We start from the raw sequence: 288,358 nt of genomic DNA, 5'->3' as shown, positions 1-288,358 counted from the left end.
GAACGATGGGTTCGATGACGGTTTGGATGTACCGTGCACTATTCAGTGTCCCCTCGACGATCACCAGTGGTGTACGGCCAGTGTAGGAGATCGCTCCCCACACCATGATGCCGGGTGTTGGCCCTGTGTGTCTCGGTCGTATGCAGTCCTGATTGTGGCGCTCACCTGCACAGCGCCAAACACGCATACGACCATCATTGGCACCAAGGCAGAAGCGACTCTCATCGCTGAAGACGACACGTCTCCATTCGTCCCTCCATTCACGCCTGTCGCGACACCACTGGAAGCGGGCTGCACGATGTTGGGGCGTGAGCGGAAGACGGCCTAACGGTGTGCGGGACCGTAGCCCAGCTTCATGGAGACGGTTGCGAATGGTCCTCGCCGATACCCCAAGAGCAACAGTGTCCCTAATTTGCTGGGAAGTGGCGGTGCGGTCCCCTACGGCACTGCGTAGGATCCTACGGTCTTGGCGTGCATCCGTGCGTCGCTGTGGTCCGGTCCCAGGTCGGCGGGCACGTGCACCATCCGCCGACCACTGGCGACAACATCGATGTACTGTGGAGACCTCACGCCCCACGTGTTGAGCAATTCGGCGGTACGTCCACCCGGCCTCCCGCATGCCCACTATACGCCCTCGCTCAAAGTCCGTCAACTGCACATACGGTTCACGTCCACGCTGTCGCGGCATGCTACCAGTGTTAAAGACTGCGATGGAGCTCCGTATGCCACGGCAAACTGGCTGACACTGACGGCGGCGGTGCACAAATGCTGCGCAGCTAGCGCCATTCGACGGCAAACACCGCGGTTCCTGGTGTGTCCGCTGTGCCGTGCGTGTGATCATTGCTTGTACAGCCCTCTCGCAGTGTCCGGAGCAAGTATGGTGGGTCTGACACACCGGTGTCAATGTGTTCTTTTTTCCATTTCCAGGAGTGTAGATATTATCATTTTCCGTTCGTTCTAAAATTGAGGTTGAGCATAATGTTGCACTGGGGGCACGCCCATCTGTCAGTTTGAAGTGTGTCAGAATACGTGATGCATTATTTTGCTTATTCGTTTTTTCCGTCGTTAGTTACGAATCGTTAACATAGGTGTATTCTAGAAGGCACTGACTCACGGAACCAAAGTACAGGCATGTCTAGAAGGCTATGGTTCGAATGTAAACAAAGATCTGAGTATATATGATTTCGGAATTTCATTCACGTGTGGTTTTGTAGTTGCTGTGTGTTTTTGTGTTTCTGTGTATGTGTTTCCTGTCCTACAAATGCCGAAAGTAAAGAAATTTTGCCCCAAATGAAAGTTTCGCGGCAACCCGTTCTAAACACAACCGAATAATACACATCAGTTGCTTCAAAAGTCGCCCACGGAAACTGTGTCTACAAGCAGTGATTCTAGACGTAAACTTTCGCTTTCTGAGTGTAATAAGAACAAGCCTAGTAGTACTGTGAGCAGCAATAACGATGTAAATGTTATTGTGAACCTAAATATGCTGTCAAGTGTTTTGATGAGTGCTGTGAAATGTAAGTACTGCAATTGTGAAGATAGTATTGACGTTCCTGAGGACATTTCAACAAGGAAAGGTCTTTAAAGTCGATTAGTGATTGCCTGTAACTCGTTTAAGGTGCACAGTGATACTATGAAATCGCCAGTAACTGATAGTCGACATTACAGTGTAAATGTTCAGCTTGCTTATGCAACGTGGCGTATTGTAAGGGGAAGGAGAGCTGCTCAGACTTTTTGTGCAGTGATGGATTTGCCTCCACCTCCACTGAGGTTTGACAGATACAATAAATTTATACATAATGCCTTATGTGGTGTAAGTGAACATTCAATGAAAAGAGCAGCAGAAGAAGCAGTAGCCTTGTCTGAGAGTACAGACATTGTAGCAGCGTTTTATGGCTCTTGGCAGAAGAGAGGTCATACTTCTCTGAATGGGTTTGTAACTGCCACATTTATTGAAACTGATCAGATACTGGATTATGAATGTGTAACAAAGTACTGCCAGGGTTGTTCAAGCAAATATATTGGCACCCATATTTGTGTAAGGAACTTTGAAGACCCAAGTGGAAACATGGAAACGAGAGGAGTTCTAAGCATTTTTAGAAGATCAGAGGTCAGTCGTGGTGTGAGGTATGTAGGCTGCTTGGGGATTGAGACTGTAAAGGACACACTGCTGTTGTTAATGACAGACCATACGAGGACACTCTGCTAGAAAAGCTTGAATGTGTTGGACATGTACAAAAAAGAATGGAATATCGGCTGGGAAAATTGTGTAAAGACTTCAGTGGAAAGAACTGCCAGATGGAAAACACATAGGTGGTCCAGGTCGTCTGACAAAAAGTGAAACTGATTCTTTGACTCAATGTTATGGACTAACAATAAGGTGAAATGTAGGAGATTTGGAGAACATGGGACGAGTTGTTTGGACTACATGGTTTCACAGAGTGACAACAGATGAAACCCCACAGAATGGTTTGTGTCCAAAAGGGGAAGATTCGTGGTGCAAGTACTGGTTGAGAAATGGTACAGGCATACAATATATCCACAAGCATTCCTTACCACTTGCTGTATTGGAGGCAATTAGGCCTCTAGATAGGCATCTGGCAAATAAAAATCTAATGAGGAAATGTATGCATGGTCTTTCTCAGAATGCAAATGAAAGCTTCAACAGCAGTATATGGGAGAGAATCCCCAAAACTGTATTTGTAGGGCTGACAGTGCTAACGATTGGTGTTATGGATGCAATAATAACATTCAGTGATGGTGCAATTTCAAGGATCAATGTTATGAAGAAATTGAGCATCCAGATGGGAAGGAATATGGCTTCAGCTCTAACTGCTATTGATAAGCAGCGACTAACCGGAGCAGAGACAGCTGCAGAAGCTACTACCAAGGAGTCAAGGATAAAGAAGAGAATGAAGAGAAAGAGTATGGAGGATAACTGGAGTATGCAGCTGGAATGTTCTAAACGAGCATAGTGGTAAGTTAATAATTCTGCAAATCTTTTGCGATTTACCGAATACTTGAATTTTCATCATTCAGGTACACTTTTCTCCTAAATGACTGAAGTTAAACTCACAAAAATTGGTACAGATATTTAGAATGAATGACCTCCTCTACCTCCCTTGACTACTACTTCCCGAAAAATTTATAACATGATGATGATGTCGGTAATATTTGAGCTACATTTTTAAATATTTTTTTTGTAGTAAAATAAATTACTTTTCTTTTTCACAGATCATCATCAGGGAAGCAAATTGAAGGCATAAAACACTTATGTGAATGTTGTCTGTACTCTGACTCTTTTTCCAAGCTGTGCAGTCAGTGGTTCCAAAGAAAATCGTACCGGAATGAAATAGTGCTCCGTTTTTTATACTATTATAAATATTGTTGTCTGAACCAAAATATAATAAATATCTCAATGATTTTTTGGGAAATGCTTTGACTAATGACCCTAATTGTGTGTAAGAATTTTGAGCTATCTCTCACTTATAGATCAGTTGCACTATGAGGGTGAAGATAATGCTAAATATGCACCCCGTTCAGAGGCGTGTCCCTTTAAATGCATGGACCTGCGCGGATAGCCGCGTCCTTCAGCACGCCGCTCCCGGCGTTTCAGGACGTGCGCCTACCCCGAATCGTATCCGCCCGGCATCTCTCTCCTAGGCAGATCGCTGCAAGACCTTGCAATCGCTACCGGTACACGTGTCTCTGTCAGAACCAATTTCCAGCTATTAAATCAGACTGGTCCGAATGCTGGTTTCAAATGGTTCAAATGTCTCTAAGCACTAAGGTACCTAACATCTGAGATCATCAGTCTCTTAGACTTAGAACTACTTAAAGCTAACTAACCTAAGGATATCACACAGATCCATGCCCGAGGCAGGATTCGAACCTGCGACCGTAGCAGCAGCGCGGTTCCAGACTAAAGCGCCTAGAATCGCTCGGCCACAGCGGCCGGCCCGAATGCTGGGAAGCCCGTTATATGGGCCCCACCCCAACCACACCATCGTCGAGAAAGAGTTCGTTAGTGTAGGGAGCATGTAAGTTGGCATCAGAAACAGTGATTCCGAGTGATGTTCTCCGACGAATCGCGCTTCACTACGGCAAGTGATTCTGGCCATCAGTTAGTCTGGAGAAAGAGGGGAACACGCTGCACACTATAGAATGGTCATGAACGTTATCGTTATGGCCTAGGTGTTTCGGTGTGGGCTGGCATCATGTACAATGGCAGAACACCGCTGCATAACCTTGCGGGATACACCGTTTCAGAACAGCGGTATTGGAGGGAGATTATTCTGGATCATGTGTGTCTATTTAGGGTGCGCTAGGCCCTGGCTTTCTGTTTACAGACGAAAATTCCCACCCGCACAGGACCGCTGAAGTGTCGGACACACTGGAAAATGGAAGATATTGCACATACGGAATGGCCTGCGTACTCCACGTACCTAAACCCTGGAATGCTCATGGTAGACGTGTTTCTCAATGAACACTCCCTCCCTGAACCGTGCAAGAACTGGAAACCGCCTTGAGAGAGAAGGGGAACAATATCCCCCAAGGACTCAACAGTTTGGTAGCCAGCATGAATAGTATGCACAAAATGTGCGTTAGTACCAGAAAAAGGCATATTCCTTACTGAGAGTCCGATATCGACATTTATGTTTGGTGTCCGACGTATGGACGTTATTTATGACTGTAACCCTGCTTTCCCATTTCGTGAAATCTGTTCCATTTTTCGTTAAAAATAGAGGCAGACCTCTATTACGAATTTTGGGTTTTTCAAGACGTCCACCATTAGCTATGATTATTCCTGTCCATCAATGTCTCTGTTCCTTATCAGTTGCCAAGTAATGAAGAAGACACCGATGATCAGGTTCTATACCTGTCGTCCAGAGATTTGATACTGCTAATAAAGCAATATATTAGCACATGAGCCGAGTGAGGTTAACATCACTATTCAAAAAATCAGGCTCAGACGAATTCTGGGGCGTTTGCCTTGGATGGGTCACGGCCGATTTCCTACTGAACGTTTTGCGTCGTCTCTAATGACACTGTCATGAACAGGGTGTTAAAGACATATCTTCACAATTATGGCAGAATTTCACTGCAATGACGGCAAAGAATCTAATATATTGGTGGAACTTTCAAGGTACATACGTGAGTGTTTGTTCCGTTCTCAAGAAAGAGCGGTAAGATTTAACGTTCTATCAACAAGCAAGTCACGGGAGACAAGCACTTGCTCAGCACATTGACGATTAGGATCAAAAGCAGTTTGGGCCCGTTTAAGGAATCAATCTGACATTAGCGCGAAATTATTTAGAGGAACCAGGGAAATCTGGATGGCTGTCGGGGGCCGCAGACGATGCAGGTGTATAAACCACTGAACCTGTATTTTGATAATCGATATTTCGATACAACTGTATAACTGCACTGTCCGCTATTGAAAACAACAATTTTGCTGTGGCACATCGGTGTGCGGAAATATTCACCAATAACATGGTTGTGTTTCCCATTACCTATTTGCTATTCTTCTGAATTTTTTGTCGTCATATAGTCCTCGTATAGAACGTAGTGCAACAGTCTGCGAATTGTACGTCTGACTGCTAGGCCACGACTTCTTATCTTTACACACGTATAGCATTTCAATGTTTTGGCTAACAGGCAGAAACTGAAGTTACGTCTATCAAATATTGTTTGTCAGCGTCTAGATATTTCGTCACTGGGCTGAAATGTCGTGTGACGAGGGCCTCCCGTCGGGTAGACCGTTTGCCTGGTGCAAGTCTTTCATTTGACGCCACTTCGGCGACTTGCGCGTCGATGGGGATGAAATGATGATGATTAGGACAACACAACACCCAGTCCCTGAGCGGAGAAAATCTCCGACCCAGCCGGGAATCGAACCCGGGCCCTTTGGATTGACAGTCTGTCGCGCTGACCACTCAGCTACCGGGGGCGGACGTCACTGGGCTGAGTCCGCTAGATTTCAAATTTCGTTTACGTACAAGTACATCGATACTTTCGATGCTTCAAAAGAATAACGTTTACTTTAAGTACTCAATAATGTTGACTGGAGAACAGTGAACAGAAAATAGGCAAGCAGATCTGTATTAACCGTTCCTCTTTTCAAAAACGCTTCATGAACGGCACGAAATATAAAATATTTTGTTTCTGCACTAACGTTTCCAAATACGTTCCCATAAGGGCCTCATCAAGCAAAGAGGCAGAAACTGATGTCAACAGATCTCAGGTTTAAAATCCACGGGTAGGAACAGCACTAAAAATATAACAGTTAAGCTAGGTTCATTAACACAGCACTCTACGTCTACATCTACATTCAACAAGCCACCTTACAGAGGATATTTTGTGTACCACCGTTATTGGCACCCTTTCCTTTTCCAGTTGCGAATAGTTCGCGGGAAGAACGATTGCGCTAAGAATCTGTGTCAGCTCAGATTACACTAATTTTACCTCCAGTGTCTTTTAGTGATATATACGTAGGAGGAATCAAAATGTATTGGTTGACTCTTCTAGGAATGTATGATCTCGGAATTTTAACGGTAAAGTACACTGTGGTACACAAAGCCTCTCTTGAAACATCTGCCACTGTAGTTGGATGAACATCTCTGTTAACGTTTTCGCGCTTTCTAATCGAACCTGTGACGACAGCACACTGGACTCGCATTCGGGAGGACGACGGTTCAATCCCGCGTCCGGCCATCCTGATTTAGGTTATCCGTGATTTCCCTAAATCGCTCCAGGCAAATGCCGGGATGGTTCCTCTGAAAGAGCACGGCCGACTTCTTTCCCTGTCCTTCCCTAATCCGATGAGACCGATGACCTCGCTGTTTGGTCTCTTCCCCCAAAACCAACAAACCAACCAACCTGTGACGACACGCGCTGTTCTTCTTTGGATCAACTCTATTTCCTCTATCAGTTCTTTCTGGTATGGGTCCTAGACCGACGAAAAATATTCACGCATCGGTCGAACGAGGGTTTTGTAAGCTACCTCCTACGTGGACGATCTATATTTCATAAGAATTCTTCCAATGAATTCTTCCAGTGGCTCAGTCTTTAGTCCATTATTGTTCCTCATATATGTAAACGGACTTCTGTCTAATGAACAACAAGCAGCGACAAATGCCATGTAGTAACGAAAAAGAAAGAATGCAGTGGGGTTTCCGAAACATATAGCCGTAAAACGAGCAAGAGTGAAAAATGAAGCATATATAAATTGGAAAGGAAAGAAAGTTCAGCCAAAACATCATGGTTATGACAAGGTGAGTTCTAACCTGAAACTTAATATTGCTTCAAAATTAAGGTTTAATTACCACAGTGAACATAATAACGTATAATATAAAATTCAACCGAATATGGTGTTCTGTTTCCAACTGCCGGGTGAGGAAAAGGACGGCAGAGAGATAGGATTATACACTACATTTTTTGACTTCCAAACAAAAAATGAACAGGATGGATTTCTTCAAAGCCTCACAGAAGTAAAACTAGTGACAAGAAATAAGCCTAGAAGTGATAAACAATTTGAGAGGAAAAAACCAAAAGGATAGTCATACATTTATTGGTTATCAAGGTCTGAAGCTAAGAATCAGGTTTGTAAAACCGCCTTCCAAAACGTTTATAATGTAAGCCGTGACCCAATAATGCGCCTGTTCAATTCTTTGAAAGAAGCTGAATCTCCAGAAGAAAAGAGGGGGAAATGTCATCCTGGAAATGCAAAACCAGTGACTTTAATAGTGGAAATAATAAATCACATCAACTAATTTCTAGTCAAGAAAGCACATTATGCGAATGAAGAATGGAATTATCTCGACCCCAAACTTAACATGAAGATTATGTGACAGATGTTCAAAAGCATTAAATGGTATCTTCAAGTTGACAACCAATTTTATTTGAAAATTTTCTGTGGAGATTTTAATTTAAGATTTGGGTAACCACAAGTGGATACGTGTTGCACATATGAAGAGCTCGGAGTAAAATTCAGAAGTCCATCTCTGAATGACGCCAGTAAAAGAGTAGCAACAGCTGAGTTAATAGTGCACAAGAGGCGTCCTGATAAATACTTCAAGAAATTACGTGCAGTTAAAGCGAAAACTGAAACTGATTCTACCAGTGCAAGCCTTTCCTTTGATTGTATGCAGAACCTGCAATTGGCATACAATATACGTTTTACTTGCGTCGGTTTTCAGTAAATGTCTTTAATGTACGTGACTTACGGAGTGGAAGACCCAGGTCTTACCTCTGTCATGGAGGAATAGCATGAAAAAGCCCTGATAAAGTCTGTTAATTTCTTTTTCATTTTATAAATAAATATGTTGGACAATATGCTAAACACATGGACTTGTTCTCCGACTCGAGTGACGCGTTTCATCTCGGATATGTTTTATTAAGCACTAGAACGTTATGGAGAAGCTCAACAAACGTAAATTCCAAGAGGAGCCGGTAACGAATTAATTCTTTCCACAACGTCTCGCGAAGTGGCGAGAAAATCAAAGATATTAGAGCTCCCATGAATACTGACCGACCGTTGCTCCTATGCAACACTTGCGAATGTAACGGAATATGAAGGAAATGAAAGTGTTTAAAGTGATATCACAAGTACGCTCCGCCACATACCGTAAAATGGCTCTCGGAGTACAGCTGCAGATTATTTTGAAGTTTAAACATCATGAAAACACCAAACCTAAATCCATTTATCGCTGTGCAGAGTCTAGGAAATTAACTCAAAAGGACCGCAGAACTGAACGAGGCAGTGGTCATATTATGCAGTTACCAACTACTGCAGAAAACGTCCATTTAAACTAACAATGGAACACTCCCACGTCGGAATAAATGATCTTGATGAAACTTGTCAGTTGTTTCTAGGATTCAAAATAATGTAAAATGTTTTTTTTTTCGTTTTTGCCTGATTTCACTTTTAGAGGATAAACCCCCCCCCCCCCCATACACTATTAAATTCTCATGGTCGGGGGTCACAGTCATATAAAATTTTTTAAAGGACATCAATAGCGAATATGATGTCCTTTTACGAAAACACCCCAAAAGGTAATTTGGCCCACGTATGTAAAACGATAAACTCAAAAACAAAAAAAAACATGAATTTAAAACGTAAAATAATAGTTTTAGAACAAAACAAAAATATGTAAATCTAATAATTAGAAGAGTAATGAAAGTTTACATATTTTCATTTGGTATGTTGAAAATACTCTGACCGCACATTGTCAAGAAGTGGTGTTTCAGATAGCAGCTTCGTTACACATGGATGGATGTCACGTGAGAACTTCTTTAATTTATGTTGTAACAAAAGTTTTCATTTTTAAGAATTAATTAATGGTGGTGGGGTACTTTGAGAAATTTCGAATTACTACAAAAGCCCAGCCCAGTTTTAAAGAACATTAGTTACAGTTCAACGTTTAAATGAAACACATTTTTAATATATCATGGTTTCGAAAATGTTCCCTCTAAAGTTAATATGCCAAATTACCTTTTGGGATATATTTTATCCCTTAAAAGTTAACCTGGACGAAAACGAGAAAATACATATTGCATTATTTTGACCCCCGACGTACCCGGCAAATTAAATCAAGGATGATCCCTTGTAAGTTAACATAAATCAGTAATAGAACGATTCGTCAGTTTTGGTACTAATGCTACCGCCCAGAAGCCCCTGTTGAAAAGCGGTAGGGTGTGAGGGTGTGACGTCGTTCAGAGTACTGCAAAACAACACCGTAATTAGTCCGCAGAGTTGTGGAGGAAGTTTTTATGAAGTGCTGAGTCACAATATATGATGTGGCGCTAAGACGAACGTGACCGAGCGTGGCGAATGCGTCACGTGCGTTATTTGTTACGTACGTGTGTTGTGGCGAAGGTGAAATTCGTTAATTGCAGTGTCATGTTCTGGGAGAGTTCCCCTCGTTTTGGCACCCGTTATTAGTTTTGGCTAATGAAAAATGAACAGTAGTAAGTTTCTCACCCTATATCAATAATTTGACCTTGAACGATTTCTGTTAGTGTCTGATAATGGTCCTGTCTACAAAGCAAGGGCTACTGCATAGTGGATCCAAAAAGAGCCAGATGCACAGAGTTACAATTGTTGAACTATATGAAAAAAACGTAAATTAGTTACAAAGTACGGCGGGCACACTCTTTATTCAACATGTAAACGTCACTACAGATATTCGGATTTACGTTATGACATGTTCGATATGCCTGCCATCATTGGCGATGATGTGGCGCACACGTATAGCGATATTCTGCATGACCCGCTGAAGTGTCGGAATACCGATGCTGTCGATGACCTCCTAAATGGCTGTTTACAGCTCAGCAATGGTTTTGGGGTTATTGCTGTACACCTTGCCTTTAATATAGCCCCACAAAAAGGAGTCGCATGTGTTCAGGTCAGAAGAATATGGCGGCCAATCGAGGCCCATGCCAGTGGCCTCTGGGTACCCGAGAGGCAGAAAGCGGTTGGGAAAGTGCTTCTCTAGGACATCAAATACTCTCCAGTTTCGATGGGGTCGAGCTCTGTCTTGCATGAACCACAGCTTGTAGAAATCAAGGATACTTTGGATAATGGGGATGAAATCATCTTCCAAAAGTTTCACGTACCGTTCGGTCGTCATCGTGCCATCAAGGAATATAGGACCGATTATTCCATGACTGGACATTGCACACCATAGTCACACGTTGACGGTGAAGAGGCTTCTCGAACGCGAAATGCGGTTTCTCAGTCCCCCAAATGCGCCAATTCTGCTTATAGACGAACGCATTGATATGAAAGTGGGCTTCGTCGCTAAACGAAACCATGCATGCGCATACTAATTCCCATCATGCCCCGCGCCAGCCGTGCAGTTTGAACTTCCTAACGCAAACTGTTCAGAATGTATGACGATTTTATTTCATATAGGTCAATAAATGTCACCCTGTATTTGCTGGAATATCGTGTTCAAACCTAAAACTTGGATCCTACAGAATATCTTTGGGATGAATTACAGTGTCAGCTGTGAGCGAGATTAATTCGCACGGTAACCTGTCTGCAAGGTAATGTGTTTCAGGATGAAAGAAAACAATTTCCACCTTCAGTCTAATAACATTACCTGGAACCTTCTAGATGATGCAATAGTAGCAAAGGCACGGCCTGCACTGTAGGCGAAAGCCGAAAGCGACGTTATCTACTGTGATGTTCTCGATGACTGTGGTAATGTACTAGAATTGGAGGCATGTAAACTTTGTCATTCACAAAGTACCACAGGAAAAGGAAATTAGGTATGCAGCTAACGTGGAGAGATCTTTGCAAAAACAGACATAATGTCTGATGGGGTAATCGCAATCAGTGGTTTTACAATGTTACTTATAATTCGTCTTGATTGCATAAAATATTTTTTCACATCACCAGTTTCGGTTCCTCTAGAACCATCTTCAGATCTTCAATTTCGGTTATAGAAGTAACCCGTCCACACGCCGCAGCTTTACGGGTTACTCCTGTAGCCGAAATTGCAGATCTGAAGATGGTTCTAGAGGAACCGATACGAGTCATGTGAATAAACACATAGTTCAATAAATGTCACCCTGTATTTGCTGGAATATCGTGTTCAAACCTAAAGCTTGGGTCCTAGAGAATATCTTTGGGATGAATTACAGTGTCAGCTGTGAGCGAGATTAATTCGCACGGTAACCTGTCTGCAACGGTAATGTGTTTCAGGATGAAAGAAAACAATTTCCACCTTAAGTCTAATAACATTACCTGGAACCTTCTAGAGGTGTAATAGTAGCAACAGTGTCAGCTGTGAGCGAGATTAATTCGCACGGTAACCTGTCTGCAACGGTAATGCGTTTCAAGATGAAAGAAAACAATTTCCACCTTCAGTCTAATAACATTACCTGGAACCTTCTAGAGGATGCAATAGTAGCACCTGTCCACACACCGCAACCTTACGGGTTACTCCTGTAATCGAAATTGCGGATGTGAAGATGGTTCTAGAGGAACCGAAACCGGTCATGTGAATACACATTTTATGCAATCAAGACAGATTATAAGTAACATTGTGGAGAGATCTCTCTCCTCGGAAAATTGAAATATTCTCCCCCCTCTTCGACCGAAACTTTTGATGAATTAACCACTATCCGAACACCATCAGGAACATATGTTTGTGGCATTTCTATAGATGGAGAAAAAGAGAAAAACCGATTTACTTTTAGTCTACACATCCTTATAGCCACAAACAAAATGCGTTTACTTTTAATCTGAACGTCGTTCGAAATGACTGGACTACGTGCCTACTAACTTCTTTAGACATATGAATTTCTTTCAAGGTCGACAAACCCTCATCACTTTAGTTGTGACCATAGCGTTCTTCTCTGTTGACATCGGGATCTGAAACTGTTATCTCTCTTTTCATTCTGATTTCTGCGGAAATCTTTGGAAAATATCATCTGCTTCGATGACGTACATTTTCATAGTACAGTGGTTTAATCTCTCAAAACTCAGCTCCTAAACTCTGCGCTTTTATGTTTTCCGTATCACTGCATCATCGACGCTTTCAAGTCCGGTTCCCAGTGGTGCTCGAGCTTACATCGACTGCAACGATGCGCTCAAGAAAAGTGTTCCCTTCAGCATTGAAACGCATCAGGTGCTTCAGGCAAACAGTCATCGAGTTCGCTCTTTGTTCGGCATTCAACGCCACTGGCTGCAGACCTTACGGAAGTCTAACTGCTGCCAAATAGTGTGTTGCACGCAGTACCGAAGCTGATGAATGTCGTCGTCCTTTGCTAGTGGGCGAATGGTTATTCGCCGGTCCAACCTAGTCGCATCACCACCCGCCGGCCTATTATTGTCCATAATAGATGAATGTTAATGAAGCGACCGGCGTTTATTGTCGAATCGCGACCAGCACGGAACTTGGTACGCCATGCCACAACAGTGGTTTTCTACAGATATGCTGCCCCGTACACGCTACATTGTCCCATGGATGTTTAAAAGAATAACGGCATGTTGGTCCCATTTGGACGCATTTGGCAATAACGTCGCCATAGTTCACATTTCCGCATTTACCTCAAGCGCTTCAGAAAGACAGGAATACCAGACCGATCCCTTGCCTAGATATAGGTGCTTACATACTCGTATTGGTGTCGCGTTGGGTTGCGTATACACTGCAGCAACGTCCTCAAACGGAAACTGTTTGATTGTCCCTTATAGTAAGTTCGTCGCCATTCACTCTCTTTCACCCAAAATTTGGTACTCATATCTTATGCAATTACGAACAAATAAAATTGTAGATTTGTAGTAAAGGAACAAGAGGGATATTGTCCATCGAAGCCTTACATATTGCTTGCACCATCTGACGTACATCTTTAGCGGCCATTTGATATTCACTCCAGGAGGAATGTCTTCTTCCGGTTTCTCAGTGTATTGCAGTCTTGAGGTATATGAATCCATACAAAAAAATGGCTCTGAGCACTATGGGAGTTAACATCTATGGTCATCAGTCATTTGAATCCATACATCCTGCATAGTTTCTAATGCCATATGCACACCTTCTGTGAGATCGTCGCCTTTATCTGTTGTTATTTCACTGGATCCATCAAAGAAGTTCCTTGCGTTATTTACCATCCATTCGCCTGGCTAAGAGTCCTGCCATGTCCATTTTATTTTCATTACAGCCATACTTACGTCGTGCACTTCACTGTGTTTCGTGATACATTATTATGTGCAACTAAGATAAATAATACATTAAGTAAATATAATACATCCAAGAAAGGAGTTTCTCAGAGTGTTGTGACCAGTCCGACATTATTTAATACTTTCATCATTGACCTCTCCTCATACATATCTACAACAGAAGAAATAAAAAGAGCACTGTACGCAGATGATTCAGTTATTTGGATTTCATTACCAAACAACAAAAGAAATCAATTATCAAATAAAATGAACCAAGGGATAAATCGCCTTGAAATGTGATCACATGAAAACGTTATAAAAAAAATACACTCTCAGAAAATCTACTACGAAATATTTGCTGTGCGTCACTTTTATCCAGAAGTGACTCTAAAAATTGGAAGGGAAGATATACAGTAGAATGAACACTCCAAATATTTAGGGGTGTATAGGGATCAGAAATTTACGTGACACACCCTTATAAATAAAACTGATGAGAAAGAAAAAAAAAAACAGACTCAGCATACTGAAGAGATTAGCTTGTAGTAAATGTGAATGTTCGAGGACAGTGCTCAACAATAGCTTCAAAACCTATTGTTCCACCTATTACCAGAAATATCAGCAGCATTGAAAATGGCCAGAACCAAGCTGTTGTATCCACGGACCCAACCAACCAACCAACTCGCGCACGCGCGCCCTGACCGTGACATCGCTGGCCACAGTTCCTGTCGCGGCCGTCGGCGTCTCAGGGCGTTACCGCCGACGGAAGAGGTCGCGCCATGGCTGAGCTCGGGTCCGCAGCGCCCTGTGCCTTTTGCATGTAAGGAGGAGCGCTGGCCCCGAGACGCACAGTCTGTTGTCGATTGTCTTTTGCTAGTCTTTCGTGGAGTTTATAGCGGAGCCATTGCAGTGTGATATTAGCTATTGTATTCGACTAGGCTCAGTACACGGATTACTATTGGATATTACTTGGACTTGTATTGCTGGTGCACGTTTCGTCAGAAATAAAGATAAGTTATCTCTTCATTCTAGCTGGCGCAATTCTTGTCATTAATTATTTTTCGGCCAACAGACATAGCTACATCCTGGTCACTGCCCACGCTTTATACAATTCGAGGTCGCTGCCCCAAAAGTACCGCCGAGGACCTTGGGTTTGGGAGTCGTCACAAAACAAGCATTAAGAATTATAACTGGAAGAGTAAAATCAACACCTTCAGTACCCATGAAATTTATGACTGGATTACAATACAGTGAACTAAGTATTCAAAGATTAGCACTGCTTCAGTATGAGAAACTGATTAGTCTGTCCAATAATATTAAATCGCTAATATATAAAGATGCATGTGACAATAATAGTAGACAATTTGAAAAAACAAATTAGCTTCATACAAAAAGCAGAGGACATAAGATTGCATTACAAACTACCGAATGTTAATGACGAAAAATTTATTTTCCCACACACTCACAGTTCTGCTTCCACAATTGCAATACCAGCTTGACATACACTGATGCGCCAAACAAAACATTATGATCACTGCCCCACCGACTTTGGATGCCGCCTGGTGGCGTTGCAGCCGCCGGGGTGGCCGAGCGGGTCTAGGCGCTACAGTTTGGAACCGCGCGACCGCTACGGTCGCAGGTTCGGATCCTCCCTCGGGCATGGATGTGTGTGATGTCCTTATGTTAGTTAGGTTTAAGTAGTTCTAAGGTCTAGGGGACTGATGACCTCAGAAGTTAAGTCCCATAGTGCTCAGAGCCATTTGAACCATTTGATGCCAACTGGAAAGTCAAAACACGCACACAACTGATTCAACCAAGCAGTTCACCTCAGCTATTTTTTTGAACCATTTAAGATATAGTAATTCTGTTTTCACCCAGATGAATTGTGAGAAAGTCTTCATTAAACGACGTATAGTCTCTTTTCATAGATATATTAATTATAAAAATATGGGTATCACCATCGCTTATTCGGTTAGAGCTATTATAATTTCTGTTGCTGGTCACAACCAGACAAATCCAGTGACGATAGACTTCAAAATACGATAAGTTGTTGTGAAGAAATTACAATATTTAGAACTCAGGCTTAACGGCTTCACATCCTATCCAGCGAGCACGAAAAGAGCTGGGTGAGCGGTTTCCCAGCCACAAGTTACAAAGACTGCCAAACAAGCTATTAAGCAAGTGGTCAATGTTTTGACCCATCAGTGTAATGGATAATTACAAAAAGTGAGTCAGATAAATTAATAATGAGAGCTGCAGCATTGGAAACAATAAATTTAAGATACAATGAAGATCAATTGCTTCACATCTACATGGATGGTTCATTAATGGGAAAAGAAAGAAACGTTGGCGTTTCACTTCATGACAAACTTTTGGACCATACCACTCAAATTTTAAAGGCAAAGTTGAAGCCATCAGAACTGCTACAAGTCACCTAAACAACTATTTACACACTTCCGACTACGCTGTTGTATGTTGAGATTCCATAGAAGCAATATCGGCAGCTATCAACACACAACACCAAAAAAACTTCAAGTTAAAGAAGTCCAACAAGTAATTAAATTTCCACAAGAGAACAAAAAGACAGTTGCAGGTCAGTGAGAACTATCTCACTGTCGTTTAGATGGTGACGAAAAAGCAGGTTCAAATGGCTCTAGGCACTATGGGACTTAACAAAATGGTTCAAATGGCACTGAGCACTATGGGACTTAACATCTGACGTCATCAGTCCCCTAGACTTAGAACTACTGAAACCTAACTAACCTAAGGACATCACACATCCATGCCCGAGGCAGGGTTCTAACCTGCGATCGCAGCAGCAGCGCGGTTCCGGACTGAAGCGCCTAGAAAAAGCAGGTTTTCTTGCCGGAAAGGGCACAAAAATTAAACACACTGGAAAAACTAACATGTATTTTGTAGTAAAACACGCTATTAACAACTAGTTTCAAGAACAGTTAAAACGAAATTTCGTGTGAGGGAAAGATCTGGAAAAACTTCATGGACTACTTGGTAGTGCCTGATGCACCAAGAAGATAAGCAGTAGCCATATTCTGCTTGACTACTGAACATGACTGTTTGGCACCAATCTGCATAACATCCTCATCCTGCCGTCTCCAGAATGTGTTCTGTGTCACAAGATTGGTTCGGACATGAATAAGAACATTTAAAATAGTATGCAAAATTAAGTGATTGTAAATCTTCACTGCATTTTACCGTGAAGCAAGACGACGAATGACAGTGAGTCAAGTGTCGGCACATTAAAGGAATAACAATAGTATTTATTCGCTTATATTACTAGTAATTCCTATCATGCACCTCTCCATTGCTTAGTTAGCAATCTCATGTTTCTTAAGGATTATCGCACTGAAAGTGTGTATCTCGTTTCCATGTGTCAAAACTACTAATACACTGTAAAGACTGTGGTGCAAGTCCGTGACTGGACCATCAGACTGACTACAAGTAGGGTGCACTCTTTCTCCGCTGTACATTAAATGTATTCGCAATTGCGAATATGGACAACCATCAATTGTAGAATTGAATGAGGACAATGAAAATTTGTGTTGGACCGGGACTCGAACCCCGAATTCCCGCTTATCGCGAGCAGTCGTCTTACCATTTGGCTATCCGTGCACGACTCAAGGCCACATCCAAACTTCCATATGTCGTCAACCAAGCGTCTACAACCTGTACTCGTACGTCCATTATGTACAGACCCGTACGGGTGAGACATTTTACTTGAAAGTTTCTTGCCCGCTGTCAGCGGATAAATACGATATTGCAATGTCTCTGTTATATCGAATTACGATTTAAAGTTCCTTCGAACATGGATGCATGCCCGAAGAAACTTTGTATCGTTATTCGAAATAACACAGTCACTGCAATAACGTATTTCTTCGCTGTGGCACTGGGAGAGAGGGGGTGGCACACACATCGCCCTAGTCTTTTCACACCCAGGAATGATCCCCGGTACTCATTTGATAGCATGATAAGTGGACCTGGGACCATCCTGAAGGGACTAAAACGACTAAAAATGCCCGCTCCTGTCCGAGATCTCTTCAGCCAGAGCCTATGTGTTAGACCACTATGGAAAGTAGTGTGGTTGAGTGGAAGTTGGGACGAAACATCTTTCCAAATTGTGAATCCTTTGACAAAATAACGATTTCCTTCGCTCTCAGCCCGCCGCTTTGGGGTGGAAGTGAAATAACAGTAACAGAAAAAAAGGCCCATAACTTTCCCTTAATCAGTTTGTGGAGAATCTGCATCCTGTCACCTATATTCGGTTCCATATGCCTCTCTAGCCTAATATGAATGCCAAAATATGAGATTACTGTCGCTTGTAGATGTTTTTTCTGGTACGTATGTGGTTGCTTGAGAATGGCTGCACAGTCGAAACGTCGTATTACACAAAATAAAAATATAATGGGAATAAAAAACAGCCGATTCAGGAAACTTATTTCTTTCAAGTAAGTTAATCTTGCTCTCGCGATCCATGTGGGAGGGCCTCGCGGAGTAGCCGTGCGGTCTATGGGTGCCTTGCATCGGTTCGCATGGCTCTCCCCATCAGAGGTTCGTGTCCTCCCTCGGGCATGTGTGTGTGTGTTGTCCTTAGTGTAAGTTAGTTTAAGTTAGATTATGTAGTGTGTAAGCCTATGGACTGATGACCTTAACAGTTTGGTCCCATAGGGACTTGCCACAAATTTCCAATTTTTCCATGTGGGAGTGATATACAGGTGATTGCAGTATATTCCTAAATACGTCATTTAAAGCTGGTTCTTCAAACTTTGCAAGTAAGCTTTCTCAGGATAGTTTGTGTCTATCTTCAAGGTCCGCTAGTTCAGCTTCTTCAGCATCTCTGTGACACTAACCCACGGGTCAAACAAACCTATGACCATTCGTGCTACCCATCTCCGTATACGTTCTGTATCCGTGTTAGTACTGTTTGGTACAGATCCCACACAACTAGTGAGGAACGCATGTAATCCATGTGCTTTCAAATAGAAACTGAAGAGTTTCCTAATGGGTCACTCCTTATATTCTGACGAGGAGTTCCTTGAAAAATTAAGCTGATTCTTGTTGTATTGTTGATTCTGTTTACTTAAACTTATGGCTTGACGTTTTTCGGGTTTATAAACATTTTATTTTATCTGTTATTAGTTTTATGTTGTAATTTCATGTACTGACATTTCCATGACCTTGGAGATTTGCCCCTCAAGTTGGTCCTACGGAACTTGACGTGTAACTAAAATAAATAAATGAGTGATTTTTATTCAGTATCTTTAGAGGAGTGTTGCATTAACCAAGTATTCTACCTATGAATCGAAGCCTGCCACGGCTTTGCCTGCAACTGATACAATGTGATAATTCCATTTCATGCCTCTAAAAGTATTACATCCAGATATTTGTTTGAGTTGACTGATTGCAGCTGCGACCCGTTAATACTTTAGTGATAAGGTACTGTGGTTTTTCGTTTTGTGAAGCGCACAGTTTCACATTTCTGAACAGTTAGAACAAGTTGCCAATATTTTCACCACCGACTGAATATTTGTGCAGCTTTTATCAGACAGTACTTCGCTGTATATATAACTGCACCATCTGCGAAAAGTCTGAGGTCATTCATACACGACATGAACAGCAAGGGTCCCTACACACCTCTCAGGGGAACACGCGAAGTTATTTCTACACTACTGACCATTAAAATTGCTACACCACGAAGATGACGTGCTAAAGACGCGAAATTTAACCGACAGGAAGAAGATGCTGTGATATGCAAATGATTAGCTTTTCAGAGCATTCACACATGGTTGGCGCCGTGGCGACACCTACAACGTGCTGACATGAGGAAAGTTTCCAACCGATTTCTCATACACAATCTTATCCGCATGGCTGTAACGGATCGTGCAGCCACGTCTCGATCCCTGAGTCAACAGATGGGGACGTTTGCAAGACAACAACCATCTGCACGAACAGTTCGACGACGTTTGCAGCAGCATGGACTATCAGCTCGGAGACCATGGCTGCGGTTACCCTTCACGCTGCATCACAGACAGGAGGGCCTGTGATGGTGTACTCGACGACGAACCTGGGTGCACGAATGGCAAAACGTCATTTTTTCGGACGAATCCAGGTTCTGTTTACAGCATCATGATGGTCGCAGCCGTGTTTGGCACCATCGCGGTGAGCGCACATTGGAAGCGTGTATTCGTCATCGTCATATTGGCGTATCACCCGGCGTGATGGTATGGGGTGCCATTGGTTACACGTCTCGGTCACCTCTTGTTCGCATTGACGGCACTTTGAACAGTGGACGTTACATTTCAGATGTGTTACGACCCGTGGCTCTATCCTCCATTCGATACCTGCGAAACCCTGTACGGGCCTTTCTGGATACAGAAAATGTTCGACTGCTGCCCTGGCCAGAACATTCTCCAGATCTCTCACCAATTGTAAACGTCTGGTCAATGGTGGCCGAGCAACTGTCTCGCCACAATACGCCAGTCACAACACTTGATGACCTGTGGTATCGTGTTGAAGCTGCATGGGCAGCTGTTCCTGTACACACCGTCCAAGCCGTTATTGCGGCCAGAGGTGGTTGTTCTGGGTACTGATTTCTCAGGATCTATGCACCCAAACTGCGTGAAAATGTAATCACATGTCAGTTCTAGTACAATATATTTGTCCAATGAACACCCGTTTATCATCTGCATTTCTTCTTGGTGTAGCAATTTTAATGGCCAGTAGTGTACATGTATCGACTACTTTCCATCGAAGATAACGAGCTCTGCCCTCTCACCAAGAAGTCCTCAATCCGGTCATAAATTTCGCATGATACCCCACACATTCGTGCTTTTGATAATAAGTGTAGGTGTAGTACTGATTCAAATGTTTTTTCGGAAATCTAGAAATACTGCATCTACCTATCTGCCTTGATGCGTGGCTTTCAAGGTGTCATTTGATAAAAGTGCGAGTTGTGTTTCACGTAATCGATGTTTAAGGAATCCATGATGCTTGTTATGTATCACCTTTTTTCAATTTAGCACATTCAGATTGCACCGTAGTTCCATGTATAAAGGATTTCGTGACTGTAAAGCTTTTTTGTCGGAAAACTGTTTTCCGAATAAGGGGTTATGAGAGCCGTAGATGGATATCTTGTTGATTTTCCTAAACAGCATTTCACGGAGGTATTCTATTCACTGGAAAACATTGAGCAAAGTGCATTTACCTTAAAAAGAACTCAGTACAAAAGTATGTGCATTATTCAGGTGATAATCCAAAGTCCTTCATTGCCAAGGCGGAAACTTCTCGTGTTACCCTCATATACCAACATGGTGGAAATTTATAGCTTTGCAATTGAAAACATAATTATAGTCAGTGATTCTTTTACAGCACAGAACGAACTGTTAAGGAGGAACAGCTTAGATCTGTTTCTGAAAACACGATTTTTACCTGTCAGAGATTATATTTTCGTGCCCAGATAGTCAAAGAGCTTTACAGCCGTGTCGGTCAGCGTTTTGTATGGCAGCTTTAGACACACTACATTGTAGTACAGACCGATTTTACTTCTGGCATTGTATTAGTTATCATCCCTACAACTTTCAAATTCAAACCATTACTCGCAATAAATTATAGCATTGAATAGGTGTACTGTGAGGCTCTGGTCAATATTCCCAACAGCTTAAGGAGATGTTTACAAGATGGACACGTGAGAACCACACAGATAATTGAATCAGTCATTTAGAAAATACCATATGTCCTCCCCACAACATTTCCATTTTAATTCAAAATCTGAAAGTACTTGGAGAAACGCGCATTCCATTTGAAAAGATCATATACCGCTCACTCGTTGTTGTTGTTGTTGTCTTCAGTCCTGAGACTGGTTTGATGCAGCTCTCCATGCTACTCTATCCTGTGCAAGCTTCTTCATCTCCCAGTACTTCTGAATCTGCTTAGTGTATTCATCTCTTGGTCTCCCTCTACGAATTTTTACCCTCCACGCTGCCCTCCAATGCTAAATTTGTGATCCCTTGATGCCTCAGAACATGTCCTACCAACCGGTCCCTTCTTCTTGTCAAGTTGTGCCACAAACTCCTCTTCTCCCCAATTCTATTCAATACCTCCTCATTATTTATGTGATCTACCCATATAATCTTCAGCATTCTTCTGTAGCACCACATTTCGAAAGCGTCTATTCTCTTCTTGTCCAAACTATTTATCGTCCATGTTTCACTTCCATACATGGCTACACTCCATACAAATACTTTCAGAAACGACTTCCTGACACTTAAATCTATACTCGATGTTAACAAATTTCTCTTCTTCAGAAACGCTTTCCTTGCCATTGCCAGTCTACATTTTATATCCTCTCTACTTCGACCATCATCAGTTATTTTGCTCCCCAAATAGCAAAACTCCTTTACTACTTTAAGTGTCTCATTTCCTAATCTAATTCCCTCAGCATCACACGACGCTCACTCGTTAGTGGGTAATACTGAGAGTCGTATTTCACGTTCTGCGGGAAAGAGCCATATCTTCTGCGATATGGCTTTTTCGGAGTAGCCAGATGTTAGGCTGAAAGCGCTGTGTGCCGAGCACATATTTGCATAGACAATTGACAGTGCTTCCTTGTAGGGTTATGATGTTCTTCTAGCAATGAGTGACCTTGTAGGGTTATGATGTGCTTCTGTTAGAAATGAGTGAAAGTGGTAGCGCCAGTGATTGTGAGGGTGTAAAGAGAGGGAAAAAGGGTAGTTTGAGTAAATGTGATGAAATAAAAAGAGCAAAAGTGCAAGGGAAACAGCCATGTGAGCTACGGTGGAAACGTACCAGCACGCGAAACGGGACTCCAATGCAGGTAGGTATAGTGACTGATGTAGAGCCTAGAACACAACAGCTGTACCTTAGGTGATAACTTATTGCAGTACTGGGCAATAGTCTTAGAAATACAGTCATAACTAGCCTGGACCTGTGCCTTGAAAATGCGCTGTTTGATCACATGCTGATTGATTGTATTGGTGTTTTCAGTTGTCTAAGAAGGTGTTTCGGGACTGTGACAAATGCAAATACAAATACCAAACTTGACATATATGATTAGTTTTGCTGATAAAGATGCTTAGGATTGTTATTCACAGGGTCTAATTGATGCGCATCTGGTAAAAAGAGAAAGGAAGTCAAATACTACAAATCCCGAAGTGCGAATGGCTGATTCTCATTATCAAGTGAGCAGCAATGGACGTCGAAACCAAGTTTGTAAAAATGCGTTACTGAGTCTTCATGGAACAGGTAACAAACATGTTCGTCGTTTAAATTACCTGCTACTGATAGACAGCTTACTGGCTGACATGCAGCGCAAGTTGGAGGGCTCAAGACACAACTTAATCCTCAGAGAAGTATGTTCCCTGATTAATGACCATACTGAATCATTCACTGTACATGAAGTCTATTAGTCGAACAACACACAAAGAAAATATTTATCAGTGCAGCTGAATGTCAAAATGCAAATTTGGAAGGTTGAAGATAATGCCACCACAAGTGATCATAATCTTATAACTTTCACCTTAGGTGATAGAGTGTGCCACTGGGCCATGGGGTGGGACGTACACATGAGTTATAAAAGAACAGATTGGGAGCGCCTAGAGAGGGAGTGCGACATTCTTGCATTGCCAGAAGGTGACACACACCAGAACATAGACGTGGATGAGAGAACCGAGGAGCTGGTGAGCGCGATAACCAGAGCGGTGAAGGCAGCCGTACCAATTAGGAGGATGGCCATGGCGGCCTCTCCGTCACCATGGTCAGCCGAACTGGAGGATATGCGTCGGTCTATTAGAAGGCTAAAAAGGCACTACCAGCGCAGTGTCGTCTGGTGGGAACGGAAAAGATGGTTGCTGCAATGTCGGGAGGCAAAGCAAAGGTTCCAAAAGCAACTACGGGCGGTAAAGTTACGAAGCTGGGAAAGCTATGTTCTGAATCAACTAGCTACAGACCCATGGGGAGTACCCTATAAGTTAGTTAGGGAAAAAATCCGCTCTCCTATGGATCTGTCAACAGTCAGGCATGGGGACAGGATGACGGAATCTTGGCAGGAGACTGCTGAGGTCCTCCTCCGGTCACTGCTGCCTGACGACAGTGCGGATGGGGAGACTGAAGGACAGTGCCAATTAAGAAATGAAGACCTTGGAAGACACATCAATGATACGGCAGTCTACCCCTTTTCTGATTCAATAGCTCCCTACTTAGCACTCATATACAACCGCTCGCTCACCGATAGATCTGTACCTACAGATTGGAAAATTGCGCAGGTCGCACCAGTGTTTAAGAAGGGTAGTAGGAGTATTCCATCGAACTACAGACCTATATCATTGACGTCGGTTTGCAGTAGGGTTTTGGAGCATATACTGTATTCAAACATTATGAATCACCTCGAAGGGAACGATCTATTGATACGTAATCAGCATGGTTTCAGAAAACATCGTTCTTATGCAACGCAGCTAGCTCTTTATTCCCACGAAGTAATGGCCGCTATCGACAGGGGATCTCAAGTTGATTCCGTATTTCTAGATTCCCGGAAAGCTTTTGACACCGTTCCTCACAAGCGACTTCTAATCAAGCTGCGGGCCTATGGGGTATCGTCTCAGTTGTGCGACTGGACTCGTGATTTCCTGTCAGGAAGGTCGCAGTTCGTAGTAATAGACGGCAAATCATCGAGTAAAACTGAAGTGATATCAGGTGTTCCCCAGGGAAGCGTCCTGGGACCTCTGCTGTTCCTGATCTATATAAATGACCTGGGTGACAATCTGAGCAGTTGTCTTAGGTTGTTCGCAGATGATGCTTAATTTACCGTCAGGTAAGGTCACCCGAAGACCAGTATCAGTTGCAAAGTGATTAAGAAAAGATTGCTGTATGGTGTGGAAGGTGGAAGTTGACGCTAAATAACGAAAAGTGTGAGATGATCCACATGAGTTCCAAAAGAAATCCGTTGGAATTCGATTACTCGATAAATAGTACAATTCTCAAGGCTGTCAATTCAACTAAGTACCTGGGTGTTAAAATTACGAACAAGTTCAGTTGGAAAGACCACATAGATAATATTGTGGCGGAGGCGAGCCAAAGGATGCGTTTCATTGGCAGAACACTTAGAAGATGCAACAAGTCCACTAAAGAGACAGCTTACACTACACTCGTTCGTCCTCTGTTAGAATATTGCTGCGCGGTGTGGGATCCTTACCAGGTGGGATTGACGGAGGACATCGAAAGGGTGCAAAAAAGGGCAGCTCGTTTTGTATTATCACGTAATAGGGGAGAGAGTGTGGCAGATATGATACGCGAGTTGGGATGGAAATCATTAACGCAAAGACGTTTTTCGTCGCGGCGAGATCTATTTACGAAATTTCAGTCACCAACTTTCTCTTCCGAATGCGAAAATATTTTGTTGAGCCCAACCTACGTAGGTAGGAATGATGATCAAAATAAAATAAGAGAAATCAGAGCTCGAACAGAAAGGTTTAGGTGTTCGTTATTCCCGCGCGCTGTTCGGGAGCGGAATGGTAGAGAGATAGTATGATTGTGGTTCGATGAACCCTCTGCCAAGCACTTAAATGTGAATTGCAGAGTAATCATGTAGATGTAGATGTAGGTGGCTGCCCACACAAAATCTTTCAGGAGAGGGAAAGCTCCCGGGCCAGACGGCATTGGGGTGGAGGTGGTGCAGTTCTTGGCCCCCCAGCTAGTAACACCACTCACTCGTCTATTCAATGAGTGCCTCAAGCAGAAAAAATTCCCAAATGTCGTGATCATTAAGAAAGGACCCGGCTGAAACAAAATCTTACAGACCCATCTGCTTGTTGGACTTGTTTGGGAAGATACTAGAGAAATTGCTGGCTGACAGACTGGCAGTGCTGTGCGGGACGAGTAGCAGGCAGTTCCGCTCCAAGCCAGCGCGGTCTGCATCTGATGCAATCGCCCTGGCGGATGAGATCTGTGGCTCAACCCCTTACAAGTACGTAGTTGACATCATGGTGGACTTCAGTAGCACCTTCGACCATTTGTGGTGGGTTTCGCTCTTCTCCTGTTTGCGGGAGAAAGAGTGTCCAGGGCCGCTACACGGTTGTCTGAGGAGTTACTGCGAGGATCGGGAGATCTGGCTATCATCCCCTAGCGGAAGAGTGGAATAAACAATAATAAAGGGATGCCCATAGGGTTCCATATTAGGCCCCCTATTCTAGGACATCCACATGGAGCCACTGTTAGACAATCTACAGCAAAGCGAAGAAGTGCTAGAGGTGATAGACTATGCGGATGACCTCCTCCTGTTGATTGGCGGCAGAATCCGAGAAGACATAGAGCCCAAATTAGAAAGGGCTATAGGAAAATTACAACTATGGTGCCAAAATACAAAGATGACTATTTCACCGAGCAAAGGACAGCTGATAAGGAATCCCACTGTGAGAATTGAGGACTCACCAGTTCTTCGGCCACGCGAGACGCGCTAGCCGCGAATCATCGTAGACGAAAGGTGGAACTTCGGAAAACACATTGAAACCGTAACCCAGAGAGCCCTGCAAGTGCTTAACAATCTTATCTCCATAGGTCATAAAAGATTTCACCTTCCCCCTCATCTCATAAAGCTATATCATAACAGCATCTAAACGTCAATAGTGGGCTACGGCTCGGGAGTCTGGGCGCACAGGCTCACGAGGGTAGTGTCCGCCATGACAGCGAGAAGAGTGCAGAGGAACATGATATTGAGGTCTGTGGGGGCCTACAGGACATCTCCAGGGGGGGGGGGGGGAGGCGGCTATTAGTTATAATGAGGCTCTGTCCACTGGACATCAAAATTATAGAACAAGTAGTGTGGTACTGGGCCAAAAAAGGGGATATCACGAAAACAGGGGACATATTGGCGTTGTGGTTGAGGACAAGTGTGTGATAAGGAAAAGAGGTGAAGAGTTGTGGCAGGAATCTTGGGAAGCGGAAGACACTGGCCGAAGAACATCCCGATGTGAAGGAACGACTAGATATGAAGTACTTCGAGCCAACCCGGTGACTGTTCCATTTTCTCACTGAACATGGGCCCTACCCGACATACCTATGTCGGTTTGGGAAGAGGGCTACGCCCGCGTGTGACTGTGGCGCATCGGAGGGTACTCCCGACCATGTGGTTTATGAGTGCCCCATTTTCAGTGATGTAGCAACCACACTACGAGACCAATTACCTAACAGTGACACTTACCACTTACTGAGACGTGAAGATACATTTCAAACTTTGAACAGTTTGGCAAACGAGGTATCACGGAAAGTGTTGACGGAATATCTGTGGGACATTAATTAACTATTAATCCGTGATTAATAACAAACACCAAATGCGTCCAGTACCCTAATCCTATACCGCCTGCGCGTGGACAGGCCGACTTACATTATAGTTGGAATCCGCCACGCGCAGGACTATGGAGAATGGGGTGCGATAACACCAAATCAGGACATGCGCCTAATATAACATAGAATAGAACTTAGATAGTAGGACTTAGAGTAAGGAAATTAAAATAGGAACCTGCAGCCACGCTCATTGGGGTTAGCTCGGTGAGCAAGGCTGCATAGTAGGTTTATATGCTTGCTGACACACATGTGACGCTGCAGGCAGTAGGGATTAGACATAAGTAGCCATTACAAAGTAGAGTATTAGTAGTAATAAAGTTGCCCATTGTAATTCTGTACTGGCTGTAATTCACTTGTAAGAACAGTACATTAGCTGCAGTTACAATGATATGTAACATTTAAGAACCCACTAATCATGTAAGGTGGTGCTTTGAATATGCATAATTATACAGATTTGTGAATCAAGAATCTTTTTAAATGCATGATTTATTTAAACAACAATATCCTGCTGCTAAAGTGAACTACAAATTTTATTAGAAATTCTTCAAGAAAAATTTCGATTACAAATTTGGAAAACGGCAGATTGACACGTGCTCGACATGTGAGGAGGTGAATCAAAAAATTAAAAGCTCGAATATGAATAACAACGCAAAAAGAGTGGTTACAGCAGAACTCGTAGTACATAAAAACAAAGCCAAGAAATTTTACAAGAAAACTGATGCAATCAAGAAGCTTGCCTAGGAAAACAATAATGTAGCTGACATTACTATTGACTACATGCAGAACATCCCGCTGCTGGATATTCCAGTGCAGGAAGTGTTTTTTACAGACATGTATGGGTTTCTGAATTTTACGTTGTCACCTTGCAGGATCATAAGGCAACGATTTTCTCGTATCACGAAGTGCAGGCTCGTAAATGACCCAGTAAAGTCTGCTCTTTGCTAAACAAATAATGCCGGCCTTTGTGGCCGAGCGGTTCTAGGTGCTTGAGTCCGGAACCGCGCTGCTGCTACGGTCGCAGTTTCGAATCCTGCATCGGGCATTGATGTGTGTGATGTCCTTACGTTAGTTAGGTTTAAGTAGTTCTAAGTCTAGGGGACTGATGAGCTTAGGTGTTAAGTCCCATAGTGCTCAGAGCCATTTGAACCTAAACAAGTATTTTCCGGAAAATTTCCCAAAGAGGTGAAAGAGCTGCACATATTCTCGGATGGATGCCCTGGTCACAATAAAAACAACACTGTGGTCAGATTTTGTTAGCTGTAGCATCGCCTGGACGATTTGAAAAGACTGTTCATTATTTTCCAATTAAAGGACATTCGTTCCTGCCTTGTGATAGGACTTTTGCAACAACATAAAGAAAACTTTTGATGACTTTTCTGTTTTGTACTGTTCTAAACTTAAAGATTGTCTAATAAAAAGCATGCCAACATATGCATAATGCTGCATTTTTTATTACTTATATATTTTATCACTTATTTACCTGACGCAGCTGCAAGGTATCAACTATTCGTAGAATTTTATTTTCATAAAAATAATTCCACTCGAAAAGGCCATATGTCCACATCGATTACTCGACCGTAACATAGGTCGTGTATTGTTCTGGCACACAATTTTATGGTTCATTATGTTAAATATCTTACACTTTGGTCTAAATACGAACGAAGACTTTTACACTTCGGTTTTGCAATTCAAACAGTTTTTTTTCTCTTTCTCCTAAAAATTTTATTTTGGTGGATATATGGCCTTTTGAAATGACTGATTCAGTTGTAATTACGTTCATTTGAGCTCGAGCTCGGTGGCGTAGTAGTTAGCACACGGAACTAGAGTTCTGCATGACGGCAGATCAAGTCCCCATCTGGCAACCCAGATTTAGGTTTTACATAGTTTAATGCAGTTTTGTCATATGATGACATGGTTGGAGACTGTAGCTGTTATCTGAAGACAAATGTTGATGATGAATCGTAACGTTTCGAAACTGATAACGGTACCCTTGGAATAAAGGAACTGAAAGTAAATTTGTGGCTGTTTGCTGTCCTTACACCATCAACATTTGTTTACATAGTTTTCCCAAGTCGCATAAAGCAACTACCGGAATGGTTCCTTTGCAAAGGGCAAGGTCGACTTCTTTCCTCGTCTTTTCCCAGTACGGGCATGAGATCCATCTCTAATCACCACGCTGTCGTACATAAGTGAAATAAGACTTTTTACGACTTCAATAAATGAAAATATGAGAATCAGGTAAGTTACCGATTTTTATGATGCCAAACTGGCAATAATTTATGAAAAAAGTGGTTGAATAAAAAAAATAAGCAGATACATTACATAGTCTTCCCTCTTCTAATTCGCATCTTGTGCATGTACAAGGACAATGAATTTTCTACCTGTTGTTGTTGTGGTCTTCAGTCCTGAGACTGGTTTGATGCAGCTCTCCATGCTACCCTATCCTGTGCAATCTTCTTCATCACCCAGTACTTACTGCATCCTACATCCTTCTGAATCTGATTAATGTATTCATCTCTTGGTCTCCCTCTACGATTTTTACCCTCCACGCTGCCCTCCAATGCTACGTACATTTTCAACCTATTTTATTATTTTATGTTAATGCACTACATCAGTTGAAAATGGGTTATCTTTGACACTACAAAACGCGGATGAACTACGTTTTTTTCAGGATTAATAACTTCCCCAAAATATCATTTCCAACTTTCATTATTCATGACTTTTTGGCTTGAGAAAAATATTTGTATCATTTGCAAAACGAGCTACTTGCACCTCTTTATTCCGATAAAGTGTTGGATCATGAGCATAGTGAATGAACAGTTGTTTATTAATTTATCGTTTGGCTAAACACTTTGACATGTACGATACATTGGGCGTTGAAACTACTCCAGATGCGGAGCTAAGAAAACAAGTACATCAAGTTTTACGTACATTAGTTATAAAATAGATATAAAATATGCAATTGACTGTGTGACGCAGTGGACTGTAAAATAGCCAGTAAAAATGGCCTTAGAGAAGAGCCAAGAAAAGGAACAATAAATTTTACATTAAGATGACTAGTTTAATGGGCATTAAAGCCATCGACAAAAAGAACATTAAAATGAACAATAAGTAAACTAATAAAAACATTGAAATATACAATAAATTTATACTAATAAAGTTGACTGGATTAAGAGACATGATCAGCAAGCTTATTCCTTACATATTAATTTCTAGAAACTCCAGCATCCTTCAGTTCGTACAGATTTGTTTTTGTTCCTGGGTAAGCTCTGATGTAGCACTCACTCACAATATGATAATGTGATAATACTGAAGTCGGGGAACTCGGCTTGTCTCTCCGTTGTTAACACGACGCCTATCTTAATAAAATTACTGGCTTGGAGTATGACTCAAACTTCTAAAATAAAGCAGGTAGGAAACAGCAGTCTCAGTATCCCTATATTACATGCTGCGTAACTTTCACGTGAATATTTCGACGGAGCCGCAGAGACACAAACGGCAAGCAGTTTGATTCGGTATCAAGGATGACGGCTAACAGTACTCAGCTTCCTGTAACATGTGGACTTAGCTTTCAGCTGGACTGCGACCTGCAGGGCGCTTCACAGTCCCGGGCAGGTTAACAACTCGTGAGAAGGCAGCTACTAGCAAAGCTTGTCGACGAAGATTTCTTAACGACTCATTCACTGAGTTTACACTGAGATACGCTCGAATTGTTGTTTTGTACAGATTTGCTCCGCGTTCATCTGAAAGGCTAAATTTCCAATAAACTTATAGAGTGTGTACAGCTGGCTAATAGAGGGTGTTCAGCATAGCCGTTATTATTGCAATAAACATAAGCACCATCTTCAAATTTTGCTTTATTGTTACAAAACGGGCAATCGAGCTTGAGACATAAACGAAGATTTGGCATGATGATTCGAAGGAGTCTGACAAAAAACTGCAGTCCAGATCGCAATAAATGATTTACTTTTACTTTTAATTCCAGTATTAAAATTTAAAAGACATAAATAAATTTGAGAAATTTAAGGTAAGTCATTTATTGCAGTCTGGACTGCTTTTCTTCTTAAAATATTAAGTACAATCGCTGTGGTTCCTCAGTGACGTCAAAAATTATGAACATTCCATGGATGTCTTAATATAAAGTATGTTGCAAGACTGCTCGGTAACTCTTTACAACCCACTCAAAAGCCGCACTTGCGTCGTAAGTCCGCCTCGGTATCTGCGCTGTCACCACTGCTGAGATGGATGTATGGGGAAGTTCTGAAAGCCAATAAATTTAAAAAACTACTTACTTCGTGAGAAACTAAACTGCGCCAGGAAATACACTACTGGCCATTAAAATTGCTACACCACGAAGATGACGTGCTACAGACGCCAAATTTAACCGACGGGAAGAAGACGCTGTGATATGCAAATGATTAGCTTTTCAGAGCATCCACACAAGGTTGGCGCCGGTGGCGACACCTACAACGTGCTGACATGAGGACAGTTTCCAACCGATTTCTCATACACTAACAGCAGTTGACCGGCGTTGCCTGGTGAAACGTTGTTGTGATGCCTCGTGTAAGGAGGAGAAATGCGTACCATCACGGTTCCGAATTTGATAAAGGTCGGATTGTAGCCTATCGCGATTGCAGTTTGTCGATCGCGACATTGCTGCTCGCGTTGTTCGAGATCCAATGACTGTTACCAGAATATGGAATCGGTGGAGTCAGGAGGGTAATACGGAACGCCGTGCCGGATCCCAACGGCCTCGTATCACTAGCAGTCGAGATGACAGGCATCTTACCCGCATGGCTGTAAAGGATCGTGCAGCCACGTCTCGATCCCTGAGTCAGCAGATGGGGACGTTTGCAAGACAACAACCATCTGCACGAACAGTTCGACGACGTTTGCAACAACATGGACTATCAGCTCGGAGGCCATGGCTGCGGTTATCCTTGACGCTGCATCACAGACAGGAGCGCCTGCGATGGTGTACTCAACGACGAACCTGGGTGCACGAATAGCAAAACGTTATTTTTTCGGATGAATCCAGGTTCTGTTTACAGCATCATGATGGTCGCATCCGTGTTTGGCGACATCGCGGTGAACGCACATTGGAAGCGTGTATTCGTCATCGCCATACCGGCATATCACCCGGCGTGATGGTATGGGGTGCCATTGGTTACACGTCTCGGTCACCTCTTGTTCGAATTGACGGCACTTTGAACAGTGGACGTTACACGTCAGATGTGCTACGAGCCGTGTCTCTACCCTTCATTCGATCCCTGCGAAACCCTACATTTCAGCAGGATAATGCACGATCGCATGTTGCAGGTCCTGTACGGGCCTTTCTGGATGCAGAAAATGTACGACTGCTGCCCTGGCCAGCACGTTCTCCAGATCTCTCACCAACTGAAAACGTCTGGTCAATGGTGGCCGAGCAGCTGTCTCGTCACAATACGCCAGTCGCTACTCTTGATGAACTGCGGTATGGTGTTGAAGCAGCACGGGCAAATATACCTGTACACGCCATCCAAGCTCTGTTTGACTCAATGCCCAGGCGTATCATGGCCGTTATTACGGCCAGAGGTGGTTGTTCCGGGTACTGATTTCTCAGGATCTATGCACCCAAACTGCCTGAAAATGTAATCACATGTCAGTTCCAGTATAATATATTTGTCCAGTGAGTACCCGTTTATCATCTTGGTGTAGCAATTTTAATGGCGAGTAGTGTATTATAGGGACGTGCTCCGATGAAACAAACTTTGCGCACCATACCCACGACTTAGTGATTGGATCCAATTTGACCTCTTCCTGGGTTCCGTATCCCTCAGTTTTATCTGAATAGAGGAAAGCGCCTTGTAAATACACTTTTCATAAATGTGGGTTCAACGGTATATGGATAATGGCAGGCCGGCCGGAGTGGCCTAGCGGTTCTAGGCGCTACAGTCGCAGGCTCGAATCCTGCCTCGGGCATGGATGTGTGTGATGTCCTTAGGTTAGTTAGGTTTAAGTAGTTCTACGTTCTAGGGGACTGATGACCTCTGCAGTTAAGTCCCATAGTGCTGAGAGCCATTTGAACCATTTGATAATTGCAGGTTAAGTTTCTCACAAAATGTCAGCATACCACAACGACATTACCATGTCACTTTAATTAAATTACTCCTAACAAACATCATCTAGAATTCTAGATTCTGCTATATACTGAAAATTTTACCGAAGTTCTGACCCTCAGTTGTTTCGCAGTACAAAACCTCACTTATTATTATTATACACATCAATGTAACCACCGTCTGTGCTCGACGTCAACGTGCAACAACCACTCACAGACGGCAGGTGGCAGCACTAGCAGTGGAGGGCATACAAAGCGTGTCGAGTAGAGGCAGAAAACCAGTGACTCGTTGTCATAATTCGCAAACGGAGCGATTTATCTGACGTCCAAAGGGTACCATGGTTGGCTTTCAGGCCAAGGGTGGAAGCATGTCCGAAGTGACTGCATTTGTAAACTGTTCACGTGCCTCCGTGATTATAGTACACCGTGCTTGGAATAACGGCGCTTTTCAAAATCGGCACGTAGGTAATTGTGGTGCACCACGGGCCATAGATGACAGGGGTGAACGGTGGCTGCGATGTGTACAGGAGAACAGACATGCAACTGTTGGGCAACTGACCACCCAGATGAACCAAGAGGTCCCCTCGACGACCATTCAGCGGATGTTGCTGCGTAAGGACCTCCGCTGCAGGCGCTTATTTCATGCACACCTTTCTGACGACGAAGGCTGTAATTTGCACGCCAGTACCGGAACCAGACGTCCACTGAGTGGTGACAGGGGCCCTTTTTAGATAACTTACGTTTTATGCCGTGATGGCCGTTGGTGTTTACGGCGTGAAACGTCTGGAAGCAAACACCCTGCAACAGTTATGGTCTTGGGAATGTTTTCTTTGCATTCCCTGGGTGATCTCGTCATCCTGGAAGGCACAATGGATCACACAAGGCAGAGGAGATTAGGTTTTAACGTTTCGTCGACAACGCGGTCATTAGAGACGGAACACAAGCTCGGAATAGGGAAGGATGAAGAAGAAAAACGAGGTCTTAACCCATTACTGGCCAAAACGCTATCGGATCATTTTTTGCAAACTTTTATACATAAATACGTTACACTGAGTGATTAATTGGATAAAAAGTTGTTTTGAAAATTTTCAGTTTATTAGAACAAAAACTTTTTGGGACATTGGCCAAATGCGCTATCCAAATTCACAACCTTATTCTCCATGCATAAGAAACAACACAAACAATAAATAAAGAATGTTTTAATATTATTGAATGTCTATTCAGTATGAAATGAAGCAAAACACTTGTCGTGTACACCAACATTGCACCTATCACAAATTTTTGTTGTTTTTTTCTTGCAGTAAGCACATCTCTTCTGTGTTTTACTTGGCGCATTGAAATGATTTCCAGGATCTAGTCGTACATCTGTGCTCACCCGTCCTCCCATCAATTTGCTTCCTTGTGATCCTCTGCGTTTTGGTACTGATCCTGTTTTCTTTGATAGGTAAAACATCACTATTCTCTGTCGGACATCCAAAAGTGAGAGCTTCTCATTAGAGTTAGCAATTTGGTATGCACGCTATGTGTTTACTATGCAGATATTTATCATCTGTGTGAATAATGGCCACCACCATTTCTTTGACCTTATCCTCGTCCTATAAAGTGATATCTGCTTGTCCAGTAGCTCTGCGCCACCCATATCGGCACATGATAGTGTAACATGCCATTGTCCCATTATTGGGACGCATAAAATATATCGATATTGCACTTACTTGAAAAAATCAGAAGTATACGTAATCTTACACGGACATCCATATGTTCATAACAAACACGCCCAGACAACTAAATCACAGCTCAATGTCGTCCAGGAACTACCAGCAGACATACAGCGCTGCCAAGTGCGAGAACGAAAAATTGGCAAGTTAATAATTTTCCTGACATGAAGTACTTAGAAAAAAGTTATTTATTTTACATTCACAGGCATTATAGCAGTTAGTTGAACCTACAGGTGCAACAATAAAGGCTAAAACCTCCATTGCTTACGTAGAAATAAGTAAAATATAAGCATCCGAAAAAAGGGACAATGGCCAGTAATGGGTTAAGCGGTTTAAGGGAATCACGGAAAACCTAAATCACGATGGTCAGACGCAGGTTTGAACCGTCGTCCTCTCGGATGCGGGTCCAATGTGCTAACCACTGCGTTTCCCCGCTCGGTTCAACACAGGTCTGCATCAATCCTTGCGGAGCATGTCCACTCTTATTTGCAGTTTGTTTTTCCTCTGCAAGATGGCATCTACCAGCACGACAATGCAAAGTCTCACACAGGTCGCAGTGTACGTGGTTCGAAGGGCACCAGGATGCGTTTACCGCACTCTCCCTCCCCCCCCCCCCCCCCCCCCCCGAATTTAAACCTTGTCGAGTATCGAGAGTATGTGGAACTATTTCGATCGGACTGTTCACGCCATGACTCCTCCACCGTGAAACCTAGAGCAGCTGCCCTGTCGGTACCCCTAGAGCCTCATTGACTCTGTTCCTGAACGCACTCCAAAAGGTGGTTATTCAGGCTTTTGACTGGTGGTTATATTAATGTCACTGGACATGACCTCACTGAACTCTAGACGCAGACTTCTACAATTAGTCTGTCTTATATCTTCGTCCACACTCGACCGGTTTTGGGGACTAGACTGTTATCAAGTTATTTAACAAATTTATTATAGAAGTCCTTGATAAAGTAATCAATTCACAGCTAGGACATTCATAGGTATGGGCAACGGCCTTGCCGCAGTGGATACACCGGCTCCCGTGAGATCACCGAAGTTAAACGCTGTCGGGCGTGGCCGGCACTTGGATGGGTGACCATATAGGCCGCCATACGCTGTGGCCATTTTTCGGGATGCACTCAGCCTCGTGATGCCAATTGAGGAGCTACTCGACCGAATAGTAGCGGCTCCGGTCAAAGAAAACCGTCATAACGACCGGGAGAGCGGTGTGCTGACCACACGACCCTCCAATCTGCATCCTCAATGAGGATGATAAGGCGGTCGGATGGTCCCGATGGGCCACTTGTGGCCTGAAGACGGAGTGCTTAGTGCTTACATTCATAGGCATACAAGGAAGTTCCCTTTAGAGTCTTTCCCAATTAATAACGAAACTTTGCTACAAACTAGGATGGTTTTGGTCCCGAAATTCTTGTGCCTGCACGTACTATATACAGCAGTTGGTGCAAATTTTTCACAGTGGAGCAGGAACAGCATTCGGGTAGGCTGTTAATGTTGGCAATCAGAAAGTGCCGTAGTCCTTAACTAAACGCACTGCCCTACTCGTGCTTGCGCGGTCGTGAAGCTCTTTCTTCAGTGAAAGAACGAAAGAAATCGATTTGGAACATAATGCCGCGTAACCAGATATGTAAAAGTATATCAAAGGGATGTTTGTCATTTTAGTTTTAGAGATCTGCAAGTTGGTATTTCGCCTCCCTTAGAACGTCCAAAGGTTACTGATTCGCGATTTGTTCACGACATTGGCGACAAAAATCCTAACTGATGGACTTGAAAAATTACTACAGTATCTACATCTACATTTATGCACCGCAAGCCACCCAACGGTGTGTGATGGAGGGCACTTTACGTGCCACTGCTTTACCTCCCTTTCCAGATCCAGTCGCGTATGGTTCTCGGGAAGAACGACTGCCGGAAAGCCTCCGTGAGCGCTCGAACCTCTCTAATTTTACATTCGTGATCTCCTCGGGAGGTATAATTAGGGGGAAGCAATATATTCGATACCTCATCCAGAAACGCGCCCTCTCGAAACCTGAACAGCAATCTACACCGTGATGCAGAGCGCCTCTCTTGCAGAGTCTGCCACTTGAGTTTGCTAAACATCTCCGTAACGCTATCACGGTTACCAAATAACCCTGTGACGAAAGGCGCCGCTCTTCTTTGGATCTTCTCTATCTCCTCCGTCAACCCGATCTGGTTCGGATCCCACACTGATGAGCAATACTCAAGTATAGGTCGAACGAGTGTTTTGGAAGCCACTTCCTTTGTTGATGGACTACATGTTCTTATGACTCTCCCAATGAATCTCTACCTGCACCCGCCTTACCAACAATTAATTTTATATGATAATTCCACTTCAAATCGTTCCGTACGCATACTCCCAGATATTTTACAGAAGTAACTGCTACCAGTGTTTGTTCCGCTGTCATATAATCATACAATAAAGGATCCTTCTCTCTATGTATTCGCAATACATTACATTTGTCTATGTTAAGGGTCAGTTGCCACTCCTTGCACCAAGTGCCTATCCGCTGCAGATTTTCCTGCATTTCGCTGCAATTTTATAATGCTGCAACTTCTCTGTATACTACACCATCATCCGCGAAAAGCCGCATGGAACTTCCGACACTATCTACTAGGTCATTTATATATACTGTGAAAAGCAATGATCCCATAACACTCCCCTGTGGCACGCCAGAGGTTACTTTAACGTCTGTAGACGTCTCTCCATTGAGAACAACATGCTGTGTTCTGTTTGCTAAAAACTCTTCAATCCAGCCACACAGCTGGTCTGATATTCCGTAGGCTCTTACTTTGTTTGTCAGGCGACAGTGCGGAACTGTATCGAACGCCTTCCGGAAGTCAAGGGAAATGGCATCTACCTGGGAGCCTGTGTCGACAAAGCAAAGAAAAATATCGCAAAAATAATAATTACTAAAAAGTGATTTGTCAAATTTCGCATAATTTAGACGGAATATGCTAAACATAAAAAAATATTAATAAAACACGAAGACAAAGGTACAGAAAAAGAATTTACGTTTTCAACTTGGGGCATGTTGGAAAGAATAAAATGGTTCTGTCATTCTGGCCCCAAACAGCAATTCAAGACGTACGGAGCTGAATGACGCAGTCAACGTCAGTGTCTATGGGCTCCAAGGGAAGTGTATAATATTTCCATTACAAACTCGCTCACAGCGCCGCAAGAGTACCGGGATAAGGCTGAAACTAACCTTATGCCAGAAAAGAACATCATTAACTTATTGTGTGATATTTAAGTTGAAAGCCGGCCGGAGTGGCCGTGCGGTTCTGGGCGCTACAGTCTGGAACCGAGCGACCGCTACGGTCGCAGGTTCGAATCCTGCCTCGGGCATGGATGTGTGTGATGTCGTTAGGTTAGTTAGGTTTAATTAGTTCTACGTTCTAGACGACTGATGACCTCAGACGTTAAGTCGCATAGTGCTCAGGGCCATTTGATCCATTTGAACCATTTAAGGTGAAAGATCAAGCTAACCACTCACTCACACACACACACACACACACACACACACACACACACACACACACACAGACGCAAGAACACACATAAACATACACTGCCTTGTCCCGATGCCTCTGTTTACTGAGGTTGGATGGATCACTGTGTGTTCCAGCTTCTCGCCAAATGAAAACTCGACTGCTGTCACTCAGTCAGTACTCATCGGTGCATTGTTATGCAGTCCAGCGTATGATGTTGGCGTGCCGACTGCGGACGCTGTCTCACGTGACGACAGATGATGGACAGACACGTAGCCAGGCGCATCGAACATAGACAAGCTTCGTGGAGCTTTTTGCATGTAGTTTCCGACACACGTTTTCCACGCTTTTTAGTGACTCCATCAAAGACCTACCACTGTTAAGATGAGACCGTTGTCAGCTTCCTTCTACTGTATGACAACCAAGATCGTTCATCAGCGCGCACCATAGCATCTAGGCGTTCATTACCGCAATTGTTGTTGAAAAATAATGCCAAAGTCTATGGACGGACAATTAATGGCCTGGGCAATTCTTTCTGATCCTGATCTGGTTCCAGTCCACGCTGTTTCTCCGACAACCGATATCTAGACACCAGTCCACCCTGTCTGTCGATCCAGCTGTCTTCTGTCACTCTCAGTGCATTACTCCTAAATTTGCTGTTTTCCGTTATGCACAGCTGACGCAATATTACTGGGACGTCATTAGTTTGTATGCGGTAGTTCTGCGGAGTACGAATATGGTAACAACACACTCAAGTTCCTTGTCTATGTTTTCCAACTCCCTGATGTATTGATAGCTGTCTAATTTATGAAAAACCAGCGGATATCCCAAATGATCACAATATATCATCTACACATGCTGGTGTTTAAATTTTTGATTTTTTTAAAATTTGTGTTAAGTTCCTATGGGACCAAACTGCTGAGGTCATCGGTCCCTCAGTCTGGAACCGCGCGACCACTACGGTCGCAGGTTCGAGTTCTGTCTCGGGAATGCATGTGTGTGATGTCCTTAGGTTAGTTAGGTTTGAGTAGTTCTAAGTTCTACGGGACTGATGAACCCAGATGTTAAGTCTCTTAGTGCTCAAAGCCATTTGAACCACATCGGTCCCTAGGCTCACACACTACTGAATCTAACTTAAACTAACTTACGCTAAGGACAACGCACACACCCATCACACACCCATGCCCGAGGGAGGACTCGAATCTCCGACGGGGGGAGCCGCGGGAACTGTGGCAAGGTGCCTTATAAGGCGCGACTTTACATTTTGAGTCAACGTTACTTGAGCTGGACCTTGAACCCTGGATGAGTTTTAACGTGCAATGCAATCTGACGACAGTTATATAAATACGCTGAAATTAGAAAGAAAATCGAATTACTAACTTTATTTTGTCCGTCGTAGGCGAATGAAGTCTGTTACTAAATGGTTCAAATGGCTCTGAGCACTATGTGACTCAACTGCTGAGGTCATAAGTCCCCTAGAACTTAGAACTACTTAAACCTAACTAACCTAAGGACAACACACACATCCATGCCCCAGGCAGGATTCGAACCTGCGACCGTAGCGGTCGCGCGGTTCCAGACTGTAGCGCCAGAACCGCTCGGCCACCAGCGGCCGGCGAAGTCCGTTACTGTACTGAAATATTGAAATATTTGCAACCAGTCACATATGTCGGAAGACCTTTATTTCTGTAGACCATGACCGATAAAAGTCGACACTTTATCTAGCACTTCCACTCTACAACCTATGTATTACTGAACGAAAGCGCAGGTTGAGTCGATGTTGTATAGAATCCACACGAGAAATCAGTTCGGAGAAGAGATTACACTGGTAGTACGTAGGTCGTAGGTAAGAATGGTAGAATTCGTCCAGCTAGTCAAAACTTTCATAGATTTCCAAAAGTCTCTCCATTTTGATGAATTAGCTACGTAGGGCAGTAGAATAAATTTATTATTTTATCTGTTATTTCCTTTTTTCGCTATATTTATTTTTTTCTTTTTATCATTAAGCAAAAACTGTTTTTTAGCTCAGTTTACTAATTAAAAATTTTAAATGTCGCTCTGGTTTTGTTTAGTTCCGTATTAATGAAAGTATATTATACACTATATCAAATCTAATTGTCAGTCGCTAATTGTAAACTGACATTGTATACGAACGTATTATATTGCAACCCAGGAATTACACTGGGAATTTTAAAAATTACATTTCTGAACTCAGACACGTAGTTGGTGCTTCACTACCGCAGTGCGTATTGCCTGCCCTGAAGTCCCACGATCAGCAGCGGGAATCGTAGTGTCTGTGTTATTGAGCATGAAAGTTTAGACATATGTTTGATAAATTATAGTAAGGGAATGTCAAAGAGAAAGTTTTCACCATCTTGAAAATAGTAACTCCTGTGATAACCAGCCTCCAGAAACTAGTTAACTACTTGCGTTTAAACTTAGATTTATATAGCTTTTAACCATAGGTTTTAAACTATATGTTTCCAGATTGTAGTAACTTGTTGCTGCCAGCTGACCGTGAAAAACTCAGAACCATCATTTAGCATCGGCTTAACTTTGCTGAAGGTATAAAACACCGGACTACCGGTAATCAAAGAGTAGGCGCTGTTGTTGCTATGGTCTTCTGTTCGAAAACTAGTTTAATGCACTTCTCCACGCTAATCGGATGTGCCAGCCTCTTCATCTCTACATACAGGGTGACAATTATTGAACTGTATGAAATAAAATCGTCATAACTTCTGAACGTTTTGCGTTACGACATTCAAATTGCACGGTTGGCCGCAGGGCATGGTGGTAATTAGTATGCGCAAGCGCATGGTCTCGTTTAGCGACGAAGCTCACTTTCATTTGGATGGGTTCGTCATTAAGCAAAATTGACGCATTTTGGAGACTAAGAATCCGCATTTCGCCATTTGGATGTCTCTTCACCCTCAACGGGTGACTGTGTGGTGTACAATGTCCAGTCACGGAATAATCGGTGAGATATTCCTTGGTGGCACAGTGACTACCGAATGGTACGTGAAGGTTTTAGAAGATGATTTCAACCCTCTTACCCAAAGAGACCCTGATTTCGACAAGATGTGGGTCATGGAAGACGGAGCTCGACCCCATCGAAGCAGTAGAGTGTTTGATGTTCTGAAGGAGAACTCTGGGGACCGCATTCTGGCTCTGGGGTACCCAGAGGCCACTGGCAAGGGCCCCGATTGGCCGCCATATTCTCCGGAACTGAACACATGCGACTCCTTTTTGTGGGGCTATTTTAAAGACGAGGTGTACAGCAATAACCCCAAAACCATTGCTAAGCTGAAAAGAGCCATTCAAGAGGTCATCGACAGCATCGATGTTCCCACACCCCAGCGGGTCATGCAGAATTTCGCTATTCGACTGCGACACATCATCGCCGATGTTGGCAGGCATATCGAACAGGTATAACCTAAATCTGAATATCTGTAGTGACGTTTACATGTTGAATTAAGTGTGTGCACGCCGTAGTTTGTAACTAATTTACGTTTTTTCCATATACTTCAGTAACTGTCACCCTGTATCTACTGCGGCCTAAACCCATTTGAACCAATTGACTGAAGTTAAGCATTGACCACCGTACATTCCTTGATGCCTCAGGATGTGTTCTATAAAACCGTCTCTTCTTTGAATGAAATGGATTTGCATTATCTCCAGTTCGATTCAGTACCTCTACATTAGTTATCCGATCTACATATCTAATTCTCAATTTTCTTTTGTAACATTAATTTCAAAAACTTTTATTGTTGCCTCGTCTGGACTGCCTGTGATCCACGTTTCTTTTCAGTGCAGGCCTACACTCCAAACACATATCTTCACAAAAGCCTCCCTAAAATTTAAATTTACACTCGATGATAATTTCCATATAACTGCTTTACTTTTGTTGATATTCATCCTATAACTTCTTTTACCTCGACCGTGAACAACGAACCTTGCTGTTGGTGGAGTAGCTTGCATCCCTCTGCGATGCAGATAGCCGTACCGTAGGTGCAACCAAATCGGAGGAGTATCTGTTGAGAGGTCAGACAAACATATGGTTCCTGAAGAGGGGCAGCAGTCTTTTCAGTAGCTGCAGGGGCAAGAGTCTGGGTGATTGATTGGTATGGTCTTGTAACATCAACCAAAACGTCCTTGATATGCTGATACTGCGAACGTCTGAAAGCAAGGGAAAACTACAGCCATAATTTTTATGAAGGGCATGCAGCTCTGCTGCATGGTTAAATGATGATAGCATTTGGGAAAAATATTCAGGAGGTAAAATAGCTCCCATACGGATCTCCGCGCAGAGACAACTCAGGAGGATGTCGTCACCAGGAGAAACAAAACTAGCGTTCCAAGAATCGGAGGTGGAATGCTAAATCCCTTCTCGAGCATGTACGCAAATGAAGGATGAGAAAAAAGAAACTGTTCAGATATTTAAGGAAGACGAAAACTTAACTGTGGTTGGGGACTGGAATGCGATAGTAGGAAAAGGAAGAGAAAGGAAAATAGTAGGTAAATATGGACTCGGGGAAAGGAATGAAAGAGGAAGCTGCCTGTAGAAGTTTGCATGCAACAAAATTTAATCATCGCTAACACTTTGTTTAAGAATAATGAAAGAAGGTTGTATACGTGGAAGACACCTGGAGACACTGGAAGGTTTCAGATTGGTTATACGTATAATGGTAAGACAGATTTTAAAATGTAAGACATTTACAGGGGCAGATGTCGACTCTGGTCACAATTTATTGGTTAAAATTGCAGATTAAAACTAAAGAAGCTGCAAAAAGGTAGGAAATTAACTAGATGGGACCTGGATAAGTTGAAAGAACTATAGGTTGTTGCGAGTTGCAGAGGGAGCATTGGCCAACGATTGACTAGAAAAGTGAAAAGGATTACAGTAGGAGACGAACGGGCAGCTTTGGGAGATAAAATAGTGAAGGCAGCTGAGGATCAAATAGGTAAAAAGACAAGGCCTAGTAGAAGTCCATGAATAATACAAAAGATATTGAATTTAATTGATGAAAGGATAAAATACAAAAAAACAGCAAATGAAGCAGGCGAAAGGGAATACAAACGTCAAACGCCAAAAAGATGAAATTGACAGGAAGTGCAAAATATCTAAGCAGGAGTGGCTACAGTACAAATGTAAGGATTTAGAAGCATATATCACGAGGGGAAAGAGAGACATTGCCTACAGGAAATTAAAAGAGGGCTTTGGAGAAAAGAGAAGCAGCTGTACGAATCTAAAGTGCTCAGATGGAAAAGCAGTCCTAAGGAAAGAAGGGAAATCTGAGAGGTGGAAGGAGTATAGAGCGGGTCTACACAAGGGAGATGAACTTGAAGGCAATATTGTAGAATTTGAAGAAGACGTAAAGGAATAGGTGATTGGAGATATGATACTGCAAGAAGAATTTGACAGAGCACTGAAAGACCGAAGTCGAAATAAGGCCCCTGGAGTAGACGACATTTCGTCAGATATACTGATAGTCTTGGTAGATCCAGCCATGACAAAACTGTTCCATCTGTTGTGAATGATATACACTGATGGTGCAAATCATTATGACCACCTGTTTAACAGCGTGTTGTTCCAGTTTTCAAACACAGTACAACAAAGATTCCGCTTGGCATGGATTTCACAAGTTCCTAATAGGGTTCCAGAAGTATGTGACACCAGATGTCTGCGCACAGGTCAAGCAATTCCCACAAATTACGGGACGGTGGTTTACGGGTACGCAGCTCGAACCCGATATGTGTTCCAATGGGTACAAATCGAGCACATTTGGTGGCCAAGACATCAATGTGAATTCACTATAATGCCCCTCAAACCCCAGTACCATGATTCTGACCTTGCAATTCGGACAGTTACGTTGCTGGAAGATGTCATCGCCGTAGGGGGAGACTTCAAGCACGAAGCGATGCAGGTGGTGCGCAACTTTGTTCACATAGTTCAGCGCTGTCATGATCCCTTCGATTATCACCACAGATTGTCCGCAGCTCGTGGTCGTGCGGTGGCGTTCTCGCTTCCTGCGCCCGGGTTCCCGGGTTCGATTCCCGGCGGGGTCAGGGATTTTCTCTGCCTCGTGATGATTGGGTGTTGTGTGATGTCCTTAGGTTAGTTAGGTTTAAGTAGTTCTAAGTTCTAGGGGACTGTGGCCATCGATATTAAGTCCCATAGTGCTCAGAGCCATTTGAACCATTTTATCACCACAGATCCCATGAAGCCCAACTTAATGCAGCCCTCACTGGCCTGAATCTGTGGTGCGGTCCATGTATTGTCCAGCCATTCGCATGAACGATGGCGTGTAAGGACCCAATCATCGACCTGGTGTAACAATAAACACGATTCATTCGACAGACGACACGTTTCTATTGATCCATGGTGAAAACTCAGTGATGCAGTGCGCGCTGCAATCATAACTGACAATGTTGTTGGGTCAACACAGGAACACGTAGGGGTCGTGTGATGTGTAGCTTCATGTTCAACAATGGCCTTTGAACGGTGTGCTCCGAAACACTTGTGTCTGCACCAGCACTGTACTCTATCGTCAGATCTTCCACAGATCGCTGCCAATCCTGGATCACACAGTGGGGAAACCTCTGACCTCTACGTTTTGTGATGAGACGTGGTCGTCCAATACCATACGGCCTACTCGTTATTTCACCGTCCTTCAACCACTTTCGATAGGTGTTCACATCTGTAGTAAACCAACAGGCGATCACCTTCACGGTTTCAGAGATTCTCGTTTCCAGCCGAAGCGCCACATCCAGGCGCCCTTTGTCAAAACCGAACATGTCAGTGGATTTTCGCATTTGCGGCCCGCATCTTCGTTATAATGACGGCCCATTCCCCTCTCTTCCACTTACATTATTTCCTTACTGCGTCACGTGCCCGCAGTACCACCAGGAACCAATCATTCTCGCGATAGGCAATGGTTATAATGTTTTGGCTCATCAGTGTAGGAAACAGGCGAAATGCCCTGAGACTGCAAGAAGAATGTAATAATTCCAATTCCAAAGAAAGCAGATGCTGACAGGTATGAATATTACCGAACTAACAGTTTAATAAATCATGATTGCAGAACAGTAACACGAATTCCTTCCAGAGGAATGGAAAAACTGGTTCCTCGCGGAAGATCAATTTCGATTCCAGAGAAATGTGGGCACACGCGAGGCAATATTGACCCTATGACCTCTCTTAGAAGATAGCTTAAGGAAAAGCAAACTTACATTTGTAGAAATTGTAGACGTAGAAAAAGCTTGCGACAATATTGACTGGAATACTGTCTTTGAAATTCTGTAGGTAGAAGGGGTAAAATAAATGGAGCAAAAGGCTATTTACAACTTGTACGGAAACCAGATGCCAGTTATAAGAGGCGAGGGGCATGACAAGAAAGCAGTGATTGAGATGGGAGTGAAACAGGGTTATAGCCTATCGCCGATATTATACAGTCTGTACATCTAGTAAGTGTTTGTAGAAGGAATTAAAGTTCAGGGAGAAGAAATAAAAAAAAATGTTCAATTGCGTGTGAAATGTTATGGGACTTAAGTACTAAGGTCATCAGTCCCTAAGCTTACACACTACTTAACCTAAATTATCCTAAGGACAAACACACACACCCATGCCCGAGGGAGGACTCGAACCTCCGCCGGGACCTGCCACACAGTCCATGACTGCAGCGCCTAGACTGCTCGTCTAATCCCGCGCGGCAAGAAATAAAAACTTTGAGGTTTGCCGATGACATTTTAATTTTGTCAGAGACAGCAAAGGGCGTGGAAGAGCAGTTGAACGGAATGGGCAGTATCTTGAAAGATGGATATAAGATGAAAATCAGCAAAAGCAAAACATGGATAATGGCATGTAGTCGAATGAAATCAGATGATGCCGAGAGAATTGGATTAGGAAACGGGACACTTAAACTAGCAGATGAGTTTCGCTATTTGAGCAGTAAAATAACTGATGAAACTTCCTGGCAGATTAAAACTGTGTGCCGGACTGAGACCCGAACTCGGGACCTTTGCCTTTCGCGGGCAAGTGCTCTACCGTATGAGCTACCCACGCACGACTCACGACCCCTCCTTACGACTTCAATTCTGCCAGTACCTCGCCTCCTACCTTCCAAACTTCACAGAAGCTCTCCTGCGAACTTTGCAGAACTAACACTCCTGGAAGAAAGGATATTGCGGAGACATGGCTTAGCCACACCCTGGGGGATGTTTCCAGAATGAGATTTTCACTCTGCAGCCGAGTATGCGCTGATATGAAACTTTCTGGCAGATTAAAACTGTGTGCCGGACCGAGAATCGAACTCGGGACCTTTGCTTTCGCGTTCGAGTCTCGGTCCGCACACAGTTTTAATCACTGTTCTGAGCTACCACGGATGACCATCGTCGACGAGTATGACGGCGACCTGTGGAGAGGTTCCATTCTTACAATCTATTGGACAGGCACAGCGATGTCAGTCCTGTCGTCATGGTGTGGGGAGCCAACGGATGTGACTTCAGGTGACGGCTGGTAGACACTGAGAGAACTCAGACGGCGCAGGCATCTTTCGTCAGCATGTGTTTACCTCACATGCGACAGTATTACGATGCAATGTTTCAACGGGATAATGCTCGCACACATGCAACACGTGTCTCTTTGAAGGATCTGCCTGATGCTGAGGTCCTCCCATGGCCAGCAAGATACCCAGATCTGTCCCCGGTAGAACATGTGTGGGAAAGTCTCGGATGTTATCTTCGTCCTAGTGCCAGTATCCGGGATTTTAACGACCAGTTGCAATATTTATGCGCTAGCTAGCTTCAGGCGAGGATACAACAGCCTTATGACACCCTCCCCAACCAAATCAGTGCACATAGCAAGGCCAGAAAGGGTGCAAAATCATACTGATTTGTGGGCTCATACTGCCAAGTTCTTTGTAAATTTGATTCTATTTTGTAATCACCGGAATATCATCACGTACCCTCTCACCCCATGAAGTTTAGTTTTGTTTCCTTCTCCCCTTGTGGGTGCTCCACACCTTAATCTAGGTAGCGTATTTTTATACCTGAGCAAATGGCTGGCTCAAAAAAATGGTTAAATGGCTCTGAGCACTACGCGACTTAACTTCTGAGGTCATCAGTCGCCGAGAACTTAGAACTAATTAAACCTAACTAACCTAAGGACATCACACACATCCATGCCCGAGGCAGGATTCGAACCTGCGACCGTAGAGGCAGCTCGGCTCCAGACTGTAGCGCCTAGAACCGCACGGCCACTCCGGCCGCCTGAGGAAATGAAACATGTCATACATGAAAGCAAAAGACGTAAATAAATACGCCTAACCATTCCAGTGTGTGTCCGAAGCCTAGAATAAGAATATGAAGCGCATCTGAAGTATACAGTATGTCGGGCACGGCAAGTCGCGCAACAATACAGCCAAGGAAGGAAGGAAGATTTGGGTTTAAAATTCCGTCGATGACATAGTTATTAGAGACGGAACAGTGTTCAGATTGAGGAAGGAAATTGGCAGCATTCTTTTCAAATAACCATCCCGTCATTCATCTTGAGCAATTAAAGAAAACCACGTAAATCTAAATGTGTATGAAACCGTGGGGAATTGAACCCTAGCGCTGCCAAATGAGAGTCTAGTGTGTTAAGCACTGCGCAATTTTTCTTGGAAATGCTGCAAAAATTTCAACGTGTTCGTCGTCCTCACATAATAGTAACTTGCCCACCCTGTATATGACAATTATTATATTCCTGTGGTTCCATGTCATATCTCTCTACACAGTTTACAGAAGAAAGTCGTGTTAGCTGCCTTCGAATATTGTAAATTTTGTTCTCTCTGTTTTCTCGGCTTAACTACACTACTGGCCATTAAAACTGCTACACCACGAAGATGACGTGCTACAGACGCGAAATTTAACCGACAGGAAGAAGATGCTGTGATATGCAAATGATTAGCTTTTCAGAGCATCCACACAAGGTTGGCGCAGGTGGCGACACCTACAAGGTGCTGACATGAGGAATGTTTCCAACCGATTTCTCATACACAAACAGCAGTTGACCGGCGTTGCCTGGTGAAACGTTGTTGTGATGCCTCGTGTAAGGAGGAGAGATGCGTACCATCACGTTTCGGACTTTGATAAAGGTCGGATTGTAGCCTATCGCGATTGCGGTTTATCGTATCGCGACATTGCTGCTGGTGTTGGTCGAGGTCCAATGATTGTTAGCAGAATATGGAATCGGTGGGTTCAGGAGGGTAATACGGAACGTCGTGCTGGATCCCAACGGATCGTGCAGCCACGTCTCGATCCTTGAGACAACAGATGGGGACGTTTGCAAGACAACAACCATATGCACAAACAGTCCGACGACGTTTGCAGCAGCATGAACTATCAGCTCGGAGACCATGGCTGCGGTTACCCTTGACGCTGCATCACAGATAGGAGCGCCTGCGATGGTGTACTCAACGACGAACCTAGGTGCACGAATGGCAAAACGTCATTTTTTCGGATGAATCCAGGTTCTGTTTACAAAATCATGATGGTCGCATCCGTGTTTGGCGACATCGCGGTGAACGCACATTGGAAGCGTGTATTCGTCATCGCCATACTGGCTGATCACCCGGCCTGATGGTATGGGGTGCCATTGGTTACATGTCTCGATCACCTCTTTTCCGCATTGACGGCACTTTGAACAGTGGACGGTACATTTCAGATGTGTTACGACCCGTAGCTTTAACCTTCATTCGATCCCTGCGAAACCCTACATTTGAGCAGAATAATGCACGACCGCATGTTGCAGGTCCTGTACGGGCCTTTCTGGATACAGAAAATGTTCGACTGCTGCCCTGGCCAGCACATTCTCCGGATCTCTCACCAACGGAAAACGTCTGGTCAATGGTGGCCGAGCAACTGGCTCGTCACAATACGCCAGTCAATGCTCTTGATGAACTGTGGTATCGTGTTGAAGCTGCACGGGCAGCTGTACCTGTACGCGCCATCCGAGCTCTGTTTGACTCAATGCCCAGGAGTATGAAGGCCGTTATTACGGCCATAGGTGATTGTTCTGGGTACTGATTTCTCAGTATCTATGCACCCAAATTGCGTGAAAATGTAATCACATGTCAGTTCTAGTAAAATATATTTGTCCAATGAATAACCGTTTATCATCTGCATTTCTTCTTGGTGTAGCAATTTTAATGGCCAGTAGTGTATTTCTGTGTGGAATTCCGGGTAAGAAACTCAGTTGTGAAAAGCCGTCGGAAATCCACACTCAAGTTAGCCTGTGTATCACTAAATTAGCCGTCAATCTGGTATGCGGATACGATTTGTGTTCCTAGCTAGTCATCTGCGCGTAGAGTGTACGAGGAAATTGCTTACAAGATTTTATAAAAGGGTTGCAATTCAATGATTTCATAAACTACTTATGTCACATCGCCGAAAGTTTTCCAAAATTTCTTGAAAATACAACAGTACTTCCAGTACTATAGAGACTCGTAAATCTGGTAACAGCTTTTCGAGAAAACAATATTTAATAGCTGGAATGTTTCTCGTTAGTGGCTCCTGTTCGCCTCGTCGTGCAGCTTCCGGTTTGTAGCTATATTTCGCGCGAGGCCACCGCAGCCGAGCGTGAAGAGTACCAACACGATGGACGCTCTGTTGCGTTCCCTACCCGCTGTAATTCTCTTTCGGACAGTACCCGATGTCATCCTTTCATCGACTGATAATGTCCTTAAATAGCGTTACGTAGTCCTTCGGGATTTTCACAACAAAATATAAAATAAATATTACTGTAGAACATTTGTTGTTGTTGTGGTCTTCAACAATAAATGTTCTGCAATAATATTTATTTTATATTTTGTTGTGAAAATTCCGGACTACGTAACACTATTGCCATTACGATGGATTTATTTACTTAACACCATAAACGGATGATATGGACACAATTAATAATGATTAGTTGAAAACTAGCAATTTGCTGTGCATGGTCTTACAAGATAACATGAATACTGTGTATTTCAGTTTTTTGTATGTTTAGGTTCCTCGAAGTACTGACGGCATTTGAAGGTGACTGCAGAACGATCCTACTGCTGCCAACATACATTTCCCGTAGGGACTACGAAGACAAGATATGAGAAATTAGGGCTCATATGGAGGCATATAAAAAGTCGTTTTTCTCTCGCTCTGTCTGCCAGAGGAGCAGGAAAGTAAACGACTAGTTGTGGTAAAGGGTACCCTCCCCCATGTACCGCACGGTGGGTTACAGAGTATGAAAAAAAATGTAGACTTCTCCACGTTTGTTGACGGTTGTACTTGAATCACATACACACTACCTCATCAAAACTATGTGGACACCTGTTAGTGGGCATTAATATGGTATGTGTCCACCCTCCGCCTTAATGACGGCTTGAACTTGAAAGAACCCCTACTTGTACTAAACCTCCAGAAACGCCTCAGGTCATCCAGTGTGGCCGCAGAGGCCGGCCGGAGTGGCCAAGCGGTTCTAGGCGCTACAGTCTGGCATCGCGCGTCCGCTACGGTCGCAGGTTCGAATCCTGCCTCGGCCATGGATGTGTGTGATGTCTTTAGGTTAGTTAGGTTTAAGTAGTTCTAAGTCTACGGGACTGATGACCTCAGACGTTAAGTCCCATAGCGCTCAGAGCCATTTGAACCATTTTTGTGGCCGCAGAGATTGGTATAAGAGGAATACAGTATAACTGGCCGTGTTTTAGCATCCGAGATTTGCGGAGATTAAGACATTCTGTCCTTGGACTGCCTTATTGAGTCGTCGTGTACAATTCTTTCTACTTGTTTTGCTGAGAATGTCTTGAAGTTTGGGTCTCTTGCAAAAGCAGTATCAGCACCTTCGGGTAGTCTGCAAAGTGCAATTCTACTTTCTATGATTCGAATTGATGAAGCGGGAAGCTGTATTATTCGGAATAACGTTAAAAAAGGATGCCATTACGATGTATTTATTTACTAAACACCATAAACGGATGATATCGACACAATTAATAATGATTAATCGAAAACTAACAGTTTCCTGAGCGTGGTCTTACAAGATAACTACATCGGTAGACATCCCATTCGCGATGATGACAATGGCCCCCAGCAGGAACCTCGTACTTACATTCGTGATATTTCGTAGCCGTTCGTACATTTTCGTTAGCTTAAACATTATTCATTTATTTATTAAGATGGTCGATTTCTGGCGTTGTAATATTGTTGTAAGGAAGCAATTATGACCTGTAGGCTTCTCCTAATACACTCCTGGAAATTGAAATAAGAACACCGTGAATTCATTGTCCCAGGAAGGGGAAACTTTATTGACACATTCTTGGGGTCAGATACATCACATGATCACACTGACAGAACCACAGGCACATAGACGCAGGCAACAGAGCATGCACAATGTCGGCACTAGTACAGTGTATATCCACCTTTCGCAGCAATGCAGGCTGCTATTCTCCCATGGAGACGATCGTAGAGATGCTGGATGTAGTCCTGTGGAACGGCTTGCCATGCCATTTCCACCTGGCGCCTCAGTTGGACCAGCGTTCGTGCTGGACGTGCAGACCGCGTGAGACCACGCTTCATCCAGTCCCAAACATGCTCAATGGGGGACAGATCCGGAGATCTTGCTGGCCAGGGTAGTTGACTTACACCTTCTAGAGCACGTTGGGTGGCACGGGATACATGCGGACGTGCATTGTCCTGTTGGAACAGCAAGTTCCCTTGCCGGTCTAGGAATGGTAGAACGATGGGTTCGATGACGGTTTGGATGTACCGTGCACTATTCAGTGTCCCCTCGACGATCACCGGTGGTGTACGGCCAGTGTAGGAGATCGCTCCCCACACCATGATGCCGGGTGTTGGCCCTGTGTGCCTCGGTCGTATGCAGTCCTGATTGTGGCGCTCACCTGCACGGCGCCAAACATGCATATGACCATCGTTGGCACCAAGGCAGAAGTGACTCTCATCGCTGAAGACGACACGTCTCCATTCATCCCTCCATTCACGCCTGTCGCGACACCACTAGAGGCGGGCTGCACGATGTTGGGGCGTGAGCGGAAGACGGCCTAACGGTGTGCGGGACCGTAGCCCAGCTTCATGGAGACGGTTGCGAATGGTCCTCGCCGATACCCCAGGAGCAACAGTGTCCCTAATTTGCTGGGAAGTGGCGGTGCGGTCCCCTACGGCACTGCGTAGGATCCTACGGTCTTGGCGTGCATCCGTGCGTCGCTGTGGTCCGGTCCCAGGTCGACGGGCACGTGCACCTTCCGCCGACCACTGGCGACAACATCGATGTACTGTGGAGACCTCATGCCCCACGTGTTGAGCAATTCGGCGGTACGTCCACCCGGCCTCCCGCATGCCCACTATACGCCCTCGCTCAAAGTCCGTCAACTGCACATACGGTTCACGTCCACGCTGTCGCGGCATGCTACCAGTGTTAAAGACTGCGATGGAGCTCCGTATACCACGGCAAACTGGCTGACACTGACGGCGGTGGTGCGCAAATGCTGCGCAGCTAGCGCCATTCGACGGCCAACACCGCGGTTCCTGGTGTGTCCGCTGTGCCGTGCGTGTGATCAGTGCTTGGACAGCCCTCTCGCAGTGTCCGGAGCAAGTATGGTGGGTCTGACACACCGGTGTCAATGTGTTCTTTTTTCCATTTCCAGGAGTGTATCTGTATTGGAAAAAGCGACTTTCATTTGAGAATATTTATTAAGCAAGATTACTTGCTTCGTGTCAGAATAACTGTGCTGTCCTTACGTACCTCGCTGCTGACGTAACGCCACCATCCACCGGCAATGCCTTATGGTCTACCGGCTCCAGCCAACGTGGGAACTGAAATCTTAGGCTAGGGACGCACTGTTTGTCGCAAGAATGAATCATGGTGGCTGGAATACGAGATCGCTCACCTGCAATCAAATAGTAGCGGCGATTTAAAAGGCGCAATCGGCCCTATTTCACGTGCGACCCTGTAATCGCAGATGTTGAATGAATAACACGCAGTGGCATGGGCCCGCGCGCACTAGCGTCGCTGTTTCTCAATCGCTGTCGCATTGTGTTGTAGAGATGGATAAACTGAAACACTTAACTGTTTCGAAACAAATGAAACAGTACAATGTAATGTTTCGATACGCTGTTTCGAAACAGTGAAACAGTTTGTATTTTGTAATCTAATAAACGTACACATTTAATCATCTTGAATGTCTACTGTATAAGTATGTCCATATAAACACAAATGAGGTGCGAGAGTGCTAATCGTTTCGCAGAAAGTATGAAACTATCACCTGGGCGTCTTGACAGTTTCGTATTTCCTGCAGCAAATGCGCTGCTTTCGTGTTGTGTGACTTTCATACTTTTCAATTGGCTGAGGACAGCCATAGCTGAAGACAGAAGAACCACCACGAACTGGAGGTAGGAGCAAACTGCAGAAACAACGGATATGCTACTGGGATTCCCAAATTCCGTTAGTATGGGTAATATACCCATCCTGCTAATTTCCATGCACACAAAGGGAATCATTGTGGATAATAGGCACAGTGACTATAGACTCACAAATAACGCCAAATAATTCGAATAAATAACAAAATATAACAGAAAAAAATTTTGTCTTTCAAGGTGCTTCGAACCTTTACTATAAAGTCACCATGCTTCCCAGCCCTTCCCGTTCACCATTACACTATCAGTGACATGTCAAACAGATTGCTTGCAACTATACCTAGATCAAATTTATGTATATGTCTAATAACTGTCACTCTAAGCCTTTTTTTATTCAAAATTTGTAGGCTTACTTGTGTTTCTTAATACGTTTACTGTACATGAAAAGAGAAGCGTATGTTATAAAAAAAGTGTAATTTAATCGAATGATTTTCACATATTTATTATTTTGAATGGCAATAGTATGCGTTGTTTCATTGTTTGGTTAGTGTTTATAAAGCAGATGTTACGCCATTTCGTAATAGGACAGTCAGCTAGAAACGAAGCTTACTTTCGGATATCTTAAGCTTCATTCTATTGCTTGTCAAAAAGAATTCGACACTCTTGAAAGTGTTTCATGAAGTGTTATGTTGTGTTTCAGTATCTGTGCCGATACACTGTATCGAAACATAGAAACAGTGGCCAAGTCTATTGTGTTGCAGGCAGACGCCTTCTGTGCGCCAGCAGCCTGTCTGATAACGACAGATGCACTACATACTTGCAACAAAGTGTAGATAGTCTTAATTTCATTCATGACAGGTAAAGCAATTCAAAAGAAGTGAAGTGGAAGAATCTAAGAATCTGAAGGAGAGTTTCGCGCAAGAACTTGCTCCAGAAGTTGGACCATTACGGAATAAGGGGAGTAGCTCACAATTGGTTCACCTCTTACTTTAGCAACAGGCAGCAAAAGGTTCATAACGGCTGTGATGTGGGATCTGAGTGGGGCACTGTCAAGTGGGGGGTGACCCAGGGATCAGTGTTGGGGCCGCTCCTGTTCCTTATTTATATAAATGATATGCCCTCTAGTATTATGGGTAACTCTAAAATATTTCTGTTTGCTGATGACACTAGCTTGGTAGTAAAGGATGTTGTGTGCAACATTGACTCGGTTTCAAATAGTGCAGTACATGACCTCAGTTCATGTCTCGTAGAAAATAAACTAACGTTAAGTCACAGTAAGACTCAGTTTTTACAGTTTCTAACACACAATTCAACTCTTCCCATTCTAGAAGAATATTTTTGGCTCAGAAACGGTCGGTTCGGGCAATAAGTGGTGTGAGTTCACGAACCTCTTGTAGACCTCTGTTCACGAGTCTGGGTATTTTGTCATTGGCCTCTCAATATGTATATTCCTTACTGTCGTTTCTTGTTACCAATATTAGTTTATTCCCAAGAATAAGCAGCTTTCACTCGGTTCATACTCGGCAGAAATCAAACCTCCAGTTGGATCGGACTTCCTTAACTCTTGTGCAAAAAGGTGTGCAGTATACTGCTGCATCCATTTTCAATAAGCTGCCACTCGAATTCAAAAATCTTAGCAGTAATCCACGCGCTTTCAAATCGAAACTCAAGAGTTTCCTCGTGGGTCACTCCTTCTATTCTGTCGAGGAGTTCCTTGAAAAATTAAGCTGATTCTTATTGTATTGCTGATAGCGTTTACTTAAACTTATGGACTACTTTCTTTCAGGTTCATGAACACTTATTTTTATCTGTTATTACTTTTAAGTTGTAATTTCATGTACTGACACGTTCCATGACCTTGGAGATTTGCTCCTAAATTTGGTCCTACGAGTAAATAAATAAAATAAATAAATAAACTGCCATCACAGATAAAGTCTCCGTCCGGCAAGACTGCAAGGAAACCTGTAAAACGATTATCTGTACTTCGACCCAACGTTATTTCTGTTCCCTCAGATCGAAGACAGACTGACCACCAGCAACATAGAATTTCTGGTAAATATCAGAGGAAAACAGGAGGGATGTTCGCCGTCTTAGGTTTTCTTCGCAGAACGACAGCAACGATGCAGTACAGAGCACAAAAGTAACATAGTCTACTAAAAGAGAAGCCAAGAAGGTTAGTTCCTACCAGTAATTTCCCTTCGGTGTATTAAAAGAGAAACAAAACTAAGAAACTAACAAGGGCAACAGTTTTGCTTTAATGCTTGTCCCCATGCTGCCGACGTTAAACGAAGAACAGAAACATTACGCGGAAGCAGAAATACTGAACGTGATGGTGTAAGTAGGCTGTTGATGTTTTCTTATTGGCAACGTTACGTAGCGCACTGTATGAAAATCACTGGCTGTGCTGTGTGCAGTCTGTGGCTAGTTTGCATTGTTGTCTGCCATTGTAGTGTTGGGCAGCGGCAGCTGGATGTGAACAGCGCGTAGCGTTGCGCAGTTGGAGGTGAGCCGCCAGCAGTGGTGGATGTGGAGAGAGAAATGGCGGAGTTTTGATATTTGTAAGAATGGATGTTATGAACTCCTATATATATTATGACTTTTGATGACTATTAAGGTAAATACATTGTTTGTTCTCTATCAAAATCTTTCATTTGCTAACTATGCCTATCAGTAGTTAGTGCCTTCCGTAGTTTGAATCTTTTATTTAGCTGGCAGTAGTGGCGCTTGCTGTATTGCAGTAGTTCGAGTAACCAAGATTTTTGTGAGGTAAGCGGTTTGTGAAACGCATAGGTTAATGTTAGTCAGGGCCATTTTTTTTGTAGGGATTTTTGAAAGTCAGATTGCGTTGCGCTAAAAATATTGTGTCAGTTTAAGCACAGTCGTATATAAATTTTTAAAAAGGGGACGTTTCAATGGGGAATGCCAGACATTATCAGCCTCCACTAATTTTTCCACAGCATCCGAACATGCGTCATAAGGACACCACTCAAACATCTTCTCCTCCAGCAACTTCATTCGTTCAGCCGTATTCGTCAAATGCCCTAAATTAAACGCAACTGTGTTCCTATGCCCCTCTGCTGACAACCACAACAAAAACTCAGGACCGCCTATGCTCAGCTTTGTTTTGCGGTTTTCACAGGAAACAAGTTCGCCAGTTTCGAGCTGTAGAAGTAGTTATCTTAAGTTGCCTGATCAATAATGTAAAATGGTAATAAAAACTGTTGAATGAAATGGTGTACGCTTCCCTGGAGGTCACTGATAAGCGCTTTTCAGGTGGTACAGACTTTCTGCATGTGGTCTCATGTTATGTTCGCTCGTATTGCTTGAAGCAGTGCGTCACAGCTATTCTTACTCATTCGATAGCATTGAAAGAATTTAACTGGGTGATTTTATAACCCTTCGTGTAATTTGTAAAACTGTCCTTTCATCATTCTTTGATGTATAGTTGGATGCGCCCAGGAACGGAATTTGAGGTGTATTCTTGCTCTTCTTCGCAGTAAAAGCGCCACCAAAGAAGCTATTTTGATGTAATCCTTGGCGGTACTCTGAGTAGTTGCCGCGTAAAGTATTTCCGCGATAGCGCTTGTTAATTCCCGCTGACTGAAAAATCACGTGTGCGCCCCTAGCCTTACTCCCAGTTGCGTGCGTTCTTCAGTACCGCGTTACTCACTGAATGCTACATATCTGCCGACGCGATACAAAATTGTAAAACTGGAAAGTAGGGAAATAAAACGTGGCTTGAACAGAAGGGGTACCTTACAAACTCAGCTGGGGACACTTTCAATAAAATATCAGAATGTCTGTGAACGGCAGCCCATTCTTCGAAAGCCGAAACCACAGAAGGTATCCATGGTTGACGGTGGGATCTGAAGCGTAGTTGCTCTAGTTCATCCCAGAGGTGTTCCATTATAGCCAGGCCGGGCGATTTCAGGGCAGTTATTGCCCACAAATAGTTGCCTCGCAGATATTGCTTTACGACAGTATCGTGCTGATACAAGTAGTCATCGTCTCCGAACTGTTCCTCTCGAAGTGATAAATTTGATCATGTTTCTAATAAAAGGTTAAACCTGTGCGCAGTACGCAACGTTGTAAAATCCGTTCGTATCTTGCCGCAGGTTTCTAAAACGCAATAAAGGGACCACACGTTGACAGCGAGAAACCGCTTACTTTCTTAATCGAGAGAGCTGGCGCAGTGCTTCGGACAACAGACTCGCATTCAAGAGGACGACGGTTCAAATCCGTATCCTGTCATCCAGATTTAGGTGTTCCGTGATTTCCCTAAATCGCTCCAGGCAAATGGCGGGATAGTTCCTTTGCAAGGGCACGGCCAACTTCAAAAATGTGTAAATGTGTGTGAAATCTTATGGGACTTAATCGCTAAGGTCATCAGTCCCTAAGCTTACACACTACTTAACCTAAAGTATCCTAAGGACAAACACACACACCCATGCCCGAGGGAGGACTCGAACCTCCGCCGGGACCAGCCGCACAGTCCATGACTGCAGCGCCTAAGACCGCTCGGCTAATCCCGCGCGACGGCCGGAGTGGCCGAGAGGTTCTAGGCGCTACAGTCTGGAACCGCGCGACCGCTACGGTCGCAGGTTCGAATCCTGCCTCGGGCATGGATGTGTGTGATGTCCTTAGGTTAGTTAGGTTTAAGTAGTTCTAAGTTCTAGGGGACTTATGACCTCAGAAGTTAAGTCCCATAGTGCTCAGAGCCATTTGAACCATTTTTTGAACTAATCCTGCGCGACACGACCAACTTCCTTCCCCGTTGTCGACAAAGTCCGAGCTTGTGCTCCATCTCTAAGACCTCGATGTCGACCGGACGTTAAACCCTAATCTTCCTTTCCGTTCCTCCGTTATTCACCGTTAGCACCACACATGATGCCAGATAACCTTCTCCAGGCATTCGCCAAACCCATACCATTCCGTCCAACTGCCACAGAGTACAGAGTGATTGATTAATTGATCATCAGTCCAGGTCATTCGTTTTTAATCATTCACTGTCCAGTGGCGTCGGGCTTTCCACCACCTAAAGCGTCGCACAGCACTGGCTGCAGAAATGTGTACCGTATGAGAAGCTGCTTGACCGTTTTACTCCATTTTTTACACACACTACCCGCAATCACTGTCGCTAACTGGGCTGATTTCATGAGATTTATCACAGCAACCCTCCTCAATGTTCGACAGTCCCTATCTCTCCCTATATGAGGTCTGCCAGTTCACAGTTTAGCTGTGGTTTCTCCTCCGCGTTTCCGCTTCAGAGGGACCACCTACAATCCAGTCGACTTTTGCAGCTTTACAAGGGATGAAACGTCCTTCAGTAATTTATTACTCTGGTGACGTCCAATGACTACTTCAGGTTGGAACTCACTGAGCTCTCCTGAACCAGCCATTCTGATGTAACTGATTCTCTCCTATCATACTGGCGGGTCCGCTCTAGTGACATCTACTGGTCAATTCCGCATTACATAAGAGTGGACAGATACTTTTGATCAGATTGTGTACCATTACGTTGGCCTGGATTGCTCTGAAACTATAAGTGTCTCAGACTGCAATGTAAAAATGAACGCCGACATTGGTGTACAGAATTGTTAACATGTATTTTTAAGAGTCTCTGTTCACCTTATTCTACAGCCATAGGCACATGTGAGTTGGACGCTGCTGTGGTAACCGCAGTTTGGCATCCTGCACGGATAAGTAGCACAGCTGACAAAATTCATGTGTCGCTGTTCAGCTAACAGTGAACACAAAACGCGATATCCATTATACGTATATACATTCCTGGCCATTAAAATTGCTACACTACGTAGATGCCGTGTTACAGAAGCGAAATTTAAACGACAGGAAGAAGATGCCGTGATATGCAAATGATTAGCTTTTCAGAGCATTCACACAAGGTTGGTGCCGGTGGCGACAGCTACAACGTGCTGATATGAGGAAAGTTTCCAACCGATTTCTCATACACAAACAGCAGTTGACCGGCGTTACATGGTTGAACGTTGTTGTGATGCCTCGTGTAAGGAGGAGAAATGCGTACCATCACGTTTCCGATTTTGATAGAGGTCGGATTGTAGCCTATCGCGATTGCGGTTTATCGTATCGCGACATTGCTGCTCGCATTGGTCGAGATCCAGTGACTGTTAGCAGAATATGGAATCGGTGGGTTCAGGAGGGTAATACGGAACGCCGTGCTGGATCCCAACGGCCTCGTATCGCTATCAGTCGAGATGACAGGCATCTTATCCGCATGGCTGTAACGGATCGTGCAGCCACGTCTCGATCCCTGAGTCATCTGATGGGGACGTTTGCAAGACAACAACCATCTACACGAACAGTTCGACGACTATCAGCTCGGTGACCATGGCTGCGGTTACCCTTGACGCTGCATCACAGACAGGAACGGCTGCGATGGTGTACTCAACGACCAACCTAGGTGCACGAATGGCAAAACGTCATTTTTTCGGATGAATCCAGGTTCTGTTTACAGCATCATGATGGCCGCATCCGTGTTTGGCGACATCGCGGTGAACGCACATTGGAAGCGTGTATTCGTCATCGCCACTTTGGCGTATCACTCGGCGTGATGTTATGGGGTGCCATTGGTTACACGTCTCGGTCACCTCTTTTTCTCATTGACGGCACTTTGAATAGTGGACGTTACATTTCATATGTGTTACGACCTGTGGCTCTACCCTTCATTCGATCCCTGCGAAACCCTACATTTCAGCAGGATAATGCACGACCGCGTGTTGGAGGTCCTGTACGGGCCTTTCTAGATACAAAAATGTTCGACTGCTGCCCTGGCCAGCACATTTTCCAGATCTCTCACTAACTGAAAACGTCTGGTCAATGGTGGCCGAGCAACTGCCTCGTCACAATACGCCAGTTACCACTCTTGATGAGGTGTGGTATCGTGTTGAAGCTGCATGGGCAACTGTACCTGTACACGCCATCCAAGCTCTGTTTGACTCAATGCCCAGGCGTAACAAGGCCGTTATTACGGCCAGAGGTTGTTGTCCTGGGAACTGATTTCTCAGGATCTATGCACCCAAATTGCGTGAAAATGTAATCACATGTCAGTTCTAGTATAATACATCTGTCGAATGAATACACGTTTATCATCTGCATTTCTCCTTGGTGTAGCAATTTTAATGGCCAGTAGTGTATTTAGTGTAATCTTAAAAAGTTAAAGAGGCAGTACCTGTAGTCCGTAGTAGTCACCCTCTTTCTGTCTCCTACTGTTTACCCCACCCTACAGTGTCTACTATTTCTCGATTTGGTAAAGTTATTCTATTTACACCTTGTTGGCGGATGCCCTTCATCTCGCTACAGTCTCCGGGGGGAGAGACGCGTGCGCTATCGTGTAATCTTTGTCCTGTGTGTTATCATGTTTCAACTCTATTAAATTTTCTGAGGTGGAGATTGGGGACCAGCCCAGCATTTGCCTTGACGAGCGTGGCACACCGCATAACAAACATACTCTAGCTGGTCATTCTACCAGACCAACAATAACGGTTATTAAACAGCGTGCGGATATGGCCGGGCTTTTCCACGTCTTCCTTCTTATAATGCTCTTATAGCCTGTATGTTCGCGTGAAATTTGCTTGTCGAACCTGTCTTGATCACAGATGGCGGACAAATTTTTCGAAATGGTTCTCTAGTAACCACTTTTGACCAGCGTAGCAACAGTGTGAAGGAAAATTCCCAAGAAATGTATCCGGCGTCTTCAAGATTCCATATCAGCACTTTTCGGGTCAGCGATTGAAAGATGTGATGGCTTCGAATCTTATTGTATTCCCAGAGTGATAAATGACGTAAATTTCTCTGATCGTAAATATGTGTACATTGTCATAAATCTAATCTGATTTATAATGTCCGTTTCAGTCTCATATGTGCTAATTGGTGCTAATTTTTTTAATTGTTAGTGTATATTTCATACGAAATGTACAGCGAAATATTACAGACATGCTGTGGTTGCAAAACACTATGTTCAATTGCTAGTTAAGAAATTAAGAGGAATTCGGGAAAGAAATACCGATTTCTCAATCCTAGAACGCTGAAGGGGGAAAATGTTACATTACTAATGATGAAGTTCCATACTCCATCACAAAGCGTAGGGAAACAGTGCGGGAGACCCGCACCGCCGTACTATGCAAGGTTGTAGTGGAGGTGGTCTGGCATTGCCTTCCTCCCACTGTAATGGGGACGAATGATGATGACGAAGACGACACAACAACATCCAGTCAACTCGAGGCAGGTGAAAATCCCTGATCCGGCCGGGAATCGAACCCGGCGAGAACGCTACCGCGAGACCACAACCAGCGGACACCATCCGGAAGTTTATTGCTCCACATTTTATTCAAAGGAAGTCATAATTACAGTCATTAGATCTCCAATCGTGTATTACATACATAATAACGAGGAGCGTTCAACAAGGAATTCAACACATTTTTTTCTAAAACCAGTTTGGTTTTATTGAGGATTTCAATACACCGTATTATTCCCTAATCTTTTGGCTACAAAGCATTATTTTCCGACATAATCTCCGTTCCAGGATGAGATTTTCACTCTGCAGCGGAGTGTGCGCTGATATGAAACTTTCTGTCAGATTAAAACTGTGTGTCGGACCGAGACTCGAACTCGGGACCTTTGCCTTTCGCGGTCAAGTGCTCTACCAACTTTTTTTAAAAATCTAATTTTGTTCGCTTTTGTTCGTTGCATCTGCTCGGGGCGGACGTCGTAAGACATCCGTTTAAGTTCGTTGTTGATCGATTAACTCAGTTTTTTCTTTTTTTTTATTGCAGAGGGCAGCTAACCCTCTGACCGAACACGCTGAGCTACCGTGCCGGCACCAACTGAGCTACCCAAGCACGACTCACGCCCCGTCCTCACAGCTTTACTTCCGCCAGTACCTCGTCTCCTACTTTCCAAACTTAATAGAAGCTCTTGTGCGAAAGACAAAGGTCCCGAGTTTGAGTCTCGGTCCGGTATACAGTTTTAATCTGCCAGGAAGTTTCATAATCTCCGTTCAATGCGACGACCTTACGCCACCTTACTGGGAATACCTGTTTACCCGTGTGGTGGCACTCTACTGGTCGACGTTGGAGCCAACGACTTGCTTCATCAATAACCTCCTCATCATCCACGTACTGCGAGGTCAAATAGATGGAGTCGACATGTACGAGATCCAGGTTGTAGGGTGGATGAGGAATCCCATGACGTTTTGTGAGCTCTTCTCGGGTGTGCAGACTTGTGTGAGCCCTTACGTTGCCGTGGAGAAAGAGAAATTCGTTCGCATTTTTGTGAGGACGAACCCGCTGAAGTCGTTTCTTCAATTTCCTAAGGTTAGCACAGTACGCATCCGAGCTGATCGTCGCACAATGCGACAGGAAATCAAACAGAATAATCCCTTCAAAGTCCCAGGACTCCGTCTCCATGAGTTTACCGGCTGAGGGTACGGCTCTGAACTTTTTTTTTGGAGGAGAGGTGGTGTGACGCCACACCATGGATTGCTGTTTTGTCTACGGTTCGAAGAGATGAACCCATGTTTTATCGCCTGTGACGACGCTCGACAAAAAATTTTCATAATCAGCTTCGTAACACACAAGCAACTGGTATTCTGTCAGGCGGCGTGGCAGCAGGCGCACACCTTTGAGCACCCCAGCCTGCCGTTGTGGCCGAGCGCTTCTAGGCGCTTCAGTCTGGAACCGCGCGACCGCTACGGTCGCAGGTTCGAATCCTGCCTCGGCCATGGATGTATGTGATGTCCTTAGGTTAGTTAGGTTAAAGTAGTTCTAAGTTCTAGGGGACTGATGACCTGAGAAGTTAAGTCCCATAGTGCTCAGAGCCATTTGAACCATTTTGAGTACCCCAAATGGTGGACGAGAGTGTCACGACTTACAACGGAGATGTCCAGGTGTACAGCAAGGTGTTTGATTGTGATCCGTCGATCATCTCGAATGAAAGTGTCCGCAAATACGGGTGCTGCAAGAGTCTCAGCTGTCTGCGGCCAGCCGGCACACGGGAGATGATTGGTTCAAATGGCCCTGAGCACTATGGGACTTAACTGCTGAGGTCATCAGTCCCCTAGAACTTAGAACTACTTAAACCTAACTAACTTAAGGACATCACACACATCCATGCCCGAGGCAGGATTCGAACCTGCGACCTTAGTGGTCACGCGGTTCCAGACTGTAGCGCCTAGAACCGCTCGGCAACTCCGGCCGGCCCACGGGAGATGGGACAGGTTTGCGGGACCTTGTTGCAACGATGACAGACGCCTCGCCAACGACTCACCGTGCTCTTGTTCACTGTCAGGTCTCCGTAGACGTTTTGCAAGCACCTATGAGTATTAGTGATGCTCTGGCTTTCCACCAAAAGAAATTCAGTGATAGCTCTCTACTTGAAACGCACATCAGTTACCGACGCCATTTTGAAGGCTGAGTATAGCGTCGCCGCCTATCGCAACTGCATGAAAATATAGAGCCTGAAGAGGGAATAATCTACGATGACCCACAACAAATTCCGCATTTTTTCAACTGATATTTTTGGGGTAAAAAATGTGTCGTATTACTTGTTGAAGGACCCTCGTAAATACAAAATGTCCTCTTGTATAACCTACTGCAATCGTAATTATTACGAGGGTTTAGTAATCCAGGGTTAAATATATATGGTGTTATACGACGCCGGCCGGGGTGGCCGAGCGGTTCTAGGCGCTACAGTCTGGAATCGCGCGACCGCTACGGTCGCAGGTTAGAATCCTGCTTCGGGCATGGATGTATGTGATGTCCTTAGGTTAGTTAGGTTTAAGTAGTTCCAAGTTCTAGGGGACTGATGACCTTAGAAGTTAAGTCCCATAGTTCTCAGAGCCATTTGAACCATTTTGTTATACGACGTCGAAAGAACATCGATACCTCACAAAACATTTTCTGCTGACACCCACAGCAAGTTAAAATAAGAAAATCTCAAGATGACCTTCCTTAAAGACTGCAGTAGCCTTGGATGATGTGTCAATATTCGCGTTTTTCTGTAATTATCTTGAGGCATACGTTTCCTATTTTTTCTCACTGTTTTGCTTTATTATTTCACTGTTTCAGTTTGCTTACAAACGGGGGCTCTGTGAGTAACATTGATCGAGATGGGACAGTGCTGAAGCGCTTTACTCGTACTCGGGATGGCGGCAGTTGAAATCTCCTTCCGGTCATACACATTAAGGTTCTCTTGTGAAAAGAACACACGCCAGGTCCTCCCCCAGCCCGAGAGTGTGCTTTGTCTAGAACGGCTGTGCCGTCGACCGGACGTTAAACGCTAATAGTCCTCATTAATTTCAGCTGTCGTTTTAAAACATTTACCGATTAAAAAACAATAGAGTCATACAGAACAGTTGCATTCAAATTGTCCAGGTACTCGTCACCGATTTCAATACACTTTCCTGGCCGGCCGATGTGGCCGAGCGGTTCTAGGCGCTTCAGTCTGGAACCGTGCGACTGCTACGGTCGCAGGTTCGATTCCTGCCTCGGGCATGGATGTGTGTGATGTCCTTCGGTTAGTTAGGTTCAAGTAGTTCTAAGTTCTAGGCGACTGATGACCTCAGATGTTAAGTCCCATAGTGCTTAGAGCCATTTGAACCATTTGAACCATACACTTTCCTAGTGTCTTCATCACTGCTATGTAAACTTCGCATTTTATTTCTCCACGCTCTCAACATTCTGACGAAATAATATCTGTACCTATCGCGATTGCGGTTTATCGTATCGCGACATTGCTGCTCGCGTTGGTCGAGATCCAATGACTGTTACCAGAATATGGAATCGGTGGGTTCAGGAGGGTAATACGGAACGCCGTGCTGGATCCCAGCGGCCTCGTATCACTAGCAGTCGAGATGACAGGCATCTTATCCGCATGGCTGTAACGGATCGTGCAAGCCGAATCTCGATCCCTGAGTCAACAGATGGGGACTTTTGCAAGACAACAAACACCTGCACGAACAGTTCGACGACGTTTGAAGCAGCATGGACTATCAGTTCGGAGACCATGGCTGCGGTTACCCTTGACGCTGCATCACAGACAGGAGCTGCTGCGATGGTGTTCTCCACGACGAACCTAGGTGCATGAATGGCAAAACGTCATTTTTTCGGATGAATTCAGGTTCTGTTTACAGCATCATGATGGTCGCATCCGTGTTTGGCGACATCGCGGTGAACGCACATTGGAAGCGTGTATTCGTCATCACCATACTGGCGTATCACCCGGCGTGATGGTATGAGGTGCCATTGGTTACACGTCTCGGTCACCTCTTGTTCTCATTGACAGCACTTTGAGCAGTGGACGTCACATTTCAGATGTGTTACGACCCGTGGCTCTACCCTTCATTCGATCCCTGCGAAACCCTACATTTCAGCACGATAATGCACGACCGCATGTTGCAGGTCCTGTACGGGCCTTTCTGGATACAGAAAATGCTCGACTGCTACAGTGGCCAGCACATTCTCCAGATCTCTCACCAACTGAAAACGTCTGGTCAATGGTGGCCGAGCAACTGGCTCGCCACAATACGCCAGTCACTACTCTTGATGAACTGTGGTATCGTGTTAAAGCTGCATGGGCAGCTGTATCTGTACACGCCATCCAAGCTCTGTTTGACTCAATACCCAGGCGTATCAAGGCCGTTATTACGGCCAGAGGTGGTTGTTCTGGGTACTGATTTCTCAGGATCTATGCACCCAAATTGCCTGCAAATGTAATCTCAAGTCAGTTCTAGTAATATATATTTGTCCAATGAATACCCGTTTATCATCTGCATTTCTTCTTGGTGTAGCAATTTTAATGGGCAGTGGTGTAGATTTCTTCAACGTGACGTTTGGTGGCCAGATGTGTAGAGTACACTCATGTAGCAAGGGCTTGCCTAAGGGACCTATAACACGATTCGCCGAAAGGAGAACAAAATTAATTAATTGTGGATTAGCCACACAACATACAGGAGGTGAATAAAAATATGGGAACGCCATAAACACAACACATTAGCATGCCTTATACGGTGTAGGAAAACCGTTGGCATTCAAAACAGCTTTCAGTCGTCTCAGAGTGGATAAATACAGGTCCTCTATGATTTTCGGTGGTATCTGATACCATTCTTCCCGCAAACTAGTGGGAAGTTCAGGTAACGGTGATGGTAGTGGGTAGTGACCATGCACCCTTATCTCCAAGGTAAACCACAAAGGCCCAAAAATATTGAGACCTGGTAACTGTGGTTTCAAGGGGAAACGGGAAAAATTCATTCTCTTACTCACAAAACCAGGCTATGCGAGCTGTGTGAACCCGGGCCCTGTCTTCTTGGAACACAGCATCCCCACTGTGGGTCCGCAGCTCGTGGTCGTGCGGTAGCGTTCTCGCTTCCCACGCCCGGGTTCTCGGGTTCGATTCCCGGCGGGGTCAGGGATTTTCTCTGCCTCGTGATGACTGGGTGTTGTGTGATGTCCTTAGGTTAGTTAGGTTTAAGTAGTTCTAAGTTCTAGGGGACTGATGACCATAGTTGTTAAGTCCCATAGTGCTCAGAGCCATTTGAACCAACCCCACTGTGGAACAAAAATTGTACCACGGAATGGATCTTATGAGTCAAAATGGTCACAATATTCCCAATTGAATCAGTCCATGTATCCAAGCCACAGAGATTGCAATGTCATACTGATAAGTGGCTTCATACTGCCAAGTTCTTTGTAAATTTGACTTGAGTTTGGAGTCATTGAAATAACATCCCATACCCTCTCAGTCAGTGATGTTTCATTTCGTTTCCTCCCTCCCTCCTGCGTGCTTCAATTTTTTTGGCGAGCAGTGTAGAGAGGTACTGAACTGTTCCTCAGCCAAATAGCTGAAATTTACTCCTCGCCAGTTTCGAAATATTTACGCGTGCGTTATCAGAGAGGAGGATAATACCGCTAAACGGAATGCCACTGAGTTTCGTCTTACATCATCTACATCTACGTCTACGTGGCTACTCTGCAAATCACACTTAATTGCCTGGCACAGGGTTCATTGAACCACCTTCACAATAATTCTCTGTTACTCCATTCTCGAACAGCGCGCAGAGAAAACAAACACCTGTATCTTTTCGTGAGGATTTCGATTTCCCTTATTTTACTATGATGATCGTTTCTCCCTATGTAGGTCGTTGTCAACAAGTATTTTCGCTTTCGAAGGAGAAAATTGATGATTGAAATTTCGTGACAAGAACCCGCCGCAACGAGAAATGCCTTTGTTTTAGTGATGTCCACGCCATATCCTATAGCATGTCCGTGACACTCTCTCCCGTATTTCTCGATTATACAAAACGTGCTGTCCTTCTTTGAACTTCCTCAGTGTACTCCGTTAATCCTATCTGGTAAGGATCACACACCTCGCAGCAGTACCACACAAGAGGACGGACAAGTGTAGTGTTGACGGTGTCCTTAGTGGATCTGTTGCATCTTCTAAGTGTTCCGCCAATAAAACAAAGTCTTTCGTTCGCCTTGCCCACAATATATTCTATGTGTTCTTTCCAATTTAAATTGTTCGTAATTGTAATTCCTAGGTATTTAGTTCAATTTACGGCCTTTATATTCGATTCATTTATAGTGTAACTGAAGTATAAAGGATTCCTTTAAGCACTTGTGTGGATGACCTCACACTTTTCATTATTTAGGATGAATTGCCAATTTTCGCACCATATACACTACGTGATCAAAAGTATCCGGACACCTGGTTGAAAATTACTTACAAGTTCGTGGCGCCATCCATCGGTAATGCTGGAATTCAGTATAGTGTTGGCTCACCCTTAGCCTTGTTAACAGCTTCCACTCCCGCAGGCATACGTTCAACCAGGTACTGGAAGGTTTCCTGGGGAATGGCAGCCCATTTTTCAAAGAGTGCTGCATTGAGGAGAGGTATCGATGTCGGGCGGTGAGGCCTGACGGGACGTCAGCTTACCAAAACATCCCAAAGGAGTTCTATAGGATTCAGGTCACGACTCTTGCCAGGCCAGTCCATTACAGGGATAACACCACCGCGTCCGAATTTTACTGTTGGCACTACACACGCTGGCAGATGACGTTCACCGGGCATTCGCCAAACCTACACCCCGCCATCGGATCGTCACATTGTGTACCGCGATTCGTCACTCCACACAATATTTTTCCACTGCTCGATCGTCCAATTTTTACACTTCTGACACCAAGTGAGTCGTCGTTTGGCATTTACCGGCGTGATGTGTGGCTCTACACAGCTGCTCGACCATGAAATCCAAGTTTTCTCTCCTCTCGCCTAACTGTCATAGTACTTGCAGTGGATCCTGATGCAGTTTGGAATTCCTGTGTCATGGTCTGGATAGATGTCTGCATAGTAAACATTACGACCCTATTCAACTGTCGGCGGTCTCTGTGTCAACAGACGAAGTCGGTCTGTACGCTTTTGTGCCTACACGTTTCCACTTCACTATCTCATCAGAAACAATGGACATAGGGATGTTTAGGGGTGTGGAAATCTCGCGTACAAACGTTTGACACAAGTGACACTCAATCACCTGACCACGTTCGAAGTCCGTGAGTTCCGCGGTGGGCCCCATTCTGCTCTCTCCGATGTCTAATGACAACTGAGGGCGCTCATATGGAGTACCTGGCAGTAGGTGGCATCAGAATGCACCTAATATGAAAAAAGTATGTTTTGTTGGGGTGTCTGGATAATTTGATCACGTAGTGTAGATATCTTATCTAAATCGTTTTGGAATCTGTTCTGATCTTCTGATGACTTTACTAGACAGTAAACGACATCATCACCTGCAAACAACCTAAGATGGCTGCTCAGATTGTCTCCTAAATCGTTTATATAGATAAGTAACAACAAATGGCCTGTAATATTACCGTGGCGAATGCCAGAAATAACTGCTGCTTTACTCTATGACTTTCCGCCAATTATTGCGAACTATGACCTCTCTGACAGGAGATCACGAATCCAGTCGCATAACTGAGACAATATTCCATAAACACGCAATTTGATTATAAGCTAATTGTGTGTTCCTTCCTATAGTCCTGCGACTTGCAAAAAAAATCTGATAACATGAAGGAAGACAATTGTAGACCTCGTTTTGTAAAGAACACATTAGTAACTCAATCCACTTACAGCACTTCTGGAAGATGCGACTAAACTCTTTGCACCCATGTATAATAAATTTATGACGCTTATGGAGATTACATTTTGGGCACTGCATCTCCATTCTCCTGATAGCTGTGGTATTATAATTTGCCTAAAGTTAATTTTTTGCCCAGAGTTTGTAGTTAATTAATTAGTCAGTTAGCAATCTCATTAATTGTGAGCGTTAATGTGATTGAGAAATAACGGGGGACTTAGTGTTTTGAACCTTGTTGGCCACCATAATGGATTTCTAATAAGTCGCCATTTCTGCGATATTTCATGCAGTGTGTCTTCGCAACAGGCATTCGTAGCGTTGACCATGTAACTACTGTGTAAGTATCTACTGTAGTCTACAAATACCAAGCGGATAGTTGTGAAATGTCATACACGATCTGCAAAATTATTCATTTCTACTGACACTCATAAGTGCACGCTACATGACATCGTCCTTCAGTATGCACCGAAATGTACAAGGTGGTCAAAAACAGTCTAAAAAGCTTGTAGAGTTTGCAGGGTAGGTTGTACTGAGAAATAATTGTTACAAAAATAATTCTTTACGTTGCGCCATGATTTAATTAGCATTGACTTTTTGGCGTGGAGTGGCCGCGCGGTTTGTGGCGCCATGTCACGGATTGCGTGGGCCCTCCTACCGGAGGTTCGAGTCCTCCCTCGAGGATGGGTGTGTGTGTGTGTGTGTGTGTGTGTGTGTGTGTGTGTGTTGTCCTTAGCATAAGTTAGTTTAAGTAATGTGTAAGTCTAGGGACCGATGACCTCTGCAGTTTGGTCCCTTTGGAATTCACACACATTTGAGCATTGACTTTAGCTAATCAGGTCGTTACGCGCTCAAATTCAAGCACTTACGCTAAAATGGGGTAACGCACAGGCATCTAGGGATTCAGATGTTCATTACCAGTTAAAATTTGTCTTTTTCGGAAATAACAAAAAAATGGTTCAAATGGCTCTGGGCACTATGGGACTTAACATCTGTGGTCATCAGTCCCCTAGAACTTAGAACTACTTAAACCTAACTAACCTAAGGACATCACACACATCCATGCCCGAGGCAGGATTCGAACCTGCGACCGTAGCAGTCGCGCGGTTCCGGACTGAGCGCCTAGAACCGCGAGACCACCGCGGCCGGCCGGAAATAACAAATTGAAGCTAAATGAGCAAAACCTACGTTTGTTCGGTTTCAGGAAACCAAACAAAGAACAAATAAGGCGACACTTTCTCTGCAAAGCTGTCTGAATTTGCGGGCGCAACGCCCTGATTTGCTAACTTCAATGCTAATTAAATCGGAAACGGTGTAACGTACAGAATTTCTTTTCTTAAAAATTATTTCTCAGCACAACCTATCGTGTAACACCCTCACAAGCTTTTCGGACTGTTTCTGATCTAAATGGTTCAAATGGCTCTAAGGACTTAACATCTGAGCCGGCCGGGGTGGCCGAGCGGTTCTAGGTACTACAGTCTGGAACCGCGCGACCACTACGGTCGCAGGCTCGAATCCTGCCTTGGGCATGGATGTGTGTGATGCCCTTAGGTTAGTTAGGTTTAAGTAGTTCTAAGTTCTAGGAGACTGATGACTCAGAAGTTAAGTCCCATAGAGCTCAGAGCCATTTGAACCATTTTTGAACTTAACATCTGAGGTCATCAGTCCCCTAGACTTAGAACTGCTTAAACCTAACTGACCTAAGGACATCATACACATCCATGCCCGAGGTAGGATTCGAACCTGCGACCGTAACAGCAGCACGGTTCCGGATTGAAGCGCCTAGAACCGCTCTGTCACAACGGCCGGCCGTTTCTGATCTCTCTGTACCCGATTTCAAGGTAAAAAATGCTCAGCCTGCAGTGAAAGATTTGTGTTAAAAGTACAAAAGTACTTAATTTCGACATCGTAACCTCTTAGGTCAAATCATTTAGTCTAACTTGATCCTTGCGAATTCTGACTGTTCAACAACGCACACTTTTGTAGCCGCCGTTGCTTCTACATAAGACTCTAAATGTTTTTCAGTCCGAAGTGTCTTTACATGGAGGAGCAGATGGAAATCAGAAGGTGCCAAATCTCCTGAATAGGGAGGATATTTCACAAATTTCTACTTTAAATCTCTCTGCTTTCCCATAGTCAAAACACCCTTCAGCGTTCTGTGAAAGATGACCTGTTTCTTTTGCAACCTGGGCTTATTCTCAAGTACTTTTCCATTCAGCTGGTTCAGCATACTTGCGTAGTACTCGCCAGTATTTTTTGCTTCACAACGTAATTAATAAGAAATATGCAGATTCTATTTCCGAAAACGTTGGACAAGATGTGCTGACCCCTGCGCCAACTAAACACAATGCTCATTGCAACATCACGGACTATTCTAGCACGCACCCCGTCAGTCCCAAATTCTCAACTTATCCACACACTACGGATGTAGTGCCCCTTGCCCATTATCCTCATTACTCGCGGCATTTCGCCGATATATATATATATATATATATATATATATAGTAGGCTTCAGCGTTTCAGCTTGGCTGCCATTCAGTGCTTTGATCTAAGTTTCTTTTCTGTCGTAAAGTAGTTGATTCCTGTGTCATTCGTAGCAATAAATCAGAGCATAAAATCTGTTGGATTCTTTTTGAAATGGTCTTAAGGTTTCCGACAATTTTGGTTTTACACCTTCTTGCTCATCATTCAACAACTGTGGTATCCACCTTGCCCAAAGCTTTTTCATATTTGACCCTTCACTCACTCTGGTGTCATTTATTTCTTACATATGCAATCCTTTCATTTGTGGTTGCAGTTTTCAGACTTTTTCCACGCCGATTGCCTCCAAGAGAAGTACAACTGCGCATAAATTAGGTCACACGTTAATTGTTAACAGTTGAATATAAAGAGCAGTCATTCTGTAAACCTTCAATAAGTTTGAAAGGTTTTCAGCCGGCAATAAACTATCCACAACTGTGAAATGCAGAAAGGTCTTGATAGCACAATTCTTTATTCTCCATAAACTAATGGAATAAACTGTCCAAAACGATATTTCAATTTATAAGTTGAACCAAACACAGACAATTCGACTACTTCAAAACCTCATAGAAACAGTACTATTTCGCGCTTCAAGTCCATTAACATGCATCAACAAAATGAAAATTAAATTTCGTTGTATCGCCGCAGTCTATGCGCTGATGGAGAAATTTTGTGCTAGTTCGTGTATTTGATGAGTTTGGCTTTGGTTTCATAACTACACTGAAGAGCCAACAAACTGGTACACCGGCCTAATATCGTGTAGGGCCCCCTCGAGAACACAGTAGTGCCACAACACGACATGTCATGGACTCGACTAATGTCTGAAGTAGTGCTGGAGGGAACTGACTCCCCGTCTCGTTCCACAACGCTCTGTCAAGAAACATGGGACAGCATTTCATTCAAAAGAAGTAGAACTTTTCTTCTATATTTAATGATATGTGATGATATTAAAGAGATTTTATTGCCAAGCCCGATTTTTTTTAAAAAGAAGATAACAGGTCTAAGATTCTGCACTTTTCCTCACAATCTGACGAACAGACATTTATCAGTTGCATAAGAGGTAAAGCACTCGGATGACAGGCGCGAAGTTCAGGGTTTACTGTCCCGTTGACGTAAAAATCATTATAAACAGACGATGAATTCAAAAATTTGTTCCAGAAAGCTACTCAGTGCCTTTCTTCAATTATTTTCATTTCGAATGAGGACACGGAGAGCTCAAGATATTGCCTTGTCTTGTTCAGGATGAGTGTCTATCGTGTAAGCCTTCTGATCGCGCTGGTTTTATCAGTGAGTCGTACCAGTACAGAGTTATCGGCTGGACCTCATTCTGTTGCTACACCTAAACCTACATATTTCCAAGACTCATTTTATTCCTTGCATATAAAGGACGTCAGAACAGTAACTACGCTGGCAGCGTGAACTCACAAATGGACGCCACGACTTTAGAATCTCGGATTTACTTCAAACTTTGTACACCTTCAGTAGGCCATTAAATCAACATCATGTCCAAGTAGGAAGGTGCACTACTCTGGCAATTCCGAGAAAATAGCAAGAGAAGTTTTACGCGTATATTATGTAACTGATGCATTTGTGCGAACATACCGGCCATAAGGTGTCATTGTGGTCAAACTGTTAGCGTTCGCGTTTGCAAGAGGCTCGTGTACGAGGCGACGTTTTGGTTCCCACTATCTATAATTTTTTATCTATATTTTTTTCATCACTGCTCATATTATTTATTTTATATATTTGACAGGTAATATAACGAAAAAAAACCTGTGCGCATTTTCATTTTCATGAAGCTGTACTGAATTTCATTTGTGATTTTACTATTCACTAATTTTAGTTAAATTTTCAAGGACGAGGGACAGGCTTGGACAGCCAAAATCAAACAGGGGGTCACCTTCATTTTTGTAGTACAAGTGTAAATTCTGTGATATTAAAAAAATTCGCACCTACACTATTCGTTCTTGCTACACTAGCAACGTCTCACCGCTACGCCGGATAACTGCCAAACGAGGCATGCTTCTCTGGTTGCAGCTCGAAGCGTGCACACATTTTCAGGAAAACTCTTTGCGTTTCTTCGTTTGCCTATCGATAGTTATAAATATGTTTCTTCTAGTAATAAAATATAATTAAAAATAGTAAGTAGACAAATACATAAATACACTAAAATTCTATGCAAATAAACGTGGTTTTCTGAAACTATATTCTCTAAAATGTCAATTCAATTAAATAATATGATCAGTGATGAAAAACAGATTAATAAGTAAGCATGAGCGGGAGTCGAACCGTCGTCTCATACATGTTCGTTTTACGAACCTCGAACGCTAATCAGTTTTTTTTAAATCTCATTTTGCTCGTTGTAGGTCGTTGTATTTGTTCATGGCGGACGTCCCATGACGTTTGTTCTAGTCCATCGTTGATCCATTCACTCAGTTTTTTTTTGTCACAGTGTGCAGCTATCCCTCTTTTTTTAATCTAATTTTGTTCGTTACTGTTCATTGCATTTGTTCGGGGCGGACGTTCTTGACACCCGTTCAAGTTCGTCATTGATCCACTCAGTTTTTTTTATTATTATTATTACAGAGAGCAACTAACTCTCTGACCGAACACACTGAGCTACCTGGTCGGCTACTCAGTTGACCACCACGAACTGTAACGGCCGGTACCTACGTGCAGATACATGAGCCAAATAATAGAACGGTGAAACTTCTCTTACGATTTTCTCGGAACTGCCAGAGTATTGCACCTTACTACTTGCACATTATGTTGTTTTAATGGCCTACTGAAGGTGTACAAAGTTTGCAGTAAATCTGTGATCCCAACGTTGTGGTCTCCTCTTTATTAGATCTGCAAACAGATGTATATGCGCCCAGTGATTTCTGAGCAGGCTGTGTCAAGTAGAGCATGTGCGGCAGTGGTGTGTCAACGTTGTTGCGTAACAAATCGCAATATAATAACGTCACTAAATCAAGTGTCCAAGACATTCTTCAGAATGTTCTGAAGAAGAGGGGAAGTGCGTGCGAAGTTTCTCACGCACACCTCGACTCCCGCACAAAATTCAACGGCTCGTAGACGTTTTTTGCGACTCGATTATAATGCAAAACGCAAATCATCACAGGTGACGAGACTTGTGTTCAATACGAACCTACCACAGAACGACAAATTCCCGAAATTCACAGGAAGGGTCAAAGCTTCGATGACGTAACCGACATTCAAGTCAGTGTGATGCGCGAGATGAACGACATCCTAAAGGACTTTCCTGACACTTTTAAATGAATGTATGCACGTTCTGTACATTGTACTCAACTAGAGGCAGACTGTGTAGAACACAGGAAACATTGAAAAAATGGTTCAAATGGCTCTGAGTACTATGGGACTTAACTGCTGAGGTCATCAGTCCCCTAGAACTTAGAACTACTTAAACCTAACTAACCTAAGAACATCACACACATCCATGCCCGAGGCAGGATTCGAACCTGCGAGCTTAGCGGTCGCGCGGTTCCAGACTGTAGCACCTAGAACCGCTCGGCCACACCGGCCGACGAAACATTGAAACCATTATCTTATCTTTTCTCTATATTTTATTAATTCACTCTAACGTTTTACACTGACGGGTAATACGCCCTCAGCAAGCCCCTACGTCTTAGATGACGAAGGCAGCTTTGTGCCAATATTAGCCTTTGTCCTACCTGTTCCATTCGCTTATGACAAGTGCAAGTACTGTGTGAGTAGTTCTGCACTTTTTTGCAGTTAATCAGCGGTTCAGTGAATCAGTGAATTATATCTTAACCGGATGTAGCCAAAAGTTCCTTTTGAATATTTATGTAAGGAAAGGCTCGTATGGTGTGGTGGCTAGTTCTGTTCCTGTATTTTTCCTACGATTAATGTACTGCGAAGAGTTTTAGTATGCGAGTTATAACATGGAAACAAAGCGTTTCCATACGCATGACTCCTGGGTCTAAGGAACATGTTCAGAAAGTTGATCATATCTTTCGCTAACATCCTGTTTAAAACGGGATTTCAAAAGAGGAACTCGAAGAATGCAAATTCTCGATGTCAGTTTTTGCAGTCACCACGGATGTTTTTCCGACATTACACAATGAAATTCATTTTCATCACGAAATCTCCTTCATTGCTGCACGTATAATTGAATATGAGCGAAACAAGTGATCGCATACACGACATTTAAGAGCATAAAAATAGATTTAACGCAGCACATACTTTTTCCGACAAGATACCTTCTACGATAGACATTCTCCACCGATCACTTTGTGCTCCCTCTATGAAGAGCACGAGGCTTCGATATTTCTGACATGCACAGGGGATATAATCATCAAAATGCGTTATTTTGGGTAGTGACAAAAGAAGCTAATTATGTAAAGACTTTTTTTGGCCAAGTTTTTTACAGTAGTTTGTACTTTCAAGAGAAGCTTTCCGTTCCTAGCCATTACTACGCGTGTTCGGAAGATAATTTCGCAGAACCGCGGTCGCTTTCATCTTTATTTCGACCTTACGTTATTTGGCTGTACCAATTTGGAAAAATGTCAAAGTGATGTACTGAAAAAGAACTATGGTCGTGTTCCAATTTGTTAGCCTGAAATAATGCTCCCTTAGTGTATTAAAGGTAGTTGGGTTTCAAAGAATATTCATTGGAGCTGTATACTTACAAGTTGTACAATTTTTTATGAAATAGTTAATGTCTTTATCCTTACGTCCATTCTAGTGACTCCATATTTAAATATTGTTATCGACTGTGCTGGAGGAATGATCGCGAAATGCATCACTGCTCTTTCTGGAGCTGTTAAGGGTGTTTCACACTTAGCACACATTCGTCTTAAAATATTTATAGCCGACAGAAAAATAAGCTACATCTTAAAGTATCATTAACATCGATATCGATAGAACATTAGCTCAGTTGGAAAAACATAGTGAATGAAATCGGCCGTCTAATCCAAGAAATCATACTGACATTCACTTGAAGTTATTTAGGAAAACCACGAGAAACCTAAATCAGGCTTGCCGGGCGGAGATTTCAAATCCGCTCCTGCAGAAGCAAATTTCAGTGTTTTCACTTCAACGCCACGCCAATTGGTTAAAAACTGAGGGACGCCCACGGACGTTTCACGTTTCAAAGAAAGAACGGAACTGGCCATCCACTGCTCAAAGTTTGAGTAATTCCCAACATATCACGCGAACTGTTTTCTATTCTTAGAGGAGGACAATGTACGAGGGCGTACTGATACGTAATGACACTGAATTTTTTATGTGAAAGCTCTTAAAGCTTTTTAAATAAGACAAACGTTAATAATATCTTACATCCCTATTATTCATGTCTACATATTTATTTGTCAGCACAGTCAGCACAGAATACATTTCTCCCAGCGAGACATCAGTTTGTTGATGTCGCTGTAGAATGTTTGAATTCGTAGACGGACCCACAACCTCACCTCTACTTGCACCACTTCATCAGTATCAAAGTGAAGTCCTGGAAGGTGTTCTGTAAGTTTCGGAAATAGATGAAAACCGCATGGGGCCAAGTTGGAACTGTATGGAGGATGATCGACGACGGTCAACCCAAGGCGTCGGATTGTTGCAGATGTCGCAGCGCTCGTGTGTGGTCTTGCATTGTCATGCTGAAGGAGATGGTGCTCCATGTGAGGACGAATTCTTCGAATTCGAAGTTTGATTACAGCACGCTGTCTCTCATCCACCAACATCTGTACTGTAGTCACGTTACACTCCTCTATGTTACACGCTACAATTCGATGCCCTCTAGCGCCAGAGAGCAGCAAATATGTACGCATGACGAACAAAGATGTAGAATGTTAATAACGTTCGTTTCATTTAAAAAGCGACAAGAGTTTTCTGATAAGGAATTCGGAGGTATTACATCTCATCACGCCATCGAACAAGGAATAGCAGACAGATTCACGCAATCCGGAGAATAACAAAATCACATGTCCTCAGGGTGCTTCATATTATACAACCGTCATAGGCGTCCGCAGCGGGGGGAGGGAGGGGGAGCAAATTCCCCCTGTCCCCCCCCCCCTCCCACCTGAAATCTGGAGCACAGAGTTTTTATTCATGCTGAGTCAACCATCCAGTCTCCGGAATATGATAAGTTTTTTGTATCCCCTCTAAAATTTAGTTATTGCGTCAATGCAAACCTCGAAACTAATTACCTCATTTACATAAAAAATGGCAGTTTTAGAGTCTTGTCCCCTCCCCCCCCCTGGAAAAATTTCTTCAGACGCCCATGATAACAGGGGCGGAATTGTACATAAGACATGGCAATGATACAATAGTCTATGGCAACAAGAAGTGTTCAATTTTTGACAAAAGAAATGTATGTAGATTTGTGATAAAAACAATGTAGACCACGTGTCTTGTGTATGACTTGATTTATTTCCGCGTTTTTGACGAAAAATGCGGGTCTCCCACTGTGAAAGTAGCGATTTTTATTTGCTATGTGCAATACTTCAGAACTAAATTCGTGAAAAGCGTGAATAAATTTGTTGGATTACCGATGCTTGCTTATTTTAAACTTCTCCTAAATAGGCTTTAGCACTTCGATTCATCAGCTTACAGTATATAGAAGACCGAAATAAAGATGTTCGAAAACAGTAAAACAACTGTAGAATACATAGAAACCGCCATGGAAGATGAAGACAGCTCTTCAAAACGCGTCTGGAAAGAAATGATAATCGAAGTGACCGGTAACTTTAAAAAAAGTGTGGAGTTTTAATATTTTTGTGGGATCTAAAATTTAAAAACCTCTCTCACACCGGCCTGATTTAGCTTCACTGATCAGGATAGTAAAAAACATGCGTATATTAAGTTAATTTTCATTTACAAAGCAGGCTTACCACATTCACACAGTTCAATACTGTTCTATCCTGATTAAATTGAGCTTAACTTAAATTCCATAAGGCAGTGAAGCAATTTCGAAGTCTCGGTGCGACGAAAATTGTCAGTCGATCTCCTGAAAACATTTGTAATAATTATTAACTTTCGGTGATCACATGGGGAAGACCGGAGATCTGCTGGTAAGACCGTGTTAGCCCATTTATTGAAAGTAACATACTGGATATCTTGAGCGTACAAAACGGCAGGTTCGTCCAGTGTAAATCAGACGTTCCCGCTGATTCCGTGCAACACAGCGTAGTAAGCAGACACTGACAATAATAATCAGTTAAATAATACGCGAACACACTTACTTTAGTTTAGTTCATGTATTAAATTCCTTCTCATACAGAATCTCCTCAAGATGGCGACTAGCTCAACAATACATACATATACATCTTCGTTCTTTCACGGCTAATCGGCAAGATCTGAATCATTCTTTTCATAAGAGAAAACATAGATAGCAGAGAAGCTATTCCATGGAGTAAATGCACGCTCCAAGGAATAATAGGGTTTGAAACTACTTTGCATTGATAATCATCGTATATTAAAGTTTAGGAATCGGTAAGATAAGAAGAGATATTTCGAGATACGTACTGAGTTATATAATTTATAAAAAAATTCCGAAAATATCGCGGAGAGGCCGCTGCAAGAGACATTACAGAGTGATGACAAAAGTATTAGGATTTTCCTAAATTAGGACACTACTCTTGTCTGGACTGGCCAGAACTTTAGGACGAAATATCTACTCTTAGCGAAATAAATGGAGTTTTCCTGAGTATTTGTCCAGAAAACAGGTTATCCGTCGGGTATCGAATTTGCATCGATTATTCCGATCTGGTCTCAATTTACTCCCGCGCCACATATGTAAAACTACTCAACATCGGAAAGCAGCTTTCTTTCCCACAGTCACTGTAGAGGACTTTCAGACATCAGTTAGCGCCAATGAGAGAGAATAAGGAACTGAGAAATAAAACAGCGAATATACGTCCGGTACCAAGTGCGTAGCGGTGCAGATGTGAAGGTGAGACGTCATTGTTGCAGCAGGTGGTAACAATGCGCGGAGCGGATGGGAGTTGGCAGCAACGCGCCACGTGACCACCCGCTGGGTGGGGAGCGCGTCTGTATAAATTGCGGGCGCTCCGCTGCTGGTGGTCCTGTAGTGAGTTCGTCACCATGGGGACGCCTCCACACATTTGGTTCCTACTTACACTAGCGATTTCATCTGGTGGCTTCTCCGCAGGTCAGTCAGCAACTGTTTTACAACTTTTCTGTGTCCCTTAGTAGTTCGAATTTTTGTTTGAGTGCTACATTAAAGAAGCTTTTAAGCTGCTGTTAAAGTTTCACGAGCAGGAGACACTGTTCACTACATTGCAAGTAAATTAGTAACTTAGATGTTTCCGAGACAGTTTGTACTGTGGAGCTGATACATCCTGTGAGCCCTTCTACAGTACACAGCTGTTTTGTGCTTCATTAGATGTCTGTGTTTAAGCTCTAGTCACTTGTATTGGAGAAATCTTTATATCGACTTACAGAATTTAACTGTGCAACATGAGAAAATTTCGATGAGGTGAATTTTTTTTTTTTAGACCAAGAAACGATTCGAGTACTTGAGTAAATTTCTGTAATAAGCTCGCTTCGCAAAATTAATTTTCAAATGTTAAACTTTTGTTATATGACAGAATGGTTAGAGAGGATACTTTGTATGTAATCTACGTGAGAAGTCAGCATAATTCTGTGTAGTAAAGAATCAAGGGGCGTAATACAGAAAGTAATGAGGTTATATTTAAAGTAGCCGTAAATGCTCCAAAGGAAAACATCGCCACTGAGAATTTCCAACAGTGGATCTTCACATTTTTCACGTTCCTTGCCAATGTTCGTATTCAGCGCGCTGTATTCCTCTTACTTCGCTACGATGTGAAAGGTTAAACTGTTTAATACTAATTAAGCTTATGTTGTTTCACAGAGTGCATTCTGATTTACTCTTTTAAGACTCAATGGCCGTCGGTCGCGAGTAGAGAAGAATAGTAAGACATTCACCGATGACAAGGAATTTGATCTCTTTTCATCGTCGCAAAATCTAAACTCAAACTTGTTAGGGCTTGTACATGTCATTATGGCGTGAAGCACATGAAACAAAACTCTGCTGAATGGATGGTTGCCTTTTCCTCTTCATATATTGAAATTCATTTACTGTAGCGATACGACTTTGAACGAAAATTTCCTCTAACCGCGTACCATTAATAATAGTTAAGTATGGGCTCCATGTAACTATAGTTTTATCTGAGTCATGTTCCTCCTTCGCATAGTTTCATTGCACTATGAAATATAGTGCTCTGCCAATGTCGTCCTTCACAGAATGTGGAAATTTAATCTGTTGATCAGTCTCGCTTTAAAATCTACGAAAAACTTCATCTTATAATTCATACCTTGCGGCAGTTACTTTGCTTTTGACACAAAGAAGCAATATGTTACGGATCAGTTTGACGAAGAACGAGTGTCAAAATACTTCCTTCTCTTAGAAAGAAATCTCGTATGTTTTGAAAAACCTTCACAAATGGTAGTCCAGCCAATATTGCTGTTTCAAACGGTCTAAAATCCACTGCAAATATCCTGTGACGGTGTGAGCGTAACGAGCGCCATGCATGGGACGTCTGCAATTATCCAATTCACGTCGTTGTAGCAGTAGGTACGGCCGTACTGCGCGGCTAGGCTGCCTGCCCGGCAATCGCATCAAATAATCACAAGCGTTTGTTCTAAAGTTGTAGCCACCATCCTTGGGTTCACGGATATGTTATCTGCAATGCTGCATCTGTATGTCAAACAATGGTTACGAAATAACTAAATGGACTTCATCGCTGTTGAACTTCTGTTCGCTGGTCTGTTTGTTGTAATGCTGAACGATTCTTCCAGACATTCTCTTCCGTGGCGATTGTGGACCCACTTGACTCGAAAACGCCTCGAAAGCATTTATTCTAAGAAATTAAAAAAATTCTAAGTCATTTGCAATCCCCTTTTGTTTTAATCGCCTGTTGTCACATACCGATCTTATATTTTTGCCAACATAAATGCAATATGTTCCTTGCTTGGACAACAGGCATGGGCGTTCAAACAATCTAAATATCCTTTGACTTAATATTTGTGACCGAGGGCTTATTTGTTACAATATAAATATCCTTTTCCTAGTTAAATTTGTAGTTTTCATTCCTTCTACTAGATAAAGAAGAAATTATTGAGGTAGAGCATTTCTTCTGACTACAATGTTCTGCCTCAGTCTGAAGAATTTTTAGATGATGTCTTCATTCGTCATTTGCTTGTATAATAATCTTCCTAAGTCTTTCACAAAATATGAAGATGAAAGATATATACATCAGTACTCAAATTTACTACGCTCTAGCACTATTTTATAAGATAAAGTACCTTTGTACATATCTACAAATCTATCTTGGTACACTGATGAATATTTTTGTGAATATGAGACATCATATTATAATTACATTTCATCTTCTCTCTTCCCATAATACTTCGATTTTAACGTGTATGTCTCATATTTAAGTGCTGCCGCGTGATACAAATAAAATGTCGTGCACCTATAAATGTTTTAAAGCGACTTCCAGTAATATGTCTAATGTGTTCTCGTACCGTATTTGGTGTTCACATTGAAGGACGCATGCTTTTCGTGTACTTAGTGATGAGTCGGAAAGAAAATACATGGATTGTAGAAACCCTATGACCCTATGAAAACAAAAATTCACATATAACAGTGTCGAAGCTTCTAGGCTCTGTATCTCAATAATCTTTCAACCAGCAACTGCATCTTAAGATAGAATCGGAAATCTTTATTTTTATGATGTTCTGGCCATACTCAAAAGCTTCATCGGAAAATCCCATTATCATTTGTAACTTGACGCAGAATTCATCAGGAATCCAGTAGTGTTCTTTGCTGAAAGAGTAAATGAAATGCATTCCGTTTAAAGCAAATGTTGCACCAATGGAAAGTGAACAGGAACGTGATCACGTCTCAGAACCGTTATGTAAAACAATAAAGTTTTCGTAGTTGCTTGGACTTGTTATTTTGCAGTATTTTACGTTGTAGAAATTCAACGCTTGCTAACAGTACTGAATACAGTTGAGCTCGTGGCGTATGGCTTGTCGAGATTCGGGGCAGTGAAGCCGTTTTGTGAAGGCAGCTTGTCAGCTAAAAACCTCAACGAGGCTGCATCCGTAATTAGTAAAGAATCCCATCTTAACGCGATGGTAATGCCAGCACAGCTTGACACGAAAGCCAAATATAATACATTTTGACATGTCTGACGAAGAACTTAAAATCGTGACATACATTTTGACATGTCCCACGAAGAACTTAAATCGTGATCAAAGGACTGCGAACTGAAGCAAAACTGATCCGAAATGGAGTCCACACTCGTAACCAACGCGCTCAATTCCTGCGCCATTGGTTGGTTTAAGTTTGTTGTCGACGACCCCTGGTATGATATTTCAAAAATTATGTGACACAGTTTGCCTAGTTGGCTACCCTGATATTTTTAGGGTTACAGAGTTCTTTAAAAGGGCAAATTTTTCATACGACGTGGAGTGCCATAGTCCGAACTGATCGAGTACTTTCAAGTACCGAGCGAGGTGGCACAGTAGTTGCCCACTGGGCTCGCACTCGGGAGGACGACCGTTCAGACAGGCGTCCGGCCATCCTGATTTAGGTTTCCCGTGATTTCCCACAACCTGAGCATTTGCTTCGTAGCTGCCTATCTCCCTCTCTGCTTTCTTTTTTCTTTACTTCAACGTAAAATAGAAATGCGGGAGCGATCATATGATGCATGTGGAACGATACAGAATGACAAAGGACTGGACACTCACAGGAAATAGACAATCGGAGAACCGAGCCCAGAATGAGTAACAATCGTCACTGATAGGCCTTTTCGGAATTCTTTGGTATTTTCCTGATCATTGGGCCGATACCTTCTACTAGGGAAACGGCCTCGCATTCGGTGAGAGGTCTCCCTGTACGTTGTCACACTTTTTCGCTTACACTCCAGCAAGATATTTCTTATTCGTTCAACATATACATTCAGTTTTAGTTTATTGTCCCTTATTCTGTGATTTATATTGAAAATTTCCAGTTTCTTTCGCATATGACGTAACTATTGGTTGTCTTGATACTGGTCTCATAGTTCTCGAAACCCAGTTTCGGGCTTTTCTGTTTTTCTGCGGTCGTTATTTGGAACTTCTAGTGGACATTAATTATGCAAGGTGGACATTAAATACGCAAGGAGTAAACATTACAGAGTTCTTTAAGAGCGCAAAATTTTCATACGATGTGGATTTTATCGTCCGGACTGATCCAGTACTCTCACGTACCGAGCGAAATGGCGCAGTGGTCAGCATACTGGACTCGCATTCCGAGGGACGACTGTTCAAACCTGCGTCCGGCTATCCTGATTATTTTCCCCGTGATTTCCCTAAATCGCTTCAGGCAATCCTTTGAAAAGACACGGACGACTTCATTCCGCATTCCTCCCTAACCCGAATGGATGAATGGCCTCGCTGTTTGGTCCCCTCCACCAAATCAACCAACCAACCAACTCTCACTTGTTGTAGACACAGAGTACCTCCCAACAACGCCAGCACGGCTTCTCTGTGAAATGATTTCTACAAACGCTGAAGTATATCTATCAAACATGTTGGTCTTCATTGCAGCTACCGAGCAAGGTGGCCCTATGGTAAGACTGTGGGCTCTGAAACTTCCTGGCAGATTAAAACTGTGTGCCGGACCGAGACTCGAGCTCGGGACCTTTACCTTCCGCTGGCAAGTTCTCTACCAACTGAGCTACCCAAGCACGACTCACGCCCCGTCCTCACAGATTTAATTCCGCCAGTACCTCGTCTCCTACCTTCCAAACTTCTCAGAAGCTCTCCTGCGAAAGTCAAAGGTCCCGAGTTCGAGTCTCGGTCCGGCACATAGTTTTAATTTGCCAGAAAGTTCCATAATCTACGTTCATTGCGACGGCCTTACGCCACCTTACTGGGAAAGCCTGCTTGCCCGTATGGTGCCACTCTACTGGTCGACGTTGGAGCGAACGTCTTGCCTCATCAATAACCTCCTCATCATCTACATACTGCTTCATCAATAACCTCCTCATCATCCACGTACTGCGAGGTCAAATAGATGAAGTCGACATGTACGAGATCCAGGTTGTAGGGTGGATGAGGAGTCCAATGAAGTTTTGTGAACTCATCTCGGATGCGCAAACTTGTGTGAGTTTGCATTTTTATGGCGACGAACCTGCTGAAGTCGTTTCTTCAATTTCCTGAGGTTAGCACAGTACGCATTCGAGCTGATCTTTGCACAATGAGATAGGAAATCATGAAGCTCTGTGAAGTTTGGAAGGTAGGAGACGAGGTACTGGCGGAATTAAAGCTGTGAGGACGGGGCGTGAGTCGTGCTGGGGTAGCTCAGTTGGTAGAGCACTTGCCCGCGAAAGGCAAAGGTCCCGAGTTCGAGTCTCGGTCCGGCACACAGTTTTAATCTGGCAGGAAGTTTCATATAAGCGCACACTCCGCGGTAGAGTGAAAATTTCATTCTAGATTGTGGTCTGTGGTCTCTCATTTGGGGTACGGTGGTTCAGATCGCCATTCAGCCATCCACATATAGGTTTCCAAGGTTTTCCAAAAACACCTGAGGCAAATGACACGATATTCGTATGAAAAGGACACTGCCGATTCCCTTCCCTATCCTTTCCAAATTCGAGATTGTTCTCCAAAAATGGTTCAAATGGCTCTAAGCATTATGGGACTTAACATCTGATGTCATCAGTCCCCTAGACTTAGAACTACTTAAACGTAACTAACCTAAGGACATCACACACATCCATACCCGAGGCTGGATTCGAACCTGCGACCGTAGCAGCAGCGCGGTTCCGGACTGAAACGCCTAGAACCACTCGGTCACGACGGCCGGCGATTGTTCTCCGTCTCTAATGACCTCATCGTCGGCGGGACGTTAAACTCTTCCTCCCTTTCTTCCATCCTCGATTGCAGTTGTACTCAAAGGTGGATCACGAATAAGAAGAAAATTTACAAAGTGCCTAGCACCGGCCTTTTCTGTTGTCTGGGACTTGTTCCCTGCCAGGTGAAGTTCTTGGCACTACAGTCCATCTAGAACTTGGTCACTGCCCCAGCTTTTCGACTGGACAGCATTATCGGAGTGGCACACGGTCAGCACACCCACTCCCAGTGAGGGTTCTCCAGTCTTCCCGCTGAAGGTAAATCCTTGGCGATGCCGTAGATCGAACTCGGGTCATCCGTGTGACAGTCACTGAAGTGGCCTAAATAGTGGTTGGTTGGTTGTTTTGGGGAAGGAGACCAGACAGCGAGGTCATCGGTCTCATAGGAGTAGGGAAGGACGGGGAAGGAAGTCGGCCGTGCCCCTTGAAAGGAACCATCCCAGCATTTGCCTGGAGCGATTTAGGGAAATCACGGGAAACCTAAATCAGGATGGCCGGATGCGGGATTGAACCGTCGTACTCCCGAATGCGAGTCCAGTATCTAACCACTGCGCCACCTCGTTCGGTTGCCTAAATAGTGAAAATGCCCTCATTAAACTGTCAGTGTCATTCCTTAATTATGTAGTCCAATGTGAGTAAGGATTCCGCGAAACCGCTTTCTGGCATGAGTAAAATATTTCTTTCTGGTCACAGCAGTTGTGGCACACCTACGTGAACCAGTATGGAACAATTGTTCCCTCGAAGGGGCCAGAAGATAAAAATTTTTATAACACAGTTGGTTCAATTTAAGAAGTTTGTGACTGATTTTCAGAAACTCGTCACAGTCAAATTAACTTAATAGCGATCGAAGCACGCTAGAGTTCGACTGGGACTATAAGCCGACAAAAATAATTATAGAGTGTTGCTAAAAATTAGTGGATATTTGAGAGAGCGTTAGAATGAGCAGGTTCGTATGTAACATCTATGAGAGCATGTGTCTAGTGCCCAGTCAATAAGAAGCTGCAGCTGTTTGAATATTGCACATAAGACAACCCATAGGAAAATGGCGAAGAATACACAAATAAATTAATCTTCAGTTTATTAATTTGTAAACAACTGAATAGCGTCCAAGCTCTTGTCTTTCTTCACTTAGTCTTACAAAGATCGCGACACGGCTAACGAAGTCTCATCTCGCATCTATTCAAAGAAATACTACCGACAGCAATTGCGAGATTTATGCCAAATAAATTAACAAAGGCGGAGCTGATACTCACATGGTACACAAAACGGGTCAGAACACTGTTGCAGAAATAGCGAGAAAAAGAATGCCGAATTTAAACGAAAGCAAAATCCCCAAGGTTGGCGATCTTTTACAGAAGCTCGAAATTTAGCGCGGACCTCAATGCGAGATGCTTATAATAGTTTCCACAATGAAACTTTGTCGCGAAACCTGACAGAAAATCCAAAAAGATGCTGGTCGTGTGTGGAGTGTGCTAGTGGCAAGACACAACCAATGGCTTCTCTGTGCGATAACAATGTTAATACTATCGATGATAGTGCTACTAAAGCAGAGTTACTAAATACAGCCTTCCGAAATTCCTACACCAAAGAAGACGGAGTAAATATTCCAGAATTCGAATAAAGAACAGCTGCTAACATGAGTAACTCAGAAGTAGATATCCTCGGAATAGTGAAGCAACTTAAATCACTTAATAAAAGCTAGTCTTCAGGTCCAGACTGTATACCAATTATGTTCCTTTCAGAGTATGCTGAAGCAATAACTGCATACTTAACAGTCATATACAACCGCTCACTCGACGAATGATCCATCCGCGAAGACTGCAAAGTTGCACAGGTCACACCAATATTCAAGAAAGGGAATAGGAGTAATCCACTAAATTACAGGCCCATATCATTAACGCCGATATGCAGCAGGATTTTGGAGCACATATTTTGTTCGAATATTATGGAATATCTAAAAGAGAATGGGCTATTGACATACAATCAACACAGATTTAGAAAACATCGTTCTTGCGCAACACAACTAGCTCTTTACTCACATGAAGTGTTGAGTGCTATCGAGAAGATATTTCAAATTGATTCCGTATTTCTACATTTCCAGAAGGCTTTTGATACCGTACATCACAAGCGCCTTGTAATCAAACTGCGCGCTTATAGAATATCGTCTCAGTCATCAGATTGGATTCGTGATTTCCTGTCAGAAAGGTCACAGTTCGTAGTAATTGATGGAAAGTCATAGAGTAAAACAGGCCCTCTGCTGTTCCTTATTTATATAAACGATCCAGGAGACAGTCTGAGCAGCCGTCTTAGGTTGTTTGCAGATGATGCTGTCGTTTATCGTCGTTTAAAGTCATCAAAAGATTAAACCAAATTGCAAAAAGACTTAGAAAAGATATCTGTATGGCGCTAAAATTGTCAGTTGACCGTAAATAATGAAAAGTATGTCATCCACATGAGTGCTAAAAGGTATCCGTTAAACTTCGGTTACACGATAAATCAATCGAAACTAAAGGCCGTAAATTACGAACAACTTAAACTGGAAAGAATACATAGGAAATGTTGCCGGGAAGGCGAACGAAAGATTGCCTACATTGCACTTGCCCGTTCTCTTCTGTAGTGCCGGCCGTTGTGGCCGTGCGGTTCTGGGCGCTTCAGTCTGAAACTGCGTGACCGCTACGGTCGCAGGTTCGAATCCTGCCTCGGGCATGGATGTGTGTGATGTCCTTAGGTTAGTTAGGTTTAAGTAGTTCTAAGTTCTAGTTGACATGACCACAGATGTTAAGTCTCATAGTGCTCAGAGCCATTCTTCTGGAGTAGTGCTGCGCGATGTTGGGAGATCCTTACTAGATGGGGTTAACGGAGTATATCGAGAAGTTTCAAAGAAGGGCAGAACGTTTTGTATTATCGGGAAGCAGGGGAGAGAGTGTCACGGACATGATACAAGATTGGGGGTGGACATCACTTTACAAAGGCGTTTCTCGTTGCAGCGGGATCTCGTCACGGAATTTCAGTCACCAACTTTCTCCTCGGAATGCGAAAATATTTTGTTGACGCCGACGTACATAGGGAGACACGATCAGCATAATAAAATAAGGGAAATCTGAGCTGGCACGGAAACATACAGGTGGTTGTATTTTCCCGCTCACTGTTCGAGAGTGGAATAATAGAGAATTATTGTGAAGATTGTTCGGTGAACCGTCTGCCAGGAGCTTAAGTGTGATTTGTAGAGTATGCATGTAGATGTAGGTGTACTGGTATTCTGATAACTTCAAGCTTCCAATATAATCCACACAAACTTCCAGTGACTAATGACCATTGAGTGACACCAACAGGAGTGGACTAAAGTTCAGAGAATTTAATTTCATTTGAGATGTCAACTTCAGACCGTCTCCTATTGTAGCTAAAGGAATACCTTGCTGAGGAAGCTTATCTTATAGGAGGAACCTATAAAAGTCACTTGCGGGATGATTCGGTAAGACAACACGTCTATTTACCTGAGTGTCCATAACAACGCATCGTAATTTTACGAATAATCGATGTTTTAATTGCACCTCAACAATCACAAGTGTCTCTCCGCGTCATTTAAATTTTACACTGATGCCACCTTGAGCGAATTTAGCTGCTTCAAAGAGCAGTATGAATGGATGGAAATCATCGTCGATTACCGTGTTCAGTTGTCTACCTCCATCTTCCCCTCAGCGATGTTGCTTCCGTCAGCTTCAAACAGCTGCAAATTCACAGCAAAAGTGGAATCATACGAGTAGTCTGCGATAGAATGTCAAAAAATGTTTTTGGTTCATCTCAGATAAATTGTTTAGTCTTGCGCATTGTATTTGCTTCTTGAGAGAAATACTAACGTTGCACGGTTAATGTATCAAGTGCTTTAGGAGCGATGTATCATTCTGCCAATACCTTCCTGCATTCTCCTAAACTTCTTCCCACACGCCTTCCGTAAGACGATGAAACCCAAGTATGTCATTCAGGATTCACAACCGCAGTCTCAACACTTAACTGGTCATCTGGTATTATCTTTTTGAAGAGATCATTTTTTCTTGGGATCACTTTAGCGCTCCGACATGGTGGCGCTCGATCACGAATACTCGATTCGGAATGGCTGGCTATGGAAATTTAATAGACGGAGCAATTTTGGAAATATAAGCTCCACTGCACTGTTTCTGTTTTATTTATTCATATTTCGCTTCCTTGTGACTATCTTCGGGACAGTAGGCCCATTTTAAACCGTTTATTCGCATAACCAGCTTAGCTGTAGAGCTGGAACCTTCCATGCCGGCCGCGGTGGCCGAGCGGTTCTAGGCGCTTCAGTCTGGAACCGCGCGACTGTTACGGTCGCAGGTTCGAATCCTGCATCGGGCATGGGTGTGTGTGATGTCCTTAAGTTAGTTAGGTTTAAGTAGTTCTAAGATGTTAAGTCCCATAGTGCTCAGAGCCATTTGAAGCATTTTGAACCTTTCATCGTCATTGATCACGTTTACATTTTGTGACCAATGATGATGTCAGGTTTCAGCTGATTACAAGAAAAAGCACTTGGAAATGGGGCAACGACCGCGAAACTAGTCGCTTAAAGTGAAATATAAATTAAAACCAGTGAAGTTTACTGCGATACTTCTACTTCCAAAGCAAATGCTACTCATTAGCTATCACCTTGAAAATAGATTTTTTTAACTAATGAAGAAGATCGTGAAAAAATTCATTGATAGAATTTGGACTGCAAGACAAAAATGGTTTGCCGGGTCCTGGATTGACTTCCCAATTTTTCCATTGTGAGAAATGGAATGTTAGTACAAGACGTAGTTAATATTAATCCGTTTGTCAGACGGCCCCATGATGCAGTTTTTGAACAAAGGTGCCAGCCCTTTGATTTCTCTATTACCTTCCTTTTTGTTTTCATAGTCGCCCATTACAGTCGGAACACAATTTTTACTGAATGCAGTCGTCAATATTGAAATCATGTAGAGTTTCGAGGAAGGCAACAACGAGACGCCTTCGAAAGGACATCGCCCAGTTTTCGCTCTGCTTCACAGTCCTCTGAATGTGAGTGGCTCCAGCTGGCGTGGACGTGTGTCGCTGGGCTAGATGACACGTGTCGACACCTTCTGCAGAAGGGCAGACAAGTTTATCGCGAAACGTAGTTGCGGGCGTGAAGGCCAGGGCGCAAGCGCCGATAGCCTACGACCCGGACTCAACCTCTGCCTCGCCAAGTTCAGGGTTCTTGTTTATCTTCGGCTGACTAACCAACACCCGATAACAGCGGGAATCACATACGATTCTTTCTCGCTAGTTTGTGTCTTATCTCGTCCTCCTAAAACCTGGCACTTATTGTAGAAATTTGCCACGTAGAGGGAAGGTTGCCTTCAGTAACTTTTTAATTACTAAATCAAAATCCACAGTTGTACCCTACAGCAACCGTGAAGTATGCGGGAGTTGATAGATAATGCACCTGTACCATTTACCCCTTCTTATACCATTCACGAACGGTGCGCAAGAACAACGATTAACGGTACACCACCGCATGAGACCGGATTTCTCTAATTTTATCTTCTCGGTTTTTGCAGAAGATGTACGCGGTAGAATGTGATATGCTTGTGGACTCGTCTTGAAACATCCAGTGAGTGAGGTGGCGTAGTGGGTAAGACATTGGACCTGCATATGGGAGGCGGGCTGTTCAAATCGTCGTCCGCGCATGCAGATTTAACTTTCTTGTGGTTTCCTTAAATCGATTAGTGCCGGGATGTTTTGATGTTTTATTTCAGAAGAGCACCGCCCATTTCTTTCCGAATCCATGTGCACTCTGAGCTTTTGCCCGATCTCTATCGAACTCGTCGTATCGCCGGCTGCTGTGACCGAGCGGCTCTAGGCGCTTCAGTCTGGAACCGCGCGACCGCTAAGATCGGGCGTGGATGTGTGAGACGTCCTTAGGTTAGTTAGGTTTAGGTAGATCTAAGTTCTAGGGGACTAATGACCTCAGATGTTAAGTCCCATAGTGCTCAGAGCCATTTGAACCATTTGAACTCTTCGTCGTCGACGAGCCGTTAGATTATTAATCTTCGTTCCTCCCTTGGAATATCCGCTTTCGGAGTTTCCTGATAATCGACGTATTTATTGTAGAGTCTTCCACTGGAGCTGAACATTTGTGTGAAGCTCTCGTTCTGAGTGATCAAACTCGTGAGCAATCGCACAGCTCACTCTCTACCTCATCTATTAATGTAACTAGTAGCAAATCCCAGTTTGGCGAATAGGACTCGAGAATAGGTCGCCGGCCGGAGGGCCGAGCGGTTCTAGGCGCTACAGTCTAGAACCGCGCAGGTTCGAATCCTACCTCGGGCATGGATGTGTGTGATGCCCTTAGGTTAGTTAGGTTTCAGTAGTTATATGTTCTAGGGGACTGATGATCTCAGAAGTTAAGTCCCATAGTGCTCAGAGCCATTTGAAGCATTTGAGAATAGGTCGGGCGGGAGTTCGGGGTGTGGGGTCAGCAAACCACAGTCAGTTTTCGTGACCTGGAGCAACTATTGCTCTGTCAAGTATCTCCTCCGTTGGTATCATGAGGCTGTGACTTTCACTGTAGCTATCACTTTTTTTCGTTGTGGATTACCTTCTCGTATCAAGAGTTGATTATCCTCAGGTCTCTGTTCCTTTCGAAAAAGTTGTCTAGTGACGCGAAGTCCTGTATAAAACTGTGTCCTCCACAGACAACCCCAGGGTGCTACTGACGTAATCTACCGGCTCGTATTGTAGAAATTTGTCACGCAGCCTTACAGAGCTGCCTTACAGAGCGTAGATGGGGTTCGCGAATTCTTCAGTAAGTAGTCCCAAAACCTGGATTTTTGGCATTGATTTTTGCCTCGCTCTGTCGAGTGTCATGGCATTATTTGACGACTTCTCTATGCGTTTATGTAAAGTGTAATATACACTAGACAACTGTAGATCATCAATGGCAGTTCTCATACAGAATCTGAGCTGCTTATAACATGGTTTGATAGTTTCCTCAAATAGCGTCGTGATTCAGTGGTTAAATACTGGGCTGCTATGAGAAAGCAGTCTGGTTCCTTATGTACTTCAAGCGACTGGCTATCCCTATCCAAACCAGCCAATGTTCCATTTATAACTGCTTCTCCGGGCGTATGGAGCTAAACCTGAAAGAAAGGGAAAAGTTAAAGAAGACTCTCACAAATACTTGATCGTATGATACGTTCTTATCCGACTCGTATAATCTGTATTCTTAGCCAGAGTTGAAGATATTTGATTATACGAAAAAACTTATTGTAACCCGCAAAGAATAATAGTCTGATAAATTACATGAGAAATATTTACATTCAACGAATTTCGAGGTGTAATACCTCACCATGAGCAGGTTATATTTCTTACCACTTATGGTTAGCTGTTAAGAGTAATGTTATTCGGATACTTTGGTGAGAAGCACAAAAGATAAGGAACGTAAGCGGATAAAATTACGCTGCATACATGATAACATCACCTTAGAAATTCAAATGGTTCAAATGGCTCTGAGCACTATGGGACTTAACAGCTGAGGTCATCAGTCCCCTAGAACTTAGAACTACTTAAACCTAACTAACTTAATGACATCACACATAGCCGGCCGGGGTGGCCGAGCGGTTATAGACGCTACAGTCTGGAACCGCGCGACCGCTACGGTCGCAGGTTCGAATCCTGCCTAGGGCATGGGTGTGTGTGATGTCCTTAGGTTTAAGTAGTTCTAAGTTCTAGGGGACTTATGACCTCAGAAGTTACGTCCCATAGTGCTCAGAGCCATTTGAGCCACATCACACACATCCATGCCCGAGGCAGGATTCGAACCTGCGACCGTAACGGTCGCGCGGTTCCAGACTGAAGCGCCTAGAACCGCTCGGCCACAATGGCCGGCTCACCTTAGAAGTTTGTATTAATTATCTATTTTTATTGGAAGATGAAGATCAACTTTACAACGCTTCTGAACAAAGATTGTATTATCACTGAGACAGCGTGGTTATAGGCGTCAAATAGCGTCGAAGGTAAATGACAGTAGTAGTGTGCATATTATCACTTCTGATATGAAAAATGACGATATATATATATATATATATATATATATATATATATATATATATATATATTATTGCTATCATTTATGTAATTCATTTCATCTACACTTACTAGTAGTTTTCGGACAGACCTTATCACACTAAAATATACGTACACAACGGTTTATTTTGTCCGTGTTCTTCGGGTATTTTTTATTATTATTTTCCAGTTTAGCAGGAATGCTGAAATGGTTCCGATACGTAACTTAGGACTGGTATGTTTTCTGACCTGGAGGGGATCGTTATCTCAGATTTATATTTATTCGTTCCTCCTCGCCAGTCATTCACGCTCCTCGGCTGCCGAGCTCCGACTTTGTGGTTACATCGTGGCATCTGGTTCAAAAATGGCTCTGAGCACTATGGGACTTAATATCTGAGGTCATCAGTCCCCTATAACTTAGAACTACTTAAACCTGATTAACCTAAGGACATCACACACATCCATACCCGAGGCAGGATTCGAACCTGTGACCGTGGCGGTCGCACGATTCCACACTGAAGCGCCTAGAACCGCTCGGCCACATCGGCCGGCGTGGCATCTGGTCCAGAGAGTATACTTCATCAGTTTTGGACGAGCATGAGGTGAAGAAGTGGCTCATCGTCTGATTCGGCACTCTGTCGTAGACTAGACGAGACCGTAGAACACTGCTTGTATTTGATCCGTAGGTTGGATGTGTTCGTTCACCTAGTCGGCCTCTTTCATGGTCTGCTTAAGGTGCAGACACCGACTTGTTTTCACTACACATTCATCCGCGACAGCGTTCCACCGAACAATTAGCTTCATCCACATCATATACACTCCTGGAAATGGAAAAAAGAACACATTGACACCGGTGTGTCAGACCCACCTTACTTGCTCCGGACACTGCGAGAGGGCTGTACAAGCAATGATCACACGCACGGCACAGCGAACACACCAGGAACCGCGGTGTTGGCCGTCGAATGGCGCTAGCTGCGCAGCATTTGTGCACCGCCGCCGTCAGTGTCAGCCAGTTTGCCATGGCATACGGAGCTCCATCGCAGTCTTTAACACTGGTAGCATGCCGCGACACCGTGGACGTGAACCGTATGTGCAGTTGACGGACTTTGAGCGAGGGCGTATAGTGGGCAAGCGGGAGGCCGGGTGGACGTATCGCCGAATTGCTCAACACGTGGGGCGTGAGGTCTCCACAGTACATCGATGTTGTCGCCAGTGGTCGGCGGAAGGTGCACGTGCCCGTCGACCTGGGACCGGACCGCAGCGACGCACGGATGCACGCCAAAACCGTAGGATCCTACGCAGTGCCGTAGGGGACCGCACCGCCACTTCCCAGCAAATTAGGGACACTGTTGCTCCTGGGGTATCGGCGAGGACCATTTGCAACCGTCTCCATGAAGCTGGGCTACGGTCCCGCACACCGTTAGGCCGTCTTCCGCTCACGCCCCAACATCGTGCAGCCCGCCTCCAGTGGTGTCGCGACAGGCGTGAATGGAGGGACGAATGGAGACGTGTCGTCTTCAGCGATGAGAGTCGCTTCTGCCTTGGTGCCAATGATGGTCGTATGCGTGTTTGGCGCCGTGCAGGTGAGCGCCACAATCAGGACTGCATACGACCGAGGCACACAGGGCCAACACCCGGCATCATGGTGTGGGGAGCGATCTCCTACACTGGCCGTACACCACTGGTGATCGTCGAGGGGACACTGAATAGTGCACGGTACATCCAAACCGTCATCGAACCCATCGTTCTACCATTCCTAGACCGGCAAGGGAACTTGCTGTTCCAACAGGACAATGCACGTCCGCATGTATCCCGTGCCACCCAACGTGCTCTAGAAGGTGTAAGTCAACTACCCTGGCCAGCAAGATCTCCGGATCTGTCCCCCATTGAGCATGTTTGGGACTGGATGAAGCGTCGTCTCACGCGGTCTGCACGTGCAGCACGAACGCTGGTCCAACTGAGGCGCCAGGTGGAAATGGCATGGCAAGCCGTTCCACAGGACTACATCCAGCATCTCTACGATCGTCTCCATGGGAGAATAGCAGCCTGCATTGCTGCGAAAGGTGGATATACACTGTACTAGTGCCGACATTGTGCATGCTCTGTTGCCTGTGTCTATGTGCCTGTGGTTCTGTCAGTGTGATCATGTGATGTATCTGACCCCAGGAATGTGTCAATAAAGTTTCCCCTTCCTGGGACAATGAATTCACGGTGTTCTTATTTCAATTTCCAGGAGTGTAGCTGCTTTCTCAAAAAATCGTTTTCAAGTCAGAGCCAGAAACCTCCCTCAAGATGTTTTAATGAGAGTTACGTGACATTTCTGTCTCTAACTACAGAAGTAGCCTTTCATTTACCAAACCTGAAAAAATTGTACTAAGAATGGCTTCCATATTTATTGACCTTAAGTTTCGTTAAACAAGAGAAGATCTTCGTGTGAGCCGAGAATCGGAAGCAGCTGGAGGGTATAATGCTAGACATTAGAGCCTACCAACTCTATTTAACTGATTTTCATTCGAAAAAACATTTGATTTGTATTTTAAAATAGTCCAGGAGTAAATATACTATTAACGCAAACAATTAGGTCCATTCATACCGATTGGGCGAGTACTGACTAGAATGTATCGAGGGAACAGAGATCTTTATCATCTAATTCACGATATCACGACGCGACTGCTCTCAGCCATACGAAAACAACTAGCCTGTTGATGTGCTCGTATTTACTTATGAAAAATCATAAACAAGAGAGATATTTTTATATTATAGTGGTATTACTGGCAACAGAAAAAGGATGTGTCATAGCTCAATGGAGAGATAAAGCCCAACGTTAGCGGCAACGTATTAAAAAATATATAAATATAAATGCCGTGCGAAATTTGGAATCGTATTCACTATTGCTCGTATAAATGCCCGAGTACCTCAAATCAATTGAGCCATTCTGGGTACAGATTCACGAGAGTTTATTCTATTTAACGTACTGTTGCTGAAAAGTTTCAATCAATAAAATGAGGCAATTAAAAGGAAGTGGACAATAACTGTGGATTCTTCAGATGGGAGTGTCATTTAATCCTGACTACTTGCGTGCGTAATGACGCCAAGGTTTTCATGGAAACAATTAGTTTATTAATACACTGCAATCATATAATTTTAATCAACAAACATGAAAGCCCTAATTCAATAGTTGACAGCCCAACGGAAATTTTTATTTGGAAGTTTGTGGTAAGGTCTTATGGGACCAAACTGCTGAGGTCATCGGTCCCTAGCCGCGCGGGATTAGCCTAGCGGTCTCAGGCGCTTCACTCATGGACTGTGCGGCTGGTCCCGGCGGAGGTTCGAGTCCTCCCTCGGGCATGGGTGTGTGTGTTTGTCCTTAGGATAATTTAGGTTAAGTAGTGTGTAAGCTTAGGGATTGATGACCTTAGCAGTTAAGTCCCATAAGATTTCACACACATTTGAATCATCGGTCCCTAAGCCTACACACTACTTAATCTAACTTAAAGTAACTTACGCTATGAACAACACATACACACACTCACACACTCATGCCCGTGGGAGGACTCGAACCTCCGACGAGGGGAGCCGCACGAGCCGTGACAAGGCGCCCGAGACCGCGCGGCTGCCCCGCGCGGCGACAGCCCAACGGCAGGTGTTTGTACGGCAGAGATAACCAATAATAAAGCTAGTGCTTTTCGACTCGCAAAGATCCAAGATTTCACTTGTAACGGTTGTGTAACATCAGCCACACCCAGAAGTGATCACTGGACGATATATGCTGTTATTCAGACAAGGGTCCAAGCGTGGGAACTCTGCTTACCATTGCGTCAGTAACACACAGCCCCGACAACTCTGTTGAAGTCGGATACACAACGGCCTATCTTTCACCTTTGTTGCACAACAAGTGGCCCACAAATTGCAACCGTGATGGATGGCAAATGGTTCAAATGGCTCTGAGCACTATGGGACTTAACATCTGAGGTCATTAGTCCCCTAGAACTTAGTACTACTTAAACCTAACTAACCTAAGGACATCACACACATCCATGCCCGAGGCAGGATTCGAACCTGCGACCGTAGCGGTCGCGCGGTTCCAGACTGAAGCGCCTAGAACCGCTCTGCCACACTGGCCGGCGATGGATGACATGTATAGATTGACCCGCTATAGGAATTAAATCGTTAATGTAGTTTACCACCAAGTAAAGTCTGCTCCCTTGAAAATATGACATGGGCAAAAGAATCTGACAGCCCGAGGCCAGCCAGTGCACATAACAGTGATTTACTTAACTTAATCTGGTATTTTAGTACAGAATTCTTGATAGCATTTACGCAACTGTCGTCCGGTTCTTTATGAAACTTTGAGGTGTTACCGTAATGTCTTCTTCTTCTTGCATTACGGCCTCTGTAGGACCACGGGTAGCCCCTTCGTGGACTGCATTTTCCTCTTCTTCTCCCAGAACCTCTTCATTCTTTCTCTTCTCCTCTCCCGCTCTTCTTCCGAGATCTTCAGTTTCCATTTCTCCTGACGGCTCCACTGGTGACATTCTAATCTTTGCCTGTATTCTTCTCTGTCATTGATCTCCGGCATATTTGTCGGTGTATATTTGTTCCTCCAATTTTCCTTTCCTTCGACCTTGATCCCCAATTCCAACCAGTCCTTCCGAAGTTCAACTTGGTTCCTGTCTTTCCCCTTGTCCTCCCTGTTGTTTCCCACACTCTCTTCGTCATTCTGTCCATACTCATCCTAACTACATGCCCAGCAAACTTTGCCCTTTTGAGTCTGATTTCCCCGGATATTGTTCTCATGTTCTGGTACAATTCTTCCCTAGGTCTTCGCATCCACCTCTCTCCGCCTCTTTTGGGACCTAGTATTTTTCTCTCTTCTTTCTCTAGTTGTTCTGCCCCATTTCTTCGTAGTGTCATCGTCTCAAATGGTTCAAATGGCTCTGAGCACTATGGGACTTAACACCTGTGGTCATCAGTCCCCTAGAACTTAGAACTATTTAAACCTAACTAACCTAAGGACATCACACACATCCATGCCCGAGGCAGGATTCGAACCTGCGACCGTAGCGGTCTCGCGGTTCCAGACTGAAGCGCCTAGAACCGCACGGGTCATCGTCTCAGCAGCATATAAAACTGCATTCCTCACTGATACCGTAATGTGTTATAAATACACTCTTTTACATGTCTTTTTGGAGACTGAGAAGACTTTATTTGCTTTACCTGCTAAATATTACTTTTTGTATTTGAAGTACCTTAGGAGGATCGTTGGTTAGTAGTGCACCTTCAATCCTAAACCCTCCATTTCATTTAGATTAGCATTGATTAAGGGCGATGTAGCTTTAGGAGACAGACTAAATCCCGGATACACCTTGAGTTTTCCTGTTCTTACCAGTAGAGTAATGAGTATGATTCTTTCCTTAGTGTAATCGTTCGGAGTACATGATCGTGATTATTATGTGTAAATTATATCACCACGTTTGCACTACTGAAGATGAAGGCTGATCCCCTGTGCCACCAAACACTCATTTCAAAAATGAACCAGTGAAATTTTCTCGCAAAAAATCCTTATCCGAAACATTAATCGTCAGTAAGAGTGGTTTGTGACGTCATTATGCGTGCGGTTTCGGAGAGGTTCGAAATTCAGTCTATTGCGTTGGCGCTGTTTATGGTAATCAGACACTTATTCTCGAGCTTTCATGCCAATTTCTGTTGTTGAAACACTTCCCACCGACAGCATTCAAACCAGCTTCCTCAGGTACTGTGGATAAGTACTTTCCTGTTAGAACGAAGAAACGCAGCGAAGCTGCTTTGCGTTATCGTCAGTAGTAACGTAACACTCAACACATCGACAATAGCCTAAAATGTACTTCTTAACGTGTTTTCCTCTTTCATCTGTTCTAAGTGAATGTTGGACTCATCCTTCATTAGTGCGTCGCATTCGCGCTACACGAGCGAAATAGGAATCTGATGACCACCAGACGGATCGTACGCAAGCTTTTTTTTTTACCGTTTAGATTGAGTAACTCGTAATATGTGTCGTAGATCAGTCTGATGGCTGGAAGGGGAAAGTAACAAACGGGCGAATACTCGGAAACCTAAGGCGGAATTCCGTAGATTCGAAGAGGCAATAGGGACAAAGAAGAGCTTGGCACTCAAACCAATCTAGGTGTAACCCCCCCCCCCCTCCCCCTACATTATCTCATTCTGAGTAACGCTATTGCTCTTGAGCAAGTCGTAGAAATCGACATATTTTGATAAAAAATCGTCCGAATATGTCAAATGAAAATGACGTCTGATAGTTGCTTAATACCACAATTACATCAGCACAGATCTTTATATCAAATACAAGAATCGAAGAATTTATACTTTCATTAACAGCTGCAAATGAAATAAATAGTAGAGTCTATTAAGTTAGTGATAAGAAATACAATGATTGCTACAAACTGAAAAAAAATTCTTTTCTGTTTCAGTTGCGGGGGACTGCAACCATCAATGCTCACGTAAGTATTTTCTGTATTACTCTGGTAATGCTAAACATAAACACTATCAATTTACTAAAAAAGTAAATAATATCTTCCTAGAACTAGGAATTTGAATTATCCTACGTAACTTCTAATAAAATTTATTCAGCTTTGAAACAATTATCAATTTTTTTGTAATCTTAGATCTTCATGCACTAAAACCTGAGCAAATTTGGTCCATGAACGTAGGTTGGGACGTAAAGCTGGACCGCGCGACCCTACCGGCATCAGTATTCCTACAGTGCTTATCGCCGACTGTCATCCGCAATTTTCAACACTTCCGCCCAGTACGTTAACAGTTTATTTCAAGCTGCTGCATTTGACGTACCATTTGCTCACACTGAAATTTTACATAGCAATTTCCATCAGCACTGCAGTCAAACGCAGTCTTGGACGTGTAGGTTATCCATGACGCACGAAGGCAACGTGAATTGTAGTGTAAGATCGCATGGGCGTACCAAGCGAGGGGCAGGGGGGGGGGGGGGGGGGGCAGGTGCCCCCCCCCCCCCAGAAAATATTCGCAGTTTTTCACTAGTTTACTGTTTTATTTAATAAGAAATGCTGCATGTTTTCTCGGATTGTACAAGTGCATTCTTGTATTTAAAATGTTTACTAAAAGCAGTTTTTCACTGGTTTACTGTTTTATTTAATAAGAAGTGCTGTATGTTGTCTCGAGTCCTTGTTTCCTGAGACTAGTACGACCTGCCCCCCCCCCCCCCCCCCCCTAGTTCAGATCCTGGGTACGCCCTTGTGAGATCGTATTTATTAGGACAAAAATGCTCTTAATTTCCAATTTTTCGATACAGTCCCAATTTAGGTCGACGCAAGTTGTCCAAGGTTTTTCCAATGAGTAATTTCATCCAAAAAGTGCGTTTCTGGAAGATATGAAACATATTCGTCTACATTTGCGACGCTTTATTTATTGTACACAGGACGTTACCAGGCACAGTTTTCTTTACGTATGGGAGTAGGTGGAAGTCAGAGGGTGCTAAAAATAAGTGAAGTGGATGTAGAGCTAAACTGCGTTTTCATATGTACCTTTTACAGTGGAAATCCCTGTAGTACTGCCCCAGCACAATTCTCGTGCCACGGCAAAAATGAGTGGTACAGGCGTCAGTGTCAGCGCCATTGAGAAAGAGCTGGAATCGCTAAAATTGAACAAATGTAATCCCTATCAAATTGTAAACAGAATTTACGGTTGAGCTACCCCTCTTTCAACAACAATATACTATAGATCCCATGTAAGATAAATACACTATGTATATATACGAAGGTATCTGGACACCTGGCTGAAAATGACTTACAAGTTCGTGGCTCCCCCCATCGGTAATGCTGTAATTCAGTATAGTGATGACAGCTTCCACTCTCGCAGGCATACGTTCAATCAAGTGCTGGAAGGTTCTTGGGGAATGGCAGTCCATTCTTCACGGAGTGCTGCACTGAGAAGAGGTATCGATGTCGGTCGGTGAGGCCTGGCACGAAGTCGGCGTTCCAAAATATCCCAAAGGTGTTCTATAGGATTCACCGGGCATTTACCATACCCACACACTGCCATCGGATCAGCACATTGTGTACCGTGATTCGTCACTCCACACAACATTTTTCCACTGTTCAATCATCCAGTGTTTACGCTTATTACAGCAAGCGAGGCGTCGTTTTGGCATTTACCGGCGTGTTGTGTGGCTTATGAGCAGCCGCTCGACCATGAAATCCAAGTTTTCTCACCTCCCGCCTAACTGTCATAGTAGTTTCGGTGGATCCTGATGCAGTCTGGAATACCTGTGTGATGGTCTGGATAGATGTCAGCCTGTTACACATTACGACCCTCTTCAATTGTTGGCGGTCTCTGTCAGTCAACATACGAGGTCGGCCTGTACGCTTTTGTGCTGTACGTGTCCCTTCACGTTCCCACTTCACTATCACATCGCGAACAGTGGACATAGGGATGTTTAGGAGTGTGGATATCTCGCGTACAGACATATGACACAAGTGACACCCAATCACCTGACCACGTTCGAAGCCCGTGAATTCCGCGGAGCGCCCCATTCTGCAGCCTCACGATGTCTAATGATTACTGAGGTCGCTGATATGGAGTACCTGGCAGTAGATGGCAGCACAATGCACGTAATATGAAAAAGGTATGTTTTTCGGGTGTCCGAATACTTTTGATCACATAGTGTATGTCCAGCAGCTGGACGATAGCAAAAGACCACAGGTCACTCCCACGTACAAGAAGGGTAGCAGAAGTGATCCACAGAACTTTCGTCCAGTGTCTTTGCCATCCAAATCTTGTAGAATCTTAAACACAGTCTGAGCTCAGACTTAATGAGGTTTCTCTAACAGAACGACCTCCTCAAGGGCAGCGTACGTGGATTACGAAAACATCGTGTCAACCCTTGCTTTTCGCAGCTTTCCTGACTACCGAAAAGGAATTGAGTCAGCATCACACCGACGCTATTCACGAAAAGACGATCATATTAGGCATCAAACGAATTTTGCGACTTAACTGAGAATTTCTTGGTAGGGAGGACGTAGCAAGTTATATCGGATTGGGGGTCAATGGCGTACCGTGTGTAGAAGTAAGCTCAGATGTGTCCCAGGGACGTGCGTCGAGTCACTTGCCGCTCATGTTGTCTGTTAATGAGCATGCAGGTAATATTTATATTAAGCTTAGACTTTTCACATATTATGGAGTTATCTATAATGAAGTGCTATCTGAAAAAAGCTCCACAAATATTCACTCAGATCTTGATAAGAGTTTCAAGAGATACAACGCTACTAAAGTCTACTTAAAAAGTTTCATTAACCAGTAATGAGTGAAGAATTTAGAAATATACGACGACGCTCTACGCAAGGCCGCCTATACAACAGTTTAATAGTTTGTAGTGAGTAGGGGGGGGGGGGGGGGGTGGCTACACCTGTAGGTCTTTAAATCATTTTCTTGAAAAAATAACACCTGACTACTCTACATTTTTTTCCTTTGCCTGAGAGCCAGAGGGGGTGCCCACCTCTTGCTTCCAGGTGCGGACGGCCTTGGCTCTACATATCGCTCCAGCAGGTACCTTGAAGACAAAATTAGATCGATTACAGCGTGCATAAAGGCATTTGAGCAATCATTCTTTCCGAGAGCGTCCATATGCGAATGGAACGTGTAGAAGCCGTAGTAACTGGTACAATGGAAAGTACCCTCTGCCATAACTGAGGCGACAAAAGTCATGGAATATATGGAATGCACATATATGCAGATGGCGGTAGTATCGCGTACACAAGGTATAAAATGGCAGTGCGTTGGCGGAGCTGTCATTCGTACTCAGGTGATACATATGGAAAGGTTTCCGACGTAATCATGGCGCTCGACGGGAATTAACAGACTTTGAACGCGGAATGGTAGTTGCAGCTGGACACATGGGACATTACATTTGGAAAAACCTTAGAGAATTCAATATCCCGAGATCCACAGTGTCAAGACAGTTCCTAGAATACCAAATTTGAGCTACACTACTGGCCATTAAAATTGCTACACCAAGAAGAAATGTAGATGATAAAACGGGTATTCATTGGACAAATATATTATACTAGAACTGACATGTGATTACATTTTCACGCAATTTGGGAGCATAGATCCTGAGAAATCAGTACCCATAACAACCACCTCTGGCCGTAATAACGGCCTTGATACGCCTGGCCATTGAGTCAAACAGAGCTTGGATGGCGTGTACAGGTACAGCTGCCGGTGCAGCTTCAACACGATACTACAGTTCATCAAGAGTAGTGACTGGCGTATTGTGACGAGCCAGTTGCTCGGCCACCATTGACCAGATGTTTTCAGTTGGTGAGAGATCTGGAGAATATGCTGGCCGGGGCAGCAGTCGAACATTTTCTGTATCCAGAAAGGCCCGTACAGGACCTGCAACATGCGGTCGTGCATTATCCTGCTGAAATGTAGGGTTTCGCATGCATCGAATGAAGGGTAGAACCACGGGTCGTAGCACATCTGAAATGTAACGTCCACTGTTCAAAGTGCCGTCAATGAGAACAAGAGGTGACCGAGACGTGTAACCAATGGCACCCCATACCATCACGCCGGGTGATATGCCAGTATGTCGATGACGAATACACGCTTCCAATGTGCGTTCACCGCGATGTCGCCAAATACGAATACGACCATCATGATGCTGTAAACAGAACCTGGATTCACCCGATAAAATGACGTTTTGCTATTCGTGCACCTAGGTTCGTGGTCGAGAACACCATCGCAGCCGCTCCTGTCTGTGATGAAGCGTCAAGGGTAACCGCAGCCATGGTCTCCGAGTTGATAGTCCATGCTGCTGCAAACGTCGTCGAGCTGTTCGTGCAGATGGTTGTTGTCTTGCAAACGTCCCCATCTGTTGACTCAGGGATCGAGACGTGGCTGCACGATCCGTTACAGCCATGCGGATAAGATGCCTGTCATCTCGACTGCTAGTGATACGAGGCCATTGGGATCCAGGACGGCGTTCCGTATTACCCTCCTGACTCCGCCGATTCCACATTCTGCTAACAGTCATTGGATCTCGACCAGCGCGAGCAAGCAATGTCGCGATCGATAAACCGCAATCGCGATAGGCTACAATCCGACCTTTATCAAAGTCGGAACCATGATGGTACGCATTTCACCTCCTTACACGAGGCATCACAACAACGTTTCAGCAGGCAACGCCGGTCAACTGCTGTTTGTGTATGAGAAATCGGTTGGAAACTTTCCTCATGTCAGCACGTTGTAGGTGTCGCCACCGGCGCCAACCTTGTGTGAACGCTCTGAAAAGCTAATGATTTGCATATCACAGCATCTTCTTCCCGTCGGTTAAATTTGGCGTCTGTAGCACGTTATTTTCGTGGTGTAGCAATTTTAATGGCCAGTGGTGTATATGAATGGCAAGCATACGAAATATCTGTTGAGAAGCTGTATAGGAGAAACTATTTTGTGATATACTGGTAGTGCAATTTACCGATGAGCCAAAACATTGTGACCACCTGTTTAATAGCGTGTTGGCCCACTGTGCAAACACAATACGGCAGCGATTCTGCTTAGTTTGGATTCTACAAGCCCTTGTCAGGTTTCCGGAAGTGTGTGTACCAGGTCTCTATGCACAGATCAAGGAATTCCTGCAATTATGGGATGGTGGTTTTGGCCACGTAGCTGGCACGCAATATGTGTTGCAATGGGTGCAGATCAAGCACGTTTCCTGACCAAGACATCATAGTGTGAGTTCACTATAATGCTCCTTAAACCACCGTAGCACAATTCTGACCTTGCGACATTGGCAGTTATCCTCCTGGAACATGTCATCGCCATAGGGGGAGACTTCAAGCATGAAGCGATGCAGGTGGTCCGCAATAATGTTCACGTAGTTCACTGCTGTCATGATGCCTTCGATTACCACCATAGATAGCATGGAAGCCCAACTCAATGTACCGCACACCATAATTATGTCCTCACTGGCCTACATCTCTGGTAAGATGCATATTTCATGCAGCCATTCGCCTGGATAACCGCGTGTAAGGACTGAACCATCGACCTGGTGTAACAAAAAATGCGACTCATTCGACTGGCGACACTTTTGTATTGATCCACAGTGGAGACTCAGTGATGCTGTGCCCCCTGCAATCATAACTGACAGTGTTGTTGGGTTAACAGAGGAATACGTAGGGGTCGTGGGATGTGGTGCTCCATGTTCAACTATGGCCTTTGAACGGTGCTCTGAAACACTTGTGTCTGCACCAGGATTGTCAGATCTACCACAGATCACTGCCTTTCCTGGATTACACGGATCCTCCAACCACTGCGTTTTGTGATGAGACGTGTTCGTACAATACCACACGGCCTATTCATTATTTCACTATCTTTCAACCACTTTCCATAGGTGCTCACGACTGTAGTACACCAACAGACGACCATCTTCGGCGTTTCAGAGATTCTCATTTTCAGCCGCAGCTCCAGAACAATGTGCCCTTTGTCAAAAGCGCTTATATCAGTGGATTTATGCATTTCCGGCCCCACGCATCTTCGCTATAATGGCAATCCACTCGTCTCTACCGCTTACATTGCTTCCTAGTGCGTCACGTGTTCGCAACACCACTCTAACGCTCATTGAAATTAGTGGTGGGCAGTGGTCATAATCTTTTGGCTCATTAGGGTATTTATTAATGCAACAAAAACATAATTTCACTGACAGCAAGGCAGAAAAATTTTCATCTGTCAGGATTGCAGTAGACTTCACTTTGCTCAATGCTGCATTGGAATTAATGTTTCTGTCTCACTTTTGGTGATCAGAGAGAGGGAGAGTCGTTGTTAGAGATGAAATGCTGAAATGCGCACATTTTGTAGTAAAGGAAAGATTACAGCACTGAATTCTGAAGTTTAACTCATCCTCACATCAGACCTAGGTGGCAGCCAGTTGCTGCTAGCTTCAGTGGTAAGTACCAATCGCTTTGCCACCTAAAAAAAATCTGAGAAAATCGGACCTATTAACTTATTCACTCTCGAAGAGTTATGGCGAGCTGATTGGCTGTAGCGCAGTAGCTGGTTCGATAGAAATCGTTAAGACTTCGGGCAGATTTTCACTTGTTTTCCGTAGCTACCAACCTTAGCTTAACTATTGTTTGCCTAGGTATGCTGAAATGGATTTCTGCAGCCCTTGTTGACATTATTCATTCTATAATTGCATCAAACATTTATCGAGCACCTCCAAAGAATATTCTGCATAACAACAAATTCCAGGTATTCTATTATGATTTGTCGATATGTTAGTAATGAAACAGCCGAAGAAAATGCCGTAGAACTAACAAACCACAGAAAAAACACATGTAAAGCCTGTGGTGCAGTATTATTTATAATCAGTTCAGGAAAATAATTGATGTTGTTACTTTGCTCAGCAACACTGTTGGTGCAAAGTAACCACAATACAACCTAAATGTTGGCAGGCATTTATACTTACTTGAACTGTGCCTTTCCGTAGTAACTTACAGTGAGAGATTTTATGATACAGATATTCTAAAAGTACTGTGAGTCAAATAAACTTTTTTCTTATCTTAGAAATGCTTTCACATGTCAGAACTACATGAAAGTATTAACATCAAAATTACAGAAGAAATAGATGCAATATTCCCACAACACACTATGACAAATCCAAGCATTCTGGGTACAATAAAGACTTCTAGAATGGAGTTAAGCAATGTCAACTATCGAACCAAAGATGAATTATCAACTATCGATTAGTATTTTGCTCACCAGATTACAAGGAAAACCATTTGGGATACGATGCAAAGTATCCCCAGTTCGCAGAATGCGAAATAAAGAATTTCAAAAGCATTATGACACTGTAGTCTCAACAATACTGTTTTGTTTTTGAAGTAACTGTACTAGGCCTTATAAGGCTCTCTAAACACAATGGAATCATAGAGCATGTTTAGTGATGATTGGAAACAATAGAAATTGTTAGGAGGAAAGAGAAACCCTTAAAAATTAAAAAAAGAAACGAGACCTGAAAGTGTGAACTTGGGGAAAATTGCAGAAATTATATGGCATGCCATAGATTCTCCAATTGTGTGAATGTGGTCTAATCTAGGCCAATGTGAAGCCATACAGATGTTCCATAGAGCTATAGTCTATGTGAATGTTAAGCCACTCAGATGTCCCCTAGAGCTGCAGTTCAAGTAAATCCCTTGGATGCTTACATTTCTGCATTATCTCTTGTCTAATATAATTTGTTATATGATATTAGTCAAGGACATTTTTGAGGATGAGGGATTTGTTACCTGGAAGAAGAGAGTGATATTATAATGCCTGAAGTGGAAGTAGAAGAGTGACAATGGGAAAGGCAGCTGGTATGGATGAAATCATCATGGAGATGATAAAGGCAGCTGAATATACTGGGCTACAGTGGTTGTAGAGATTGCTAAGAGGTATATGGACTCAAAAATGTGTGCCTGAAGAATTCCAATGTCCAAGAAGGGAGACATAAAAGTATTTAACTTCGAGCCACATTAAAATTATGTACCAGACTGGGACCCCAATCTGGTACCTTTGCCTTTCATGGGCAGGTGTTCTACTGATAGAGTGAAAATTCATTCTGGAGGAAAGAATGTGATAAGTATCAATGGTTCCAGTGCACACCCCACCACAGAGTGAAAATTCATTCTGGAGAAAACAATGTGATAATTATCGAGGGTTCACACTCATATTATAAGTAGCAAAAATAATTGAGAGGATACTGGGAAAGAAGAATGAGGGGAAATGTGGGAGGGCAGTTAGAAGAGGAGCAGTATGGCTTTTGGCACGGTAGATCGACAGTGAACCCAATCTCTAGTATGAGACAATTGGTGAAAGGCATTGGAAGTACCAAAAAGATCTGATAGTGACATTTCTTCACAGTGAAGGCATCGAATAGTGTTCCCAGAGAAAAGGTATGGGAAACTTTGAATTGAAAGACAGCTGGAAAACAAAAAATTAAAATTCTTCAGTGTATGACAATTACTTCACTGTGTCCAGACCCAAGTTGGAGGGACTGATTGGTTTAGGAATGTTACAATGCTGAGGTAAGGAAGTGTGGTGTTGCAATTACTATTTATAATGGTTGTGGGTGAAACCATAAAAGATACAAAAAACAGGTCATAGAGGAAGGGAGATGAAGTTATTGTTATTTGTCAGTGGTACTGTATTTTGGGGTACTAATAGTAATTATGTACAGGAAATCTAGAAATCTTAAATGAAAAAAATCAAGAAATATGGAATGAAATGCAGTTTAGAGAAGAGCACTGTGGTGGTAACTGGAGGAGACAGAATACGTAAAGGATAAATTCACATTAAAAGACAGGATATTGAAATTGTGGACGACTTTAAATATTTAGGTAGTGTGAGAATGCAAGAACAGAGGCAGAAAGGGTGCAACAGAACCATGCATTTTATCAGTATAGGAGTCGCATAGTCTGGGGAAGGGAGATGCCAGTGAAGTGTAAGGAAGTGCTGTGCAAGACATGCTTTACACCTGTACTAATGTATGCATTGGAGACCTGGATGATGACAAGAAGAGAACAGAGTAGAATCCAAGCAAATGAAATGAAATTCCCAGGTAGTATGTTAGGGAAAATGAGGAGGGACAGATTGAGAAATTAGGAAGGAAATTGGAGTAGGCATGTTGGATGATATAACTGAGGAGAGTAGGTTAAAATGGTTTGGACATGTAAAGAGAATGGATGATGGAAAAATACCAAAATGAATGCTGGAGGCCAAGTTTGAGAGCAAGAGGGATACCCTGAGCAAGATGGATTAACTTGATCAAGACCATTTTAAGGAGAAACCTGTCCAGGAACAAAACAGTTACAGAAGATGAATGATGGAAAGAGGGTGGAAAGTGGAGAAGTACCTTATGTCCCAACCCAGCTTGATGCTGAATGAATGGGAAATGAAGATGACAAATGAGAGTTGTGAAGTTCTCTGAATCCTCCACAAATCAGCTATTGACATTTATTATTTTTTGCATCCACATGTCAGTCATGTTGCCACATATTCATTTAATTTAACATGAAGGAGTGTCACATAATGCAACTACATATCAGGTAAATTTTTTTCTGTGTGTTTTCACATTTTTATTGTTTGTGTATTGTGTTTCTGAGAAATAAGTGAGGGATTAGTGTAGCATTTGCATAAGTGTATGTGGAAAACTGTCATAGAATACATAGTGAGGCTAGCAAGTATACTGGTACTGGTTAAATGGCTGACAGTCCAGTGTACAAAGTCATTTCAGGGCTGGCACACTTTTCTCTCTCAGATACTACATATTAAACTATGTAGTCTTCATGTTGTATAGGAAGAACTCTTCACATATTATAATTTATGTTACAAGTTACCTGAAGCCAGCTGTGTGTAAATCAAAGAACATTGTACAATAGGTACCAACGAAATGAGGGAGTGCAGCTGTTGAGACACTGACTTCATATTCAGGAGGATATAGTTTTCTGTGTCCAGCCAATCTGATGTAGATTTTCCATGGTTTTTCTAAATCACTTCAGGCAGATGCTGGGATGGCTCCTTCATCAAGGCCATGGCCAAACAACCACTTGTCCTATCCTCATAAAGCATACTTCTGTATTCTGTGTATATGTATATTTTGAGCTATTGATTTCCATTATATTATCATGAAAATTTGTATGTGATTCTAAAATGATGATTGGATGTATAAAAATAAGTAATGTAAATGAGAGCCAAAAGCATTTATATAACATTTGTAAACTTCAAAAACTCTTATGATTCAGTTGACAGGGAGACATTGTTCAACACCTTAAAAGAGTTTGGATGATGATGATTGGTTTGTGGGGCACTCAACTGTGCCCGTACACATTCCCAATGTGAACACTGTTCAGTCTTGCCACTTTCATGAATGATGATGGAATGATGAGAACAACACAAGCACCCAGTCCCCAGGCAGAGAAAATACCCAACCCGGCCAGGAAGCAAACCCGGGACCCCGTGACCCAGAGGTAGCAATGCTAGCCACTAGGCCATGAGCTACGGACAAAGAGTTTGGAGCTGACAACAAATTAGTGTCACTCTTACAAGACATTGATTGATTAGCTTTTGCAGATGATCTTGCTATTTTAGCTAAATCTCCTACAGTAAATAGTTTCAAAAAAACAGACCAATGTACATTTTTTGAAAAAACAGTGTATATGACAGATGCAAAGGAGGCACTAAGATACATGGAAACTGGTTACACAAGAATAAAATACAAAATTTAAATACCTAGGTGAAGTAATACAACCAAATGGTTTAGACAAAGAAGCTAACTTAGCAATGGTGAGGAAAATGGAAGCGGGTTTTCAGTTAACAAACAAGGTGTATAACAAGAAATTTACCTCCATAAATGCAAAACTCTGTCACCACAACACTGTCAAGAAAGTCTATGCTTCAGGATACCTTTCATTAAATACAGCCAAGCAGTTAGGTGAAATAGAAAAGAAGGAAACGAAAATAATAATGAAAATCTTGGGACAAAAATATGACAATGGGAGATGGAAATTAAGAAGCAATAAAGAAGTTTATGAAGGAATAGGACCAATATTATGACACAAAGAGGAAGAGAAGAGTTGTATTCTATGGACATCTAAAAAGGAGAGATGACAACATAATAACAAAAAGAATTTTTAACTTTTTTAACAAAAACAATTATGTGGATCAGGGAAGTTGAAGCAGACCTTAGGGAAATGGAAATATGGAGGAAGAAATAGGAGAAAGGAAAAAGTATGGAGCAAAAGAAAATAAGTTTCAAGGCCTTCAGGAGGAAACAAACAAAAAGACAGGCACAATGTGGATAGAAGAAAGAACAGAAAAACTCAGGTAGTAATAAAGAACTACTGGAAAGAGAGAGAGGAGGAAAGAAAGAAGATATAAGTCGTTTATGTGATCCTCAGTAGGCCCAAGAAAATAAATAAGTGACTCTACTGAATTCATACTTCTAAATATTATCATGGTTTGACATAGTGGTTCACATTTGTGGTCAGTTAATAGAAAAATATGAGTTTTCTTACCAACCGTGTCATATTCAAAGACTGTCAGATATTTATAATGTTTTTTTCTGTCTTTAGTGAGGCATGGTTTGATTTAGAAAACACTCTTCAAATATGTGAATGTCTTTACATGGAGTATGTGTTGCTAAGTCAGTCACAGTCAAATCCCTAGCTCAGGTAACTCGAAGGTTGCTACTACTGCACAACAATTCAAAAAATAATTGTATCAGTGTGATTTATCTTATAGTAATATTACACTCCCATTTTTCCCACAAAATGATGTTTACTTCATACTACAGTAGTGTGATTTATCATATACTAATGTTGCAGCACCCTTTTTTCTACAAATTGATGTATACTCTCCATTAAAGTAGCCATTAAGTGTATAATGACATTCGTTATTCCAGACAAATAGGCAAATCCTTTTACTCAAAGGCTACTCCAAAGGATCAACTGTAATTCCAAGGCTGTCTAATTTGTTCGTGAGGCATATTTAATAAAATTTCATTCCATTTCCCTGCTACTGAAATCATGTAGATTTCTATCTTTTATGGAGAGTAAAACACAATATGTTTGTTTCAGCAGCTCAATCATCAGTATTCCAGTATCAAAAAGGACATACGTACACCTACAGCTTCGAAGGAACAACATTGACAAGTTTACCAGGTACACAGGGTGAACCGGTTCGACTGAAACTGAAAGCGACAGCTGATTTAAGTGTTGCAGATGAGTGTAACAGAGTTCTGAGGCTACGAGGTGTCACAATCAATGGTCCAGACTCAAAGGTAGGGATGCTGTTGACTCTTTCACCAAAATTACTGTGCATTATTTTAAATTCCAGCTTTAAGTCGACTGAGAATTCGGTGAAATCCATAACACATCAAGAAATACCAGCAATGATTTAGATATCTGTAATTCTGGCACACAGTTCTGCTCATAATCTTTAAACTATATTTATGTTATGCTTATTCCTCCACACACATGGTATATATTTTACATAAACAAATAATGAAGATACAGACAACTACATTTTGGCTATACATCTGAACTTTCAGAGTTATGTGCAGCTTGTTGATGTATTTATTCTACAGGCAGACATAATTTATCATAAATCATAGAAGCAGTTAAAACTCCATCCTCAAGCTGTGGCAGGCCCATTGATACCGGCCAGCCACCGTGTCATCCTCAACCAGTGGTGTCATTGGGTGCGGTAAGGAGGAACGAAGGGTCAGCTCATGGGTCTCCCAGCTGGTGCCGGTTTTCGTGACCTGAAGCCACTGCTACTTGAAAAGTAGCTCCTCGATAGGCATCACGAGGCTGAATGCACCCTATTCATGTACTCCCACCGAGGATATGTCCTTGGCAGTACTGGAAATCAAACCCGGGTCCTCTGTCTGGCAGTCAGTAGCACTGTACACTCAGCTATGGAGGCGACATAGAAGGAGTCACTAATGTATATTTGTAGTAAAATAAAATTCCCACCAACAGTAGACCTGGTATTCTAAAAAATTTATATATGTTTGACATTGCGTCACTCATTGGGGGCTATCCGAAGGTTGTAGTATTCTTGAAGAATCAAGTTTACCAAAATCACTAGCAATTCTTTTTATTACTATGACTGGCTTTGACAGAATTACCCTATCCTCATCAGATCTTGTAATATTATTAGATGTACATGCTTGTTACAACACTGAGAGTCACATAGTGATGTTGCATCAAATTGTAATAAAAAGTGGCAGAGAACAGCATGTGACAAATAAAATAACTTACAATTAAAACATATGACATGTTGTACTGATGGCGCCACTGAGGTCTCAGACAATTTGACATGACATCACTGTGTGACTTTCAGTGTTGTAACAAGCAATTACATCTAATAATGTTACAAGAATCCAGTGAGCACAGTGTAGATCTGCTGAAACCAATCACAGTATTAAAAAGAATTACTAGTGATCTCAGCAGACTTGATTCTTCAAGAATAATGTTCTCAAAAACATTTAAAAAATAACATTAAACATAATATGCTTAGCCATGTACACATTTGTGGAAAGAATAGGCCTTGTTTCCAAACTGTACGTATATAGTCACAAATTTAATTTTTAATGAGACAGTTCTCAGGAATGGCTTCCATGTCTTCCTTTAATGCTTGGTTTTCATGTATATCATGTATATTGCAGATGTACTTTTCTTTTTGTTTTATTTTTAATTCTATTGATACATTCATTGACTATATTTTTACCCCCCCCCCCCCCCATTCTTTTCTAAAATCTCTTCTTCTGCAATTACTACCCTCCCAGGTTGTTACTTTTCACTCTTGTCCTACCTTACCTCTGCTATTTCTTCTCATCAACCTGCAGTCTACATAATAGACTTAATACTACCATGCTGCTACCAGCAGAAAATATCTTCTCTCCTAGAATTTGTTACTAATTGATCCTTCATGTCAGTCTTACTTTCCATGCTTCATTATCATTTCCAATGTTCTGTGTGCCCTTTGCTGTAACACCTCAATCTTTCTGACTATTTTTTTATGAGTTCACACTGATTTTCCTCAGTTCCTGAGAAAACTAAGTTTGCTTATAAAAATTCATGATTTATTATTTAAATGAAAGTTCTGGCATTTGGCTGTATAGATTGTTTATTCTATTGTACAGTCAGGATTTTGGCCATTTTCAAGTACCACAATGTTACCCATGATTAGCCTTCTATAAAAGAAGTCATCATTGAAATATATTAAACCTAGTTATATAATACAGGTGTCACAGCATATAAATGAGAACATATTCACAAAGTGTCTGGGGAAAAAATAAAACAAACATGTCTGACACACATTTAGCAACTCCGCCATAAAATGATCACCAGAAATGGTCGTTACATGTGCAGGCACCATTATCTAAAGCCACACTATCAAATTTACTAATATGTCATCATTATTGTACAATGGAGTTAACAATCTTTAGTGTGAAATTATGAAACATTCACGTAAACAGTATTATATGACTGTGGCCCCAAACTACAGGTAGATTATAATGATTTGTTGTTTTTCTCTAGTATTGTTGGTTGAAAAAAAAACATTATTTGTGTTTCATGTGTATTAAATTAGCTAGAGCACCTCATTTGTGTAAAAAAAATAAAGAAACAATAGCTGATTTCCATAAACGTCCTCCATTTACAAACATAAAGCAAAACAAATGCTAGTAGTGAAAATCCAGTGTTACATATAGAATAACATATTTCTTGGATTCAAAACAATGAAATGCCAAAATGCTTTCAAACTAGGCAAATGGTGAAGAACAGAAATTATTGCGTGTTTGTTGTGCTCTTGTAGATCACTCACTCACATACAACTTGCATTGTTTTATCAGAGAGAAAGAAAGCTATTTCACCTCTGTTTTTTATTATTCTTCCATCTGCATGTAATGTTTGCTGCCATTTTTCTGATTCATTCTTATATTTAAAGTGAGCTGGCAATTTTTATTTTTGGTCAAGTTTGTGATACAAAGATTTATTTACAACATTTGTTGGATAAATATATGAACTTGCAGATGAAAGTTTATCTCTTTGAGTCCTATGCCAGCCTCCCATCTTTAAATTTTTGTGATCTTCATAAATGAGTACATACATTTCCATCAACAGAACTACTGTCAATACATTTCAAATTTCAGTAATTGTGTAAACTGAATTTGCAATCAGTAATTGGTTAAATATTACAAAAAACAATCAATAAAGGAAAAGTTCAACATACTCATTCTGACAACATTGTTATGCCATCAGTCTGCTCATTAGCCATAAGTTTTGTAATGCATGGTGAGCTACACTAACTTACACATAATCTGTGGGCATGTCATTAGCTTTGTGCGTATTGACTGTGTCCTCACTGTAAATATGATTTTTGCTTCTGCTTTCAGTCAGTTGCAAACTAGCATGTACTGATGCACTCTATTTGTGTCATGTATGCATTACTCCTGCATTTTTGTTTGTCTAGAACTATGCAAACCTGAAGGACCTCGAAGCACACCCAGTCTTGGCAAACTTCAAAGGAAACTCTATCAACAAGCAGCTGTGTTCTGAGGAAGGTGACAACCAAAGCAGTCTCAATATAAAAAGAGCTATACTTTCACTGCTTCAGATACCAAACACAAAGTCTTCATCAGCTAGTGAGGTAAGTTGTCAGTGAGATGTAGTTTTTGGTTATACAAATTCTCAGTATTTATAGTGTGGTGTATATTATTACAATCTGTGTAATAATGCAAGAGAACATTTCCTTTATTTGTTGTGAGATTTTTGTCTTTATTACTGTCCAAACAGGTGGATGTATTTGGAATTTGCTCAACAAATGTCCGACATAGTCAACGTGGTGATGTGACTGTTATCTCAAAATCAAGGAACTTAAACAGATGTGCTTCTCGTGAGAATCTAATACAAGAGATACTATCAACTCGATTTACAGGACAGTCGGTAGGTAAAAGTTTTATTTGACTCTTTTACGTTCACACAATTTTTTGGTATTTATCATATCAGGATCACTACATAATGTACTCATTGGCATATCCTTAACTTCACTCTTAAATAAATTTGAGACTGTGAACTCTGTAATTGCCTTCAGGTAATCTTTTGATTAGCACTCCTACATGATTATCTGCATTATGTGCATTTAAAATCGTGGTGTTACTTGACATTTCTTATGGTTAGAAACTTTGACCAAGACAAAGTTTGTTTTACGGATCTCCTACAAAAGAACTTTGTACTTCTGTCCAGAAATATAAAAATACATTCTCAATTAAACACTTCAACTCCAGCAGTCATCAGTACATTTTATTGTATATTAAATATGACTAAGATTACTATATTATTGTAATAAAAATAATATGAACCTCATATCAAAGCAGTTTTATATTTTATGGAATTTTTGCAGCAGTTTAGAATTATTTTGAATATGTTTCAGGACTTACATGCTACACCATTGCTTGATGCAGATTTACATGTAGAACAACATATTAAAGGTGGATTAATTGTCAGTGCTACCAGTCGTGAATCATATCTTTTCCGCCCATTTTCAAACCAGGGCAATGGAGCAAAAACCACTGTGGAAACTAAACTCACCCTTACCACACACAATGCACAACCAGCTCCACCACTTGGTATGTTCAGTTTTGTGAAATATGTGTTTTGTTTTCTAGATTATGAGCTATAAAAGCAATTTGTGCATTTGTGTTTCACAGAAAGTTTCTCTGCCCAGTTTAAAAGCAATTATTTAATTGCTGTTGAATCCAGTTACTTTGTTAATGTAACTGAAATTATCTTCAGATCATTAGTGACAAATATTATTTAACATATACCTAACTTCTCCATATGGTATTACAGCAGAGCCTCACATATGTTGGAAATATTGGCATGATTTGCTTGAGTATTTAACACAGTCCATCACAAGTAATGAGTTCTTGCTTTAACTTCAAAGTCAAAGTGCCTCTTGCATAAAAATGTGCAGTTTAGCAGTTTTCCCAAAAATAAATCCGTATCTGAGTCTGTTCTGTCTGTGTATAAAGTACATTTAGCAAGAAGACAACTTGGGTGTCTATAACTATTAAATAAATAATTTTTTTGCCAGCAGTTGTCCCATTGTAAAGTGTGCAAAAAATTCCATCACACCTTTCATCCAGTATTAGATATTTATTGTCAGCAGAATATTAAACTCTTGTTTTAAATTTTAAATCAGCTAATCCATCAAATTAACATAAATTGAGAGATAAAAATATTCCATTACTTACAAAATTTTTCCATATTTATTGTACTAATAGAACTGCAAGTATTCATACATCCACTTTTGATGATGTGAAACTTCAGTATGTATTTACATGCTATATGTATTAATGCTGTAATTAACACATTGTGTCAGAGAATCTGTGGGAATCAGATTTTTAGAAAAGTCACTTACTTTTTCTCTTTATATTATCTAGAGCTTCTGAAATGTCAGCCGCTGCTATCACTGCTCTTGTCATTTTTGATCTTTTAATGCTGTGCATATTGTCTATCTTTATGATGTTGTGAGAAGAATGTGTTTCAAATCTGCTGAACTATAATTAAATATTGCTTTCCTGTATAACTGTATCTTAATAGTTGTAAAAATGTTATCATTTTTATGTTATTTAATTTATAGATTTTAATAAAATATGATATATCTGGTAAGCATTAACTGACATAGACATCTTATATAACTTCCTTGAGCAACACTCCTTTACATTTAAACTTGATCTTTTCTAGCTTCATTTAAAGTCCCTAAGTCAATAGTGTTTGAAGCACCTCATGCTTTGGAAAGTGTGCCTGGAGGAAGCAGTGCTATTACTGCTGCTCTACATGCCGCTGAAAGTTCTACAAAAGATGGAGTCACTGTTGATGCTGCAGCAAAGTTTCGAACTCTTGTTTCTGTGCTACGTCAGTCGTCTTCTGCTGATATTCTTAAGGTTTACAATGATGTAAAGGCTGGAGCTGGATTTAGCAACAAACGTGCTGCAAGGTAGTGTATGAAGTCCTAAACTTTAGCTGATATATCTTATAAAAATTGCACTGAACTGTAAAATGTAATATCATATGTTTAAAAGATTCCACATGTTTCAGTGTGAAACAATGAATCTTATTCTCCAACTTTTAAAATCAGTTTTGGTGTTAGTCAGTACTCACTTCCAGTGAGTAAAGCTGTCTATCAGGGTATCAAAGTATTTGAACAGCAGATACAAATTGTTAACTTCTACTGTGTGAAAAAGTAGGGACCAACCAATTTTTATCTTACTAAGGCAAAATAATTAAGCAACATTCTTTATGCTACACATTATGATACCTTTTCAGTGTCAAGCAAGTTTTAGTGTCAAGCAAGTAACAACACTCATCACTTATTTAACTTTAACTTTTATTTTATGACAAATTTAATTAGATACTGTGAGGTGTGCATTGTAATTATTTTGTGTGGTAATTCAAGGTAAAACTTGTGGATATTCTGAACATTAAAGTTCTCTGAATGAACAAAACACTATACCTACTTATGTGCTGCAAGGCATATGAAAATAATAATAAATCAAATAGATTAATCTTATCCAATTATAGATATTGTAGAACACCATCACTGTATATTCATTGATACCTGCAACCAGTCACTTATAAAATATTTGTTTATTTCTATAAACTAGTTTTCAGTCCTTTTCAGGCTCATCTCCAGATGGGGGTATGCATAAGTTTCATATTTATTTTTGTATGTGCCATCTCCCAGCATCACTCTACAGATGTAAATATGTTACTTCTGCATGCCCCTTCTGAATATGAGCCTGGAGAGGCTCAAAAACTGGTTTACGGAAATAAATGAATGTTTGATAAATGGCTGTTTGCAGTTATGTATAGTTATAGTCAAATAATTCAAATAGGCGTGTGTCAAAGGCAATGGTAGCTACCATTATAACACATGACATGGTATGAATAAAACATGAACACACTGTTTCAGACAAATAATGAAATCCAAATGAATAAAAATTTGAAATGTGCATAACTGGATAATCTCAGTTCAGTTTAGCACAAGCAACATAGACCACACTTAACATATAATGGTGTATGCTGTTATGAATAATGATCATTTTGACACCCAAAGGAAGATTAATTTGTAACATATAATGGTGTATGCTGATATGAATGATGATCATTTTGACACCCATAGGAAGATTAACCGATTCGTCTTGTCCAATGTTTCTCATTGCAACAAAGCTCTGGCTACAAGATGCCTTGCGAGAGTATTCCAAATAGACATTATGGGACACAAGTCAGGGGACCAACCTGGTATTTCCAACTTTACTGTTGCCATAAGAGAGGCTCTTTGTGGATGAATGCTGTTATCACATAGGACAGTCATGACTTCTGGCATTATCATTAGAACTTGCATTGTATTACCACATGGAAAGACATGGAAATTTATGTATCCATCTAAAGTTGTGCCACCACACACACAGACATTGACTAATCTGAAGACATTCTTTCACTGTTGTTTGATGGATGTTAATGTGATCCACTTTCTTATCTTTATGAAATTTGCTACACACACTGTGGTGTAGAACATAATTGGGATGAGATATCAATGCTATTCCTTACAGTACATAATGGTGAACACTTGTCATCAAGCACAGTCATCAGCAAAAGTTTGAACTTCCTTGGTTATATGTTATGTATACTGACCCTATGCTTCCATATTGGCAGAAGGGTTACAGTATATACACTGGGCCACTTACATTTGAGACTAACATGCCTCCAAACTATCAGTGACTTTCCATCCCAATTTGTCTGGCGAATGAAGTCTGGTGAATGAAACATCAGTGCCATTCTGTGAACCTGGATACTCCAGATACCCCCTCTCACTCTCTCAGCAACAGTGGCCATCCTACTCTGTAACATACAGCTGTGTGTTACATACAGATGACATAAACAGGATTGAGTATTTGTGTAGAACTAGTGTGGTCAAAACATACTCAAATTTCATGTCCTTTGTGTTATATTTTCTTGTGTTAATGCTATCTTAATGACATTTTGCTGATTTATATAAACCAATGTACTCTGAGATAGACTTTAAGAGTATTAATCACCTGAGTAAATTTCCATGACATGTATTATATATTTTGAGGATACAAACACACAGGTTTTGTGGTTTCTTTTGAGTTTACTGTGTTAAGAACGTACAATCAGTTTGTTCAGTATATGCATAATGGTATTTGTAGCTATCCACAACAAGACACAGTGAGTGGTGCACTATTTTCCATTCACACAATACACATTGTCACTGTAGTTCATTGGAACAATGATGCAAAATATAAATGACATGAAACATATGATAAATTTATATATGACTAAGTTATTGACTTAACAGTTTTCTTTTCTCAACATTTATTTACTTTTATAATGTAGGAACCTACTACTGGATGCCTTGTTCAGGACAAGCACAGGAGATGCTGTTGAAGTTATTGCACTCCTGTTAAAATCTAAAGAAATAACTACTAACCACTGGTACCGAGGCTTGGCCTTCATTCAGCATGCATCACTGAAATCTGTTGTTTCAATATCGGTAAGTATAGAGTTTAATCAATAGTTAACAAAAAAAATTAACTACTAAAGTACTTGATTACTTGATTTTAACCAAAACAAAACAAAGGTAGGGAGTTCACAATTAAAGAGTGATCATGGGATCAAATACTAAACGCATGATGTCTTGAATCATTGAAATTAAGAATTTACCGTAATGGGTAAGAGTAAATGATACAGAACCTACATAAATTGAAACCAACACAAGTATGAGCAGTTTAATTTATCTGTGACAGGTTAGTATTCTTGACATGTGAGCTATGAAGTTATTACACAACAGCTACAATGAAACCTGTAAGTTGTTGCAATATTTTGTTCTACAATAACACCTACACAACATTAAATATTATAAAAATGCTCAAATGGCTCTAAGCACTATGGGACTTAACATATGAGGTCATCAGTCCCCTAGATTTAGAACTACTTAAACCTAACTAACCTAAGGACATCATGCACGTCAATGCCCGAGGCAGGATTTGAACCTGCGACCGTAGCAGCCGCGTGGTTCCGGACTGAAGTGCCTAGAACCACTCAGCCACCGCGGCCGGCTAAATATTATAGTTATTTATATAAATATGCAGGTTGTGTCACATGAAACTTGTCACAGTTATTTTTATCATGTTATGCAGGGCATTATCCAAAAAGTTCTCAGTTATTCATAAGCAACTTGAGTTAGTTGTAGAACCATGAGTTAATGTTATGTAAATGTTCCAGAAGAGACTGTTGGATGTTACTGTACAAGGGATGATCAAAAAGTTTCCATACAAAGGCCATACAGTCCAGAATAAAAATGCCAATCAGGTAAAATCACCATGACCACTGCAGCAATCACCCCACTGACACAGCATGCTGAAGATACCCATTTGGTAAAACACTGTTTCCTGCTGTTGGAAGAAGTCCATAACTGCCTGCTGCATATCGTCATCTGATAGGAATTATTGACCCTTCAAGGCCTCTTTTAAGGAACCAAAAGCATGATAACAAAATGGGGAGAGATCAGAACTATAGGGCAGGTGCTCGATTGTCTCCCAATTTAGTTGGTTTGTAATGGATGAGGCTTTATACTGTGTGTCTCTTGAAATAAATTAAAATAAATCTCTTTTTTACAGAGCTTACTAGACCAGAAGAATTTGCCAACAGAAGCATTCCTCGGCATCGGTTCTTTTATTGGCCGTTATTGCAGAGAACACAAGTGTGAAAATGTTGCTGAATTTGATGAAGTTCTGAGCAAATTTTCAAAGCATGTGAGTGCCAGTGTTACATCAAAGGCAGGAGAAAATCGAGTAAGTGTGCAAGTAACATTAAAACTACTAAATTATTTACTTTCAGATGGTTAGTACAATTAATAATTTATTTTCTTAACAGGTAATCGCAGCCCTTAAAGCTCTAGGGAACATCCGTCATCTTAATAATGCCCTAGGAGAGAAAGTGAAGCAACTGGCATTAGATAAATCATTGCGACCTCGAGTCCGTGTAGCAGCACTGGAGGTCATCCAAAATGATCCTTGCCGTAAGAATGTACGTACACTGTCTTATAACAATAACCTTATGGAAAATATTTTTTAAGTAATTTTAAATCCAAAATTTCTTTGGTAACTGAATACAGCATTCATATGTTATTGCTATTAGAAAAATGGAAATAAAATGTAAACACAGATTAAACTTGCTTCTGTGATTATCTCTATGACCTGTATGTTCCATATTTTTGTACAACTACTTCATTTATATTTCATATAATGATCAACACAGCACTGTCATCCACAATTTTATTTTCTGTTGTTTATCTATCTCGTCAATCATCAGGGGGAATATTTTAAATTTACCATTTTTCTTCATGTGGTACTCTTTATTTTCATTGGTATGTGTATTTAAAGTGGAACACAAATTGCAAAAAATTTGTGAGACTTCCTTTGGGGCTTTGAATACATCTTTATTGATCATAAGTTCACAACTGAGCAATAGCTCCTTCACTTATCATTTAGAAGGCATTATATATGCATAGACATTTCATCAAATTAAAATAAGAGAATTTTGTTGTCATCTGATATTGGGTTTTTTCTATTACATTTAAATGGTTGCATTTCTTTATTGCTTAAACTTAGCAACAGCTGTTAGAAATATGTGCTAATATTTGTTGTCAGGGACTCTTATAATGAAGTTTGATTGTATCCAACTAACCAATCATATCCTTATTTTCATTATAACATGAATGAAATGATATTTGAAAAAATGTACAGTACTGTACTCACACAATGCATTAACACTGTTCTAATTTCTAGTTTTTTATTGCAGCATGTTTGAAATTTGTATTATTGTCGTTACAGTTAAAACAGGCTGCTTTGCAAATCCTCCGTGATCATGTGGAAGATTCAGAACTACGAATCAAAGCCTATCTGGCTGTGGTTGAATGTCCATGTGATAATGTGGTGAAAGCAATAAGTAATTTATTAGATAATGAACCTATCATCCAAGGTATGGGCATTTCTTACAAGTAGTGTATTTCTTGAATAATGTTGGTGATATATATTCATTATGTGTAATTATATAGGAGTGTGTAAAAAATATGTGAACAAATACAAGAATGCACATTATTATCAAGAAGATGGAAACACTTTTATTATATACACCTATCATTAATGTAATGTAATATACGAATGGGTGCACATTTAAATTTTAAGGAACTGGAGTAAACCATAGCAATTTCATGATTTAAAAAAAATTACATTTCTTGAATATTATACTAACTCATGAAATTTTTTTTCAGTTGGTTCCTTTGTTGTTTCCCACTTGAAAAATCTTCAGGCATCAACAGATCCTAGCAAAGCAGAGGCCAAAGAGAAACTTGGGCAATTAAAAGCTAAGAAAACATTTTCCAGTGATATTCGAAGGTACTCACAGAATTATGAACTTTCGTATGCTATTGATGCCCTGAATGCTGGAGCATCAGTTGAATCAAATGTCATATTCTCACAATCGTCATATTTGCCCCGATCTGTCTCTCTAAACTTGACAGCAGATATTTTTGGGCATTCCTACAATGTTTTTGAGGTATGTGTCACATGAATTCTTTTTAATGGGGATGCCATATCATAGCAATATTTATAATAAGTGGAAAATGTTTCATACTTGTTTACATCATCAGTTCCAATACACCGTTTTTAGTGTACTGTTAAAAATCCACGTGTTGTTAACCTTACACATTTTTCAGTGACTGTATATTTCTTATTGTTCATGTTCATTATTATCATTTTGAAAGCCATATGACATGAGTAGATATGAAAAATGATATAAAACCTGTGTGTGTCACACAGAGGGAAAAATTTAAAATGTCTGAGAGATACACATATAAATTAATAAATTGTTTTAACTATCAAAATAGAATGAGGGGAATGATATAGTGGAGAACTTACAATCTGGATGACGCATTAAATGCAATTACTGGGGAATTGATTCTCAGACAGAGGATGAGCCTGCATTTTATAGCTGACTTCCACCACAGATAGCACAGGGAAAGGAAAGCATGTTAGCTCTTCTTCTCAATGCTGCCTGTAAAATTTTAATTTCTGTTTCCAGGATTAATATTGTTCTGGGCAGTAGTATAAGACAGTATATGTAAAGCCATTGCTGGTGGTTTCTTGTCACAGCAAAACAATATTATGCCTTTATTAAGTCATGAGACATATATGGATTATTAACAAAAACATGTAAAATACACACAGAATGTAGTTGGAGCTGTTAATAGTTATCTTTTGAAAATAACTTATACGTAAGTGTCCATTCATATTGTTGCACTTAGATTATTTCAAAGGAGACGTATAGACCTACAACAGAAATATGACAAGGAAATGCATTTGTAATCAATCATGTGTTATTTTCCTGTTAAATGACAAATATGAAGCTAAATCTATTAGTTCAACTTTGGACTGCAAAGGACAAATTGTTTTGCTAACACAAACTTCTATTTTGCATTTTCATAGATTGCTGCACGAACAGAAAATCTGGACCATGTCATTGAATCATACTTGGGACCTAAGGGATATATTGAGTCAGAGGATGACGATGAAATTGTAGATAAATTCCAGGAAAAGTATAAAACTTTGGCCAGCAGGATATCAGAGAGATTTGAGAAAACATTCAGACAGAAGCGATCAGTTTCAAAAGATGCTGTGGAGAATATCCGCCAACAGGTAAATTCTGTCACTAAAAGTAAGCAGTCTACATATTTTTCTACTGATTAATTGCTAATAGAAATCTTCATTGACATTACCATACCAAAGTAAATTTTCTGGTTATGACTGTGATTTCTTGTGTAGTTCATTAGAAACTACATTAAAATAAATCACTTCAAACTTTAAAACTTTCATACTGTTGTGTCAAGTCAAATATATGCATGGTTTTTGTTTCAGGCTTATAATTCCTTACTGCCTTCACAGAAAGACAGAAGTCTTGATTTGGATTTATCCCTTAAAACATTTGGATCAGAACTTGCTTGGTTTAATTATGATGGGAAACATGAGCAAAAATCTTCTGAACATGTAGTTGATGAAGTATTTGACACAATTAATGAAGGACTACAAAAAAGCAAGAAATTTAATGTATGTAATACCTCTAAATACTAAGTTATTTAAATATCAAAGAGGTAAATGTAACTGTGCATACAATAGTACACTGTCTGTTATTTATGATTCAGCTAACATCATTTTACTTCATTTATTGCTTTATATAGAGAGTTTCCAATCATTGCCCACAATGTAGTTACTGGTATACAAGTTTATGATTTACTAACATTGTCAGTGTTTTATCCATTATTGAAACTACAGTTGCTTTCCATTTTTGCTTCAATTTTGAGATAGTGCCATTTGGCTGACACCGGCTAAGTTAACATAGCATTTGTGAAAACCAGTTTCTTGTAGTTTATTGTTGGATTAGATTTGTTAATATGACTGTCATCTATTGTGGATTATGGCCTACTGTGGCAGCCGGGTGAAGCTGAGTAGATTATACACAATTAGTGTACCTATCACCTGTCACTTACTTGAAACTGATAAAATAAAATTGCTAATGTACCAAACAATGGAAAAATCGAGGATGGAATGTAACAATATTATGAAAAGGATAGTTGCTACCCACCATATAGTGGAGATGCTGGGTTGCAGATAGCCACAACAAAACACTGTCACACGATAAGCTTTCCGAGAGGCCTTTGGGGGGGGGGGGGGGGGGACCACCCACCCACCCACCCACCCACCCACACACACACACACACACACACACACACACACAGTCAAGAGGTTAGACAGAAGGCGGGAGGGGGGGGGGAGGAAAAAGAGAGAAGTAAAAAACTGGGTGCACCCCAGCCTCTTCCTTACCCCATCTTATTGTCTGTCCCTCATGCACTACTGTTCATAGTCTGGCTTCAGCTGCCAGAGACAGTGATTTGTGAGTGTTGTGTGTGTGTTGTGTGTGTGTGTGTGTGTGTGTGTGTGTGTGTGTGTGTTGGCTGAAAGCTTACTGTGAAACAGTCTTTTTGTTGTGCCTATCTGCAACTCAGCATCTCTGCTAAATGGTATCAACTGTCCTTTTCATAATATAATTACTAATGTATGGTATATTAGTGATTCATTTGGAGTAGCAATAGAGCCAAAAACACCACAAGCCATTCTGCCTTGCACTAATGTTAACCTAGTTGAGAACTTATGATTATGACATGGTTATTTTGCCTGTTTTAAATATCAAGTCTAGTCCAGTGTTGGAAAAAAACCACCATAATTATATGTCAGGTGTGGTGGTTTTTAATCATTATTCAGCTATGGAGGTCCAAAAGTTCAATAACTTTTCAAGTCTAATCCAGTTATGAATAAAAATGAGGAAAGAAGGCATAAACAGGGCCTAGTAAACCTGGTGTTGAACATGTTTTAAAAAACTATAAAGCCAAAGGAAGTGAGCTGTGTTAATGAAATCTTTTTTTCTTATTTCTAGATAGGTATCATTCCATAAAAAGTTACCAGGTGTCAGTTCCATTAGTTACTTGAATCTCTAATGTAAAATTCTAAAGAAATCTTTAGGAAGTTTACTTAAGTATTATCATGCTTACGTCAATGTAAGTAACATTTTTTGTTTGATAATATCAATCTTCTTGGTATTTCAGTATGACTTTGAGCCTCACTTTACATTCCTGGATTCAGAGTTGTCATACCCAACAAATCTTGGTTTTCCACTGAAGTTAGCCATTGATGGAAGTATTGCTGCACGTCTGAAACTTAATGGTGAAGTAGATGTTCGTTCTATACTCCGTCAACCAGAAAATGCAGCCTTCAGGCTAGAGTTTGTTCCAAGGTAAATTTATGTATTAATTGGTAATGCCTGTTAGTCTGGTGTGTGTGTGTGTGTGTGTGTGCGTGTGTGTGTGTGTGTGTGTGTGTGTGTGTGTGTGTGTGTGTGTGTGTGTGTGTACAGTAATATCCATCAAATGTAGCATTTAACTGAAACATGATTTTCATACAAAGAAACAGACTGTAACAGATTCAGTAATGCAAAATTTATAATGTCCCCTTGCCACTATGTTAAGTATCTTTCTCAGTAGTTTTCATTTAGCCTAAAAAATACAATCGAAGGAAAAAAAAATGTTTAAATCATTTGAACATTCAAAAATACCTTGTAGAAGAAAGGAAGGTCGTGGCATTAATGTTTCCAACAAAAATGGCAATAAATACTATATCATTATCAATATGAAGATTTAAAAAATGTCACTTTAAACATATGAGTTTTATCTTGGACAGTTACATCTCAGCCCTTTAGTACTGATCTTCAATTTATGCAGTAGACTTAAGTTAAAATGTTGAACCACTGACAAACTTAATTCCTGAGAGACTTTTTTAATGAGAGGAAGTAGTATCTGACATTTCACACTCAGAAATTTCTATTAAGGTTTCATTGTTCTTAGATACTTCCAGAGAACTTCTGCAAACACGCAATTACTCCTCAGCAACATTAGTATTAAAGATATTCTTTTTTAGTCCAGGAAAGTGATTATGAATTTCAGTTTAATATTGAGGATGGAAATTGTAGTGACGTAGCATGAAAATGCCTAGGATATTTGGGTACATCATTAGTTGCTTTGTGATTTGATTTTTGAGAAGCTTTAGTATCTCAGAGTTTTTTTGTAAATAGAAATCGCTAGTTTTGTCCAGCATTTCCTTAAAACTGAAATAGGTATAGTATTGTTCCTTTCCTACCATCATAATAAAGTTGCCCTGATTGTGAAGGTTGGTTTGGACACCAGTTTCTTACAATTCATGGTCCTATTAGAGGCAGTATGCCTTTGATATTTGAAAATATTTACACATGAATTTATTGGGGGACCTAAGTTTAATGAGGATTTTGAATCATGGTGCCATTTGGCATTTGTTTTACATTAACAATTAGTTACCAGAAGTGAAAGAAATGATAAGTGACAGAAGCTAAATCCTAGGTTTGTCTGGGAATCAGTGCCTATATCTTTGGGTTTTTAATCTGGTACTTAACCCACTGAGCCCCACATTCCTGAGTAGAATTTAAAAATTTAAAGTCATGTAGTGAAGGTAGGTACAACAAAATGCAGCAGAATAGAAATAACAGAAATAATATTTTTGTACTCTGAGTATTATCAGTTCAACCGATGGTTTACTTTTATAAGTACTGGTATATTACATGTTTGATCTAATTGTAAGTTTAAATAAAGTAAAAAATCAGAATGAAGAGAAGCAAGGAAGGTATATAGTTTCTGGGGCAACGATAACTGCAAGATAGATAGATCAAGGCTTAACATTTCATCCAGGACAGTGTCACTAGATAGTTAACACATCATAAATTAAATAAGAATGGACTTAACTACTCCAAACTTACAGCATACCCATAAGTAATTTTGGGGAACGTAAAGCTGAATGGCTAGATGGGAATTAGAAATCTGCTCACACTGAATGTAAGTCCATTCTTTTAACAATTGTGATTTCTCACTTGATAACAATGAATACAGGAAGTGTGATTTTAGATACCACTGCTTCAGAGGTTTTACTTCCTAAAATGAAAGAAAGCTATCTCATAATTAACTTCATCCAAAGAAAAACAAATAATTTACTAGTAATTTGACTCAAAGAAAGTCATATATGTTTTTTTCAGGTGCTTAGAAATAATTACAAGTGATTGTTATGAGGCCTGAGAGCAGGTTACAAGTAATGAATGACTTGGGTTTTCCAAAAAATTTGTACATGGAAGAAATGTTATAGAAAGTGAATATTAAACCAAATGAGACAAAACACAGACAGTATTAGAGAAGAAATAATCAAATGAAATATGTATTATGATATAGTCAACTATAAAAATGTATAGTGCTGAAATGGCCACCAAATTATGTCAAAGTGGAATGAGACTGCAACCATTGTCTGGGAATTGTCTAAGAATTAAGTTGCATTTGACCTGGAATTGGCCTGCATACATTAGGTGCCTTGTGATTTACTATTTATTGTAAGAAGCATGCAAAATTTGTTACATATAAATCAGATTATAAAAAAATAAAATTCATGATAAGGTAGGGCATGTCTGATACAGATGTGAGAAGTACTTTCTATGGAAATACGATGATTAGAAAAATGAACTTAATTTAATATGAAAGCTTGTTGGCAGTTTATATGGTTAGGGTGTTAAAATTTTCACATTTCGTGTTACTTGTGTATCACTTATTCATGTTAATTTCATATGTACCATATATTTCGCATATATGAAAGCTTGCAACTACAGAAACTAATGAATCTAAATATTTACATTGCCAGTGCTGCAGTAGAACTTACTGGAAAGCTGCTTGTTGATGCCTATGTTGTGGAAGGTGGCTTAAAATTGGATTACAATGTGCATTCATCAACGGGTATCAATGTTGCGGTACATAACTTGAATGATCTTGGCATAGACATTAAAGTTGGCCTGCCTGTGAAGAAACAAGATATTATTGATGTGAAAACAGATGTTCTTACTACAGTTAAGGAAAGAGGGCATCCAGAAACTTCCACACCACTTCATTTTAACTTGCAAGGGTAATCAAATCTATTTTCCTTAGAATTAGTTAATTACATAAATGCACTGTATGAGTGGAAGAATAATCTTTTATTTGTTCATTTGTGAGCTGAATAATGTTGTTATTATAACAACATCCACTACCATTGTAACTAGTATTTCCAATCATTTGATTTTCAGAATTAATATATTTATTAGTACTACTTTTCACATACAGACATGTTGTATTGTGGTGGTCAGGTGGTTTTTGACTTGGGCTGATGCATTTAGCTACCACTTGATAATGAATATGCAGTTGAGACTCGCCATTAGTAAACTAAAAAACATTATTTACAGTCAAAGGCAGGACAATATTAACATTTTATACATAATGACTGTATACCATAGTAGTTGATTATTTTATGGAAATAATATTTTTCAAAAATTTTTACTCAGTTCAACTCCCATCACTTGACTGAAGCTACAGTTTTACTGTTTTATATGTAAGGACAGTAGAGTTACCTTTTTTTCACTTGTTGTTGTTGTGCAAACTAAATATCCCGTCTCTTACTACAAGGAAACTCTTAGTTATATGTGAAGAAATACCTGTATTTCATGTTCACATTTCATATCCAGAATTAAAATGTCTTTGCTTTCAGTGTATAATGCTGAGAGTGTTTAAGAAAGATTATTTTCTTATTGATGTCTCAAGTTAATAAAAATCATGATAACCTGCCTTACTTTCTGTAATTTTCTTAGAAATATATCCATGAGCAGTTTTTGAAAGAATTCATCATCTCATTACAGATTTCTATTTACCATTTGTTTCATTTTGCCTTAGATAATGTCACACACAGGAAATAATAATAATAATATACAAACATTTTCAGAATAGTTATTAATTTATTTTGCTGGATGTATGTTTAAAAAAAAGAGGTCATAAAAGTCTTTCCTTAAAAGCTCTTTAGTGCCAAAATATAGTAAATAATTTAGAGCAGTACCTTGGCGCAAAATGTTTGTTTGAATTGACTGTAATCAACCTTTGTCTGCTTGTTCATGTACTGTTATATTTTATTTGCATATCCAAAAGATGAAATTGCTTTATCTTGCTATTCAACTTTGTATGTTCAGCTCACTTAGCGCTATGAAGGTAGCTTTTTCACTTTATTTTCTTTTATATGTCTCTGTCCCCTTGTATGAAAGTTTAATGAGAAAAATGTGTTGTAGCATCATGAACTGTCATGCAAGAGATACATCACACTAAAATTTAATTTTTTTGAAACACTTTACAGAAATGACTACAAACAGTATCGTGGGTGTTTCGACCAGTTATCTCCAGTGAGTGGTTTGACATTCTGTGGTAATGTGAGTGTTCCTTGGGTTTCACCAGCACATGCTGCTGCCTTTTATCCTCTTAATGGGCCTAGTCATCTGTCTGTCAGTATTGAGGCTGATGATGTATCAGAATACCACTTCCGTGCTGAACTTAAGAAGGACGGTATGTCCACAATTACAGATATTTACTGCAAAATTTTATCAATAAGAAAAGATTTACAAAATGCTATATCACATAAATATTGTTATTAATCTTCATTGTGAATACTGATAGTAAAAATATGCTGCTGATCAGATATGAAATAAATAACTGGATTTGAAGCCCTCAGAAAAACGTATGGCATTTAATTTGAGTATTTATCTTTGAATTTAATTTTCAGGGTCAGCATTTAAATCTGCTGAAGTTCTCTTTGATACACCTGGCTCTGGTGCTGATCGTAAAGTGTTGTTGCTAGTTGAAAGAAAAGAAAAACCTCATCAAGGAGTCACAGCAACTCTGAAATCTGCATGGAAAGAAGTTGTTGCTGAAGGTAAAATGTGTTGTTTTTTGTGGTTCATGTGTTCTTAGTATTATAATTTTTGTGGGTTGAGAAGTTAGAGTCGTTATTGGAGGGGGAAATAATGAGATTATTTTATGATTTTTTTGTTAAATACTTACTTTGGAATAATTAGTGCATTTGTCTTGAAAGATGATGCATTCACTTTTGCAATGAAATAAAACTGTCATTGACACACATACTAGAATTTCTGCCCAAATTTCAAGTTGATGTCATTGAAGTAGATGAGTATCATATTATAGTTCTTTTTTCCAATAGCACTCTACACAGCCTTTTATGGGATATTGTCATGTTGAAGGAAACGTCTTTCCTCTGATATTGACCTAGTCTATGCAGCCAGTAATAGCAAAGCTTTCAATTGAGTGGTATGCAAGCCATTTGAAGTTCCAAATAACTTCTAAGACTAACTTGCTTTCAAAACACAAATATTGAAGTTTTGGCCTTAGTTTTACTGCTTTACCTATATTACACACAGGCTATGGGTATATTATCAAAATATTATTATGTTTGATCTAGGTGTCAGCAGTCTTGGGTAAAATATATGCTTTTTCCAACTTCTCTAGGACATACTAACTATGTGCACTTCAGATGATGTATGAAGAATGGACAATAAATGACACATATTCATTGGTCTGTCTTTCATACAGTAAGAAAGTATTTAGACTAAAAAAGTTAACTGTTGTGAGAAACTATGTAGGAGTGTTCCACATGGAGTGCCGCAGCAGGTTTTCTGCTATCAAAATCATCTTACAGTCAGTTATTATTTAAGATCATTTTTCCTAGGATACATTAGTTTTCAAAAGCCACTGACCTAAAGCTCAGTCTTCTAGACTGTTATTCACTTTTAATCACACAAATTATTTCAAATACTTGCTGAAATAATAGCTGAAGCAACTTAAAAATACTTTATTGTTGTTTTCAAATATAATAGAAAAGTTCTGGTAGAATGTAAAGAAATTAGGTGTAAAGGAGGGTGTAAAGGAGAAAATATTCTCTCTCTCTCTCTCTCTCTCTCTCTCTCTCTCTCTCTCACACACACACACACACAAATAAAAAGACAATGTTATCATTCTTTTTTATGTGCCTGTCAACAACTCATCTTTTATACTACTTCGTGAACTGTCTCCTTTACCCCTAATTTATTTGCTGTAGGTTTCATCGTGCTTGGTGTTTTCCTGTAGTTTATAAGAAAGTACATATGACCATTGTCTCACTGTCTTCCTCAGTTAACCTTACTATGATATGGTTGAAGTTTTATAGCTTGCCCAAACGCCTCAGTTGTGTTCTAGAACTGATGTATTTAACTGTGTGTACTTTGTGAATTTTCAGTAATTTGATAATATGTAGCTGCTGACATAGAGCAATATGAAGTAGTTTATCTGAAGTGAGGCAAGAAAGCACACATAAAAAAGTTGCTAATACTTTATGAAATGTACTGATTTGATACTATTGTAAAAAAACTCTCATTAAAGTAGCCTTCTTATTCTACAGGTCTCTTAATAGATGATAACAATGAAAAGTCAGTGTCAGCCAAACTTGTTATTGATGCAGATGAATATTCAGTCAAGGGTGGTGTTAAAATTTCTGGCAATCCAAACCGCCAAGTATACAGACCAGTCCTTGAATATAAAGCTCCTTCTAAGGAAAATAATGCAAAAGTTAAAAAGGCACATAAGACACCAGAAGGAATTACTGTTGATGGTATGTAAAATCAAATTATTATTGTGTTGATTTTGCACCAGGGAAGACTGTTAGTAACATTACTTTTGACAAAAACCACACCTTAATGTATTTTCTGATCTTTCAAATTTAATGTAACACTAACAAAATTCAACATTTTCGTTCAAGTAAGTATCTTACAAAAGTTCCTCTGAACCAAGTATGCTTTTATTTTATTTTCAGGAGCAATTGTGGTTGAAAGGGATTATGGCAAGAATAAATACACATTCCAAGATCTGGCCCTGAAGACACCGAAGGGTAAGTATTTAATCTGCCAGCAATTTCTTTAATTTTATTGAGGCTAATGTTCTGTTAATTAACAAGGAAATTCCAATCCCAAAATTAAAAGCAGAATATTGCTGATTTTTCAGATGAATGTTTAAAATTTAGTAAGGTCTTATAGTATTTAATGTCATTAAATGTTTACAACTGTTTGTTCCTGACTGCCGCATCATTAGTTTTTCTTCTCATATTTCAATATGTCATCTTGCTGCATTTTGTCATTTTAGCTTCTTCTGCTCTCGCTTCTTTATTTTCATTATTTATTTGTCCATTGACTGTTTTCAACAGTGGTGTGGGACACATCAAAGTACATGTCATACACAGCTCTAATCACTTAACCATAAATAAATTAGATACTCAGTTACTATTGTAGCTGGTCTAGAAACATTCACACACAATACATATACTTAATTGATCCATTCATAATAACTTCATTGTCATCATGATCTTACACTTTTATCTTCATTTTTCCAACCAAAACTACAGACAGAATCTTGCTACTCTTTTTTGTCTGACTGACCACATACAGTTGCAGCATACCCAAATGGATTTGCAAAACAATTAAAAAAAAACACCTAAATAGAGTTATTTTTAATTCTACTCTCAATTTCATTTCCTCTTCCAACCTCTTGAGGTATGATAACAATTCATTCTAAAGTAACATTTATTGTGGATCACACACTTTTTGAGATTGTGTTCTTTTTACACATTCTATGTGAAAGCTTATACAGTTACATGTAGTGTAGCAATGGTAATAAATATTTATTTGGAAGTCGCCAAGGTAGACTGTGACCATAAACACACTTTTTGTACTTCTGTAATTTAAATATTTATTTTAAATGAAACTTGATTTTGTAACTAATCCAATAGTACTTAAAGTATTCCATTCTGACATCTTCCATGATGCAGAGATCTGAATACTTAAATTATTTCAGTCTGACATTCTGCTGTGCAGACATTTGAAAACCTTATTGAAGCAAAGCAGACTGAATTGTCTGTGAAGGTTTAATTATATACTATTCTCAATGTATTTTCTGGTCAACATGCATTCTCACCAGTTTCATGGTATGTGCTATTGCAAAGTCTGACCCACTGAACATCATATCTAGGTTTGCAATTTTCCAGTCTGTGTGTAATTATTTCATTCCCATTAACTGTAAATCTATTGCATCGAACTTCATCAGTAAGTTTGTACAAAGCTTCACCTATGTTGCTCACTATTATTAAATAATCTATGAACAACATGAATTATAGTTACACTGTTGTGGGTGTGTATGTTGCCTATGTAATTGGGTAATAGTAAAGGATGAAGCACACTGCATTGTAGTACACAAATTTTAACTAGTGTTTTTCATTGAGTACCAATTGGTAATTATGACTGGATGTAACTGATGCACATTTCATAACCTACATATTATACATGTGAATGATTCAAGTCACACTTTTCCCACCCCTTGGATTCCATGTACTTCCAGTTTGTCTAAAATAATTGCATAATAAACAGTATTTAATGCTTTGGAGAGCTCTAAAATGAGTCCTACCACTTATTCATTACTTTTGTAGAATTATCATTGTTTCATCAATGTAATCCATTAAAAGCATTTATCTGTTTCGTCCTGGTCAAAATTCATATTGATTACAGTTCTGTAGTTAAATAGTGACCCACTGCTTCATTAATTTCTCTGATACTTTGGAGAATGCTGATAAAATATTTTTCATCTTTATGCCTGTTACCGCTTTTGAATAATGGTTTCACCTTTTTAAATTTCAATTTCTGTAGAAACAGTTCTTCAGTTAATTATATATAAGCAATATGTTTGATATCATAGCTCAGATTACCACTGTTCAAATAAAAAAGGTTCAGATGAGATGTTTTAGGTACCATATCCAGTAAAATGTAAATATTTTTAAATATTATTTTGAGTTCATGAAAAAAGAAAACTTTGGTATGCATATTATTGACCTGAATTTTCAGGTGCACAAGTTATTCTTCAAAATAAACACACACACACACACACACACACACACACACACACACACACACACACACACACTCACACACAGATGTAAGTATACATTTATCGAAAAGGATAGTAAGAAGACAAATTTATTACCTCACACTTTTACTGGTTATGCCCCAAATACTAGTGATGATTAAAGTTTCATACCACTATATTACTACCATAAATTCAGTGTTCTGTGAAGCTATCATGGGTTGCTGCAATACTTTTCACAGTTCATAAAACTGTAACTATGAGGCATTTCATGAGTACTGGATGTATTTCCAACCATATTGTTTCGAAATTAGTCCTTTTGCCACTGTCATTGATAGCAACAATACATTTATTATCCAGTTGCTAAGTGACTTCAATCCATTCATTCATTACATTCTGTAAATAGAGAGAGATAAACAGTAATTAACAAATCTCACTGGAATTCTTTGTTTCTATTGTTGGTTTTCCATGTCCATTCAGCATTATCACGTATGGAAGTATGATCAGTAAGTTATTATCTAGTACAGCCTGAGTAAATGTTTTGGGATAAAGGCCCTGCTTGTTGATGTAAGTTTCATATATCTCAACAGTTTTCATGCAGCTTATGACATTCTTTGTATTTTGTGTGATGTCACCTCAATTAACTGCAGGTACAAATATTTTTCATTGCAGGAACATACGCTATCAATGGGTATCTGGATATTAATCCAAGGAATTATGCTTTTGACCTGAAACTTTCAGTGGACAAAAATGAACTTAATGTTAATGGCCATCTGAATTATGCTGAACCAAGAAGCATAGATATTGCTCTTGAAGTTACTTCTCCACAGTACCCTGACTATGGTTATGGTTTCCAACTAATTAACAAAAGAGGAGATGATTCAGTAAGTACAGAGTAGTGAATATCCTTATGAATGAATTTAAGTACTGTGTAATAATGTTCTGTCAACATAATCACTACCAGTACCTTAGTACTTTTTCTGAAAAAAATTTTTACATTAGGACTTTGCAATTTTGAAATTGTTATATTTCTTCAGCTGAGAAATTTTGTCTGTTTCCATCATCAGATATTCATTCATTCATCCATCAAATTTCATAGATCCCATCATGAAGGAAAATACAGGGTACACACACATACATATGGTACAATGGTACAGTTGACTCTGAGAAGCTCATCTGCAGCAACCAGCACGGTTTTAGGAAATAGCGGTCATGCGAAACACAGCTGGCCCTCTTTGTGCATGATATACAACAGGCTCTAGATACCGGCTCCCAGGTTGATGCCATATTTCTCGACTTTTGAAAGGTGTTCAACTCAGTTCCGCAGTGTCGCTTCCTACAAAAAGTGCGTGCTTACGGTCTATCTAATGACATAAGTGGTTGGATAGAAAGTTTTCTAACAGACAGGGAGCAGTATGTCATCCTGAATGGGGTAACTTCAACAGAAACAAGAGTAACTTCAGGTGTGCTCCAGGACAGTGTAATAGGTCCTCTGCTTTTTATGATTTACATAAACGATCTGGTTGATGGTATTGACAGCGGCCTTAGACTGTTTGCCAATGATGCTGTAGTCTACAGGAAAGTAGTATCACACGAAAGTTGTGAACAAATCAATGAGGATTTGCAGAAAATAAATGTGTGGTGTAATGACTGGCAGTTATCTCTCAATATTAGTAAGTGCAACCTACTGCGTATAACAAGGTGAAAATCCCCATTAATGTATGAGTACAAAATAAATGATCAGTCTTTGGAAGCGGTAACATCAGTGAAGTATCTGGGTGTGACTATTTGAAATGCACTCAAATGGAATGATCAGATTACACAAGTAACGGGTAAGGCGGACTCTAGATTGCAGTTTATTGGTAGAATCCTGAAGCGATGCAGTCCTTCAACAAAGGAAATAGCTTACAATACATTTGTTCGTCCAGTCTTAGAGTACTGTTCGTCTGTATGGGACCCTTACCAGTTGGGTCTGATTCAAGAGATTGAGAAGGTCCGAAGAGGAGCAGCAAGATTCATGACTGGTACATTTACCCATCGCAAGAGCGTTACAAATCTCATAGAAAGGTTGGAGTGGGACACACTTGCAGATAGACGATGCACTAAACAGAAGGAGCTGCTCACTAAATTCCAAAATCCAATCTTCGCCGAGGATGTAGAGCATATATTATTACCACCAACTTTCAAATTGTGTAATGATCATCATTCAAAGATAAGGGAAATAAGAGCTCGTACTGAGGTGTTCAGACAGTCGTTTTTCCCTCGCGCAATCCACGAGTGGAACAGATGGGGGGAAATATGACTTTGGCACGAATTGTGCCCTCCGCCACACACCGCTTGGTGGCTAGTGGAGTATGTATGTAGATGTAGATGTAGAATGGTGCAGTGTTGCTGTACAGGTAGAGACAAAGAAGGAGGAGGGGAGGGAGAGAGAGAGAGAAAGGGAGAGAGAGAGAGACAGAGACAGACAGAGAGAGAGAGAGAATTCGTTAAAAAGATAGTTAAGTTTTCAGTCTTGTCCGTGTGCTTTTTGATGACTCAATGCCTCTGTTATTCAGTGAGTTGTCTCCCTTGCTCCTATGTTATGTACTTGCAAAATGTAACTCTAGTAACGTTATCCAGCTGGATATGAAAAACAATTTAAACAACTGGTTCTTTGTCTGTATAGTTTATAAAAAATATAGAAAACTCAACAATAGTTAGAACCACTGCATACAAAATGTCTCTCTTTGTCATAGTGTGCACCAAAAATGTTGTTTCAACCACAATAAGTTTTCCAGCACCATAAAATGCACAGAACTGATTGCGTCAGCATTTATATTATTTTAAAATTTTCAGAGTGACAGCAAGATTATATTAGCTTCTGGAAGAGATCTGAAGAGTGATGGATCGAGGATCATTATTGAACATTTCATTAAAGGCAAATATGAGACCCTGGACAAGTTCAACCTAGAAACATCAGGGAAAGGTACGGAAGAGTTAAGCAAAGTAAATAGCACCATAACTGTTTGATTATCTTTAGTACTGTTGTCAAACCATTAGTAATTAAATCTGAAGTAATTTTTTATTTGTTGATATGTACTTGTCATTGTATGCCTGTACTGAATTTCTAAAGACTATCTGAGCTTGTACTATGCCTCTAAGTACCACAATATTGGAGAAGAATTAAACTCTAATATTATTTTTGGCTCGGACCAGAACTTTTATCTGTTTGATATGTTAAACATTCATCAGATACAACCAAAATGTGTTCTTAACAGTCCTGCAAAACATATCTAAAATGCTATCAGCATGCTCATTCACCTCTTCTCTAAGAGAGAAATTCTTTCAGATTTTCTCTTATATCAGTTTCTTTCAAGTTTTTAACAGTTTCTGCAGAGTATAGCTGATTTGCCACCTGTACCATCTCTAATATACTTTCCACCACTCTATATTTCACCATTTCAGTCTTAGAAATAACAATTTTTGTTGTTAATACAAACTACAGTTACCTTTTTGATTTCGTCACATTGTTATGCTATGTCATATTGCTTGCTTAACAATCAGTTATACAGCTGTTTCTTTATGCGAATGATTTACTGTCCTTCCATTATTGTATTACCTCATGATTATCACCTCCTTGGAATGTATATTTTATTACACTATAAAAATTTGGTTTGCATCATGATAGTCAAAAATTTCATTATAATACCTTTTCAGCATCAGTGAAGTGATGGTACACCACTTTTATTACTGTATAATTAGTAAGAACTTTATTAGAACTTTTTTTGCAAGATTACCGCTATCATCTGTTTGTACTGAAAATGAGATGCATACTATAATAATTAGTTTGGGGTAGTCTTTTACACAAAGTCATACCAGTCTGTTTTGCATAGCTGCTCCATGGCTACAACATTTACATCTTTTTAGTTTGTGTTTTGGATAATTATTATTTTTCGTATCAGTTTTACTAATGCAGATTTCTACCACTGGTCTGGAATATCCTGAAAATACAGGGCTTTTACATAAATTCCACATTATATCAGCAGATAAGGTACAAAGTAAAAATGACCTTTGCAGAATACAGATACAAGTGGCATGGTTAGAATAAACATTGAAATATAAACATACTTTGAAATTGGTAAAACAGCTGTAAGTATTCCAAGTATGGTTGTAATTAGCTCTTTGCTTCTTTCTGTAGGTTGTGTAAATTAATTTAATGATACTGAATGCTTCATGATGGGTAGAGTTATAGCATCAGAAAAAAAGAACTTGATCAGACAGACAGTTTAGAGAGAGAGAGAGAGAGAGAGAGAGAGAGAGAGAGAGAGAGAGAGAGAGAGACTGGCACATTCAACACCAGTAATTCTCTTGGTCTGAGAAATACAGCTTTTGTAAATGCCTAAATTTTGTTCTCATCCATCCAATACATTTTTAACTTCAGTAGATCCATAGAATTACTAATGCAATGGTTTTATTTTCACTGCAGTCATAGGTACTGGACATGAAATTCTTGGAAAATTTGAAATCAGTTCTAAGCCCAGGCATCTTGAGTATGACCTGAAACTTGGGTATGATGCACTAGAGCTGAGCTCCAGTTTGGTTGCTAAAAGAGACATAAAAGCCCCTGATGATTACGAATTAAAATTTTCAGTAAGTAAAATTTTCACTAATTCATTGCACTTTTCATGTGGATGTGAAACATTATTTTCAAATGACCACTACTGAGATACATTTTATTACATGAAAAATTGCTTCTTCAAAACATTAAACAATATTTAAAAAAAGCCAATTTCAAGGCTTTCAGTTGTCTTTGGAGGTAGTCAGGATTTAAGTTAATAATTTGAATTTATGTAAATCAGGATGTTCTCAGTATGTAGAAAGAAAAATTTCATCCTCTCTACTTCATTTATTACAGGCAAAAATTCTTGACAATAGTATCCGGATTGAAAGTTCTCGTGAAGTGAAGCCCAAGGATGATTCTGTATTCCTAAACACACTAATAGTGCTATCAGGAAAAAAATATGAGCTCCAGGTTGATATCAAGTCTGCAACTGAAGATGAATATCACACTTCCTTGAAAGCTGAAAGCACCTTGAAGATTGAAGGAAAAACTTCAGTCAGGTTTGTGTTTCAGTCATTGGACTGTACAAGAAGTGGAAAAAGATTTGTATTTATAACTTCACTACTATTTCAAATTTATTTTTCTGTTTGTTTATAGATTAATCACAGAATTCACAACAGATGCCCAAGCTATAAATGCACATGTTAAACTGTCAAGTGAAGGAGAAGATTCCTTTGAAATTGTTTACAAACTCAATAGAGGTTCTGGAAATCCGAGTGGCAATGCTAAGGTAATTAAAATTATGACAGAGTATAAGACAAAAGATTTTTCAGGATGTTTTTAGATAAGTCAGAATACCATTAATAATAGCTGACTGCATTACATGAAACAATAATAAAGAGTTATGTCAGTGAAAGTAAGTTATTAATGAAGCATCTGATGATTACACTAAGTTTATTGGGATTTTTCTTACTCTGTTAATGGGTTATTGAATAATAGGTCCAGTTCACCTCTTCTTTAGTTGCATAAAAAACAGCTTTCATTTTCTGTATGCTTTCCTCTGTATTGTTTTCATGTATTTTTGTATCATTATTGGTAAAATTTAGAAGAGTAAATTATATCACTGATGTATTTTTAAATATGTGTTACTGGAGTATAATAACCTGTATCTGAATGTTTATTTCCTCATGTAACACATCTTCTTTTGTTCTATATATAGGTATGAGTAATTTTCCATGCTTCTTCGCAGTATTAGATTTTATATTCTACATTTTCATGTATTTTCTAATTTATAGTAGATATAATACATAACCATAACAAACCTTGATTCATAGTTTGGTTTCTGTTCTGTTGCTGCAACAAGAATAATTTTAACATTGTCTGTAACACTGTTTTTAAATTATTATTGATAAGCAGTTTCAAGGTTATTTAGGTTACAATGTTTCATTGATACCAAGGTCCTTAAAGAAGGGCAACAGGCTTAGAATTGGCAAGAATGAAGAAGGAAACAACCATAGCTTTGCTGAAGGACCAACACAGCAATTGAATAAGTGATAACTCCCCAGAAAATTTAAATCATGTGGCTGAATGGAAATATGATCTTTGATTCCAAGATATAGATGTCAGAGAAATTAATGAACTATAGTACATTTTCAAAGGCAGTATTGAAGGAGTTCAGGGAAGCACTACTATAGCTGAAATACAAGCACTACTATAGTTGAAATGCAGCGTTTTAATACATACAAAGCTGTTACTACAAATGTTCAAGAAGCTTCTTTGGTAAACCATCATCGCCAGTTTTGTAAAACCTTGTCACCAGTTTTGTAAAGGCCTTGTTGCTACTGCTGTGGAGGCCGAGTTGCCACTGTTGTTATGGTAGGCCGAGTTTGTGGAACGGCTTCTGGTGCAGTACACTGCTAAGACAATTTCTCCCTACTACAATTACACAGCTATGCCCCAGGGTCAGGTAACAGGATAGGAGAATGAAGGTTCTACAACATTCCAAAAAATTAGTAACAAAGTCACAGAAATGAGTTAAAAATGTTTACTTATCTTTGTGACTTGTCAGATAATGAAATCTGCAACACTGCATGTAATACAACACAAAAACGCCCACAGTGGCTAAGTGCAAATAATCATAGGTGAAGTTCATTGTACACAGCAAATGCAATTCACAAGAACTGTCTGTTCACTTCTAAGAGTTCAATAAACAACATTTCCTGTCTAAGACAGCCCTGGATGATGATCTATAACCAAGTGTGCAAGAGCTGCTCTTGTGTTTCCGAGTAGGCTTCTGTCTGTTGTCGTCCGGTCATTGGCAGATTTTACTCGGCCAGCAGTTGGCCGAGGCGAAGTTGATATCTTCATCCTCAGCACTGCCTGTGGTGCTGGTGGAACTCGTGTAAGTGGCGATTCTCTATGGCACTGGCACCAGCTTGCATCTTTGCATCTGTCGTGCTTTGCCCTGGTTGTGTCTTGTTTGGATGACACAACAGCTTCAGTGAGAATTTTCAGTAGGGGGCACAAAAAAAAAAAAAAAAAAAAAAAAAAAAAAAAAAAAAAAAAAAAAAAAAAAAAAAAAAAAAAAAAACATTTAGCTTACAAAATGTTGTTGCAAATTTGGAGAACAAGTATTTCATATAGGTTTGGAAACATTCTGTTGCTTCCATTGCGTACACCAGACTTCAGCCTGTGTATGAGTAGAACTGGAAATATTGGGAATATGATGTGGTTACAACTGTGGAAAACAAAAACTTACAGGAAAATCATAAATATATGATTCTGGAACAAGAAAATTTGATATAGCTGGATATGGCAAGGTAGTGGAGGAGGAATTTTGGAACTATTCACAAACGTAAATTACAAACAAAGATACAGTCAAATTTACAGATACTGATAGCACCTCACTTCTTGGCAGGGTGATTATCAGTAATTGTATGCTTGTCTTTTGCAGAACCAGAAACACTTCTCATTTTGAATGGAACTTGTAGCAGTTGAAGCAAAATATGAGTTTCATATGTTACGTGATCATAGTAACAATATAGTAGTTAGATGCTTACTGTTACACATAATATACTAATATATATATCCTGCTAATTATAGCTGTTTGTGAAAAACTACCTGGATGGAACTGTAACATTCAAATACAACAATGGAGTTGGAACTGGCACTCTGCAGATTGATGTACCAAAACTGCACCGTAAAATTAAAGCAACTGGAGATCTTACACTGTCTGGATCACAGCGTTCTGCAGCAATTGATTTGTACTGGGATGCTGATAGAGATCAATCAAAACAGTTGCATTTTAAGACTGAGAATGATGTTAAAGAAAAATCAATTGACTCAAAGTAAGTCTTATATATAATTCAGTTTTATATCAGATTTGTGTTGTTCACAATAATAACAACAGCAAATTACAGTAAATAATCATGTAAAAAAGAATTTTGTTTGTAGGAGCATTTTACCTTGAATGAAAGTGAAATAATTTAGTATAATCTTCACAACATCTTTCAGTTAAAAAGTTAACTATGTGTTTATCTGCATTTCACTAAATTCTTCGTCTTCTTCTCTGCTACTCCTTGTGTCTCCTCAGAGGAATTTGGGATGTTCTACTTCACCTGAATTCCATGTATTTTTAGATGTCTTATTCTCATAACTGAATTTGTAGAAACCTTAGTACAAGAAAATTTGATATAGCTGGATATGAAAAGGTGTGGAGGAGGAATTTTGGAACTGCATAGAAATATATAAGGGGCAGTCAAATGAAAACGAGACTGACGGATATTTATTACTTCAAAAGTGAACACCATAACAGTTAATATATTTATCCCTCTGTCGGATAATACAGTTAATGCCTTCATAGAAAAATGGTTGCAGTTGCTTAAAGAACCATGATGGTACCCAGGCATGCACCTCTTCATCTGAAGCAAGTTGGTGGTGGCAAATGTCTTTTTTTAGGGCTCCAAACATATGGGGAAATTGCAAGGACAGATCCACATGTTGCCAGTGTTGTTTCAACAATGCTGCAGAAGTTTTGCTGGGAAGCTCTTACACATCACCCATACAGTCCTGATCTCTCCCCATGAAATTTGTGTATTTTTCTAGCCCTGAAGAAAGACATTCATCACCATCGATTTGCTTCAGATGAAGAGCTGCATACCTGAGTACAATCATGGTTCCATAGGCAACTGCAAACATTTTTTCCATAAAGGCATTGACCACCTTGTCTCAAATTGTTTCAGTGTTGCAATCTGATATAGTATTTCATCTGTTGATAACAACAAATTCTTGCCATAGCCACAGGAGTGTGCATTTGGGTGTCTGTGTGGTTGGGTATGTGAATATGCATACTATTGGTGGATAAAGAGCTAGTGTGAATCACATTCTTTGTTGCTTGTCACTCTATGCATCAATCTGCTATATGTGAGTGGTTGTCTTTCCCTTAGTTTACGTTATTAAGCTATAAACGAAAATGTTCTCTGTGCACATACTAGAGTAACTGCCAAAATAATCCCTATATTAGAGTCCTTCTGATATTATAGTGCTATAGTTTACTCATTCAATATGTTTACACTTTAAGGAACACATTAAGACTACTGGATCAGCTAACAACACTGAACTTCAAAGGAAGCCTTTCTGGAGCAATAGATGATGGTAAACTGGAAGGACAGGGTGAACTGATACTTCCAACTGGAAGATACTTAGGTTTTAAATTTGGAAGAGCACTACATCTTACACAGGCTGATACTAAACTGGGTCTTCACCTTCAAGCAGAAGATCGTGAGAGTGCTTCTAGTAGTCAGCCAAAGTGGAAGACAGACTTCTTACTTGAATCTGGTCTAACAAGAGATTCATTTCAAGGAGAAGCAAAGTTTTTGTTTGAAACAGAAGGAAAGCATGATCTGAAACTGTTCTTGTCTGGAAAATTACTTCCACAAGGAGAGAAAAAACTAATTTCTGGACAGGTAAGTACAGCCCTCTTGCTATGAGTGGATGTATTTATCAGAGGGAAGATAATTTTTTGTTTCAGAATAAAAATAGGATTATTGTTTTTTAAATGTTTTGAATTTTCAAGATCACTTAAGAAGAAGTATCATTTAATAATAGACTTTCTGAAATACATAATGTTACCTTGTTTGATGCAGAGAACAGCCAGACAAAATGGTATATTCCATTATAACATGCAAACCACGTTAAGATTGCACATACACTTACATCAGTGAACATTGGCAGGACAAACATACAACCCAGCATGCTGGTTATCCATAATGTTTCCTTTTTATTTCCTTTAGCACCAGCATTACCAAACAAGAAAGGAAAAATCTTACAGTATTGTTGGCTTGGTACCTCCAAATGGTAGGAGCAGCTGCCTAATCTGAAAGTGTTTCCCTCTTCTTCACAAAAGGGCCCCTTTCCTCATTGTGTATGAGTGTTGTGTCTTATGTGTGCCTCATCGAGTGTAGGTGACTCTAATGCAGGGCTTTTCAACTGGCCGGTTTTGAGCGCGAGTACTCACGTCTGCTCAGGCACGTGCTCGCGAGCAGGTGCAAGGTCGCCGAGTAGGCAGGGAGGGGAGGAAGGGGAAATGCGCGCACACGTTTGAATAGGGCTGCAGCATGCCTATTGAATTCGCACCGACTGTGTAACGTTTAAAGTACTACGATCAGCTCAAACAGTCACTTCGCTGGTTAAGAATCATGTCAAGTCACCGTTGTGTAACCCCAACCATGCTTTCGCAGTTCAACCCCCATTGTGAGGAATTGTATCTTTTTACAGAAAAAGATGGTGTTGCAAAATGTTTAGTATGTCACAAAACGCTGAATTCTTTTAGGAAATTTAATTTGCAGCGACATTATATGTCGTACCACACGAAAGACTACGGAAGTGGAAAATGTGATGGACCAGTTCGTGCACAGGAATTTATTAAACTGAAAAGGAAGCTATCCGAAGAAGATCTGGACGACGAAGAAAAATCAACTGAGGCAGCTCTCAGAGTGAGTTACAAAATTGCTTTGCTTTTAGCAAAATCCCTGCACCCCTTCACTGATGGCAATTTAATAAAAGAATGTTTGGTAGTTGCAGCGGAACATTTGTGTCCATCTCAAGTTGAGCAGTTTCGGATTGTGCCATTATCTAACATGACCATTATGCATCGCATACAGGACATGGCAGACGACGTCCAGAGCCAGCTTGCAAATATCTGTAAATATCTTATGGCGTATTCTCTAGCTCTGGACGAAAGTGTTGATATCACTGGAACAGCGCAGCTTGCCACATTTATTAGAGGTGTTAATAGAGATCTTCAGGTGAGGGACAAGCTCCTCGATGTAGTAGCCATGAAGAACATTACAACCGGAGGTGATATTTTAAGTATTGTTGAAGAAAGTGTTGAAAATATAGGATTGTCATGGAATTCTTTAGTTTCAGTGTCTACAGACGGTTCACCAGCAATGACAGGGAAAAAAATCAGGTTTCGTTGCGCTGTTGAAGGAGAAAATGCAAAAACTGACCATGCCGAATGAAATAAGGGGCGTTCACTGTGTGATCCACCAGGAAAACTTATGTGCAAAGAGTATCACTCTAAGAAATGTGATGGGTGTTGTTGTTCGTACAACCAATTATATAAGGAAGCATGGGCTACAACACAGGCTATTTAAAAGCTTCCTTGAGGATGTAGAAAGCCAGTATGGTAGCCTGCCTTATTACAGCGAGGTCCGCTGGCTTAGTCGTGGCGAATTATTAAAAAGATTTTTTTGCCTATTAGATGAGATAAATATGTTCATGGAAATAAATAACATGTATGTTCCTGAATTGAAAGAGCCTTCATGGAAATGTGATCTCGCGTTCTTAGCAGATTTAACTAGCCATCTGAATGCTTTGAACATTTCACTACAAGGTAAAGATCTGCTAATTACTCATTTCATAGATCGAATACGAGCTTTTAAAATGAAATTGACACTTTGGGTGAGTCAGCTGGAAACAGGATATCTAGCTCATTTTCCTAAATTATCATCCATGCAAGATGTTCACAAAGACTGTGAACGTTATTCACATAGTTTATTTGCCCTTAAGGAAGAATTAGATCAACACTTTCAAGATCTGACAGCACTAGACATTGATTCTGATCTGTTCTCCTCTCCATATTCAGCGAATATTGAAGAGATTCATCCTGAGCTGCAACAAGAAATTATTGACCTGCAGTGTGACAGAGAATACAGAGACAAATTTCAGAACAAGAAAAACATTTTGGAATTCTACAGACAATTCCCTCAGGATAGATTTCCTCATTTGCACAAACTGGCGGCTACAATAATATCAATGTCCAGTTCCACGCATGTTTGTGAACAACTGTTCTCTGCAATGAAATGTAACAAGACGTGCCTAAGAAACCCATTGTCTGATCGAAATTTAAACTGCACGCTGCGCCTACAATGCACAAGAACAATTACTCTGAACATAGACGCAATTGTAAATGGCAAAAAGTACAAGATAACCGAGAATCCCACACTTCAATGACACCTTTCATTGTGTAACAGTTCACAAATTAATACGAATGTAGAGGCATACAGTAAGCTAATAAAATTTTGTGGCACGTGTACATTCTCCTTTATTTGTTTCATTTGTCGCAGTAATAATTCGTGAGTGATATCCTTGCAGGTGGCCACGGGTTTACATTGACTGGCGGCAGCTGTTGTGTGCCCCATGTGACTCTCCCCACTCTCCGCTCTGGTCCGGTAGTGGGGGTAGCGTGCTCCCGCTGCTCCATGCTCGCGCCTTGCTGCTCACAGCTTGCTCCGCGAGCACGTATGTTGTGAAGCCCTGCTCTAATGGATGTGTGGTGTCATGAGTGTGCTGTATGATGATGAGAGATGGGAGAAGGTGAAACCCAATGTCAGCACATTGTCTACTCTTCTCAAAGAATACCTAGGGTACCACATAGCCTAACATCCCCATCTGAAGGATGGATCACCATCAAGAATGTCACATGTGCTGACTCAGTGATGCATTGCAAAGAGATTTAAAATCTAATCCAGGACATTTGTGTATAGTTTGGTGATCGGGAACTTATGCCATCATCTCTTCTCTCCTTGCTGGATAAATGTTAGTACTGAAATTTTCTACCACCATTAGGATTTGAACCAGCTACCTCCAAAATACTCATACATTTCAGTACAAATTGTCGTAGGCACATTATCACACAAAATGTGAAGCATGAAAGACGACTACTAGCTTTCCAGGAACGGTCAGTATGAAACGTGTTATTTCAGTCAAGGAAACCTACAAAATAATTTGTGCCACCCATTAGTCATATTTTCAAAATTTTTGTTTATTTATTTAGCTTATGACTAAAAATTTCATCAAATAAGAGTTAAAATATCCACTATCACAGAAAAAGTGCAGCCATATGACAAAGGAAAAAACTATGGAAAAAACGTAAAAACATTGAAGAATTTGAAGCAAAATAAGATAAATGTGAGAAGATACCAGTGAAGGAACCATTAAAGCTACATGCACAGATGTATTAGGAAAATAGCAGTTAGAATACTATGAATACACTCCTGATTTTCTGATGGAAGATGAAGCACAGAAACATTCAAAGATGATAATCCCAAATTTAATCAACTTGCAGATGATAGCTGTAATGCAAGTGTAATCTTGACGATCATTTTTCTTCCAGTTTTAAGGCAACCAACAGTGTTCCAAAATGGGACTTTTGCAATTATATGTACGAGTCGTGTTAAAAAAGAAACCAAACTTTTGCTATAACACTTGTATTTCTTATCGCACAACATTTTAACTACTGTGCCCCTCAAAATAGTCTCTGTGCTGGCAATACACCATTCCCGTCATTTCTTCCACTTTTGGACGGCCTCCTTGAACACATTTTCTGGGATGGCATGCAGATTTCATGTAGTAGTATAGTCATGAATCTCCTCTATGGTTTGGAAACAACATTCTTTCAATGTGATTTTAAGTTTGGAAAACAGGAAACAGTTTTCTGGGGCTATGTCAGGAGAATATGATAGATAGGTCATTACAGGAATGTGATATTTTGCTAGATATCCGTGACATGTGAGCTGGTGCATTGTCATTATGCAATATCCAAGTCTGGTTTTCCCACAGTTCAGGTTTATTCTGATGCCTACTACACCAGCAATTTCTCTAAGTGTTAAGCAATGATTTCTGTGGATCACAACATGAACTGTCTTGACATGGTCATCTTCTGCTTGTACAGAAGGTCATCCAGGCTTGGGATAATCACTGTCCAACACTCTGCCATGTTGAAAATGCTTAAACCTCTCATACCACTGTGCAAAAGTCGTATAGTCCTCCCCATAGGCTTGGCTAAGCAATTGCAATGCCTTTGTGGAAGTTTCGCCAACTTTTCGGGAAAATTTCACACACACACACACACACACACACACACACACACACACACACACACACACTGTTCTTTAGGTTCTTTCGTTGACACTTTGGCACTTATCTGACAAGCAGCTGTGTGTGTGTGTGTGTGTGTGTGTGTGTGTGTGTGTGTGTGTGTGTGTGTGTGTGTGTGTGTGTGTGCTCACTTCAGCAATAGCTCACTTACTAACAGTCAGAATGAAAGGCAGCAAACAGCAGTTTTTTGTCTGAACCTACCACTACATGTGCTCAGTAGCCACAGGACAATCCCTCCACCAGCTGATGTGCTATTTCAAAAATTTGGGTTCTTTTTGAACACACCTCATATAATACTGTTCAGTTAGATTAACAAGCCATAATTTCTTGAGACCAAAAGACATTTTTCACAGTTCGATAAGAAGTATGTGGTTTTGCCACTCAACCAAAGAATCTTATACACGCTGAGTCAGGAGGAAAGGTGTGGTGTCACCACCGGACACCACACTTGCTAGGTGATAGCCTTTAAATTGGCCGTGGTCCGCTAGTATATGTCGGACCCGCGTGTCGCCACTATCAGCGATTGCAGACCGAGCGCCGCCACACGGCAGGTCTAGTCCAGTTTGACTCCCTAGCACTCGCCCAGTTGTACAGCTGACTTTGCTAGCGATGGTTCCCTGTCTACATACGCTCCCATTTGCAGAGACGACAGTTTAGCATAGCCTTCAGCTACGTCATTTGCTACGACCTAGCAAGGTGCCCTATTCAGTTACTATCTTCCAGAATGTAAATATTGTGAATTATGTACCGTCAAGAGTGACGTTCATCATTAATGGATTAAAGTTAAGTATCAAACTAATTATGTCTGCTTTCTGAATTCTCATTCCTTGTCATGTTCCAGACCTCACGTCAGTATAGTTCTTCCCTCTTCACGCCAGCCTGTGTGAGCTAAAATGCGTGCATTTCGGCCTCCACTTGTAACACGGTGTTGGCTCTTCTGCCAACACAAAAAAAGGTACATGCATTGAGGGGTGATATTATTAGTGATTCTGAACAAAAAACTTCATATGGATGTATGCCCTATTCTGAATGGTTTCCGAGATAGAACACATTTAATACCACTTTTGTACGTTGTTCTTGAATAACTCGAAAACCGCATCCTCCTGTGGAAACGTGTCACAGTACAAAATTAAACTATATTAAGTTTCCTACAAAAAAGGTCCTATGCATTTTTTTCTCTAGAGCTAATGGTTTGTGCAAAGAGAGTGCGAGAATGTTGAAAAACTCGCTCAATGCACATGTGCTGTAGCTTACGTAGTTTTTGTTGGCCAATTTGAGGTAGCATATTGAAGTAGCAAGTTGAGGCGAACAGTTTGATATGAGACATGTGTGGTCTATCAAGTTGAGAAACTACCTCAGACTGGCCTACAAAAACTACATAAGCTACAGCGCATGTACGTTGAGCGAGTTCTTCAACACTCTTGCGTTCTCTTTGCACAAACCATTAGTTCTAGAGAAAAAAATGAATAGGACCTTTTTTGTAGTAAATTTAATATAGTTTAATTTTGTACTGCAACACATTTTGCTGGAGGATGTGGTTTTTGAGTTATTCAAGAAAAACATACAAAAGTGATATTAAATGTGTTCTATCTCGGAAACCATTCGGAATAGGGCATACATCCATATGAAGTTTTTGTTCAGAATCACTAATACTTTTACCTCTCAAAGCATGTGCCTGTCCTCCTTACTCACCCTGTATATGCAGAAGGCTCTTCCATGTGAACCAAAATCGTGGAGAATGGTGTAGTGTACTGATGTGCCGTGAGATGCAGTCCAATCAAAAGCTAAACATATGATACCTGGTGACAGTTACCCCTGATAATCAAGGCATGTAACTGACAAAAATTATGAATGAGAAATACTGGAAACACCAAAGATTTTTATATCAGACTGTATAATATTGCAGATATGTTTAAAAGAATGTAGTCTCTAGAATATGTAAGTGTATTTGAATTAACTGTTGTACCAAGATTATTGAAACACAGCTATTGTGTGACATAACAAACATTGAATCAGTAAAACAATTAAACTAACATTAAAAAGTAATGTAGTTTCACAGTTAATTAATATCGATAATGCCGAGTTTCATTATGTATGAACATTATCTATTTAAACATATGTCTTGATAAAGTAAAAGTAGTAACTATTTTTGTTTGATTTCCTTGCACAGTCGTGAACAGACAAAGAAAATAAAACTGAAGAAACCCTCTTTTGTCTCAGTCAGGAGTGTGAGAAAATATTTGTATATCAATTTGTTTGACATGAGGGTTTTGAAGAACATGCAATTTTATTAGTTTTCAGGTCAAGGTTCAGTATTAGGTGGCAGAACATCTGTTATCAAGCTTAATTCTGAAATCGATGAAACTTTCATAACATACAACCTCAATAGTGAATGTAGTCAAGGATACCGAGCTAACATTGTGGGCAAGATAAACAGAGGTTACAGTCCAGTTGCTGTGAAGCAGATAGAAAATACTGTGGAATTACTTTTGCCTTTTGACAAATTGAAACAGCTAAAACACACCATAATAGGAACTTTTTCATCTCAACCTGAATCAGCACCTGAGGTAAGAAATGCACATTAAAATTTACTGTGAAGAAGTGATATAAATATGTACCAGAGTATTCTCTCAATCAAATTGTACTTCACTGAATTTAGCTTGAAATATTGTCACATTCTTTCTGCACTGCTCCTTCCAATCTCTTTAGTTAGCACAATTTTCATAAGTGATGCAAAAATTGGACGTAATAGTGATTATTACATTAAATAAATTCTAAATTTTCTATAAGTTTGGGTTTATTATGGTCATATCTTTGTAGCATATGTGCAAGTTATAAGACCATTATAATTATTCCAAAACTTTATCTACGATCTGAGAATGTGTAGAAATGGCTGGATTAAGTAAGTAACTTATCAAAATTAGATAAAATGAAGATGGTAGAGAAATATTTCCTGAACAAATGATGGTTCAGCTATGTTATGACAGCAGACTATTTGAATTCCTTCATATATCAGTCATCATAAATTACCATCTTTATATGTAAGTTCTCTATTAACATTCCTTTAGTTGCTAGAGTAACTGAATAAGGTTATTAATTATTTTAACCACATATCTTAGTGTATGCACTTATCTTCACAGTTCACAGTCAGCAATGTCCTTATTTGGAACAATGAGAACACCCTTAAACTCATAGGAGAAGCTGCTGGTGATGAGAAGGAGGGTAGAACCAAGTGGGATCTTATTTTACCAAAGGAAGAGCCCCGAACACTGGAAACAACATGGAGTAATGCTGGAGGTAAGGTGAAAGCAAATACAAGGTGCATCAAAAAAATGTATACACACTTTGGAGTGTCATTGCTCAGTAAATCTTGGGTCAGATAATGAATGTCCATCATCTATGTTATCTGTCACACCTCTTGGAAAATGCCTTCTGCATATTCCACAATTGTCAGGTTTTGTTTTCCAAGTAGATCATTCTGAATATTTGATAAGATTTTCAACTTGGAACGTCACTCTTGGGGGTCCTTTGAGTCTCTATTTTTATATCTCCAAATCATTTTAGGTGAAATAGATACACAAGAAGTGTTCAATTACTGCTACATATTCCAAAATTAAAATCTAAATCGAATTTCTAATTTTACGCAAAAAATGAGTATTAAAAATGTAAATTTTTATATATTTTTCCAGCTTATTCATGGTATTATCTCTACTTTCATGCTTACCTGGGACTTCATTTTGTTTATCTGGACTTTGCTTAATTTTTTTTGTATCATTACCTCAAAGATAAGAATGGGATGGTTTTCATGTAAATTGTTCCTATCTCTTTAGTACTTCTGTGTTTCACATTAATCACCTACTGTAGCTGTATCACCCTCCTGATTGTTCTCTTCAATTGAACTTATAATTTAATATTGTATTCTGTAGACAGCTCAGTCACAAGTCTCAGAGGCTTTCAACAATTTTCAGTCTTTTTAATTTTGGTGTAATGTATGCTCCTTCAATTCTTTCTTAGACTACTATAATTATATCAGGTGCTTTTTCTTTCACAATTTTCATTCCCCACTTTTAAACTCATTTGCAGTTTTTATGTACTACAGTATTTATTCTCATAAATCTGCAGCTGGTTCTTCACATGCTCTCAAGATCACTGTGTCATCAATAAACAAGTGTACTTTTGTGATCTCTCATGTTTTCTCAGCATGCTTGATTAATAGTGTACTTCCAGGTTTTCAAATGAGTTGTCATTTCCAATTTATGCACAATATTTTGATGATTGTCCCAATCATCGTCTTCAAGTGCTGTGAGTTGTGTTGTTATGTGTACTAGACACAAGGAGTTGGTTATAGTGTCCAGGCAGTGAGTCAACTAACAGCACAACTTGGAGCACCTGAAGAAGAATACACCGAGCGAGATGGCGCAGTGGTTAGCACACTGGACTTCTATTCGGGAACACAATGGCTCATACCTTCCATGATTTCCCTAAATTGCTTATGGCAGATGCCAGGATTACTCCTTTGAAAGAGCATGACCTACTTCCTTCCCTAAACCAATGGGACCAATGACCTTGCTGTTTGGTCCCCTCCAGCAAATCAACCAACCAACCAACCAAGAAGATGACTGGGTCAGTTGTCAAAATATTGTGCATAAAATGGAAATGACAACTTGGCTGAACACTGTGAAGTACACTATTAAGCATAGTTTTGCTGCACCACCACTGCATCATCTCTTGAATAATTTATGTGTTTCATTTGTAGTAATTATTAATTACATTATACATTTTAATGGTTCATTCACCATGCTTAAAATTCTTTTAGTCCTGTAGTGTTTGTTGTTTTGGATCTGTTGGTATTAACACAGTTGCTTATTGTTAACATTATCACAATTCCTTATTTTTGAGAATTAAATGCCAATGGAAGTGCAGCATAATTTTGTATTTCTGATACTTACTTGTGGCTCTAAGTTTTTAAAAGAGTACGCTGATTTATTACATAACTGGCATCTTGATCTCTCTCTAATCATTTGCATAAGCAATGTCTTTTTGACCTTTTTCACATTTTTGCTCCACCTGTAGGATAGTTACAACTGTATATGGCAATTTTATTGCTTAGCAGTGTATCTTTTACTTTGGTCTCTTTCTCTATTTTCACATTTTTTATGCACTAAAATTAAGTAATCATCCGAAATTTTAACACACTTGGAGGCACAGTCACAGTATTGGGCTTATTACCAAGTGCACATATAGTTATTCTGTGATGTCTAGCTCTCCTCAAAGTTACAAATAGTTCCTTCTGCTTAAATTTTATTGTTTTCTTTCCCAAACTTCAAGAGGCATCCTGTAATTTTATGGGATTTCTCCATTTTTTTCTGCTTCTATCTTTGTATTTCTGTCACATATTTTGCTTTCCTTGTAGTGAAGTACATAATCTCACATGATTCTTTAACATAGTTTCTTATTATTGTGTTTTATCTTTACATTTGTATAAAAGTTCACCCTTCTTCAATTTAGTTGCAATTAAATTTTGAGGCAATGATCTTCGTGATTTGCTTAGAGCACCTGTTGGTCCCTGAGTCAAGTACTAAAAAGAGATCTTGACTAGAATATTATCTGTGTAAGTAAACATTATGTCTTTATTTAACAGACAAAAAAGTCTTCATTTGTTAAGAAAATCTTAGCAAAAAATAAAACCAAACTTGTGGAATAAATGCTCGTGAAATTTTCTGGGTTTATTTAGCTGAGCACCATCTAGACTCCAGATGCCATGTTCCACAACTGAAACAAATTATACATCCTGACATTTACAAAGGTTTCAACCTCTTCTGATAAATTGATTCCATTCTCTCCATTTGATAAAGCAAAAATATGTTCTCTGATACATAACAATTGGGATTCCTTTTATGTCAGTAGTAACAGTAATGTGTTATTGACAAGTGATCTTCACTGTCTAAAACATCACAAAATCACTTGTATGACAAATATTAGAAATCTCCTGATTGGACCCCCTGCAGGCCCGGGGGTAAGAATAGGCCCGAGGTATTCCTGCGTGTCGTAAGAGGAGACTAAAAGGAGTCTCACACGTTTTGGCATTTATGTGATGGTCCCCTGTAGTGTTTGACCACCATATTTCAAAATTTTCCTGAAAAGTGAGCCAATTGGGGAAGGGCACCTTACATGGTGCATCGTGTCCATCGTGTGTTGAGATCTGTAGCCCCCTTTCTTGTCGTCGCATTGCAGTCCCACTTGTTCTCCATCTCTTGGGCGAGGATACATTCCTGGGTGTGGTTTCCGCCATCCACTATGCTGTGTCGCTTTCTGCGCCGCCGCCGCCGACCATGGACTTCTTTGCACCTGATATCCAGTGTGGTAGCCAGTCTGTTGTGGTGGGGCTGCCATGTATTCTGTTGGTTGTAGCCCCCTGACAACATAGGGATTGCTCTGCTGATGCCTGCACTGTTGGCTTACCCACGTATACCAAGGAGTAGATGCTTATCTCCCTGGGGCATCGGGACTCCCGGCAATGGCCATCCTTTCAGGTGTGGCTGGGTGGCACCCGTGGGAAGGGCCCTTGGTCGGAGTGGGTGGAATCAGGGCGGATGACATGCAATGAAGCATGGCACATCTTCTCTTGCTGGTCTCTAAGCGTTCGAGGGCCTCAATTCAGTGTGTAGACATATGACCCCAAATCGTTCCCCTTCTTGGCCACACCATGGGAGGAGTGAAAGGCCAAGGATGGCAGCAAGACGTATTCACCCTGGTACCTAGTTTGTATGAGAGCTGATGGGGAGTCTTTCAAGATGATGAAGTGCGAGTTATTTGTAGAGCATTTAGAGGATAAGTTTAGGGAGGTGGAGGTCTTGTCCAAAATGCGCTCTGGGGCAGTTTTTACAAAAACAGCATCCTCTGACCAGTCACAGGCATTACTCGCTTGTGACAGATTGGGGGATGTTTCTATCAGCATCACACCCCATAACTATGGTCCAGGGTATTATATTCCACAGGGACCTACTTTTGCAGTCTGATGACAAGCTGCGCGCCAATTTGTAGCGGTGAGGTGTTCATTTCATCTGGAGAATCATTGGGGTCCGAGGGACAATCAGGTTGCCACTGGTACCTTCATCTTGGCCTTCGAGGGTGATACATTGCCTTAGAAGGTCAGGTGATGGTCTACTGCTGTGGCTTCAAGCCCTATATCCCTCCCCAGATGTGGTGGTTTAAGTGCTTTAAGTTCGGCCATATGTCTTCCTGCAGTACTCCCAGCCTCACATGTCGAGATTGCAGATGCCCATCACATCCCAATACTCCATGTGCCCTGCCTCCCATCTGTGTCAACTGCAGTGAGCATCATTCACCTTGATTGCCAGATTGCAGGATTTTACAGAAAGAGAGGAAAATCATGGAATATAAGACCCTGGGCCGACTGACCTACACTAAGGCTAAGCGGAAGTTTGAACGCCTCCATCCTGTCTGTCTGGCATCCTCTTACGCCACCGCTACAACTGTTTTAGCCCCATCAGCTCCACCTACCCCAGTCTCGCTGAGGCAATTAGAGATTGTAGGTGGGCCCTCCCACATCATAAGCGGCACCCATCACTGGAACACATCCTTACCTTTAAGCGGCTCCGTGCCGGAGCCCGACGCCTTATTCACCACCGAAAGCAGGAGTCCTGGGAAAGATATGTCTCCACTATTGGCATCCGTACCTCTCCATTGCAGGTTTGGACCAAGATAAGGTGACTCTGTGGACATCAGACGCCGGTCAGGAAACCTGGGCTTTCCCTGAATGGAGCAGACTGTACTGACTCAGACACGATCACAGAACTCTTAGCGGAGCATTATGCTCAGAGTTCTGCTTCTAAGAATTACCCGCTGTCCTTCTGCTGCCTGAAAGAGCGGTTGGAACATCAGAGCCTTTCATTCCATAAGTGCCACCCCGAATTGTACAATGCCCCATTTAGTGAGTGGGAATTCCAAAGTGCCCTAGCCACTTGCCCTGATATGGCTCCCAGGCCAGATTGCTCCCACTATCAGATGCTCAAACACCTCTCGGTGGACTCCCAGCAACACCTTCTTGAGCTTTTCAACTGTATCTGGGTTGAGGGTGAGTTCCCATCACAATGGTGGGAAAGTATTGTCATACGAGTGTTGAAACCTGGCACCCCATTTGCCTCACCAACATTCTGTGCAAGTTGCTCGTATGCATGGTGGGCCCGAGATTGAACTGGCTACTTGAGTCTCGGGGCCTTCTGGCTCCATCTCAGGGTGGGCTCCGTAAGGGCCGCTCTGCCACCGATAATCTGCTCTACTTAGAGTCTGCCATCCGTATGGCATTTGCCCGCTGTCAGCATCCAGTTGCCATCATGTGGAAGGCATATGATACAACATGGTGACATCACATCCTCACCATGCTTCATGGGTGGGGTCTTAGGGGCCCGCTCCCGATTTTTATTCAAAATTTCCTGTTGCTTCGTTCCTTCTGCATACAAGTTGGTTCCTCCCATAGTTCCTCCTGAGTCCAGGAGAATGGGGTCCTGCAAGGCTCAGTCTCGCGTGTCTGCCTCTTTTTAGTTGCTATCAATGGGCTCACTGCAGCTGTGGGAACGTCCATATCAGCTTCTTTGTATGCTGATGACTTTTGCCTGTACTACAGCTCCACTGGAATTGCAGTTGCTGAACAGCAGCTGCAGGGCATTATCCGCAAGGCACATTCTTGGGCCGTAGCATGCAGCTTCCAGTTTCCGGACGCCAAGACTTTGGTCATGCATTTCTGCTGGCGTTACACTGTTCAGCCTGAGCCTTGGCTTTATCTTGATGGCAAACCTCTTGCTGTGGTGGAGATGCATTGGTTTTTGGGATTGGTTTTTGATTCCTGGTTGATTTGGCTCCCTCATATTCATCAGCTTAAACAAACATGCTGGCAGCATCTTAACGATCTTCATTGCTTGCGTCACACCAGCTGGGTTGCCGATCGGTCTACCCTTTTACAACTGTATCAGGCATTGATTCAGTCCTGTCTCGATTATGGGAGCCTGGCTTATGGTTCAGCATCGCCTTCCACGTTGCAGTTGCTTGACCCCATATTTCACTGCGGGATCTGACTCCCAACTGGAGCTTTCCGCACAAGCCCTGTAGACAGCATACTTGTGGAGGCTGGTGTCCCTCCATTGCGGATCCAGCGCCAACGACTGCTGGCCGCTTATGCTGCACATGTTTGTAGCTTGCCCGAGCATCCAAATTACCGTCTCCTGTTCCCCAACTCGGTTGTCCATCTTCCTGAACAGCAGCCCTGATCGGGATGTCCGATTGCGGTTCATGTCCAGTCTCTTCTCTCTGGGCTTGAGTTTTTCCCTCTCCCACCACTTTTCCAGACCCATATATGTCTACCCCTGTGGTGTTTGTCCCACCCATGCCTTTAGCTGGATTTGGCACAAGGCCCAAAAGACTCAGCCCATCCTGAAGCCCTCTGCCGATGCTTTCTTTCCATCCTTGCTGCATTTCCCAGCTCTGCTGTAGTCTTCACCGATGGTTCAATGGTTGCTGGTGGGGTTGGTTATGCTTTTACTCTTGGGGAACAATCTTAACAACGTTCATTGCTGGATGGCTGCAGTGTTTTCACTGCAGAGCTTGTAGCCATCTCTCGCACCCTAGAGTATATCCGCTCCTGCTCCGGTGAGTCCTTCGTTATCTGTAGTGATTCCCTGAGCAGATTACGAGCTATTTCCCAGTGTTTCCCTCATTCTCGTCTGGTGATGGCTATCCAGGAGTCCATCCATAGTCTTGCCCGTTGTGGCCACTCCATGGTTTTTGTGTGGACCCCGGGTCACGTCGGCATCCCGGGTAATGAACGTGTTGACATGCTGGCCAAACAGGCTGTCAGTGCACCTGCTTTGGTGATTGGCCTTTTGGAGTGTGATCTCCATTTGGTTTTGTGGCAGAAGGTCCTTGGTACCTGGGATGATGAATGGCGCACCCTATCTTCACCCAACAAACACGTCAACATGCAACTTTATCTTACTATAAAAATACCTATATCATAAGGTGTACTCATATCACATCTCTGAGTGCAAATTGTAACTGTGATGGGGGAAATCCTAAACGTGTATGAAAAAAAGGAGGGAGGGGGGTGGGGGGGGGGGGGGAGGGGGAGCAAAGTACTACTTGAAAGTAAAAATCACAGCATGTAATTCCTACAGACTTGGTGATTTATGAGGGAAGTACAAAACATAAGTGACACATTCTTATGTCAGACAAATAACTTCCATTGAATGCTGCGCTACATTTCAACTTAGTCACCAATAGTTAACAACAGTCAGAACATTCTACAAATCATTCAATTTCTTGATGATAGAAATGCACTCTTCACTCATGGAGCCATCTGAGAACTACTGTGAGAGCACCCTCATTGTCAAGAAACCTGAAATTGTTGGGAATCAGTTCATCAATTGCCTGGACATTGGTATCTGTGGTTGATGTTGATGTTTTCTGATCAACATACCCATGTCTGTTCAACTTTGGTCAAATTGTTGGTGCCATTTCAGTACAGCTGGATACATAATTTGATTTGTCCATTACCACCAGAATTTCACACTAAATCTGTGTGCAATTTAAATGTTTTGTCCACGAGACTCATACTGTCCCATGTACCTCAACTTGGTGAATATTTCCAATTGCCTCAGCTTTTCATTCCCACACTATGATGCAGAACTGTATCTGCAGCAAACCCAGAACATGTACTCTCTTCTGACAATGTGTCACTCTGGTTACACAATGGTCTTAGTGTGGGGTGAAAGATGTAACTTACTTTTTGTAGTCCCCTCATATATATGCTATACAGGTTGTAAGTCCCATGTAGTTGATGCTAAGAATATCACAAGTTTATATACAATGTGCAGTGTTATCTCCATTATGATATTAAACTTAAACCCATACAATGCACTCAAACTTTAAACAGCAGAAATTAATGAGCAGTTATTCAAATTTACTGCAAAACAAATTATCATACTAAGGTTACATATTAAGTGAAGAGGAGTCTATGGACATATAAATTAATTTCCAAATGTGTGCAAATGTTCTTTGTTGATATGTGAAACTAATTGAATGCACTAATTCACTTTCATTTATTTACTATAGATAATAAGAAGGCTGGGTCCCTGTCTTTTAAATGGGGTAACAATAAGGAAGCCAAAGTGTCCACTGATATTGAGTTTACGCCAGATAATCAACCACACATTTTGCATCTGAAAGCTACATCACCAACAGAAAAATTTGGCAACTTGGATGTCGCTTTATCTGTGGAGGTAAAGTAACGTATTTTTACTATTTACTTCATATTATAAATAAGGCTTTTTATGTTAAACTGTGTGAGACTGTTGGCACTGGCTATACATTTTTGAAAATTTTGCATATATATGTAGTGGCTAGTTCAGCTTTTTGTAGTTCCAGTATTAAGAGGGCTGTTTGTTACTATTAACTTCGAAAGAAACTCTATTAGTAAATACGGTTTTTTATTATGTTTTCAGAAAAATGCCAACCCAGCAGATAAAATTGATTTTGAAGTGACAGTCATTGCAGATCAAAAGAAAACTGATGTTAAGGGATCCTTAGGATTTGCTCCAGGTGTTCCAATAATTGACATAGTTGCAGTACAACCATCAGGAACATCCAAAATCTTTGTTGACTTTTTGAGAAAAAGTGACAGTGAGTTACATGGAGCTATTGAACTGCAATGGGTTTCTTTTGGTGGTGGATATCTGACTGCCAATGGTGACATAAAGCTAGATATTGATGATTTCTATCTTAAACTGGACATCGACTCTCCAAAGTTTAATTTCAACAAATGGCACCTAGAAGCAGGCCAGAGAGCTGCAAAAGGCAGTAAACGAATTGTTTTTACAGCAAAATCAGCAGAAAAAGTTGTTTTCTCTGGCAGGTATGTGATACTCAGAAGTAAATGACAAAATGTAGCTAATGAAAAGAGAGAGAGAGAGAGAGAGAGAGAGAGAGAGAGAGAGAGAGAGAGAGAGTGAGTGAGTGCACGTGTGTGTGTGGAAAAAAAATTGATGCATGAGTAATTCCTGTGATATGTTCAAGTTACAGTGAATACAGTTTAAAGTTTTATCATCTTTTCACTTCAAGCAGTACAAAGATGACACTGTGAATAAAAACTGCATTTGGGAACTCAACATCCTATTACATTTATTATTTCTTTAATACACTAGTTTGCAAAACTTGAAGATGAAAGTAACTTCTCTGTCATGTGTCACTGCCAAGTAACATAACTCTATGAACCTGGATCATACATAGAAAGAACTGCTACAGTATAGTACAGAAGGTAACTGAAGAAATACTCAGTGAGACAAACAGAAATGACACAGTTATTCAAGGACAACAATTACACTGAAATCACCGTGATTTATGATCCTCCCCTGAACATCAAAAATGGCAGGATGTACACTCATGTACACAAAAAACAGAACAACTTGAATGACTAAAGAGAGAATGTTCATATTCACCAGATATATACGTGTACTCCAGAAATGATTAGCATTTCAGTCACCTTGTTTCAGCACATGTCCTGTTGCCTTGTAGGTATGGGATCTGTCATGGGCCTTGATAACTTGGGCTATACATGATGACATTGATGCGTATAAGGTGTGAATTGTGTTCTGTGGTATAGCCACCCATGCTGCACTTGCCTGGTTCCAAAGTTCATCTGTGGTGGTTGGCATTGGGTTACAGCACTGCACCCATCATTTCACCACATCTCACACATTTTCGATTGGTTACAAGTCTGGTGATCTGGTGGCCCAGGGCAAAAGGTCAACATCCTGTGACACAAAGAAAGCATGTGTTCATGCTGCAACATGTGGTCATGCATTGTCTTGCTGAAAAATGTCATCTGGGGTATTGTGCAGAAAGGGTATGGCTACAGATCACAGGATGTGATTCATGTAGATCACACTGAACACAGACCAATTGTGATTTGTGGCTGTACCCAGTAGCACCCCCACACCATAAGGCCTTGAGTTGGCACTGTATGTCTTGTCCGAATGAAGTAACTGTGATGGCACTTCCCCTGTCATTTTTAAATATACAGATCCTGGATTTATCCAAAAACACTATCTGATGTCATTCCTGTCCTCAGTGACAATTTTCCACATGCCATTGCTGTCTAACATATTTCTGCACATTTGTTAAAGGTAGGCAGAGAAGTGGACAATGCGCACATAACCCATGCCATAATAAACAGCGATGGACTGTCACCCCTGATAGTGTACGATATGTTCCACTGTTGTGCCAGAGCCAACGAGGACACAGATCTGTCCTGTAATGCCATTCAGATGAGGTGTCAATCTTCTCGGGCGATGGTCTGGGTGGTGCGACCTGACCCACCTCTTTGTGTTCTATGGCACACACCCATTGTACTGCCGAAACACTTTATCCCACAACAGCAGCAATTTTCTAGATGCTTGCATCACATTCTCCCATGCCAATAATGCACCCCCTTTCAAACTCACTGATTTGACTATATGGTTTGTGCATACGTCTGTGAGACATCCTGCTCATCTGTCACACTGATCCATTACCTTTGGTTAATAGCGAAAATGAGAGCCGCAAACACGTTTTGCAATATTAGTGTTGACTCTGACATGGTTCAAATGCTAATCATTGCTGCAGACCGTACTAATGTATATGTCCTGTTAATATGAATGTCCTCCCTGCAGTCATTCAACGTGTTTTTTTTTTACATGAGTTTTACAACCACAGATGGAAATGCATGATCTGCAACATGCTGGCCACAAGATTGGTAAGGAGCTGTTGTGATAGGGAGTTCTAGTCTTTTATCTGCAAGGCTGACAACTGCTGGATGGTCTTTGGTGCATGTGGACATGCTGCACTACATTTATCCAATGCATCCTCCATGGAGTTGATGGGAGTTAAGTCAGGGGAACAGGCAAGCCAGTCCATTTGTTGAATATCCTCTCATTCCAAGAGCTCTTTCACCTGCACTCTTCAATGCGATCACACATTACCGTACATAAATTTTAAATCGGGGCTAATGCACCACTAAAAATACACACATGCGGAAGGAATGCAGTGTCACAATAATGTTGACTGATGAGTGTACCATTTTCAAAGATTTTGAGGTCAGTATTCCCATGCAACATCATGCCTCCCCAAACCATAACACCTGGATCACCAAAACAATCACATTCAACAAAGTGCATGGATGCTTTATGTGTTTCCATCTCCCACCATGTGAGCTTATATCCACTATTCTCGAACATGATCATTTTGTTGGTCCAGCTATTATGGTATGGGGAGTCTTAAATTTGCATGAGGGTACTGACCTCCAAATTTTGAACATGGTACACTCAGTGGTCATATATGCACACTGTGCTCCAAACCTCCCGTCTTTTCAGGAGTGCATTCGGCCCTGATTTCATTTTTATGGATGACAGTGCAGGGCCGCATTGAACTGCACAGTTGGAAGAGCTCTTGGAATGAGTGAGTGGACTGGGCTGCCTATTACCCAGCTTTAAATTTCATCAAGCAACATGTGGGATGTGTTGGGGAGACACACTGCGGTACATCCACATGCACCAATGACTATCCAGCAGTTGTCAATCACACTGGTAGAGGAATGGAATGCCCTATTGAAAAAACTCCTTATTAACCTTTTGGCCACCATGGGACTACATCCTGGAGCATGCACTGCCATCCATGGTGATCACTCACCCTCTTAAGAACCATGTCCCACCTTTTGTAATGTCGATGGGTCATCACAAATCCTTGTGACCTAAGTGTCATTATTGTCCTTGAATAAAAATGTCATTTTTGTGTGTCTCATTGCATATTTCTTTCAGTTACCTTCTGTATTGTTCAGTACTGTACTGTAGCAGTTCTTTCTATATATGATCCAAGTTTCACTGAGCTATATTGTGTGATCTTTCACTTCCTCACAAAAATGTGATTTGTAACATTTGTAGCTAATGCTTGTTTATGCTTTTGGTGCACATAGTAGATTTGGATAAAAACAGTGGCAACACTATTGTAATGTGAAATATGTGTGTCAAATAGTAGTCTGTAGCTGATAGCAGAATGTCAGATGAAGGAGTGCAGTGAGTAATGCCAGCGGTATTTTAAGTCTGTTGCTGTGTGCACTGTCTGAAAGTGCGGGATGCCAGTTCAAGCACCTTAACAGATGGACACCGTAGCCTATTACTGCAATTTCTTGTGACATCACCTTTGTCCTGCACTGAGAAGATGGCAATGGCATCTTCTGGCACTGCATCCCGTCATAATTCACGGCAATGCATGATTACACATGATGAACCCGATGCAGGATGGCGATGGCATCTTCTGGCACTGCATCTCGTCATAATTCATGACAATGCAGGATGACACATGGTGAACCTGATGCAGGAGTTCCTGAGTATGTGGTGGTGGGAGATACTGGAACATTCACCATATTCACCCAATATGAGTTCATTGATTACGACCTGTTTGCCAAAATCATGGAGTCTCTCTGTGACACATGCTACAACACAAGAGAAGACATCATCTGTGCCGTAGTGCAGTCCTTGCGCGACATCAACAAAGATGGACATGCTGATGGTGTACGCCGCCTTCCATATGTAATGGGGAAGGTGATCAAGGTGTGGGGTGATTATAGAGAGGGCATGTAATATGGTGAATGTCTGTCAGTCAAGTCTATTATGAATCATAGCAATGTTGCTACTACTTTTCATCCAATCCATGTACAAGATGAAAATTAAACCTAATTGTCAGTCTGAATTCAGAATAGGAAAAAATTGACAGTGTACTGTTCTCCAGTCCTCTGTCATTCTCTGCTTACAGCCAAACAATCAAGATAAAGTGAAGTAGTTCATGTAGCAGTAATTTTCCTAATATTAGTTGTTAAAACATTGTTGTAAAGATAATTTTCAAAGTTTTATTCTGTTTCAGTACAAATTTCCACAGCAAGGCAGAGAACCATAAAATTTCATATAGTGGAAATGGCCAAGTTAGAATTGGAGACAAAGGTCATAATTTTAATTTCCGTTCTTCAAGACAGAATCTCCTTCAGGAAAGTGATAAAGAAATTGGTGTAGAGGTAATACTTCATTAATAAGCCAGGAAGTTTAAGGCTATCCTGTCTTGTGTAAACTACATTTATCACATCAGTTTGTTACTTTTATAAACTCGGTATATATTTTTGAACATATTATTTCAAAATAACTATTAAGAGTGTATCAACTTAAACTTACCAACTGGAAAAAGTTATAAACTGAAGTAAAAGGCAACAAATTCATTACCGTAAGGAACTTGCAGTTCCTTCACCAGAAAAGAGAGGAGCAAATTGAGGGAAATGAGAGCATTTTCAGATTGAATAGGAATGTGATCCAGAACCTACAGATTATCTGCATACAGTAGTTATACAAGAATAATTATCAAACAGTTAATAAGAAAGATAGATATACTTTACTGAATTCACATTTCACATCTGTGGGACTGATATGCTAGTAAATAAAGTCCAAGCTATCTTGAAAAGAGTGGAGAACACAGGAGTATATACACTGTTTTTACCAGTTGTTTTGTGGAGATTAACCATTAAAACTGTATTAAAAATAGATCTGTACAATTTGAAAAATAGAAAAGATTTTTTGCCTAGCTCTCTACATAAAACAAGTAATACAAAACTTATAAATACCACATCAGAACTATGTATCAGACAGGAGTGTTTATTTTTATCTGAAATGAAACTGTATAACAAAGGTCAGCTGATTTTTTTCGTACTTATTATAAGGCTGGGAAATGGAGGAAGAGGCATATGCAAAAGAAGAAGAAAGGAATGAAATCAAAGATAACAACCAACAGGACTTTATAACTGTTTAATAGAATATATTATTACTATACCAGGGCAACATGAAAAACTCATGACATGGGACATATATGTTGATGTTTAGTTTAGTTCATTAAAATCCTTTGCATCACATACATGATACAGGAATTGTCATAATACCATACAGCATGTGCACAGCAAAATTCTGCAAATTAATATAATAAATATAAAATTAACATTTTACAGTATGTTAAAGAATTGATACAATGAACTAATGTGGTGATAATGAACTTTTGCTTTTATTATGATGGTACATGTTGAACAGGAGAAGAGTGAAGTGTCAAGTTGACCCATTATGTATCTGTTTTTAAATGGATTTTAAGGTAGTTGTGTATTTAGTGTAAACAATTCTGTGTTTTGGGTGGTTTATTATCAACAGAAATTCATTCAAATTTTATAAGTGTTTATATGGAGTCACCCATTAAACAGTCAAGAAATGGATAGTTGAGTGACTGTGTCTTTTTGCAGCTTAACCATCTGAAGGATGTCTCCAAGATGCAACTCAGATGGAAACAGCAATTCCAAAATTTTGTATGAGATGGTTTAAAGCATATGGAATAGCTGATACCACAGACATATCAGAAAAAAGAACACTGTACATGTTACATGGAGAATTAACTATGAACAACCTCTATCCAAGATGTGTGCCACATTTGTTCAGTGCTGACCAAATACAAATGCATAAACAAATTTATCAACCATGTTAGAACAAATTGAGAAAGAACTGTTTTATTACACAGATTTACTACTGTGGATTAGACATGATTCACATTTAACACCAGAAATGAAACAGCAGTTGGCATTGAAAGCAGTGGGTTAATTGCTCTGTTCCAAAATAGGTGAAGTCAGTCTCATCTATCAGAAAGGTTATGTGTAGTGTTTGCTTTGATGCAAAAGAAATTTTTATTATTGATTGCCTTGGATAGTGTAGAACAACTGGTGAATACTGTAAAATTTTTATGGATAAACTCTATGACAAAATTATGTGTGAAGACATCTGGATTACGAAAGGGAAAAAATTCTTCAGAGCAGAGCATATCTCAACAAAGATGTTTGGTAAAATTAAATCTTGAGGGATATTTAAATATGAATTTTTGATTCATCCACAGAACTCACAAGATTTGGCATCCTTGTTTCTGCTTCCAATTATTCCCACATTTTCAGAAATCTGTGGCCCAAGGAAATTATTAATCCAACAGAGATAATGTCAACTGTAGCAAGTGTTCTTTCAGATCTTGAAGATCTCACTTTTAGGTTTAGATAACCAGAGTGCACTGGCCCAATATGATTGTTTCAATTTTTGATCTAAGAGACAATGATTAACTGTTGGACCAAGAACTACTCACCTTATTCTTGCATAATTTGTGTACTTTTGCCTGCTGCTTTAACTCAGTAGTATACTGGAGAGCAGAATATGCAAGCCACACCTATCATTTGGATTGCTGTGGAGAGAGTAACTGTGTTGCCGGAACAAGCTCTTGTTTTCTCATGCAGTGCTGACAGTATACAAATAATTAACATTTTCTACCAACAACCTATGGTAACAGAAATCACATACTGAAATAACAGACACTTAAAGTTTCATAAAAGTGACTAATTAATATGTCACAACTACTTCACTATCAGTTCTAAAAACCAACATTCCCTTATGTAACTACTATTACAATGCTACTCACTTCATGATTGCTGTTAAAGTGCTAAAGATAGTAGTGATCTGATGGAAAACTTAGTGACTCATTGTTTTTTGTCTTCTAACAATTCCTACCAGGTTTGGAAATAATATATAGCCTGTGCAAATGTGACTAAGTATGCATAGGTGTATTTTCCCTTTATGTAGCTCTACATGACCATAACTCTGATGTAGAGCCAAAATTATGATAACAAGGTAACTCCCAACAACTTGTGACATGATCTTTCATGTTGCCTATACACAATATTTACTACTGCACACTTTTTAATTCTATTGAACAATTTCTTGATGGACAAATCCAGATTGCTTGGTAAAGAGAACTTATATTTAATCTAATACAAATTGACAATGTTATCAAAATTATGTTGAGTTGTTGCCAGGGCCGTATACTGAAATAGGTGTGTGTTCATTGGCATGTGCTTCATGTTATTATTGTACCGATCAAATTATTATGGAAAGGAGAGAAAATAGGTTCAAGACTAAAAGAAGTTTACAAACATGATGTGAAGAATGTATTGATGGTTAACAGATTTTCCTCCAACTATGAAAATAGCACTTTGTAGTATGGGATTCAGTTTAGAAACAATTGATAGTTATAGTAACTGATTTTATATATACTTTCTGGTAGTGGCTCATATGGGAGATGCTGCATTGCTATGTGTAAGGGAAAATATGGGACAACAATGAGGTATAATTTTAGGAACCAGTAAGGTTAGTGAATAAATGCAAACTGTCATAGATCTAATGGCAGAGGAAAGCTACTTGTTGTTAAGCGATCCTGCATTTGAATAGGGTTTACTTCTTTAAGTGCATAGACCAGAAAGAAGGATATTGACAAGTTTGATTACAAAAGTGATTTTAGGGACAGGAAACGACAAAATTAAAGTATAACTTTGTGTTGGTAAGGTTCCTGTGTGTTGATACACTCAGTGGTCCTGAAAGTTTGAAAAGCAGTAATTAGTTTTGGTTATTTTATTTCTGAATCCATGCACTGGAGTATCATAATTACAGTCTTTGAATGTATGCTTATTTGTGTTTGATACTTTTATAATTTTGTATTTCTTAAAAGAACTTTCAAACATTAATATGTTATTTTTCCTTTGTAGTATAATCTTGAATTTGAAGTTGCGGGCCGTGGTTCACTGCACAACAAACTGAAAGTTTCAAACAAAGAATTCCATGCCTTAGGAAGACAGTGTTCTGAAGGAAAACCTAATTGTGCTGTTATTGAGATTCAGTCAAAAGTGTCAGTGTCTGGTAAGAAAACTAAATATACTCTTCATTGATTCTGTTTTGTAGAAAAGTAATCTTCCCATATCTAAACGACAACTTCAGAGTTGCACCATAACTGTCTCCCACAACATATCATTATTCATAATCATGAATGCAGCATATACATAATAGACATGTGAAGAAGAATTCCAAAGTAATCGAATTTGTATTGCATCATCTAAACCAACTTTTGCATGTCTGCAGCTAGTTAACTTGTCTATCACATTTCCAGATAAACAATAATATCAGTGAAATAATGCACCCTCTATATATATAACACTCAATAAGCATTGTATGTGCCCACAGAGAAATTGTTAATTACTGTAGTTCAGCTATAAAAACATTGAAAAACATTACACACACACACACACACACACACACACACACACACACACACACACAGCAAATTTTCCCCATGACGCTGTAACTGATAGAACCACAGACAGCAGTTACAGGGAAAGGAATGATGTTTTAATTACATTCAACACCATACCTATGTGCCCATCTGTTGTTCAACAGTTCTTATGTATAAGATGAATGATTGCACTGTCAGATAACACCACTGTGTTCAGATACTTCTGTTATTACAATTTTTGTATGCTGCAAGTTCAATATTGAGTACTGCCCCTATTTCATTCTGTTAAGCATATACATTTGTCAGTACTAGTGCAAGCACATTTTGTTTCAATAAGTAATACTTTTTAAGTAGATATTCAACTTTCTTAGTGAAATTTATTTATTTTTTCTGACTTCCTTCACAGATGCAAAGGAAACAACTCATGATTTAGTGCTTTTGGTAGATCTGAAGAGTGTTGGTGTTGACACAGGTATAGCACTTACTGCAGAGACTGTAAGAAGAGGTTTCTGGTTTATAGACGAACAAGTTTCACTGACCTTAAGTCATAATGGAGACACAACATACAAGTATAAGGCATATGTGAAGGAAACAGGAGGTGGTATGTATCAAGATGTGCTACTTAAATTTCCATAAATAATATGTAATGGAATGGTTGCAAAACTTTCTCATTCATAAAGTGATGCACTAAAAAATATTGTTGTGGTGGTGATTATGATCTCTGACTCTCAAAAGAAGTGTTACAAATATCTTTCTTTTGTGTACTGCATAAGCTAATTGCAGGACATTTCTTCTTAAAATAGGCTGTTTGCCATGTTGAAATGCAGAAAAAGTGTAAAAAATAAAAGCACATTTTATAATGCAAACAAGTATTCTAGAAATGCAAATGATGTGTGTAATCTTTAATAGACAACTAATTTTGTACTCATTTTCTTCAGAATCTATGTCTCCACTGTGCATGTCATGTTCATGTAGAATATGAGATTTTCTTTATTACAATCATCAGGTTTTACTGTGACACTTCCAAGCCGTGTAATTGCTGCTGAGGTCAAAGTAGCACCAGATGTCAAACCCAATCACTGGAAACAGCAAATCAGTGCAAGTGTCTGGCTAGACAAAACTCGTCTTCCTAATTCTTTCTCATCATTAATTCTATTATTAGAAGAAGTTGAAGACAAAGGCACAGATAAATATGTAGGTCAGTTGAGGTTCACACATCCAAATCTAGAAAAGGTAAGTGAAATGATGTAAATAAATTCTAAATATTATATTGTCTTCTGTTTTACACTAATAGTTCAGATATTTGAAGCTAACATTAGTGTGACTGGTTTTGCCAGTATTATTCAGCGCTGATATAACACTACAAATATTGTGGAATTCACCAGGAGGTTCAGCTGGTTCACATACGTAATTAATAGCATTTTCCCATCTGACGAGGGAAACTCTCCATTCCACCTCTCTCAGATTTAGTGGTAAGAGAACCCAGTGGACAGCCCATCAAAAACTGAACACAGATCAAGCATGAAAACAGGAAGAAGGTGTAATGAACTATAAAGAAAAGCAAAATAGAAACAATGAATGGTCCAAGGACAAGAAGTGCAATATAGAGCAGTCAGATAGAGTGACAGCGTCATGGTTAAGTGGTCAGGGTGTTGGATTACCAAGCGGGCGAGCTGTGTTCAAACTTCCTTTGTGCCATTTTTTCTTTTTTTTTTTGCTATTCATTGTATTCAAATTTGTGTATTTGTTTTGGTGTAATGCCCATTTGCAACAGCAAGGTGTAAGGAAGGGACCTATAATGACAGTTGATTCTGCACAACTACTCTATTAGCAGCCAAAAGGAAGTGGCTTTCAGATGGGAACTGCAAATGTTTGATGACAAGGCAAGAAGTCAGCCAAATCCTTCACCGAAAAACACATCTGGTGTATCATACACGGCATTAGTGATCTTACATGTGTCGTATGATAGGAATCTCTTATCGATGCACCTAATTTGTATGCCTTGTTAGTGAGTGAGGTATGCCTCTTTGCCCGATTTAGGTGTTCATATGAATGTGAATGTTATCACTCCCAAGGAAATGATGAAAACATTATAGTTTGTCACATAAGCTGCAACAAATGAACACAACAGTTTCACAATCATAGTTTCTCTGTGTTCTGTCAAAACATATGTTTTTAACATTTTTGAAATTGCATTCTGTTTTGAAAGTTTTGACTCTTGAATTCCTTTGTTGTAACATAGTTCACACCCGTTTATTTGTTGTTTGCATTCTGTGTGATGTCTATCTGGTATCTCGCCTGCTCTCACTGTACATCATGTTTGCGATTCTATAACCATTGTATAGCATGACAACTGCCAAGTCTGCAGAAAGAGAACAAAAATTTCATTGATGGGATGGACAGTTTATAATGTTGGGAAAAAAATAAAAATAAATAGCACAAGGGAGTTCTGAACACAGCTCATCCGCTTTGCAGTCTAACACCATGACCACTTAACCATGACGACACAGCAGTTGATGTTCGCTCAATATTGCACTTGTTAAGCTTGGGCGGTTCACTGTTTCTATTTTTTATGTTATTTTTTTCTACAGTGCACCTTCTTCCTTTTTTCGTGCTTGGTTTGTGTTCAGTTTTTGATGGGCTATCTTACTACTAAACCTAAGGGGGGTGTGATGGGGAGTTTCCCTTGTGAGTAAAGAAAAACTGTATCACTCAAATGATGATACACAGTGTAGACAAGCAATCTTTTGTTACCCTCCAAAATAGTTTGTATTACTTTTCAGGATCACAGTTCTCCTATATTTTTCATCCAACTTTCTTCTGCATGACATTAGTCTGAAGCAACACCATGTAGGTATTGGTGAAAGATGTACAGAACAAGTTAAGCTAAAATGTTGTGTAAGTGTACAAGCCAAAACTGACAAGATGACAGTATTGAGATATCCATCAAATTACAAGTACTTTAGGTGTATGACAGCTCAACCTGTTAAGAGTATTTAGAGAAAAGGTTTTTGAGAAATGAAAACCAGCGGTCAGTGGCATGTCTCTCCTAATTATCTACACATTATCGTGTCTTAATTCAGAACAGTGGCAGTTCTACAAGGAGTAATATTCCAGAAAGACACTCATAGTCTTTTTTTTATCTAGTTGCCTTCATAAATTATTTACAGTTTCACAGTCTTATTAGCGATAAAGCTTGCCACTTGCCTCATCTACAACTAAGTTATATGACTACCCAATGTTATACACAATGAGGCTGCTATATAATATATAACATAATATGTGTATGTATATATTTACAGGACCTTACAGTGAAAGGCTATATTCAGCTAGGATCTGAAGATAAACTTTTTGACAGTAATTTGGAAGTTGATATATTTAAACAAAAGAATCAAAAAATCTCCGTTTCGTCTCATATTGTGAAACAAAAGCAGAATGATGGATTAAAACTACTGAGTTCATTTGATGTCAAAAGCAAGGTTTGATTACATTTATATTCAGCTTTTGCCTACACATTATAAAAACATTTCCAACTTGAGTTTTTTGTTTGTTATAATTAATTTTTTGTTAATAGGGCCATGAGTTGGATGTAACTGGCAGAGGTGAAGCAACAATCCTTACCAAATCAGTTACTTTGCACTCTGTGTTGAAGTACAAGAAAGACAAACGAATAAAAGAGTCTGAATTTCAGTTTGAAGCTTCAAGTGAGAAGTTGCTTGTGCATGTAAGTTTTTCAGCATTCTGTCAAATATAATCAAAAGTGTTGTAATATAATTTTACTTTATAGTTCACTTGACTAAAATTTTCTGGTTTTGATTATGGTAGTAGGATATTTTTGGTCTTTACCAGGACTTTAACCTTAAGCAGTCATTATCATATTTACAAATTACATTTTGTACAATGCTTTGGAACGACTAGTCTCTGTGCTCCTTTACTGGCTGTGTAAGCGGGTTCTTTTCTGAAAGTGATAACTTGAGATGAGAACCTCAGTATATTACATTGATAACAAAGACACATCATAGAGCTCTCTGTGGTTCGAATTAGCCTACATATTTTTGTCTGCTTAACTTGTGAATTTTTGTACAGTGCTTGCCATTAATTGGAATAATTGGAAATTTGTGTGTTCAAGAAAAATAATAAAGCACAGAGCAGAAGTGACTAATATTAGTGTGTAAAAATATTCTCTTCAACCAGGGCAATGCTCCTGCTTGCATGTTGGCCATTGATACAACAAAAGTAAACAATCTGGAAAAAAGAACTTCTATGCAATGAAGGCATTATCTTTACTTTATATGAGTGTGATAGTTGAAAAAAAAATTGTGAAGGAATAAAAAGAAGCTGGGCTCTTGTTAAACTAAATTCATTGAGCTCAATGGAGATAATGTGGAGGTATAAATTTAAGTTTATGAAAAAAAAAATATTTTTGTGAAATTATCAACCTAGCCTCCCATAAACAGCCTCTTGTGTGATACCAGTATTTGAACACACAGCACTGCTCATTTTGTATGTGTTCAACTTCAAGAAGCACTGTAAACCTGTACTTGAGAATACAGAGCAACTAATGCAACCAAAAGCTTGCAAACAGTTGGTCTGCTCATTTAGGACAATGTGGTTTGACATATTTTAGCACCAGATAAATGAAGATCACCCTCTTCATTGAAGTACTGCAGATCATTTGAGACAGCAATAAGCAGTAGGTTGCAATCTGAGGATGAGCACCAGCTGCACTAACTTTATATAGAGGAGAGCTCTGGTAGGTGGCATGGCAGATATCATGCTGTGTGCACTAGTCTTTTGACCCACCAAAGGCAGCCACTGGTGGCTCACCTGTGGACAGCTGCTGTTGGTAGACTATTTGAAGTGTAGCACACTGGTGGCCCTGTGCAGTGACGTGTATCCAGGGGTTGCTTACAGGGTTATAGCAGTGGAATAAATGTCCCAGGACTAGCATCACTGAAGTTTTATTTCAGAAACAGAATGTAAAGGTTTTAAATTCATACAAAAATTCTAGACAGTTCTTTGTAATGAATTGAGTCAGATAAACTCCTGCATTGGGACGTTTTACTATTTACTGCATGTGTGAGGAAATGAAAGGGTATGACTAGTAGTGATACAAGGTAACCTCTGCCACGCACCATTTAGTGTCTTGCAGAGAATTTATGTAGATGTATGAATGGTGTTGTATTCACTACCATGTAAAGTTATCCTCTTATTGAGGATAACCAAAAGATGTATTTTTATTTAAATAGCTTGATGTTCTGTTAAAGATATATTATCTGAAATGATGTGCTTACTGTCCCAAGTACTAACTATTGTGAAAGAAGTGTTCACATATATATGACTGTGAGTACACTAAGTTGCTGGCTTACATGTAATAGCCTTTTTGTCATGCCTGTCTGCAACTCAATGTCTAATCTTTACAGTGAGTCAAATACTAACTTTTTAATATTATGAAATGATCATGAATAAAGTTTTATTATGTATTAACACTGCCTGAACCTAATTGCATATACATGCATGTATTGAAAACACCATTTTGCACACAAAAAACAAAGTTATTTAATTTTATTTGATTAGGCTAAGCTAATGGACATATTTATTGAGTGAGTCTAAAATAGAAAGGCATGTGTTGTCAATAGACATAAACATATTGAAGGTTATTTATTATTTTAAAATTTCAGGCAAAGGTTCCCAATCATCATCTCCTTCATATTGATGCAAGCACAAAAAGAAGTAACAAACATGCTGCTGTTGATGCATCTGTACATATCATTGGCCTCCCTACATCAGTGATTCATTTTGAAGGTGAAAACAAAGGCTTCCCAGTTGTCAAAGGCACTGTTAGTTCTGAAGGTAAGGGAAAAACAGTGATACATATGAAAGTTTATATGCTGCATATCTTATGACCTTAACAAGGATTAATAAATACATATACAGAAACATATTTCTTTACAATTTAATTCCTGCCACAATTGTAAAAAGACACAGTTATTTTCATATAATGATTTGGCTAATTAGGTTTTATTAGCGACATTTCTGCTGACACCTGGATTAAGATTTTTTCAGACTGATGTAAAGCGCATCATTTAAATTGAAATCTTGAGGATAAAATTTTCCTAAGGATTTTGCCCTTTACATTATGTCAAGACACCATTCTCATTTACAGAGCATAGTTGTTTTAAGTTGCCACAATTTGCTTCCAAAATTTGATGAGAACGTGCATAATTCTTATCACCACAGGTGTAAGGAAGAAAAGGAAGTGTTGTTCTCAAAACATATGATCAATGAAATGTTTTGTGGAAACCAAGCCTTGTGGAGTTATGATCAAGTCTTCTAGTAGTAATGACAGAATCTAAAATGAATATGCACTGCCTAATAAACCAAACAAGTTTCATTGTCAATGTAATATTTGAAAACTTTTCTTGTAACTGATGGACTAATTTGCAGTTGTATGGTGTACCTGACCTTTCTTTGTTGAGTAAATAAGATTTTTAACTATGACAGTTCTTCATTTAATTTTTTTAGGTACACCAAATAAGAAGCTAGAACTGATTGCAGATTTATCAGATGGTGTTCATGTGGAAGCCGATTACATTTCAGAATCAGGGAAGAAAGAACTCTTCTATACCTTCCTCTCAGCCAGAAAAGATAATCGCAAACCTGAATTCAGGTGGTCTGTAGAAAATATTCAGTCTGTACTGGTAAGAAATATGTTGCTTGGAAGTCATTAACACAGTATCTGATTATCATTAAAGCTTTATCCTGACCCTGTTTATGTGCTTCCAGGAGCCACATAAAAATGACATTAAAGAAGTTTTAAATAAGGCAAAAGAAATTTCTCAGGAAGCAGGAAATGAAATAACCAAGGAGGTCACTAGACTGACAGAGTCACTAAAAGGTGGTCTACCAAATTTTGGACGTTTTGTAAACACTTATGAAACTCAGATAAATGCTTTGAAGAATGAAATTACGAATGACAAAGTTCTTAAGGAGATATCTGAAAACTGGTACGTATGCTCACAGTGTTGTAGAACAGTGGGAAATGGGTGAGGAGGAAGAGATTAAGGCAAGATAATTTTCTTGTGTCAGTTTGACTAATCATAAAGTCAAGTGTTGTTAACATTTTTCTTAGGTTTTGAGAAATAAATGTAAATAAAGATTTTACTGTAAATAAGTAACCACTTCAGAAATAACATTTTTCTAATTCCTATTATTCCATGTAAGTGCAAAAATTAAACATAAAAATTCATGCAAATGCATCTACTACACGTTTATTCAGGTAATTTTTTTTTTTACAGGAGAGAAATAATTGGTGATGCCACTGAAGTTGTAACAACTCTTGTCAATGGCATTATTGTTACTATTGATGCACTGCTGAAAACATTTAATGAGTTGGCAGAATCCATCCTTGATGCTCTGAAGAAATCACTACCTGCATTACAAGAGGCATATAATCAGCTAGTAGAAGGAATTGTTGAAACAACACAGACACTTGCCCAGACCATAGTGGATATTCTTTCTTCAGTTGCTGAAATTCTCAAGAAGCATGAAGCAGATATTAGAGAATACCTGTCCTTACTTGCTGACTTGGCAAATGGTAAGACTGCAAATTTGTATTGGAAGAGAAGAATATACCACTATAACATTTTAATTTTAGAGTTTTTGCACTAAGAGCGTGTTGCTGTTCTGATTATTTTAGCCTTTATTTGAATTTTATTAATATATTCTCAACAAATGGAAAATCAAGTACTGAATACCAATATTTGCTTGACAAAATCATTCTACTTTTCCAAGAAAGAATATTTTGATGTATCTAGAAATCATATTAAAAATAGAATGATATGACAAGTGTTTATTGCAAAACATGTCTAAAAGAAAATAATAATAATAATAATAATAAAACAAGATAACTCCTTAAACAGGCCTGGAGAGCCACATGATGCCACCTTCTCACCATCTCGTCCTCTGTCATATGATATGTGGTTACTGTATATGGTCGTTTGTGGTTACCATTTTGTTGTCACCTTTCTAGAGCTTGATGTCTGTACTTCTAATTCAGATGGCTCCTCAGTCAGCCTCACAAGGCTGAGTGCACCATGTTACAATCTCACCACCAAAGAAAAATCAATGAGAATACTGGGAATTGAACCCAGGTCCTCTGCATGCCAGTCACATCACTAACAACTCAGTTACAGAGGTGGACAAAAGAAAATAGTAACAATTATATTTATTTTTTTCTAACAGGTGCATATATGTAGACACTGAGGAGCCATATGACAAGTGTATTCAGCACTTAGGTATTGCCCACATCACCCATTCAACACATCATCAGATCTGTCACAAGACCTAAATATACTTAGTTTTTGAAGAAGGGTCATAGGTCATTTGGAGATTAAAATCAGCATTAAGGTGTATCACAATGAGTAAATATTTTTAGTTTTGTTTCCTTTAATCTGCGGTATAGCAATAGTATAACTACGTTTCTAAGATAAGCATGTCATTTCACACCATATTATTTCAACATGCTTACTCTCAATACTTATGTTTCTTGTGTGGATGAAAATAACTCACAATATTTTTGTTGTTAAGTTTTTGTGCTTATGGGCCTCAGCCAGAGGCCACTAATGTAGGTGGACATTACTCTTTCTCACTGATGAGGTGCACTTCTCTGTTCCTTGGAAATTGATTTTTTTATATATATATATATATATATATATATATATATATATATATATATATATATATATATATTGTATCATATCCAAACAGGAAACGTTATTGTGTTGCATTGCCCTTTCTTTTGTAAAACAGATTTATTCACTTATTTTGTAATAGATTTGTAAAATGGAATCTATTTTATGTTTTGTGTGATTTATAATTTATTTCTCATAATTACAGATGTTGGAAAGTTTGTTACTAAAATCACTGATGTGATTTATGAAGGAGTTATTGAATTTTCAAAACCAATTGTAGAGCAAATAGAGGGACTTCACTTTGGTGCAGCCATTGGATTTAGCAAGGTTAGTTCCTTGGTCTTTGATTTTTTCTTCATTTTGTAATTGAGAATCAGCAATATTTTGTGAACTGTATTGTGGGTCATGTGTCTGGTAACTTAAACTTTGATTTGAGGTTTATTTATCATTATGTTCCTCAGTATGTTAACACAGTGAAAATATTAACTTAATGTTTTTCATGAAGTAAGTAATATCAGTGGTTCTTTCTTAAAATATAAATAAAATTAACTCTCCTATTGCTAAATTGTGTGCACCATGTACAAATTCAGCAAAATGAACAATGATAAAATCTAATGTAGATTAAATGTTACAGTAATAGATAAAACTTATTAACTTTAATTGGTTAATTTGTTGCTGATGAATCGCAGATGGTGAGACTTTTTCTCCTTTGTCAATTCTGAATGTTGTAACAAAGAATTTTAGTTCACACATATAATATCTTTTGCCACAGAGTATCTGGTTTGCAGGGCATTGTGAGCTGCAGACAAATACAAAAGACTATAATATCTTCCAGCTCAAGGGAACTTAACGGGAAGTCAGTGACATTCTAATAAGAGATAACAGGGAACTTACACAACATATTGCAATTAGTAACCTTGCTTCCTGTTTCACATAATTTATTTCATGCATGGATTCATAAGGATAGGTATACATAGTAAACTGAATGTATTTGGAAATGGAAAATGTTTAGCTGTAGCATTAAATAAGTTTCTTTTATGCTATACATCAAATTTGTTTGTGTAGCTAAACAATGGAAAATCTGAGCTGGAATACAGCAGTATGAAATAGATTGCTACTCACTACATAGAGGAGGCACTGAGTGGCAGGCAGGTACATTGAAAGAAGATGGCCACTCAATGCCACCACTATGTGGTGAGTAGCAATCTATCCTATCATATATCATTGTCTGTAGAATTGCTACTTACAGTGATTTATAATTAATTTGTAGATAAATGCAGAATTGTAATTAAGAACTATAGTTTTCACACACAAAAACATTACCAAAGGCGAAAGTCACACCAGTTGCCAAGAAAGAAATATTGAAGAAATAGTTAGTTAGGCCAGGAATTGTAACAGTTGTTTCAGAGTTGTAAATTACTTCTCTTGTGAAGTTGCAAAATTTGCCTTAGGAATATATTCATTCATTCATTCATTCATCAAGGGATCATCTCACAAGGAACTAGGATTTGTCAACATAATACAATAAAAATAAGTACCTCTATATACATAAACACAGAATAGATGTTTTAGGAGGTTAGGACAAGTGGTTGGCCATGGTCTTACTAAAGGAATAATCCCAGTCTTTGCCTGCAATGATGTAGGAAAACCACGGATGGAAAACCTAACGCAGTATGGCTGGACATAGAAAACTCCATCCTCCCAAATACGAAATCACTTCTGAATATCTACACACCCTCATTTGATTAGTTCCTATTTTGCAATGTTCTTTTGTTCATACACAAGTTGCATTCACCAACAAACTCATTTCATACCAGTACATGTCACATAGTTGGATAACCATTTTGACCATTACAGTGATCACACACCATGCTTTGGTACATCATTTATAGTTGCTTTACCTATTTATAAGTTATATAACTAATGCTGAAATGTCCTTGCAAATCATGCATCATAGATGTATAAATTACAGACCACTCATATCATCAGATTATACTTCATTTATGCATTATATAGCAGAGGGAAGTAAAGGATTATCTCTGAAAAAATTGTGATTTATTTCACTGTATTTTAGGGATATCATTGATAGTTATGCCATTTCCTTTTTGTTTTATTTTTGCAAATGGTATTAGCATTTTCTATTTGAATAACATGGAGGAAAAAAAAGCTTTGTAATAAAGTTAAAAAATAATTTTTATTAACTGAGCTAAGTACGAACCATGTGTTGTCCTCTTGGCAATATAGACAGTGCAAATAAAGAAGAGATGTGGCAAAAAATAGTGATATTAGTGGGATCTTAAATAAACAGTCTTAGTAAAAATTCAGTCAATCAATTTACATTTATACATAGACCTTGGACATTGTTGCATTTATTATTTACTTCTGTTGAGGTGTGAGTTAAGAAGTTTCTATAAATTTCTACTGAGTAACTGGCATACTTGTGTTTATGGCATTGAAAAAGCATGATCTTAAGCACAAAAGCTTTTATTGTAAGTCACATCATAAACAGACTTAAACTTTTGGCTTGACTTGTTTGGGTTCATAAACATTTTATTTTATCTGTTAATACTTTTATATTGTAATGTCATGTACTGACATGTTCCATGACCTTGGAGATTTGCTCCTCAATTTGGTCCTCTGGAACTAGACGTGTAAATAAATAAATAAAAATAAATATGGTATAAAGGTTCAGTATAATAAGAGAAGTACATAAATTGAAGTCTGATATATTGATTCATAAGGGATGAGGTTTCGTCAATAGTGCAATAAATTTTATAGCTATAAAGGGTGATCAAAAAGTTTCTGTTTGAAGACTGTATACTCCAGAATCATTATACTGCTCAGGAAAAATCAGTGTGACCATTGAGGCAACCATGTCTCTGATGCGCCAGTTTGAAGAAACCCATTTGGTAAAATACAATGTTCTGCTGCATGAGGAAGGCTGCAGCTGCCTGCTGCAAATGCTTGTCTGACAGAAATCATCGACTCTTCATTGACTTTTATCAACCCTTATACTTTGTTGTCAGGATATTAATGTTTATATGGAAAAGAATCTGTGTGGCAGTATTTTTTTAATAATTTTGTTAGTATGTCGATGTATGTACCAAATTTTGAAGAACAATCCAAAAAGTAGAACAATATGATAAAATAGTGTAATCTGATCTACAATAAGGCTGCGTCTATTCAGTTATTTTGTGCTAATTCTTTCTTTTTATTAATTGTTAATCATGCAGTACTTAATATTGAATGTAGCTCTTTCATGCAGTCTGCAAAAATTTTGAATACTCATTTAACTTCAATGTCGTAACAAATTAATTCAATATGAAACTTGATCTATCTTGCAGACACTGGAACAACTTCAGAATCTAGTTGTACCTCAAGAACTACTTGTATTTGTGCAAGATATTGTGAGTGAACTTAAACAATCAACACTAACACCAGAAATTCATGATCTCCTGGAAGCCATCGAAAAATATATTGAAAAGGTAATTTCACATTTCTTTCTTAAGCTACATAAGGAACATATTGGTTGCAATTTATTTAATTTTGAACCTAAAATATTGCAATCAGGAACCTATTAATTTAATTGTAATAATTAATAATGTGATCTACAGGTTTCAACAAACAAAGATGCAGATACAGAGAAGGAGCTAAAAGTAATTTTTGAGAAGGCTGTTGATGCGGTAGAATCCCTAATTGATTTCGTAGTCAGTGAAATTACTGGTGGTGAACATACAAAGGATCTGTATGACTTCAATGTAAGTATATTCTCGTGAGCATTTACAACTGCTACATAAACTAAGAAAACAAGTCCTATTAACATTTTTTAATTTTTTCTCTTTATTTACTCATTCATCCATAGACAAATTGCTTTGTCGTCACTACACACACACACACACACACACACACACACACATGCACGTAAGTGCGCAGCACGCATAGTTGCACACATATCATTTATAATAGAGGTACATAGTTGAAAAAACAGGGTATATGTAATTCATAATGCAGATATATACATACACCTTTTTTCACTGCATTACATAAGGCACAAGAGCCTGCTTCAAACAAGAGAAATGAGTCATAAGACTCCTCCGATAAGACACCTTGGTTTTGTATTGCATGGATTAAACTACAATGTATTGTGTTGCTTATAAGCATACTCCATCCTCTTTGTCTACTTTGTAAATGTGCAACCTGCTTATTTATGTATAATAATTTTATGTTGCATGAAGTAAAAACTATTTTTTCGTAAATATTCTTTAAGATATGTTTTAAATTTAAAGAGTTCCTTAATGTTCTTCATCTCTTTGGCATTTTTTATACCTTGACCCCTTGGAAAAAAATAGTGGTTTGGGTTTTTGCTCAATTCATTCTACCTAGGTACACTCAATCACTAATATCCAGTTTGATGATCATGTTTGGAGCTGTTTGGTGCATATTGCTCAATTTATATATAAAAAACTCCAGTTTGGAATGCATATTCACTTGGAAATGTCAGAATACCCCATTTTTTGAACAGCTCAATGCAGTGGACCCTTTTTATTCTTATGGCTCGTTTTTGCAGTTTGAATACATTTTCCACATTCTGAGCGTTTAATTCAAGAATAAAGCAGTTGGGAGCTACAGTTGAAGATATCTAATTAGACTCTTTGCCATATTATGGGTTTGCGTTTATGACTACTCTATAAAACCTTTATGTGTAATATCTAAGAAGACCACCAGGAAATAATTATCAACATTATAAATGATTTTAGATGGAATCACTTCAAGAAAACCCATCCCATGTCCTGTCTTCCAGACACTGCCAGAAGGATGGTTGAAATATATGTCATCTTAATATTTCAAAGTTCTAATTAGTATAATATTTGGAAGTTCAGATTAGTATGCAACTTTGTAGTTTTTCATGATGGATCTCACACAAAAAAACTTCTTGATTGCCATTTAGAACAGTCAGAACTAGATAAGTTTGCAATGTACAACACAGCTTGGAAATTTGTAATAAAATCAGGTTCCAAGAAACTCAGTTTCTTTCTCAGATTGTTTCTTACTGGAATTTCACAATAAAAGAAGCAACAAACTTAAAAGGAACTGAAGATTACATACTGGGCATTTCATGGAATTGGGCACTGGATACAGAGAGGCCAGCTAAACTGGCAACAAATGCTGGCAAATGATATGGAGATTCTAAAACATGGCACTGGTGAAATCATCATCATTCCTGTTTTGTTGGCATAACAGTGGGTATACCACTGTCTTCCAGTCAGTAGTTTCCATAGTCTATCTATGTAAGAAGCTTCCCACACTCTACTTACTTATAAGTGATGTCATCATGTCCTAGTGATAAGTTTTTGTCCCATATGATGATGATGATGATGATGATGATGATGATGATTATGATTATGATAGATGTCACTGCAACATCTTAAATTCATTTTATGTCCTCATAATCCCACTAATTTGATTTGTTACACCTTCAGAAGCTTCTTTTTCTCAACTCTCATTTTAAATTTCCTGTATTACATTTCATCATTCTTGATATGTTTCATCTTCAAAATTGTGTCTCCCTCAGCACAAATTCTGTCCCATTACTGTGTCTCTTCTTTTTCCTTCATCAGTTCACATGACTTATTTTGCTAATTTCACTATCCTCTCCACTGCATTATGAATGGCTTCAGGATTAATCTTTTTGAACACTGAAGCCTTTTTTTCTGACATAATTGTAACATTCCCGACAATAGGTTCACAAAAAATGAGCTCAAAAAAATTTTGAATCGTGGGTAAAATACACTCCTGGAAATTGAAATAAGAACACCGTGAATTCATTGTCCCAGGAAGGGGAAACTTTATTGACACATTCCTGGGGTCAGATACATCACATGATCACACTGACAGAACCACAGGCACATAGACACAGGCAACAGAGCATGCACAATGTCGGCACTAGTACAGTGTATATCCACCTTTCGCAGCAATGCAGGCTGCTATTCTCCCATGGAGACGATCGTAGAGATGCTGGATGTAGTCCTGTGGATCGGCTTGCCATGCCATTTCTACCTGGCGCCTCAGTTGGACCAGCGTTCGTGCTGGACGTGCAGACCGCGTGAGACGACGCTTCATCCAGTCCCAAACATGCTCAATGGGGGACAGATCCAGGGATCTTGCTGGCCAGGGTAGTTGACTTACACCTTCTAGAGCACGCTGGGTGGCACGGGATACATGCGGACGTGCATTGTCCTGTTGGAACAGCAAGTTCCCTTGCCGGTCTAGGAATGGTAGAACGATGGGTTTGATGACGGTTTGGATGTACCGTGCACTATTCAGTGTCCCCTCGACGATCACCAGTGGTGTACGGCCAGTGTAGGAGATCGCTCCCCACACCATGATGCCGGGTGTTGGCCCTGAGTGCCTCGGTCGTATGCACTCCTGATTGTGGCGCTCACCTGCACGGCGCCAAACACGCATACGACCATCATTGGCACCAAGGCAGAAGCGACTCTCATCGCTGAAGACGACACGTCTCCATTCGTCCCTCCATTCACGCCTGTCGCGACACCACTGGAGGCGGGCTGCACGATGTTGGGGCGTGAGCGGAAGACGGCCTAACGGTGTGCGGATCCGTAGCCCAGCTTCATGGAGACGGTTGCGAATGGTCCTCGCCGATACCCCAGGAGCAACAGTGTCCCTAATTTGCTGGGAAGTGGCGGTGCCGTCCCCTACGGCACTGCGTAGGATCCTACAGTCTTGGCGTGCATCCGTGCGTCGCTGCAGTCCGGTCCCAGGTCGACGGGCACATGCACCTTCCGCCAACCATTGGCGACAACATCGATGTACTGTGGAGACCTCACGCCCCACGTGTTGAGCAATTCGGCGGTACGTCCACCCGGCCTCCCGCATGCCCACTATACGCCCTCGCTCAAAGTCCGTCAACTGCACATACGGTTCACATCCACGCTGTCGCGGCATGCTACCAGTGTTAAAGACTGCGATGGAGCTCCGTATGCCACGGCAAACTGGCTGACACTGACGGCGGCGGTGCACAAATGCTGCGCAGCTAGCGCCATTCGACGGCCAACACCGCGGTTCCTGGTGTGTCCGCTGTGCCGTGCGTGTGATCATTGCTTGTACAGCCCTCTCGCAGTGTCCGGAGCAAGTATGGTGGGTCTGACACACCGGTGTCAATGTGTTCTTTTTTCCATTTCCAGGAGTGTGTGTACAAGGGTGATTTAAAAGTTCTCGGAACAGAATAGAAAAAAAGTACATCACCGAATTTTTTTTATTTTTCAATGTAGGCTCCTTGTAGATTAATACACTTGGTCCAACAATGTTCCAGTGCCTTGATCCCACCTCAGAACTGAGTTTCCTCCTGCCCTGCAAAATAGTTGTCAACTCCAGCTATCAATTCTTCGTTTGAAGTGAATCTTCATTCACCAAGAAAAATTTTCTGTTTTTGGAAGAGATGGAAGTCTGACAGACCCATATCAGGTGAATAAGGTGGGTGTGGCAACACTTCATACCTTAGTTTGTGTAATTTCTCCATGGCGACAGCATGTGTGCGGGAGTATGTCATGAATCATGGCACTCATCTTGCAGATAATTTTTTCATTTCTAATTCTTCAGTTAAAATGTCATATACCCTTTCAGATGACATCTTGCAAATGTGAGCAATTCCACACATTTTCAATTAGCGATCCTCCATGACCATTTTGTGTGCTTTTGCAATGATTTCTGGAGTAGTGACCCATCTTGGCCGATTACTGCGCGGATCATCATGTAAGCTCTCCTGACCAAATTCAGATTCATTTGTCCACTTGGCAACAGTTGAATATAGAGGAGCAGAGTCCCTGAGTGCATTCTGGAAAACGGCATGAATGTCCTTTGCTTTCATACCTTTCATTGTGAAGTACTTAATCACTGCTCAAATCTCGATTTTTTTCCATCTTTGTAAATCACTACGCGGGAACAACAAAGGAGCCACATCAATGCCACAGCTCTCTTCCAAGAGCACTGACATGGCACATGTTCACAGGCAACAGTCCGATGAATATCACGTGAACAACTTGTTGCTAGCACTGATCTCTCATGGTGATTCTGAGGACTTTTCAAACCACCCTCATAAATCAATAATAAATAAATAAATGTCAAGCAGTACTTTTTAGATAATTTTCTGTGTCCTCAAATAGAAATCTTATTTTAATGTCTGATAGATTAAACCTCAATAATAACACATGTAACAAATATTGAAACTGTTTAAGAATTGTATGTTTATTTCTTTCAGATTCCAGCAGCACTGCCATCTTTCATACAGTTACCAAGAGTATTTTCAGTTCGTTTCAGTCCATTTATCTACCTTGTTTCAAATGGAGTGCCATGTTTAAGTGAACTCATTGCTTCTTACAGACCTTCATTAGATATTGATAAACTGATACCACCATATGATGGTAAGAGAAACACTGTTTGTAGCACCATTTCTATTTTGTTACGTTTGATGAAATATCTGAGGGAGTTACAAGGTTATGATACTGACTGTCTGTACATGACAAATTTGGCACTTTAAGATTTTTCATTAGAAAATGAAAAGAAAAGAATCTTGTTCACCAGTTTAGGTAGCTCATATCCTCCAACAACTATAACATTCATTAATGTGGGGTGTCAGTTTCTTTACAATTTACCTTTTAATTTTGATGATAACCACTTTCATGTTTTTTTTTATTTTGCAGCAACAGCTATTCTACTGAATTCGCATCACTTCTTCACATTTGATCGTCGGCATCTAACATTCAAAGGAATATGTTCATACATTTTGGCCCAAGATGCACAGGATGGAAACTTCACGATAATTGCTAATATTGAAGGTGGATCACTCAAATCGATTATTGTTAGTGATCATGCAACAACATATGAGTTGGCATCAGATAAGTCGGTAAGCAAAGCCATTTAATAATGTTGCTCAAGTATTCTACATGTTTTACATACTTTATACTTTAAGTAATACTGCTATTAATAGTCATTCATGTCTCTTGGTGTATCAAGGTTAAATTTATGTATTATCAATTAGAATTCTTTTAAACTGGGCATTACATGATGACAAATCATATGCCATGGTAATCAATTATTAACAAAAAATAAATAAAAAGGAGAAATTAACTTAAACAATGTTAACACAACTCATAGATTAGTCTTAGACCTGGCCAACTGCTGCCTACAAGGCAGTCTGAGGGGTGATCTGTGATTGTGGGACAAGTGATCAGCATGTCGCTAATCTCTCCAGTCGTTATTGCCAGGTGAATTGTGCTGATGCTGCTGCTTCTTTATGCAAGCAGCTCCTCAATTGGCCTTATGAGGCCCTGTGGACCCTATTCCAGACCTCCCTGCCTTAGAAAAAATTCTGAGGAGGTACTGATTTGAACCCCTGTCCTTCTGCAGCAAAGGAAACAGTGCTAACCTTTGATTACAAAAGTGGTAAAAAGAGAAAGAGACAGACATAAAATATACTAATCAGAAGTGTAAACAGTGTTACATCTGACTTGTGCTCAGGCAGAGGACATAAATAACCCACTACCGTTATTTATTTTAAAAAATTTTTTTTTAAAGTCTTGGTATTTGTAAAAATGCAGTTGCTTTTTGATAAACACATAGAAAATACTTTCAGGAGCATCACTTACTGCTGATTTTTTTACAGTTATTGGTTAATGGAAGACCTACAGAATACCCTGCAGATGAAGGAGATTTCCATGCTTGGAGAGAATATAACAGAGTCGGTATTCAAAACAAAGCTGGTGTGAAAGTTACCTGTGAAACAAGTATTGAACTTTGTACATTTGAAATAAATGGATTCTATTTTGGAAAGACAAGAGGATTACTTGGAACAATTAATAATGAACCATGGGATGACTTCACCAAACCAGATGGACAAGTAAGATAAAATATAAATGGTAACAATATTGTATTTCTTTGAGTTCCGTTTGTCAAGTGGAATTAAGATTCATAAACAAATTTTGTTTTAACTTATTTACTACATTTTTATTCTGATTTGAAGCTTGTCAAAACATTCAGCACTTATATTTCAGAACAGCAAAATGTTTCTCTTTGGAGAGGATTTAGTAGACAAAAGAATATTTTTTATTTCGCATCCAAATATTTCTTATCTCCTACCATGATTTTCACAGTTGCCTCCAATTCTGAGCCACTCATAGTAGCACACAATAAAACCACTTTTTTACATGCTCCTTATGGAAATTTGCTGTGTGAGATGATAACCATCTGTTGACAGTTTCTTTCACTTTGTTGCCATTATGGAAGGACAAGAAAAACTTATATTTTCCTAATAACATCATCAATGATTTTCATCAGTTCCTCACTCACTTCTGATTAGCACCCATTTTGTTCTTCATTATAAGTATTTTCAAACCCAGAAATTATCATTCACACCTATTTATGAAGCATTGCCTCCCTCATTGCCTCTTACACATACTCTTTACAGATTTGGTAATCATGATTTAACAAATGTTTGCAATTTTAGTTCTGTAAATCTTCAGCATCTGTCACTACTAATAAACAACTTACAAGAAAGTGAAATGATTTATATTCTTAGCCAAAAAACTACCTTTTTCTGATGTATATACAAAATGTCAGTCAAATTGCATTGTTGCCAGGATTCATCAAGACAAATTACTTTCAGGAATATCTCTCATATATTTCAACCTGCTGGGGAGATTTTCTGTCCATTTTACAAAATGCTGAATTTTTAATTGAATATGAAATATCTTTTCACCTTATTGTTTCAGTATTTGAGAGTAAATAGCCCATGTGATCATTGTTTTGTGATCACCTACATACTTGAATGTGACATGCCACTGTTATAATCATATGTCAGTATCAGTGGTGTGCTGTTGCCAACCGTGTTGCATGCAATACAGCATTCTTGGTCAAAATAAAAATGTCATGTGTCTTCCAGCAATTGCAAACCTTATTATTTGATACCTCTTCAGGGGCTGGCACATAAATTTTGCTACATATTTTATTGCACAGTTTCTCATGTCTCAAGACTGAGTGCAGCCATTCCAGACTTTTACACCCCAGAAAAATATGAGGTGATTACCAAGTTCAGACCTGGGATAACAAGACCATGGAGATGGCACAGTTTCCTGTTGAATATCAAAGTGATAGCAGTATTAACTGATTCAAGTTGTTATTCCAGGCAATCACAGTTACTCAATAGGACTCAGATATGATGAATGTAGCAGACACCCAGGATTACAAAAATCTATGCCAAATTGATCGGACTACCCTACGCAATGAGTATGATGATGCCTAGGTGATTTCTCATCTTATAAGGTGATAGTCCTATTAAAAAATAGTAACATTATCAGTTGTATGCAAGGGCAACAATACAATAAATTTGTAGTGTTGCTAAAGACACAGCAGAGTGGAGTGGATTGTAACTATTATGCAACAGGTTTTTTCCAGTTATGAACTATCCAATTTATGTAGTCATTGCAACTGGACAAACTGTTTTACTACTGAACTTCCATTAGTTTTCGGTGATACAACCATCTGCGGGAATAACTGTCATGCATTTGTGGTACATTGTTATGCTAGAGCTCGTGTCAGAGTGACCATTGTTGTGTTGGGTAGACAGCAGTTCTCCAGTGCTGCATCTGTTGGTGCGAACAAATTATCAAACTCAGTTGTCACATCAACTATTAGTCCTTCCTGCATTCCACAGTTATGGAAACAGTTTATTGATTCCCCATTCTTCTATAAATATTGATATTCTCTCACTGCGGCACCTTTGCAACATCATGCAGTCAATGCCAAATGTGCAGCCCTCTTGGCACCTGCTACCTATCATTTGTCAAAAAATGCTGTTTGCTTCTCCACTGCTGCATGCAAAACTGGATGATGACTCAGTGTGTGTGTACGTACATATTTCAGTATCTTCTAAACAAGCTTTGACAATTGCAACTACATATGCTGACATTCACCAGAAAATTTGGATCTGATTCTCTGAAGGATAAAACAAATTAATATCAATATATTGTCTAAAGATCTAAGATGATTTGCGAATAATGGATCTCCTGTTGTTTTTGACTGTCTTTCAGTTTAATCAATGCCTCTGGTTTATTCTTGATGATTTCAAATATTTCATATTGACACAAAGTCTACAAAAATAGTAATCAACAAATAACTGACCTGTCTTAGTTCACTGTGCTCTCAAAAATCTTGAAAAAAACTGAAGATATGATTTGTAGTCACTTTATAAGAAATTGTAAAAAAAATTATAAGAAAACATATCAGAATTCATCTTCTCTGAAACATACTCCGCCGAAAAAAATATTTTGACAGTCCCATTTTTTACTTGTGGTCTTAGATATGATACAAAAAAACTTTATCATTTACTGATTTTGGATGTCTAAAAGGAAAGCACCAATTTTATACATGAACAAATGAAACGATCTCCCTTCTGCTCGCAGGTGACAATTTCGAAAATACAGCACTTAAAATTTCTTGTATATTTCTTTTTTTATCCTTCTTATACAATTTATATATTATTTCAATCTAAATGAAAATAAATTTATGCAATTAGCTCTAGCCTTATTGGTTGTAACGATGCAAAAATATATATAAATGTGCTTTGGAAATATTACTTTGAAATATTATCTTTTAAATTCAGTAAAACCTTTTTCAGGTCGCTAAACAAGCAAATGAATTTGGAAATGCATGGAAAGTCAATACTCAGTGTGCTGATGTAGATGGTGTTGATCATCATGAACATAACATTAAAATTGAAGAATGTGAGGAGGTGTTTTCAAAGGCCAGTCTTTTGAGGTATGTAAATCTTTTACAACTTGCAATGTTTAATAAAAAATACTTAATGGGCTGACTAATGTATGTATAAGTGGTGGCCTCCTGTAACAACTGCTGCAGGACGTAAGAGAAGTCTTTTAAAATATTCAGTTACAGGTACTGAATTATCTTCAACAGAAAAAGACTAAAAAAGTCACTGATACTAAACAGAAAAATTTATCTGAGATGCTTTTGTTATGGAGGGTTCTAAATTGTAACAGTACAGTGACATATGTGGTCCAAATTTGTTTTTAGTTTTGATACAAGGAAAAAGATTTTCATCACTAGTATCTGGCTCATTAGAAAATACGAAACAGCATATACGGTTCCTGATAGTGAGAATGTGAATTAATATTTATAGATATCTTAAATTTGAAACCCATGCATGTCTGTTGGAACAAGAGCACAAAACATTATTTGTGGCAGCTATCCATCAGACATGGGGAACATGTTCTGCACCATCATTTGTGACAGGAACAACATCAACTCTTTAGAGTCATCTATACAATTTGTATTTGACTTATTGCAAAAATGTTAGAATAAAGCAACAGATAGACACATCTACTCATGACATGCCCAAGTTGACAAGTTCAATGATGGGACTCTGTCAAAAAGAAATTTTTTCTCTATAATTGCAGTGGAAAGAGGCAGATATTCCTAAGTGTCTTCTGATAAAAACCATCAGTGATGTAGCAGCTTTCTTATGAAAGCCATTAATACAACAATTCATGACCTCGGTTATGTGTTTGTGAGCTGTCATGGTATCAATCAAAAATACTCCAAACAGGAGATCATATGAAACAGGCATAACTAAATGTCTATTTCAATTCATTTTGCTGAAACTACATGAATGTAGTATACCCCATTCCTCCCCTAGCTAAAGCACAATGAGAATCACTGTCTCATCTGTGAACAGAAATAAATATCAGTGATTGAATGTCAGTTTACATGTGATCTAGTTAAGTGTGAGTGCTTTCTTCTATGATGACAAATAAATGGCATAAGTTCCATAGATCTTGAGATACACAAGCTGCAGTCATAAAATTGCCTATCACTTTTAATTGTAAATGTAGTAATGCCAAGTAACTGATACATCTATATACAATAAATGCTGAACTCATTTCTGTCAATACTCACAAAACTGTATCAGTTGTCACTGATTGATGTCACTTGTTTTTGGCCCCTGTCTTAACTATACTAGGTATTTTCCATTAATTTGAACTACTTCCATAGCCCACCAGAGTATGAATATTGAGAATATCTTACAGGCCACCATATCTTTCAGTTGTATGTCAACATCATTCAGCAGATAAATGTTGCCTGTGAACAGTTTTATATCTGTTTTCACTTATCCTTAATATAACTTTTTCAGTAACTATGAATAATGGGTACATAACTGTGTAGGGAACTAATCAGGGTAGCTCCTAAAGACCAATCCAAATGCTCACAAAGTAACAATCTTGATGAATTCCTTTAAGAACAAATATGAACGGCTTCTCACAAACGAGCACTGCCCCACTTATGGTGAGCCAAGTCTGTAGTCTTCCTGACCAAATTTATTACGGGTGACACAATGACTGACTGCCAAAGGAAAATGTTGACTGTGGTCTATAGGAATTTGCTAGCATGTGGTCAGTACTGGTTTTGTTAATTCGAATCTCAGATATTTAGCACCAGTCAGATCTGGGCTGAGAGTGCTGTGAGCACAGCTCTGCTGTTGTTTAGCAGTCTACATAGGTCTTGCAAAACTCTGCAGGCCCTGGCAGGTTAGTGTACAATGGGAGGGTTGTCAAAGGCCCTGCAGTCACTTGCAATTTGCTGTGACACCATGGGCCATGTCCAACTACTTTGGCACCAGTGCCCTGCTATACAAATCTTGGATATGTGAAATAATTTATAAATGTGTAAAAATAAATGTTACTTAAACAATTATATAGTAAGAATATGTGTGTAATTTTAATTTACCTTCTTATTTTGGAGAAACTTTGTATTACTGTAGCCTTATTGTGATTTGTCTTTAAACAGTAACTGATAAACTTAGATTGTGGGAATATCTACTTACTTACTCTCACTTCTTTTTTTCTGATACTAAATATAACTGTATCATCATTTTGCCCTGTCCAGTATCAGTTGTACAATGTGTGCTGTATGATAAAACAGCATGAATAAAAAAAATCAGTCAGTCAAAAAACAAACTGATTATACCATTTTTATTTAGGGGCAGTGTATTGCATAACCTTGTAACAAGAATAGAGGTTGGTAGAATTAGAAGGGGAGCTAAGATGAAATGAGATGTAGTGGGCTTATTGGAAGTGCAGTAATAAAACAGAGAATGAATAGAATGAAATCAAATCATATGCTTTGCTTCAGAGAAACAGAGCATAGGTGTACTTTATTTAAAACAGAAAATAAAAATAATATTACAGATATTGAAAAATGTGAGAAATTATAGCAAAACTGGTTTTAAAGACAGAAAAGATATTCCACTGATATCATTCACGTTTATGTACCACAATGCTCATATTCAGCTGGCAAAGTAGATGACGTCTATAAAAACTTTGAAAGCTAATAAGTGAAAGCAAAACCCACTACAAGATGATAGTAGGAGATTTTAATGTGAAGGAGGGACGAGACTAATAGATTTAGGGCAATTGAAGACAGTGACTGGATGAACAGCAAAATAAATAAACAGAAGATTAAATATGGACTGTAGTGCTTTTGACAGTTTGAATGAGATTAAAAAAAGCTGATGTGTCTGGAAAGGTAAGCTCGCAATTGGTTTATGCTATCAGTTTCGGCTGATACAAGTGAGATGTGGATTTTTGATCAAAAAATCATTCAAAATCTGATAACTGCTAAAAAATCAGTCAAGAGATTAATATTGGGAATTACTAGGAGGCACAAGAAAACAAACAAATTGGTCGGGAAAAGACCAGAAGACATAATTATGACTCTAATGAAAACAGAATGGAAATGGGTTGGACATAGCTAGGCAAATAGGTGATAGGCGGACCAAGGATGTTCTTTGTGGGATTCCATGAAATAGAGAAAGGAATGAGACAATGATGTAATGGAAAATGGGTAGATGATGTTAGGAAACATAGAGAAGCAACATAGTTGACAGTAATATGTCGAAAATTCTATAGAAGGCTGTTATCTGACAGCACTGATTATTATTATGATGATGATGCTCCTGGAATTTCTTTGTGTGTTGTCATTTTACATGACATTAGATAATTTATCTTACATATTTTTAGCTCTTTGCATATGTTTTATGCTCATTAACTTACGTATGGAGTAAATGCATGTTACTGGTACATCAACAATGTTTCTTCATCTGCATCTGTACTTTGCAAACCACTGTAAACTTCATAGCAAAGAGTAATTCCTACTGTGCCACTTATTAAGGCTTTATCTTGTTCTGTTACAAAATGGAGAATGAGAAGGAATTGCCTAAATGCCTCCGTGAGCACTGAGATTAGGCTAACTTTGTCATTGTGACCCCTATGTGAGTGATATGTTGGAGATATGGTATATTCCTAGAACCCTCATGAAATGCTGGGTCTTGAAACTTTGTAAGTAGGGCTTCATGGGATAGTTAGCACTGTGCCGTAATTTTCTGCATCGGCTAATTCAAGTTTTTTATTATATCTGTGATGCCCTCCTGTGGCTTAAACAAACATGTGCCATTAATGCTGCCATTCTTCATATTTCAATATCCACCTTCTTTTATGCACTCCATTGTTTTTTCCAACTAGGATTTTCTTTTATTGTACTGTTTTTTCCAACAGGGATTTTCCATTGTTGTACTAGGCCCTAGATTAACAGTATCTTTCTGATTCAGTCATTCACCAAATGAAGTGAGAACTGCCTAACATAGAAAGGAGAAGTTGAGCAGTCAATAGCCACATAAACAAGAAGCTGAAAATTTTAGTTTAGCTTTAAAACTTATGTTTTTCTTCTACTCATTCCAGTGTTGTAATTCCATCTCAAATTTCTGAGTATTGTATTACATGAACACTATCTTTTTGATTTATTACAGCCCATGCTTTCTCTTCGTGGATCCAGCTCCTTATCTGGAAGCTTGCAATCACATTGCACATGAGGCAACTACAAAAGAAGAAAAGGAATTAGCTGCTTGTAGGACGGCAGCCGCATATGTAAAAGCTTGCAGTGTTGAAAATTTGTTTGTATCAGTGCCAACACACTGTGGTAAGTTTTAAATATAATATCATAACACTAATTTAATTTGTTTCTAAGGCACTCTGTTGTTAATATTTATGACTGGATGAGTGCACCCTGCCAAGCTTCCCTTTACTTACCTCCTACTGTGATTAGTTGTAGTTAGTAATTTGCAGTGATAGTTAGCTTTGCATCAATACCATGACAGAATTAACAAGTGACATCGATGGTGATACACTGATGATCCAAAACATTATGACATCTTACTTAAGAGCATGTTGGTCAACCTGTGGAACGCAATTCAGCAGAGATTCTGCATGCCATGGATATGGCAAGTACTCAATAGGTTTCCAGAGGTTTTTGGCACGAGATGCCTATGCACAGGTCACACACGTCATGTAATTTACAAGTGGCTGGTTTGTGGGTGGGGAGCTGGCACTCGATAGTGTCCCAGTTGGGTTTCATCGGATTCAGATAAGCCAAATTTGATGGCCGAGACATCAATGAGAGATCACTATCATGCTCGTCAATCCATTGCAGCACGACTCTGGTTTTGTAACACAGACAATTCTCCTACTGGAAGATGCCATTGCTGTTGGGGAAGACCTAAATCATAATGGGATGCAGGTGGGCCCTAATAATGTTCATGTAGTCCACAGCTGTCATGGTGCCTTCAAATACTACCACAGGTCCCATGGAAGCCCAGGTGAATATCTGCCAACAATGTAATACCACCCCCACATGCTTTCGTGCATGGCATACTGCATGTTCTGAGCAACCGTTCGCCTGGATGGTCATTACCATCAACCTTGTTTAACCATAAGTGGGATTCATCTGACCAGGTGACATGATTCCAATGATCTGTGGACCAGTCTCAATGAGACTGTGCCCTCTGTAATCATAATTGCCAATGTTTTTGGGTCAGCATGGGAACATATAAGTGTGAACTGCTGCAGAAGACAACATTCGACACTGTGCACTGAACAGTGTGCTCCAGAACCCTTGTGCTTGTGCCAGCATTGTACTCTGCCATCATATCTATGACAGTTCGCTGCCTATCCTGCTTTAGAGAGCAAGGTAACCCTCTGATCCCTGTGTTCTCTGATGAGGTATGGATGTCCAAATTCCTGTCACCTGCTCATGGTTTCAGCATTCTTCAACCACTTTCTATAGATGCTCATGACATTAGCACTCGAACAGGCAACCTGCTTTGCCATTTCTGAGATGCTCGCTCCATATACTGGCCACAACAATCTGGCTTATGTCAAAGTCATTAAGTCAGCAGATTTCCAGTTTTGCGCCCCTTATTATCACTAGAATGATTCCCCATTCATCTCTGCTCTGATAATATACCGGGTGCTCAAAAAGTCAGTATAAATTTGAAAACTTAATAAAACACAGAATAATGTAGATAGAGAGGTAAAAACTGACACACATGCTTGGAATGACATGCGGTTTTATTAGAACAAAAAAAAGTTCACAAAATGTCCAACAGATGGTGCTGGACAGCAAAACGTCAGTGACTGCGCATGACAATCATGTATAAAATGAGCTGTAATGAGAGAGAGAATCAGATGCGCCATCATGTTGACGTTACCTGAAAAGGCGCTTTCAGTGAAGCTGTATTATCAGAATGGGGAATGTGCTAGTTCAGCATTATGATCCTACCACCATAGGAAGGGGATTCGAATGGGTAAAGGTCAATTGACAAATTCAGCTGTGGCAAGAATGATTTCGAAGTTCGAAGCCATGGGTTGTTCAGACAATAGACACCGTAGTGGCCGACCGAGCACAAGGCATAATGCTACCGAGACAGTTAAGGAAAAAATGGAGACTGTGCAGTCACACATCGCACCGGCATTCCATACACTACTGTTTGGTTGGCACTGAGGCATACCCTCCGATGCTATGTGTACAAAATCCATCGGCATCATGAACTGTTACCTGGCGATTTAGTGAAGCAAAGGGCATTTGCAGTGTGGGCATTTCAAAAGATGGCAGAAGATGACGATTGGTTGAGTAACGTGTTGTGGACCGACAAAGCTCATTTCACACTCTGAGGGTCTGTCAATGCCCACAACTGGAGAATTTGGACTACCGAAAATCCTAGAACTGTTGTGGAAACTCCATTGCACGATGAGAAAGTCATGGTATGGGTTGGATTTGCCATGTCTACCATTATCGGGCCTTTTTTCTTCAAGGAAATGTGTAATTCTGGTTTTGTAACTGCTACCGTGACGGGTGAGAGGTACGCCGATATGTTACAGAATCGCATCATCTCCAGCCAGGCTGATAAACACCTGCTGGAACATATGATGTTTATGCAGGATAGCGCTCCACCCCATGTTGCTAGACACGTGAAAGATCTCTTGCACATGTCGTTTGGTGATGATTGTGTGCTCAGCCGCCACTTTCATCATGCTTGGCCTCCCAGGTCCACAGACCTCAGTCCATGCGATTATTGGCTTTGGGGTTAACTGAAGTCGCAAGTGTATCGAGATCGACCGACATCTCTTGGGATGCTGAAAGACAACATCCGACGCCAATGCCTCACCATAACTCAGGATATGCTTTACAGTGCTGTTCACAACATTATTCCTCGACTACAGCTATTGTTGAGGAATGATGGTGGACATATTGAGGATTTCCTGTAAAGAACATCATCTTTGCTTTGTCTTACTTTGTTATGCTAATTATTGCTATTCTGATCAGATGAAGCGCCATCTGTCGGACATTTTTGAACTTTTGTGTTTTTTTCGGTTCTAATAAAACCCCACGTCATTCCAAGCATGTGTGTCAATTTGTACCTCTCTATCTACATTATTCCGTGAGTTATTCAGTTTTCAAATTTATACTGACTTTTTGATCTCCCAGTATTTCTCTTACCATGTCAGGTGCCCTCAGCACCACCAGGCAGCATACAACCTCATTGTGGGCAGTGGTCATAATGTTTTGGCTCATCGGTGTATATCTGTAATATTACTGACTATGTGTGGGGAGTACGATGACTACTTCAGGTGAAGCATTCATAATAAAGAATCTCTGCAGTAAAAGGCTGCTACATGAATTGCTCCACATCTTAGCTAAAGTGGTAGTAGTTTAGAGATACAGCCAAAACTAATGGAATCAAGATACTTAAGTTAATGTCATTCCATTAATTCTCATGCTATCTCATGTTCAGGTTTACTAGAAGGTGGAATGGCACAAAAGCAGTTATGAAAGGCATAGAACAGTTTTTCGCCAGTGCGGCTAAGGAAGACAGATTGCACTCTACTGTTCCAATTACTATTGTAGAAATAGAATGGATGTAGTTAATTTTTCTGTAATGTCAATACAAGCATCAGGAAAATGGCACCAGATAAATATTTGATGTTGTGGGGAAAAACTAGTTATGAATAAACCAATTTTTTCATAAACTCGCTTCAGGAGTTTTGTTATACATGAAGATTTGTTGTGTAGCATACTCAACAAGCATAAATGAAGTCATGGGCTCAGAAGACAGTAAAAGTTATACATTTATCTAACTTCATTTACTCATGGGTTGTGTTCCCAATACTGAGAGAGTGTCAAAGTCTGGAACAGAAGAGACTGCCTTGTGAGTGAGTGGGGGGGGGGGGGGGGGGGGGGAACCACCAGAACAAACTAATGAAGCAACTGTGTGATCAGAAATGTGAGGCAGAATGGAGGGAAAGAATGTACAGTGGACGCAATTTGAAGTGTCAGATAAATGACCTACTCTAGTGTCGAATTCTTTTTCTAGTTATAAAATCAATGCTCTGCAACTTAATGTGTAAATTATGGTATTTATGTGAGTACAATATATGTCTCCCACAAAATTTTCCAGTTTCCCTCAATAGTGGAAAATTGAAACTAGATGGTACCTGGTATAACAATCAGTATGTGTTATGTGAGATACCAATCAAATTTGGAGTAATAAGAGAAATTGAATCTGAGAAATTAAGATGTTGAATTAGGCCATAAAATTCATATGGACAGGTCATTAGCTGGGTAAAACTCAGAGATATGGATTTCAATCTCAGAGTAATAAGCAGTTTTAATTTTCATTAAATATTATTGGTGTGTATTTTTCTGTGAAGTAAGAACCTTTATTTGGAATAGCTCATAGCTTGATTATAGCTGGAACTAGTCATCAGTTTCATATGCCTAAATTAGAATGAGAATTTATACCTTTGTATATGTGATGTGTGACTGCAATCCTGGGAGAATTCTGAATGGGATGTGACCCCTGCATTCTGATTTGCATCTGGAATAAGAGAGATGTTTTCCATAGGAAACAGTGCTTGCAGGATTTTTGGGTCATCACTGTTAACTCATTCTGCAAAATGCTCTACATATACCCTGTACTTTTCCATTTGTATACCAAAACAGGCATTATTTAATTGAATTTTCAATTAATTCCAACTTTTGAGAATACTTTTACTTAATGGGTTGTGTGTGTGTGTGTGTGTGTGTGTGTGTGTGTGTGTGTGTGTGTGTGTGTGTGTGTGAAGGGGAGGGGTATGTTCAAATTCTGTTGTATTACAAATATATTTGCATAATCAATTTTCATTTTGTTATTCAGTTCACTGTTCTGTAAATGGAGATGCGGCTATTGATATTGGGCAGTCATTCTCTGTCAAAGTTCCTCAGAAGTCGGCAGATATACTTATTGTACTGGAACAAGTGACTGGAAATGCTGAAACTGTGAAAGATTTTGTGAGCCCCATAGTCTCTCAACTCACACAGGAATTGGGCAGCAGAGGAATCAGGTTAGAGATATTAATAATTTTTCTGAATTGGATTTTAATATTTTTTCTGAATTAAGTTACAACAGTTAGAGTGAATTAACAACACAATGATTTGTGTTTTAGCGATGTCTGGATTTCATTAATTGGGTATGGAGCACCAGGTCAAGAATATCCACACCTCTACACAAGTGCTGGTGGCAAATTTAGTTATGATGGGAAACAAAAGAACATTGAGTTTGGAGAACGGAAAGTTCTTGGACCAATTCCATTAGAAAGCTTCATTGATACTTTAGACTGGCTGGATGAATTTACAGATCAAGCATTCCATTTCCTCACAACTGCAGAGACCATTTTGGACTATCCATTTAGGCCAGGTGCTGCAAAATCAATTATCTATGTTCTGGACACATCCTGCGAAACTACAACACTTTTGAAACATGTAAGTAATTTCTAATTAATTGCATGACCTATTGTTTTCAGTTAAAAAATTAAGTATACTCATCTTATATTTCAAAGTTACAGCTGCCAGTGAAAGCACTGAAACTGAAGGATTCAATTGGTAGTCCTGGAATCGTCCTCCATCTAGTCACAAATGTTGATAACGTTCAAAATAAACACATTGTGGGTTAGTAACTCTATTATGGATTAACTGAATAATTTAAATTTTTGAGATTTATTATTATTATTATTATTATTATTTTCTTTTGATAATTACATTTGCATAAATTTGTGCACGCTTCTGTTTCACTCTTTCAGGCTTTGATGCCAATCATGCATACTATAATCAGGAAGGAAAGAAACGACAGGTAACAGAAGTCAGTGGCAGTGCAAAGGCAGCATTGAAAATCCCAGAAACAGCATGCAGTCAAATTGCATTAGCGGTAATTGATTTTTTATCCAATTCACATATTTAATAAAAAAATGTAACTTTTAAATAAGTTATATTTAGTTATCTTTTTGTTTGTATTTTCTTACTCCCACTATGCTTTGAATAAACATTAACATGGTAGGATGTAATGTTCACACAATGTGTTATAACAAGGATTATTTAAATATAGAGAAAAGTTGATAATAAATAAACTTTTATTTCAGACAAGTGGCACTGTTTTCAACAAGAATAACCTGAAACAGGCTAAGAAGTTTGTTGCTCAGCACATTGCTGATTCACTTACTAATGTTGAACTCACTCAGGACTGTAAGTGTCTACCAGTTGATGAAGGTATTCATACAAGAGCTGTATGTGCGGTGACAGGTGCAAGAGAAAAAGAACACTTAAGTGTAAGTATAAATTTGTTCTGATGATGCACACACGTTTTTTCTTTAACTTTTTGTAAAGACTATTTTAGCAGTGCTTTGCAGTTGCTTTGGTATTACTAAAAGTATTTCTTAACTCAGTAAAGACTACATCTCTTTCAACAGGTTAAAGGAGTCAAAGGAACTAAGGGTGTTAAAGGATGACTTGTGTGACTTGAGTATTGCGTTGTATGAGAACTGAATGTTTGCAAAAAATTCTTAATATGGAATGAAAGTGAAAAACGCAATTCTAAGCCTCATGCATGAGGCAAAGGACTCTGGAGTTTTTGTTCACAATTTCATGGACACGTTGAAATGGACAACCACACATTAGTTGACAGGATACTCCCAGGTTCTGAAACTGCTAATCTACTGAGTCACAGTAGTATCTTACACAAGTAGTATCATAAGCAGAAATGTATTTTCATAAGAAAAAGTGTATGACTGCAACACAAAAAATATCATTACATAAACTTCATTAACTATTGTCAACATGACTGTCATCCTTTAAATAAATCACATTCTCATGATTTGTGCTAAATAGTAAGTCACTACACTTTCTGTCATGGTAGCATTGTGTGTTAGAATTCTGACATAATTTGCATGTGTTTGATTATTTAAACAGTTTGCTGTCTATGTGCTGTATTTATTTAATTTGAAGTTGTGCTCATAGTTCCTCACAGTGTGTAAGCAGTTGCATAAAGCATTTCTTTTGTAAAGTATTTACAGAATAAAATTAGTCTTTCTCTTCTGTATTCCATTTAATTAATGATTTCCATTCACTGAGTTTGTAAATTATGTAGTGTGTCCTGTGAATGAAGAGTGACAGAAATAAATTTGTAATTTCATAACATTGCCGTGATTTTTCCCCCCTTCCTTCCAGGAAAACTAAACTAACACAACACTATTTTAATTTTAAATAATGACATGAAAACTAAAAGAAATTATTCAAATAAACATACAAATGTCAATTACAATACCAAATATGATATCACATATGCTTAAATAACAAAATATGGAAGAAATAGGAGAGTACGAAAATGAGAAAAGGTATGAAAGTTGTATGTATGTATATTACAAGGAAGAATGACCATATGAACAACAAGGCAGGGATAAAATCTAAGTAACAAGGTCACCAAGGAAGAACCAGTACAAGTTGTGGATGTTAGTGAGTTAGTTGCATGTTCTGTGGATCAGACCACTCACTATGATATGAAATCAGTTTTACAATTACAGTACAGGTTCTCGAATGGAAAATTTGGCAACATGCTGACAATTTACATGATATGTTACATGCATTCAGCAATGTACACATAACTATGTTCACTGTCTCTCTTCCTTATCTTAAACATAAATACACACACAATCATACTATTAAAAATTCAGAAATTACTACCGGTATGTGGGATAGAAGCAGCAATTATCTAACAGATGTAATTTCAGATTGAGAAGTATCGGGAAAAATAGTGAAAGGAAGAGGTCGGGACAATGACAGTACCATGATGAGCAAAGAAAAGAACAAAATTTTAAGACAGATTGTAAGTTATTCATAAATTAGAAAAAATTACGCACATTCTAATACTCAGCCTCCACATCACTTAGTTCTTTCCCTCAAGCTTATTCTGTGTGTTTTCCAGTCCAGTTCCCTGTGCATCCATTCTCACTATTTCTCCTGCCCCTCCCCCCTCCTCCCTCCCTCCCTCCCTCCCCCCCCCCCCCCCCCCCCCCCCGCCCCCACAGCAAAAAAAACCCTCCTTTCTGTCATTAATTGCATGCTTCTTACTCCCTCCCACATTAATTATATTTATAGTATCTACGTAGATATCTTCCTACTCTTCACCTCTACAGATGTTGATTGTACATGCTATTTTGTTAGAAGTCTTTCCCTATGCTACTCCTTCCTCTGCCCACTCAATCACCTGCGTTGTCATGTGCAACATATCATTCACTCATTCTGCATTTCCAGGTGCTATTTCTGCTGAGTATTTATTTCCTTCTCTCCAAATGCTGTGCCTCCTCTCCTTATTCTTCACTCCTTCTTAGCCCTTCCCATTTTATCTAGTCATTCCTCCTTAACTACTCACACCTTTTAGACTTCTACATCATGAGAAAAGGTAACTATAGGTTTGAATGTTTGTGTGTATTCTCATGAAAAATGCAAGTTTGAATAATGAGTTGCTTGGTGCATGTAGCACCTTATTTGTGTGTGGGCTATATGAAGAGGTGCCAGAAAAGTATGTATACCATCATCATTTAACTTCAATTTGTACAAGAAAACAGCAGCCTAATTTAGGGTGAAACTAGTTTAAAATTTGGTATCAAGTAATTAGTAGCTTAAGCTATGTAGAGACATAATAATTAAATCAGGAAAAGAGGAAGGCATAATTATTCTGGATAAAATGAGAAAAAAATGAAATGTATGTTTAAGGGGAACAATATAGAAATAATAACTAATGCAGAGAGAGAGGACAATGTCACTGAAGGTGTCAATAAATACACATTTTATCATCTATGGCGGACAAAAGTATCTCATGTAGTGATGAAGTAAATAGAAACATCAAATTTATAAAGTTCAGACGAACAGAAATAAAAAAACGAGTAAACTGAAGCAGAAAGTGTCTACATGAGGTCAGAGACAAGTGTTAAAGTAATTTTGCATGAGCTGTCATATGATAAAATACTGATTCACAACATTATCTGCTGGATTTATATTGAAATAAAAAGCTACAAGCCTTGTTTGCTCACAGCATATGAATTTTGTACTAAACATTTCAAAATTTAAGTGATCATTATCCATTACACATAATTCCTGAGCCAAAACATTATTACGACAACCTCATTAATAGCATTTTGGTCCACTCGTAGAACCCAATACAGCAACAGTTCTGTGAGGCATGAATTTGACAAGTCCTTGTTAGGTTTCTGGAGGCATGTGGCACCAGATGTCTATGCACAGGTCACGAAAGTCCTGTAAATCATAGGCAGGTGGTTTGGCCACCAGGGTCAGACTAGGCAAATTTGGTGGCCAAGACATCAACATGAGTTCATCTTCCTATTCCTCAAACCACTGTAGCATGATTCTGGCCTTGTGATGCAGACAATACACATCAGTCAAGGGCCCTGAAGATGGTGTAGTGTAACACCAAAAGTGCTAGCAAAAATCAAATAAATTTAGAAATATAGACAGCTGAAGGTGTGTTTTGTCACACATTTTAAAATCTACTAAATCTGAGTTCAAGACGGTAGTCAGTTGTCAGTATACCCAAAATTGATTATCTTATGACACTCTCCAATAGTGCTCAATTTCTAAGAATTTACAATGCCTCCCTCACTCCCCGCCCCAACCCCATCCATAACAATCATAAGTTCTGATTTTGAAAACTTGGTATAAAATTTGAGTGAGAGATGGTTTTTTAGAGAATACTGTCCTGCAATTTAGGCTTTTAAAATATAATTTCTTATAATCAAAACAATAAAACCAGATTAATATAAATGGCAGTTGACACACACACACACACACACACACACACACACACACACACACACACACACACACACAGCAAGAGAGAGAGAGAGAGAGCACAAAAAGCCATGCATTACTCAAGGAATAAAAGTATCTTGTAAAACAAAAGGGAAACTGTACCTGTCAGTCAGAAAGAGCTCTAATATTGATGCTATAGCTGACTGCAAGACATACTGCAAAATATTTGACAGTACTACGGACATCAAAACAAATGTATTACGAAGGAAAGATAATCATGTCAGATGACAAAATAAAGACACTATGGGAGGTAGTGAACCAGGAGACTGGTAGAATCTGCTATGAAGAGGAGCAGACAGCATTATGAGCAAATGATATGTTGGTAACATGTATGGCCAGTGTTGCAAAGCTTTTTGACAAGAGTTTCATAACTGTTACAGAAAAGAAGGGGTTCCCAAGTTCAGTAGCTGCTGCATTTCCATCCACTGCCTCCACCTTGTGGACACGTGGGAACATGTTCATGATGACTGCCGTGATTTCATGCACTGCACTGCACATTCTTTAGTCACCTTGATCACTATCTCGAGCTTGCTGCTGGGAGGAACCCGACTGGCTGAGATTTGACCTGTCACTTTCTCCAACCATGTAGCATATGTCATACTGTCACCCTCGGCTGCCTGAGGATGCACCGTGGAAGGGATCTTTGGAAGTTAAATGTGGCCCTACTGGCATCTACCTGTCAGAAGCTTATCAAGGTGACATGGGATTTGTGTCACTGCCACCATGCTGCTTACCCATCTACTATGTCGTGGCGGCTGTCCAGCGCAAAACCTGCCCTCCGCCAGACCGTGATGTTGTATGTCAGGGACTTGGCAGCTTGAAGGAGGCAATCCCTGGACTTTTATTACCAAGTGTTGAGGGACTGCCCTAGGATGCCTTTTTCACCTGAATGATGTACATTGGTGAACTGCACCAAAGTACAGACCACAGCCCTCATGAGCTGCCACTTCGAAGAGATGGTGATATGAGCCTGCACTTATGACTGTGACTTCGGAAGCTCTGTTGACATACTATCTTCTAGCAGACAGGCAATGACAGTGCCGGGTCCTGATTCGCACCATCAGTGATGAATAAGGCAGGCAACATAACACTCAATGTGGCACTGGACACTCCCTGCACTCCCATTATGCTAGGTTGTATGCTAACTACCATCATTCACCAGCTTTCTGTGAATAAGTCTCTCGGCTCATGTTTGGAACAGTACCAAAGGACATGGCATTCCAGTTGGAGGTACCAGTAACTGAAGACAAATTTCTCGATGCTATCTGAGCAGGAGCAGCTAAAAAGTCACCAGGCCTTGATGGCATTCCTCTCAAATTTTATTGCGCTTTCTGATATTTCTTAGTGCCCACATGGACTTTCATCTGTGGAGAACTGATATTCCCCATGGTCCGAGTTCCTGATGCCTTTCTAGAGGGCCTTATTTTCGCTGTTCACAAACCCCACAGGGGTCCACACACCAGACACCATCACCCCTTAATCCTGCTAAATAGCAACATGAAGGTCTTTACATGTCTTTTGGCAGTGCGACTTGGGGTAGCCTGTCATGTCATGTCCTATGAACATGTATCACCAGACATTTGATCGAATTGATAATTCTTTTCTTACAGCTGTCCTCCATCATATGGCACAGCCAGAAACTACTGTCGAGGTGGTCATATGTCTCCAGAACAGCGTGACATCCTGGGTGCTGTATAATAATAGCTTCACACAACCAATCCTGATTAGGGGCTCACAAGGGGAAGGCCTCAGACACGGCCAAACGATGCGGCTCATATTTGGCAGGTTGCTTGTGTACAACCTAAAACGAAGGACTCTAAGATATTTTGGGCTAACACCCCCGCATATTTGAGAAAATCACCCCTGAAGGTTATGACAAGCAATCGACTCAAAATTGGAGGTATCGATAGATAACTGTAAATGGAGCATTTTTCATCATCAGGTATGGGGTCCGCAAACGCAAACTATTCCAGAAACCGAGGAAAGAAACGTTTACAACTGCCCCTTCTGTACCTGCATGCTAAACGCTCTTCGCTGACAGTGCCGATAGCGCAACGGCCAAGGTAACTGGCTGGGAATCGGAAAACGTGGGATCGAATCTCGAAGAAACATAGCATATGTTCTTCTTATCGTTTTTATTTTTCCATATCTCAATTGATAAGGATAGGAGGGTTAATAAGGCAAGTAAATCAATAAGGAATGATAATAATAAGGTAGGCAAACTAATTTCCCAAACGCCGTGAGTTGGTAAAGTATTAAACTTTTAAGCCTTGTCACATGAAAACAACTCCGAGTAAGAGTGCAGCGAATTCCTCACGAGGGATCACAGATAGCCAACCGCGCGACGCTCGTTTACAGCGAGGCACGGGACAGAATGTACGCCTGGAGAGTTATGTTGTCCCGGTTGCCTCTTAGTCATATCATAGTTGTGAACCCGGAAGAATGAAGGTGTCCAGCACGAGCCTTATAGAAGTCAATCGGAAAGAGTTGTTTTCCGTCATTAGGCTGCCGCGAACCTCGCGGATACATGTAGTGATTTTGCCATCGTTAATGCGCCAAATGAAATATGTTTTGTGAATGAATACAGTGTTCTTCCGTAAGTAACATATGACGAGTACTGTAAGTAGTTTGTAGTAATTAGCTCGTCTGTTTATGCCGTAGTAATTAGTTATTGTTTGTTGTGTAATATCCTTCAGGTGCATAATCTGAATAATGGAAGATGTACACCCTTCGGCTAGCGCTGTAATATATACTTGGGAGCCTGTCACAGACGATGGCAAGCGGAAGTTACCGACGCTGTGTTTTGGTTTGTAAAAGTGTTGCAAGACAGGTGCATTATCAATGCACTACCGGAAGCAGGCAGTTCTGTTTCTCGGCGTTCCAGATTGATAAGAGCGGCTATTGTCGAGCGATTCTTGGAGCTGACGAACGAAATGACTTTTGTTGATACTGGAGTGCTATACCATGAAGACGAAGCAGAGGGTGATTCGGTGGAAGATATCCCGACTAGTGAATCGCAAAGTGGTCATAACACTTTGGAAATCTCCACGTCACTGGGCATATGTGCTTCATCTGTTCCCGATGAGTATTACGAACCGGTTACTAAACGATTGAACTACGGCGCTATACCCCTTGAAGTAAAAGTAAAGGCGGTAGCGCTACCCAGGAATCGCCCAATTTCGAACTTACAAACACTGCAAAAGAATGGAGCAACAACAGCCCTGAAAAGGAAGAAGGACTTGAAATTGAGCAACAACAGCCCTGAAAAGGAAGAAGGACTTGAAATTGTGGGAAAGTGATATCGTTAAAGGAGGGACAAGATATGACAAATACCAGGCGATAAATAAGTGGACATACGACCGATTTATCGAATCTCGTTGTCGTAACGAGAACGTAAGAACGAGAATACTTCAGGAGTGGGCTGCAGGTGTAGCGCTTCAGTATACGGCCAAAAGGATTTTACGTTTGCTGCATCATTATCTTCGGCAAGAAATTTCAAATCGGAGTATAAAATTCGTCAACGGCACGTCACTAAATAAGTCTCTCATAACTAGGTACAAAATATAGAAGATATACAGGAAGTGGCGGCTCTTTTCAGTACGCAAACGGCGTCACTTATGACCGGTTTTAATCATGATTATGTGATCAACACCGATCAAACACGATGCCAGTATCGGGTGAACATTCGACGCACGTTATCGCATAAGGGAGAAAAACGAACCCTTGTCACAGTTGGTAGTAAAAACAAACTAACACATTCGTACACGGTGCAATATGCCATCACAGCCTCTGGAAAAGTGTTGCCTAAGGTTTTCCTGTGTTTACAAGGAACGAATGTTACATTTGGTCCTCGGGTTATAGAAGAGGTCAATCGTTTAACCGACTCGTTGAAAAATGCTTACATTACCTGCTCCAAATCCGGGAAACTGACGAATGCGATTTACAGAACATTTTTTGAGAATGTTTCAAAACCATACGTTTCTCACAACAAGTTTTCTGTAATATTGGATCCCTGGAGTGGACAATTTATACTACAATATATGACACAATGTTTATAGATGGCGAAGGTCAGCCGACGTGCACAGTAAAAGTAATACCGCCAAACTGCACACCTGTGTGCCAGCCGTATGATGTTTATTTCTATCGCCTGGTTTCCAGGCTTCAGAATTGCAGTGTGCTGCTGGAAACCCAGCTGGAATTGCACAACTGCACAGATGCAATAACTATTCACAGTATAATTCATAACCAACTTCCAGCTCCGATTTTTCAGGCAATGATATCGTATGCGTGGCACGCGTCAAAATGAATTCCCGAAAAAGACATTTTAAAATATAAACCAAGTTTGTTTGCCGCCGACTCTTCGGAAGGAACAGTGTAGCTGTCGAAAGATTGCATTCATTAGATGTTCTTGGTGCCGTGACTATATTTGTTTCGAATGTTTATATGACAAGTACCATCCATCTAGTTGTTCGAAGAAAAGTGAGGACAGATAACAGTGAGTGGAAAAGCGATTGTAAAGTGACCTGGAGTAACATTTTAGTTGTTTACTATCCCAAGAGGTTTGAGAAATTTACTTACCTACCTTATTATTATCATTCCGTATTGATTTACTTACCTTATTAACCCTCCTATCCGTATCACTTGAGATATGGAAAAATACAAACGAAAAGAAGAACATCCGTTGTGTTTCTTCTAGATGCGAACCCAGGTTCTCAGATTTCCAGCCACTTACCTTGACCGTTGCGCTATCAGTGCTGTCAGCGAAAAGCGTTTAGCATGTGGGTACAGAAGCGGCAGTTGTAAAAGTTTCTTACCTCGATTTCTGGAAAAGTATGCGTTTTCAGACCCCATACCTGATGATGAAAAGTGCTCTATTTACATTCATCTATCGATCCCGCCAATTTTGAGTCGATTGCTCGTCATAACCTTTATGGCTGATTTTCTCAAAAATGCGGGGGTGTTGACCCAAAATATCTTAGAGTCCTTCGTTTTAGGTTGTACACAAGCGATATGCCAAAATTGAACCGAATCGGTTGGCCGTGTCTGAGGCCTTCCCCTTGTCAGTGTGACAACGGTGTCTCTGTCAGTGCTGCTGTACGCCTTTGCCCTAGGACCATTGTTACGTGGCCTACAAACAAAGACTGCTGGGGATGTCACTAGGGGGACGTTGATTTTGCTGCACTGCTGATGCGGATGATTTAGTCCTCTGCCTCCCGGCAGTTTTTTTGACGTACGCTGCTTATATTGCTTACCTTTATGAAACGGATGATATTCACTTACATAATGTTGTTGGCTGAATGATTTTATACATGGTTCGCAATCAAAATACGCTGCGTCAGTAAAGTCGTCTGGCCATTGATACTTAAATGCTACCCGTACGAAACCCTAAACCCAGCCGGGTCGCTAGTTATTAATAATATTGGTTAGTTTAAATATTGTGTCGTGAAGGGTTAATTGCAATTACATGTCTTCTTTTTTCTACCTGAGAGCGCTGGCTGAACCCTGCTGTTGCTAGTGCTTCATTAAGGTACATTTCCTACACAACAAGAAATCAGTGTTGCTAACACTGAAGCACAATTTCCCCCTATATCGCAATTTAAATCTCCCTAAATTGGTCCCAAATCTCCCAAATAATTTATTAAGCTAAATGCCTACATTACTAAACTTCAATTTTTTTGGAGGGGGAGGGTGTTCGGAACCATTTAACCCTAAAGAGACACACTGGGGTGTTAAACACCCCGACAAATTTTATTTTTTCCATAGTTCCACATTTTAGCGAGGGGGAAATTTTGGTCCCATTCTAAATTCAGTTGGTACCATTGCCTACAGCCACTGACCACTGTCATTGTTTACCGCACTTTCTCTGAGTCATCAGCTTTTATTGTTTTTCGCTTGGAGTGTTGTACACCCCAATGTGTCTATGTACTCATAGTGTGGTTTTAAACACCGCACTGTGTCTGTTACATAACGCTGTTCTTATAGTGTGTTTGGTGCAGTTTTCGTGATAATTTGGCTTTAGGAAGTGATAGTATCAGAGACTTGCTCATGGACGAGGGCAGCGATAATCAAAATGTTCAGAATATTTTTAGTGGTGATGATACAGATGAAGATCCAGACTTCTTGTTTGAAGAAAGTGACTTTTCTGACGAAGAAATCGCCAATGAAGAAGCTGACCCAGAACCACCACAAAATGAAAGTAACTGAAACTTAGTGCCTGGACTTTTGAATACTTCGGTGCCACTTGCAAGAGTTAGAAATGCAGCTGCTCACGTTGGAAGAAATGGACATATATGGAGCGTTCAGGAACCTGAGAGACGAGGCCGAGCACTAGCGAGAAATTTGGTCACACACTTGCCTGTAGCAAAAGGACTGCCTAAGGATGTAAGTAGTCTTTTCTCATCTTGGAATTTACTAATAGATAATAGAGTCTTAGACGAAATTGTACTAAGGACAAATCAAGAAGTAGAACGAAAAGTCCAAGAAGTTAATACAAAACAAAGCTATCACGGGATTGTAACCAAAGAAGAACTCTTCACATTTTTAGGTTTACTTTATTTGTCTGGGGAACAACGAGTTTGCCATGCAAATTTACAAGTACTGTGGTCCGTTGCTTTTGGATCATCTATTTACTGCTCAACTATGTCTTTGAACCACTTCAAATTTATAGCATCATGCCTGCGATTTGATAACAAAGCCACAAGACAAGAAAGGCAATCAACAGACAAATTTGCAGCAATACGTGGTATTTGGGAAAATTTTTTAGAGAACTGTAAATCCTTGTATATACCGTCAGAGTACGTGACAGTAGATGAACAGCTTCTAGGATTTAGCAGTAGATGTTCATTTAGAGTGTATATGAGAGACAAGTCCGATAAATACGCCCTTAAGGTTGTTATGATGAACGATGCTAAAACATTTTATATGCTAAAAGCATCACCATATGTAGGAAAATTCAAACCCCCAAATAACGAACCAATACCATCCTATTATGTAAGAACATTGTCTGAGCCAGTCCACAGAACTAATCGTAATATAACAGTTGATAACTGGTTCAGTTCTGTGCCTTTATTCCACCGTAAGCTTCAAGATCATAAATTAACTATGGTGGGCACCTTGAGTTTAAATAAAGCAGAAATACCTCCATCGTTCACGGCAAGAAAATCAGAGGCAGCTTTTTACTTTGCTTTTGATAATGACAAGATGCTTGTTTCATATTCCCCAAAACCTAACAAAAATGTTTTTTTATTGTCTTCTATGCATCTGAGCAAAGAGATTGATGAAACCACACAAAAACCAGAAGTTGTTTTATGTTATAGTTCAACAAAAGGAGGGAAGGATTCATTCAATCGGTTATGTCATTCATACACAGTTAGCAGGAAATCCAACAGATAGCCATTATGAATGTGGTATGGAGTGATGGGCCAAAGTGGTATAAATGCCATGGTCCTTTACAATTTACGGTCGCAGGTTCGAATCCTGCCTCGGGCATGGATGTGTGTGATGTCCTTAGGTTATTTAGGTTTAATTAGTTCTAAGTTCTAGGCGACTGATGACCTCAGAAGTTAAGTCGCATAGTGCTCAGAGCCATTTGAAACTTTACAATTTGCTGCCACAAAACACAAAGATGAAGAGACGTAAGTTCTTAATGGAGTTATCACTGTCAATGATAAAACCATATATCGAAGCAAAATTGGAAGTTCCTACACTCAGGCGAAGTATCCGCAACTCAATTAGTGAAATAATGGGTGTGCAAAACAATGAAGCAGTGATTCGCCCACAAGGTGATGGACGAGCTCTTCAGACACGATGTAACTTCTGCCCCAGATATAGAGACAAAAAAACAAAGACTAGGTGTATTTCCTGGAAAAGGTATACGTGTGACGAACATCATGTCAAACTCTGCTACGAGTGCAAGAATTGAAAATGTTGGATAATTATTGTCCAGGATAAGCCACACTACTGTTTATACCTTTGAATTTTGTATTTTTTATGTAAATACACTCTGTATTATATACTTTTATTAATTTATTATTGCCCTAAATCAGTTACAAAAACTTACAAAAAAATCCAAGAATTTACCATGTACATTTTGTGCAAAAATAGTACACTAAAGGGTTCAATATATAATAATGCATAGAGTTTTACTTGTAATCCAATAGTTTTATACACACACAACAACAATAACCTACAGACAAATAATAAGTAACTTCCTGGCAGATTAAAACTGTGTGCCTGAGCGAGACTGGAACTCGGGACCTTTGTCTTGTGCGGGCAAGTGCTCTACCATCTGAGCTACCGTAGCACGACTCACGCCCGGTCCTCACAGCTTTACTTCCGCCAGTATCTCGTCTCCTACCTTCCAAACCATCTGTAGATGGTAGAGCACTTGCCCGCGAAAGGCAAAGGTCCCGAGTTCGAGTCTCAGTCGGGCACACAGTTTTAATCTGCCAGGAAGTTTCATATCAGCGCACACTCCGCTGCAGAGTGAAAATCTCATTCTGGAAATAATAAGTAGTTGGGTAACGTTATATGTACTTATATGACAACATACCATCAAAATTAAAATTGGGGTTTTTAACACCCCAGAATGTCTGCTGTGTTAGCATTTACTAAGTGTGTCTCACTAGGATTAAATAACTTTTACTAGTTTGGACAGCGCAACTGACGTTTGCAATTCCTTTAGAGAATGCCACGATTTACCGCAGTGTTTAAATCATTACAAAGAAGTTGCAGTTGCATTAAATTCTCGCACGTAAGTTTACAATGTTTATTAAGAATCTTCCATCATGTTTATGTTACATTTTAGATAAACTCTACAGAGAATAAACAAGATTCAGTTCGCAAATTTTGAAGTTTGCAGTATTCAGTCAAAATGAATTTTCCGTGGGTAGTAAGGAATTAACGCTTTCGAGTACGACATACGCTCCGACGAAATGGTATAATACCGGTGAGAGTACCCAATGGTTAAAATGGCTCTGAGCATCTAACTAACCTAAGGACATCACACACATCCATGCCCGAGGCAGGATTTGAACCTGCGACCGTAGCAGCCGCGTGGTTCCGGACTGAAGCGCCTAGCAACGCTCGACCACAGCGGCCGACACAGAGTTTCTCGATAAGATTATAATTTCGTAGGATATTTTACAGTAACTATGTAATGACAACTACAGTGCTGTAGGCCATGCACAGTATTGTTATTATTATTATTATAGTGGTCATGCAGAAAGTATTGGTTGTTTGATGTCTTCCAGTTTTTTTTCATTCCAGAAGTAAGGAGTCCAACAATCAAGTGGTTTATAAACTAAGTGCAGGGCATAGATTTAAACTTGGTTGACTTTAAATATGGCTGCAAGGTGTGGGTAAACGGAACGTTGTTAGGCAGAGGACTGGTGCAGAGTAAGCATGTTTTGTAACAAGTGTCTGCCCTTGATGGGACACACAGATTTCTTTTCTGTGAGGAAGTTGTAGGTAGCGGTCGTGATGCACTGAGAATCGCTTCGTCATTCTATTAACAAGGCTGTTAGAAACAAGCTGTACCACTTGTCTCATTGACTCATCAGTTTTTGCTTTAATTGAACACCTACAAAATCTAAATATCTTTTTAAGAATAAAAGCATGTAATAAAAATTGTATTTCATTCTAAAGTATAGTTAGGCGTTAGTGTCGATGATGGAGAAGGGGGAGGGGAGGTACTAGTTAATATTCGATCATCCAAGGGAAGTGGTTTCAGAAGCATCAGGAACAATTGGTGTAGTAGAATAGGAAGATTTAAACAACTGAAGGTACTGAGGCTGCAAAACTCCAGGTGGCAGATGTCAGCTGGCGGCAGAATTCTGCCATGGCAGTAGGAGCGTCACAACCACCGATCACAGCATGGCTCAGCACAACAGGTCTAAGCCATTTCTGCGCCACTCACATACTGATCATGCTGATATGACGCTATTAATAACTACGAAGTCATAGTTTTTTCAAGTCACTCTGTCATCCAGAAGGCTGATAGTTCCCAGGCACACCACTGAAAGCCAAGTCTAACACGTCCAAAGACAAAGAGATGCCGGGCAGTGATGGTGCTAGGAGGGGTGAGAAACTTATTAAGACTAGTTAAAACCTCCGTGACATAGATCAAACACAATCTTCTTCAACTTCACTCGCTACAGAACGAAAATAAAGAACTGCTAGGAAGAAACAGATGAGCTTAATGTTAAACATGAATCAGTCTGATAGTGTGGATGTGGTGATGTTTTAACGGCATCATACGGACCGTTGATGCATATTCAATAGTAAAAATCAGTCTGACAGTGCTACACTGCTCTACAGGAAGTCATCTATAAGTGCTATATAGACTGTAGAGTGTAGCTGACCGAATAAAATCTTTTATTCAAATTTAAGTACACATCACAAAGTATCCGAGGCAGACACGCCTCACTCCGCCATCTCAAGCCGGCGGCTGCTTCCGCCTCGGTGAGGAGATGCTTACATAGGTACCAAGTCCGCAGCCCGTGGTCTAGTGGCTAGCGTTGCTACCTCTGGGTCCCGGGGTCCCGGGTTCGATTCCCGGCCGGGTTGGGGATTTTCTCTGCCAGGGGACAGGGTGTTTGTGTTGTCCTCATCATTACATTATCATTCATGCAAGTAGCGAGATTGGATTGTGTTCAGATTGGGAATGTTTCCAGGCGCTGATGACCGCGCAGTTGAACGCCCAACAAACCAAACATCATCGTCAACATAGGCACCCTGCGATAATGGCGTCGGGCTGACCGATGACCGCTGGCCTTACAGTAGACTACGGCCTTGACGTCAGCGGAGTTCTCCTATTGCTACTGCGAAGGCATTCCTCTGTGGAACGGCCTCTCGGTGTCTCAGGCCCCATATGTGTCCACTGCAGAGGCAAGTGGAGACCACTGTGCACAGGACATGACCCACTGCCCTCTGGCAGGAGTAGGCGATGGCAGGTGTGGACGGCAGGTCAGCGGATCTGTGGCACCGAATCCTCCAGACCTGTAGCTCACAAGTGTGGTGAGATCGTGCTGCTCTCTTTGGCTATTACCGCTGTGTGGTACATGTTTTCTCTTCAGTACGGCTAGCCCATCTTGAAATCATTTTGCGCATGTGTTATACTAACTGACATGTTGCCACACTGTGCTTCCCAGCCCACAGCTGACTTCATGGTGGCTTTCTTATAACTTCGTACTAATCTCCCTAAAAACTGTGTAGCGGCACAAACATCTACGAGAAGAATAAAAAGCTCTCTGTCTTCAGGCCACTAGTGACCTACCGGGACCATCCGACCGCCGTGTCATCCTCAGTGGAGGATGCGGATAGGAAGGTCGTGGGGTCAGCACACCGCTCTCCCGGTCGTTATGATGGTATTACAAGAAGAATAACAGACTTTATAAGGGCTCTCTGCGGTGACTTCGACACTAAATTAGGAAATAGAATTTTCATGATGAAAACGCAATCTGTTTTTCATAATCAGCTGTCTGCTCCAGAGTATCAGGCTGCGCTTCAGCATTCTTGGAAAGCGGCTGGATACAATACTCCAGCACAGGTTGCTGAATTCAAGACTGTGATTCAAGTGAAATTTGATTCTGCAGCTCAGGAATGTGGTTCTGAGGATTATCCAGACAATGCTTTCGCTAAATGTGCCTATTGTGATTCTGCATGTTGTTTCATCCATTTTTAAGGAGCCTCTTGCACATTTTTAAAGTCCAATAGAGGGAAAACTAAGAGTAACACAATCGGATGCTTTCACCCTCCCAATCACAGTGGTACGTAAAGCTTCTTGGCATTATCCCATTGAAAAACATCCCCTCGAATGCCCTAGTGCCATGTGGCCATCTGGAGCCCGGCCATCTTGCCACCGTACATTCTCGTGACCACCGCTTCCAGCAGTCACGTACAGTGGATTCATTCCTGCCAAGTCTTTCTGCAATATCTCAGAAGGAACATCGAGCTTTTCGTAGCCCTGTTGCATGACTTCGTTCAAACAGAGTGAGGTGTTGATAATAGCGTCCTTGTCACTTTAAAAGCATTTTTGACTAACAGCATCTCACCATGTCCAGTCTCAAAGGCAACTAAAGCTCATGACCGTTACAAGTGTATTTACATCTACATCTACATCTACATTTATACTCCGCAAGCCACCCAACGGTGTGTGGCGGAGGGCACTTTACGTGCCACTGTCATTACCTCCCTTTCCTGTTCCAGTCGCGTATGGTTCGCGGGAAGAACGACTGTCTGAAAGCCTCCGTGCGCGCTCTAATCTCTCTAATTTTACATTCGTGATCTCCTCGGGAGGTATAAGTAGGGGGAAGCAATATATTCGATACCTCATCCAGAAACGCACCCTCTCGAATCCTGGCGAGCAAGCTACACCGCGATGCAGAGCGCCTCTCTTGCAGAGTCTGCCACTTGAGTTTGTTAAACATCTCCGTAACGCTATCACGGTTACCAAATAACCCTGTGACGAAACGCGCCGCTCATCTTTGGATCTTCTCTATCTCCTCCGTCAACCCGATCTGGTACGGATCCCACACTGATGAGCAATACTCAAGTATAGGTCGAACGAGTGTTTCGTAAGCCACCTCCTTTGTTGATGGACTACATTTTCTAAGGACTCTCCCAATGAATCTCAACCTGGTACCCGCTTTACCAACAATTAATTTTATATGATCATTCCACTTCAAATCGTTCCACACGCATACTCCCAGATATTTTACAGAAGTAACTGCTAACAGAGTTTGTTCCCCTATCATATAATCATACAATAAAGGATCCTTTCTATGTATTCGCAATACATTACATTTGTCTATGTTAAGGGTCAGTTGCCACTCCCTGCACCAAGTGCCTATCCGCTGCAGATCTTCCTGCATTTCGCTACAATTTTCTAATGCTGCAACTTCTCTGTATACTACAGCATCATCCGCGAAAAGCCGCATGGAACTTCCGACACTATCTACTAGGTCATTTATATATATTGTGAAAAGCAATGGTCCCATAACACTCCCCTGTGGCACGCCAGAGGTTACTTTAACGTCTGTAGACGTCTCTCCGTTGATAACAACATGCTGTGTTCTGTTTGCTAAAAACTCTTCAATCCAGCCACACAGTTGGTCTGATATTCCGTAGGCTCTTACTTTGTTTATCAGGCGACAGTACGGAACTGTATCGAACGCCTTCCGGAAGTCAAGAAAAATAACATCTACCTGGGAGCCTGTATCTAATATTTTCTGGGTCTCATGAACAAATAAAGCGAGTTGGGTCTCTCACGATCGCTGTTTCCGGAATCCATGTTGATTCCTACATAGTAGATTCTGGGTTTCCAAAAACGACATGATACTCGAGCAAAAAACATGTTCTAAAATTCTACAACAGATCGACGTCAGAGATATACGTCTATAGTTTTGCGCATCTGCTCGACGACCCTTCTCGAAGACTGGGACTACCTGTGTTCTTTTCCAATCATTTGGAACCTTCCGTTCCTCTAGAGACTTACGGTACACGGCTGTTAGAAAGGGGGCAAGTTCTTTCGCGTACTCTGTGTAGAATCGAATTGGTATCCCGTCAGGTCCAGTGGACTTTCCTCTGTTGAGTGATTCCAGTTGCTTTTCTATTCCTTGGACACTTATTTCGATGTCGGCCGTTTTTCGTTTGTGCGAGGATTTAGAGAAGGAACTGCAGTGCGGTCTTCCTCTGTGAAACAGCTTTGGAAAAAGGTGTTTAGTATTTCAGCTTTACGCGTGTCATCCTCTGTTTCAATGCCATCATCATCCCGGAGTGTCTGGATATGCTGTTTCGAGCCACTTACTGATTTAACGTAAGACCAGAACTTCCTAGGATTTTCTGTCAAGTCGGTACATAGAATTTTACTTTCGAATTCACTGAACGCTTCACGCATAGCCCTCCTTACGCTAACTTTGACATCGTTTAGCTTCTGTTTGTCTGAGAGGTTTTGGCTGCGTTTAAACTTAGAGTGAAGCTCTCTTTGCTTTCGCAGTAGTTTCCTAACTTTGTTGTTGTACCACGGTGGGTTTTTCCCGTCCCTCACAGTTTTACTCGGCACGTACCTGTCTAAAACGCATTTTACGATTGCCTTGAACCTTTTCCATAAACACTCAGCATTGTCTGTGTCGGAACAGAAATTTTCGTTTTGATCTGTTAGGTGGTCTGAAATCTGCCTTCTATTACTCTTGCTAAACAGATAAACCTTCCTCCCTTTTTTTATATTCCTATTAACTTCCCATATTCAGTGATGCTGCAACGGCCTTATGATCACTGATTCCCTGTTCTGTACATACAGAGTCGAAAAGTTCAGGTCTGTTTGTTATCAGTAGGTCAAAGATGTTATCTCCACGAGTCGGTTCTCTGTTTAATTGCTCGAGGTAATTTTCGGATAGTGCACTCAGTATAATGTCACTCGATGCTCTGTCCCTACCACCCGTCCTAAACATCTGAGTGTCCCAGCCTATGTCTGGTAAATTGAAATCTCCACCTAAGACTGAGAAAATTTATGTGAAATGTATTCCAAATTTTCTCTCAGTTGTTCTGCCACTAATGCTGCTGAGTCGGGAGGTCGGTAAAAGGAGCCAATTATTAACCTAGTTCGGTTGTTTAGTGTAACCTCCACCCATAATAATTCACAGGAACTATCCACTTCTATTTCACTACAGGATAAACTACTACTAACAGCGACGAACACTCCACCACCGGTTGCATGCAATCTATCCTTTCTAAACACCGTCTGTACCTTTGTAAAAATTTCGGCACAATTTATCTCTGGCTTCAACCAGCTTTCTGTACCTATAACGATTTCGGCTTCGGTGCTTTCTATCAGCGCTTGAAGTTCCGGTACTTTACCAACGCAGCTTCGACAGTTTACAATTACAATACCGATTGCTGCTTGTTCCCCGCATGTCCTGACTTTGCCCTGCACCCGTTGAGGTTGTTGCCCTTTCTGTACTTGCCCAAGGCCATCTAATCTAAAAAACCGCCCAGCCCATGCCACACAACCCCTGCTACCCGTGTAGCCGCTTGTTGCGTGTAGTGGACCCCTGACCTATCCAGCGGAACCCGAAACCCCACCACCCTATGGCGCAAGTCGAGGAATCTGCAGCCCACACGGTCGCAGAACCGTCTCAGCCTCTGATTCAGACCCTCCACTCGGCTCTGTACCGAAGGTCCTCAGTCAGTCCTGTCGACGATGCTTCAGATGGTGAGCTCTGCTTTCATCCCGCTAGCGAGACTGGCAGTCTTCACCAATTCAGATAGCCGCCGGAAGCCAGAGAGGATTTCCTCGGATCCATAGCGACACACATCATTGGTGCTGAAATGAGCGACCACCTGCAGATGGGTGCACCCTGTACCCTTCATGGCATCCGGAAGGGCCCTTTCCACATTTGGAATGACTCCCGCCGGTATGCACACGGAGTGCACATTGGTTTTCTTCCCCTCTCTTGCTGCCATATCCCTAAGGGGCCCCATTACGCGCCTGACGTTGGAGCTCCCAACTACCAGTAAGCCCACCCTCTGCGACCGCCCGGATCTTGCAGACTGAGGGGCAACCTCTGGAACAGGACAAGCAGCCATGTCAGGCCGAAGATCAGTATCAGCCTGAGACAGAGCCTGAAACCGGTTCGTCAGACAAACTGGAGAGGCCTTCCGTTCAGCCCTCCGGAATGTCTTTCGCCCCCTGCCACACCTTGAGACGACCTCCCACTCTACCACAGGTGAGGGATCAGCCTCAATGCGGGCAGTATCCCGGGCAACCACAGTCGTAGTCCGATCGGGGGATGCGTGGGACGAGCTGGCCGTCCCCGACAAACCCCCATCCGGAACCCCACAGTGATGCCCATTGGCAACAGCCTCAAGCTGTGTGACCGAAGCCAACACTGCCTGAAGCTGGGAGCGAAGGGATGCCAACTCAGCCTGCATCCGAACACAGCAGTTGCAGTCCCTATCCATGCTAAAAACTGTTGTGCAAAGAACGTCTGAACTAATCTACACCGAGCGTGGTGGCGCAGTGGTTAGCACACTGGACTCGCATTCGGGAGGACGACGGTTCAATCCCGCGTCCGGCCATCCTGATTTAGGTTTTCCGTGATTTCCCTAAATCGCTCCAGGCAAATGCCGGGATGGTTCTTCTGAAAGGGCACGGCCGACTTCCTTCCGCGTCCTTCCCTACTCCGATGAGACCGATGACCTCGCTGTTTGGTGTCTTCCCCCAAAACCAACCAACCAACCAACTAATCTACAGAGAGCGCAAACAAATAGACACAAAATTTAAACGGTTATTAAAATACAAGATTGCCTAGTAAATGCAGTAATGCTGCTACTTGCGCACTGCTGACACACTACTCGGCGGCGGAAGGAGACGACGCGATTTTACACTATCCAGGTACTAAAACGCGATGCTACAACTCTCAAATACTATAATACGCTCGAAATTTATGAATTAGGCAATGCAAGTACCAAAAACACGCAAAGAAATTAAGAATTAAACTATGTAGTAAATGAGTGAGCTAGGAGTATACGACTTGCTGCTGCAGCTGCTTATCCAACGACGGCAGGGAGCACACTGACTGTGACAAACCGACAATGGCCGTTCAAAACAAAAACAGAAGACGAACGACTACGCGAATTTACACTATTCAGGTACTAAAACGCGATGCTACAACTCTCAAATACTATAATACGCCAGAAATTTATGAATTAGACAATGCAAGTCCCAAAAACACGCAGAGAAATTAAGAATTAAACTATGTAGCAAATGAGTGAGCTAGGAGTATACGACTTGCTGCTGCAGCTGCTTATCCAACGACGGCAGGGAGCACACTGACTGTGACAAACCGACAATGGCCGTTCAAAACAAAAACAGAAGACGAACGACTACGCGAATTTACACTATTCAGGTACTAAAACGCGATGCTACAACTCTCAAATACTATAATACGCCAGAAATTTATGAATTAGACAATGCAAGTCCCAAAAACAGGCAGAGAAATTAAGAATTAAACTATGTAGCAAATGAGTGAGCTAGGAGTATACGACTTGCTGCTGCAGCTGCTTATCCAACGACGGCAGGGAGCACACTGACTGTGACAAACCGACAATGGCCGTTCAAAACAAAAACAGAAGACGAACGACTACGCGAATTTACACTATTCAGGTACTAAAACGCGATGCTACAACTCTCAAATACTATAATACGCCAGAAATTTATGAATTAGACAATGCAAGTCCCAAAAACAGGCAGAGAAATTAAGAATTAAACTATGTAGCAAATGAGTGAGCTAGGAGTATACGACTTGCTGCTGCAGCTGCTTATCCAACGACGGCAGGGAGCACACTGACTGTGACAAACCGACAATGGCCGTTCAAAACAAAAACAGAAGACGAACGACTACGCGAATTCACACTATTCAGGTACTAAAACGCGATGCTACAACTCTCAAATACTATAATACGCCAGAAATTTATGAATTAGACAATGCAAGTCCCAAAAACAGGCAGAGAAATTAAGAATTAAACTATGTAGCAAATGAGTGAGCTAGGAGTATACGACTTGCTGCTGCAGCTGCTTATCCAACGACGGCAGGGAGCAATCCTGGTTTGCATCCGCATACTGATGCTCGTAGCGTCACTCTTATGTGACTGGAGCGAAATTTGAATTCTTTCAGATGTAGGCACACACCTACCAACTTTTGTTTATGTCGCACAACTACTTCTTAGTGTTACGATTTTTTTCCGTCAGTGTACTTTCTAATTATTGCAAACTTGAAACACCTTTTCCATTCTCCTTATCTCCTTCCGCAGTTCCTATACATTGAATACTAAACTTAACAACCATTTGTAACTAGACAACACCAAATCCTGCTGCCTGGAAAACAAAACTCATCTGTCCAGGTTATGTTCTAGCAACACCCCCGCTACCAGGGGAGGAGGACAGCACCCCCCAAAATTAGAATTCCATTTCCCTCGCCTTCTGCAGACGGTAACGTGAGGGCAGGGACCTCCCTGTCCAAGAAGCCTACTGTCTCTGAGCAGCGCCTTTCACCAACAATTAAAGATAATCCTAACACATACATACGATCCTGCCGGAAGTTACTTCAGTAACCTATACAGTACACAAAAGAAAATAACTAAAATCACAAGAATCATAATAAAACAAAAAACATAATGACTACCACCTGGACCTTAATGCATATGCTTTATGAGGTACATGGACCTCCTATACTTTTTTTCATTCTCCGGCTTCTTAATTTCCCCTTTCTTCCATGGTTCCTCTAATATTTCCCCTGGTATTGCTTATGGCGCACCCTTGAACGGTCATAAATGTCCGAAATGTACAGTCGGTGACAGAATCCACGAGACGCCTCGTCTCATCGTTATGCTGAACTGCACAGCTTTACTGTCTGTTAACACAGCTTAACATACAAAGAGGCGAAGTCCCACCAATATATTGTCTATAGACTTGAAGTGGAAAAAACTATCTGAACGTTGTGAGACCGTTTTAGATAATGTGGTACACTATACCGCTGCTGACATCTGCTGCGTTCAATAAACTAACGAAAAACAGCTATGTAGTATGAAGTGTACTAATGCAAATGAATTACGGCGTACGCTAATTTTGCGATAAAGGTATTTTTTAATGAAACGAAGTATCCCAAATCGTAACGAATTTGTTGTATAATACGCAATTTCGGTTTCAAAATGGTCTTTGTCTACGTTCTGTCCACAGTAATACTGAAGTAGTGTTACAGGACTACTACGAAAACACCGGGTGTCCATAATTAAAGATCGAGTTTCAAAACGCCGTAGAAAGAATGACGTAAAATTTGAACAGCATATTATTGACGCAGTAGGAAAGGTCATGAAACAAAAAAATTAACGAAAATCTGAAGAAGCCTCAGAATATGCACACCAACAGACGCACGGCTGTTCCTTAGTTTGCGTTCGAGAAGCCCAACATGACTGTCTGCATGAAGGATTGCGCTCTGCGGATAAAGTTCTTTTATAAGTACGGTTACTATGTGCTAGTAGTCCTGCAGAAGTTCCGGAGGTTCAGCGTTATGAAATAAAGCATTGATCCTACGTCAGCTAACTGTCTGGAGAAAATGATTACAAAATTCCAAAAGTGCAATGAGGCAAACGGAAGGAAAGCAGCTGATCCGAAGCCTGTCGAAGATGTGGCCCCAGCATTGCAGGAAGGGTCGAGAGGGGATGTTCAAACATGCCGTGCACAGGGAATTGCCTGAACGTAGGACTTGGTTGTGAGCATGGCGAATAAAATCTCGCGAAACATCCTGCATTGTTATACACATAAAATTGCCCATGTTCAGGGGTTGCTTCCTGATGACCTGCCAGAAAGACAGACGTTCGCTCTGGAACTTCTTGGCCGGCCACGGTGGCCGAGCGGTTCTAGGTGCTTCAGTCCGGAACCGCGCGACTGCTACGGTCGCAGATTCGAATCCTGCCTTGGGCATGAATGTGTGTGATGTCCTTAGGTTTGTTAGGTTTAAGTAGTTCTAAGTCTAGAGGACTTATGACCTCAGATATTAAGTCTCATAGTGCTCAGAGCCATTTGAACCATTTCTTTTGAAACTTCTTGCTCGCATGGAAGTGGACAATGAATGGCCATATAACATTCTGTGGACAGACGAAGCTCATTTTCATCTCCAAGGACATGTCAATACGCAGGATTTCAGATAACGGGCAAATGAAAATCCGCACGAATATCATTCTGCAAAGGTGGAGTTAACGGCAGCGTTGATTGTAGGGCCGTATTTTTTCTAGCTGGTGAGTCCTGTGGTTCCTGTTACTTGTACCGTCACTAGTAAATGCTGTGAGAGTCTTTTGCGCACCAACGTTATTCCAACCCTTCAACAGCGCGGATGTGTGAGTAACATCATTTTTATGCAAGGTGGTGCTCCTCCGTAGCCAGTGAAGCGGCTACTGAAGAGTTATTTCGGAAATGTTAGAATTATAATCCGTCATTTCCCAGCAGCCTGGCAGTCCATATCACCTGATCTTAATCCGTGTGACTTCTGCCTGTGGGGTTATCTGAAATATGTTGTGTTCAGTGCTCCAATTACGAACGCGGCTGAAAAAATGGTTCAAATGGCTCTGAGCACTATGGGACTCAACTGCTGAGGTCATTAGTCCCCTAGAACTTAGAACTAGTTAAACCTAACTAACCTAAGGACATCACAAACATCCATGCCCGAGGCAGGATTCGAACCTGCGACCGTAGCGGTCTTGCGGTTCCAGACTGTAGCGCCTTTAACCGCACGGCCACTTCGGCCGGCCGAACGCGGCTGAACTGAAGACATGCATTGCGCAAAGCGTACTTAACTCCGATCTGTTATGGAATATGCTGTTTCAAGATTCCAGCCTGTGGCAGAAAACGGTAGACCGCACACTGAACATGTCTTGCGCCAGTTTCACGATCATTAAAAACCGATGTCATTTTGCTTTTTGTGCGGTTTTTGTCCCCAGGACAATTAAAAACCAATGTCATTTTGATTTTTACGCGGTTTTTTGTTCCCAGGACAGTTAAAAACCGCTATCATTTTGCGTTTTTGTGCGGGTTTTGGCACCAGAACAATTAAAAACAGATTTTTCGCGTCTGATGTGGTAAGACCTTGCCGCGGTGGATGCGCTTACGTAACTGGCAGCGCCACAACTGTTGACTGGTTAACTTCTGCAGTCATGCACATTTTGAACCGGTCCCATTTATGTTTAGACGCTTACAGCGCCACCTATTGGTAAAATTTTCGTAATTTTTTTTTATTTTTTTTAATTTTTTTTATTTTTATTTATTTTTTGTTCCATGACGTTTCCCCGTATGCTGTTCAAATGTGACGTCGGTCTGAGCAATGTTCTCTTTCTACAGCTTTTGGAAACTGAAACTTTGATTATGGACACCCGGAGTGCAAATGTAGCGGTAGGGATAGATATATAAATTCCAGTTAACAAATCATTCGGTGACACAGTTATGCCAATACAGTTGACAGAAGCAGAAAAAGCAAGCACTTGTGCAGTTCAGCAATTTTTTCATCTTCAGATCTGCAGTGTACAGAATAGAGATAGCAACAAAACGCATTAGAGGAGGAGATGTTTCAGGGTTTCTTTACTGGTTTTTGATCTCCCTGCTAGAGGCCCTTTCATAGAAGAGGTAAAAACCTTGTCTCCAACGAGATTAGAACCGAAAACCAACGCACTGCTTCGCTCGAAGTGCGAACCCCTTGCCGCTAAGCTAGCACACATGTACGTCAAACCCTCCTCCCTTGTTATCCCAGTGACTGCCAAGACGGAGAAACGTGAGAATAAATTCCGAATATTTAATCTAAATGACAATAAAATATGGAGTGAATTTACCAGGATAATTCTTAACCAAACCAGGAAGTAATCGACGGTCACATAGTTGCCAAACATATTCTACGATGTTGCCAGTTCTCCATTAGAATAGCGACTGGCCGAGTACGTTTGTTCAGCTGGACCAACGAGACATACGGGACCTGCAACGAACTTGACGCATCACACTAGTCGGCTTGACCGCTACTCTTCGCGAACGCTCGGCTCCCTGCAGGGCGCACGAGAAATCAGTATTTAATTGAAAAGGTACCCACCAAAGGTCTTAATTTTGTCGTTTGCTGTCGGGAACACGCATGCATTTAAAAACGCAGTCAAGAATTATAAAAATCCTCTGAAATGGTTACTCGCTCCCCCGCCGGGGACGGCTGGCACTCGGTTAGACCTGCAGTGTCACGCGGTGTCACGTACGCGCCACCGGCTGTCTTTCTCGTGGGCCTCGAGATGATGTGAATCTTGAGCTGTCCGGCAGCGGAGCAGCTTGCCCTTCGAAGACGTGATGCAGGTGACTGCTATTGCACTGATTAATGGCAGAAATACCTCATATAGGTCAACGAAATTTTATACGCATTTCTATGACAATGATTTGGGTCTAAAGCGAAGTTACGCATAATACTCAGGTGCACCGACTGCACCTCGATGCCGGCCGAAGTGGCCGTGCGGTTAAAGGCGCTGCAGTCTGGAACCGCAAGACCGCTGCGGTCGCAGGTTCGAATCCTGCCTCGGGCATGGATGTTCGTGATGTCCTTAGGTTAGTTAGGTTTAACTAGTTCTAAGTTCTAGGGGACTAATGACCTCAGCAGTTGAGTCCCATAGTGCTCAGAGCCATTTTTTTGCACCTCGAACATAATAAATAAAGAGAAGGGAAAATTATTTGGGCAGTTCAACTTTCAGTAGCTGTCGTACGTACTCAAGAAATCTGCCAAGTAGAAAACTCACTCACTCGAAGGGATTCGCATTTTTAGCATCACCAGATGCTATTAACATTATGAGTAAATAACATTCATTTTAATATTATACTGAAGCGCCAAAGGAACTGGTATAAGCACGTGTATTCAACAGGCAGAATACGAAGCTGCGGTCGGCAACGCCTACATAAGACAACAAGTATCTGGCGCAGTTGTTAGATCGGTTACTGCTGCTACAATGCCAGGTTATCAAGATTTAAGTGAGTTATACTCGGTGCGCACGAGCGATCGGACACAGCATCTCCGAGGCAGCGATGAAGTGGGGATTTTCCCGTACGCAAGAATGGGGCGAACGACGACTGAAGAGAATCCTTCAACGTGACAGAAGTGCAACTCTTCCGCAAATTGCTACAGATTTCAATGCTGGGTTACCAACAAATGTCAACGTGCGAACTATTCAACGAAACATCATCGATAAGGGCTTTCGGAGCCGAAGGCCCACCTGTGTACCCTTAATGACAGCACGACACAAAGCTTTATATCTCGCCTGGGCCCATCAACAACAATATTGGACTGTTGATGACTGGAAACACGTTGCCTGGTCAGACGAGTCTCGTTTCAGATTGTATCGAGCGGATGGACGTGTACGGATATGGAGACAACCTCAAGAATCCATGGACACTGCACGTCAGCAGGGGAGAGTTCAGTCTGGTGGAGGCACTGTAACGGTGTGCGGAGCGTGCAGTTGGTTCAGATGGCTCTGAGCACTATGGGACTTAACATCTGAGGTCATCAGTCCCCTAGAATTTAGAACTACTTAAACCTAAGGACATCACACACATCCATGCCCGAGGCAGGATTCGAACCTGCGACCGTAGCGGTCGCGCGGTTCCAGACTGAAGCAACTAGAACCGCTCGGCCACACCGGCCGGCGTGCAGTTGGAGTGATATGGTACCCCTGATACGTGTAAATACGACTGTGACAGGTGACACGTACGTAAGCATCCTGTCTGATCACCTGCATCCATTCATGTCCATTGTGCATTCCGACAGACTTGAGCAATTCCAACAGGAGAATGCGACACTCCACACGTCCAGAATAGCTACAGAGTGGCTCCAGGAACACACTTCTGGGTTTAAACACTTACGCTGACCACCAAACTTCCCAAACATGAACATTATTGAGCATATCTGGGGTGCCTTGCAACGTGCTCATACTCTTACGGATTTATGGACAGCCCTGCATGATTCATGGTGTCAGTTCCTTCCAGTACTACTTCAGGCATTAGTCGAGTCCATGCCACGTCGAGTTACAACATTTCTGCGTGTTCGCGGGAGCCCTCCACGATACTAGGCAGGTGTACCAGTTTATTTGTTCCTTCAATGTATATACTTGAAACCAGTTTTCCTTATGAGTGCTTGCACGGACACCACCTGTAGTACATAATAATATAAATGAAAAGACAACATAGTGCTGCTAATGGATGTTCGCGTTTTGTAATCAAATTTCATATGGTGCGAAAACATATAGTTTCAAATCACAAAACCGATCCGTGCAAGGGAACTTTGTGCAAGGACCGAAAAGTTCGATAGAAAACCCGTGAAGATAATTAAACACGTGAATCATTGCAGTGCAAGTTAGATTACAGATTATAATAACATGAAAGGGGCAGCAGTTGTGATGAGAATGTGAAACGAAGAACCAAAAATGTCGAAAGGAATGCGTCAAATAAGTAATTTTTAAACAAAGCTGTAAATTCACTCTATAAAAATCAAAGAGATGAGAAGTATAGTCTACTCGCAATGATTGCAATGTTAGTGCTGGTGGTGGCTTGTCAATAACAACAGAAAAAGTCTGATGAATGAGCTTCGCAATTTTCAGACAACTTAAGACAGAAAGAACCAAAGGAGCAAGGAGGAGCTAGCCTAGGTGAGCGTGAGACGGGATTTCTATGCAGTATCTCGCAGTCTGCATATTTTCTCGCAGTTTATTTCTCGGTTGTTTCACATTAAGCTATCAAAACATTCGTATGTGAATTATCGATGTGTAATTGTTAAAACAGACTGTTCAAAAAATGGCTCTGAGCACTATGGGACTTAACTTCTGAGGTCATCAGTCCCCTACAACTTAGAACTACTTAAACCGAACTAACCGAACGACATCACACACATCCATGCCCGAGGCAGGCTTCGAACCTGCGAGCGTAGCGGTCGCGCGGTTACAGATTGTAGCGCCTAGAACCGTTCGGTCACCACGGCCGGCCAAAGAGACTGTTATTTCAAATATTGCGGTACTTGAGGTCGAATGTTACTCAGTGACGTAGTTAACTGTAATTTCATTTCATCTTGGAGACTACTGAAAAGGCTTGATAACGATTTCAAGATAGACGCTGCGCACATCATCTTGTTTCCTGATGCAAGTGTTCATTGGCTGTTGCTTAACTAAGAAGTTGAGTGTCACATAAACAGGGTGCACAACCACCTCTGGAGAGTGTGGCAGATATGATACGCGAGTTGGGATGGAAGTCATTGAAACAAAGACGTTTTTCGTCGTGGCGAGATCTATTTACGAAATTTCAGTCACCAACTTTCTCTTCCGAATGCAAAAATATTTTGTTGAGCCCAACCTACATATCAGCAATGATCATCAAAATAAAATAAGAGAAATCAGAGCTCGAACAGAAAGGTTTAGGTGTTCGTTTTTCCCGCGCGCTGTTCGGGAGTGGAATGGTAGAGAGATAGTATGAGTGTGGTTCGATGAACCCTCTGCCAAGCACTTAAACGTGAATTGCAGAGTAATCACGTAGATGTAGATGTAGAGTAGAATAGGCATGGAAACTAGTCACCCCACTCTTTACGTGACTTTGAAATAACTTGAAAAAGTTAAACATTGGTAAGGCAACGAATGTAGACGAAATGAGGTTGATGAAATAAATTAAACATTCTGAGAGGAAACCTAAATCATTAACTCACTAAATATGTTCGTTTTGAAATTGCCCCAACACAGCTAACAAACTCCCGTTGAGTCGTTTTAAACGCTTTGGTAACACGAGAACACGAGGTCGTGGTGGACAGGATCCGCCACCTGATATTGTCTTCAACTCAGCCGCGGTGCGATGGCATACCTAACCAGCAGCCTACAATTCCATTGAAAAGCTCAGAAATAACATAGATCCAGGAAGAGAGTAAAAAGAGAGAATTAAGAAGTCAAAAAATCACAGAAAATAAAGCATGCCAATTTACATGGAGTCAATATGGTTTAATCTTACACTACTGGCCATTGAAATTGCTACATCAAGAAGAAATGCAAGTGATAAACGGGTATTCATTGGAAAAATATGTTATACTAGAACTGACATGTGATTACATTTTCACGCAATTTGGGTGCATAGATCCTGAGAAATCAGTACCCAGAACAACCACCTCTGGCCGTAATAACGGCCTTGATACGCCTGGGCATTGAGTCAAACAGAGCTTGGATGGCGTGTACAGGTACAGCTGTCCATGCAGCTTCAACACGGTGCCACAGTTCATCAAGAGTAGTGACTGGCGTATTGTGACGAGCCAGTTGCTCGGCCACCATTGACCAGACGTTTTCAGTTGGTGAGAGATCTGGAGAATGTGCTGGCCAGGGCAGTAGTCGAACATTTTCTGTATCCAGAAAGGCCCGTACAGGACCTGCAACATGCGGTCGTGCATTGTCCTGCTGAAATGTAGGGTTTCACAGAGATCGAATGAATCACGGCTCGTAAGACATGTGAAATGTAACGTCCACTGTTCAAAGTGCCGTCAACGCGAACAAGAGGTGACTGAGACGTGTAACCAATGGCACCCCATACCATCCCGCCGGGTGACACGCCAGTATGTCGTTGACGAATACACGCTTCCAATGTGCGTTCACCGCGATGTCGCCAAACACGGATGCGACCATCATGATGCTGTAAACAGAACCTGGATTCATCCGAAAAAATTACGTTTTGCCATTCGTGCACCCATTTTGGTCGTTGAGTACGCCATCGCAGGTGCTCCAGTCTGTGATACAGCGTCAAGGGTAACCGCAGCCATGGTCTCCGAGCTGATAGTCCATGCTGCTGCAAACGTTGTCGAGCTGTTTGTGTATATGGTTGTTGTCTTGCAAACGTCCCCATATGTTGACTCAGGGATCGAGACGTGGCTGCACGATCCGTTACAGCCATGCGGATAGGATGCCTGTCATCTCGATTGCTAGTGATACGAGGCCGTTGGGATCCAGCACGGCGTTCCGTAACACCCTCCTGAACCCACCGATTCCGTATTCTGCTAACAGTCATTGGATCTCGACCAACGCGAGCAGCAATGTTGCGATACGATAAACCGCGATCGCGATAGGCTACAATCCGACCTTTATCAAAGTCGGAAACGTGATGGTACCCATTTCTCCTCCTTACACGAGGCACCACAACAACGTTTCACCAGGCAACACCGGTCAACTGCTGTTTGTGTATGAGAAATCGGTTGTAAACTTTCCTCATGTCAGCACCTTGGAGGTGTCGCCACCGGCGCCAACCTTGTGTGAATGCTCTGAAGAGCAAATCATTTTCATATCACAGCATCTTCTTCCTGTCGGTTAAATTTGGCGTCTGTAGCACGTCATCTTCGTGGTGTGGCAATTTTAATGGCCAGTAGTGTACTTTAACAAACCTAATGAAATCGTAGTACTCTTGAGGGATGCAGAACGTGGTGATTAATTTCCATAGTATATTAATTACTCAAGACAGACGTTCAAAAGATAAAAAATCGAATCACCACCAGCAACGTGCGAAGACACATGTGCCACAGTCATCTTCTTTAGTGTAAATATCGTTAGGAAAGACAACTTCGTTAAAGTTTTAAATACTTCGTGATCTGGCGATGATTTGACGGCATACCTGGCATATCAAAACATTTTATCGAAAGCTGGAGCTTGCATTCGATTATGGCTCTAGGCGCGTATTTTATTAATTTTATAGCTTCTACTTGTGATTTCCGTTTGCAGTGCGATAAGAACAGGGCACCTTTGTAATGGGCGAATGTAATTTTTCACTTGTCAGTAACAGTACACATCGTAAGGTTGAATGAACGGGATACACCTTGGCGGAATTACTTTTAATGAATACGTCGATATTTTGGTTTCATCACTAACCAGACTTTCGTACAACAAGGGATAGCTTTGCACAGTCCACGAGTCAGTAATGAAAGGAAGAGGAAAAGTTGCTGAACTACACGCTTGTTGGTGCCTACTTTTTCTGCCTCGGTCAACTGTGTTGACTTAGTTGCGGCACTGAATGATTTGTTAACCGTATTTTGTTATGTATGTATTCCTACTGCTACATTTGCATAATTTCGTGGCAGTGCTGTAATGCAACATCAGTATGACTGTGGACTGAACGTAGACAAAGACCGTTTAGAAGCCAGAAGTGCTTATTATACTGCTAATTCGTGACAATTTGAGATACTTTGCTTTATTAAAAAAGACTTTTTTCGTAACGTTATCAGGATAACTTGCAATTAATTTGTATTGGTGCACTGCATACTAAATTGCGTTTTTTCGTTAGCTTATTGAACACAGCAGAAAAACATAAGAGATAAATAAATCAGTAGCAATATAGTCCTCTACATTACCTAAAATTGTTGGTAGTACTTCGTCTCATTGCATGTTATGCTGTATTAACAGACAGTGAAGCTGTGCAGTTCAGCATAACGAAGAGGCGAGGTGTCTCGCGAACTCTGTCACTAACTGTAAAAAATGGTTCAAATGCTCTGAGCGCTACACGCTTGTTAATGCCTACTTTTTCTGCCTCCGTCAATTGCGTTGACTTAATTGTGGCACTGAATGATTTGTTAACTGTATTTTGTTATGTATGACTTAACATCTGAGGTCATCAGTCCCCTAGAACGTAGAACTACTTAAACTTAACTGACCTAAGGACATCACACACATCCATGCCCGAGGTAGGATTCGAACCTGCGACAGTAGCGGTCGCGCGGTTCCAGATTGAAGCGCCTAGAACCACTCGGCCACAGCGGCCGGCCACTAACTGTACCTTTCGAGTAACGCCGCTGGCTAACCAATAGCAAAATATGGTGTCTGATATTTCCTGCGTGGAATATTAGGACAATTTTTCACTTTTTATGTTGTTCTTACTCCATGGGATCGCTAACCTTTTTCTGATGCCAGAACAAACTCAAAGCGACACTTACAGAATGGCTGATCTAGGACACAGGTGTAAGCGCTATGCCTGAAAACGTCACAGGGAGAGGACTGTAGAATTTTGGAACACGCTTTATGCACGCAAATTTCTGGATATCAGACAGTTCCTCTCCAGGAAATCAACACACATTTTGCTAATAACGATCGTCTGAAATGCAGCTCGCACTATTTGTCCTCGAGACACAGGTGGGCAGTTTGTACCAGCTTCCAGATTGGTACTGTGTTCCTTGAGCTCCAAACGGCATTCGATTCAGTTCTGTACGGTTCCATAATCACTAAAATATGAACGTATGAATATCAGACGAGATTTGTGATTAGTCTGAAAAGTTCTTAGTAAATGGAACAAAATATATCATTCTTAAAATCTTCGGATGTAAGTGTAGCTTCGGGAGTACTGTTAATGGGTAGATGTGTTGTATATAGCGTCTGATGTTGCAGCTAGATACGGCATATTGCGTGAGCGTAGTCGCGGTACCGAGGAGACACAACTCACAGCATATTGGATATTACGCAAGAATTCTGGTTTTGAAGAGAAACAGTGTCTAGGGGGATCATCAGTATCGTCGAGACAATGCTTTCATATGGCGGAAAACCGCTCCAAAGGACGACAAGGGTGTGACTGGCGCTCCACGAGAACTTGTGACGTCACAGTAGTTGCCTTGCCCAACAAATATTGCGAACGCTCGGCTTAATCTGGATCCACGGGAAATCAGTATGTCAATGACAAGCCGGCCGGAGTGGCCGAGCGGTTCTAGGCACTACAGTCTGGAGCCGCGCGACTGCTACGGTCGCAGGTACAAGTCCTGCCTCGGGCATGGGTGTGTGTGATGTCCTTAGTTTTGTGGCGGCGTTCGTAGCGACAAACAATTCGTCGTAGAAACGGCTTACGAAGTCACCGCCACACTTTTAATAGCGGGCCGACCGGTCCGCTGGAACAGTGAACAGAAAGATGAAAACCCAAACACTCTGATTAAATAAAAGTCGGTACTTATCTTTATTGACGAAGATACAGAAACACAATAGTGAACTCCGTGTCTACAGAGATCTGTCTAGTTCGAGTCGGAGCGGCTAGGTCAGCGTCGGCTGACGACAAACAACAACTCTGCTGCGATGAACACACAACTGACTAGTAAGTACACAATTCGGTGGCGAGTATACAACTGAGCGGCGAATACAGAACTGTCCTAGCGCTCGCGACTCCAGCGCTTTAAGAACCCAGAAGCCAGCGGTGGCGCGCGCAGACTTGCGGCGATTTACTGTCTCGCTGGCGCTGCTTATGCGGACGGCGTCCGGACTTTGATGCTGCCAACCTTTTGGCAGCGGGCTCGGGTGGCATTACTGGCTAGGATATAACACTCCTCCCCCCCAAATCGCCGCACCGTCGTTGAATAATGACGTGGCGAGCGTCGACGGCGGGGGAGGGGTCTGGCCGCAGGCGTAGCAGAAGAGACCGGGGCGGAGACTGTTGTCGGTGGCAGTCCCCGGTCCGCACCCCAGCATTGGCTGCGCGGGGCCTCGGGAAACACCGACTGAAAACCGAGGTCAGGGTGCACGCCTGTGACTACGGGCGCAGCTTCTGGTACTGGACGCGACGGGGCGTCGGGACCCACGAAGAGAGGCAGCGTCTCCTGACGCTGCGTCGACGGCTGCTGAGTGGGCACCGGACAAGGCGCTGCGGTGTCATACTCCTTGGGGGTGCCCAAGGAAAGCGGCTGCAGGACAGGCTGCACAGCCACCGCTTGGGAAGGCGGCCCGGCTGAGGGGTCGACGTCCATCAGCTCCGAAGGCGGTGGCGGCTGAAGAGGGACCGCAGGCGCCGGAGCGACCACCTGGGGCGCTCCCGGATGAAGCTGCGCGGGAGGCATCAACGGGACGGGCTGTCGGCGTGGTAGCGGCGACGGCTGCTGCTGCTGCCCTGGGGGCGGCAGCGAAGTCGGAAGGCGCGGCTGGAACCCGCCGCGGACCAAATCTGTGGACAAAGAACGAGCGGCAGAATCCGGGCGGTCAGCGCGGCGCAACTAGTTCTGATGCCTCCTGTGCACCCCAGTAGCACCTTGAACAGTATAAAAACCGCGACCCTGGACACTTATCACGGTACCACGTTCCCAACGACGGCGACCGTGATAAACTCTGAAAAAAACGGCGTCGTTGCGCTGAAAACGCGTGCGATGCTCAGAAGCGGCGGGTCGATCCGGGGGGTGCAACAACCGTAGTAGGGTGCGATGACGACGGCCGTGGAGAAGCTCCGCAGGCGAAGGGCCGTCGCGTGGCGTGGTCCGGTACGACGACAGGAACGTGATGAGGGCCTGCTGACGAGAGTGCGTAGCACGAAGGCGGTCCATATGATCCTTGAATGTGCGTACAAAACGTTCCGCTGCACCATTCGATTGAGGGTGGAACGGCGGAGTAAGAACATGGCGAATGCCATTGGCAGAACAAAAACTTTCAAATTCAGCAGAGGTAAATTGTGGACCATTGTCAGACACTAAAACTTCTGGAAGACCCTCAATACAAAAAATTGAAGTCAACGCCTGTATAGTTTGTGCAGACGTTGTAGACTGCATGGGCACAACAAACGGAAAATTACTAAATGCATCTATCACGATGAGCCAACGAGAATGCCAATATGGACCAGCGAAATCAATATGTACTCGCTGCCAGAGACCGGCAGGGCGTGCCCACTCAAAATAGCGTTCAGGCGGAGCAGCTTGGTGTTCGGCACACGTCGAACAATCTGTAGACATCTGCGTAATCTGCTTATCAATGCCGATCCATGTACAATGACGGAGGGCAAGCTGCTTGGTGCAGACCACTCCCCAATGACCTTGATGCAACAAGTCGAGGACCTTGGAGTGGAGCACTTGGGGAACCACTACACGAAGCTGGTCATTCTCGGTGCGTAACAGCAAAACTCCGTGCCAAACAGACAACAGATGACGTTGCGGATAATAGCGACGAACCACAGGATCCGATATGTCCCTTGCCTTGGACGGCCAACCACGTTGAACAAAACGTAATAGTAAACTCAGATGAGGATCCATAGCTGTCTCACGTGCCACCTGACGATAATCAATCGGAAAATCCCGGAGGGATTGATGCTCATCGGCGTCAATCTGATGGCAAGAGTCGTCAGAGGAATCGAAGACATCATCCGCAGCAATCGGCAATCTAGAAAGCGCGTCAGCGTTTGCATGCTGAGCTGTAGGGCGATACAGTATCTCATACCGGTATTGTGATAACAAAAGAGCCCAACGTTGTAGTCTCTGAGCTGTCCGCTGAGGAACTGGTTTAGACGGATGAAACAGTGACGTCAGGGGCTTGTGATCTGTTACTAAATAGAATGGTCTACCATAGAGGTAGTGATGGAATTTTGTGACACCGAACACAATAGCCAACGCTTCCTTGTCCAATTGGCTATAATGACACTGAGCTTTGTTTAGCAGTTTAGATGCGAACGCAATAGGACGTTCGGTGTTACCGACTCGGTGAGACAACACAGCACCGAGGCCGAAAGAAGAGGCATCACAAGCTAACACCAGAGGCTTGTTAGGGTCGTAATGGACCAGACAACGATCATTCAATAAAGCCTCTTTAAGCTGCTGAAAGGCTGATTGGCAATCAGCTGACCACACAAACGGAACATTCTTACGGCGGAGACGATGCAACGGTGCAGCAATCTGTGATGCATTAGGTATAAACCTAATATAATATGTCAATTTTCCAAGAACTGCTTGCAATTCATGCAGATTGCGAGGGGCGGGCAAATCACGAATAGCTGCTAAATGTGACTGGGAGGGATGAATGCCTTGAGCATTAATAACATGTCCCAGATACTCCATCTCCGTAAGGAAAAATGAACATTTATCGATGTTGCAACGTAGGCCTGCCTGAGACAACACTGTAAACAAACACTCCAAATTACGGAAATGTTCAGCAGGCGTCCGACCGGACACAACAATATCGTCTAAATAGTTGCAACACGATGGCACATTAGCCAGAAGTTGTGACAAAAAACGCTGAAAAACAGCTGGAGCTGACGCACAACCAAAAGGCAAACGCAGAAAACGGAACAACCCCAACGACGTGTTTATGACAAAATACTGTTGTGATTGCTCGTCGAGGGGCAATTGCAAATATGCTTCACGGAGATCAATTTTGGAAAAGAAACGAGCTTCCCCTAACTTATCCATCAGCTCGTCCGGTCTAGGCAAAGGAAAAGAATCAATGACAGTCTGAGGATTAACTGTCGACTTAAAATCAGCACACAAACGTAACTTGCCAGACGGTTTCTTTATAATAACTAAGGGAGAAGCCCACTGGCTCGCTGAAACGGGTTGAATAACACCATTGTTTTGCCAACGACGAAGTTCATCTTCTACAGGTGCCCGGAGGGCGTGAGGCACTGGACGAGCACGACAAAATCGAGGCTGAGCATTATCTTTTAACGTAATATGAGCGGCAAAGTTCACAGCACAACCTAGTTCGTCTTTAAATATGTCACTGTATTGCTTACACAAATCGGTTATGCTGTCTTGAGGAACAACAACAGAATTAATTTGCAACACATTGTCTTGGATAGACAGGCCAAACAAGTCAAAACAGTCTAATCCGAAAATGTTTACACTGTCTGTAGCGCGGAGCACTGTGAATGAAACTGTTTTTGTATTGCCACGGAATGTGGCTGGCACGCTACATACACCTAACACAGGAATTTGTTCTCCACTGTAAGTAGCCAAAGAATGTTTTGCCGCTGAAAGTTTAGGGCGGCCGATAGCCGCATACGTAGCACTATTTATAAGAGTCACAGACGCACCAGTGTCTAATTGAAAATTGAAGGTCTTATCCTGGATGCGTAGCTTCACAAATAGTTTATTACACTGTCTCTGGATCGGTGCAGTGGAGGCGGAAGACACAAAATCAGTGCGTTTAGCGCGTGTTCGCTGCTTACGACAACTCGTGGGTTGGGCGGGTGGAACAACAACTCCCGCTTCACTTGCAGTCTGTACATTACTTTTTACAGCGTTTGAATTACGCTTGGGTCGCATAGCAGAGGGCTGGGTGGGTGGCTTATTGCGAACAAGTTTATTACCCACACGAACCGTGGAAGAGTCTTTAAACGCGACCTTCTGGGCTGGCTGGCTTTGAAGAACATGAATATCCATGGGCTGGGCAGCACTAGAATTGTTCTTGCGTTTACGCAAACAAACAGTCTGGATGTGTCCTTTCCTTTGACAAAAGTGACAAACCGCGTGTCTCAACGGGCAACGTTCACGAGGATGAGCAAGAACACACTTAGGGCAAGACTTAATTCTATCATTTTGCACACGCGGCTGACGAATGTGTTTAACATGACGCGGCCGGCTAGTGTTTACAGTCTGACTCTGCCGGTGGGGCCGCGGGCGTGACAGAACTTGCTTAGCACAGGCAATTTGAGAAATACATGGCTGATCTATCTCACACTCAGCATAGTCAAAAGTATCTTGGGCTTCAATGATGTTCATCACAGTCTCTAATGACGGGCCAGGCAACTTTAAGATAGCAGCACGAATACGAGAATCTGCAATGTTTTGAGTAATAGCGTCTCGTAACATGACATCACTGTAGGAAGCTCCACACACACAATTAAATCGGCACTGACGGGTGAGGCCCCGTAAATCTGTTAACCACTGTTTATTAGATTGATGTGGCAGTTTCTTTAATCTGAAGAACTTGAATCTGGCTGCTGCCACATGAACTCGCGACTCGAAATACTCAGCAAGCTTGTTAACAACAACGTCATAGTCTAAAGCTTCTGGCTTGGATTCCGGGAACAACTTACAAAGTAGTCGATAGACTTCCACGCCTGCAGTGGAAATTAAATAAAGCTGCCGCTCAGTACCTGTGATTTTGTAGTCTGTCATGTGCGCCTGCAACTGCGCGAAATATTCTCGCCATTCTTCTCGTGATGCACCAAAAGCACGGAAAGGTGGTGCTGCCTGTGCTTGTTCCTTTTGTGTTGGAGGATTAGCCGCTTGTTTGGCGATTGCTTCCACCAGACTTTGTATTTGCTGACTCTGTAACAAGATCAACTGTTGTAAGTCGGCAGACATAGTGAACACAAATTAAACCAGCCCCCAAAATTTTATCGCTATAATTAGCATAACCAGAAACAAGTTGAACCAGCCCTGCACACGAGTTCGGCAGTCCTCGTCGCCAGTTTTTGTGGCGGCGTTCGTAGCGACAAACAATTCGCCGTAGAAACGGCTTACGAAGTCACCGCCACACTTTTAATAGCGGGCCGACCGGTCCGCTGGAACAGTGAACAGAAAGATGAAAACCCAAACACTCTGATTAAATAAAAGTCGGTACTTATCTTTATTGACGAAGATACAGAAACACAATAGTGAACTCCGTGTCTACAGAGATCTGTCTAGTTCGAGTCGGAGCGGCTAGGTCAGCGTCGGCTGACGACAAACAACAACTCTGCTGCGATGAACACACAACTGACTAGCAAGTACACAATTCGGTGGCGAGTATACAACTGAGCGGCGAATACAGAACTGTCCTAGCGCTCGCGACTCCAGCGCTTTAAGAACCCAGAAGCCAGCGGTGGCGCGCGCAGACTTGCGGCGATTTACTGTCTCGCTGGCGCTGCTTATGCGGACGGCGTCCGGACTTTGATGCTGCCAACCTTTTGGCAGCGGGCTCGGGTGGCATTACTGGCTAGGATATAACACTTAGGTTAGTTAGGTTTAAGTAGTTCTAAGTTCTAGGGGACTGATGACCTCAGAAGTTAAGTTCCATAGTGCTCAGAGCCATTTGAACCATTTTTTGTCAATGACAAGGTACCTGCTAAAGGCTTAACTTCGTCATGTGTTATCGAGAGCGTGGGTGTATTGAAAGGCAGAGTTAGGTATTATTAAACTCATCTGAAATACGGTAGGAGAAATCAGTTGAAAAGCAGGGTTCCTACGAAAGTAACAGTACAATGTCTGAGCACACATGTGTCGTATTTACTATGAAAATAGTTGATACATATAAAGAAAACAGTCATGATGGAATTACAGAGCTATTTTCAGAACACGAGCAACAAAATCAGATGTTTGCATTTCCTGGATGGAAATTGGTATAAATGCACTCACTGTCCTGTTGTGTTATTGCGATGTTAGTACTTTGTCCAACCTCCATTCTTCCTAATTATCTCAAAAATCCTCTTCGGATTAGGTATTGTTAGGGTTCGTAGTTGTTGCAGTGAAACTGTTGGCCACTCTTCTGGTACCGCTCAAATTTCCTTCCACTGCGATAAACATGCCATTCAAATATTCCTCAAAGCTTTTCCACGTGGTTCAAATCCGGGCTATGTGCAGACAAGGGCACGACATCGATAACCTTATCTTCAAACCACTTTTTGGTTTTAGCAGAAACTTGCACGGATTATCTTGTTGAAACGTTAGACTTTCATTGCCACAGTCTTCATATTCCAATCAGTACTGCCTCTAGCATCTCAATGCACATTCATTTTAGTGTTCAGCCAAGGAATGCATGATTTACGTTTAGTGCAGGAGGCTGCCCAAATATTAACACTTCCACCACAAAAATTTCTACTCATTTTTGACCCGCTACTCTGTTGTCAGATCATGCCGATAATATTGAAATCCGTCGAGCCCATCTAAATTAAACGTCTTCTCATCATTGAAGACAAATTTATTCCATTACGTAGTCTTTCAGAAAACTTCAATCTAGCCTCTTTATGTTTGAGCAGTAGATCAGGTGTCTGCAGTCGTTTCTTGAATGCAAGGTGTTTGTCATTTGACGAAAATTGTTGTACAAAAAAATGGTTCAAATGGCTCTGAGCACTATGCGACTTAACTTCTGAGGTGATCAGTCGCCTAGAACTTAGAACTAATTAAACCTAACTAACCTAAGGACATCACACACATCCATGCCCGAGGCAGGATTCGAACCTGCGACCGTAGCGGTCACGCGGTTCCAGACTGAAGCGCCTAGAACTGCACGGCCACACTGGCCGGCCAATTGTTGTACACGTCTGATAGTTACTGACAACTGTAAAACAGCAACAAGTTTGGAAGAATAACGCTTTGTAGTCCTTGCTTTGCGCAAAAGTAACTTTTCGATGGTTCAGAGAATTTTCTGTTTTGCCCATCTAGCGAAATTATCAACCACTGTACTTGAACGGATCAACGTCTTAGCAATTTGACGATTAGAGCGTCCCATTTTGTTGTACGCATTAATTTTTGCATTTTCGTTGTATAATAACTGTTTTCAATGTGACATTGTCACAGTTGTGTTTCATGAACACAACACACACTGTCACTAATGGTGTCTGTTTCCTATTTGCAGTAAAGGCACGTACGCGCACATTAACACCGTATAGCGCCATCTTCCACCTGAACCACTGTTGTCTTGTTATATACCGTACTACTGACATCAAACGCGCTATCATTTGACTGCATTTGTCGGTATACTGCATCTCATACCATTTGGTATGCACTGTGCACAACTATTCCAACCGACAATGTTAATTTTCCTACAGTTATCCAAGCCTTTACACTGATTTTTTCCTACTGCAGGAAGTCGCTCCCCGCCGGAGACGGTCGTTGTAACTTGTAAGACCTGTAGTGTCACGTGCTGTGACGCACGCCACAGGGCCCGTATAACTCGATGGCCCCGGTGTGTGACGAAATGGCGGCACGTCGCTTCTGCAGAATTATACGGGGCGGTCAAAGGTACCCTCTGAGTCAGACAGCAGCCGATTTGAATGTGGGGCGTCTGGAACCCGTTTCTACCAGAACTGTAATGGAACAAATGCACAGCATAGGCTTCAGCAAACGACGACCGACGTCACACCCAGTGCCTTCCTATAACTTGGCCACTAACTGTATATACAGGGAGTTACAAAAAGGTACGGCCAAACGTCCAGGAAACATTCCTCACACACAAATAAAGAAAAGATGTTATGTGGACATGTGTCCGGAAACGCTTAATTTCCATGTTAGAGCTCATTTTAGTTTCGTCATTATGTACTGTACTTCCTCGATTCACCGCCAGCTGGCCCAATTGAAGGAAGGTAATGTTGACTTCGGTGCTTGTGTTGACATGCGACTCATTGCTCTACAGTACTAGCATCAAACACATTAGTACGTTGCATCAACAGGTTAGTGTTCATCACGAATTTGGTTATGCAGTCAGTGCAATGTTTACTAATGCGGAGTTGGCAGATGCCCATTTGATGTATGGATTAGCACGGGGCCATAGCCGTGGCGCGGTATGTTTGTATCGAGACAGATTTCCAGAACGAAGGTGTCCCGACAGGAAGACGTTCGAAGCAATTGATCGGCGTCTTAGGGAGCACGGAACATTCCAGCCTATGACTCGCGACTGGGGAAGACCTAGAATGACGAGGACACCTGCAATGGACGAGGCAATTCTCCGTGCAGTTGACGATAACACTAATGTCAGCGTCAGATTCAAATGGCTCTGAGCACTATGGGACTTAACATCTATGGTCATCAGTCCCCTAGAACTTAGAACTACTTAAACCTAACTAACCTAAGGACATCACACACATCCATGCCCGAGGCAGGATTCGAACCTGCGACCGTAGCAGTCGCGCGGCTCCGGACTGAGCGCCTAGAACCGCTAGACCACCGCGGCCGGCTCAGCGTCAGAGAAGTTGCTGGTGTACAAGGTAACGTTGACCACGTCACTGTATGGAGAGTGCTACGGGAGAACCAGTTGTTTCCGTACCATGTACAGCGTGTGCAGGCACTATCAGCAGCTGATTGGCCTCCACGGGTACACTTCTGCGAATGGTTCATCCAACAACGTGTCAGTCCTCATTTCAGTGCAAATGTTCTCTTTACGAATGAGGCTTCATTCCAACGTGATCAAATTGTAAATTTTCGCAATCAACATGTGTGGGCTGACGAGAATCCGCACGCAATTGTGCAATCACGTCATCAACACAGATGTTCTGTGAACTTTTGGGCAGGCGTTGTTGGTGATGTCTTGATTGGGCCCCATGTTCTTGCACCTACGCTCAATGGAGCACGTTATCATGATTTCATATGGGATACTCTACCTGTGCTGCTAGAACATGTGCCTTTACAAGTACGACACAACATGTGGTTCATGCACGATGGAGCTCCTGCACATTTCAGTCGAAGTGTTCGTACGCTTCTCAACAACAGATTCAGTGACCGATGGATTGGTAGAGGCGGACCAATTCCATAGCCTCCACGCTCTCCTGACCTCAACCCTCTTGACTTTCATTTATGGGGGCATTTGAAAGCTCTTGCCTACGCAACCCCGGTACCAAATGTAGAGACTCTTCGCGCTCGTATTGTGGACGGCTGTGATACAATACGCCATTCTCCAGGGCTGCATCAGCGCATCAGGGATTCCATGCGATGGAAGGTGGATGCATGTATCCTCGCTAACGGAGGACATTTTGAACATTTCCTGTAACAAAGTGTTTGAAGTCACGCTGGTATGTTCTGTTGCTGTGTGTTTCCATTCCATGATTAATGTGATTTAAAGAGAAGTAATAAAATGAGCTCTAACATGGAAAGTAAGCATTTCTGGACACATGTCCACATAACATACTTTCTTTCTTTGTGTGTGAGGAATGTTTCCTGAAAGTTTGGCCATACCTTTTTGTAACACCGTGTATAAATGACATAGTGGGCAACGTCTTGTACGCAGAGAGTCGCAACGCTATAAAATTGTAGCGAAATGCTAGGAGACCTGCAGAGAATCGGCACTTGGTTCAGGTTTGGCAACTGACCTTCAGCATAAGCAACTGTAATGTATTGCGCATAAATAGCTGGAAAGAACCATTATTGTAGCTGCTGAGCAGTCACTGGAAACAGTCGCATGCATCTGCATACGGAGGGATTTAAAATTGAAAGAACACATAAATCTTGCTATAGAAAAGGTAGGTGCCTGACTGTGATTCATTGGAAGAATCCACAGAACGTGTGAGCCACCGACGAAGGAGCTAGTTTACAAAAGTCTCGTTCGACCGATGCTTGTTAGTCTGTGGCCCTTACCAGGTAGTACTGCTAGAATAAATAGAGAAGATCCAAGGAAGGGCAAAGTGTTTCTTCACGGGTTCGTGTCACAAGCGAGAAATTGTTATGTTGAAATACCGAGTACATACGTTACTAGAAGAGTCAGTCAATATATTGATACGTTCTACATACATCAAGTTAAAAGACCATGAAGATAAAATTAGAGCGATTATAGCTCAAGCGGAATTTATAGACAGTAGTTTCTCCCGTGCACCATTCGCGACTGGAACGGTAAAGGAGGGAGAGGGGGGAGGTGACAATGGTACACGAGTTACTCTCGTACAAAGTAAGGCATGTTGTGGAGTACGGATATAGATGTAGACTAAGTGCAGAGACAGACACAACAAATAAGAAGTGATCAATGAACCTCAGTAGGCACATCAGCGACGAAAGCTATTGTAAAAATTTTATGATGGCACTGAAACTGCATACTGGTTTTAAAAACTGCATGGGTTATGGCGGATAACATAATAATCATGCATAATAACGCATACCATCATTGGCTTTGAATGTTCGTTTTCAGTTGTTTCCTATGTTATCTGATTGTCTTAACTTGTGCGTGTGTATCCCTAAGGTGTAATATGTACAGTCTTAGACATAAAAACTGACCGCCGGCCAGCCGCCACAGAGACTAGGTCCGAGTCGTTCACTTAAGGTGGCCAATAAAACTGACCGCCCCTGACAACTCTAAGTCCGGCCATCTGCACAATTTGGCAACACTGTAAGATGCGGAAGTGTTAGGAGGAAGTGTTGTCTACTTCTGAGATCTCCTCAGTCCGCTGTTAGCAGCGGTGGGGCAAGGTCGTCGTGCCTGTGTTCCCCTGTTGGCGCACAGCGCGCGCGCATGTTTACTGTTTACCTTCTGCTGCGGCGAGTGTCACGCGTCCGTGTCTCGGTAGTGCCATGGCGCACTCGTACCGCAAGTCCACAATTAAGATCACATTTCAAGCGGACTACACAAGACCCCGAGCACTTGACATTGAACGTTTCATCCGGGAAGAACTTCATATTACACCTCAAGACATCATTGGGAGCCACTTTTCTATAACACAAAGTGTCGTCTACATAAAAATGATCAATGAAAAGGCATGCACTGACGCTGTGTGTCGACACGATCGTGGACTTAAATTCAAGCATTCTGATGGTCACATAGGAACTGTCATGATCGACCACGCTGGATTAGGCCTTCGCACTCTGAGGGTCTTCGAGCTGCCATTCGAAGTCCCGCCAGATGATGTGATGACAGCTTTCAAACCGTACGGCAACGTGCTAAGCCACTTGGCTGAAAAATGGCAAACGTTTGAGACGTACCCCGTCTTAAATGGAGTGCGACAAATTAAGATTGAACTGACGAAGCATGTGCCATCCTATTTAGTAATTGGCAGCTGCAGAGCCATTGTCATGTACGACGGACAACCGCGTACTTGCGCCGGCTGTGGCCAGGAAGGACATGTCCGATCGGCCTGCATTCAACGCCGACTGACTCAGACACCGGTTGGTGAAGTTCCATCTCCGGCGACGCCTACTTCACTCCCCATCACGTATGCAGCGGCTGCAACCACAACAGCTGTTCCTGCCCAGGATCGTAACACCATATTGCAGTCAGTGGTCGATGACAGTGTGGCGGACAGCATATCCCCCTCTACGACGTCATCGGCAGACTTGCCTCAAGACGGTGATCAATTGTGCCACCAAGACGAGCCTAAAGAGAAGATGGAAGTAGAAACGGAAATTGTCCCGACCGCTGCCTTCCTACCAATGGAGACCGCATCAGATGATTGTCGCCCGCACTCTGACACAGAACAACATGTCCGGAAACAACGGTCCCCTCGAAAACGCAAGAAACGGCGCCATACGCCATTCGATGATTGCCTGCTTCGGATGTGTGACTCGAACGAACATCCGGCGCCGGACGACACTCAGGACTCTACCACCACAACTCACCCTTCCCATCACAATGCTACGGCGGATATAATTTCTGAGCCTCGGTCTGACAACATCACTTCTGCTACTGAACATACGCGCAAGCGTTCTACTGACAGCACTAATCAACAGTTACCAATTGCTGCATCTGATTCTTGGGCGGATGATGTCGAAGATGAGCCACAGCACCAGGAGGATGCCGAAGGCAGAGATGCTCTCTCGGCTGTACCCAGCACCAACCAACCACAGTGCTACGGCTGTATCGTCAGCCTCTGTGGGGCCGCCGCTGCCGCCCACACCTGGCCTCCTACACAACCCAGTTGCCGACCTGGCTGACCAAACATACCGTCTAGCGACGATTAACATCAACAACATACGTGCTCGACATAAACTAGCGATGCTACAGGATCTACTCAACGCAGCAGACATCGACATTGCGCTCCTTCAAGAGGTGCATGTCGCAGACTTCAAGGAACCCTATGGCTGCAAGACTTGGGTCTCACATGCGTCTGCCAATGGCAGTGGTGTGGCGCTCCTCCTCCGCGAAGGTACAGTGGCGGTCAAAATAATAGAGCCACCTGGCAAAGGTTTGGAATAAAGTGCACATTTATTACTAGACATGTTTGAACTATGATGGAAACCATTACAACCGAGTCACATTGTACTATAGTCAGTTATATCGATAACACAACACAAAATAATCAGTAATAATCAATAATATTCAAAAGAATACCAGACCACAGGGTCAAAAAAATAGAGCCAATTGAAACAAATATATTGTACTTGATCTCAGTCTTATGAAACGTACAGGAACAGTCTTTTCTGCATAGGACTGCATTAGTACTTCGTGGGGTAACCCTTATTTTTGAGGATTGCCCTGCACCTCTTACCCATAGAGTCTACTAAACGCCTGCATTCGTCACTACTGATCGCATACCAGGCTCTCTGGATTTCTTCCCACAGTTTTTCTGAAGATGTAGCTTTTGAGCGGTCAATTCTCTTGTCTAAGATCTCCCATAAGTTCTCAATGGGTGATGCGTCAGGGGACTGAGGTGGCCACTCTAATACTTCGATATTGTGCTCTTGAACAAACTGCCTTATGATCCTTGCAGTATGCTTTGGATCGTTATCGTGCTGAAATTTCCATTTCAGCGGCATTTCCTCTTCAGCATAAGGCAGCATCACATTTGCCAAGATGTCTTTGTACATTTCTGCGTTCATTATGCCGTTGATACGGTGTATTGGACCAATGCCGTACCACGAAAAACATCCCCATACCATAACACTTCCGCCACCGTATTTCACAGTTTTTAAAGTGTACTTGGGATTAAATTCCTGGTTTGGTGGGCGGCGCACATAGACTTTTCCGTCTGAGGCAAACCTATTAAACTTGGATTCATCGGACCAAAGGATGTTCCTCCACCAAGTATTAGGTTTTTGTTCATTTCTCCGGGCAAAGGCTAACCTTTTCCGAACATTAGCTTGTGAAACATGTGGCTTCTTTCTTGCAATGCGCCCATTCAATTTTGCAGATCTCAGTCGTCTTTGAATCGTTGAGGTTGATGGTTGAACATCATGTTCGTCGCTAAACAAAATGGCTTTCAGTGGTGGTGTTGACAAAAATGGGTCTTTCTTCACTTCCCTAGTGATGAGTCTGTCTACGCGAGGAGTAGTTACACGAGGTCGCCCCCTGTTCTCCACCTGCGGCTTTGTTTGTTTTGACCGTCTCATGGCGTTCTGGACTCGTTTTCGCGAAACGTGCAAGACATTGGCTATTTTATTCATGGACATCCCACTTTTGAACATCCGGAACATTACTATACGCTCATCTTCACTGGTATGCTTTGCTCTGCCCATCTAGACGAATGTAAACAAAACCACACGTCAATTTACATACAAAACAACTGCATAAAAATCAATTTAAAGGCACATGTGTAAAGCGGCTCTATTATTTTGACCCATAAGATTCTTACCTTTATGCCTCTTTTCACACGTCTAGCTCAAACGCTTCCTTTCGGACGACTAAAGATAGCAGCAACGTCTTCCCTGATGTTGTCTACAAGGGACTGACAACACGGCACTCGTGGCGATTTCGCGAACTAATAGATATCCAGTTCTTAATCTCGTCAATAGAGGTGGCTCTATTATTTCGACCGCCACTGTATATCCGCAGAAGACACCGAGTATCTCCCTGACGCCAGAGGCATGGCTCTTACTATCCGAGGAGTCAAACTTATTAACATCTATGCACCGTCAGGATCTGGTCAGCGTCGCGAACGATCCACCTTTTTCGCTCATACAATCACGCCCCTCTTTATGGGCCGTCAGGACGCCTTGATAATGGGAGAGGACTTCAACTGTAGCCAAGCACCTAAGGATCAGTTACCACATCATTCTCCCTGCGCAGAACTTACGACAATTATAAATAATCTTCAATTGGTGGACTCGTGGGAACATGTTTGTGGCGATCGGCCCGGATTTACTCACTACACCAGCCATTCCTCCAGCCGCATCGACCGGATTTACATCTCGCGCTCCATAGCTGTGGGGACAAGAACTGCCGAAGTTTGGCCCACAGCTTTTTCTGACCACGAGGCCTACATATGCGCTATTACCCTCGGCCGCCAGAAGGTATGGCACAGCCGTGGTCCTTGGAAGTTGAACGTCGCCCGCCTAGCTTCTCAGGAATGCCGCCGCCTTATAGAGAACACGTGGGACTCTTGTAGCCGCCGACGTGACACCTACCGGTCTACACTGTCGTGGTGGTTACTCTGCGCCAAACCAGCCCTCCGGAAGACCTTGATAGGCTACGGCCGAGATGTTGCAGCATGGAAGAGACATACCGTGGACTTTTACTACAGCATCTTAAGGGAATGTACAACACTGCCGTACTCACCTGCACGGCAGGTGACGGTGAACCGTGCCAAGGCACAGATCATCAGATTAACACGTTGCCACCTTGAGGGTGCGATCGTCAGAGCGCGCACTCAAGACAGAGTGGCCCAGGGGAACCGTCCATGTACCACGTCATTGCAGAACGACGGCGCCGACGCAGGACACTGATCCAAGCTATCACGACGGAAGACGGACGACGCCTTGATACCCAGCGCGACATAGGAAACACCCTTCATGCTCACTACACTAGGCTGTACTCGGAACATCGACATCCCCCAGAGGTGATCGCCGAAGTCTCTCAACTAACTTATGGCACGATCTCTCCGACAGCGGCGGCGGATTTGACTGCAGATGTAACGGAAGAGGAAATCATTGAAGCAATACAGGCTGGGGCTGCTCTTAAGTCCCCGGGACCTGATGGCCTTCCCCTGGAATTTTACCGCACGTATCAACAATTGCTGGCACCAGCATGGACTGATATTTGCCGCGATCTTATGTCTCCCACGAAGCAGATACCTGGGGCCTTCCTAGAAGGACTGATTGTGCCCATACACAAACCACGAGGCGGATCCAGGATCAGTGACTATCGGCCCTTGACCTTACTCAACAGCGACTTGAAGATTTTCACCCAGCTTCTGGCTGCACGCCTAAAGCGATCAGTACGATGTGTTGTGTCGCAGGACCAGGCATCGTTAGGTGGTGACCATAATATTCGCACTGCATTGTGCCGATATAGAGATATGATCGCGCTAGCCAAAGCTCGCCAACTGCCAGGAGTTTTGGCCTCACTCGACTTTACCCAGGCCTTTGACAGAGTCGACCACATATTTTTGATGGAGGTACTGCGACACATGGGGTACCCGGACGTCACAGTTAATGTACTGATGCGTCTCCTACGCGGCGCGACGTCCGAGGTGTTATATAATGGCCGTCTTACGCCGCCGATACAGACCAGCGATCGGTGCGACAAGGCTGCCCCCTTTCGGCAATATTGTACGCCCTCGTCTTGAAACCACTCCTCTGCGGCCGCCGACAACGCCTGACTGGGATGTCCCTTGGTGGACACAGAAATCAAATGGCTCTGAGCACTATGGGACTCAACATCTTAGATCATAAGTCCCCTAGAACTTAGAACTACTTAAACCTAACTATCCTAAGGACATCACGCACACCAATGCCCGAGGCAGGATTCGAACCTGCGACCGTAGCAGTCCCGCGGTTCCGGACTGCAGCGCCAGAACCGCACGGCCACCGCGGCCGGCTTGGTGGACACACTTTTTGCTGCACTGCCTATGCGGATGATCTGGTACACCTTCTTCGCAATAATGACGATGTTCGTGCAGCACTGGCGTGGGTGGCGACCTACGGCGCGGCATCGAGGAGCCATCTCAACCTCCACAAATCACACGCCCTGTCTATAGGCAGAGACCTACCCGACGAGAGCGTCGCACCGCTACGAATCAGTGACACAATCCGCTGTCTTGGCATTGATTTCACATCTGACATGAAGCGTTCAACAGCCCTTAACTACAGGCGTTTATTGAATCAGATGAGAGCGGGAATAAGTGACCACCGTCTGAGACATCTAGACCTCCTGCAACGGACACGATATCCTAACGTCTATTTGGCGTCACGTATCCCCCATTTTGCACAGATACTCCCGATACCACCTACCCAGGCTCACCGCATGTTGGCGGTTTTGGGATCCTTTGTCAATACGGGCATGTTATTTAAGATTCGTTACGAGTCCCTAACCCTCCCGAGGAGCAGATGAGGTTGAGGCCTTTGTCATGTTCAGAACAGAGCGAAGGCCCCGTTCGTCACCTGAAACTGTGGCGACGAAGCCCGACGTGCCTCACAAGTCTCTTACTGGAAGCCTTACGACCAATCTCACTGGCACCCCCTGTGATGCTATCGGACATCCCAGCACCTTTCTTCTACATTAGCCAATTCTTCCTTGAATTAAGCTACCTCCGCACCGCACTACTACCCACACGCTTGATAATGACGAGGGCGATATATGCTGCCATGCAAATGAACAGGTCGCCGAAAGCAAACACCCCACTACAAAGTGGCGTGCTGTGTGGCAGGCAGTGAATGCCACCACCCTTGATACTGACATGCAATCTGCATGGTACGTAGCTCTTAATGGGAAACAGTTGTGCCAGTCCCGCCTACATCACATCCACCTCGCTGATTCACCCTTGTGTGCCACATGCCAAGTGATTGACACGGATGAACATCGTTTCGAATGCGGGTCGGCAAAGGACGTTTGGTATTTGGTGCGTCAGATATTGGCTTTCCTCACACGCACGACTCCCGACAGGATAACTACCCGATCACTTCTTTTCCCCGATGAGATTTATTTCCCAAGAGCAAAAACGAACTCTGTGACGTGGATCAGCGGCCACGCTGTTCACTACCTATTCGGTAATGGCGAAAAGACAGTACCCGATTTTTGGTATTACCTCAACGAACGACATCGTGCGATCGTCAAGAACCCTAAATATAGGCAATATTTTTCTAATTTTCTTTGGTGCGCGTTCCATAATCCGCCTCGCAGATGGATTATCGATGACATGAGAAGATAACCATAGCATCTCTTCGCAGTTCCCTTTTTTATGAGATTGAACAAACAACAGAAACAACACAGCGACGAGAAGACAGTCATCGAAAAATTCGCAGCGGGCTATAGTGTGGAGCATCCTTTGTCGTAACGGGACGACTTCGTATTATTCTGTTTATGTAGCCGAAGAGGAACGGCCTTCCTTTTATCCATTTGTATAAAAAAAATAACATAAAATAAAAAAAGCAGAAAAACACAACTTCCAAAATACTTTTCTCATTTTTGTTAAAAAAGTGGCAAAAAGAGCTGGCTATTAAAAAAAATGCCCATTTGTGTTACGTACGCATATTATTATTTTAATTAGTGTAGGAAAAAAAACCAAAAAGTGGTAATCGTCGTGCATTCTAATCTTATAGTCGCCTGTTCGCGTCCAACTGCATCCTTTTTTTTTTTTTTTTAACCACATTTCGGTCTAAAGTTATGAGTCTGATTGAACATCCAAGATAATTCGTTTAACATTCTACACACCAGCAATAGCAAGTACTTCCAGAAACAATTCCGCAGGACAGCTCGTGGCTGCGTCGCAATCATAACAGCTTACGCTCGAGCGTTTCCTCGCGCTGCAGCGGCTACCGGCCACCGGCCAGACGCCACCCGCCGCCTGAAATCCGGCGTTGCCCATGTGAAAGCGGCGCCACGCTTTTAGTGTATGTATCAACTGTCATTTTCGAATTTGAAGTTCTAGTTATCATGTTGCAGTTAATCATTGGATTCTGCATACTTGAAAATCATGAACTACAGTTAAGCATTGTAAAATTGAGTCGCAAGTGGAAAAAGGTGTAACATCTGCAACACAACGTTTACTTTATAACAGAGGGTGAATGCAGAGGAGGCAGCTAGGAAGATTTGAACTGTGTTTGGAGCGAGTGCTTTTGGGAAAAATACGCAAGAAAAAGATATTCTTGTTTCAACAAAGATCGTTCTGGCATGAATGATTTTCAACATTAAGGAAGTCTCGACTACTGATATATGTGATAGATTACCATTTTACCATCATGCGACATTTGCATTCAACAGGCAAAGTTCAGAAGTCTGGTGTAGGAGAACTGCATGCTCTGATTCGAAACAACTAAAATCAACGGAGTGACTATTATTGAACGTCATCAGGTCGCTCATTGAGCATTCCTATGCAGTTCTGTTACTGGTGACGTGTTATGATGCCTTTATTGTTAACATCCTAAGAAGAAATGAAAGGCTGAGACCCACCAAAAGACGTAAACTAGAGCAAAGAGTAGTGTGAACATAATATTATACATCTGATAGTTCCAAAAGTGTGTTTTGGGCTACGAATTCTGCCCCACGGGGTGTGTGCAAGACAGCTGGAATTTGTTGTCAACAACTGAGACACCTTTCGGTCGCAGTGTAAGAAAATCGAGCATAAAAACTACATCACCCATGCTACTGCACGATAACACACTATGTTGATTTGAGAAACAAAACTATCCAGGAGATGGATAGGAAAGTCGTCTCTCGCGCACTTGTATTGATAGGGAATTCCTCTCTCAAGCACTTGTCCCTCTCGTCATATATTCGAAGAATTTTACCTTTCCAGCTCTTGATCGATCAACCGTCAAGGCAATGCATTTCTAACCGAAAATACTCTTAAAACTACTCTGGTTTAATGACATCGTTAGAACCAGTAGGTTTCTACGGGCGTAGAATTTGTAAACAACTTTAGCATTGTCAGATTGTTGTAGATATCGTGACAGAAAATTCTAAATAATGGTTCAAATGGCTCTGAGCACTATGGGACTTAACATCTATGGTCATCAATTCCCTAGAACTTAGAACTACTTAAACCTAACTAACCTAAGGACATCACACAACACCCAGTCATCACGAGGCACAGAAAATCCCTGACCCCGCCGGGAATCGAACCCGGGAACCCGGGAGTGGGAAGCGAGAACGCTACCGCACAACCACGAGCTGCGGACACAGAAAATTCTGCTGCTGATTAATTTCTCTTTGATGATTACTGTTGCGTTTAGTATACTAATGGAAAATGCACTTAAAATATTCACTGTACTAATACAAATTAAATTCAGCTTACTACAGAAACATGACGACGGCAGTCTATCTTAATGAAGCATTAAGTGTCTGTAAGACGATTGTGCCTATTTTAACACGAATTAGTAGTATATTACCGACTTTTGAGTTCGAGAACATCTGTATTTACTTCATTTCCTTTATCATTCGCAAGTATTATGAAAATGTGGCATTTCATAGATAAAATTATGTATTCACAACAACAAAAAATGTGTCGGCAGAAAACAAAAGAGGCATTATGAATTTGGCAGTACCTTAGGGTTTTCGCTCTGGCAGTAAGGGTTATTGAAAGTATCAAGACGCATTTTGCTCGAGCGTTGTCTTACGGTTCCCTCACTGGGTTTGTATCTGCCTGCTTGTAGCTCTGCTACAAAAGAATTAAAAATCTGGCTTTCAGCGAGTCTCGAATAGCGAATGAAAGCAGCATTCACCTGGTAGCCAAGCATGTTACCTGGGAACTGGTTTTTTCCTAAAGTGGGAAGACATCATTTTGTGGTTGAATTGTTGGGAAATGTCAGTCAGACGTGTGCCGTTGGTCTAAGCGTTTCGGTATGTAGAATTTGTACCAATGATTTTTTACAAGTTTTTTCTGTCCCAAATTGAGAGTTGAAGCCTCCCATTAATATTTTCACGTCATCTTGGTGAATTTTGCTCATAGTATTTTCTAGAGTGTTCCAGAGTTTTTCGACACTTTCGGTGTTTTTCTTATTTTCGATGTTGGTGGGGGCATGTGCATTGATGAGTGTATATTTTTTGCTGAGGTTCTGAATGAGCATAGTCATAAGTCGATTGTTGATGGGCCGGCCTCTGTGGCCGAGCGGTTCTAGGTGCTTCACTCCGGCAACGCGCGACTGCTACTGTCGCAGATTCGAATCCTGCCTCGGGCATGGATGTGTGTGATGTCCTTAGGTTACTTAGGTTTAAGTAGTTCTAAGTTCTAGGGGACTGACGGCCTCCGCTGTTAAGTCCCATAGTGCTCAGAGCCATTTGACCCATTTGATTGTTGATGGGTGTGATTTCTTTGACAGAGTTGATGATAGATCTGTGTTCGAGAAATGCAATGCCGAAGATTGGTACACCTTTCGCTACCTTTCGTTGTATTTTTCTCTTGAAGATGCTTCGGTTTCCGTAATGCAAGGTTTCATTGTCAGTTAGTCGTGGTTCTTGAAGAGCAAGGATGAGAATTTTTTGTCGGTCGATTTCTTTTGTGAGATTATTTCGTTTTCGTGCTTGCATCAATGTATAGATGTTTAGTTTTCAAATGCATGTTTTCTGCTTGTATGGAAATTTACCAGAGATCTTCGATATTCTCTGCCGTGCTAACCTGGACTCCCCGGAATCCGAAAATCTAGCTGCCGCCTGTCGACAGCCGGGTTGTGTAACATCTGGGGTAAAGTTGACTTTGCTTGCACAGTTCATGTTTGCTTGTGTTTCATTGGTTTGACTTGGGTGATACCAGGACCGGACAGGACCAGAGGGTGTTGAAGCCTTCGGAAACAAATATTTTAAGCCGAGCTCATTGAGCTAACAGACGGTGACCAGAATAGCAGTGATTTTCACTCAGACGTGTCTGGATTTTGAGTTCAACGGGTTGAGTAGCCGTTCGGGATTGTGTTAGTATTTGGTTCACCCCAAGTATTTGATTTCCTCGGTACGACACATATGGGGGAGGGTTTCCCTTATCGGCCACACGGGATTTTTGTTATTGTTATTGTCATTATGTCATCAGCAAATCCGATATGGTGTATCTTCCCACCACTGAAATAGATGTGTATTGCTCGATTCAGTATTTCCATCGCATAAATATGAGTTATAATTACGTTACATTGCTGCTAGTAGGCATATTTCTCACTTTTTCTTAGACAGTTGCAACCTGTCACTCCATCATAGGAATTAATGTGCGCAGCATTGTTGCAATACAGACGTTCAAATTATCCGATTTCTGTAATTTCATTTCGATACCAGATCGTTCTAATCGGACTCAGCCAGTCAGTCTTAATATGGATATCCGACTACGACTCTCATAATTTGATAGACTGGGTAAACCACATTCTTTATCGGACTGTTGAATCTAGATCACTTATCTATGACAGGGCCTGAATTCTTAAACACTGTGGAAAATAATAATACAATGTGCTTATTACAAATACGTTATTTAAATATAAATATATGAACTAACGAGATAACAGTTTATTTACTGGAGCAGAGCCCCATCCATCATAGCAGAGCAGTGCGAGATTGGTTTCAGGGTCAAGAGAGGATAAAGCTGTTGCCGTTTGTTCCACGATCATCGAACGTCAACCAGACAGAGAATATGTGGACAGAGGTAACAAGGTCGTTGCCATGTGGACCTACAAATGCAAGCGACCTTTGGACGAATATAGAAAACGTATGGTGGGAAGTAAACCATCACGCTACACTGTCGACGACTTAATGAAGACAATGCCCCTACGCCTTCGAGAAATCTTACGTAATGATCGTGGGTGGGTTGGTTACTAAAAGTATACTCGTCCACAAAACCCATTTGGACAATTATCTGGTAATCGGTCAAGCTTTGCTCTGTCGCAGCTCTTTAGCATACAAGTCCGTTTATTTTCAGTCTCCTCCTTACAATTCTTGCAATGCAAGGTAATTGAAAAAACTCATCCACTCGACGCCACTGATGAATTGACTGGTGCATGTGTTGTTCAACACACAGTAGTTGTCACCCTCACAGGAATCAATGACTGTTTGTGTGTGTGTGTGTGTGTGTGTGTGTGTGTGTGTGTGTTTTCGTGTTCACGCACAATCTGAATCAATACTATTAACATTAGAGAGACAACCATCAATAAATATTGCATCAGATATGACTGTAAAGTATTTTAATACGATGGGAAGTTACAAACTGAATTTTTACCCAACCCACGACCTGCATATTACGTTAAGTAAGATGTATTAACTCCATAGTATCGTTAGCAGAGGCAGTGAGCTCTTGTTGTCGAGGCTAGCGACATGTGCAGCGATTAGCAGTGCGCAATGCCGCCGCGACTTGTTTATGTTGGCTGAACGTGGACACTGCAGCAGACGCTTCGCCATAAACAGAAAGAAATCACCTTGGCTCTGACTGCTGCGAGCGGATATCACTGCCTCCGTGTTCTTATGGTAACCAACGTGAGAGTCTACTCACAGGTGCCATGGAACTATTCCAGCGGGTATCATGTCATTAATCATCTGAATATTAACCCAAGAAAATAGGAACCTTCTCACAAAGAAATGTGAGGTGACATCAAAATTTATCAAACAAACAAAAATTAACAGCAGGGCTTTCGTGTATGCAGTAGTAGCACACAAGGAAATATTATGTCTTGGAAGCATATATTTCATTTCCTCTTCTCATATTAACGCCCTTGTTTTAGTATGAAGTCAGAAAATAAACACGAAAAAACTAAAGTTCCTGAGAAGCATATCAGCCATTTACTCTTCTCATGTCATAACTTTTGTTTTAGTATGAAGTAAAAAAATAAACAGTTTAGGGTTATGAAGCATAATATGACACCAGATTCTTATCGCAGGCGCTATCTGAAACGCAAAAAGCAGGGAGCTGTCCATTGTTTTGTCCAACAGTCTGTCTCCTTTCATGCATTACTCCCGCTAGCAGATTCTTATTTAAGGACCTGTGGGCATCAAGTTCTTCAGCAGAACAAGCCTTGTGTTATTTTGCTCATTACGGTATGGAAAAAATGCAACAAAGACGATTTCCCCTAGGGCAGTGGGGATATTTGCACATGCCTGTATTCAGCAATGACTGCCAGCTGCCACAACACTTCACAGAATCCATGCGGCAGGCAACATAACTGTGCGTGCACTTCAGACTTAATTCAGTAAGACGTCAGGAGATGGATGGGAACGTCATATTAACGTTGCTTTCCGAGTCGTATTCAATCCAGAATGAGGTGTTATTAATAATACAGTGGTTTACTGATAGGTTGAAAACGAATGAAAGTACCGGGTCTGGTGTACTGCCTAGAATCTCTTTAGGGAAGATGGCCACTCTTCAAATGGTTCAAATGGTTCTGAGCACTATGGGACTTAACTTCTGAGGTCATCAGTCGCCTAGAACTTAGAACTAATTAAACCTAACTAACCTAAGGACATGACACACATCCATGACCGAGGCAGGATTAAAACCTGCGACCGTAGCGGTCGCTCGGTTCCAGACTGCAGCGCCTAGAACCGCACGGTCACTCCGGCCGGCAATGGCCACAGTATTACACTTTTTTTTTCTATCAACACGTGCACGGAGGAGAATTAGAGTAGACCCTACAAAAATCGTAGCATCTATTTTTATTCAGACAGCCAAGTAGGTCTGAAATCTCTATCAGCCCCTGCTACTAGATCGAAGGTCGTTGCAGAATGTCATAAAGCATTTTCTTTCGGACATGTCCGAAAGAACATACACCACACATATATCCGCATACAGGGTGTTTCAGGGGGAACAGTAGATATTTTAGCGGGTGGTAGTACAGACGAAAAAAATTCCATATAAATGCGTCCACTTTTTACTGAGTACAGAGATACAGCTGTTAGTACGTAACCCAAACAAACTCAAAACAAAGGCAAATGAGGACATTCAAAGTTGCTTTTCAAAAATTCACCCACCAACTTCAATGCACATTTGACTTCTCTTGATAACACCACGTGTAGCTCCACTGGGTCGTCTTTCCGTTCTTTTATGAGGGCTGCACTATTAATAATCCGAACGATCAGATCGGCTCTTGGGTTAACTTTTACTTTGTAGACTTCGCCTTTAACCACCCCCGCAGGCAAAAATGCAAAGAGATAAGGTCCGGGGGACCTTGAAAGCCAAGAATAGTGCCCATATCTAATGATCGACCTTCCGGGAAATGTTAGGTTTGGATAATATGTCACCTGACGACTAGAATGTGCAGGAGCACCATAATGCTGAAGAACATACGCATTCTTGTAGCCAAATGAACCTGCTTCTCGGTTCTTACAATAGAGCAATAGGTGCGCACTGGTTAGATGTAAGCCGGCCGGAGTGGCCGAGCGGTTAAAGGCGCTACAGTCTGGAACCACACGACCACTGCGGTCGCAGGTTCGAATCCTGCCCTGGGCATGGATGTGTGTGATGTCCTTAGGTTAGTTAGGTTTAAGTAGTTCTGAGTTCTAGGGGACTTATGACCACAGCAGTTGAGTCCCATAGTGCTCAGAGCCATTTTTTTTGGTTAGATGTAACTGAAGAGAGACTCCAACTCGGATTGTGGTTAAGGGCGTATCCCAAGCGCATGTCCACGAACAATTAGGAGCTGAAACTTAATGTCGTCGGATCCAAGCACGAAAACGAAATAATCTCACAAAAGAAATCGACCGACAAAAAATTCTCATCCGTGCTCTTCAAGAACCACGACTAACTGACAATGAAACCTAGTATTACGAAACCAAAGCATCTTCAAGAGAAAAATACAACGAAAGGTAGCGAAAGGCGTACCAATCTTCGGCATTGCATTTCTCGAACACAGATCTATCATCAACTCTGTCAAAGAAATCACACCCATCAACAATCAAATGGGTCAAATGGCTCTGAGCACTATGGGACTTAACAGCGGAGGCCGTCAGTCCCCTAGAACTTAGAACTTCTTAAACCTAAGTAACCTAAGGACATCACACACATCCATACCCAAGGCAGGATTCGAATCTGCGACAGTAGCAGTCGCGCGTTTCCGGAGTGAAGCACCTAGAACCGCTCGGCCACAGAGGCCGGCCCATCAACAATCGACTTATGACTATGCTCATTCAGAACCTCAGTAAAAAATATACACTCATCAATGCACATGCCCCCACCAACATCGAAAATAAGAAAAATACCGAAAGTGTCGAAAAACTCTGGAACACTCTAGAAAATACTATGAGCAAAATTCACCAAGATGACGTGAAAATATTAATGGGAGGCTTCAACTCTCAATTTGGGACAGAAAAAACTTGTAAAAAATCATTGGTACAAATTCTACATACCGAAACGCTTAGACCAACGGCACACGTCTGACTGACATTTCCCAACAATTCAACCACAAAATGATGTCTTCCCACTTTAGGAAAATACCAGTTCGCAGGTAACATGCTTGGCTACCGGGTGAATGCTGCTTTCATTCGCTTTTCGAGACTCGCTGAAAGCCAGATTTTTAATTCTTTTGTAGCAGAGCTACAAGCAGGCAGATACAAACCCAGTAAGGGAACCGTAAGACAACGCTCGAGCAAAATGCGTCTTGATACTTTCAATAACCCTTACTGCCAGAGCGAAAACCTTAAGGTACTGCCAAATTCATAATGCCTCTTTTGTTTTCTGCCGACATATTTTTTGTTGTTGTGAATACATAATTTTATCTATGCAATGCCACATTTTCATAATACTTGCGAATGATACAGGAAATGAAGTAAATACAGATGTTCTCGAACTCAAAAGTCGGTAATATACTACTAATTCGTGTTAAAATAGGCACAATCGTCTTACAGACACTTAATGCTTTATTAAGATAGACCGCCGTCGTCATGTTTCTGTAGTAAGCTGAATTTAATTTGTATTAGTACAGTGAATATTGTAAGTGCATTTTCCATTAGTATACTGAACGTAACAGTAATCATCAAAGAAAAATTAATCAGCAGCAGAATTTTCTGTCACGATATCTACAACAATCTGACAATGCTAAAGTTGTTTACAAATTCTACGCCTGTAGAAACCTACTGGTTCTAACGATGTCATTAAACCAGAGTAGTTTTAAGAGTATTTTCGGTTAGAAATGCATTGCCTTGACGGTTGATCGATCAAGAGCTGGAAAGGTAAAATTTTACGAATATATGACGAGAGGGACAAGTGCTTGAGAGATGACTTCCCTATCAATACAAGTGCCCGAGAGACGACTTTCCTATCCATCTCCTGGACAGTTTTGTTTCTCAAATGAACATAGTGTGTTATCTTGCAGTAGCATGGGTGATGTAGTTTTGTTGCTCGATTTTCTTACACTGCGACCGAAAGGTGTCTCAGTTGTTGACAACAAAGTCCAGCTGTCTTGCACACACCCCGTGGGGCAGAATTCGTAGCCCAAAACACACTTTTGGAGCTATCACATGTAAAATATTATGTTCACACTACTCTTTGCTCTAGTTTACGTCTTTTGGTGGGTCTCAGCCTTTCATTTCTTCTTAGGAAGTTAACGATAAAGGCATCATAACACGTCACCAGTAACAGAACTGCATAGGAATGCTCAATGAGCGACCTTATGACGTTCAATAATAGTCACTCCGTTGATTTTAGTTGTTTCGAATTAGAGCATGCAGTTATCCTACACCAGACTTCTGAACTTTGCCTGTTGAATGCAAATGTCGCATGATGGTAAAATGGTAATCTATCACATATATCAGTAGTCGAGACTTCCTTAATGTTGAAAATCATTCATGCCAGAACGATCTTTGTTGAAACAAGAATATCTTTTTCTGGCGTATTTTTCCCAAAAGCACTCGCTCCAAACACAGTTCAAATCTTCCTAGCTGCCTCCTCTGCATTCACCCTCTGTTACAAAGTAAACGTTGTGTTGCAGGTTACACCTTTTTCCACTTGCGACTCAATTTTACAATGCTTAACTGTAGTTCATGATTTTCAAGTATGCAGAATCCAATGATTAACTGCAACATGATAACTAGAACTTCAAATTCGAAAATGACAGTTGATACATACACTAAAAGCGTGGCGCCGCTTTCACATGGGCAACGCCGGATTTCAGGCGGCGGGTGGCGTCTGGCCGGTGGCCGGTAGCCGCTGCAGCGCGAGGAAACGCTCGAGCAAAAGCTGTTATGATTGCGACGCAGCCACGAGCTGTCCTGCGGAATTGTTTCTGGAAGTACTTGTTATTGCTGATGTGTAGAATGTTAAGCGAATTATCTTGGATGTTCAATCAGACTCATAACTTTTGACCGAAATGTGGTTAAAAAAAAAAAAAAGGATGCTGTTTGACGCGAACAGACGATTATAAGTTTAGAATGCACGACGATTACCACTAGACCACAGGCTCACACAACCCGAGAAGATCTCGGAAGTAGACAACACTTCCTTCTAACACTTCCACATCTTACAGTGTTGCCAGATTGTGCAGATGGCCGGACTTAGAGTTGTCAGGGGCGGTTTGTTTTATTGGCCACCTTAAGTGAATGACTCGGACTTAGTCTCTGTGGCGGCCGGCCGGCGGTCAATTTTTATGTCTAATGCTGTACATTAAGTCTTATGTCTTGCTTTCATATGTAAATGTCGTGTGATTAGGGCCTCCTGCCGGGTAGACCGTTCGCCAGGTGCAAGTCTTTCGATTTGACGCCCCTTCGGCGACTTGTGCGTCAATGAGGATGAAATGATGATGATTAGCACAACACATCACCCAGTCCCCGAGCGGAGAAAATCTCCGGCGTAGCCGGGACTCGAACCTGGGCCTTAGGATTGACGTTCTGTCGTGCTGACCAGTCAGCTACCGGGGGCGGACTGCTTTCATATGGTAACACTAGACACGCAATGGTGGTGTACGCAGAAGCAGATGAATCAAAAGAAACAGTTGTATGATTTGTGTATCATCTGAGGAAACGGGGCTTTGAAGTAAACTAAGAAAGTAAAAAGAAAAAGTTATTGGTTATAGCTTTTTCTTCTGCTTTATTATCAATTAAAATCGACAGCCAGCATACAGCTAACACTATGGTCACGGGTGCATCATACAGATAACAGTAAGGTCTTGTTCAAAAAAATTCTAATTGTGCTTATTTATGAAGAGGTAGTGGCTACTTTATTTATGAAGAGGTAGTGGCTGCCGCCCTCAGTCTGGGAAAGTGCTTCAACGTAAGTGAAGTCGTCTGTTTTACTACGTGAAGAAGTTAACGGCTGTGGGTGGTAAGTCCTGCTCACGTAACAAAGGCACTGATAGCATGATGAGGATTTTATGGTAGTGTGGAACACAAGTAAAAGCGTTTTTCCTTTCTGCGACATTGATAGACTCTCTCTCTTAATTTTTTCTCTCTTGCGATCAGCCTTGCGTCCGATTCTAACCTTTCACATCTCGGTATTCACAGGACGTTAATGTTTACTGTCTGATAAAGGAGCAGTTTGGTCTTTTATATGGCGGGGCCTGTCGTTAAAAGAGTTGCAGTGCGGTCGGGATTGTTCCACTATGGGCGTGTGCTGTGGCGCTGTAACCATGATGGTCGTCTTCCTTCTCATCGCGCTTGGGATGACCGCATCCGGTAACGTTTTCTACTCTGGGATGCGCTCCTTGGACTGCTAATCGGATGACGCAGCGTGTGTCGGTGTATGTATGTGTGTGTGGGGGAGGGGGGGTGAGGGAGGGGAAGGGGCGGTTTGTGTCATAGAATGGAAGGACATGTTTTCAAGAAATTACGCGTACAGAGCATAAAATTAGCATAAAGTAGTTAGATTTCGCAAACGACAACGTGTTTTGTTACACGTACGCCGCATCCCTTGCAAATTTTACGCAAAGATCCTTGGTATCACAACCCGGATGTTCACATCGCTCATGTAACAGTGTGGAATGAGAACCAAGAAAAAGCTATTTCGTGGCTGCAGATTAGTGTGAAAGCGCTTGTTGCTACTGACTAGGAAGGGTTTGAATATCACGTCGGAATGTAAACATATCGATGTAGTTGTTTTGGAGATACGTGTTGTGTCGACCACAATATTATTTCACCTACTATTGAGGGCACTTGGTTTGCTTACCGTGAGTCAACGCGTGAGCGAGGCTGATAGTATGTACACAAGTGACCTGGAAACATTCACAGTGCAATGTCCTTTCCTTAGTCACTACTGTGCCTGTTTATGTTAAGGTCACCGCGTGCTTTCGTAACGGCTTGCTGACGAGAAATCGAGTATTGCAGCGTAACAGGAATTGGGTGTCTACAGTTGACAAACAGTCAAGACGTTATGATATACGAGCTGTGGTGCTGATAATTTTCTGAAGTCGGTTGCGCAGTATGGACGAAACTGACAGTTTAGAGTCGACAAAATAGTTATAAAAGTTCACTGAACAATTAATTTAGTGCAAAACAAAGAAACAAAACATGTTTTCATCTCAATTTGTGACTGATTTAAGCTGCTAGTCGCTGTGAGACAAATAAGGCAAATTCTGGCAGCAGACGAAATCCATGCACTTAACGAACGTATTTGGATACCACCCATAAATGATGCCCATAAGAAGGACAAGGTCAGTTTCAATGAAGAAATTGTATACCGAGGTGATCAGAAGAAATTAATATGGATAGATTGGGTAGAATTTAGTATTACTCGCACGACCTCCGAACAGAGAAAGAAGATCGGATGAGTTGACGTTTTATTATCTGGGCAGAAAAGAAACACTCTTCAGAACTGGCCAGCAACGATGAGCAATTTAAACTCAGTAGAAAACCTATTTGGGATCCTGACAAGTCACATGAAACCCATTAGACAGAAGTTTGGGACTACGACTGAACTACGAAATGAGATTTGCAAATAGTGGCCTGCAATTTCTAGTGGACAGCTCTAAGAACTCGATCCAGTCAGGGTCAAAGAGAGTTTTCTAAGAGATTAATCTTAATGGAGGATGAGCCAATAAATACTAGGACTCTAGCGTGTAATTTTCGCCTTGTCTTATAGTTTATTCTTTATAATGCAATGACGTGATATCAGTGTAACCCATGAAAGACGGTTTAGTTCCTTTGCATGCCATACTGTGACATTAGCCATGTGTACTGTGAACCGTGTTGTGTTATATTATTGGAAACTCTATATTATGTTTGAGAGTAATGTTATATGCTAGAAAATAAACATATTGTCTGAGAAACTCAAGTGCGTTAACTATATATAACTTTCGCAGAGTCTGGATGCTACGTAGTAATTTCTAGGCGTCTATAAAAATGCTTTCCCGAGTGTAGACAATAAAGTGTAGCATTTGTACATGATATAAATACACAGAGTCTTACAAAAAGATAAGGCTAAAGTTTCAGGACATATAGAAGAAGAAAATATACAGAAGTGGCTCCAGAAACGCTTAATTTACATGTTAGAGTTCTTTCTCCAAATCTCTTTAGTACATTAATCATGGAGGAATACGCGGAAGCAGACTATACCAGAACGATACATGAAACTATTTCTTACTCTGAATATTCTAAATGGCTTTGATTAGTACAGATGCTTGCATCAAATTTGCAATCGCACTGAATCCCAGATTCGCACATTAATATATCCCTTCAACATCTCGTTTGATTTCATAACCTTCCACAGAACGGGCACGAAGACTGTGTCTTCTATTGGGGTTCGATACACGAGGGCCTTCAAATGCTCCCACAAATAAAAGTCTAATGCGCATAGGTCCGGAGAACGTGGACTCCAGGAAGTTGGTTCACCTCTTACTTTACATCTGGCACTAAATATGTTATTTAGAAACATAACAGCCATTGACATTGAAGTGAGGAGCAGCTCCTTCATGCATGAAGAACATATTTCGTCGCACTGATAAAGGCACACCGCCTAGCGGATTAGGTTGAGTAATCCTAAGAAAGAATAACTAGTTTGCCCACTCAGCCTGGGGAGCACCAAAGTACCTAAGAATTAAAACTGAACCAGTCGTAACCAAGAAGGCATTTCCAACATATCACGTATTAAAGAGTTTGATATGGGTTGCTGGTACGTTCTGTTTCTGGGCATTTCCCACGATTAATGCACTGTGCAGCAAATAAAGCGTTTATGGACCCCCATACATATAAAGTATTTTCTTCTTCTATGTATAAGGAACCTGTTTTAAAAGTTAGGGCGATTTTTTTGTTGCGCTCTCTATAGGTTTCAATTATCTTTAGATTTTTTGGGAAACTCCCAACTTTCATTAAAATTTTTCCAAATCTTCTTTGGGGATAAAGAAATGTACAAGAAATTCGTCTTAATTACCGTATCTTTTGTATTTTTCTTTCTCAACCTAATAGGTTTTCTAGGATGTCTTTGCAGCGCTGGACCAATGTCCATTACATTTCTTTAATTATTACGTAAATTTGAGGAACGTTGGCATTAAACTATGTTCTCTCGACAAATTATGCAGCTTAATTCTTCGAGTTCGATGTGTGTGTGATACACTTTCCCGGAAAGTCTTTGCATCGAGGTCCCGGAAACGATATAAAGTCCTTGGTCTTAAGTAGTTTGTCTCGGGCTACCAGGTGGCCGATATTATAGTATTTATATATTACTTCCTCTGGGCGATTTGCTTTATGTTTCGAGTGCTTGCAGTTGTGATCTTAAAAAATTCTACCGTAATATTAATTTTGTAAGTCTTTCATGTAAGTGGAAAGTAGTAAGTAAAGTATTGCAAGACTCCCCGTTCATTATGGGAATGGGTGAGTGAAAGTTATCAAAGGAGCCAGAGGACGGAATGACTTAATATCTCGTGCGTCAAGTGGAACAAACGTAAAGTAATTATTCAAGTTAATCTTCGAGAAATATAACTGTTAACTACTCACCGGTCAAAACAGGTGCATACAGTAAAAAACAATTTGCAGCACAGGGAGCTATATTGGCTTAAATAACGTCTTTGCTGACCACTGTTCATGTCTCTTGTTAGGGTTCGAATATCCGTAACCGTGCTGATCTGGCCATTACCGAATGATGTTCGTTTTTAATTCAACGATGTACCATTTGCATGATGAATCTGCTGCGCCTTACTATGGGCTGTTGTTCGTACAGCTAATCCCTCCCTCCCTCCCTCCTTCCGTCATGCAAAATTTACACCACCCCACCGAATCAGCCACGTTTGACTGTATGTTCCGCCTTCAACTACTGTTGACTACAGCTTTTGTTAGTTTCCAAATTATCGTATTCCTGCTCTCTGGAGGAGGTAAATTGTTTTGATGAGGAGCTCTCCGAAGGTTCATTGCACTTTGGGTATCCTCATGCTGCTTCAGTAATGTGCCTATATATGGGCGTCTCATTACATGGGTTTATTTCTAAGTATATTCCCGACAACAGTGTTCTGTGTAAATAATAAAGGTCATTGTCACGGGCCGTATGGTGATAGATATTCTTCATTACAGACTGCACATTTTTTAACAGTGCTTATACACTAAGTGGACGATTTTACTTCTTTCTTAGTTCTTTGGTTAAATATTTCCGAAGGATAAATGCATTAGATTTATTTTAAATACGAAAATCAGGAGAATAATTCCGTAAATAATTTTCATGTTTCTTGCCTAGACTGTAATTTAAATAAATGAAAATAAAGTCAGTGGGTTTTCCTGATATTTATGAAAGCTGCTTAACTACACCATACTGCTCTTCTCGGGAATATTAAATGTCAAACAGTTTACAGTTTCATTAGAAAAGTATTTAACTTAGTCTCAACGTAACTTTTGTTAAACACACAGAAAGATATTCGCGTTCTGGCATACTATCTTTGGCTGAAAATTTCATTTCAGTGTTATAAACTATGCATGAAATATTAGCACCGTCAACGTTTTTCGGCACTTTGCTGCAAAATTTGATTTGTGGCTTAGGCAGCTGCTTTGTTGAAGACTAGCCTACATATGTTGTTACTATTACAATAAAAATCTGTTTGTTGACTGAATGTTTCAGTTCCTAATTTGCTATTGTTGATGAATTATTTGTGTGCGGTCACAACCAGAAACGAGTTAGCATAATGGGAAACATAATGCAACTTAGGCTCATTAAGACTGACAGAGTGTAATATGATCCTATGCGTCATCCTTAACCTTCATTGCGACAAATGGTCTGGACTGCGTTGGGCAGAACCTAAAGAAGCCTATGTTTCGGATTGCCTAATTTCTGTTGTTGAACTGATGCGTGGTGGCATAGGCTTCAATTTCATGTATCTCTGCTAGCGTTAGTCACTAAAATCGAGATACGACCAAGAATCACATGGAAACTTCAGGTGTAAAAATCCATCATACGTTCTGTGGATGCCCTATTAAAGACGCCCTCTCCGAAGATGGCAATGTCCCAATTACCCTGCTAACTCTATTCGAGTCTCGTTAGAAGAAATAATAGATGAACTTGGGTCCTTTTTTTCGTTCCCCCAGTTCCAAAATTACTGAGCTTTTGTTTTCGATTTTTAGATAGGAGAAAATGGCAGAGGTTTCCACCACAGCATTGCTGGTGGAAATCAGTTGCGCGTCGCTCTTGGAACAATACATGATTTTGTACAATAGGTTTCTGGTAAATAGCTGACCCACGAAAGCGTGGCTACGAAGATTTTTCGACTAAGTCCTTGCATAAAAATTTATTGGTTCACTTGCTGTGTCAAATTGTGATCAGATTCCAAGCTGTCAATGATATTCACCATCATCTTCGTCGGGGACTAAAACTGAATGACGAAGATGGTGGATATCATCGAAGGCTTGGAACTTTATCGGAAATTGACGCGCCAAGTGAACCATGAAAGCATACCGCAACTGTGAACCAACGTCGCTTTTACCGTATTCGGCTATTTGAATTATGGAAGCCTATTTTCTTTAACATAACTCTTCGTGAGATATATTCATGAAAAACAGAAATGGTGTCACTAAAGCATAGGTGTTGTAAGCAAAATCTCATTTATTATTCTACTGTGAGTATTGACTGATATAAATTACGCCCTCGGTCACAAAAAAATTTATATTTTAAACTATGCACAGTGGCACCTTTAGATGACAGGGCTTATAGCATCTACATGTGTCCTTTAATGTGATTTCTAGCGTTAACAAAACCGATGTATTATAAAATCTGTGTAAAACTTACGATAGAAGTAGACTATTACTGACGTCTGAGGCATATCTCACCAGTGTGACAAAGTCAGAGAGATCAAGAAACAACGGTGATTTCATAATTATCTCAATGGGACGTTGTTCCAAGTCGCAGTTCTTACACACGAACGTTACACGATACGAATATTACATGTTCGTCCACTAATCAACGACAAGATTGAACCACGAAACTGTTATTACATTCAAGTGTAGGATATACTATATAGTTAACATTATATTCTTGTTGGGTTTAGAGGCGATTACACGTATACATTTAACCAGTGTTCCTGCTGTTTGGTCAGTATAGTTGAGAATTTAGCATATGTGTATCATGAACGTTTTTGAAAATTCAGTATTCGATTTTCCTATTCGGCAAATTTTCTAGTTTTTCTCATTCACGTAAGTAAATCTATAAATACTTTCATCTGAATTATCACCTTCTCGGTTTTTGTGTTAAGTTGATAATATGTCCAATGATATTTTATTATCTATTTGAGATACATCTTATACAGGATGGCCAAATCAAAAAGGGCCCGGAAAATGTTTACAAATGTGACACGAAATAAGTTACCACAGTTTATGAAAAACAGAACTATTTTCTACAGAATGTTCTGGAATTGGCCACCATTGGCGTCGATGCTACTGTGTACACGATTTATCAAACCGTGAGACATGCATAGCAGCTCTACCTGGCGAATGATGACAATATTGTTTCCAATACTTTGCTGTGGGTCTTTCAGCGTGTGGGGATTATTTGAGTACATCTAAGCGAGCAACATCAGACGATTTTGATGAGCGGAGGATTTTACTATCTTGAGTGATCGCCCTCTCCTGGCCGGACATCTCATGAACTCGGTCCGAGGTTGCGTATACGACGTGTACTGTTACGCCGTCTTTCAAAAGATATCCATACTCAAGTCCATCATTAATGATCTCATTGCTATTTATATTATTTTGCAATAAAATGCCGGAAAGGCTATTTAGGTGATTTTTATTTTGGCCACCATGTACTTGTTGTGGTTTACAGTCCGAAGACTGTTTGATGTAGCTCTTCACGCTAGTGTATCCTGTGCAAGTCTAATCATCTCCGCATAACTACTGCATCCTAGGTCTACATCGATTTCAACCTGTTTACTGTATTCGAACCTTGGTTAATGTATAAGAACAGAGGGAGAACTGAAATGATTTTGCTTCATCAGAATATTGGAGGGAGGAAGGGGTACAAAATAAAGTAAATTAGTTGTTAACTTGTTTGTAAAATCTTAGTGGTTGGAAAGATATTGATGTCATATGTTTGTGTTAACGCTTTTTAACCACAGGGAGAGAAAATTTTAATATAAGTGGTAATGAAATAAAAAAATGTTCATGTAGATCTAATATGGAAAAGGAAAAGTCGTCACATTCAGAAAAAACCGGACAAGTGCGAATAGGACTGGCGCTCTTAGTGTTTCGTACAAACTTAATTATCCTATATAGCGTATATACATAGTGTATATAACATTCTGTATACAATTAAGTATACTTAATTACTTGTGTCGATAGTAATAACAATAATAATTTCGTCTGGCTCAATAGCCTCGTGCAAGTCTTTCTATTGGACACCAATTCAGCGACTTGGGTGTTCGTAACCTACTCCTGTTATCCAACTGGGAAAAGGGAACCTACAGTTTAACGTTGAACCCAAACAGTGTCTTGTTTCTGGCGATTCCTCACATGGTCGAAGGCTAGGTTAAAACGAAAACTGAAAAACTCGTGGTCCTCCAAAGATTCGATCCAGCGACCTCTCATGTTCGAAGTACACGGTTTACCGCTTGACCAGTTCAGATAACTATGCAGATGAGTACTCTATAGGTTCTGATTACTGGGTTTGCGAGTATCAAAATATATGACGTACACGTCCGTATCTTTTGATTGCATTCACTTAGAAGCTTAAATTATTTACACCGCCAAGGAAACGTAGACCTCAGTATTTGACATAAATTTAAGTTTGATACCTCTGTCGTTCCTGAGAAAAAAGGATCATAATAGAGGAACAGACAGACAGGTGGACAATAAATGGCAAAAATATTTTTATGTGATATAATTACAAATTAACAATTTCCGTCAATATTTCCTTTACTTGTACTGTGGAACCTTGCTGCTTGACAAATTTCATGATCTTAGGCCAACGGGAAGTATCCTTTAGGTTTTGATGAATGACTGCGGTTATCAAAATATGTGACATTAATTGCAATGACTTAGAAGCGTAAATTTTTCACACCGCCAAAGACCGTAGACCTTTGTACGTGAAATAAATTGCAACTTGATAGTCGTTACTGAGAAAAACTGGCTTTAATAGTCACTTGGACAGCCAGACAGACAGACTACTAAGTGATCCTGTATGAGTTTCGTCTTTACCGAGTGAGGTGGAGAACCCAAAAAAGGAGTTTAATACTAAAATGTAGTAATAAGTAAATTCCTTATCGTTTCGTATATAGAAGCATGTGCTTGTCGGTTAATACCAGGAAATGTAATACACGTGACTGTTACAATATATATGTTGCTAACGGGTGATTTAGAAATTTTCATGAAAACTTCTGAAGGTTTATGGCGCTGTCTCCAAGAAAGTGATTTGAACGTAAATTTCTTGAAGAAATTTGACAGAAAAGGTGATCTAGAGGCGCTCTTAGCCGCCGATAATGTGATATCAGTCTTAAATTTCCCTACGCGACTAATTCAAGGTGGTAGTACAATAACAGATAAAGTATTCATACAACAAGTGAAAGTTAAATAAACTCTGGCCTATCCTGCGGTAAACGGATCACTACATACCATAACTCCATCTACAGTTCAGAAACAATCACAGAAAACAGTGAGGCTGCTTAACGACAAAACAACTGAAGGCTTTTAAGAAATATTAGACAATAATGGCTGGAGCGAAGTTTACAAGGAGCCTAAAGCTAGCCTTATATTCAACGTGTTTCTTAATGAGTTTGTATCAAATTTTGGAATCATTTTTCCTGAAAAGATAATTAAATCCAACACTGGTAAGCCAGTGTAGAAATATTGTGTCATTACTTGTTTCAGAGTGTCTTCGCAACGAATACAGGAAACGTACAGAACAGGAAGAAAATGTAATTATACACAAATACCTTCTTATTGTAAACAGTACTGTAAAATATTACGATAAGTTGTAAAAAATTCAAGTGTACGCACATTTTGTCTGAAATAGAAAGATCAAATAAGTATGGAATGTTGTCAAAAGAGAGACAAGGAAAGACTTTATTGATGTTAAAGAGAATGGGACCATTATAAATGACAGTTCAGGTGGAGCAAACATTGTGATAATTACTGTTTGAAATAGGTGAGAGAATGGGTGCATATAGTTCAAAAGAGAGAGCGAAGCAGTACACAGAAGAAACGATGCGGAGGACATTTTGTGTGTTGTGGTCTTCAGTCCTGAGACTGGTTTGATGCAGCTCTCCATGCTACTCTATCCTGTGCAAGCTTCTTCATCTCCCAGTACCTACTGCAACCTACATCCTTCTGAATCTGCTTAGTGTATTCACCTCTTGGTCTCCCTCTACGATTTTTACCCTCCACGGTGCCCTCCAATGCTAAATTTGTGATCCCTTGATGCCTCAAAACATGTCCTACCAACCGATCCCTTCTTCTAGTCAAGTTGTGCCACAAACTTCTCTTCTCCTCTATCCTATTCAATACCTCCTCATTAGTTACGTGATCTACCCACCTTATCTTCAGCATTCTTCTGTAGCACCACATTTCGAAAGCTTCTATTCTCTTCTTGTCCAAACTAGTTATCGTCCATGTTTCACTTCCATACGTGGCTACACTCCATACAAATACTTTCAGAAACGACTTCCTGACACTTAAATCTATACTCGACGTTAACAAATTTCTCTTCTTCAGAAACGATTTCCTTGCCATTGCCAGTCTACATTTTATATCCTCTCTACTTCGGCCATCATAAGTTATTTTACTCCCTAAATAGCAAAACTCTTTTACTACTTTAAGTGTCTCATTTCCTAATCTAATTCCCTCAGCATCACCCGATTTAATTTGACTACATTCCATTATCCTCGTTTTGCTTTTGTTGATGTTCATCTTATATCCTCCTTTCAAGACACTGTCCATTCCGTTCAACTGCTCTTCCAAGTCCTTTGCTGTCTCTGACAGAATTACAATGTCATCGGCGAACCTCAAAGTTTTTACTTCTTCTCCATGAATTTTAATACCTACTCCGAATTTTTCTTTTGTTTCCTTTACTGCTTGCTCAATATACAGATTGAATAACATCGGGGAGAGGCTACAACCCTGTCTCACTCCTTTCCCAACCACTGCTTCCCTTTCATGCCCCTCGACTCTTATAACTGCCATCTGGTTTCTGTACAAATTGTAAATAGCCTTTTACCCCTGCCACCTTCAGAATTTGAAAGAGAGTATTCCAGTTAACATTGTCAAAAGCTTTCTGGAGGACATTTAGCGAAACAAAAATTAATGTCACATCACTACCTGAAGTAAGACAGATCATCACGAGTCTAAAAAGTAAAAGTTCATATGGGGTGGATAACATCTCCAATACGACACTAAAAAGTTGCGGCCCTTTAACCTGTAATGTTCTAAGTAACATATGTAATGCACTATTAAGCCAGTGAGTTTTTGCAGACTGCTTATAATATTACTTTGTTGGGCTCTCTATATCGACTGACTTCGTAGTCTTCAATAACTAACACCCATTGTCACTATTTACACCATTTTCTAAAAATTTTGAGACGGTAATGTTCTCCAGAGATATCACTCATTTGTGAGGTAGTAGCATATTTTGTCAATGACAGTTTGAAATTCAAAAGAGCCACTCGAGTGAGGCAGATAGTTACACATTTACAGAATGCATTATAAAATCTTTAAACGCTAAAATATCGGTACTTAGGATCTTCTTAACTTATCGAAGGCATTTTATTGTTTCGATCATAATATTATATTAGATAAGTCAATTTTTTATGGGACATATAGTTCAGCGCACATCTGATTTATGTCGTATTTAAGCAACAGAATGCAGGAAGTTACCCAGGCTATTCAAATAACACAAAGAGCGACGCCACATCATCTGCACGAGGGGGAACTACAATGGGAGTCCCACAGGGTTCGATTAGTAGCCCACTATCGTTCTTCCCTTATATTAACGAAGTACCATTTTATTTGACTCAAGAGACAGAAGTACCGCTGTATGCAGATGATACAAGCATTTTTGTGAAGCCGAGCAAAGGAGAATCATCAGAGAAACAGTAAATTAGGTTTTTGTGAAAGTTGCTGATTGGTTTTGCTAGTTTTAAACTTTGAAAAAACACAGCCATCCAGTCTTGTACTGTTAAAAGTGTTCCACCTCTTATTACCCTAGTATATCAGCAATAAATAATAAACGGAGTAGAAAGTCCTAAGTCCTTTCATGTGCTTACTGAAGAAAGTGAAAAACCGTATGTAGACCTTCTAAAAGATCTAAGTTCAGCTACTTTTGTTATAAAAATAACTGCAAATTTTGGGAATATAAAAGTCAGTAAGCTAACGTATTTAGCTTATTTTTATTCACTGACGTCATAAGGGATAATATTCTGTGACAACACCTCACTTAGGATAAAAGTATAACTTTTACAAACGATAGTAATTACAATTATGTGCGGTATTCACACACATACATCTTGCAGGCATCTCTCTAGGGAACTGAATAATAGCCACAGTATCAGAACACATTTATCCCCTAATAAAAAATTGTTATCTACACTCCATCTGAGTCTGAGAGTGATGGAGATATTCACAAGTACTCGTACAGCAATAGAAGTTAAAATGATATGCATAACCCTTTAATTAATCTAATTTCGGGGTGAAATATGTAGCTATAAAACTGTTTGACAATGTACCCGTGAAAATAAACTGTCCGGCAGACAGCAGAAGTGTTTTCAAATGTAGATTGAAGATACTTCTCCTTAACAACACCTTCTTCACCATAACAGAGTTCTTAATTAGAGACAATTAGTCACTTATACACAAAACACCTGTAAATGGTAAGGATGTAACCACATAAGTATTTTTTCACCTTTTTCTTTTCAGAATGTGTTCTAAGTCTGTTCACTTGACACATTCCACATCATGACGTTTATACTGAATATGCTCCATGGATCACGTAACTAACTACAATTGGTACACTTATACTTCTCTCCACTACCAAACTAACCATTCCTTAATGTCTGATAATGTGTCCTATCTACCTTTTCCTTATGTTAGTCAGGTTATGCCATTAAGCTTTCTTTCCCAAATTTACTTCAGAAATTTAAAACGCTTCAATTGCCCTCTTGCCTTCGTCGTTTGCTGGCTTTGTTTCCTTCCGTAAAAATCTGCACCACAGACAAATACTTTCAGAAAAGATTTCCTAACATTGAAATTTATATTCGATGTTAGCAAATTTCTTTTTTGTTGTTATTGCCAGTCGGCATCCTTTCTGCTTCGGCGATTAACAGTTACTGAATTGTGTTGCCCAGATAGCAAAACACATCTATTACTTTTAGCGTCTCATTTCATAATATGATTCTCTCGTCTAAATCAATTCGACTTCATTCCATTACCCTTGTTTTACTTTCACTCACGTTTATCTTACAATCTCTTTTCAAAACATCAATTCCGTTCGACTCATTTTCCACGTCATTTGCCGTCTCTGGCAAGTTTACAATGTCATCGGCAAACCTCAGACTTCTAGTATATTCGCCCAGAACTTTAATTATATTTTCAGACTTGTCCATTTTTTACCTTTATTGTTTGCTCAGTGCACAGTTTGAATAATATGCTTGTAGACTACAATCCTGTTTCACTCTCTGGTCAGTTAATAGTAGCCTTTCATATACTTTGCTTCTTATAACTGCCATAGTGTTTCTGTATAACTTGTAAATAACCTCACTCCCTGTCTTTTGTTCCTGCTTCTTCCAGAATTTCAAACAGTGTATTTCTGTTAACTAATGTAGAAATGCTGTCCACGGAGGTTTATCTTTCTTCAATTAGCCTTCTACGATTAATCGTAGGGTCAGTATTGCCTCGTGTATTCCTAGATTTCTCAGGAGCCCAAACTGATCTTCACCAAGGTCGGCCTCTACCAGTTTTTCCAGTATTCTGTACATTATTCGAGCCAGTATTTTGCAATAGTGATGTATTAAGCTGACAGTTCGGTGACATTCACACTTGTCAGCACACGCATACAGGGCGAGTCAGGAGGAGCGATACATGCTTTGAGGGGTGATGGTATTACTGATTCTGAACAAAAAACTTTCTTTGGACACGTGTCCTATTCCGAACGGTTTCTGTGACAGAATACATTTATTGTCACTTTTGTACGTTTTTCTTAAATAACTCGAAAACCTTATCCTCCACCGAAAACGTGTTGCAGAACAAAATTAAACAACATTAAGTTTCCTACAGAAAGGTTCCTACTAATTTTTTCTCTAGGACTAATATTCTGCCCCAAGAGAGCGCGAGAATGCTGAAAATCTCACGCGCCGCGCATGTGCTGTAGCTTAGATAGTTTTTACAGACCAGTTTGAGGTAGTTTCCCGACTTGATAGACCACAAGTGTCCAGTATCAAATTGTTGCTCTCGTCTTGCTCTACACTACTGTGGTACTTTGTAAACAGTGACAACGTTTGAATAATACAGAAAATAAATAACAATGTACACCAAATGTGTTCTGTCTGGAAAACCATTCGATATAGGGCATATGTCAGACTGAAGTTTAGTGTTTAGACTCACTGTCACCCCTACAGACATGTACCTTTCCTCCTGACTCACCCTGTATTTTGGAACTGTAATATCACGTAATTAATCAAATACTTCATAATATAATTCTTGTCTACTTAGTAGAAGTCATCATGAAGCACTACTACATCAAGTGCCAGAAGGGAGTCCTATTGTAAACGTCAGTTGGATAGAACTGAACCAGTTGCTTTTGGATGTCTTGCACGTCTAATTAGACTTTGACGTGTCAAATGAGTCTTTTATCTCGTTTCAAAAGACAGACTTTGACGAAAAACAGGAAATAACGGTTCGGTCGGTGACTACACCCACAGGCTTAGTTTAATCTAATATAGCAACTATAAGGCACTTCGTAAAATGAGTATGTTCTTCAGGGTAATAAATAATACATTGAAATACTTAAAAAGTGTTCATCAGAGCGTGCCCTAGGGAAGTGTGAGAGGACCGTTCTTGCTCTTTATATACCTAAACAACCTGATCAATACGGTTAGCAGGAGTCTATGACTTCTTGCTGATCACGCTGCAGTGTGAGGCAGTGTGTCGCCCTTGAATGATTGTAGGGGTATGCAAGATGACGTGGACAGAATTTCTGTTAGGCGTGGTAAATGGCACCTTGTTCTAAATGCAGAAAAATGTAAGTTAATGCAGATGAGTAGGAAAAACAATCCTGTAATCTATGAATACATAAGTATTAGTGCTGTTTGACGCAGTCACGTCAGTTAATACCTAGGAGTAAGGTTGCAAAGCGATATAAACTGCAACGAGAACGTAAGATCGATAGTAGAGAAGGTGGATTGTCGACTTCAGTTTACTGGCATATTTCCTGGGAAGTGTGGCTCATTTGTAAAGGAGACCTCATATGAAAAGTAGTGCAAGCCGTTCTGGCGTACTGCTCGAATGTTTTGAATCCCCATCAGGTCGAAGCAATTCAGAGTCATATTGCTAGACTTGTTACCCGTCGGTTGAATCAGCATGCGCCCATTACGGAGATGTTTCGTGAACACAAATCATAATCCCTTGGGGGAAGAAGACGTTCTTGTCGCGAAACACTATTGAGAAAATTTAGAGGGACGGTATTTGCAGTTCACTGCAGAAGGTTCAAATGGCTCTGAGCGCTGTGGGACTTAACTTCTAAGGTCATCAGTCCCTAGAACTTAGAACTACTTAAACCTAACTAACCTAAGGACATCACACACGTCCATGCCCAAGGCAGGATTCGAACCTGCGACCGTAGCGATCGCGTGGTTCCAGACTGTAGTGCCTAAAACCGCTCGGCCACCCCGGCCGGCTCACTGCAGAAGGGTCGACGTGGAACCGCGCGACCGCTACGGTCGCAGGTTCGAATGCTGCCTCGGGCGTGGATGCGTGTGATGTTCTTAGGTTAGTTAGGTTTAAGTAGTTCTAAGTTCTAGGGGACTGATGACCTCAGATGTTAAGTCCCATAGTGCTCAGAGCCACTTGAACCATTTTGAAGGATTCGGCTGCCGCCACCGTATATTATGCGCAAGGACCGCAAAGACAAGATAAGAAGAATTAGAACTCATACGGAGGTACATAGAAAGTCGTTTTTCCCTCGCTACATTTGCGAGTGAAGCAATAAAGCAATTATCAGAAATGGTACAAGGTGCCCCTCTGCCATGCACCGCACTGTGGCTTGCGGAGTATCTCTGCAGTGCATATGAAGAAGAGTTCCACAATAACGGTTGTGAAAACTGCTGCACCCAGAAATAGAACCGAGCGAGGTGGCGCAGAGGTTAGCACACTGGACTCGCATTCGTGAGGACGGCGGTTCAAACCCCCGTCCGGCTATCTTGATTTAGGTTTTCCGTGATTTCCCTAAATCTCTTCAGGCAAATGCCGCGATGGTTCCTTTGACAGGGCACGGCCGGTTTCCTTCCCTATCGTTCCCCAATCCAATGGGACCGATGGCCTCGCTGTTTTGTCCCCTCCCCCAAGTCATCAAACCAACCGAAAAGAAAGGCCCGGATCAATCGAGTCGAAGAGGGTGTGTATAACAGTGAATCAGTGGAAAGTGTTATGAGAAAATACTGCAGTCACCTACGTATCACCTCCGTAAGATAAGACTAATTACAACACGCATAAAGGTATTTAAACAATCATTCTTCCTACACTCCATTAACGAATGGAACTGAAGAAGCCCTTACATGTGTTACAAGGAGAAGTACCCTATGCCGTGCACTTCGCAGTGCTTTGCAGAGCACATACGTTGGTGTACACGTAGGTTGCAGAAGGACCACATAAAGATAGCGCGAGCAGTGCTCTACTTTGTGTGTTTTGAAAGGTCAGTGTCACACTACGTCTAGTCAGTGAAGTCATCAAACCAAGAGTAAACGTGAAGGCACCTGCCTACACACTCTATCAACGTCAAAGGGGGAAATATCAGCATGTGAGTCACTTAAAACATGGCAGATTTGCGCGGAGTGGCCGCGCGGTTTAAGGCGTCCTGTCACGGACTGCGCAGCCCCTCCCGCCGGAGGTTCGAGTCCTCCCTCGGGCATGGGTGTGTGTGTTGTTCTTAGCATAAGTTAGTTTAAGTAGTGTGTAAGTCTAGGGACCGATGACCTAAGCAGTTTGGTCCTTTAGGAATTCACACACATTCGAACATTTTTGAACATGGCAGAATTGTCAGTCTCCGGGTAAAGACTTAATCATACAGTGACACTTAGGTTTGGTAAGGGTACACATTTGTGGTATTAGTGCTTTAAGGAACCAGTAGTAGAGGGTCGTATGAAGCGACGAGTCGTTACAGTGTCACCACATCACGGCACGGCTACCATTAGTCCCACTGCGTGTAATGGAACGTACAGTTCGTAAACAGGGTTGACTTAGTGATGGAACACAACTTCTCCGCCCAGTTCTATGCTGTCTGCTGCTAACGGCATTGCCGTGGCTTCCATCGCACAAGTCAACGAACAAATAATTTTTTATTATTTTCGTTAGTTACTAACTTAATGTTACAGTTTTTGGGCACTAAATCAATATCTAACCTCAGTTAATTTTTTTTTCGCATACAGTTTTTTCACAATGTGACTTCTTTGTTAACTTACAAGGCACATGTAATTGGAATGAAACGTAATTTACTTCTTCAGTATAAATAAAGTTTCTATAGAAGATTAAAGATGAAAACATCTCGATGATATATAGGAACTACGTGCTCAGCATACAGCCTAACTTCTTGAACTGTTCCTGGCAGTTAGGCTACAAACGTAAAATGAAACGTGCCCCTTCAATTATCTACACCAGAAAACTCCAGGGGAATTTAGACCAGGCGAACACGGTGGTCATAAAATAGAATTTCCACGACCGTTTCACTTCCCAGAATACGTCTAGTGCTTCAAGTAAATGGTCTGCGAAAAATGCATGATACCTTCGCTCAGTCATTTCATCGGGAAATATGTAGGGACCAATAAATTGTCTCCCAATTTTCCGGCCCATACGTTGATCCTAAAGCAGACCTGATAGCCGCGGCCGGTGTCGAGCCATTTCCGGCTGTGCACTTAGCGACACGTGACGTCAGCGTGGGTTTTCTGACCGTCAAGGAATCGGCTACAGTGGGGGAGCCTCTACCAACCGTTTTGTAATAAGAACTTCACTTACAGTTTATCGAGGCTTGAGACTAGCTATGCACATAGTAGATAGGCATCTTCAAACGTTTTCCCCCGGTTTTTCTTTCTACGACATTATTACAGCAAACGATTAAACTTCTTATCTTATTTTATGGATTTCAATTGCTCGCTCAATTTCTTGTAGGAAAGTCAGAGATTTTAATCATCCTCTTAAATGCCCCAAGTCGTTGTATATCCGTCATGGGTCGCGAAGCTCACAGTCGGAAAGGGCAAGATACCGACCGTGGATTCCATTGTATCTTTTTCTTCGTATTTGAAGAGGCAGGCCAGTGGAATCTTTTTTAATTTCAGATATAGCATTTACTGCATGCCCCCTCAGTTTTTTGTCAGGAAGTATACGTTCGGATATTTTTGATTTATTGAAGAGAGTAGTTTCGTATGCCAGCTTCCGACAGCATTCATGGTCTTGTGCCACTGGTTAAAAGCATTCCACGTTTCAATTGGTATTCCAGAACTTTCCATACATAGATTGACCTACAGTCTGCGAATTTCATGACTTTTTATACACTGAGAATTAATTCCATTATTATCATTCACGCTTAATCAATACTGTTTGGTGAAACATGTAACACTGCAGCAAACATGTGTAAAAATAATTGAATTTCTTCTCCATCCCTTCATTCCACCGTTAATCCCAGTTCTTATAGTTTCTTCCATAGACGTTGGTTGATGTGAAAACTGCAATCAGAAAGGGATGTTTCGGGGACAATTGTTTCCTTAATTGTAGCTATCTCAAAGTGTATTACTGTAGTTTTCGGTGACCACTCAGGCATCTTATCTCTCAGTTCCGAAAAAAGTCTTTCATATGTTTTTTGTCTTGGAGCAAAGCAAATAAAACGGGTAATATATTAGACTCTTCCTCTGAGATTTCGATGTCAACATGTTTGGTGTATAGTCGTTCAAATTGTTTCGAATAACTGTCAACTGTGCCGTCTATAAGAACATTTCCACTTTCATACAGGAATTCCACACAACCCAACACCAGGATTCTTTTGTCGGGAACAGATACATCGTCAATTAAAAAAAACCTACTTTCTTTAATTAATTTAAAAATGTCTTCGCTGAGCTGAATCCCCGGGCTAGAGCCAGGACTCTGGGTCGTCCCAATAGCTTCCCTTCCTTCCAATTCCTCTTTAAAAATTTGGAAAACAGGTACTGCGTTTTCTTAGTGGATCTTTTTCTGCAGTTATGCATTCGTTTCTTAACCTGCACATCGGATTCGTCAGGTGGATCAGAATGTTGCTGTTTAGCGATAACTCTGCCATTAGCAATATTTAAGCAGCTCAGTACTTACTCAGTTCGGAATTCACCCTCAACCATTTCGTGTACTAATCACATTTTCTGTGCATCCGGTAGCGGTGAGTATCCGTGGGAAGGCACAGGTTTCTTTGGGTTGTTGTAATTGTTTTCATTACCCAGAGTGTATAGAACTTAAGTAGTTTAGGCCTACAAAAGTACGAGGTGCATTCAAGTTCTAAGGCCTCCGATTTTTTTCTAATTAACTACTCACCCGAAATCGATGAAACTGGCGTTACTTCTCGACGTAATCGCCCTGCAGACTTACACATTTTTCACAACGCTGACGCCATGATTCCATGGCAGCGGCGAAGGCTTCTTTAGGAGTCTGTTTTGACCACTGGAAAATCGCTGAGGCAAAAGCAGCACGGCTGGTGAATGTGCGGCCACGGAGAGTGTCTTTCATTGTTGGAAAAAGCCAAAAGTCGCTAGGAGCCAGGACAGGTGAGTAGGGAGCATGAGGAATCACTTCAAAGTTGTTATCTCGAAGAAACTGTTGCGTAACGTTAGCTCGATGTGCGGGTGTGTTGACTTGGTGAAACAGCACACACGCAGCCCTTCCCCGACGTTTTTGTTGCAGTGCAGGAAGGAATTTGTTCTTCAAAACATTTTCGTAGGATGCACGTGTTACCGTAGTGCCCTTTGGAACGCAATGCGTAAGGATTACGCCCTCGCTGTCCCAGAACACGGACACCATCATTTTTTCAGCACTGGCGGTTACCCGAAATTTTTTTGGTGGCGGTGAATCTGTGTGCTTCCATTGAGCTGACTGGAGCTTTGTTTCTGGATTGAAAAATGGCATCCACGTCTCATCCATTGTCACAACCGACGAAAAGAAAGTCCCATTCATGCTGTCGTTGCACGTCAACATTGCTTAGCGATAACTCTGCCATTAGCAATATTTAAGCAGCTCAGTACTTACTCAGTTCGGAATTCACCCTCAACCATTTCGTGTACTAATCACATTTTCTGTGCATCCGGTAGCGGTGAGTATCCGTGGGAAGGCACAGGTTTCTTTGGGTTGTTGTAATTGTTTTCATTACCCAGAGTGTATAGAACTTAAGTAGTTTAGGCCTACAAAAGTACGAGGTGCATTCAAGTTCTAAGGCCTCCGATTTTTTTCTAATTAACTACTCACCCGAAATCGATGAAACTGGCGTTACTTCTCGACGTAATCGCCCTGCAGACTTACACATTTTTCACAACGCTGACGCCATGATTCCATGGCAGCGGCGAAGGCTTCTTTAGGAGTCTGTTTTGACCACTGGAAAATCGCTGAGGCAAAAGCAGCACGGCTGGTGAATGTGCGGCCACGGAGAGTGTCTTTCATTGTTGGAAAAAGCCAAAAGTCGCTAGGAGCCAGGACAGGTGAGTAGGGAGCATGAGGAATCACTTCAAAGTTGTTATCTCGAAGAAACTGTTGCGTAACGTTAGCTCGATGTGCGGGTGTGTTGACTTGGTGAAACAGCACACACGCAGCCCTTCCCCGACGTTTTTGTTGCAGTGCAGGAAGGAATTTGTTCTTCAAAACATTTTCGTAGGATGCACGTGTTACCGTAGTGCCCTTTGGAACGCAATGCGTAAGGATTACGCCCTCGCTGTCCCAGAACACGGACACCATCATTTTTTCAGCACTGGCGGTTACCCGAAATTTTTTTGGTGGCGGTGAATCTGTGTGCTTCCATTGAGCTGACTGGAGCTTTGTTTCTGGATTGAAAAATGGCATCCACGTCTCATCCATTGTCACAACCGACGAAAAGAAAGTCCCATTCATGCTGTCGTTGCACGTCAACATTGCTTAGCGATAACTCTGCCATTAGCAATATTTAAGCAGCTCAGTACTTACTCAGTTCGGAATTCACCCTCAACCATTTCGTGTACTAATCACATTTTCTGTGCATCCGGTAGCGGTGAGTATCCGTGGGAAGGCACAGGTTTCTTTGGGTTGTTGTAATTGTTTTCATTACCCAGAGTGTATAGAACTTAAGTAGTTTAGGCCTACAAAAGTACGAGGTGCATTCAAGTTCTAAGGCCTCCGATTTTTTTCTAATTAACTACTCACCCGAAATCGATGAAACTGGCGTTACTTCTCGACGTAAACGTGTATGACTGTTTACTGGAGTACATTAATCATGCGTTTGCCGCGCGGAGTGGCCGCGCGGTTTGTTGCGCCATGTCACGGATTGCGCGGCCCCTCCGGCCAGAAGTTCGAGTCCTCCCTCGGGCATGGGTGTGTGTGTTGTCTTTAGCGTAAGTTAGTTCAAGTATTGTGTACGTCTATGGACCGATGACCTCAGCAGTTTGGTCACGGGCAGCCGTGTGGTCGTCCGTCAGCATTCGTGGCACCCACCTGGATGACACTTTTCGCATTTTCAGGTCGTCATGCAGGATTGTGTGCACAGAACCCACAGAAATGCCAACTCTGGAGGCGATCTGTTCAACAGTCATTCGGCGATCCCCCAAAGCAATTCTCTACACTTTCTCGATCATGTCATCAGACCTGCTTGTGCGAGCCCGAGGTTGTTTCGGTTTGTTGTCACACGATGTTCTGCCTTCATTAAACTGTCACACCCACGAACGCACTTTCGACACATCCATAACCCCATCACCACATGTCTCCTTCAACTGTCGATGAATTTCAATTGGTTTCACACCACGCAAATTCAGAAAACGAATGATTGCACACTGTTCAAGTAAGGAAAATGTCGCCATTTTAAGTATTTAAAACAGTTCTCATTCTCGCCGCTGGCGGTATAATTCCATCTGCCGTACAGTGCTGCCATCTCTGTGACGTATTGACAATGAACGTGGCCTCATTTTAAAACAATGCGCATGTTTCTATCTCTTTCCAGTCCGGAGAAAAAAAATCGGAGGCCTTAGAACTTGAATGCACCTCGTATGTGGAAATGAAGGTTGCCGCGAGGGCACTGCCTCACTGACAGCGTCAGTACATCCGCGGCGTAAATCAGCAATGGGGCAGGCCCTGGTCCGAAAACCCACGGCGCAAAACTGCTTCGTCGGAAGCGCCTTGGTAGCTACAGAAGGATACCTACAAAAGGGTCGGAAACACCGTATTCGGAAAGCTCACACAGTCCCACGGTCTCGGGTGACTTATGTGCTGACTTCACACCAATGGTGGGCATTGTGCGTACAGAAGATACCTCACGCTTCGACACAGGCTCATTAGACTACACTACAACTTTTATTAAGTCATTGGTGGCTTGCTGCTATTGTTGGAACCATTCACAAAATTGCATTCACAGGAAGCAGTCTTCAGGATGCTGGTGTTTGTTACCGAGCAATGATCAGCCTGCAGCGACACATCAACGACCATTCGTTGTCAGACTTGCAGTTACCTTGCTACCTGACGTGTGCTTCGTCTCGGTTCTTGGTGTATGCTTTCTAGAATGGCTTCTTCGTTATGTGGCGTACGGCTAGTCCGTAGACGACATCTGTTCTAAGATGGTTGAAAGAGAAAATCTACCTCTCGAAGGCGAAGCGCTAGATGGCGAAAAACACTTTTGTGTGGAATGCTTCGGCCGGTTTACCTAGCAGCATATTCACGAGTAGCATTTGCATCCCTGTTATCAGACTGTCAACGTATTTGGCATTTGTGTATGCCACAGTACTGTCCATGCTGTTCTAGGGAAGTGCAAGAAGGAAGCACAATACGTGTATGACTGTTTACTGGAGTACATTAATCATGCGTTTGCCGCGCGGAGTGGCCGCGCGGTTTGTTGCGCCATGTCACGGATTGCGCGGCCCCTCCGGCCAGAAGTTCGAGTCCTCCCTCGGGCATGGGTGTGTGTGTTGTCTTTAGCGTAAGTTAGTTCAAGTATTGTGTACGTCTATGGACCGATGACCTCAGCAGTTTGGTCACTTAGCAATTCACACACATTTGAACAATTTAACCATGCGTTACTTTGCTGACAACTGTTCCCTATCTGTGGAAAACCGTATGTAAAAATTTCAATCGTCGAAGTGGACTGTTGTACATAACACGGATCAAGCGTCTTTCAGGTTGTTTTTGGTGGCGTTTTTACATAAACAGCTATGGAGATCAACTTTAAGTTTTGCGAACTGATCTTTATGTAGCAGCAAATTCCAAATAAACAGTGTAAAGCTCCTCATAACACTTTATGAGTGCTTTTGGAGAAACAGCATGACGATGATCACAAAAGTGGTCTCGTAGCATATGATGTTCCCAGCCGTGATGCCAACAACTAATCGGCCGTGTGTGTGAATCAGAATTGGTAGAAACACAGCTATTATTAATCATAAATGAACCCAACACTACCACTCGATAAAGACGTAAGATTCCAACTACGCCGTTCCCTTGGCGGTAACAGACGAGATTTTTCCGGATTTCGAACAATGTAGATAATAGTATTAGCAAAAATTATAATAGACTGCGAGCTGAAAGACATAATTAATCGGTATCTGATGATGGTAATAAAAATAGAAACAGAGTTTGATAATTACATAAGAAGCAGGTTGCTAGTACTATTGGCGACTTAATGTCTTACACAAATGTTCAAATGGTTCAAATGGCTCTGAGCACTATGAGACTTAACATCTGAGGTCATCAGTCCCCTAGGACTTAGAACTACTTAAACCGAACTAACCTAAGGACATCACACTCATCGATGCCCGAGGCAGGATTCGAACCTGCGACCGTAGCAGTCGCGCGGTTCCGGACTGAAGTGCTTAGAACCGCTCGGCCTCCGCGGCCGGCTTACACAAATGTAATGGTCATAAAAGAGATGTGCATGATAGTAATACTACTCGACAGAACCAATGGCAGGAGGTTTTACCGAAATAGTCTTAGACCGTGTGACTAGATTATTTATGTAGTTGCAGAGGAACTACTTAGAATAAATGAAGCAGGGATGAACCAAGAAAGAGATCGAGTCGCTTTTTTTTTTTAATTTGAACGAAAAGGTATAACTAAAGGAAGCGAACGCTATGTTGACGGTTGACCGGGAATCATGGAGGGGTGCAGTGTGTGCAAGAGAACGGACAAAAAGTTTAAGGGCAGACAACATCTTTAAAAGTGGAATAATGAAAACAATTGCAATTTCATTTCTGTGTTGGTATTAAATAAATGAATATTTATGTTTTGCTGTATAAAAATTAATAAGCCAGGTCCCATGTCATGCAGTCTACAGTTTGCAAATACGAGAGACACCGAGGAGCACAGCTACATAGTATTGAATGAAGATACTTGTGCTACGTGTTATTATAGTGTTGCAACAATGTATTTCTTTGACCTCCATTTTCTGCCCAAAATATGCACGAAATTTTGTTACAGACACTTTGTACTGTTAGTATGCAACGAATCGCGCCGTGTGTGCGAGTGCGTGTTCAAACGTGTGTGAGTTCCTACGGGGCCAAACTGCTAAGCTCATCGGTCCCTAGACTTACGCACTACTTAAACTAACTTATACTAAGAACAACACACACACCCATGCCCGAGGGAGGATTCGAACCTCCGGCGGGAGGGGCCGCACAGTCCGTGATATGACGCCTCAAACCACACGGCCACTCCGCGCGACGTAAGTGCGTGAATTCGGGTTAACCCTGTACATTGCACCTATGAGTAGAACAGTTTATTTTGTTTGAAACTCTATCAGTATTTTCGTAATTTTTGTTCTCATACGTACGGAATAAGGAAAAGATACTTCAACCTTCAAACAACATTTAGAACAATCTACAAACAATCTCAATTCCTGCGTTTTATATTCAGTTCCAA

At 41.2% G+C, this 288,358-nt stretch overlaps 1 protein-coding gene and 1 non-coding gene across 3 annotated transcripts; both read left to right on the top strand.

Moving 5' to 3' along the window:
• Positions 1-80,486: 80,486 nt before the first annotated feature.
• On the top strand, positions 80,487-203,318 carry LOC124723019 (apolipophorins). Of its 2 annotated transcripts, none has more exons than XM_047248195.1 (55): positions 80,487-80,562; positions 100,885-100,914; positions 113,065-113,264; positions 116,465-116,641; positions 116,788-116,937; positions 117,425-117,620; positions 118,741-118,993; positions 121,414-121,570; positions 122,697-122,870; positions 122,953-123,105; positions 123,912-124,059; positions 124,352-124,635; positions 125,565-125,774; positions 125,994-126,182; positions 127,736-127,923; positions 130,395-130,652; positions 131,904-132,109; positions 132,327-132,476; positions 133,995-134,204; positions 134,406-134,480; positions 137,171-137,382; positions 139,337-139,466; positions 140,967-141,130; positions 141,396-141,601; positions 141,699-141,831; positions 144,144-144,388; positions 145,621-146,005; positions 152,777-153,049; positions 153,623-153,779; positions 161,610-161,776; positions 161,999-162,408; positions 166,449-166,596; positions 170,182-170,332; positions 171,109-171,303; positions 171,709-171,935; positions 174,005-174,181; positions 174,277-174,426; positions 176,384-176,555; positions 177,228-177,403; positions 177,489-177,709; positions 178,001-178,299; positions 179,601-179,722; positions 182,740-182,880; positions 183,010-183,153; positions 187,674-187,836; positions 188,116-188,318; positions 189,078-189,311; positions 192,087-192,226; positions 196,287-196,456; positions 201,009-201,195; positions 201,298-201,613; positions 201,697-201,799; positions 201,931-202,055; positions 202,267-202,452; positions 202,594-203,318. In XM_047248195.1, exons 1-55 carry the CDS (start codon positions 80,496-80,498, stop codon positions 202,630-202,632), a joined length of 10,146 nt encoding a protein of 3,381 aa, XP_047104151.1. In that variant the 5' UTR covers positions 80,487-80,495; the 3' UTR covers positions 202,633-203,318. The 2 variants fall into 2 exon arrangements, with proteins under 2 accessions (XP_047104151.1, XP_047104150.1); XM_047248194.1 differs by having other exon boundaries at positions 201,691-201,799.
• On the top strand, positions 85,776-85,850 carry Trnas-cga. The gene has a single exon. It is a non-coding gene; the product is annotated as a tRNA-Ser (tRNA).
• Positions 203,319-288,358: the final 85,040 nt, after the last annotated feature.

Source organism: Schistocerca piceifrons, chromosome X (genome assembly GCF_021461385.2).
Source record: "Schistocerca piceifrons isolate TAMUIC-IGC-003096 chromosome X, iqSchPice1.1, whole genome shotgun sequence".
Classification (NCBI taxonomy): domain Eukaryota; kingdom Metazoa; phylum Arthropoda; class Insecta; order Orthoptera; family Acrididae; genus Schistocerca; species Schistocerca piceifrons.
This window is presented reverse-complemented; position numbering and strand designations above follow the sequence as displayed.

Excerpts from the sequence above, each read along its gene's own strand:
- LOC124723019 (XM_047248194.1), top strand. The coding sequence starts at position 80,496 with ATGGGGACGCCTCCACACATTTGGTTCCTACTTACACTAGCGATTTCA. Across the intron at positions 123,106-123,911 it reads ATGATCCTTGCCGTAAGAAT|TTAAAACAGGCTGCTTTGCA; the intron begins GTACGTACACTG and ends TTGTCGTTACAG. Across the intron at positions 177,404-177,488 it reads AAAATATTCAGTCTGTACTG|GAGCCACATAAAAATGACAT; the intron begins GTAAGAAATATG and ends ATGTGCTTCCAG.